Below are 212,310 nucleotides of genomic sequence, written 5' to 3' on the forward strand. Positions count from 1 at the left end.
CAACACAGACATAGCTCTCCATTCGAGGACTGGGTTGTGAGATTGCAGCCAAGGCAATCCTAACACCAAATCATCATGTAGATTATACAGCACCAGAAAGCGAATAATCTCCTGGTGATCCGGATTAATACGCATAGTTACTTGTGTCCAGTATTGTGGTTTATTATTAGCCAATGGGGTGGAGTCAATCCCCTTCAGAGGAATAGGAGTCTCCAAAGGCTCTAAATCATACCCACAGCGTTTGGCAAAGGCCCAATCCATAAGACTCAAAGCGGCGCCAGAGTCGACATAGGCGTCCGTGGTAATAGATGACAAAGAGCAAATCAGGGTCACAGATAGAATAAACTTAGACGGTAAGGTGCAAATGGAAACAGATTTACCAAGCTTTTTAGTGCGCTTAGAGCATGCTGATATAACATGAGTAGAATCACCACAATAGAAACACAACCCATTTTTCCGTCTAAAATTCTGCCGCTCGCTTCGGGACAGAATTCTATCACACTGCATACTCTCTGGCGACTTCTCAGTGGACACCGCCAGATGGTGCACTGGTTTGCGCTCCCGCAAACGCCTATCGATCTGAATAGCCATTGTCATGGACTCATTCAGACCCGCAGGCACAGGGAACCCCACCATAACATCCTTAATGGCATCAGAGAGACCCTCTCTGAAAGTCGCCGCCAGGGCGCACTCATTCCACTGAGTAAGCACAGACCATTTACGGAATCTTTGGCAGTAAATTTCCGCTTCATCTTGCCCCTGAGATAGGGACATCAAAGTTTTTTCTGCCTGAAGCTCCAAATGAGGTTCGTCATAAAGCAACCCCAAGGCCAGAAAAAACGCATCCACATTGAGCAACGCAGGATCCCCTGGTGTCAATGAAAAAGCCCAGTCTTGAGGGTCGCCCCGGAGCAAGGAAATCACAATCCTGACCTGCTGTGCAGGGTCTCCGGCAGAGCGAGATTTCAGGGACAAAAATAATTTGCAATTATTTCGAAAATTCTGAAACCCGGATCTATTCCCCGAGAAAAATTCCGGCAAAGGAATTCTCGGCTCAGATACAGGTGCATGACAAACAAAATCTTGCAATTTTTGTACCTTCGTGGCGAGATTATTCAAACCTGCAGTTACACTCTGAAGATCCATTACAAACAGGTGGACACAGAGCCATTCAAAGATTAGAAGGAGAGAAAAAAAAAAAATTTCAGCAGACTACTTATTTCTCTCCTTTCTCAGCCAAGGATTTTAACCCTTTAGTGGGCCGGTCAAACTGTCATGATCTCAATGGCAAGAGAACATAGCATCAGCATATATAGAAACTAGCTCTTGGAAGATGGGAACTGAGCTGACCATGAACTAAACCTAACGCACAACTAGCAGTGGCCGGGTAGCATGCCTACGTTGATTCTAGATGCCCAGCACCAGCCGGAGGACTAAATAAAGCTAGCAGAGGAAAATATTAGTCCTAGCTCACCTCTAGAGAAATACCCCGAAAGGAGACAGAGGCCCCCCACATGTATTGGCGGTGAGTGAAGATGAAATAACAAACGTAGTATGAAAATAGGTTTAGCAAATTTGAGGTCCACTTACTACATAGCAGAAGACAGAAAGGACACTTTCATGGTCAGCTGAAAACCCTATCAAAACACCATCCAGAAATTACTTTAAAACTCTGGCATTAACTCATAACACCAGAGTGGCAATTCCTGTTCACAAGAGCTTTCCAGACACAGTAACGAAACTACAGCTGTGAACTGGAACAAAAATGCAAAAACAAACATGGACAAGAGTCCAACTTATCTAGTAGTTGTCTAGGAGCAGGAACAAGCACAGAGAGGCTTCTGATAACATTGTTGACCGGCAAGCAACTAACAGAGCAGCAAGGTTATATAGCGACTCCCACATCTTGATGGGAACAGGTGAACAGAGAAGATGAAGACACCAGTTCAATTCCACCAGTAGCCACCGGGGGAGCCCAGAATCCAAATTCACAACAGAGCCCTATGAAAGGCACGGACCAGATCGGAGGCATGAACATCAGAGGCAGTCACCCAAGAATTATCCTCCTGGCCGTATCCCTTCCATTTGACCAGATACTGGAGTTTCCGTCTGGAAACACGGGAGTCCAAGATTTTTTCCACAACGTACTCCAACTCGCCCTCAACCAACACCGGAGCAGGAGGCTCAACGGAAGGCACAACCGGTACCTCATACCTGCGCAACAATGACCGATGAAAAACATTATGAATAGAAAAAGATGCAGGGAGGTCCAAACGGAAGGACACAGGGTTAAGAATCTCCAATATCTTGTACGGGCCGATGAACCGAGGCTTAAACGTAGGAGAAGAAACCCTCATAGGGACAAAACGAGAAGACAACCACACCAAGTCCCCAACACAAAGCCGAGGACCAACCCGACGCCGGCGGTTGACAAAAAGCTGAGTCTTCTCCTGGGACAACTTCAAATTGTCCACTACCTGCCCCCAAATCTGATGCAACCTCTCCACCACAGCATCCACTCCAGGACAATCCGAAGATTCCACCTGACCAGAAGAAAATCGAGGATGAAACCCCGAATTACAGAAAAAAGGAGACACCAAGGTGGCAGAGCTGGCCCGATTATTGAGGGCAAACTCCGCTAAAGGCAAAAAAGCAACCCAATCATCCTGATCTGCAGACACAAAACACCTCAAATATGTCTCCAAGGTCTGATTCGTCCGCTCGGTCTGGCCATTAGTCTGAGGATGGAAAGCAGACGAGAAAGACAAATCTATGCCCATCCTAGCACAGAATGCTCGCCAAAATCTAGACACGAACTGGGTTCCTCTGTCAGAAACGATATTCTCCGGAATACCATACAAACGGACCACATTTTGAAAAAACAGAGGAACCAACTCGGAAGAAGAAGGCAACTTAGGCAGGGGAACCAAATGGACCATCTTAGAGAAACGGTCACACACAACCCAGATGACAGACATCTTCTGAGAAACAGGAAGATCCGAAATAAAATCCATCGAGATGTGCGTCCAGGGCCTCTTCGGGATAGGCAAGGGCAACAACAATCCACTAGCCCGAGAACAACAAGGCTTGGCCCGAGCACAAACGTCACAAGACTGCACAAAGCCTCGCACATCTCGAGACAGGGAAGGCCACCAGAAGGACCTTGCCACCAAATCCCTGGTACCAAAGATTCCAGGATGACCTGTCAACGCAGAAGAATGAACCTCAGAAATGACTTTACTGGTCCAATCATCAGGAACAAACAGTCTACCAGGTGGGCAACGATCAGGTCTATCCGCCTGAAACTCCTGCAAGGCCCGCCGCAGGTCTGGAGAAACGGCAGACAATATCACTCCATCCTTAAGGATACCTGTAGGTTCAGAGTTACCAGGTGAGTCAGGCTCAAAACTCCTAGAAAGGGCATCCGCCTTAACATTCTTAGAACCCGGCAGGTAGGACACCACAAAATTAAACCGAGAGAAAAACAATGACCAGCGCGCCTGTCTAGGATTCAGGCGTCTGGCGGACTCAAGATAAATTAGATTTTTGTGGTCAGTCAATACCACCACCTGATGTCTAGCCCCCTCAAGCCAATGACGCCACTCCTCAAAAGCCCACTTCATGGCCAAAAGCTCCCGATTCCCAACATCATAATTCCGCTCGGCGGGCGAAAATTTACGCGAGAAAAAGGCACAAGGTCTCATCACGGAACAATCGGAACTTCTCTGCGACAAAACTGCCCCAGCTCCGATTTCAGAAGCGTCGACCTCAACCTGAAAAGGAAGAGCAACATCAGGCTGACGCAACACAGGGGCGGAAGAAAAGCGGCGCTTAAGCTCCCGAAAGGCCTCCACAGCAGCAGGGGACCAATCAGCAACATCAGCACCCTTCTTAGTCAAATCAGTCAATGGTTTAACAACATCAGAAAAACCAGCAATAAATCGACGATAAAAGTTAGCAAAGCCCAAAAATTTCTGAAGACTCTTAAGAGAAGAGGGTTGCGTCCAATCACAAATAGCCTGAACCTTGACAGGATCCATCTCGATGGAAGAGGGGGAAAAAATATATCCCAAAAAGGAAATCTTTTGAACCCCAAAAACGCACTTAGAACCCTTCACACACAAGGAATTAGACAGCAAAACCTGAAAAACCCTCCTGACCTGCTGGACATGAGAGTCCCAGTCATCCGAAAAAATCAAAATATCATCCAGATACACAATCATAAATTTATCCAAATAATCACGGAAAATGTCATGCATAAAGGACTGAAAGACTGAAGGGGCATTTGAAAGACCAAAAGGCATCACCAAATACTCAAAGTGGCCCTCGGGCGTATTAAATGCGGTCTTCCACTCATCCCCCTGCTTAATTCGCACCAAATTATACGCCCCACGGAGATCTATCTTAGAGAACCACTTGGCCCCCTTTATGCGAGCAAACAAATCAGTCAGCAGTGGTAACGGATATTGATATTTAACCGTGATTTTATTCAAAAGCCGATAATCAATACACGGTCTCAAAGAGCCATCTTTCTTAGCCACAAAGAAAAAACCGGCTCCTAAGGGAGATGACGAAGGACGAATATGTCCCTTTTCCAAGGACTCCTTTATATATTCTCGCATAGCAGCATGCTCAGGCACAGACAGATTAAATAAACGACCCTTAGGGTATTTACTACCCGGAATCAAATCTATGGCACAATCGCACTCCCGGTGCGGAGGTAATGAACCAAGCTTAGGTTCTTCAAAAACGTCACGAAATTCAGTCAAGAATTCAGGAATCTCAGAGGGAATAGATGATGAAATGGAAACCACAGGTACGTCCCCATGCGTCCCCTTACATCCCCAGCTTAACACAGACATAGCTTTCCAGTCAAGGACTGGGTTATGAGATTGCAGCCATGGCAATCCAAGCACCAACACATCATGTAGGTTATACAGCACAAGAAAGCGAATAATCTCCTGATGATCCGGATTAATCCGCATAGTTACTTGTGTCCAGTATTGTGGTTTATTACTAGCCAATGGGGTGGAGTCAATCCCCTTCAGGGGTATAGGAGTTTCAAGAGGCTCCAAATCATACCCACAGCGTTTGGCAAAGGACCAATCCATAAGACTCAAAGCGGCGCCAGAGTCGACATAGGCATCCGCGATAATAGATGATAAAGAACAAATCAGGGTCACAGATAGAATAAACTTAGACTGTAAAGTGCCAATTGAAACAGACTTATCAAGCTTCTTAGTACGCTTAGAGCATGCTGATATAACATGAGTTGAATCACCGCAATAGAAGCACAACCCATTTTTTCGTCTTAAATTCTGCCGTTCACTTCTGGACAGAATTCTATCACATTGCATATTCTCTGGCGTCTTCTCAGTAGACACTGCCAAATGGTGCACAGGTTTGCGCTCCCGCAGACGCCTATCGATCTGGATAGCCATTGTCATGGACTCATTCAGACCCGCAGGCACAGGGAACCCCACCATAACATCCTTAATGGCATCAGAGAGACCCTCTCTGAAATTCGCCGCCAGGGCGCACTCATTCCACTGAGTAAGCACAGCCCATTTACGGAATTTCTGGCAGTATATTTCAGCTTCGTCTTGCCCCTGAGATAGGGACATCAAGGCCTTTTCCGCCTGAAGCTCTAACTGAGGTTCCTCATAAAGCAACCCCAAGGCCAGAAAAAACGCATCCACATTGAGCAACGCAGGATCCCCTGGAGCCAATGCAAAAGCCCAATCCTGAGGGTCGCCCCGGAGCAAGGAAATCACAATCCTGACCTGCTGAGCAGGATCTCCAGCAGAGCGAGATTTCAGGGACAAAAACAACTTGCAATTATTTTTAAAATTTTGAAAGCAAGATCTATTCCCCGAGAAAAATTCAGGCAAAGGAATTCTAGGTTCAGATATAGGAACATGAACAACAAAATCTTGTAAATTTTGAACTTTCGTGGTGAGATTATTCAAACCTGCAGCTAAACTCTGAATATCCATTTTAAACAGGTGAACACAGAGCCATTCCAGGATTAGAAGGAGAGAGAGAGAGAGAAAGGCTGCAATATAAGCAGACTTGCAAGAGATTCAATTACAAGCACACTCAGAACTGAAGGGAAAGGAAAAAAAAAAAAAAATCTTCAGCAGACTTCTCTTTTCTCTCCTTTCTCTGTCAGTTAATTTAACCCTTTTTGGCCGGTCAAACTGTTATGGTTCTCAATGGCAAGAGAACATAGCCCAGCAAACATAAGTCCTAGCTCTTGGAAGGATGGAAACTAAACTGACCATGAACTAAACCTGCCGCACAACTAACAGTAGCCGGGTAGCGTTGCCTACGTTTTTTATCCCTAGACGCCCAGCGCCGGCCGGAGGACTAACTAATCCTGGCAGGGGAAAATATAGTCCTGGCTCACCTCTAGAGAAATTTCCCCGATAGGCAGACAGAGGCCCCCACATATATTGGCGGTGATTTAAGATGAAATGACAAAACGTAGTATGAAAATAGGTTTAGCAAAATTGAGGTACGCTTACTAGATAGCAGGAAGACAGAAAGGGCACTTTCATGGTCAGCTGAAAACCCTATCAAAATACCATCCTGAAATTACTTTAAGACTCTAGTATTAACTCATAACATCAGAGTGGCAATTTCAGATCACAAGAGCTTTCCAGACACAGAAACGAAACTACAGCTGTGAACTGGAACAAAATGCAAAAACAAACGAGGACTAAAGTCCAACTTAGCTGGGAGTTGTCTAGAAGCAGGAACATGCACAGAAAGGCTTCTGATTACAATGTTGACCGGCATGGAAGTGACAGAGGAGCAAGGTTAAATAGCGACTCCCACATCCTGATGGAAACAGGTGAACAGAGGGGATGATGCACACCAGTTCAATTCCACCAGTGGCCACCGGGGGAGCCCAAAATCCAATTTCACAACAACTTCCCATCTCTCACTTAGTTTTCCCTTGGGGCGTCTCTCTCTGACCAATACCCGGTCTCCAGGTTGGAGCGATAACTCTTGAGTCGGTTTGCGGGCCGTATGTTCTTTTGCTTGCAGTTGCTGACCCGCCAACCGCCGTATCGTTTGCAAAAGTTGCCGATGCTCTTTCACCCATGAGGTGACATTTCGCTCCATCAGCTCCTCTGGCTGTTCCAGATTCAGCTCAATGATCTCTCGTCCAGCTCTTCCAAACAACAGTAGATAGGGGGTATAACCCGTGGTGGAGTGGACCCGATTGTTGTAGGTCCAGACCAATTCTGGCAGATAGTCTGGCCAACACACCTTCTTATCTTCCTCCAAGGTTCTCATCATCTGAAGCAAGGTTCTGTTGAAGCGTTCGCAAGCTCCATTGCCTTGAGGATGATAAGGAGTAGTCCGGGACCGCTCGATGCCATACATGCGATACAATTCTTCCATCACCTTGCCTTGGAAACATGCGCCTTGATCGGAGTGGATGCGCTTTGGGCACCCATACACCCAGATGAAGTCTTGACAGATGGCTCGCGCCACCGATTCCGCAGTCTGGTCTCTAGTCGGAGTGACTACTGCGAACTTAGAGAAATGATCGGTCATCACCAAGCAATATTGCAGCCCCCGGGCCGAGTGTCCCACGAGGAGGTAGTCGATCATCAAAACTTCCAGCGGCTCCTTAGTCTGTATGGTCTGGATGGGTGCCCTCTGTTCAGTACTCTTAATGAGGTCACATACTCGACACTGCCAGCAAACCTCTTCCACCACAAGCTCCAACCGGGGGCAATACACATACCGCTGCAACCATTGGTAGGTCTTTGTGGGGCCGAAGTGCGCTCCGAATTCATGGGCTTCTTTAGCTACTTCTTGAGCCATTCTTCCTGGGATGACCACTTGCCACCTTGCTTCTATATCCTTTGGCTGTTGCCTCTTACGATATAGTACTGACTCTCGCACTTCCAGTCTTTCCCACTGGTGCAACACACTCCTCATTTCAGAGTCCAGATTATCTCTCTCTTGTTTGCCAGGCTTCCGCTTTTGCGTTACCCACCATTTCATCTGTCTTAGCCCTTCGTCTTCATCCTGAACGTGCCCCCATTCTTCATTGGTTCTCCCCAGGGACCGAGGTAGTGCGCAGGCCTCCCTTCTTGACTGGGCCACAACCATTGGGGTCTTGAACTTATTGAAGTCTGGGGTTTCCTCCTCTTCGAGTTGCTCATCAAGATCCCCCACTGGGATCTCCACCGGCACTCTTGACAGCCTATCCGCATTTGCGTTTTCGGTAGCAGAGCGATAGCGGATGGTGAAGTCGAACTTGGCCAGGCGAGCCATCCACCGTTGTTCTAAGGCCCCTAGTTTAGCATTCTCAAGGTGAGCCAGGGGATTATTGTCTGTTCGAACTTGGATTTTTGTACCTGTCAGGAAGCCTGCAAACTTTTCCGTCATGGCCCACACCAGGGCCAGGAGCTCTAACCGGAAGGAGCTGTAATTGTGAGGGTTCCTTTCGCTGTCTCGCAGGGACCTGCTAGCATACCCGATAACTCTCTCGTGTCCATCCTGTATCTGAGAAAGTACTGCACCGAGTCCATGAAGACTACCATCGGTGTATAACAGGAACGGTTGGTCGAAGTCTGCGTAGGCCAAAATCGGGGCCGAAGTAAGGGCATTCTTTATAGCCTGGAAGGCCTCGTGTGGTCCCTGCGCCCAGGGGATGCGCTAGGTCTTCGGCACTCCAGCGGTCCCCCTCAGCAACTCATTGAGAGGGCCGGCCAACTTCGCGAAGTCTTTAACAAACCGGCGGTAGTACCCCGCGAGTCCCAGGAAGGCCTGGAGTTCTCTCACTGTTTGAGGGACTGGCCACTTCTGGATAGCAGCCACTTTTTCTGGCAAGGGTAGAACTCCATCTTGTGACACTATGTGACCTAGGTACTCGATCTCCCTCTTGAAGAGGTGGCATTTTTTGGGCTTCAACTTCAGGTTATGAGCACGCAATCTCCCGAGTACCTGTCCAAGCCGGGCAAGGTGGTCTTCGAAAGAGGATGAAAACACAATGATGTCATCCAGATAGATCAGGGTAGCCTTGAAATTTAGATCTCCCAAACACTTCTCCATCAGCCGTTGAAAGGTGCCTGGGGCATTGGAGAGCCCGAAGGGCATCCGGTTAAACTCGAACAGTCCCATAGGGAGGATGAAGGCGGTTTTCTCTCTGTCTTTCTCTGCCACGGCTACTTGCCAATATCCGCTTGCTAGGTCCAGGGTGGAGAAGTACTTGGCTTTCCCCAACGCTGTCAAGGATTCCTCGATGCGGGGCAACGGATACGAGTCTCGAACAGTGCAGGCATTGAGTTTCCTGTAATCTACACAGAACCGGATGGTCCCATCCTTTTTCTTGACGAGCACCACCGGGGCTGCCCAAGGGCTCTGGCTACTCTGCACCACTCCTGAATCCAGCATCTGCCGCAGTAATGTTTTCACCTCTTGGTACATCTTGGGCGGGATCTGCCGGTATCGTTCTCGAATTGGACGAGCTTCCCCAGTCGGGATCTCATGCGTGATGGCTTCAGTACAGCCGAAATCTTCGGCGTGACGGGCGAATGCGGCCTGATTTTCCCACAGCATAGTTTCTATTGCTTGCACTTGCTCAGGGCCCATAGCCTTCACATCCACTTCCATTTGCTCAAGGATGACCCGTCCACTCCACTCCGGGGATGGTGTCTCTTCTCCCGCAGCAACTGCTAGGGTCCACCCCACGCCTTCTTTCGGTGATAAAGACATCTCCTTCTGACTCACCACTTCACCCTTATGTAGGTACACCAGGGCCAGATCTGTCCCTCGTGGCAAGGTGACCTCCCTGGGGCTCACATTCAAAGCTCTTATGGGGACATGTCCTCGCTGGACCACAGCTATCGTACGAGCTATCATGACTTCTTGATCCACTCCGCCGCCTACCACAGGCTGAACAACCACTTCCAACCCATCAAGGTTGCGGTGAGTCCCCACTGGAAGGTACACTATAGTTTCTCGCTCGGGAGGTAGGATTACAGGTTCTTTCCCAGGAGCCCGGATGACCCCTACCGTCTGATAAGATGGCACACTCTTCTGCGTCCCACAGACGCGGATCAGTCGTTGAAGGGCCTCCTGAGTAGGCTTATGTGAAGTAGCCTGCTTCCAATATCCAGGTCCCCGTTTGGTAAACATAATCTGATCGAGTTCACGTAGGATATTCATTCCCAGTACTACAGGCACATCTTTCTTGACAGGCTCAGGGACTAGTAGGATCCCTTTTCTTCCAACTACTTGTCCACAGATTCGAATATTCATCCACACGACCCCTGTGACCGGAATCGGTTGTTGATTGGCAGCAAACAAGCGAATCAATGTCTCTTTTTCTGGCTTAGCCAGGTTCTGGAAATGCTGCCTGAAGTACGCTTCTGACATCATTGTCACTTGTGACCCAGTATCTACCAGGAAATCCACCAGAACTCCTTCAAATTCAGCACGTAGGATGGGGCTCCCAGCGATCAAGTGTTCGTTATGATATGGAGCGGCCTCTCTTCTCGCCTCCCCCGCAGAGTGCCGCACTACTGCGGGGGTTGGTAGTTTAACGACGGCTTCCACTGGCCTTGAGTATAGTTCCGACAGTCCCTGGCAAGGTGCCCCCGTCCTCCACACTCCCAGCATTGAACGCCTCCTCCTCGCCGAGGGGTACTTCGAGCCTGTCCTCGTGCCGCCGATGCCTGACGGGAGGGGGCTTGTTCCCGCTGATCCCTTGTCGATCGGGCCGAAGAATGGTTGTATGAGTATGGTGGGTCAGTTTCTTGTAGTTCCCCCACTCTCCGCTCCATCTGGGTCAGTTTCTCTTGCATGTTAACAAGGGACCGCTGCAAATCTTGCACTACCTGGACCAGCACTTCTTGATGGTTTGGGTCCCCTCTGGAATTGGCGCCCTGGACACGCATCACTCCAGACGCATAGCTTTCTTCTTTACTTCGGGCCACTGTTTCCGCCAGGACTTGACGAAACGTAAGGGCTGGATCTGCCCGGACCCGTTCTGACAGTGCTCGCCTCAAGGATGTGCTGTGTAGTCCCAGAATGAATTGCTCCCGGAGTATACGGTCTTTAGAGCCCATGCCGCCAAGTCCATCTGCCTCCCTTCTCTGCACCTCTTCGAACACTTCTTGCAGTGCTGTTGCATACTGAGAAATTCCTTCTTCTTCCCGCTGCAGCCTAGAGAAAAATTTGGCGCGAAGATGTCCCGCGCTAGCAGTCTCACCGTAGATCTCTTCCAGGAACTTCACTAGCTCCTTCAGGGTACTGCGGGTGAGTTCTGGTTGTAGGCAGACGTTTCTGCGGGCTTCCCCCTCTAGGGCAGTTAAAGCAATGTCCACTTCAAGGTCTGGGCTTATGTTATAAATCCTCAGGGTGCATTGCAGCCGGGACACCCAGTCGGACAGTGGTATATTCTTGCCGTCAAATTTTGGGAGCACACTAAATATGGTGCCCATAGGGAGTGTCCTTGCAGGGGTTCCACCAATGCCCACAGCACCCCCATTAATGTTAGCATTCCCGCCATTGCTATCTGCCGCCTCCATCTTGATGACAGTACCCTGCTCGCAGCGCCACTTGAAGCGATGGCCGGGGGACCACCACGGTGCAGGAGACTACTGTACACAAGACGAGGTGCAAACAACAAAGAATGGATTTATTGGGAGACGGAATGGAAGGGACATGGAAGGTGCAAACAGGGATTTACAATAGCAAAAGATAATGCACATGAGTCAACTTGTCTATATAATAGCACAGTGCTTCAACAATTACAAACTCAGAATCTATCTCACAAGCAACTTTACACAATAAAACATATATAGATGCTACTCTGCCTTTAACCTTCCTGGCCTTTACTACACAGGCCACACGGCTGCCGTGCTCTAACTACTGAAGCCTGCACTAGGCCCTAACTGATGCACCAGGCAGGAACAGACTCACGGTGATGTTGGGGACACAGGTCCAGTCCCAGGGGGCCCCAGAAGTCCACAACGGTGGTGCGCACGGATTTCTATCGGCTCTGCCAAGCGTGGTCTTTTCCTTGCTCCTGGAAACAGTAAGTCCCCTTCCAAGTATCTTCGTGGCTTCACAAACCAGCGCAGAACAGCCACCCTTTGCTGTAACCGGGAGAGTCTATTTGACAAACGCAGTACGTCTCAAACTATGTAATCTTTCTTGCAGCCTACGACTCTTCCTTGCAGACAGAACAGCAGCACACAGTTCTCTCTCCCTTCTTTCTAGTAGCTTCCTCTTCTCACGCTGCTTCAGCTCCACCCCTTACACAGCCCCCGGCCAGTTCATAGCAAAACCCAAGAGCAGGGGAGAACAGCAGAACATACCATCACATCAGACAAGGGGATGCAGCCTCTTAAAGTGACAGCGTGTTTCTTTTTATCCCCAACAGCACCACCCTCTTACAAGTGTACCCACGCTTGCTCAGGACCCCATCATTTGTGATACTCACCTCTCCCTGTTCCACCACTGTGACGTCTTCCGCATCTTCTGACTGTGACGTCTCAGGTCAGAGGGCGCTATGACTAGAGTTGAGCGACTTTTACTTTTTTAGGATCGAGTCGGGTTTCGCGAAACCCGACTTTCTCAAAAGTCGGGTCGGGTGAAATCGGCCAATTACTGAGTAAAGTCGGGGGCCGACTGAAACACGAAACCCAATGCAAGTCAATGGGGAATCAAAGTCGGCAGAGAGTGGAGGACAGGAAAACACCTACAGTGCCCATTTTAATGCCAGTGGAGGACAACTGTAATGAGAGGCTGACACAGTTAGTAGACACAAAAAAGTAAGTGGGCTAAATGCAGTTCAAAATTGGTAACAGTAGTAAACTGGCGGCATAGCTTTGTTCAGCGGAGGACAACTGTAAGGAGTGGCGCAGACACACAGGTGTTAGGCCTAAAATAAAAAAGTAGGCTAAATGCAGTTCAAAATTGGTTACAGGTGTACACAGGCGGCATAGCTTTGTTCAGCGGAGGACAATTGTAAGGAGTGGCAGACACAGTTAGTAGGCCCAAAAAAGTAAGTAGGCTAAATGCAGTTCAAAACTGGTTACAGGAGTACACAGGCGGCATAGCTTTGTTCAGTGGAGGACAACTGTAAGGAGTGGCGCAGAGAGACTTAGTAGGCCTAAAATAAAAAAGTTGGCAAAATGCAGTTCAAAATTGGTTACAGGAGTACACAGGCGGCATAGCTTTGTTCAGTGGAGGACAACTGTAAGGAGTGGCGCAGACAGACTTAGTAGGCCTAAAATAAAAAAGTATATGAAAGGTAGCCGTAGGCACTACTATTAGGAGTGGTGCGCAAGTAGGTGCCCAAACCATATATCGTTATAGATCAACTTGGCACACACGTGATGAGATGCAAGTGAAGTTTAATTAAGGAGAGTACATACAATATAGACGTTTCGGTCATAGACCTTCATCAATGTACCTCTCTCAGGGAGGTAACTTGTAAGTGGATCTAGGGAGATTGACCCCCTTTGGTCATCTGGTACAATTTAGTACGGAATGAACGCCAAATGTGGCACTATAGGTATGGTGTCTGGACGCGGTATCCACCGCTCGTCCGAGCGGTGGATACCGCGTCCAGACACCATACCTATAGTGCCACATTTGGCGTTCATTCCGTACTTAATTGTACCAGATGACCAAAGGGGGTCAATCTCCCTAGATCCACTTACAAGTTACCTCCCTGAGAGAGGTACATTGATGAAAGTCTATGACCGAAACGTCTATATTGTATGTACTCTCCTTAATTAAACTTCACTTGCATCTCATCACGTGTGTGCCAAGTTGATCTATAATAAAATAAAAAAGTAGGCTAAATGCAGTTCAAAATTAGTTACAGGAGTACACAGGCAGCATAGCTTTGTTCAGTGGAGGACAACTGTAAGTTGTGGCTGACACAGTTAGTAGGCCAAAATAATGAAGTGAGGTAAATGTCTGCCAAAAAAATGTTCATAAATAAACAGGTGGCATAGCTAGGTACAGGGGTGGGCTCCTCTGCTGAGTAGCAGACAGTGGTAGTTGGCACAAAGTATTAACTGGTCTATATGGAGGCCAGGGCCCCTGTATATTTTTACTATCATCTATCATTTCAACAAATTTGTATTGGCAGTGCCATTGAAGGATTTAACAGCACAGACTACACAGTGGTGGAGCAGGGAGAGGTAAGTTTTGCAAATGGTAGAGCACTGTTCGACTTGGGGGGGAACACTCTCGTGGGCGGTGGTACTGGCACAGGGCCCCTCATATTACGACGGTGTGTCTGACGTTGGTTGTGCACCACCACCGTCAGAGACACTTCATTGTACTATGAGGTACCCTGTGCCAGTGCCGTCGCCCAAGAGTGGGCGCACCCACCTGTCCAGGCAAACGGCACTCGCACGGGTGCTTGAGCTAGGTGGTGACCATGGCCCTGCGGGGGGAGTCAGCCCATTTAGGGAGGTAAAAAAATGGCCTATGGTGGACATTCAGCAACTGCAAATGGAGGAATTGGAGCAGTCAGTAAGAGGAGGCCAATAGCAAGACATGTTTCAGGCAAGCTACGTGTCAGCAGGGGAAGGTGGGGCAAAATAATTTGAAATCCATCATTGGTTCATTTTAATGAAGGTTAGATCATCAACATTTTGGGTAGCCAGACGAGTCCTTTTTTTCGGTCAGTATTGAACCAGCAGCACTGAAGACTCTTTCTGATAGCACACTAGCAGCAGGGCAAGCAAGCTCCTGTAATGCATATTCTGCCAAATCAGGCCAGGTGTCTATTTTAGATGCCCAGTAATGAAAGGGGAATGACCTGTGAGGGAGAACATCGATAAGGGAGGAAAAATAGTTCGTAACCATACTGGACAAATGCAGTCTCCTGTCACTTTGAATCGATGCAGCAGTACCTGTCTGCGGTCATTGCGAAATCACTCCACAACCTGGTCATAAAACCCCTCTGTCCAACGCCACTTCTGATTTGTGCACCTCTAACACCTCTGCCATGTGGCCCCCCTACAGCTCGTGTGAGAACCATCACTGCCGCTGTGTGCTGGGAATGCCTGAACCAAACGGTCTACAAGAGTTGCTTGTTTGGTAGCCTATATTTGCTCAAGGTTCTCATGTGGCATGATATTTTGTAATTTTCCTTTATATCGTGGATCCAGGAGGCAGGCCAACCAGTAATCGTCATCGGTCATCATTTTGATAATGCGGGGGTCCCTTTTTAGGATACGCAAGGCATACTCAGCCATGTGGGCCAATGTTCCAGGTGTCAATTCACTGCTTGTGCTGGGTTAAGGAGCACTTTCTTGCAAATCAACATCACTTGTCTCCCGCAAAAACCCTGTACCTGACCTTGCAACGCCACCAGTTTCTATTGCCCCCTGAGAAGCATCCTCCTCCCATAAATATTCATCCCCATCATCCTCCTCCTCCTCTTCGTCCACCACTTCGTCCAGGAGAGTTCCCTGAGCAGACAATGGCTGACTGTCATCAAGGCTTCCCTCATCCTCGGCTGCAGACGCCTGCTCCTTAATGTGCGTCAAACTTTGCATCAGCAGAAGCATTAGTGGGATGCTCATGCTTATGATGGCATCGTCTGCACTTACCAGCCGTGTGCATTCCTCAAAACACTGAAGGACTTGACAGAGGTCTTGTAGCTTCGACCACTGCAAACCTGACAACTCCATGTCTGCCATCCAACTGCCTGCCTGTGTATGTGTATCCTCCCACAAATACATTACAGCACGCCTCTGTTCACACAGCCTCTGAGGCATGTGCAGTGTGGAGTTCCACCTTGTTGCAACATCGATTATTAGGCAGTGCTGGGGAAGCTTCAGCGATCGCTGATGGTTCAGCATACGGCTGGAGTGTACGGGCGACCGGCGGATGTGCGAGCAAAGTCTTCGCACCTTCAGGAGCAGGGCTGGTAACCCCGGATAATTTTTCAGGAAGCACTGCACCACCAGGTTCAAGGTGTGAACCAGGCAAGGAATGTGTTTAAGTTCTGAAAGGGCTATGGCAGCCATAAAATTCCTTCCGTTATCACTGACTACCTTGCCTGCCTCAAGATGTACACAGCCCAGCCATGACTGAGTTTCTTGCTGCAAGTACTCGGCCAGTACTTCCGCGGTGTGTCTGTTGTCGCCCAAACACTTCATTTCCAACACAGCCTGCTGACGCTTACCACTAGCTGTTCCATAATGGGACACCTTGTGTGCAACACTGGCAGCTGCGGATGGAGTGGTCGTGCGACTGCGCTCTGTGGACGAGCTTTCGTTTCTGGAGGAGGAGGAGGAGGGGTGGCAAACGCCTACAGCCAACTGTTTCCTAGACCGTGGGCTAGGCAGAACTGTCCCACTATGGCTGTCCCGTGTGGACTCTGAATCGACCACATTAACCCAGTGTGCCGTGATGAACACATAACGTCCCTGGCCATGCCTACTGGTCCATGCATCTGTTGTGAGGTGCACCTTTCTACTGACTGATTGCCTCAGTGCATGGACAATGCGGTCTTTGACATGCTGGTGGAGGGCTGGGATGGCTTTTCTCGCAAAGAAGTGTCGACTGGGTAGGTCATAGCATGGTACTGCGTAGGCCATCAGGTCTTTGAAAGCTTTGCTTTCAACCAACTGGTAGGGCATCATCTCTAACGAGATTAGTCTAGCAATATGGGCGTTCAAACCCTGTGTACGCGGATGAGAGGATGAGTAGTTTCTTTTCCTAACAAGAGTCTCTTGTAGGGTGAGCTGGATTGGAGAGGTGCATATGGTGGAACTAGCGGTGGTGGTGGTGGTGGTGGACATGTCGGATTGAGAGAGGGTTGGTGATGGTATTCTCGATGTTGGCCTACATACAGTGTTTCCTACCAAAAACCTTATGATTCCCTGACTGCTTTAGCCTTGCGACGATACCTCCACATTTGCTGCTGGTGGTGTCCTAACCGGTGGGTTTACAGTGAGGGAAGCAATGTAGCGTTGCTGACTACCTTCATTCTGAGCAGGTGCACCAACGGTACGGGACGTTTGGTAGTTAGTCCAGGCTTGCAAGTGCATGCTGGTTAAATGTCTACGCATGCACATTGTATTTAAATTTTGGAGATTCTTCCCTCTGCTAAAGGTCTTTGAGCATTTCTTACAGATAACTTTTGACTGATCATTCGGATCTTGGTTAAAAAATTGCCACACTGCACTCTTCCTACTATGGATAACATTTTCAGGCATTGCACGCTGTGCTACTTTCACCGGATGGCCACGCTGTTCTAAAACTGTTTTTGTTTTTGACAAACGTTTTTGGCCAGATACGGGCCTGCCAGATGAAAGCTGTTGCAATGTAGATGGCTGCTGCGGATCATCCTCCTCCGCTTCTGAGCTACTGGCAGCGGCACCCTCTTCCCCCAATGGCTGCCAATCTGGGTCAACAACTGGGTCATCTATCACCTCCTCTTCAATGTCATGTGCACCTTTCTCTGTGTCACCGTGTAAGGTGCTATAGCGTTCGGGACGGGGCACCATAGTCTCATCAGGGTCAGATTCTGGCTCAGTACACTGCGAGGGCAATATAGTGATCTGAGTCAATGGAACAGCATAATAATCTAGCTGTGGCTGTGCATCAGTGCACTCCATGTCCGATTCATCTTGTAATGGGCTGTTAACAATTTCCCTTTCTAACCCAGGCACGGTATGTGTAAAGAGCTCCATGGAGTAACCTGTAGTGTCGCCTGACGCATCCTTCACTTTTGGTTTGGGTGAAGGACACAAGGAAGCGACTTGTTCCTGACCGGGAGCATCCACTGACGACTCGCTGCTTTTATATTTGGAACTTTCTGAAGAGGAGGCGAAAGAGCTGGAGTCAGCAAGGAAAGCCAAAACTTTTTCCTGCTGCTCCGGCTTTAAAAGCGGTTTTCCTACTCCCAGATAAGGGAGCCTTCGAGGCCTTGTGTAGCCAGACGATGACGCTGGCTCAACAACTCGAGCCTTAGGTGCTATTTTGCTTTTCCCACTACCATCAGATGCTCCACCATCATCATTACCAGCTGGCAACGACCGCCCACGGCCTCTTCCACTAGACTTCCTCATTTTTGGGAAAATGTAACCAAAATAACAACCGTTATATGGTACTGTAAAACAAGGTAGAAGGTGTATCTAAACTTGTTGAGAATTTAAATCTCCCTTTTTTGGGGGGGAGACTGTTGCAGCGCCCCAGAGTCCTGGTCGTTGCAGTACTGTGGCTCCGCCGCTAAGGGGGGCTATGGTACGTCTGATGGCACTGAAGGAGTTCATCTGACCAGGTATCACAGACACCAATACATTTCACAGTCTGGCCTCCAGGGGGAGCTAAGGGTTCTATTTATTAGGCCACTCCTCACAGTCTGGTAAAACTGGGGGTTAGGCAGGAAGTTAGAACAGAACCCCAAGAAAGGACAAGAAGCGAGATTTATTGTGCTGAGTGAGAAACGAGATCAACGCAACTAGGAGAATACCAGTAGGAGTCGTGCTGTAAGATCGAGGCAACATCCTATTGAGGCGCATAACCGGTGGCCGGAACGCCGAGGAAGTATAGAGCTCCAAGCCAAACTTCAAACCTACGGCAGGACATTCAGTCACAGGCGGGCCGTCTCACACAGACCCAGGAAGACATAGGGGGGTAACAACAGGAGAGGGGTGACGATAGAGCCCAGGAAGAACCTCCCAGCCTCCCCGTCATACGGGTGCGTCCTAACCGTAAGATCAGGGGGACGTAGAAGAACATCAGAATCGAGTTGTGAGGGAACACGAGAAACAGACACAACAGTTGTGGGGTACTATCCCGTAAGCACAGCAGGGAAGGACCACAACACACAAGCGCTAGCAGGTAGGCACAGATTTCCACCTGCGAAGGGAACTCTGGAGGTGCCATCGGACCGGCCGGACTTGCGCAGCCCTGTTAACCGTATTCCGGACTGAGGACCCAGAAGCCTTCAGTAAAGAGGTAAAGAGACTGCAACCTGGTGTCCTCGTTATTTACTGCGACTGGCACTACACCGTACCATAACGTTATCATCCCATACCACCACCTTTCATTATGTGCCCCTCAGCAAGGTCACGGACCGGGTCTAGCCACCGTGACAACCCCAGAGCAGAGACTCAGAGGCCCGGTACCGGGTACCCCTCGGCCCTGCGGCAGTGGGGGCGCTACACTGTACCCAAACTCAGGCCCAGTGTATTACACTACGCAATGTAAGTGGCAGAACGTGGCTAGAAGATATACGACAAACAGAATTGACGTAGATCCACTTAGTGCCAATTTAAATCTCCCTTTTTTGGGGGGGAGACTGCACCCAAACTCAGGCCCAGTGTATTACACTACGCAATGTAAGTGGCAGAACGTGGCTGGAAGATATACGACAAACAGAACTGACGTAGATCCACTTAGTGCCAATTTAAATCTCCCTTTTTTTGGGGGGAGACTGCACCCAAACTCAGGCCCACTGTATTACACTACACAATGTAAGTGGCAGAACGTGGCTGGAAGATATATCAAAAAATACAAGGACTGTAGTACAATTTCAATCTCCCTACAATGATCTCAGGACAAGTATGGCAGCAATAAAAAGGACTGCTGCACACAAAGGTGTGGACAAATAAACAATAGAACTGTGCAGAAAGGAGCAACAGGATTTTTGCTTTTAAAAAAGCAGTTGGTTTGCACAGCTGCGTACAAACAGCAATGCAGCTATCAGGGAGCCTTATAAGCTACAGAGCTGATGCACAGAAATCTAGCCTCCACTGTCCCTGCAAAGAAAAGGTGGTGTTGGACAGTGGAAATCGCTACAGCACAAGCGGTTTGAGGGTTAATCTTCCCTTCCTAACTATATCCCTTCTTCTGATGAAGCTGCAGCAACCTCTCCTTATGCTCTGATCGGCAGAAGTAAGATGGTGGTCGGCGTGCACGCCCCTTTATAGCCCCTGTGACGCCGCAGAAAGCAAGCCAATCACTGCCATGCCTTTCTCTAAGATGGTGGGGACCGAGACGTATGTCATCATGCTGCCCACACTCTGCGTCCTCCTTCATTGGCTGAAAAATGGCGCTGAACGCGTCATATGAAACGCGACTTTGGCGCGAAGATTGCCGACCGCATCCACACTGGGATCGGGTCGGGTTTCATGAAACCCGACTTTGCCGAAAGTCGGCGATTTTTGAATTTGTCTGATCCGTTTCGCTCAACCCTAGCTATGACATCACATCTGTGCGTCCTCTGCCTGAGCAGTCACAGTGCAGAGAGCCAGAAGACACAGACGGAGAGGAGTTCGGAGCAGCGAGGAGAGGTGAGTGTCACTTTTATTTATTTTTTTGATGTTTGGAGCATCATACTTTGGCGCATCATATATAGGACCCATTATACACAAGCATCATATGGCTCCCATTATATATGGAGCATTTCATGGCTCCCTTTATATATGGAGCATTATAGGGGCCCATTATACAGTATAGGGGCCCATTGCACTGCTCTCCTTCCCTCATCATCCCTCTGTCAGCGTCTGACGTCACTCGCGCCACTGGAACAAGGAGGAAGAGAAGTGAGTATTGTGGGGTTTTTTTTAATGGGGGCTGTCTAATACACTATAGGATCTGACTATGGGGGGGCTGCTGCCTAATACACTACAGGATCTGACTATGGGGGGCTGCCTAATATACTATAGGATCTGACTATGGGGGGGCTGCTGCCTAATACACTACAGGATCTGACTATGGGGGGGCTGGTGCCTAATACACTACAGGATCTGCCTATGGGGGGCTGGTGCCTAATACACTACAGGATCTGACTATGGAGGGGCTGCTGCCTAATACACTACAGGATCTGACTATGGGGGGGCTGGTGCCTAATACACTACAGGATCTGCCTATGGGGGGCTGGTGCCTAATACACTGCAGGATCTGACTATGGAGGGGCTGCTGCCTAATACACTATAGGATCTGCCTATGGGGGGGCTGGTGCCTAATACACTACAGGATCTGCCTATGGGGGGCTGGTGCCTAATACACTGCAGGATCTGACTATGGAGGGGCTGCTGCCTAATACACTATAGGATCTGCCTATGGGGGGGCTGGTGCCTAATACACTACAGGATCTGCCTATGGGGGGCTGGTGCCTAATACACTGCAGGATCTGACTATGGAGGGGCTGCTGCCTAATACACTATAGGATCTGCCTATGGGGGGGCTGGTGCCTAATACACTACAGGATCTGCCTATGGGGGGCTGGTGCCTAATACACTGCAGGATCTGACTATGGAGGGGCTGCTGCCTAATACACTATAGGATCTGCCTATGGGGGGGCTGGTGCCTAATACACTACAGGATCTGCCTATGGGGGGCTGGTGCCTAATACACTGCAGGATCTGACTATGGGGGGGGGGCTGCTGCCTAATACACTATAGGATCTGCCTATGCGGGGGCTGGTGCCTAATACACTGCAGGATCTGACTATGGGGGGGGCTGCTGCCTAATACACTATAGGATCTGACTATGAGGGGGGGCTGCTGCCTAATACACTATAGGATCTGACTATGGGGGGGGGCTGCTGCCTAATACACTACAGGATCTGACTATGGGGGGCTGCCTAATACACTATAGGATCTGACTATGGGGGGCTGCTGCCTAATTCACTACAGGATCTGACTATGGGGGGCTGCTGCCTAATACACTACAGGATCTGACTATGGGGGGCTGCCTAATACACTATAGGATCTGACTATGTGGGGGGCTGCTGCCTAATACACTACAGGATCTGACTATGGAGGGGCTGCTGCCTAATACACTATAGGATCTGCCTATGGGGGGGCTGGTGCCTAATACACTACAGGATCTGCCTATGGGGGGCTGGTGCCTAATACACTGCAGGATCTGACTATGGGGGGGGGCTGCTGCCTAATACACTATAGGATCTGCCTATGGGGGGCTGGTGCCTAATACACTGCAGGATCTGACTATGGGGGGGGGGCTGCTGCCTAATACACTATAGGATCTGACTATGGGGGGGCTGCTGCCTAATACACTATAGGATCTGACTATGGGGGGGGGCTGCTGCCTAATACACTATAGGATCTGACTATGGGGGGGGGCTGCTGCCTAATACACTACAGGATCTGACTATGGGGGGGCTGCTGCCTAATACACTACAGGTTCTGACTATGGGGGGCTGCCTAATACACTATAGGATCTGACTATGGGGGGCTGCTGCCTAATTCACTACAGGATCTGACTATGGGGGGCTGCTGCCTAATACACTACAGGATCTGACTATGGGGGGCTGCCTAATACACTATAGGATCTGACTATGTGGGGGGCTGCTGCCTAATACACTACAGGATCTGACTATGGGGGGGGGGGCTGCTGCCTGATACACTAATGGATCTGACTCTGGGGGGCTGCTGCCTTATACACTACAGCAGGGGTGTCAAACTGCATTCCTCGAGGGCCTCAAACCATGCGTGTTTTCAAGATTTCCTTAGCATTGCACAAGGTGCAGGAATCATTATCTGTGCAGGTGGTTAAATTATCACCTGTGCAATACAAGGAAATCCTGAAAACATGACCTGTTTGCGGCCCTTGAGGAATGCAGTTTGACACCCCTGCACTACAGGATCTGCCTATGCGGGGGTGCTGCCTAATACTACAGGTTCTGCCTATGGGGGGGGCGCTGCCTTATACACTACAGGATCTGCCTATGGGGGGGTGCTGCCTTATACCACAGGGTCTGCCTATGGGGGGGTGCTGCCTTATACTACTGGGTCTGCCTATATGGGTACTGTCTTGTACTATATTGAGGACTATCTGGCACATTTTACTATATGGAGGTTATCTATTGGGCCATCATACAGTGTGGGGATTACAGTGAAGGGGCCATCATGCAGTGTTGGAGCCATCAAACAGTTTGGAGTCTACTAAGGGGTCACTGTGTGGATGGTACTATACAGTAAGGGGCATCATGCTGTGTATAGGGGAGCTGTACAGGGGGAGACTCGGGACATTACTAAATGTAAAGTGCGCACTTATTGTTATAGGGGAATTCGGGTTACTGTGACTATCAAAGGGGCACACAGGGAATTATTACTTTCTAGGGGGCAAAATATGGGCAGTGTTTTCAAGGGCACTTGCACCTGGCATTACTATATTATAGAGGGGGTGCTTTAGAATTTACACAGCAGGTGCAGTAATAGGGACACATACAGCAGCAGCGGCTCAGTATTGGGGTATCAGGTGCAGTAATAAGGACACATACGGCAGCAGCGGCTCAGTATTGGGGTATCAGGGGCAGTAATAGGGACACATACGGCAGCAGCGGCTCAGTATTGGGGTATCAGGGGCAGTAATAGGGACACATACGGCAGCAGCGGCTCAGTATTGGGGTATCAGGGGCAGTAATAGGGACACATACGGCAGCAGCGGCTCAGTATTGGGGTATCAGGGGCAGTAATAGGGACACATACGGCAGCAGCGGCTCAGTATTGGGGTATCAGGGGCAGTAATAGGGACACATTCATCAGCAGCGGCTCAGTATTGGGGTATCAGCAAGATGAGGAGTTTGTGCAGGTTGGGAATAGATGATGACGGGGCTGGAATGTGAGAAGTGAAACGTGTCTTTGCTGTATTCTCTGCAGATGAGTTGTAGCTGGAAGAAGTTGTCATGTCGGTCTGTGCCAGATGGAAAAGACGTGAAAAGTGAACAACTCCATCAGAAAACATCAGCGGTAAGACATTATCTGTAACTGTGCTGTGATCTCTTATATGATCTGTAGGACTGTATTTACCACTGACCGTACGGTGGTAATATCTATGTTGGTTCTCCTCCACTATTAGGGCGCGTCACCGAATTGTAATCAAGGTCACCTGGTTAGGGGCCCACTGAGAAGCTTCGCCCCCCCCTGAACCAAAACCTTAGCTACGCCTCTGGGCTATATATATATATATATATATATATATATATATATATATATATATATATATATATATATATATATACTAGCTGTACTACCCGGCTTCGCCCGGGTTAATGACTGCTGTTAGCAAAATAGAATGTGTTAACAAAAATTTATTCTGCACACAAAAACCACAAAACAAATAGAAATGTAATTATTAAAAGGCAAAAACTAAGCTAATAGAAGCATTTCTTAACATATATTAGCTTTGTTATACTGAGAATGTCTTTGTTGCCTATATTAACCAATCAGAGCTCAGATTAATTAACTGTAGCAAAATAGAAGCTGAGCTGTGATTGGTTGCTATTGGCAGCCTGATAAATCCCCAGCCAACAGGAAGCCCTCCCCCCTGGCAGTATATATTAGCTCACACATACACATAATAGACAGGTCATGTGACTGACAGCTGCCGTATTTCCTATATGGTACATTTGTTGCTCTTGTAGTTTGTCTGCTTATTAATCAGATTTTTATTTTTGAAGGACAATACCAGACTTCTGTGTGTTTTAGGGCGAGTTTCATGTGTCAAGTTGTGTGTGTTGAGTTGCGTGTGGCGACATGCGTGTAGCGACTTTTGTGAGATGAGTTTTGTGTGGCGACATGCGTGTAGCAACTTTTTGTGTGTCGAGTTGCATGTGACAGGTTAGTGTAGCAAGTTGTGTGCAGCAAGATTTGTGCATGGCGAGTTTTGCGCGTGGCGAGTTTTATGTGTGGTGCGTTTTGAGTATGTGCAAGTTTTGTGTGAGGCAACTTTTGCATGTGGTGCAACCTTTTGTACATGTGGCAATTTTTCTGTGTGTGCAAGTTTTGCATGAGGTGAGTTTTCCATGAGGTGAGTTTTGCACGTGTGGCGAGTTTTGCGTGAGCCTAGTTTTGCATATGGCGAGTTTTGCATGTAGCGAGTTTTGCGCGTGGCGAGTTTTGAGTGGTGACTTTTGTGTTTCGACTTTTATGTGGCGAGGTTGGTGTGTGTGGTGAAATGTGTGCTGAGGGTGGTATATGTGTTCAAGCACGTGGTAGTGTGTGGCGCATTTTGTGTGTGTGTTCATATCCCCGTGTGTGGTGATTATCCCATGTCGGGGCCCCACCTTAGCAACTGTACGGTATATACTCTTTGGCGCCATCACTCTCATTCTTTAAGTCCCCATTGTTCACATCTGGCAGCTGTCAATTTTCCTCCAACACTTTTCCCTTCACTTTTTCCCCATTATGTAGATAGGGGCAAAATTGTTTGGTGAATTGGAACGTGCGGGGTTAAAATTTCACCTCACAACATAGCCTATGACGCTCTCGGGGTCCAGACATGTGACTGTGCAAAATTTTGTGGCTGTAGCTGCGACGGTGCAGATGCCAATCCCGGACATACACACATACATACATACACACATTTAGCTTTATATATTAGATATACCTGTATGTAATCTCCTGTATATAGTATATACCTGTGTGTCATCTCACCTATATATAGTATAAATCTGTATGTCATCTCTTCCTGTATATAGTATATACCTGTATGTCATCTCCTCCTATACATAGCATATACCTGTATGTCATCTCCTCCTGTATATACTATATACCTGTAGGTAATCTGTTCCTGTATATAGTATATACCTGTGTGTCATCTCCTCCTGTATATAGTATATACCTGTATGTCATCTCCTCCTGTATGTAGTATGTACCTGTATGTCATCTCCTCCTCTATATAGTATATACCTGTGTGTCATCTCTCCTGTATATAGTATATATCTGTGTGTCATCTCCTCCTGTATATAGTATATACCTGTGTGTCATCTCCCCTGTAAATAGTATATACCTGTGTGTCATCTCCTCCTGTATATAGTATATACCTGTATGTCATCTCCTCCTGTATATACTTTATACCTGTGTGTCATCTCTCCTGTATATAGTATATGCCTGTGTGTCATCTCCCCTGTATATAGTATTTACCTGTGTGTCATCTCTCCTGTATATAGTATATATCTGTGTGTCATCTCCTTCTGTATATAGTATATACCTGTGTGTCATCTCCTCCTGTATATAGTATATACCTGTATGTCATCTCCTCCTGTATATAGTATACATCTGTATGTCATCTCCTCCTGTATTAGACCTCGTTCACACGTTATTTGGTTAGTATTTTTACCTCAGTATTTGTAAGCTAAATTGGCAGCCTGATAAATCCCCAGCCTACAGGAAGCCCACCCCCTGGCAGTATATATTAGCTCACACATACACATAATAGACTGGTCATGTGACTGACAGCTGCCGGATTCCTATATGGTACATTTGTTGCTCTTGTAGTTTGTCTGCTTATTAATCAGATTTTTATTTTTGAAAGATAATACCAGACTTGTGTGTGTTTTAGGGCGAGTTTCGTGTGTCAAGTTGTGTGTGTTGAGTTGCGTGTGGCGACATGCATGTAGAGACTTTTGTGAGATGAGTTTTGTGTGGCGACATGCGTGTAGCAACTTTTTGTGTGTCGAGTTGCATGTGACAGGTTAGTGTAGCAAGTTGTGTGCAGCAAGTTTTGCGCATGGCGAGTTTTGCGCGTGGCGAGTTTTATGTGTGGTGCCTTTTGAGTATGTGCAAGTTTTGTGTGAGGCAACTTTTGCATGTGTTGCAACTTTTGTGCATGTGGCAATTTTTCCGCGTGTGCAAGTTTTGCATGTGGCGAGTTTTCCATGTGGCGAGTTTTGCACGTGTGGCGAGTTTTGCATGTGGAGAGTTTTGCGCGTGGCGAGTTTTGAGCGGCGACTTTTGTGTTTCGACTTTGATGTGGCGAGGTTGGTGTATGTGTGGGGAAATGTGCGCTGACGGTGGTATATGTGTTCGAGCACGTGGTAGTGTGTGGCGCATTTTGTGTGTGTGTTCATATCCCCGTGGTGGTGTGGTGATTATCCCATGTCGGGGCCCCACCTTAGCAACTGTACAGTATATACTCTTTGGCGCCATCGCTGTCATTCTTTAAGTCCCCCTTGTTCACATCTGGCAGCTGTTAATTTGCCTCCAACACTTTTCCTTTCATTTTTTCCCCATTATGTAGATAGGGGCAAAATTGTTTGGTGAATTGGAAAGCGCGGGGTTAAAATTTCACCTCACAACATAGCCTATGACGCTCTCGGGGTCCAGACGTGTGACTGTGCAAAATTTTGTGGCTGTAGCTGCGACGGTTCAGATGCCAATCCCGGACATACACACATACACACATTCAGCTTTATATATTAGATATATATATCCAGAACGAGTGGGATAATAATTCATAAAACCACCATCAGGTTACAGTAGGGCTGAGTAACAATACATACTGTTCTCTCTGTGCGCATTCTCCTATATCTGACAAGTCAGTGCCCTATCTAATAATTCCTTTGAAGTCAGGGGAGGTTTTTATGCCTAATTGTTGGAATCACTGTCACATTTTGAGAGTCTGATGTCACATAAAGTGACTGCAGAAATTTTGTCTAGAACCCAGAATACCCATATAAAACGTATTTAACATACTTATTTAATACTTTATTAGTTCAAAATTAAAAATCTGCAATACAGGTTTTACACTCCCAATTCTAAAGTAGGTGTCGTGTCGCACTCTGCTAGGTGTCGTAGTGGAGAATCCAAGACAATGAAAACTAAATATATGGATTTACAGAAACTGTCTCTATATTCTCCCTTCACTTATTTAACATTGGCAGTCTCTTAACTACAGCATTTAAGGAGGGAAACATCCAGGATCAGAGTTTGCTCCCATCCCGGCTGTGGCAGTAGGACATCAGCTGTAGGTTCCAGTTCACACTGCGGAATACAAGGAAAGCTCGGGAGCACATGCAAATCCTTTACTTGACTCTTGAGCAAGTGTGTACTTTTCTCTGGACAAAATGTTAAATTGCAAAAAAACACAAAATAAAAAAACCCTTAAAACAGTAATACTTTATTAGCTCAAAATTAAAGTTCTGCAATACAGGTTTTACACTCCCAATTCTAAAGTAGGTGTCGTGTCGCACTCTGCTAGGTGTCATAGTGGGGAATCCAAGACAATGCAAACTAAATATATGGAGTTAAGGAAACTTAACTATTAATATATTCTCCCTTCAAAAAATTCCCTACCTTGCCATGGAGGTTGGCGCCCTAATATATCCGAAGAGGCGCCCCCGCTCACTGTCGGCTGGACCTCGTGTCGCCTATTATACACCCTACCACCAAGAAATTACAAGTTAAACACATGCAAAAAAAAACAAGAGTATAAAATCAATGATAGAATGATGATACCACAAGTATATTGAACTTTCCAGAGGCCGATGGACCAAGTCCAATAGATACAGCATCAGCCCCTTGCTCAAAAGATAATACAACCGTATAGCATATAAGGGGAACAGCTCCCAATCACATATTTCCAAGATTATATGTAACATACATGCTCAATAATTATATATATTATTAATGATGGTACTTATCCCATCACGGAACACTGTCCAGACTCGTTTCTCCCCACTGGTTGTTGAGGTTCATCAGGGAACTTCAGGTGATCCAGAATCCAAAGTTCTTAGGGCAGGTACCATCAAGGTGGAATTCCCTATTGCTGCTGATCCAATGTAGCCGAAATCAATATGGCCACTCCTGCTTTTTTCTCGTTTTGGGAGGCTAAGTATACTATGGGATAGAGGCGCTTAGCAAAATTACAGTTTCCATTAAGGTGTAAATGGGCTTCTTGCAGAAAAACAGCGTCTGCTTGTTGGGTACATAACTCGTTTATAACCAGACGTCTTTTAGTGTTGGAATTTACACCCTAAGGGCTTGTTCACACTTTGCAGATTTTGCTGCGGATTTTTCCGCAGCGGATTTGGAAAAACCGCAGTGCAAAATCCGCTGCGGTTTTGACTGCGGATTTTCCTGCGTTTTCATCTGCGGATTCCTCTGCGGGTTTTCAACAGCACTTTCCTATTGGTGCATGTTGAAAACCGCTGCGGAATCCGCAGAAAGAAGTGACATGCTCCTTCTTTTTTTCCGCAGCAATTCCGCGCAGTTTTTAAAGGGATTTTCCGCAATGTGGGCACAGCGGTTTTTGTTTTCCATAGGGTAACATTTTACTGTACCCTGCATGGAAAACTGCTGCGGATCCGCAGCGGCAAACCCGCTGCGGATCCGCAGCAAAAACCGCAAAGTGTGAACATAGCCTTAACATTTAGTGATGAGAGATTAACCATTATCTAAATCTTGATGATGAAGGGCGAATTAAGTTTTACCTAAAATGGAGTGATACTGTTCTCCAGTCTGAGGGTTGATTGCATTCTGGTGAGGGATCGCTCTTGTAGAAGTTCTCATCTTACCTACTAAGATACAGAAGAGATTGGGGAAGACTAAGACATAATGGAGCGCCCCCACTGCCGCAGGGCCGAGGGGTACCCGGCACCGGGCCTCTAAGTCTCTGTTCTGGGGTTGTCACGGTGGCTAGGCCCGGTCCGTGACCCTGCCGGTCAGTGGGAGACGTCCGGTGAGTGGGTGGTGAATGGTGGTGTAGTGGTGAAGTGCCGGTCGCAGTAAATAACGAGGACACCAGGTTGCAGTCTCTTTACCTCTTTACTGAAGATCTCTGGGTCCTCAGTCCGGATCCCGGATAACCAGGCTGCGCAAGTCCGGCCGGTCCAATGGCACCTCCAGAGTTCTCTTTGCAGGTGGAAATCTGTGCCTTCCTGCTAGCGCTATGTGTTGCGGTCCTTCCCTGCTGTGCTTACGGAAAGTCCCCACAACTGTTGTGTCTGTTTCTTAAGTTCCCTCACAACACGATTAGATGATGTTATGCTAATCCTCCGTCCCTCCCTGATGTTACGGTTAGGACGGCACCCGTTTGACGGGTAGGCTCGGAGCTCTTCCGGGACCCTAGAGTCGCCCCTCTCCACAAGTTGCCCCCCAAGACTGCATAGGTGATTTAGGTGAGACAGCCCGCCTGAGACTGACTGTCCTGCCGTAGGTTCGAAGTATTGCCTGAAGCTGTATATAGAAATACTTCCTTCGGCGTTCCGGCCACCGGTTGTTTGCGCCTCAGTAGGATGTTGCCTCGGTCTTACAGCACGACTCCTACTGGTATTCTCCTTGTTGCTTTGATCTCGTTTCTCACTCAGCACAATCTATCTCGCTTCCAATCCCTCCTTGGGCACCGCCGCTATGCTGAGCAGGCACGGCCCCGTTACGTTCGCTCAAGTTGCCAAGTCTCTGTCAGGATCCCACCCCTGACAGGGACCCTACCGAATCTTCCCCTGCAACACCCTCTGCCACAAGGTGTTGCCTGGTTCCCATCCAGTCGGCTTTCTCTCTAACTTCCTGCCTGACCCCCAGTTTTACCAGTATGTGAGGAGTGGCCTAATGAATAGAACCCTTAGCTCCCCCTGGAGGCCCGGCTGTGAAATGTATTGGTGTCTGTGATACCTGGTCAGATGAACTCCTTCAGTGCCATCAGACGTACCATAGCTCCCCTTAGCGGCGGAGCCACAGTACTGCAATGACCAGGACTCTGGGGCACTGCACTCCCCCCCGGTTAAATCCAGTACTCCTGGACTGGGAAGAAAACAACAATACAGGTTAGCAAAAAGACATACAATTTTTGTTGAGTGCAATAACAATAAGTATACTTGAACAGAGCTTCCCTTTATGGGAGGTGAGGACACTTGAACGTTACAAACATGGTTAAATATTATAAATTACAGGCTATAAACAACTCCTGTTACCCAACCGGGTATTCTACTTAGTGCAAAATTGTTGAACAATAATTTAACATTGCCTTTAAGGATGTACACTCTAAATCCACTAAAGACCTTCTTATAACACATTATAAGGCTTGAGCAACTGTGCTACATTCTCCTACTTTACGTCTGCAGGACCGCCTGTCCTAACTGCTCCAGGCCTGCTGCCTCTCCTTTCTTTACAGGACCGCCCCTTTCAGCCCGGGCCTACTGCCTTTTCAACTACTATACACAGTATAGAACATAACATTACTTTCAGTTTGAAATCACTGAGCCATCTCTATATGGCTCTAAGGAGGACTCGCCACTAACCCCTACGGGTTCACTTTCTGTCCTCATTTTTCTATCAACATTATCAAACATTAAACTTCCATCATTACTTTTCTTACTAACATATATGCAGGACGCTACGTCTACCCCTACGGGTCTGCTGCATCTTTCTTCTAACTTTCACTTATGCAGGACTTCATGTCTACCCCTACGGGTCTACTGCACCTTTCCAATAATTACTTTATCTCAGAACACATTATTAAACACTTCTTTCTTTCAACGAGTTAGTTGCATATAACTTGTACATATCAGCAGCATCATTAACTTTCTCTTTTAAGACATCATTAGCACTTTACTGTTTTAAGGCAGTATTACTCGTAAGTACACAGGTGAACATCCCCTTTAAGAGGGGACCAAGTCTTTATGAGGTAGCGCATCTTCTCAAGCTACCAGTCCATACTCAGCAAAGGCTCCAGTGCGGTATCTTCGCAAAGAGTCCTTCTTTAAGTAAAACCAGTAAGGAGCACCTTTAAGAAGGTGCAAACTATTTACAAGCAGTTTGTATCATGCACTGTTCATGATTGCGGCAGTTCTTGATAACATAGAAAAGATAGAAAATAACCAAAGAGCAATAGGGATCCCGGGTCAACAAAGGGATCCCTTTAAGAGTTAACCCTGGACGGGTTTAGCAGCAAAACAGTAGAACAATAACTATTTACATGGTAAAGCGTTGTTGCTTACTCAGTCTTGTAGGGTAGGGGGTGGTCTTCTTCCAGGCCTCACCCGGCCAACGGATCGCCTTGGTGCGGCAAGGGCCGGTCCTGGCTCCAGCAGCGACAGGATCCCTCGCCGGGATGCCCCCCTAGCTTGTGGGCGAGCGCGACCCAGAGGCACGCGGTGGACCCGGACCTCCTGAGGTTCCGCGGGGACGGGCTCCGGCACCTTCTCTACAGAAGGCTCATCATCCGGCGTTCCAGCAGCAGCCTGCAGGGCGACGCACCGCTGGACACCCCGAGCTATCCAGCCAGTTCCACCCGCTTCCCTCCTCCACCGGGTGTAGGTCACGGCATCGCCAGGCTCCAGGTCGGCGTCATACCATCCTCCACAGGGCTCGACTTCTTCACGGTCAACGCGGACCTGCAGTGGCTCCCCGATCTCTTGGATAACTCCCTTTCCGTGTCGGGAGTTAAAGGAGACCACCACACCCCAGTGGGACGGTGGGGTTTCTTCCACACTGGTTAGATCAACCTGGGCTGCAGGCTGAGGTCTGTTCCGCCAGGCTGCCATGAGGCGCCGCAGATGTTCGGCCTCCGGCAGGATCCTCAAGCCCGATGCGCGCAGCTCACACTCTGCCGCGGCCTGGATGGAGGAAGCAGGGGACACTGGAGACAGGCGGACCTCCATAGGCCGGCCCAGCCGAGCGATCACACGGGCATCGGCTTCCAAGCGGTAGGCTATCCGCCGGGCCTCGGCTTCGGCCACGCACTCCTCGGACGGTGGCCGGGGAGGTCGGCCCATCATTGGCTCCGCAAGGGTCAGCTCCCGCAGTGATGGCGTATCCTGGGTTGCATCGGGCTGTACAGCCTCTCGCCGAGTCTGGTCATTCTCATGCGGTGCTCCCGGCGTCGCCATTTTCGCTTCTTCTCCAGTGTCCTCTTCCCGCGGTCTCTTTCGTGGGCGGCCCCGTCTCCATGGTCTCCACCCTCCAAACAAGATCAGGAGGCGGACCTCCGCTGTTGACGGACACGTCCTCAGGACACAGAAATATTTAGACTGGGCGGCCATTGTCTTTCGCGCTCTTCAGCTTGTCTACGCCCACTCCACGCCCCTCTTCTTCTCCTGCGCTCTCCTCAGCGCTGTAATGGCGGCGGATTTTGGTGGTAAATGGCGCAGCACAGTCCTTGCAATAAAGTACAGTCCAAGCACAATAAATCACAGTTCCAAGGCACACATGACCTGATTCTTCAGGCTTAAGTACATCCTGTTCGTGACGCCAAGTTGGAGCGCCCCCACTGCCGCAGGGCCGAGGGGTACCCGGCACCGGGCCTCTAAGTCTCTGTTCTGGGGTTGTCACGGTGGCTAGGCCCGGTCCGTGACCCTGCCGGTCAGTGGGAGACGTCCGGTGAGTGGGTGGTGAATGGTGGTGTAGTGGTGAAGTGCCGGTCGCAGTAAATAACGAGGACACCAGGTTGCAGTCTCTTTACTGAAGATCTCTGGGTCCTCAGTCCGGATCCCGGATAACCAGGCTGCGCAAGTCCGGCCGGTCCAATGGCACCTCCAGAGTTCTCTTTGCAGGTGGAAATCTGTGCCTTCCTGCTAGCGCTATGTGTTGCGGTCCTTCCCTGCTGTGCTTACGGAAAGTCCCCACAACTGTTGTGTCTGTTTCTTAAGTTCCCTCACAACACGATTAGATGATGTTATGCTAATCCTCCGTCCCTCCCTGATGTTACGGTTAGGACGGCACCCGTTTGACGGGTAGGCTCGGAGCTCTTCCGGGACCCTAGAGTCGCCCCTCTCCACAAGTTGCCCCCCAAGACTGCATAGGTGATTTAGGTGAGACAGCCCGCCTGAGACTGACTGTCCTGCCGTAGGTTTGAAGTATTGCCTGAAGCTGTATATAGAAATACTTCCTTCGGCGTTCCGGCCACCGGTTGTTTGCGCCTCAGTAGGATGTTGCCTCGGTCTTACAGCACGACTCCTACTGGTATTCTCCTTGTTGCTTTGATCTCGTTTCTCACTCAGCACAATCTATCTCGCTTCCAATCCCTCCTTGGGCACCGCCGCTATGCTGAGCAGGCACGGCCCCGTTACGTTCGCTCAAGTTGCCAAGTCTCTGTCAGGATCCCACCCCTGACAGGGACCCTACCGAATCTTCCCCTGCAACACCCTCTGCCACAAGGTGTTGCCTGGTTCCCATCCAGTCGGCTTTCTCTCTAACTTCCTGCCTGACCCCCAGTTTTACCAGTATGTGAGGAGCGGCCTAATGAATAGAACCCTTAGCTCCCCCTGGAGGCCCGGCTGTGAAATGTCTTGGTGTCTGTGATACCTGGTCAGATGAACTCCTTCAGTGCCATCAGACGTACCATAGCTCCCCTTAGCGGCGGAGCCACAGTACTGCAACGACCAGGACTCTGGGGCGCTGCAATAACATATACTATAAGATAACAAACAAAAATAATGTCACCATTAGGGAAGGGAAAAAAAGGGAGGGGAAAAATTAAGTGCCGTATTAAGGATACGTGGGGTGTCATGAAGCAGAGCAGAAATCGGAGATGAGGGGAATCACATTGTCCATCGCCCACCGCCCAACAATAATGAGATTAAAATAGTGTATGAGAAAAGATAAATGTACGTTAACTTAAAGCATTTCTATGCAAAAGATCACAGTCAGAAATCCAACAACGGTAAACAAGATAAACGAATACAGTATATAGATGAAGGGTAGTGTCACCAATATACTGAGATTAAGTAAAAGCACAATTCATCAGCTCGGGTCAAGATGTGTTGCTTCTCGTGGTGAGGAACCGTTTTTCCTGGATGCTACTCGTTGCCAGATCGGTGAAGGTGCGGTGAAAGGAAATTCCAACTCCCAATCTGGTAGACAAGGAGCTGGAATGTCCAATTCGGTACGAAAAGTTACCAGATCTCGGGGAGAGCGTAGAGTAACTGGACGCCAATTTTTCATATCTGTAAAGGGCAAATGGCAAGTTCCACTTATATTGGAAGTTTTTGTTCCTCACAGCAAGAAGGAGGGTTCTTAGGAGTCTTCTTCTTTGAAGGAGAGATCAGGGTATAGCTGAATAAGAGTTCCTTCAAATTAGATCTTGTGGAGTTTATGAGCTTTGGACAATTTGGACTATTTTAATTGAAAGTCATGGACACAACAGATCATATCTGGCTGAGACTGACAGTTTTTGGTGAGGAGGGCTCTGTGTGCTCTGTCCAACTTTAATTTGTGAGAGGAAGGTTGGTCCAGGATGGAACTGAATAACGATGCAAGTAGAGCATAAAGATCCTCAGAGCTTGTTGCTTCAGGAATATCTCTCTCTCTGATATTGTTGTCTAGGTCTTCAAGGTGCTTATTTGTCTCATTTAAGGCCTTAGTGTAAGAGGTGACATTACTCTGTAGCTTGGAGATGTATTGTCTGGTAATGTCATGCTCTGTTTCCGTGAAGTCCACTCTGTCCATGAGAAGTTTGACATCCTGACGCATGGAGTTATTTTCTGCTCTGCAGGCATCCTTTACCTCAGACAAGGGATTTACAGTCGTGTTTAGTAGTGAGGTGACTGAGGTATTTTTCCAGTGACTTGTTTCCTGAGGGTAAAGCCATTTCTCCTAATTCAGTGTATGAGGGGGAATCCTGAGAGCCTCCTTCCGAGTCTTGAAGATAAAGTAGAGCATTGAATGATGGGGCTGCCCCCAACTCCGTATCGGGGAGGGGGAGCAACCAGGCTCCTCGATTTTTTTTCCTAGTCCTCCCTTATGAGCTGATTGTTGTTGAGATATTGGTGACATAGTATTTCTGGTACGGATTTTTTGCAGTATAAGTGGAAGGGTAGAAGAGGTTTGAGTTTTGGTTGATCTGAAAGGAGGTATCCTCAATGGCGTATACAAAGGCCCAGGGAAGAAGCTTGCAGGTAATGGAGAGAGTGGGTGCTTGGTATCTCTCTCACTACTGCACCTTGTGAAGAGCTAGCTGAGGGTTGTTGTCCTTTTAGTTGCAAGTCTAGTGACTGTATACGGGGAATGTCTTCATCTCGTTGTGGATCGAGGCTTAGAAGAGATTCCTCCTTGTTGCATCCCAGCAGAAGACAGGACGCCTTTGGCACAACTCGCGGTTTTGTTACTATAAAGTGGTGACATTTTTTTGTTGAGAAGTTTAGGGACACGTTTTCCCTTTACAAAGAACCGGTCTAGGGATGTTAGATGGGTTGTTGAATTTCATAATCTTGGGAGTAATTCAGTTCTCTCCTGCTTTTTCCCGGCCAGTTTGTTTTAAATGCTTATGTGATTTCTTCTCTCTATGGACAGTGACGTGGGGAATGGTGTTTCTACATATCCATCATGCTCTGTTACAAGGCATATCTCTCTGGTCTGTGAGATTTGATTTTCATGCAAATATATCAGTAGCCAACTTGTGGACCGGTATGGTTAAAGTATAGTCAATTTGATGCAGTAACCTGAAAATGATAATGCAGTTACATGTAGTGCCACTAGGTGGTAGTAGAGTGCTACAGATGATTAATTATATTGCAGACTATGATACAAATGGATCTAAGTCCGATACACCCCTTCAGTGCCAGTAAACGGCGGATCTCAGAGTAGTCTTCAGGGGAGGAAGGTTTCACCTGCTTTAATCCTTTACCACTTCAGGAGGTCCCTCGCAAGAAGGGCTTCCACAGGATGACAGACAGGGTCAGAAGTTTGGGGGGAAGCCACCTCAACTACCACAGTGGAGAGTGCAGGCGGCGTGGGGCCACAGAGGTAATTCAGGGAGAGTTTCCCAGGTTATTATTACCGTAGGTGGAGCGGTACTCTGGGATGGTGCTGCACCGCTTAGTGATGAATATCACAAGATGGCGGCGGCCAATTGATAATGGCGGGCAGGGCTGCCACTAGGAATTTCAGGGCCCCATACTGGCAAAATGTTAACATTATCCTCAAAAAAATAAAATAAATCACTCCAGTAATAATATCCCTTAATTAGCCCCTATGGTAATAATCTCCCCCATCCTGGCCCCGTGTGTCTCATTCCTGGCTCCAGCCATATGTTCTCCCATCCTGCCCTCATGAATATCCATTCTCCCCATGTGATGTCCCATCCTGCCCCATGTTCCTGCTGCATCTGTCCCATGATCCTGCCCCATGTCTCCACCGTATCCATCCTGCCTCGTGTCTCCATTCTGTCCCATGTCTCCATTCTGCCTTGTGTCACCATCCTGCCTCATGTCTCCATTCTGCCCCATGTCCCTATTCTGCCCCGTGTCTCCATTCTGCCCCATGTCTCCATTCTGCCTCGTGTCACCATCCTGCCTCATGTCTCCATTCTGCCCCATGTCCCTATTCTGCCCCGTGTCTCCATTCTGCCCCGCGTCTCCATTCTGCCCCGTGTCTCTATCCTGCCCGTCTCCATCCTGCTTCATGTCTCCATCCTGCTTCATGTCTCCATCCTGCCTCATGTCTCCATTCTGCCCCATGTCCCTATTCTGCCCCGTGTCTCCATTCTGCCCCGCGTCTCCATTCTGCCCCACGTCTCCATCCTGCTTCATGTCTCTATTCTGCCCCGTGTCTCCATTCTGCCCCGCGTCTCCATTCTGCCCCGTGTCTCTATCCTGCCCGTCTCCATCCTGCTTCATGTCTCCATCCTGCTTCATGTCTCCATCCTGCCCCGTGTCTCCATCCTGCTTCATGTCTCCATCCTGCCCCGTGTCTCCATCCTGCCCCCGTGTCTCCATTCTGCCTCGTGTCTCTATCCTGCCCTCTTGTCTCCATCCTGCCCCCGTACCTCCATGGTGACACAGAACCCACTTTAGCTAACCAATACAAACACCAAGACACAGTAATATTCTTTGGACTAAAAATTGGCTGTGAAGCTTTATCAAGAGTTACATACAGTAAATTATTTTAATAAATAACCGTAATATTATAAATAAATAAATAACACTAAATATTTCATCCACTAAAAATTGACACAATCCTACCAGCAGGGCCGGGCGATTTTCCCACTACCAAAACTTCAGGACTAAACATACAATGAACATAAGAAGAGGAGGGCGGCGGGTGCTTCACTCCTTTACGGCTCCTGTAGAATGAGCAGCTGCTGAGGTAGAGCCAGCTATTTATAGAAACAATTCTTCCCGCTCTTTTTACTTAAACCAATGAAAATAGAGATAAAAGAACCAATGAAAAACTGGTTCAAACTGGAACAACTGCTCCTGTCATACACAGCTTACTGACATTAACCCTTTGTAACAGAGCCCTAAAAAAACTCATAATACACCTCAGCTGCTGCAGAACCTCATAATAATACATCTCAGCTGCTGCAGAACCTCATAATACATCTCAGCTGCTGCAGGACATCATAATACACCTCAGCTGCTGCAGAACATCATTGGTAAATGTGGTGGCTGCAGCCATTGACTTTGTATCCAGGCATTGAGCATTTTTTATCACTCTTCCTTATTACAGATGGATAAATCTTGCAGGACCCCCTCTTATCAGGAATGAAGCCCCCCAGTAATACACTCCACCTTGCCTCCTGTTATGGTCAGGTATATGTTGCTCACAGACTGCTGCTATTACAGTATTATGGATCTTGTGTTTCCTCCATTCACCTCCAGCCTCTGACAATTCCCTGACGACCCCTATAATTGAGCAGCAGGGAGTGCTGCGCATGCGCCTGAGCCGAGTTTTCTTTGCACTGGCGCCTAGTGGCCAGCAGATGGAGCCGGAGAGGTGGATTGCTGCAGCCTCCGCATTACATCATCGCTCCTCCGAGGGGGTGAGCCTGGCATGAGTCAGCTGGTGAGGAGGGCGTCTGCGGGAGGAGACGGGAAACTTTCATTGTATGTGATGCAATAACACCTGGGGTCGGCATCCATAGGGGGCGCCGCAGGAATGTGCCCCCAGGACGGGCATCTTGGGCTGCCCACTGTTAATTCTCTCCTTCCCGTTTTCTCCCCGGCTTCTTAGGGTCAATATTTGGTCCCTGAGCGAATCTTCCCAAATTTGGTCAATAAGCAAATCCTCCCTAATTTGGGCCCTGAGTGAATCCTCCCAAATTTAGTCCCTAAGCGAATCCCACCTAATTTGGGCACCCGAGCGAATCTTCCGAAATTTGGTCCCTGAGCGAATCCTCCCAAATTTGGGCCAAGTTTCCAACTTACCCAGATCCATCTGTAGCAGAATACTATCTTCTCTTGTATTAACTGCTTTACATAGTTTTGTATCATCTGCAAATATCGATAGTTTACTGTGTAAACCCATACCTCCCAACTTTTGAGGAAGGGAAAGAGGGACAAAGTCAGCGCGCCGCTGAAAATTTTAGGCCACACCTCTGACCACACCCATTTCACAACTAGTGACGCCCCAACCACACCCATTTAGCACTTCTGATCACAATGTTTCGTAAACAATAATTATAAACAAAAAAAATATGGCCACACAGTGCTCCATACAGTATAATGGGCCCACATGATGCTGCATACTGTATAATAGCCCCACATGATGCTCCATACTGTATAATGGCCCCAAATGATGCTGCGTACAGTGTACTGGCCCCCCGTGATGCTCCATACAGTATCATAGGCCCACTTGATGCTGCATACTGTATAATGGCCACACATGATGCTCCATACTGTATAATGGCCTCAAATGATTCTGCGTACAGTGTACTGGCCCCACATGATGCTCCATACTGTATAATGGCCACATATGATGCTCCATACTGTATAATGGCCCCAAATGATGCTGCGTACAGTGTACTGGCCCCACGTGATGCTCCATACACTATAATGGGCCCACATGATGCTGCATACTGTATAATGGCCCACATGATGCTCCATACTGTATAATGGCCCCAAATGATGCTGCGTACAGTGTACTGGCTCCACATGATGCTCCATACAGTATCATAGGCCCACATGATGCTGCATACTGTATAATGGCCACACATGATGCTCCATACTGTATAATGGCCTCAAATGATGCTGCGTACAGTGTACTGGCCCCACTTGATGCTCCAAACTGTATAATGGCCACACATGATGCTCCATACTGTATAATGGCCCCAAATGATGCTGCGTACAGTGTACTGGCCCCACGTGATGCTCCATACAGTATAATGGGCCCACATGATGCTGCATACTGTATAATGACCACACATGATGCTCCTTACTGTATAATGGCTCCACATGATGCTCCATACTGTATAATGGCCACACAGTGCCCCATACTGTATAATGGCCACACATAATGCTCCATACTGTATAATGGCCCAACATGATGCTGCGTACAGTATACTTGCCCCACGTGATGGTCCATACAGTATAATGGCCCCACATGATGCTTTGTACAGTATAATGGCCCCACACGATGCTGGGTACAGTATAATGGCCACACATAATGCTGGGTACAGTATAATGGCCCCACACGATGCTCCATACAGTATAATGGCCCCACACAATGCTGGGTACAGTATAATGGCCACACATAGTTACCCCACCCCCATCATTGCCTTCTCCATCACTACACACACACACCATTCACCGCGCACCCTCGCAGCAGTCGGCAGCTTCCACTCCGACGGCGCTGAATTGTGTCATCCAGCTGCGCCGCAGACTGCTCACGTCGCTGCAGCTGTGATACGCCACTGATAAAGACCTCTCCGTGTCGCCTGTGCCAGTCAGTGTCAGAGCGAGGAGCAATATCTGCTCCGATCCGACACAACCCGCGTCCGCTCTGTACACCTCGTACACATTCGACTCCGCTCCATACACCTTGCACATGCGGCTCCGCTCCATACACCTCATACACACACGGCTCTGCTCCGTACACCTTATACACACACGGCTCCTCCCCATACACCTCGCACACACACGGCTCCACTCCGTACACCTCGTACACACACGCCTCCACTCCATACACACACGGCTCCGCTCCATACACCTCGTACACACACGGCTCTGCTCCGTACACCTCGTACACACACGGCTCCACTCTGTACACCTCGTACACACACGGCTCCACTCCATACACCTCATACACGGCTCCGCTCCATACACATTGCACACGCTGCTCCACTCCGTATACCTTGCACACACACGGCTCCGCTCCGTACACCTCATACACATATGGCTCCTCTCCATACATCTCGTACACACACGGCACCACTCCGTACACCTCGTACACACGTGGCTCCGCTCCATACACATTGCACACGCTGCTCCGCTCCGTATACCTTGTTCACACACGGCTCCGCTCCGTACAGCTCATACACACATGGCTCCTCTCCATACATCTCGTACACACACGACACCACTCCGTACACCTCGTACACACGTGGCTCCGCTCCATACACATTGCACACGCTGCTCCGCTCCATATACCTTGTACACACACGGCTCTGCTCCGCACACCTTGTACACATGTGGCTCTGCTCTGTACACCTCGTACACATGTGGCTCCGCTCCGTACACCTTGTACACACACGACTCTGCTCCATGCACCTTTCACACTCTGCCCCCGATCTGCACACCTCTTACACATATGGCTCCGCTCCGTACACATCTTACACACACGACTCTGCTCCATACACCTTTCACACGCTGCTCCGCTCCGTACACCTCGTACACACGCGGCTGTGCGCCGTACACCTCGTACACACGGCTCCGTACACCTCTTACACACACGACTCCGCTCCATACACCTTTCACACGCTGCTCTGCTCCGTACACCTCGTACACACGCTGCTCCGATCCATACACCTCGTACACACACGGCTCCGCTCTGAACACATCTTACACACACGACTCCGCTCCATACACCTTTCTCACGCTGCTCCGATCCATACACCTCGTACACACATGGCTCTGCTACATCCATACTGTAAACACCTCCTGACCTCACACATACGCTTACCCTCCTCCAGCGCCATGACAACCAGCAAAGTCCTGTACACGGAGGTCCTCCCGATCATGTGACCCCCTGACTCCTCCCATCCTGTGACTTCATCACAGGTCCTGTGTGCACAGAGCAACCAATATGTGGTGTGCTGCTCTGCGGGTGCAGGGATTCAGGGAGCTGACCAGGTGATTACACACCTCTCAACCAGTGCGGGACAACCAATGTCCCGCTCGGGATCGTGGGGCTGACTGTCAAAATCGGGACAGTCCCACTAGATACGGGACAGTTGAGAGGTATGTGTAAACCTTCTACAAGATCGTTAATAAATAAGCCAGTTCCTTACCCATTTACACACATTTTCCCTCAGACCCAGCATTCTCATTTTGTGTACCAACCTCTTGTGTGCCACTGTATCAAACACTTTGGAAAAATCAAGATATACCACATCCAATGACTCACCTTGGTCCAGTCTATAGCTTACCTCTTCATAAAACCTGATTAGATTGGTTTGAGAGGAGCGATTCCTCATACACCCATGCTGATATGGAGATAAACAGTTATTCTCATTGAGATAATCCAGAATAACATCCCTCAGAAACCCTTCAAATATTTTGCCAACAATAGAGGTTAAGCTTACTGGCCTATAATTTCCAGGTTCACTTTTAGAGCCCTTTTTGAATACCACATTTCCTAAGTGCCAGTCCTGTGGAACAGACCCCATCACTATAGAGTCCCTAAATATAAGAAATAATGGCTTGTCTATTACATTACTTAGTTCTCTTAGTACTCATGGGTGTATGCCATCCGGACCCGGAGATTCATCAATTTTAATCTTATGTAGCCGGTTTCGCACCTCTTCTTGGGTTAGATTGGTGACCCTTAATATAGGGTTTTCTTTGTCTCTCGGCATTTCACTTGGCATTTCATTTTCCGCCGTGAATACAGTGGAGAAGAACCATCATCTACAACCATTCTTTCCTCACAATTTTGTAAGAGGCCTACACTTTCACTTATGATTCCTTTACTATTGATATAGTTGAAGAACAGTTTGGGATTAGTTTTACTCTCCTTAGCAATGTGCTTCTCTGCTTCCTTTTTAGCAGCTTTATTTAGCTTTCTAGATAAAGTATTTTTCTCCCTATAGTTTACATGTTATTTTTCATTGAAGCCAGTGGGAGCCAAACGTCATGAATAGAGCATGTGGAGATTTATAGAGACAAAGGTTGCCTATAAAGAGTTGTCCACTACTTTTATAATGATCACACATCCTTAGGACAGGTCCCCATTATAATATCGGGGGAGGGTGGAGCACCTGCCATAATATCATTACAATATCATTGTACTATGGCCTCCATAGTGGGCAATGGCCAATAAGAGATGATCCGAATAGAGAGAACTGTGAAGTCAGGAGACGCGACCTGTTCCCGGCCTCCTGAATAATGAAAACCTTTAGGAATCGCCAGTTTCCGGGAAGTTTCAGGCAAGATCGGGGGCGGTTGGGATTTGCTGACTCTTCCATGAGTCCGGATCGTCTCTTCTTATTCTTCTGGCCCTGGTGTGATGGCTGCCCGTGAGCCCCCTACAACTACGCATCCAGCCCCCACTATATCACAAGGAGACATGTGACAGCAGTAATATTACAGGAGGAGAGGACAGTTTATTATACCGAGCAGTTACATTAGATATAATACAGTGCGAGGATTACAAGGAAAGGAAAAACACAATCTCCAAAATGATAGAAAACCAGAAATATCACAGAAGTGACCAACACGGGACATAACGACAACCCTTGTCCTGCGAGATAGAAAGGTGGAATAAGGTTGTCACACAGATTATTGTATGAGGAGCAGTTATACATTCTCCTGTTACACTTTATCTATCAGTTCCTCACTATGTGTAATATGTATAGGCCGCGTCTCTGCCCCCTCCGTCCTATTGTAAGGCCCAGATTGTGACTGAGCTTCATAGGAACCTGCCAGTGACTGTATACAGCGACCCTGAGATTATACAGTATATAGTACAAGCGAGCAAACGACTGCAACACTGAAAAAGAAGGATAAACTAAACAAAAGTTTTAGAAAATATGAACAACAAAGCAATTAAAATATTGTACCTTCCCAGTTACCAACAATGACAATTTAAAACATAAAATATTTCGTATTCCCACGTCCACAAAAGTCCAACCTGTTGAAAATATAAAATTATTTCACCCGTACGATGAACATCATGAAGCAAAAAAGGAAAGAAATCTAAACTCCAGAACTGGGGGGTTTTCTGTCACAATTCCCTGAAAAAAATCAATCAAAAGCGATCAAAATATTGTATAGACCCGAAAATAGCAGCTATAAAACTACAGCTCATCATGTAGAAAACAAGCCCTGAAAAATAAAGCAGATCTCTAAAAAAGGAGACACAAACCAATTTATTTTCAGGCCACGTTCACACGTTCAGTTTTTTTTACCTCAGAATTTGTGACCAAAACCAGGAGAGGAAAAGTATAATAGAAACCCGTCATCACTCCTGGTTTTGGCTACAAATACTGAACATGGCCTAATGGGAGGTTCACACAAGAGTATAAAAAATCATCAGTTTCATCCAGAAAAGTAGAACGATTATTTTCTCACTTATCATCCATGTACAATTAGTTTTTTACAGCAGCAGCTATTAACCATTTAGTTTCCTGTTACAGAATTGTAATGTATCTGTAAAGATCGGACGCTATACTGTGACTTGTGAGTTTCTTGTGTAAATCGGATGAGTCTATGGGTTCGTAAAAAAATTATAAAAATAAAATGTGCTGCCATACAGCGCCACGGTATAGGATCTGATTTGTACGGATACATTGTAATTCTGTAACACAGGAAACTGTAAATGGTTAATAGCTGCTGTAAAAAAACGAATTGTACACGGACACGGAGGACAAGTGAGAATACGGTTGTCCCACTTTTCTGGAAGAAACTCTGAATGATTTTTATATGTTTTTGTGAACCTTCCCTAAAACTAATAACAGTAATGATCCTGGGGGGGTCGTCCATAATGGGGTCCACAGATCACATGATCTGTTATATTAAATGTTCTGCCAATCTGATTCCCCTCCCTGTGATGTCACCGGTCTCCGGGCAAATTTCTTACAACAATTGTTATTGTTCAGGTGCAAATTCTAATCCAGGTATCACCAAAATATGAATGGTGACCTAAATATAATGCAGCATGAAGGGGCTCGGAGAAGGCGGCAGTGAAGGTGTGTAAGTGTCTGATGGGGTCACACAGCTCATAAAAGGACAACTGCCCGGCCTCATAATCCAGACATATCCTGACTCTATCACTGGAGATCTTATAAGGTAACTGGATCTCTTCACTGTCATGTCTCACTAAATACTGATTATAATTATATCTCCACAAACTCCAGGACTTGTTATCATTTCCAATCATTGACTGATGATCCCTCCTGTCTATACTGGGATAACACATCCCCACACCCCACCACTCTGATATCCTGATCTCCACATCAAAGTAATGTCGTCCTGAGGTAAATCCTCTCCTGCTCATCACCTGATTATATTTCTGGAATCTCTCTGCTGTTTCTGGACGTTTCTGCTTCTCTTCTGTCTCGGTCGCAGTTTTCAGGTCGTCTGATATAAGGACATTATTAGAAGCTGTGTTTACATCCAGTAATATGTCTGCAGGACCCTCCACATAGATCCCGCTCCTTATACCTGATATTACCTCACATAATGTGTGTAATGTGTGTGAGATCACAGCCACATCCAGGTCATCTCCATCATGGGGCTGTTCATCATGTCCCCCTGTGTCCTCATCACCTCCCTTCTCCTCAGGATCACACAAGTCACCAGTGTCTGGATCCTGTAAGACAGTCAGTGGATCCGTCATGTTACACAGCTCCTCAATGTGTCTCATCTTCCTGGACAGCTCGTCCTTCTTTATTTCCAGCTGATGGATCAGAGCAGACAGTGACAGTGACTCTTCCTTTTCCTGCCTGGAGATCTCACTCAGGAGCTTCTTCTCCAGGTCGTCCACCCGTCTCCTGATGTCTGTACACAGGGCAGTGACTCTCTTGGATTCTCCAGCTGCTTTTGCTTGAGCTTTTCTCCTGCGCTCCTCCAGACTCCGGACTCTTTCCTCAGTCTTCTTTCTCTTTGTGATCAGTTTCTTGTGAACATTTCTCAGTTTCTTCTTCTTCTTCTTTGAGGCCTCATCCAGCATCTCCACCCGATGTCTCCGATGTTCTCCGGCCAGACTGCAGGACACACAGATACAGATGGCATCCTGAGTACAATAATACTTTAAAAGTTCCTTATGGACAGAACATTTCCTTTTCTCCAGAGAAGTGCTGGGATCAGATAAGACGTGTTCTGGTGATTTGCTGTGAACCCTCAGGTGTTTATCACACAGAGAAGCCTCACAGTGTAGACAGGATCTAACAGCAGGTACAGGAAAGTCCACACAGTAAGTGCAGCAGATCCCGGTGATCTCCTCTTGTTCTTGTTGAGTAATCAGGAAACGTTCTGCGACATTATGGAGATTTATGTTCCTCGTCAGTGCCGGCCGCACCTGAAACTCTTCTCTGCATTCAGGACAGGAATAAACTCCAGACCCGTCCTGTGTATCCAGCACACGATCAATACAGACCCGGCAGAAGTTGTGTCCACATCTCAGCATTACAGGGTCCTTAAATGTAGATAAACAGATGGAGCAGAGCAGCTCGTCTCTCAGAATAGCAGACGCCATGGCTGACGGAAGGAGGAAACGAAACTGAAAGTGTCTAATGCTGAACAGAGGACAAAGTTGTAGTTACACCCAGTCACTTAACCCTTCATTTCTTCTTTCCTAAAGCGATATCTTTTTAATTTTCCAATCAATTTAGCCATATGAAGGTTTGGTTTAGTAAGAAGAATGTATGCGATAAATACACAATTTTGCTGCACGTATACTGTATTGACTGATTACTCTTTGTTGGGGGTAGTGCATCATTAAATGAAAGAGCAGCAATTCTATCATTTTTTTTTCTTTTTCCAAGAATTCTTTTAGAATATTCATCTCCAGGGCTGGCGTCAGCACCCGGCGCACCCAGGCAAGTGTCGGGACCCTGAGCAGGAGAGGGGGTTCACTTGCCTTTGGAGACACCGGTGCACTATGGGGGCTCGGAGCCTGTGCCAGTGTCGGCACCCATGAGTGTCCCCCCGCTTGCTCAGGGCCCCATCACTTGTGATACTCACTTCTCCCTGTTCCACCGCTGTGACGTCTTCCGCATCTTCTGACTGTGCGTCTCAGGTCAGAGGGCGCTATGACATCACTTCTGTGTGCCCTCTGCCTGAGCAGTCACAGTGCAGAGAGCCATAAGACACAGACGGAGAGGAGTTCGGAGCAGCGAGGAGAGGTGAGTGTCACTTCTATTTATTTTTTTGATGTTTGGAGCAATATATGGGGATCATCATACATTGGAGCATCATATATGGGACCCATTATACACAAGCATCATATGGCTCCCATTATATATGGAGCATTTCATGGCTTCCATTACATATGGAGCATTATAGGGAGCCCATTATACACGGGAGCATCATATATGGGGCCTATTTTATACGGAGCATTATATGGGGCCCATTATACACTGGAGCATCATATATGGGGCCTATTATATATGGAGCACTGTATGGGGCCCATTATACACCAGATCATCACATATGGGGCCCATAATACACTGGAGCATCATAGATAAGTGTATTTGTATTAGTTCTGATCAGAATTGAGGCTATATATAAATATCTCCAGAACGAGTGGGATAATAATTCATAAAACGCCCATCAGGTTACAGTAGGGCTGAGTAACAATACATACTGCTCTCTCTGTGCGCATTTTCCTATATCTGACAAGTCAGTGCCCTATCTAATAATTCTTTTGAAGTCAGGGGAGGTTTTTATGCCTAATTGTTGGAATCACTGTCACATTTTGAGAGTCTGATATCACATAAAATGACTGCAGAAATTTGTCTAGAACCCAGAATACCCATATAAAACTTATTTAACATACTTATTTAATACTTTATTAGTTCAAAATTAAAAATCTGCAATACAGGTTTTACACTCCCAATTCTAAAGTAGGTGTTGTGTCGCACTCTGCAAGGTGTCGTAGTGGAGAATCCAAGACAAAGCAAACTAAATATATGGAGTTAAGGAAACTGTTCCTATATTTTCCCTTCTAAAAATTCCCTACCTTGCCATGGAGGTTGGCGCCCTAATATATCCGAAGTGGTGCCCCCGCTCACTGTCGGCTGGCCCTCGTGTGCCCTATTATACACCCTACCACCAAGAAATTACAAGTTAAACACATGCAAAAAAAACAAGAGTATAAAATCAATCATAGAATGATGATACCACAAGTATATTGAACTTTCCTGAGGCCAATGGACCAAGTCCAATAGATTCAGCATCAGCTCAAATGATAATACAACCGTATAGCATATAAGGGGAGCAGATACCAATCACATATTTCCAGGTTTATATGTAACATATATGCTCAATAATTATATATATTATTAATGATGGTACTTATCCCATCACGAAACACTGTCCAGACTTGTTTCTCCCCACTGGTTGTTGAGGTTCATCAGGGAACTTCAGGTGATCCAGAATCCAAAGTTCTTAGGGCAGGTACCATCAAGGTGGAATTCCCTATTGCTGCTGATCCAATGTAGCCAAAATCAATATGGCCGCTCCTGCTTTCTTCTCGTTTTGGGAGGCTAAGTATACTATGGGACAGAGGCGCTTAGCAAAATTACAGTTTCCATTAAGGTGTAAATTGGTTTCTTGCAGAAAAACTGCGTCTGCTTGTTGGGTTTATAACCAGATGTCTTTTATTGTTGGAATTTACACCCTTAACATTTAGTGATGAGAGATTAACCATTATCTAAATCTTGATGATGACGGGCGAATGAAGTTTTACCTAAAATGCAGTGATACTGTTCTCCAATCTGAGGGTTGATCGCATTCTGGTGAGGGATCGCTCTTGTAGAAGTTCTCATCTTACCTATTAAGATACAGAAGAGATTGGGGAAGACTAAGACATAACATATACTATAACATAACAAACAACAATAATGTCACCATTAGGGAAGGAAAAAAAAGGGAGGGAAAAAATTAAGTGCCATATTAAGGGGGAGATGGGGTGTCATGAAGCAGAGAAGAAATCGGAGATGAGGGGAAACACATTGTCCATCGCCCACCGCCCAACAATAATGAGATTAAAATAGTGTATGAGAGAAGATAAATGTACGCTAACTTAAAGCATTTCTATACAAAAGATCACAGTCAGAAATCCAACACCGGTAAACAAGATAAACGAATACAGTAAATAGGTGAAGGATAGTGTCACCAATATACTGAGATTAAGTAAAAGCACAATTCCTCAGCTTGGGTCAGGCTGTGTTGCTTCTCGTGGTGAGGAACCGTTTTCCTGGATGCTACTCGTTGCCAGATCGGTGAAGGTGCGGTGAAACGAAATTCCAACTCCCAATCTGGTAGACAAGGAGCTGGAATGTCCAATTCAGTACGAAAAGTTACGAGGGTGAGCATAGAGTCACTGGTCGCCCATTTTTCATATCTGTAAAGGACAAATGGGAAGTTCCACCCATATTGGAAGTTTTTGTTCCTCACAGCAAGAAAGAGGGTTCTTAGGAGTCTTCTTCTTTGAAGTAAAATCCAGCAGAGATCGAGATATAGCTGAATAAGAGTTCAAATTAGATCTTGTGGAGTGTACGAGCTTTGGACAATATGGACTATTTTAATTGAAAGTTGTGGACACAACACATCATATCTGGCTGAGACTGACAGCTTTGGTGAGGAAGGCTGTGTTCTCTGTCCAACTTTAATTTATGAGAGGAAGGTTTGTCCAGGATGGAATTGAATAACGATTCAAGTAGAGCATAAAAGATCCTCTGAATCTGTTTCTTCAGGAATATCTCTCACTCTGACATTGATGTCTAGGTCTTCAAGGTGCTTATTTGTCTCGTTTAAGGCCTTAGTATAAGAAGTGATGTTGCTACTTTAGTATGGAGATGTATTGTCTGGTAACGTCATGCTCTGTTTCCATGAAGTCCACTCTGTCCATGAGAAGTTTGACATCCTGACACATGGATTTATTTTCTGCTCTCTGCGCATCCTTTACCTATTGTAGCATAGCGCCTACTACGTGTCTTGGGGGACACTCGCTTGGCACGGGATTAAAGCACTCGGGCACGGTTTTCTATCAAAACACAGTCTTTTAGGTTTATTTTACACAACATAAACCACATCCACAGGAACTTAGTAACAGCTTGAACAGTATCCGGACATATTCAACTTTACCGCAGTTCGTCTCTGACCCCGGTCAGCATTATACACGGTTTTCAGACAGTTACCCGTTGGCAACCTTCACGGGTTCCTGGACACCTCTTGGCCTCTGAGGTGCCCATACACAATGTCTCTCACTCTGACCCCGGTCAGTACAATACACGAATCTCCATTCATTACCTGTTGGTGCCACACAGGTTCTCGGACACCTCTCTCCACTAGAGGCATCCTTCAGACGTTCACACTCAGTCTTTCCTTTTCTCTGACCCCGGTCAGCATTATACACGAATCTCCATTCGTTACCTGCCATTGCTGCACAGGTTCTCGGACACCTCTCTCCACTAGAGGCATCCTTCCGACATTCTCACGCTGACCCCGGTCAGTACACCATGGATCTCCATCCGTTCCACAGCCTGATCTGTGCGCGGTCCAGAGCCCCCGCCATGTGCTCTTCAGGGAGCCGCCACTCCCAACACATGGGGCTCTCTCCAGGACCTTCCAGCACAGACTATTCAGATCCACACTCAGAGCCCATGTGACCAAACCTCAGTCACATTATATGCTACTAACCACTCCCCTAGATGGGAGTGTGTTTGGCTAGTCTGACCCTCCCATCTCTCAGAACTATCCCTGCCAATCTCCCTAGCTAAACAACACACACAATTCACTTGTCATCATCATCATCCTTGCCTCAGATTGACAGTGCAGAGTGTCTCCCTCTGCGACACACACACCGGCCATTCACCATAATGCCGGACTTTGACTCACCACCATACTTATATCTGTGATTATCATGCATTCCTATGGCCTCCATACGCCTCTATGCACACTCTGGAAGCTCATACAGCGCCCCCTACCTACAACCTAGGTCACTATACTACACTATGAGACAAGGGATTTCAAGTCATGCTTAGTAGTGAGGTGACTGAGGTATTTTTCCAGTGACTTTCCTGAGGGTAAAGCCATTTCTCCTAATTCAGTGTATGAGGGGGAATCCTGAGAGCCTCTTTCCGCGTCTTGAAGATAAAGTAGAGCAATTAATGATGGGGCTGCCCCCAACTCCGTATCGGGGGGTCCAACCAGGCTTATCGATTTTGTTTTCCTAGTCTTCCTTCATGAGCTGATTGTTGTTGAGATATTGGTGACATAGTATTTCCGGTACAGATTTTTTTGCAGTATAAGTGGAAGGGTAGAAGAGGTTTGAGTTTTGGTTGATCCGAAAGGAGGTATCCTCAATGGCGTATACAAAGGCCCAGGGAAGAAGCTTGTAGGTAATGAAGATAGTGGGTGCTTGGTATCCCTCTCTTTCACTACTGCACTTTGTGAAGAGTTAGCCGAGGGTTGTTGTCCTTTTAGTTGCAAGTCTAGTGACTTTATATAGGGAATGTCTGCATCTCGTTGTGGCTCAAAAGAGATTCCTCCTTGTTGCATCCCAGCAGAAGACAGGACGCCTTTGGCACAACTCGCGGTTCTGTTACTATAAAGTGGTGACATTTTTTTGTTGAGAAGTTTAGTAATAAAAAAACACAATGCTAATATCACCATAAGTGCCATTATAAACAGGACATCTGTACTTAGTATGCAGCATCTGTGTACAGGTAATACAGTGATCACCAGTGACATTATACACACGAGCGCTGTATATATTGTGCAGGTTATACCTCTATCTGTCTCCATCCTGCCCCATGATCCTGCACCATGTGTCTCCATCCTGCCCCATGTGTCTCCGTCCTGCCCCATGATCTTGCCCCATCTGTCTCCATCCTGCCCCATATGTCTCCATCCTGCCCCAGCTGTCTCCATCCTGCCTCATCTGACTCCATCCTGCTCCATGCTCCTGCTCCATCTTACATAGTTACATAGTTATTAAGGTTGAAGGAAGACTTTAAGTCCATCTAGTTCAACCCATAGCCTAACCTAACATGCCCTAACATGTTGATCCAGAGGAAGGCAAAAAAAAAACATGTGGCAAAGAGTAAGCTCCACCTTGGGGAAAAAAATTCCTTCCCGACTCCACATACGGCTATCAGACTAGTTCCCTGGATCAACGCCCTATCAAGGAATCTAGTGTATATACCCTGTCACATTATACTTTTCCAGAAAGGCATCCAGTCCCCTCTTAAATTTAAGTAATGAATCACTCATTACAACATCATACGGCAGAGAGTTCCATAGTCTCACTGCTCTTACAGTAAAGAATCCGCGTCTGTTATTATGCTTAAACCTTCTTTCCTCCAGACGTAGAGGATGCCCCCTTGTCCCTGTCACCAGTCTCCATCCTGCTCCATGTTCCTGCCCCATCTGTCTCCATCCTTTCCCATCTGTCTCCATCTTGCCCCATGATCTGACACCATCTGTCTCCATCCTGCACATGATCTGGCACCATCTGTCTCCATCCTGCTCCATGTCACACGGCAACAGAGTTTAACTGAACCTGCGTCTCAGACGCAGGTTCAGTTAGTGCACTGGTAGAATCCTATTGCTGGAGCTCAGTGAGCAGAAGAGAGGGGGCCCGACAGGGCCGGACTGGGACTAAAATTCAGCCCTGGCATTTGAAGTTACACAGGCCCACTTGTCACACGGTGACTGTATAATACCTTTGTACACTTGTAGGCAGGGCCGGTTTTAGGCAAAGTGGGGCCCTAGGCAAAGTTTAAAATGGGGCCCCAAATGCTAACATATTGCACATCACACAAAAGCATTTCGGTTGTATTTACTTACATGCGCTGATCTCAGGCCGCTAAATGAGTTTGATCGACCATACTGAAGTTGTTCAACGCTTGTTTCCCGGCCTCTTTCCACCGTCTGAGACAGAATGATGGGACAGAACGATCACTAACAGATCACCATACAGTATCATGTTATCAGCAGCACATCTACAGTTTACGATGGCGATGTGCTGCTGAGAACAATGATTTTTGTTCCGGCAAAAACAATCTGAATATGCAGCATTTTACTTGTTTAGTAAAATATACCCCATAGTCCTCCATATATTATAATGTGCACCATAGTCCTCCATATATTAAAATACACTGCTCAGTCCTCCACAGAGCATAATACACTCCTCATTGTGCTCCATATAGTATAATGCACCGCCATAGTCATCCATGTAGTACAATTCACTTCCCATAGTATAATGCACCCCATAGTTCTTCATATAGTATAACGTATTCCCCATAGTCCTCGATACAGTATAATGCAGCCCACATACAGTATAATGCAGCCACCACCCTACAGAGTATAATGTAACCCCCCATAGAATATAATGCAGCCCCCCCAATAGAGTATGATGAAATCACCCCTCATAGAATATATATATAATACAGCCCCCCCATAGAATTTAATGTAGCCCCAAATAGAATAGAATACAGCCCACCTCCCCATAGAATATAATGCAGCCCCATCAGAGTATGATGCAATCATCCCTCATAAAATCTAATACAGCCCCCCATAGAATATAATACAGCCCACCTCCCCATAATATATAATGCAGCCCCCCATAGTATAAGACAGCCTCCCCCATAGAATATAATATACCCCCATAGTATAACACAGCCTCCCCTACAGAATATAATATACCCCCGCAATAGTATATAACACAGCCACATAGTATATAACATGGCCTCCCCCATAGAATATAATATACCCCCTATAGTATATAGCAAAGCCCGCATAGTATATAGCACAATTTGCATAGTATATAGCACAGCCTGCATAATATAGCACAGCCCGCGTAGTATACAGCACAGCCCACACAAGGGTATATAGAGCACAGCCCGCACAGGGGTATATAGAGCACAGCCCGCACAGGGGTATATAGAGCACAGCCCATACAGGGGTATATAGAGCACAGCCCGCACAGGGGTATATAGAGCACAGCCCGCACAGGGGTATATAGAGCACAGCCCGCACAGGGGTATATAGAGCCAAGCCCACACAGGGGTATATAGAGCCAAGCCCACACAGGGGTATATACAGCACAACACAGGGGTATATACAGCCCAGCCCACACAGGGGTATATACAGCAGAGCCCACACAGGGGTATATACAGCAGAGCCCACACAGGGGTCACTCCCTGAGGAAGCTACGTGCTGCGAAACGTGCGTTGGAGTGTAGTAACGAGGCACTGGCACAGTAACATGAGCACCGGTAAGGATAACTATTTGCACTATGCACTTTATTAATGGTTTTTGATGGGGAACCAATATACTAACTTTGCATGGGCACTGCCTTTCATTCACCGTATAGTGGCAGTAACTGTCTAAAGGACTATGCACTTTATATTTGGATATGAAATCCTCCTAAATTTGCACTATAGCAGTGGCTCCCCCTTTCTTATGTGACCTCTTGCCGTAGTTCATGTTTATTTATGTTCATTATGAAAATATGCAGGGGCATTAATAACAATATATTTTGAATATTGAATATTATTATAACTTGTCCCTTGCATAGCCTCATTTGGTTAATAATGTCTTGTGCCTCTTTGAGATTTTCTGTGTATTGTCTTGGTTGGTGTCTTATGTGTTATAATAAAATATTCTGATTTTACTAAGTTGTCAATCAGTATTTTTTCAGGTAGTGTTTTTTTTTGTTTTTTTTTTGGGTATATACAGCCCAGCCCACACAGGGGTATATACAGTGCAGCCCACACAGGGGTATATACAGCCAAGCCCACACAGGGGTATATACAGCAGAGCCCACACAGGGGTATATACAGCAGAGCCCACACAGGGGTATATACAGCAGAGCCCACACAGTATACAGCAGAGCCCACACAGGGGTATATACAGCAGAGCCCACACAGTATACAGCAGAGCCCACACAGGGGTATATACAGCAGAGCCCACACAGTATAGAGCAGAGCCCACACAGGGGTATATACAGCAGAGCCCACACAGTATACAGCAGAGCCCACACAGGGGTATATACAGCAGAGCCCACACAGTATACAGCAGAGCCCACACAGGGGTATATACAGCAGAGCCCACACAGTATACAGCAGAGCCCACACAGGGGTATATACAGCAGAGCCCACACAGTATACAGCAGAGCCCACACAGGGGTATATACAGCAGAGCCCACACAGTATACAGCAGAGCCCACACAGGGGTATATACAGCAGAGCCCACACAGTATACAGCAGAGCCCACACAGGGGTATATACAGCAGAGCCCACACAGTATACAGCAGAGCCCACACAGGGGTATATACAGCAGAGCCCACACAGTATACAGCAGAGCCCACACAGGGGTATATACAGCAGAGCCCACACAGTATACAGCAGAGCCCACACAGGGGTATATACAGCAGAGCCCACACAGTATACAGCAGAGCCCACACAGTATACAGCAGAGCCCACACAGGGGTGTATACAGCAGAGCCCACACAGGGGTGTATATAGCAGAGCCCACACAGGGGTATGTACAGCAGAGTCCACATCTCGTCACCCCCCCCCCCCCCCCCGATAATAGCCCCACAGTCCAGTTAAAAAAAAACAAAACACTCTCCTCACCTTTCCTTTTGCCCGCGCTGCTCCTGTCTCGGCGGCTGCAGTCTGCCCGGGACACAGCAGGTGCGCGATGATATGACGTCATCGCGCACCCGCAGTGTCAGAGGCAGAGCGGGGAATGATGGGAGAGGGGGCGTCAGGTGACGCTCTCTCCTCCATCATTGCATTGAACTATACCGGCGTCATAGAAGCCGGTATAGTTAAATGCGGCGGCGGCACTGGCGGGGGGGGAGGGGGAGAAACAGTGCAGCGGCCCACTACTGGCACCGGCCCTTCTGGCATTTGCCAGAAGTGCCCGATGGCCAGTCCGGCCCTGGGGCCCGATGTGGGCCCCATACGCCAGTCAGAGAGTAATGCCCCGATGGCGGCCCCGGTGATAATTCTCTCAAGCGAGAGAATCGGCTCAATTACGCTACTGACACTCGGCTCAAACTCTCTCCTGAGTGTCATCTTAGTGTGATCTGATTCTATTGGATGAAAGAATCGGAGCACATTGAGAAGACCGAGAACTTAACTTCTACATCCTCTAAGGCCATAATAATAATCATAATAATAATTTTTATTTATAAAGCGCCAACATATTCTGCAGCACTTTACAATTAAGTGGGGACATGTACAGTCAATAAATTCAATACAAGTTAAGGCAATTTAAACCGTGACATTAGGGGTGAGGTCCCTGCTCGCAAGCCTACAATCTACAAGGAAATGGGGGGACACAATAGGTGAAAAGTGCTTGTTATTTCAGGTCTGGCAATTACTGTGTTTTTCTGACTATTAGACGCACTTTTTCCCCCAAAAAATTGTGTGGAAAGTGGGGGGTGCGTCTTATAGTGCGAACGCAGGCTTACCAGTTGGTTGCGGCAGTGGTGTGGTGTGGCGGCAGCAGAGGTGCAGCGATACTGAGGCACGGTGGGTGGTACGGCGTGCACCTGAGCAGGGTGCCTTCCTCAGGTGGGGTGACACCGTGGCCCGGCAGAGGTGTATCTAGCGTTTCTGGCACCCGGGGCAAGAATTCATTTTGGCGCCCCCCCCAAGGACATATGCCCCCCGTCAGCCCCATCATTGTCCTCTCCTCCTCCACCATCCCCATCATTGCTCTCTCCCCTTCAGCCCCATCATTGCCCTCTCCTCCCCCCACACACACCATTCACTTCTCTGCACATTCCCCTGCAGCGCGATACACACACACACACCCAATACTGAACCACACACACACATACACACATTCACACACACACACTCACATACACACACACACACACATATTCACACACATTCACACACACACTCACATACACACATTCGCACACACACACATTCACACACACACTCACACACATACACACACACACACACACACATTCACACACACACACACACACACACTCACACACACATTCACACACACTGACACACACACTCACATACACACACACATATTCACACATTCACACACACACTCACACACATACACACACACACATTCACACACACACACACACACACACACACATTCACACACACACACTCACACACACTCACACACACACTCACATACACACACACACCTCTCACCTCTCCTCGCGCTCTGCCACAGCAGCTCCATCGCCTTCCTCTGGCACAGCCGGCCGCTGAATGATGACGTCATCCAGCGGCGCGTCTGTGTGAGAGGAAGCAAGAGGAAGCAGGAAGACAGATCGCTGGGCAGCGGAGCTGCAGGGATTTCTCCCTGCCCGCCGCAGCCACTCTGCAGGGGCTCCCCTCCCCCTTTGCACACATTGGGAGCCGGCACTCTGCAGCTTCTCTGTGCCGACTGTCAGCTTGACAGTCGGCACAGAGAACAGCTGACTCCCAGACCGGGGGCGGCAGAATGCTGCCGCCGGGGGAGACACTGCGGACCGCCAAATTAGGCGGCCCGACTGCGCCCCCCCTGCCGGCTGCGCCCGGGGCACATGCCCCAGCTGCCCCCCCCCTAGATGCGCCACTGTGGCCCGGTGTCCATGGAGAGCAGAGCCGGGTGAATCACGGATTTCTCAGTGGTGGCTGCCATCTTCCTGAGGCCGCACATGCGCAGATTAAGTTCTCTGCTTCCCGGTGCTTCAGGAAAATGGCCACGGGAGGCCACACGTGTGCAGATTGAGATTGCGGTGGCCATTTTCCTGAAGCCGAGTTCGCAGATTGAGATCTCAGCTTCAGGAAAATGGCCGCCGCGATCTCAATCTGCACACGAGCGGCCTCCCGTGGCCATTTTACTGAAGCCCCGGGAAACGCGTGATTAACCTGGCTCTGCTGCTCGCCTTGGACACCGGCCGCGGCGTCACCTCACTTGAGGAAGGGACCCTGCTCAGGTGCACACTGTACCGCGCATCACCACACCTCTGCCGCCGCCACACCACTGCCGCAACCCCCTGTGGGCACCAGGCCGCGACGTCGCCCACCTTAGCAGGAAGGGACCCTGCTAAGGTGCACTCCCCACAGCCCACACCGAACATCAACACCACTGACACCGGATTGGATTTATCCTAAGGGACCATGCCTCCTGTGACCCTGCTGTACCACCGCCAGCCCTCAGGTTAAGATACCTTAAATTCAGACAATAAGACAGACCCCCATCTTATAAAAATCTTTTTTTCTGCTATTTTCACCCCAAAATTTGGGGTGTGTCTTTTGGTCCGGTGCGTCTTATAGTCCAAAAAATACGATATAGTAAATAGGGATTTTCATATAAAGCTGCATGATCCGGGTCATCAGCCCGTGTGTTTTAGTGCAATAGTCAAGTATCAAGTGCAGTTATCGTGTGCATGGAGGGTGTGGAGACAGATGAATATTAGGGTGCAGATTCAGAATAATTGGAAGGAGGGAACAGGGCAAAGTTAGTTTACTGAGTAGTTGATGTGGTAGGCTTGTTTGAAGAGATGGGTTTTCAAAGCGCGGTTGAATAGGTCGGGGCTAGGTATCAGTCTGATCGTCTGGGGAAGTGCATTCCAGAGAGCTGGCGCAGCACGAGAGAAGTCTTGGAGACGGAGGTGCGAGGTTTGGATTACAGGGGATGTTAGTCTTAGGTCATTTGTAGAACGGAGAGCAGGGCGAAAGACAAAGATGAGAGAGGAGATATAAGGCGGTGCAGAACTGTGGAGAGCTTTGTGGGTGAGAGGAAAGAGTTTATACTGCACCCTGTAGCGAATGGGTAGAGCGTGTAATGACTGGCACAAGATGGAGGCATCGGTGAAGCGTCCGAGTGCAATCTGATAAACTGGCACATAGCACTCGGTCGTGTTACACGCTCATATGAGCGAGGTAAGACCCTTTATTTTCCCTGAATATCTTCTCCAATTAGCCTTTCAAGCTGGAGTCCGGCCTCAGTTACTTTTTTTTGCAATACTGTCACATTTTCGCATACTTCTACATATACTGTGCTTGTGATATGTGTACACTATACATACAGTGGGTAGAGAAAGTATTCAGACCCCTTTAAATTTTTAACTTTTTGTTTCATTCCAGCCTTTTGGTAAATTCAAAAAAGTTCATTTTTTTCTCACTAATGTACACTCTGCACCCCATCTTGACTGAAAAAAAAAACAGGACTGTAGAAATTTTTGCAAATTTATTAAAAAAGAAAGACTGAAATATCACATGGTCATAAGTATTCAGACCCTTTGCTCAGTGTTGAGTAGAAGCACCTTTTGAGCTAGTACAGCCATGAGTCTTCTTGGGAATGATGCAACAAGTTTTTCACCCCTGGATTTGGGGATCCTCTGCCATTCTTCCTTGCAGATCTCCTCCAGTTCCGTCAGGTTGGATGGTGAACGTTGGTGGACAGCCATTTTCAGGTCTCTCTAGAGATGCTCAATTGGGTTTAGGTCAGGGCTCTGGCTGGGCCAGTCAAGAATGGTCACAGAGTTGTTCTGAAGCCTCTCCTTTGTTATTTTAGCTGTGTGCTTAGGGTCATTGTCTTGTTGGAAGGTGAACCTTCGGCCAAGTCTGAGGTCCAGATCACTCTGGAAGACGTTTTCATCCAGGATAACTCTGAACTTGGCCGCATTCATGTTTCCTTCAATGGCAACCAGTCATCCTGTCCCTGCAGCTGAAAAACATCCCCATAGCATGATGCTGTCACCACGTTTCACTGTTGGGATTGTATTGGGCAGGTGATGAGCAGTGCCTGGTTTTCGCCACACATACCGCTTAGAATTATCACCAAAAAGGTCTATCTCCGTCTCCTCAGACCAGAGAATCTTATTTCTCATAGTCTGAGAGTCCTTCATGTGTTTTTTAGCAAACTCTATGCCGGCGTTCATATGTCTTGCACAGAGGAGAGGCTTTCGTCGGGCCACTCTGCCATAAAGGCCTGACTGGTGGAGGGCTGCAGTGATAGTTGTGTGTTTGTGTTACATGACATTTCTGGAAGGTGAGCCTATTCGTCAGCTATATATCCTGATGAGCAGCGTCCTGGTTACCCCCTCACTCCCTGCAGAGAAGGATGAGGCTGCTGTGCCCCATCTTCCCCCTGACAGGACACAGCAGCTCAATTCTAAAGACTGAAGTTTATCAGAGCAGTTGGGAGAGTAAATGACACCTGTGGAAATCCTGAGAGGGGGCTGCTGTGTCCTATCAGGGGGCAGAATGGGCTCAACAGCCTTATCCTTCTCTGCAGGAGGTGAAGAGTCAATTCCACACACCACACTGTGCTCTTCTCAGGATCTATAGCTGATACAGACTGATAGCGGTCAGGACATAGCAGTGTCCACGGTGAGTCGGCTGCTGTGCTGACAGTATGACTGACGCTGTCACTGAGTACACCAGCCAACTCACTGACGATGCGTCTGCTGTACATGTGGACTGGAGCCTGTCAGGACTCCATCCACCAGCACAGGCTCAGACACTCACCTGACAAGGGTGGTGCTGCTCCTGCTGCTCAGTGACACACTGACTGTGACTGGGGAGAATACTGCACTGAGCCCGTGCTCAGCGAGGATTGGATGGTGCAGTCCTGCCCTCCTGTGGCTCTGCACTGGTGGCCTCTCCCAGCTGTCTGTCATAATGATGCTCCTCCTCCTGCTCCCTCCACACGCCCCTCCTACTCCCTCCACACGCCGCTCCTGTTTATGAAATCTCTGACGTCCCCTCCCCCCCCGAGCTCACGGTCCCCATACACCACTAAGGGTAGTAGTATCCTGATGGTGGCCCTGTGTGTGTCAGTGTAGAGATGAACGTGAATTTACCTCTGGTGACTTCTATGGGAGCCCGGCAAGTGTAATCATCTGTATCCAGAGGTCCCATAGCAGGCACCAGAGAGAATTACATGTGTGACCCCCCTCAGCCCTGACGGTGACAACGCCATAATGTGTAAGATGAGAATACCTCTATAATGGCCACTGAACAGTTTTCTGATAAATAATCCGTTGTGGTTCTGTACATGTTGTTTTCCATTGATTTCAGTGGGAGAAAAACGCCATGAAGAGAGCACGTAGGGATTTATTGAAAGACACGTTGGGTATAAAGAATTGTCCACTACTTTTATAATGATCACACATCCTTAGGACATGTCACCATTATAATATCGGGGGAGGGTGGAGCACCTGCCATAATATCATTACAATATCATTGTACTATGGCCTCCATAGTGGGCAATGGCCAATAAGAGATGATCCGAATAGAGAGAACTGTAAAGTCAGGAGACGCGACCTGTTCCTGGCCTCCTGCATAATGAAAACCTTTAGGAATCGCCAGTTTCCGGAAAGTTTCAGGCAAGATCGGGGCGGTTGGGATTTGCTGACTCTTCCATGAGTCCGGATCGTCTCTTCTTCTGGCCCTGGTGCGATGGCTGCCCGTGAGCCCCCTACAGCTTCACCTCCAGCCCCCACTATATCACAAGGAGACACGTGACAGTAGTAATATTACAGGAGGAGAGGACAGTTTATTATACCGAGCGGTTACATTAGATATAATACAGTGCGAGGATTACAAGGAAAGGAAAAACACAATCTCCAAAATGATAGAAAACCAGAAATATCACAGAAGTGACCAACACGGGACATAACGACAACCCTTGTCCTGCGAGATAGAAAGGTGGAATAAGGTTGTCACACAGATTATTGTATGAGGAGCAGTTATACATTCTCCTGTTACACTTTATCTATCAATTCCTCACTATGTGTAATATGCATAGGCCGCGTCTCTGCCCCCTCCGTCCTATTGTAAGGCCCAGATTGTGACTGAGCTTCATAGGAAACTGCCAGTGACTGTATACAGCGATCCTGAGATTATACAGTATATAGTACAAGAGAGCAAACGACTGCAACACTGAAAAAGAAGGATAAACTCAAGTTTTTAAAAAGAGGAACAAAAAACAATTAAAATATTGTACCTTCCCAGTCACAAACAATGACAATTTAAAACATAAAATATTTCGTATTGCCGCGTCCACAAAAGTCCAACCTGTTGAAAATACAAAATTATTTCACCCATACGGTGAACATCATGAAGCAAAAAAGGAAAGAAATCAAAACTCCAGAATTTGTTTTTTTTTCAGTCACAACAATTCTGTGAAAAAAAAAAATCAATCAAAAGCGATCAAAATATTGTATAGACCCGAAAATGGCAGCTATAAAACTACAGCTCATCATGTAGAAAACAAGGCCTGAAAAGTAAAGCAGATCTCTAAAAAAGGGGACACAGACCAATTTGTTTTCAGGCCACGTTCACATGTTGAGTTTTTTTTTTACCTCAGTATTTTGTGACCAAAACCAGAAGAGGAAAAGTATAATAGTCACCACTTCTGTATCATCACCCACTCCTGGTTTTGGCTACAAATACTGAACGTGGCCTAAGGGGAGGTTCACATGAGTATAAAAAATTGTCAGTTTCATCCAGAAAAGTAGAACGATTATTTTCTCACTTATCATCCGTGTATAATTCGATTTTTACAGCAGCAGCTATTAACCATTTAGTTTCCTGCTACAGAATTGTAATGTATCGTAAAGATCAGACGCTATACTGTGACATATGAGTTTCTTGTGTAAATCGGATGAGTCTATGGGTTCGTAAAAAAAAATAAATAAATAAAATGTGATGCCATACAGCGCCACGGTATAGGATCTGATTTGTACGGATACATTGTAATTATGTAACACAGGAAACTGTAAATGGTTAATAGCTGCTGTAATTTTTTTTTTTTTTAATTGTACATGCAGGACAAGTGACAATATGGTCATCCCACTTTTCTGGAAGAAACGCTGAATTATTATTATTGTTCAGCTGCAGATTCTAATCCAGCCATCACAAAGATATGATGGGAGACCTAAATATAATGCAGCATGAAGGGGCTCAGAGAAGGCGGCAGTGAAGGTGTGTACATGTCTGATGGGGTCACACAGCTCATAAAAGGACAACTGCCCGGCCTCATAATCCAGACATATCCTGAATCTATCACTGGAGATCTCGTCAGGTAACTGGATCACTTTACTGCCATGTCTCACTGAATACTGATTATTATCAGATCTCCCCAAACCCCAGGACTTGTTATTGTCTCCAATGAGTGACTGCCACCCCCTCCTGTCTATACTGGGATAACACATCCCCACCCTCCACCACTCTGATCTCCTGATCTCCACATCCCAGTAATGTCGTCCTGAGGTAAATCCTCTCCTGCTCATCACCTGATTATAACCCTGGAATCTCTCTGCTGTTTCTGGACGTTTCTGCTTCTCTCCTGTCCAGGTTGCAGTTTTCAGGTCGTCTGATATAAGGAGATTATTACCAGCTGTGGTTACATCCAGTAATATGTCTGCAGGATTCACCACATAGATCCCGCTCCTTATACCTGATATTACGTCACATAATGTGTGTAATGTGTGTGAGATCACAGCCACATCCAGGTCATCTCCATCATGGGGCTGTTTATCATGTCCTCCTGTGTCCTCATCACCTCCCTCCTCCTCAGGATCACACAAGTCACCGGTGTCTGGTTCCTGTAAGACAGTCAGTGGATCCGTCATGTTACACAGCTCCTCAATGTGTCTCATCTTCCTGGACAGCTCGTCCTTCTTTATTTCCAGCTGATGGATCAGAGCAGACAATGACAGTGACATTTCCTTTTCCTGCCTGGAGATCTCACTCAGGACCTTCTTCTCCAGGTCGTCCACCCGTCTCCTGATGTCTGTACACAGGGCAGTGACTCTCTCGGCTTCTCCAGCTGCTTTTTCTTGAGCTTTTCTCCTGCGCTCCTCCAGACTCCGGACTCTTTCCTGAGTCTTCTTTCTCTTTGTGATCAGTTTCTGGAGAATATTTCTCAGTTTGTTCTTCTTCTTCTTTGAGGCCTCATCCATCATCTCCACCTGATGTCCTCGATGTTCTCCGGCCAGACTGCAGGACACACAGATACAGATGGCATCCCGAGTACAATAATACTTAAAAAGTTCCTTATGGACAGAACATTTCCTTTTCTCCAGAGAAGTGCTGGGATCACATAACACGTGTTCTGGTGATTTGCTGTGAGATCTCAGGTGTTTATCACACAGAGAAGCCTCACAGAGTAGACAGGATCTAACAGCAGGTACAGGAGAGTCCACACAGTAAGTGCAGCAGATCCCGGTGATCTCCTCTTGTTTTTGCTGAGTAATCAGGAAACGTTCTGCGACATTATGGAGATTTATGTTCCTCATCAGTGTCGGCCGCACCCGAAACTCTTCTCTGCATTCAGGACAGGAATAAACTCCAGACCCGTCCTGTGTATCCAGCACACGACCAATACAGACCCGGCAGAAGTTGTGTCCACATCTCAGCGTGGCAGGGTCATTAAATGTAGATAAACAGATGGAGCAGAGCAGCTCGTCTCTCAGATCAGCAGACGCCATGGCTGACGGAAGAAGGAGGAAACAAAACTGAAAGTGTCTGAGGGTATGTGTCCATGTGCCGGATTACATCCGGATTAGCTGCGGATTGAACGCTGCGTAAACCGCAGCGTTTAATCCACAGCGTTCAGATGTTAGAGCATAGTGGAGAGGATTTTATGAAATCCCGTCTCCACTATGCGTGCGAACACGCATCCGGTGGCCCTGCGTTTACGGACATGCGACACGTCTTTTTAGAATGCAGCATGTCTGTTAAACAACAGGGCCCTATGTATGGGGTGCGGAGATTCCGGATGTGTGCAATGAATACATCCAGAATCACTGCACGTACAGAAGGGAGCGGCGCTTTGGGTGGAGAGTGTTTTCCGCTCAGTCCAAAGCACCGTCAATCCGGATCGTGGACACGCACCCTAATGCTGAACAGAGGACAAAGTTGTAGTTACACCCAGTCACTTCACCCTTCATTTCTTCTTTCCTAAAGCGGAAATATACCGTATTTTCCGGCGTATAAGACGACTGGGCGTATAAGACGACCCCCCAACTTTTCCAGTTAAAATACAAAATCTTCTTAAAAGTCGGGGGTCTTCTTATACGCCGTATGTCGTCTTATAGGGCCGGTGACTAATGTGCCTGGGAGTGGTCCCGATGACGACGAGGGGGGGGGGGCGTCTCACAGGAAACTGTGAGTGGACTATCCCCCATTACCTTATTGTAGCGCTGAAGCGTGGGGTCTCTGCTGGGAGCGGCAGCGGCTCCTCTTTGTGCCGCATGGGTGCTGTGCTGTGGGGCGGCGGCTCCTCTGCAGTGTGGGGCCTCTGTGCTGTGGGGCGGCGGCGGCGGATCTTCAAGTAGTCAGTCAGGGCTCCTCCGGCATCTTCTTAAAGCCCTGATGCCCCGCCGGCACCTCCATTGTTGCAATGCGGTGGCCTCCGGGAAAATGGCCGCTTGGGGCGGCACATGCTCAGATTCAGATCTCGTCCCGAGATCTCGGGAGACGAGATCTGAATCTGAGCAGCGGCCATTTTCCCGGAGGCAGCTCCATTGCTGTAATGCGGTGGCCTCCGGGAAAATGGCCGCTGGGGCGGCGCATGCTCAGATTCAGATCTCGTCCCGAGATCTCGGTAGACGCGATCTGAATCTGAGCAGCGGCCATTTTCCCAGAGGCCACCGCATCGCATCAATGGAGAGCTGCCGGCGGGGCCTCCGGGCTTTAAGGAGATGCCGGAGGAGCCCCGACTGACTGCATGAGGATACGCCGCTGCCGCCCCACAGCACAGAGGCCCCACACTGCAGAAGAGGAGCCGCCGCCCCACAGCACAGCACCCACGCAGCACAAAAAGAAGCAGCCGCCGCTCCCAGCACAGAGACCCCACGCTGCAGCGCTATGATGAGGTAATGGGGGATAGTCCACGCACTTTCCTGTGAGACGCCCCCTCGTCGTCATCAGGACCACTCCCCCCACCCCCCCACCCACCATATACACCCGGCGTACAAGACGATTCCCGGCGTATAAGACGACCCCCGACTATTAGGAAGATTTTCAGGGGTTAAAAAGTCGTCTTATACGCCGGAAAATACGGTATATATCTTTGTACCGTTTTAGTCACACCCCTTTAAATTATTCACTCTTTGTTTAATTTCAGCCATTTGGTAAATTCAAAAAAGTTAATTTTTTTTCTCATTAATGTACACTCTGCACCCCATCTTGACTAAGAAAAACAGAAATGTAAACAGTTTAGCAAAATTATTAAAAAAGAAAAACTGAAATATCACATGGTCATAAGAATTCAGACCCTTTGCTCAGACACTCATATTTAAGTCCCATGCTGTCTATTTCCTTGTGATCCTCCTTGAGATGGTTCTTGTTGTGAATTCTGTTTGTGGGCTCCCCCGGTGGTGTTTGATGGTAGTGCCACTTGTGTGCTTTCTGCAATCCCTGCTCACCTGTTGCCACCCATTAGGGGAGTTTCCTATTTAAGGCTGCTTGGCTGTTAGTCCTATGTCGGCCAACAATGTATCAGTAGCATTCTGTTGCATTCTCCTGCCTCAAGTTCCTGTTCAGCTAAGTTGAATTTGTTTTGAGTTTATGCTAACTTCTTGTCCAGCTTGCAGTAATGTGACTATCTGCAGCTGGAAGCTCTTGTGGACTGAAATTGCCACTCCAGTGGCATGAGTTGTCACTGGAGTTTTAAAGTAATTTCAGGATGGTGTTTTTGTGTAGAGTTTTAAGTTGACCGTGAAGTAACACTTTCCTATCCTTCTGCTATCTAGAAAGTGGACCTCTCTGTGCTAAACCTGCTGTTCATCCTACGTATGTCATTTCCTCTTAACTCACCGCCAATATCTGTGGGGGGCTGCTATCTCCTTTTGGGGGTACTTCTCTGGATGTAAGACAGGCCTGTATATTCCTCTGATAGGGGTAGTTAGATATCCGGCTGGCGCGTGGTGTCTAGGGCATCGTAGGAACACTCCCTGGCTACTTCAAGTGTTGTGTCAGGTTCAGGTCACGGTCAACTTTAGTTTCCATCACCCGAGAGCTAGTCCGTTTTGTTATTTTTTATTTCCCTGCCATTGGGAAATCATGACAGTTTGGCCGGCCACGTGTTAAAACAATGCACTAAAGCAGGAAAGGATTAGAAAGGTTTTTTTTTTTTCTTTATTGTGTTTGAAACTGCTCCTTAGTTTGCTCAGTTGTACTCCTTGCTTAAACTGCAGTCTTCAGCCTTTTTTTTTTTTTTTTTTTCTCTCCTCTCCTCTTAATCTCTGAATGGCTTTGGTTACACCTGTTTGAATCATGGATCCACAGAGTCTGGTTGCAGGTTTGAATAACCTTGCTACAAAGGTTCAGAACTTACAAGATTTTGTTATACGTGCTCCAATGTCTGAACCTAAGGGCCCCTTCACACTGTGCAATCAAAGTCTGAACGAGCGTTCGATTTGTGACGTTTATCCGTCCTCGTTCCGAGGTTGCAAAGTGTGACATGGCGTTACGATTTGCGACGCAGCCCAGCATCGTACGATGTGAAAGAAAGAGCAGAACTTTCTTTCGTCGTAAATGTCTCGCTGTGGCGGTCGAAATCGTAGTATGTGACGGCGGTCATACGAGCTCGTAATGCGACTACGTGGGTTGGGCTTCCGCATACCTGTCTCCTGATTGGGCGTGACGTTTTAGCACGCCCATGCTGGTAATACGTCACGCTCGGAGTCGTAGGACTATGGCGGTGTGAAGGGTAGCGTACGATTGCGACGCGTGACGTTCACATCGCAACTACGTCAGAAAAAGCGTTAACATCGTAGAGTGTGACCGCTGGCTACGAGCTCGTACTGCGATGTCGAATATGACGCAAATGCGTCGTAATCGTAGCAGAATCGACCAGTGTGAAGGGGCCCTTAGATCCCTATGCCTGAATATTTTACCGGAGACAGATCCCGTTTTTTGAATTTCAAAGAGAATTGTAAATTGTTTTTGTCTCTGAGATCTCACTCCGCTGGTGATCCTGCACAACAGGTTAAAATTGTTATTTCTCTACTACGGGGTGACCCACAAAATTGGGCATTTGCATTGTCGCCAGGGGATCCTGCGTTACTAAATGTGGATGCGTTTTTTCTGGCTTTGGGGTTGCTTTATGAAGAACCTAATTTAGAGATTTTGGCTGAGAAAGCCTTAATAGCCCTTTCCCAAGGGCAAGACGAAGCTGAGATATACTGCCAAAAATTTCGTAAATGGTCGGTGCTTACTAAATGGAATGAGTGCGCTCTAGCAGCGAATTTCAGAGAGGGTCTCTCTGATGCCGTGAAGGATGTCATGGTGGGGTTCCCTGTGCCTACAGGTCTGAATGATGCCATGAAATTGGCTATCCAGATTGATCGGCGTTTACGGGAGCGCAAACCTGTGCACCATTTGGCGGTATCTTCTGAGCAAAAACCTGTGCACCATTTGGCGGTGACCTCTGAAAAGGTACCAGAGCATATGCAATGTGATAGTGTTCTGTCTAGAGGCGAACGACAGAATTACAGGCGTAAAAATGGGTTATGCTTCTACTGTGGGGATCCAGCTCATGTTATATCAGCATGCTCTAAACGCATAAAAAAGGTTGATAAAAAGGTTGATAAATCTTTTTCTATGGGTACCTTGCAGTCTAAATTTATTTTGTCCGTGACATTGATTTGTACATTATCATCTGTTACCGTGGATGCTTATGTGGATTCTGGCGCCGCTCTGAGTCTCATGGATTGGTCCTTTGCCAAGCGTTGTGGGTTTGATTTAGAGCCTCTGGAAGTTCCTATACCCCTAAAGGGTATTGATTCTACGCCTTTGGCTAGCAATAAACCACAATACTGGACACAAGTGACTATGCATCTTACCCCAGACCATCAGGAGATTATTCGTTTCCTTGTGTTATACAATTTACATGATGTTTTAGTGCTTGGATTACCATGGTTACAAATTCATAATCCAGTCTTGGACTGGAGATCAATGTCTGTGTTGAGCTGGGGATGTCGGGGGATTCATGGGGATGCTCCTTTGGTTCCCATTTCTTCATCTACTCCCTCTGAGATCCCAGCATTTCTGTCAGATTTTCATGATGTCTTTCAGGAGCCTAAAATTGATTCTCTCCCTCCTCACAGAGAGTGTGACTGCGCTATTGAGTTGATTCCCGGTAGTAAATTTCCTAAAGGTCGTTTGTTTAATTTGTCTGTACCTGAACATGCTGCTATGCGGGAGTATATCAGAGAATCTTTGGAAAAGGGTCATATTCGCCCTTCTTTGTCTCCACTAGGGGCAGGTTTTTTCTTTGTGGGTAAAAAGGATGGTTCATTGAGACCTTGTATCGACTATCGACTTCTGAATAAGATTACAGTTAAATACCAGTACCCTTTACCTTTACTGACTGATCTGTTTGCTCGCATAAAGGGGGCTAAGTGGTTCACTAAGATCGATCTTCGTGGTGCGTATAATTTGGTGCGGATTAAGCAGGGGGATGAGTGGAAGACCGCATTTAATACGCCTGAAGGCCATTTTGAGTATTTGGTAATGCCTTTCGGTCTCGCGAATGCCCCTTCCGTTTTTCAGTCCTTTATGCACGATATTTTCCGTGAATATCTGGATAAATTTATGATTGTGTATTTGGATGATATTCTGATTTTTTCGGAGGACTGGGAATCTCATGTTCAACAGGTCAGGAGAGTTTTTCAGGTTTTGCGGGCTAATTCTCTTTTTGTGAAGGGCTCAAAGTGTATTTTTGGGGTTCAGAGAATTTCCTTTTTGGGATATATTTTTTCCCCTTCATCTATGGAAATGGACCCTGTTAAGGTTCAGGCTATTTGTGACTGGATACAACCTACTTCTCTGAAGAGTCTTCAGAAATTCTTGGGATTTGCTAATTTCTATCGCCGATTCATAGCTGGTTTTTCTGCCATTGCTAAACCTTTGACTGATTTGACTAAAAAGGGTGCTGATGTTGCTAATTGGTCCTCTGCTGCTGTGGAGGCCTTTCGGGAGCTTAAGCGCCGCTTTTCTTCTGCTCCTGTGTTGCGCCAGCCTGATGTGTCGCTCCCTTTCCAGGTTGAAGTAGATGCTTCCGAGATCGGAGCAGGGGCAGTTTTGTCGCAGAAAGGTCCTGACTGCTCAGTAATGAGACCATGTGCGTTTTTTTCTCGAAAGTTTTCACCCGCTGAGCGAAATTATGATGTTGGAAATCGGGAGCTCTTGGCCATGAAGTGGGCATTTGAGGAGTGGCGTCATTGGCTTGAGGGTGCTAGACATCAGGTGGTGGTCTTGACTGATCACAAGAATCTGATTTATCTTGAGTCAGCCAGGCGTCTGAATCCTAGACAGGCGCGCTGGTCGTTATTTTTCTCCCGATTTAACTTTGTGGTTTCATATCTGCCTGGTTCTAAAAATGTGAGGGCGGATGCCCTCTCTAGGAGTTTTGAGCCTGACTCGCCTGGTAATTCCGAACCTACTGGCATCCTGAAGGATGGGGTGATATTGTCAGCTGTCTCCCCAGACCTGCGACGCTCATTGCAGGAGTTTCAGGTGGATAGGCCTGATCGCTGTCCGCCTGGTAGACTGTTTGTCCCTGATGACTGGACCAGTAGAGTTATCTCGGAGGTTCATTCTTCCGCGTTGGCAGGTCATCCTGGAATTTTTGGCACCAGGGATTTGGTGTCTAGGTCCTTTTGGTGGCCTTCCTTGTCTCGAGATGTGCGTATGTTTGTGCAGTCTTGTGATGTTTGTGCTCGGGCCAAGCCTTGCTGTTCTCGGGCTAGTGGGTTGTTGTTGCCCTTGCCTATTCCTAAGAGGCCTTGGACGCACATCTCTATGGACTTTATTTCTGACCTTCCTGTTTCTCGTAGGATGTCTGTCATCTGGGTGGTGTGTGACCGTTTTTCCAAGATGGTTCATTTGGTACCTTTGCCCAAGTTGCCCTCCTCCTCTGAGCTGGTTCCTCTATTTTTTCAGAATGTGGTGCGTTTGCATGGTATTCCTGAGAATATAGTGTCTGATAGGGGTACTCAGTTTGTGTCTAGATTTTGGCGGGCGTTCTGTGCCAGGATGGGCATCGATTTGTCTTTTTCGTCTGCATTCCATCCTCAGACTAATGGCCAGACTGAGCGTACTAATCAGACTTTGGAGACTTACTTGAGGTGTTTTGTGTCCGCTGATCAGGATGATTGGATTGATTTTTTGCCATTGGCAGAGTTTGCCCTTAACAATCGGGCCAGTTCTGCCACTTTGGTTTCTCCATTTTTTTGTAATTCAGGGTTTCACCCTCGTTTTTCGTCCGGTCAATTGGAGTCTTCGGATTGTCCTGGAGTGGATGCCGTGGTGAATAGGATGCATCAGATTTGGGGACAGGTTGTGGACAATCTGAAGTTGTCCCAGGAGAAGACTCAACAGTTCACTAATCGTCATCGGCGTGCTGGTTCTCGTCTTTGTGTTGGGGACCTGGTGTGGCTGTCTTCTCGATTTGTTCCTATGAAGGTCTCGTCTCCTAAGTTTAAGCCTCGGTTTATCGGCCCTTATAAGATTCTGGAAGTTCTTAATCCTGTGTCCTTTCGTTTGGACCTCCCAGCATCTTTTACTATTCATAATGTTTTTCATCGGTCATTATTGCGGAGGTATGAGGTACCGGTTGTTCCTTCTGCTGATCCTCCTGCTCCTGTGCTGGTTGAGGGTGAATTGGAGTATGTGGTGGAAAAGATCTTGGACTCCCGTGTTTCCAGACGGAAACTTCAGTATCTGGTTAAGTGGAAGGGCTATGGTCAGGAGGATAATTCTTGGGTGACAGCATCCGATGTTCATGCTCCTGATTTGGTTCGTGCAATTCATAGTGCTCATCCAGATCGCCCTGGTGGTTCTGGTGAGGGTTCGGTGCCCCCTCCTTAAGGGGGGGGTACTGTTGTGAATTCTGTTTGTGGGCTCCCCCGGTGGTGTTTGATGGTAGTGCCACTTGTGTGCTTTCTGCAATCCCTGCTCACCTGTTGCCACCCATTAGGGGAGTTTCCTATTTAAGGCTGCTTGGCTGTTAGTCCTATGCCGGCCAACAATGTATCAGTAGCATTCTGTTGCATTCTCCTGCCTCAAGTTCCTGTTCAGCTAAGTTGAATTTGTTTTGAGTTTATGCTAACTTCTTGTCCAGCTTGCAGTAATGTGACTATCTGCAGCTGGAAGCTCTTGTGGACTGAAATTGCCACTCCAGTGGCATGAGTTGTCACTGGAGTTTTAAAGTAATTTCAGGATGGTGTTTTTGTGTAGAGTTTTAAGTTGACCGTGAAGTAACACTTTCCTATCCTTCTGCTATCTAGAAAGTGGACCTCTCTGTGCTAAACCTGCTGTTCATCCTACGTATGTCATTTCCTCTTAACTCACCGCCAATATCTGTGGGGGGCTGCTATCTCCTTTTGGGGGTACTTCTCTGGAGGTAAGACAGGCCTGTATATTCCTCTGATAGGGGTAGTTAGATCTCCGGCTGGCGCGTGGTGTCTAGGGCATCGTAGGAACACTCCCTGGCTACTTCAAGTGTTGTGTCAGGTTCAGGTCACGGTCAACTTTAGTTTCCATCACCCGAGAGCTAGTCCGTTTTGTTATTTTTTATTTCCCTGCCATTGGGAAATCATGACAGGTTCTACTCCTTCATTGGAGTCCAGCTGTGTGTAATTAAACTGATAGGACTTGATTTGGAAAGGCGCACACCTGTCTATATAAGACCTCACAGCTCACAGTGCATGTTAGACCAAATGAGGATCATGAGGCCAAAGGAACTGGCCAAGGAGCTCAGAGACAGAATTGTGGCAAGGCACAGATCTGGCCAAGGTTACAACAGAATTTCTGCAGTACTCAAGGTTCTGAAATCATCGGAACAAATGACAAAAAGCGAAATGCATATTCCTAAACTAAGGATACTATCAAACAAGCTACAAGGAAAATATAAGGACCAAATAATAGCTACCTATGAAATGCCACAAACACATTGTAAACAGTAACACCGCAGTCTATTATTATTATTATTTATTTATATAGCACCATTAATTCCATGGTGCTGTACATGAGAAAGGGGTTACATACAGGGTTGTAGATATCATTTACAGCAAACAGGTTTACAGTGACACACTGGTACAGAGGGGAGAGGACCCTGTCCTTGCGAAATTACATTCTATGGGATAGTGGGGAAGAGACAGAAGGTAGGGGTGAGGCGCCAGTGGTGAGGCAGCGGCTCGGTTATTGTAGGCTGTAGGCTTTCCTGAAGAGATGGGTTTTCAGGTTCCGTCTGAAGGATCCGAGGGTGGTGGATAATCGGACGTGTTGAGGCATGGAATTCCAGAGGATGGGGGATATTCGGGAGAAATCTTGGAGGCGATTGTGTGAGGAACGAATAAGTGTGGAGGAGAGTAGGAGGTCTTGGGATGAACGAAGATTACGTGAGGGAAGATATTGGGAGATTAGTTCAGAGATATAGGGAGGGGACAGGTTGTGGATGGCTTTGTAGATCAGTGTTAGTAGTTTGAACTGGATTCGTTGGGGGATTGGGAGCCAGTGGAGGGATTTGCAGAGGGGAGAAGCAGGGGAGTAGCGAGGAGAGAGGTGGATTAGGCGGGCAGCAGAGTTGAGGACAGACTGAAGTGGTGCAAGAGAGTTAGCGGGGAGGCCACAGAGGAGGGTGTTGCAGTAATCGAGGCGGGAGATGATGAGAGCATGTACAAGAGTTTTGGTAGATTGTGGGCTGAGGAAGGAACGGATTCTGGCAATATTTTTGAGTTGGAGGCGACAGGAGGTGGCAAGAGCTTGTATGTGAGGTTTGAGGGACAGGGCAGAGTCAAGAGTTACCCCGAGGCAGCGGATTTCAGGAGCGGGAGAGAGCGTGATGCCGTTTACCATAATAGATAGATTGGGTAAGGGGGATACGTGAGGTGGGGGAAAGATTATGAATTCGGTTTTGTCTACATTGAGTTTTAGGAAGCGAGAGGTGAAGGAGGATGTGGCTGACAGACACTTCGGGATTCTGGACAGCAGGGAGGTGCCATCTGGGCCAGAGAGGTAGATCTGAGTGTCGTCTGCATACAGGTGGTACTGGAAGCCATGGGACTTTATGAGTTGTCCTAGGCCAAGGGTATAGATGGAAAAAAGTAGGGGTCCTAGGACAGAGCCTTGAGGGACTCCAACAGAGAGAGGGCGGGATGAGGAGGTAGTGTGGGAGTGAGAAACGCTAAATGTGCGGTTGGATAGGTATGAGGCAATCCAGGACAGGGCGAGGTCTTTGATGCCAAGGGAAGAAAGAATCTGAAGCAGTAGGCAGTGATCGACTGTGTCGAAAGCAGAGGACAGGTCAAGAAGGAGGAGGACGGAGAACTGTCTGTTAGCATTAGCTGTGACTAAAGGTACCTTCACACGAAGCGACGCTGCAGCGATAGCGACAACGATGCCGATCGCTGCAGCGTCGCTGTTTGGTCGCTGGAGAGCTGTCACACAGACCGCTCTACAGCGACCAACGATGCCGAGGTCCCCGGGTAACCAGGGTAAACATCGGGTTGCTAAGCGCAGGGCCGCGCTTAGTAACCCGATGTTTACCCTGGTTACCAGCGTAAAAGTAAAAAAAACAAACAGTACATACTCACCTGCGCGTCCCCCAGCATCTGCTTCCTGACACTGACTGAGCTCCGGCCCTAGCAGCACAGCGGTGACGTCACCGCTGTGCTTTCACTTTCACTTTAGGGCCGGCGCTCAGTATGTGTCAGGAAGCAGACGCCGGGGGACGCACAGGTGAGTATGTACTGTTTGTTTTTTTTACTTTTACGCTGGTAACCAGGGTAAACATCGGGTTACTAAGCGCGGCCCTGCGCTTGGTAACCCGATGTTTACCCTGGTTACAAGTGTAAAACATCGCTGGTATCGTTGCTTTTGCTGTCAAACACAATGATACACGGCGATCGGACAACCAAATAAAGTTCTGAACTTTATTCAGCGACCAGCGACATCACAGCAGGATCCTGATCGCTGCTGCGTGTCAAACGAAACGATATCGCTAGCCAGGACGCTGCAACGTCACGGATCGCTAGCGATATCGTTACAAAGTCGTTTCGTGTGAAGGTACCTTTAGTCATTAGTAATTTTTGTCAGGGCAGTTTCGGTGGAGTGGTGGGGGCAGAAGCCAGATTGGAGGTTGTCAAGGAGAGAGTTAGATGAGAGGTTGGAGGAAAGTTGAGCATGGACATGCTGCTCGAGGAGTTTTGAAGCAAACGGGAGCAGTGATATGGGGCGATAGCTGGCCGTAGCAGTTGGGTCAAGGTTAGTTTTTTTGAGGATGGGTGTGATGGTGGCATGTTTGAAGGCAGAGGGGAAGGTGCCTGAAGAGAGCGATAGATTGAAGAGATGGGTTAGGGCTGGAATAAGCATGTTAGTGAGGTTGGGGAGCAGGTGGGAAGGCATGGGGTCAAGTGCACAGGTGATGAGGTGCGATTTGGAAAAGAGGCGAGTCTATTACCAGTATTAATGCCCAAACAAAGTGCTGATGCCGCTATAAATTAATTGTTCTTTATGTGTTCATATTATATGCCTTCCCTTGTCTCCATGGTTACATTGCTGCCCGCCTATTTTTAGTATATGGATTCAATTTTCTATCTGCACTATTTTTGTTTGTAAATTGATATTTTGGATTAATAAAGACAAATTGTAATTTTACAGAACTGGTCTTTGTTAATTAGTACTTTGGTATACCTTTGGTGTCTAATTATACTATGATTGGGATCAGGGCCGGTTTTAGACAAATTGGGCCCTAGGCAAAATTCAAAGTGGGGCCCCCATGTCAATATAAAACACGTACATGTTACATCGATATCGGTGTCACCAGTGCTTTCAATCAGTGTGCCATCCATGTGCCATCCGTGTTATTCCTGTATGGATAATGGAAATGAAATGACAAAGCTTCTCACATATTTCCCATGTTAAACACAGACGGCATATTTACACGGATCCATAGACTTGTATTGGCCCTTGTCATCTGTGCTGCTGGGAAAACCTGGACATGAGTGCAGCACCGTAGGTCAAATACGGCACACGTGGCATCCGTGAAAAACATGATAGGTCGTGTATAGTCACATAATAGAAAACAGCAGAATTGCCATCTTTTTCTACATCCTACCTCACAAATAGCAGAATAAAAAGAGATTAAAAAAATGTCCTACATGTCCCCCAACCTACTCTGCTAAATCCCCTCTGGCTCCGTGGCCGATGGTTCGGGGGCCCTGATGGTTATTATTCACTTTGCAACTGTAGCGCCCCCACACCGCCACAGGGCCGAGGGGTACCCGGAGCCGGGCCTCTGGGATCTCAGTCCTGGGGTTGTCACGGTGGCTAGACCCGGTCCGTGGCCCTGTCTGTCAGTGGGGGACGTCCAGTGAAATAAGTGGTGTTGTAACGGTGCAGTTGTGGGGTGCAGGTCGCGGTAAATAACGAGGACACCAGGTTGCAGTCTCTTTACCTCTTTACTGGAGATCTCTGAGTCCTCAGTCCAGAATACGGTTCACCAGGCTGCGCAAGTCCGGCCGGTCCAATGGCACCTCCAGAGTTCTCTTCACAGGTGGAAATCGGTGCCTTCCTTCTTAGCGCTATGTGTTGTAGTCCTCCCCTGCTGTGCTTACGGAAAGTACCCCACAACTGTTGTGTCTGTTTCTTAAGTTCCCTCACAACTCGATTAAATGATGTTCTTCTAATCGTCCGTCCCTTCCTGATGTTACGGTTAGAACGGCACCCGTTTGTCGGGTAGGCCTGGAGTTCTTCCGGGACCCTAGAGACGCCCCTCTCCCGCAATTGCCTCCCAAGACTTCATAGGTGATATGTGTTAGACAGCCCGCCTTAAACTGACTGTCCTGCCGCTGTTTAGAGTATTGCTTGAAGCTGAATGTTATAATACTCCCTCGGCGTTCCGGCCACCGGTAGTGCGCCTCAGTAGGGTGTTGCTCCGGTCTTACAGCACGACTCCTACTGGAATTCTCCTATCGCTTGATCTCGTTTCTCACTCAGCACAATCTATCTCGCTTCTAGTCCTTTCTTGGGCCCCGCCGCTTCCCGGAGCTGGCGCGGACCCGTTACGTTCTTTCCAATGCCAAGCCTCTGTCAGGATCCCACCCCTGACAGAGACCCTACTGTCTCTTCCTCCACAACACCCTCTGCCACAAGGTGTTGCTTCGTCCAATCCAGTCAGCTTTCTGATCTAACTTCCTGCCTGACCCCCAGTTTACCCACTATGGTGGGGAGTGGCCTAATGAATAGCACCCTTAGCTCCCCCCGGAGGCCCGGCTGTGAAATGTATTGGTGTCTGTGATACCTGATCAGATGAACTCCTTCAGTGCCATCGGACGCACCGCAGCTCCCCATAGTGGCGGAGCCACAGTACTGCAACGACCAGAACTCTGGGGCGCTGCACAACTATAATATAAGGTGAAGCCACAGGACCCCTGCAGCCCAGTGCTGAGACTGGCGGAGAACCCCGGAGCCACAAGACCCCTGCAGCCCAATGCTGAGACTGGCGGAGACCCCCGGAGCCACAAGACCCCTGCAGCCCAGTGCTGAGACTGGCAGAGGCCCCCCCGGAGCCACAAGACCCCTGCAGCCCAATGCTGAGACTAGCGGAGACCCCTGGAGCCACAAGACCCCTGCAGCCCAGTGCTGAGACTATTGGAGACCCCCGGAGTGACAAGACCTCTGCAACCCATTGCTGAGACTAGTGGAGACCCCTGGACCCACAAGACCCCTGCAGCCCAGTGAAAAGACTGGCGGAGACCCCTGGACCCACAAGACCCCTGGAGCCCAATATTGAGACTAGTGGAGACCCCTGGAGCCAAAAGACCCCTGGAGCCCAGTGCTGAGACTAGCGGAGACCCCCTGAGCCACAAGACCCCTGCAGCCCAGTGCTGAGACTGGCGAAAACCCCTGGAGCCACAAGACCCCTGCAGCCCAGTGCTCAGACTAGCGGAGACCCCCAGAGCATCAGTGCTGGAGCCGCAGGGGATTTATCATTTCTTGCTAATTATTTTTACATTCTCAGACAACCTCTGTAGTGTCTATTCACCATTTTTGCTGCGGATTGATCTACAGTGGTGGCAGGAAATATTCAGCGTTTTGCAGCCTTTTCACTTGCATTTTTGTGTCCGTGTCTGGCAGAACGCATCAGGACGGGAGCAGTAAAGAAAGTGTGAACAGGCCCTAATATAAGACAAAGCCATCAGACATACCGTATTTTTCGGATTATGAGACGCACTTTTTTTCCCCAAAATTTTTGGGGAAAATGTGGGTGCGTCTTATAGTGCAGATATACCTTACCAGCCGCGGTGGAGCAGGGTCCAGGGTCTCTGCAGGCCGCAGGCTGGGATAAAGGGGTGATCGCATGTGCAGTGCGCCGCTGCGGGTGTTCGGTGCTGCAGTTGTACGATGCTGCGGGGGCTCTGCCGACATTTTGTGAAAGGCCAGAGCCCCCGCAGTTGCATGGTCTATGGGGTGGACTCCGGGAAAATGGCTGCCAGGGGCGGCACATGAGCAGATGGAGATCTCGGCACCAAGATCTCGGGAGATTAGATTTCAGTGCTGAGATCTCATCTCCCGAGATCTTGGTGCCGAGATCTCCATCTGCGCATGCGCCGCCCCCAGCAGCTATTTTCCCAGGAGTCCACCCCATAGGAAACCATGTCATGTGACTGGGGCAGCATGGTGGCTCAGTGGTTAGCCTTGCAGCGCTGGGGTCCTGGGCTCAAATTCCACCAAGGACAACATCTGCAAGGAGTTTGTATGTTCTCCCCGTATTTCCATGGGTTTTCTCCGGGTACTCCGGTTTCCTCCTACATTCCGAAGACAGGGAATTTAGATTGTGAGCCCCATTGGGGACAGTGCCACTAATGTCTGTGGAAGTAATAGCGCTATATAAATAAGCAAAAATAAATAAACTGCAGGGGTTATGGCTTTTCACACAATGTCGGTAGAGCCCCCCGCAGCACCGAACACCCGTAGCGGCGCACTGCACATCTGAACACCCCCTCATCCCAGCCTGCAGCAACCCATCACTCTTGCCTCCTCCAACAGCGACCCTGGGACCCCGCTTCACTGCAGCCACTACCCCCATAAAGCAATAGGACGCATGGATTATAAGAAGCACCACCATTTTATTTAAAAAGCTTTTTTTCCCCTCAAAATTTGGGGTGCGTCTTATAATCTGGAGCGTTTTAAAATGCGAAAAATACAGTAAACTACTGATTCCTTTTATAGCGACACTACAATTACAGAACTATATATGCAGCACATATACACACTATACATGTATACACGTTATATATACTTTATTCATATAGAAACACACACTATATGAAGTATATACACAGAAACATTCAGTTTATATACAGTATATACAGTATGCTCACATACTTACACAGGTAATATAGTTACACAATATACTGCACACATGCAGTATACAAATATAGTATACATACACATACTATATACTGTATGTACATGTGTGTATATTATTATTATTATTTATTTGTATAGCACCATTAATTCCATGGTGCTGTACATGAGAAAGGGGTTACATACAGGGTTATAGATATAGTATACATACACATACTATATACTGTATGTACATGTGTGTGTTTATGTACTGTGTATATATATATATATATATATATACACTCACTGGCCACTTTATTAGGTACACCTGTCCAACTTCTTGTTAACACTTAATTTCTAATCAGCCAATCACATGGCGGCAACTCAGTGCATTTAGGCATGTAGACATGGTCAAGACAATCTCCTGCAGTTCAAACCGAGCATCAGTATGGGGAAGAAAGGTGATTTGAGTGCCTTTGAACGTGGCATGGTTGTTGGTGCCAGAAGGGCTGGTCTGAGTATTTCAGAAACTGCTGATCTACTGGGATTTTCACGCACAACCATCTCTAGGGTTTACAGAGAATGATCCGAAAAAGAAAAAAAATCCAGTGAGCGGCAGTTCTGTGGGCGGAAATGTCTTGTTGATGCCAGAGGTCAGAGGAGAATGGGCAGACTGGTTCGAGCTGATAGAAAGGCAACAGTGACTCAAATCGCCACCCGATACAACCAAGGTAGGCCTAAGAGCATCTCTGAACGCACAGTGCGTCGAACTTTGAGGCAGATGGGCTACAGCAGCAGAAGACCACACCGGGTACCACTCCTTTCAGCTAAGAACAGGAAACTGAGGCTACAATTTGTACAAGCTCATCGAAATTGGACAGTAGAAGATTGGAAAAACGTTGCTTGGTCTGATGAGTCTCGATTTCTGCTGCGACATTCGGATGGTAGGGTCAGAATTTGGCGTAAACAACATGAAAGCATGGATCCATCCTGCCTTGTATGGAGCATCTTTGGGATGTGCAGCCAACAAATCTGCGGCAACTGTGTGATGCCATCATGTCAATATGGACCAAAATCTCTGAGGAATGCTTCCAGCACCTTGTTGAATCTATGCCACGAAGAATTGAGGCAGTTCTGAAGGCAAAAAGGGGTCCAACCCGTTACTAGCATGGTGTACCTAATAAAGTGGCCGGTGAGTGTGTATATATATATATATATATATATATATATATATATACTCACATGCACCACAGATATACACAATTATACCATATACTGCACATGTACACACAGATACACATATACATGTATACTTACCAGGTTCTGCGGCTTCACTTGTACAGATCCATTCCCAGGACAGTGCTAGGAGCAGCCATGATAAGGGGAGAGGACACAGACACACAGGGCTGCAGGCATCTTCCTCCTGGCCCGGCTCTGACCTCTGTCTGCTGTGCTGTAATCAGGCCCCTCCCCCTCACTTGCAACTTATAACCTGACTGCAGGCAGGGAGAAAGACAGAGAGGGGCTGGAGGGGGTTTTGGGAGAGACACTCTGGGACTCACTGCTTATTCACTGCTGTACACCCTCTGGGCACTTCATAAAGGGGCTGCAGACGCAGGGGGCCCCTTTTGTGAGTGGGGGCCCCAGGCGTCTGCCTGGTGTGCCTGCCCCAAACGCCTGCCCTGATTGGGATATCAAAACTCTCTATGGTCCTTATATTTTCCTAGCTGGGGTATAATGTGTGGTGCTGTTATATATAGGAGGTATAATGTGTGGTGCTGTTATATATAGGGGTATAATGTGTGGTGCTGTTATATATAGGGGTATAATGTGTGGTGCTGTTATATATAGGAGGTATAATGTGTGGTGCTGTTATATATAGGGGGTATAATGTGTGGTGCTGTTATATATAGGAGGTATAATGTGTGCTGCTATTATATACAGGAGGTATAATGTGTGGTGCTGTTATATTTAGGGGTATAATGTGTGGTGCTGTTATATACAGGAGGTATAATGTGTGGTGCTGTTATATATAGGGGTATAATGTGTGGTGCTGTTATATATAGGGGTATAATGTGTGGTGCTGTTATATATAGGGGTATAATGTGTGGTGCTGTTATATTTAGGTGGTATAATGTGTGGTGCTGTTATATATAGGGGTATAATGTGTGGTGCTGTTATATACAGGTGGTATAATGTGTGGTGCTGTTATATACAGGAGGTATAATGTGTGGTGCTGTTATATATAGGGGTATAATGTGGTGCTGTTATATATAGGTGATGTGTGGTGCTGTTATATATAGGGGGTATAATGTGTGGTGCTGTTATATATATAGGTGATGTGTGGTGCTGTTATATATAGGGGGTATAATGTGTGGTGCTGTTATATATATAGGTGATGTGTGATGCTGTTATATATATAGGTGATGTGTGGTGCTGTTATATATAGGGGGTATAATGTGTGGTGCTGTTATATATAGGGGTATAATATGTGGTGCTGTTATATGCAGGGGCTATAATGTGTGGTGCTGTTATATATAGGGGTATAATGTGTGGTGCTGTTATATATAGGGGTATAATGTGTGGTGCTGTTATATACAGGGGGTATAATGTGTGGTGCTGTTATATATAGGGGCATAATATGTGGTGCTGTTATATACAGGGGGTATAATGTGTGGTGCTGTTATATATAGGGGTATAATGTGTGGTGCTGTTATATGCAGGGGGTATAATGTGTGGTGCTGTTATATATAGGGGATATAATGTGTGGTGCTGTTATATATAGGGGGTATAATGTGGTGCTGTTATATATAGGTGATGTGTGGTGCTGTTATATATAGGGGATATAATGTGTGGTGCTGTTATATATAGGGGGTATAATGTGTGGTGCTGTTATATATAGGGGGTATAATGTGTGGTGCTGTTATATATAGGGGGTATAATGTGGTACTGTTATATATAGGTGATGTGTGGTGCTGTTATATACAGGGGATATAATGTGTGGTGCTGTTATATACAGGGGTATAATGTGTGGTGCTGTTATATTCAGGGGGTATAATGTGTGGTGCTGTTATTTAGGGGTACAGTATGTAACAGACCCTGGCACTATTGTATTCCATGGTCAGCGTGCGGCACTGTTGTATTTCGGGGCACATTATGCAGAGCACGTTTGGCTCAGTATAGATGGAAGGATGTGCCACAGAAGTGAGGAGACAAGGACGGTTGTGGCGGTCCGCGCCTGACACAGTAGAAAAGGAGAACAGCTCCAATAAGGGCAGCATCACATGTGAGTCACTGAGTATCATTATTTCCTCTCCCCCTGACCGTGTTCTATCAATTCTAGACTCACAACGGGTGCTTCTAAGTCTATAAGTAAATTAGTGTTTGTAAGTTTATATGTACATGTGAGGCCAATCAGAATTCTAGGCTGGAGGGAGGGGGGACGTACATATGTTTGTAATTTGTACGGGCTGTTGCTCTTCATTATTATTTATTAGGACTTTAGGTTATTATGGAGTTGGATGTGCTGGAGACTCACATTACATATTGGGCATTAAAAACCTTTAAAATAGATAACATTTTTTTGACTTGTCATTCTCATAATCTTCCACTAGATGGAGACTTTTGCTCATTTATTCTTATATACTCGTAGTGCTACATCTTTTCCCATGGACTTGATGCAGTCCGGTCGCTTTTCTTGGATGCAAATATTCCACCGTTATGGCCCAATAATAAAAGTTTAAATTAAAAAAAAAATTATTTTTAACTATAAAGTTAAGCACCTATGACTTCTTATTCCACAGTTCGGACGAGTGATACTCAACTTTACCATATGATCTACTACAACTTTAAGTTCCCGTTAAATGGTTAATGAACTTTGCACAGATCACCAGTACAACTCACTTCTTTCTCCACTTATGAGCCATTTCTGAACTTTGCATAAATCAACTAGTACAAGGGAATACAATAAATTTTGGAATATATCTTTTCATAGAAATATACATCTTTCTCCACTTATGAGTCACTTGTCCCCTCTGCTTTCTGAATTTATCATCCACTATGAAAAAAAATGCATGTTTTGTGAAAACAAAGGACTTACCCATTACTGAGAGATCAGATTACAGTTTTCTATAGAAAACTATAGAGAAGGTAGCAGAAAAAAGGCAGAGGGTACACACAGACAAATTGTCCTTCTGCTTTCTAGTAAGTTTTTTATTTCAGCCTAACGCTGGATTCACATCTACACTGCTCAGTAATGCTGTATAATATCCTCCATGCTGCTGCTGCTTCTGAACGGGTGTTATATAGAGATAGAAGAGCAGGAATATCTATGTGTGATGAGTATAGCAGCTAGTCTGTACCCACCAACTCAGAGACCATGACAATTAGAAATAGAGTCCGCAAAGGGAAAAAATGCAGGATGCAAGTGATGTAATGATAGGAATACTGTTATTGCTTATGTACATACACAATTTATTCTGAAAAGTCACCTAAAATTATGGGAACGATTTCTTAAAAAGTTTTGTTTTAATAAAATCATATTTCCAACAGCTGCCAGCAGGTGGCGCAATGGTTTATCTACATAGGAAATAGCCTAAAAGTTTACAGCAGAGAGACCCCGACGCACGTCCGTGTTATATGCATCTATAATACACCAATCATTAGCAACGAATTACTGACGGAGCTTTCCAATTACTGGTATGAATAAATAGAAATGAATTGCTGACCCAGTATGGGGCAGATTAATACCACCACCACCACAGCAGAGCGCCCCCCGGGACATATTCCTTATATCTTATGTCTTGCTGAGCACCAATATATATTAGATATACAGAGATTGGATCCTATAACTATCTTCTTCCAAAGATTGAGAAGTTTAATTTATCCGAGCACCAGGACATCGCGCCGTCTCCTCGCCGGCCTGTGCCGTGATTGAGGATCAGTGGGAATGTGCAGTAATTGTGCCGCTATGACTACATGTGAGCTACGTGTATGTAATAAAAAAAAGACTGTACCTCGAGGGTATTGATCCTAATTTTGCAAAAACTACAACTCACAGCATCCCCTCCATCATTAAATGATTACAATAAATTGGCTCAATCAGACATAACTGTTACCGTAAGGCCAAGCAACCAATGAGGTCTACCACTGCACCCCCGAAAGGGTAGCCATAGCCAGCATTCCCGTGTATCAATAGATATGACTTTTACACTTGCGCCCCATGGACATCTGCCCCTGCATACCACATAATAACCCACGGTTCCTTGGAACAACTATAAGAGTCTAGAGATGGAGTTGGGCATATACGGCCACCCATTTTACCATCTCTCCAGGGGGCACGACTGACCCCTCAAGGTTTGTGCTGGTTGGTACAGACAGAATAAGCCATCAATGTCTGGTTGACAAAGGTGCGATTGCTGGTATCTCCATTACTACCAAAAAAAGGGGTCTTCCCTCTGACTCAATGCCGATCTTGTCAAGGTGTTTAGCTACGCAGACCCCAAAGCCAAGGGAGTCTCCTGTTCCACTGTTTTTAGAGGCACATTATCCCCTACGATTCGTGTACCACTGTTATTAGCACCGTCATTTGAGGCACTTTATCCCAAACTTTTGTCTTGGATCCATCCTCGGGTTGCAGATAAAGCTGAAATCTATGGGAGTTGGGGGGTGTACCTCAGTGACCTGCTATTTTCTGTCTCTTAGGGTATAAGTCGTTTTAGGCACAAGGCATCAGTTTGTACATGGCGTGGTGACATCACAGTCTACCTATTACACATCGGTCCTGGGTATTCCGGGCTCCACTTCCTTCCCCTGGATCTGCCTAGACCTACTTAAGACCTGTGTCTTGGGATTGTGACTGTAGACCTCTGTGTTTGGCATGCACCACCTTATTTGCTTTTGTGGCCCCCAGGGGCCTGGTCATCACAGTAGCATTGCTTCCTGTTGTGAATTCCGCTCTTGGGCTCCCTCCGGTGGTTGTAAGTGGCACTTTTGTGAGTTCTGCTCTTGGGCTCCCTCCGGTGGTTTTAAGTGGTACGGCTGCTCCTTGGATCTAGTAGTCAGCAGCTGCTTCCACTGATTGTCTTTCTGGCTCGGCTATATAACCTGGTTTTATCCTTCAGCCTGTGCCAGTTGTCAATGGTTCCTGCTTAGATTCACATCTCTGCTTGGATTTCCCTGATATTCTGACCCGTTCAGCAAAGATAAGTCCTTGCTTTGTTCTTTTGCAGTCCACTTGTTGTGGACTTAATCGTTCTGCACTTTCTATGTTTTTTCTAGTCCAGCTTGTCAGTATGGATTTATTCAGTTAAGCTGGAAGCTCTGGGATGCAGATTTACCCTCCACACCTTTAGTCAGGCGTGGAGATTTTTGTAAACTCTGTGGTGGATTTTTCTAGTTTTTATTACTGACCGCACAGTGTTCTGTTCTATCTATCTAGCTAGACTGGCCTCCTTTGCTACATCTTGGTTTCATTCTGCGTATGTCATTTCCCTCTCCACTCACAGTCAATATTTGTGGTGGGCTGTTCTATCCTTTGGGGATTTTCTCTGAGGCAAGATAGCTTTCCTGTTTCTATCTTTAGGGGTAGTTAGTCCTCCGGCTGTGACGAGGTGTCTAGGGAGTGACAGGAACATCCCACGGCTACTTCTAGTGTTGTGTTAGGCTCAGGAACTGCGGTCAGTACAGATACCACCTCCTCCAGAGCGCGTCCCATGTCGCTCCTAAACCACCAGCTCATAACAGCTTCCCTCACGGGGGAGGTGATGTTACATTTGGAGGCAAGAAGGGATAACTGTCACCAGGTAAACACAAGCATGCAACATGTTCACACTCCAGGCCACCAAGGGGAGCTTTTGATCCTATTTAATAGGTGACTCCCCATATATATGGTAGTTTGTAGGGAAAGTTAGTCAGTTCTTGCCAGGAAACAGGCTGGAGCAGTCTGAGGCAGAAGGTGTGCGGAGCTGTGTAGCCACAGTGCTGCAGTTCCTGGAAAGAGACATTCAGAAAGCTGAATATATTGCAGTGAGTGTGCAGAAGAGCGAAGCGCAGGAGAGGAATACCAGTGGGAGACCAGCCACGAGCAGGCTGCCTCCTTCTGAGGTGCAGACATCGGTAGCCGGAACACCGAGGTTGTAAGGGCCTCCAGGACTTACATCAGAGACCGGCAGGACAGCTGAACTCTAAGTTACCTGTCCGCCTTAATACCCAGGAGACACGGTGACACCTTTAGAGCCCGGGGCGTGCTAGAGTCCCTATAAACAGGCTCAAGTCACCAGTCATATGGGTTGTGTCCTATCCTATACGGGGGACAGAGAGAGAATATCTGTGAGAACCTTATCTGAAGCCATAGGCAGTAAGGGACTACAACACCAAGGCGCTAGAGGAAGGATTTGATTTCCACCTAGATAATGGGACTCCTAACTTGCCTCCAAGCCGGCTGGACCCTGCCTGCCCTGTGATCTTGTGCTCTGGACTGTGGCTGCTGAAGTCTTCAGTAAATAAGGTAACGAGACTGCAAACCTGTGTCCTCGTTCTTCACTGCACTTCTCATCATCTTCCATCCACACACTGGGAGCCCTGGTGATATACTTCACCTTTGGGAAGTGTTACCATCTAGCTGCCATAACATCACCCCAGAGGACCCCTTAAAGCAGCGTCGGTCCCCACTGACTGAATACCACAGGTGGCGTCCCCATAAACTTTGTCCCCTTTAAAGACCTTTCCCTTTTACATGGGTGCCCAGGGCCACGGACCGGGTCGCCACTGTGACATCCCCCTGTGAACGCAGGACCCGGTACCGAGTACCCCACGGCCCTGGCGGGCGACTCACTTTCACTTGCTTCCTTCCCTGCTAGGTTCCATTTCATCCATCCTGCTGCTCCTGTGCTTGTCTAGTCTTGGTTGCCCACTAGGCTTCCTGCCTGCTGCATCAATGCTCCGAGTCTGCGTGCCCACCAAGCCCTGAGGCTTAGAGGATCCACCTCACCTGGTGAGCCTAACACCACCTCCTGCACCAAGGTCACTACGCCATCCCTTTAACTGCAGACATATTTTCCAGCCATACTTTAGTAATGACTAATCCTCGCCGGATAGTTTGTGTTCTATTCCACTTTTCAGTCTGAATAGTTAATGGAACATCTTGTTACCTTTCCATCACATCAATCCCCACGCCGCCTGTAGACGTACGTGTGCTCCCACGCCTCCTCCTGCCGCAGACACCCCGATATCGTGACTCCCCGCGCTGTCATTTATCAGAAACACTCAGCGCTGATGCAAGATGCTTTCAGGTAACTTGGGATTTAGTAAGACTACATAACAACTGCTCAAACGGACATCTATGGAGAGCGGAGCTGAGCTACTTCGTCTGCACCGAGATGATAACGGCTTGCGCCACAGCAAAGATAAAATTGGGGATAAATTGCTGATATCAGCCATCAGACCCCCGGTGATCCTGAGAATGGGACTCCGTAAAGATGCACATGGTCTACCTCAGCTCTGCTTATTGCCAGTGGCACTGCCAGAAAGAGTGGGGTGCGGAATAGAGCAGAGATCACCATGCTCACCTCTACTCCAATCAAGAAAGACCTCTACAGAGCCCCATTTTTGGGGACTGCTGGGGGTCCAAGAGGTCAGACTGCCAGCGATCCAATGTGTAGGGGACAACTTGTGATTTTGGAAAATAAAACTCTTTATGCACACCAGGACCAGAAACAACTACAATAACTGGCAAGAGACAGGGGTCCCATGAGGATTTTAGGATGGAAGACACCTATGTGGGAAAATGGAATCTTGGTATCTATGTAAGGAGCTGAAAACTAGGTTCACCTGTAGGAAGGAAAGCACTAGGTACATCTGTAGAAAGAAGGAAACTAGGTACATCTGCAGGAAGGAGAACACTAATACCTCCATGAAGGAGAACGCTAGGTATATCTGTAGGAAGGAGAACACTAGTACTTCTGTATGAAGGACAACACTAGGTCCATCTGTAGGAAGGAACACACTAGTATTTCTGTAGGAAAGAGCATACTAGCATCTCTGTAGGAAGGAGCATACTAGTATCTCTTTAGGAAGGAGAACAGTAGGTACCGCTCTCTGTAGGAAGGAGCACACTAGTACTTCTGTAGGAAGGAGGACACTTGATCCATGTGTAGGAAGGAGAACACTAGTACCGCCATGAAGGAGGACACTAGGTACATCTGTAGGAAGGAGAAGACTAGTACTTCTGTATGAAAGAGGACACTAGTATCTCTGTAGGAAGGAGCACACAAGTATCTGGAGCGCCCCCAGACGCAGGGCCGCGGGGTACTCGGTACCGGGCCTCTCTGTCTCGGTTCTGGGGTTGTCACGGTGGCTAGACCCGGTCCGTGACCCTGCAAAGGGGCGTCCAATGAAAGGTGTGATGGTGGTGCGTGGTGCAATTCGCGATGAATAACGAGGACACAGGGTTGCAGTCTCTTTACCTCTTTACTGAAGGCTTCAGGGTCCGCATTCCAGAGCACTGCTAACAGGGCTGGCTGAGACCGGCTGGTCCGAAGGCACATCCAGAGTTCCCTTTGCAGGTGGAAATCAGTGCCTACCTTCTAGTGCCTGTGTGTTGTAGTACCTCCCTGCTGAGCACCATGGGATAGTCCTCACAACTGTTGTGTCTGTTTCTGATGTTCTTTCTCACAACTCTCATTTCTGTTCTGATGTTCTTTCTCCGTCCCCCAGATGATATGGCTAGGACGCACCCGTATGACGGGTAGGCCTGGAGTTCTTCCGGGACCCTAGAGTCGCCAACCTAAAGTCAACTGCCCTGCCGCTGTTTGAAGTAATGCTTGGAGCCCAATACTTCCTCGGCGTTCCGGCCACCGGCTACGCGCCTCAGTAGGATGTTGCCACGATCTTAAGGCACGACTCCTACTGGTTCTATTCGCCTTTATGCTGTGATCTCGTTTCTCACTTCTCCACAATAAACCTCGCTTCTTATCCTTTCTTAAGATACCGCCGCAATCAGGTGCAGGCGCGGTTCCATCATGTTCTGTCCTTTTCACTAGGCCTCTGTCAGGATCCCACCCCTGACAGGGACCCCCCTGAATCTTCCCCTGCAACACCCTCTGCCACAGGATGTTGCCTGGATCGAACCCAGTCAGCTTCTCTCTAACTTCCTATCCAACCCCCAGTTTTACCAGATTGTGAGGAGTGGCCTAATAGATAGAACCCTTTGCTCCCCCTGGTGGCCAGACTGTGAAGTGTAATGTGTGACTGTGATACCTGGTCAGGTGAACTCCTTAAGTGCCATCAGACGTACCATCACTCCCCTTAGTGGCAGAGCGTCAGTGCTGCAACGACCAGGACTCTGGGGCGCTGCATATCTCTTTAGGAAGGAAAACACTAGGTACCTCTCTCTGTAAGGAGGAGAACACTAGTACTTCTGTAGGAAGGAGGACACTAGGTACATCTGTATAAAGGAGAAAACGAGTACCTCTGTAGGAAGACAGACACTAGGTCCATCTGTAATAAGGAGGACACTAGGTACTTCTGTAAGAAGGAGAACACTAGTACCTCTGTAGGAAGGAGGACATTAGTATCTCTGTAGGAAGGAGGACACTAGGTTTATCTGTAGGAAGGAGGACACAAGGTTTATCTGTAGAAAAGAGCACACTTGTATCTCTGTAGGAAGAAGAACACTAGTACCTCTGTAGGAAGGAGGATACTAGGTATATCTATAGGAAGGAGAACGATAGTACCTCTGTATGCAGGAGGACACTAGGTCCATCTGTAGGAAGGAGAAAACTTGTACCTCTGTAGGAAGACAGACACTAGGTCTATCTGTAAAAAGGAGGACACTAGGTTTATCTGTAAGAAACAGCACACTTGTATCTCTGTAGGAAGAAGAACACTAGTACCTCTGTAGGAAGGAGAGCACTAGTACCTCTGTAGGAAGGAGAGCACTAGGTAACTCTAGTCTATAGGAAGGACACTAGGTACCTCTGTAGGAAGGAGGACTCTAAGTAGATATGTAGGAAAGAAGGGAACTGGGTACTATTGTAGGAAGGCGAACAGTAAGTACTTCTATAGGAAGTATGGCACTAGGTACTTGTGTAAGAAGAAGGGCACTAGGTACTTCTGTAGGAAGGAGGGAACTGGGTATCTCAGTAAGAAGGAGGACACAAGTAACATTGCCAAACTTTCTAGCTCTGGATTGTCTCTAGGGAGTAACATGATGTCTCATCACATGGCGCTATATAGCACAGTAATACAGATCGGTTCCAGCATTGCCATGTGCTAATAAGATGGGCATACATATAAAATAGCTGTCGGCTGAACGTTCTTTCTATAGACAGCTATCGCTCTCCCAACCTCAATGCGTTATCAGAATACTTTTTCCTGCTTCTTAGTTGCCTAATAGTACGGTCTGTATGAATAAAGGGTTATATTGTAACACATAGACCCTACTGGTCCCATTATACAGTCCCCGAGGGTCCGTCAGCTGTGCCATGTAAAACATTGATCAAGTCCTAATCCATTATACATGAATAATTAATAGACTTTAATTCTCCCCCTCATACAGACCCCCGACTCTGCGTCATGTGGGTAATGCGATAGTCACACGTCCATACAAATAATCATAACTGTCTGCTCCGTGCTCGAGCCAAATGATTAACTGGGTGGACGAAAGAAATTGAATTAGAGAGACCCCCAGCTGCTTATCATCCAGGCAATTACCCAAATCAGGGAAAATCTCCGATAGATGATTATTTATCGCTCTGACAATTAAAATATTCCATGTTTATCATAGTCTTTCATTTAGGCTAATGATGGATGAAACATAAGAGCCAGTTAGCAAATTCTAGTGGCTGCCTGAGTGTATTACCATCATTTTATAGTATAAATGATCACCGTCGTTTCAAGAAACTTAGACAAATCTGGTGGCCAATGCAATAAAAAAAAACCTGTAAATCACTTTATTTAAACTGATGTTCTTACCCCTGAAAAATCACTGCAAAGTGCTGGCCACTAGGTGTCTCCGTTCTGCTGTTTGCTGCCTGTTGTCAGGTGCAATCTGCCTCTAGTGCAGAGAAGCAGAGATGGAAGTAGGGTGGGTTTATGTCTTCTCCTTTCTGTCAAACTACATACCAGCATGACAGAAGAGGTAAGCTTTCAGTCAGGGCAGCCAAACCATTGGACAATAGTAGGAGCAATGCCTGTTGCGAAGCGAATAAAGTTCCAGCACCTATAGTACTGACAGAATGCTGATAGGGGGGACTGCACATGAAAGCAGAATGGGTGGCAAGATAGAGAGCATGAGAATCAGGGCAGTTCCTGGACTTATTAGACTAGTATGTGCACTGGCATTTTTAGTTTTTAGTGGGTGAGGGCAGCAAGACGCTGCTTGTACTCTGGTTTTCAATGAAAAACTCTGGTTTTCAATGCGCTTTAAAAGTCCGTTAGTTGGGATATATCTTTGTGCAGTGCTTTTTATGCACACTAAATTTGTAGCATGTCTGTTTACGTCCCAGACTTTTTGACTGGGGATTTAACCCTTTCCAATGCATTGTGTGAAATCAGCAGCCAATATGCAAAATGCGAACTCTGCCACAAATCCGACCTTTATGAACATACCCTTTAAGATCGCTATGATGTGGCACCACTCCGACCTCTGGAGCCCCCACTGATCCCCATGACAGCAAGCAGCATGACTCCATTAAAAAGTGCAGACTTACCAAACCAGTGCCGGGATGCCTTCATTCTTGGGATTGATGGCGGTCCAAGCAATATGCCATCCTTGCCAAACCAGGTGTGTGGCTAACGGATGATGCACACGTTCAATAACTTAATTGTCGGTGGTGTCCAACATGTGATGGATCCCCCGTCACTTCACTCTGCTGGTTGGACGTGACACTGATCAGCCATCTCTTTCGGTCTGGAAACATTGGAAAACCTCTTGGAAAAGTTGTCAAATTTCCAAAAGTTTAACAAATCCTCTTGGAAAGCGGCGTCTCTGAAAAGCTTCTTGTGCATGGCATCGGGATGCGTCCTTCCTCCTCAGATGGATCTCAGGCGTCCAAATTCTCCTTTTTGGGTTCCAATTAAGGGGCTTGGAAGGGTTCGGAGTAACCTCCGCAAGTTTACCGACCACTTGCAAAAATTTGGCATCTATGGACCAATTTTCTTCACCATCTATCAGTTGCCAGATTTGATCCTTTCCTACTTTTGCCGCTATCAGAATGCAATATTGGGGTCGTCTGAGCTTATAACCGTTCAGTCTCTTCCTCGCATCCAATATTTAACTCCTTCTCTAGTTTTACATCCCTTTTCTTGCCGCTTCTCCTGAATCTTTAATACGCCGGCATTTTATTTCTGACAACATCTTAAGTCCCTTTCATCCGACCTTGGGGAGGCTCGACTCCTCAGTATTCACCGGACTCCTTCCTTCTCTTCATCGCCGTCGTCCCGAAAGCTTCCTCCATAATTCAGTCGCTCACAAGGGGCTCGGGAAGGATTTGACCTCATATATCCTCAGGAAGAATCAGATCGCATTTATACATCTATCATCTGATCAACGCACCTTCCAGAATCCTTATAGGGGTTGTCCGACAGTACATTTTTATATAGATTTTTTTTAGCCATGGATTGATTCAATATAACAAATGGAGGCATAAACGATGAAATATTGCGCTCTTATTTTCAATTGACTGCTGCAGCCAATTACTGGCTGCAGTGGTACAGAGACATCCGAATGGGGCAGAGACCACTCCGGGGGTCTATGCCTGCGCTGGACCCACTGAGGCGTTGAAAGGTGAGCATTCCTTAATCCAAGGCCGGGACAAGGCATTTTGGCACCCAAGGTAGGTGAAGCCAGTTGCGCCCACCCCACTGGTGATCCCTAAACCCCCAAGCAAAAGAATTGGTTACAGACTAAGGTAACACTTCACCTGCGATGGGTCACGTAACAAGCTCTGGTGACAACTTCCACTAGAATTGATACTTTTTCACCATAAAATACCAACAAAAGTAAAAAAGTAATGTACTTTAGGGTCGAGGCTCAACAGGGAGCGTAATTTCAAAATTAGATATGGAGTCAGTCTTTGTTTGTGGACAATTTACATAATACGAGGGACAAATAGCAATATTCATCCCCTGACATCCTATATTTTAAATGTCAGACACAAGCACAATCATGGAAACTAATATAACTATAATGGGGGCTGTTTGGTTTCAATTAAGGTGTCCAGCATTTGGATACCCTAGTGGAAACTAAACAGACCCTATTATAAATAAAAGGATACTTATGATGTTTTTTTCCGTCATGCGACAAATACCGCTGGTGGTTCTGGTGCCATATTCATGTATGGATAGTGGTTCTGGAGGCGTATTCATGTATTGATGGTTGTCCTGGTGCTGTATTCGTGTACTACTGATGGCTCTGGTGATGTATTTGTCAAACACGTAGGTGGCGCATGTGGTTTGTGGACCAACTGTGCCACAGGGCCGGGCTTACCAAGGAGGGACGTAGCTAAGCAGCTACCTGGTTTTCACTGGAGCTCCTCATGGTGGAGTCAGGCTTGAGCTATAGGTAGCCGCCAGGTACCAGTCTAAAGGTACCTTCACACTGAGCGACTTAACAACGATAACGACAGCGATCTGTGACGTTGCAGCGTCCTGGATAGCGATATCGTTGTGTTTGACACGCAGCAGTGATCCGGATCCCGCTGTGATATCGTTGGTCGTAGCTGAAAGTTCAGAACTTTATTTGGTCGTCAGATCGGCGTGTATCGTTGTGTTTGACAGCAAAAGCAACGAAGCCAGCAATGTTTTACAATGGTAACCAAGGTAAATATCGGGTTACTAAGCGCAGGGCCGCGCTTAGTAACCCGATATTTACCCTGGTTACCATTGTAAAAGTAAAAAAAAAAAACAGTACATACTCACCTTCTGATGTCTGTCACGTCCCCCGGCGTCCGCGCTGCTGCTCAGAGCTTCCTGCACTGTGTCAGCGCCGGCCGGCCGTAAAGCAGAGCACAGCGGTGACGTCACCGCTCTGCTTTAGGGCCGGCGCTTATACAGTGCAGGGAAGCGGACGCTGGGGGACGCGACAGGCACCGGAATGTAAGTATGTAGTGTTTTTTTTTTTTTTACATTTACACTGGTAACCAGGGTAAACATCGGGTTACTAAGCGCGGCCCTGCGCTTAGTAACCCAATGTTTACCCTGGTTACCCGGGGACCTCGGCATCGTTGGTCGCTGGAGAGCTGTCTGTGTGACAGCTCTCCAGCGACCACACAACGACGAAACAGCGACGCTGCAGCGATCGGCATCGTTGTCTATATCGCTGCAGCGTCGCTTAATGTGACGGTACCTTAAGGCAGTCCCAGGCACAGCAGCTGCTGACCCCAGGGGTCAGCCTCGCAGACACAGACTGGTCTTGGAGTGACTGTCAGGAGAGGGTTCGGACTCTGTTCAGACTACATTGGTTCTGGATCCTGGAGCAGAAAGGACAATGACATGGAGTCACAGACAGGGCTGGATTCAGATACTGGAGCAGGTTCTGACCATACGGACTCTGGAACACTAACCAGGACTGCCACAGGTGTAGGTTCTAAAACTGATGGAATGGTTACAGGGTTCAGTTACCACCAGAGCGGCTTCAGGGTTCAGGTACCACCAGTGCAACTTCACGGTTCAGGTTACAGGAGCCAGCAGGTGCGGTTTCAGGGTTCAGGTACCGCTGGTGTGGCTTCAAGGTTCAGGAACCACTGATGCGATTTCAGGTTCAGGGCCTGGCCACACAAGGACCAGGGGAACAGGTACACATACAACTACACTGGATATTAGGACCTAGCAACATACAGTTAAACATACTACACAAGGAACTACAAGGGTTGCTCAGGCACCTCCCAGCTATTTGCTATGGTCATTTTCAAACTGCGCTCGCTGCCCCTTTAAGAACAGGGGAGCATGTGTGCATGTGCACTAGGCACAGCCCCGGAAGCCTGTGCAGCATGTACAAGAAGCAGGGTGCAGGAGAAGTAGAGGTCACCGTGCAGTCAGAGCGGTGTGTTGGCACCCCTGCATGGTGGGAGAAGGGGAATCATACATGGGTGCTGGCATTTGGATTACAGTATTCATGTAGTGATGACGGTTATGGTATTCATCACCAGAACAATCATCAATCAGTACACGAAACCGAAACCACAATCATCATCAGAACATAAATTGAAGAACAGAGCCATCCATAGTACATAAATACGGCACCAGAACTATCACCAGTAAATAGGTCACTAAAACCACTATCAGTACATGAAAACATCATAAGAATAGTGATACTCGTTGCTCGGGTTTTCCCGAGCACGCTCGGGTGGTCTTCGAGTATTTATGACTGCTCGGAGATTTAGTTTTCATCACCTCAGCTGAATGATTTACGGCTACTAGCCAGCTTGAATACATGTGGGGATTCCCTAGCAACCAGGCAACCCCCACATGTACTCAGGCTGGCTAATAGCTGTAAATCATTCAGCTGAAGTGATGAAAACTAAATCTCTGAACACTAACAAATACTTGGAGATCACCTGAGAGTGCTCTGGAAAACCCGAGCAACAAGTATACTTGCTCATCACTACATAAGAACCATAATCAGTACATGAATGCATCACCAGAACCATAATCAGTACATGAATACATCATGAGAACTACAGTCAGTAAATACTCCAATATATGAATCCATCACCAAGTTTAGTACAGCATGAACAACAGTTTAGCATCGCTTGAACCTACAACTCTCACTTTGTCCTTCGCAATGGTAAGGAGATGTTGGGAGTTGAGGTTATCAGTCATTATCAGACTGTGAACCATACAGGAACTTTAGTACCAATGAGACGAAATCAGTATCAACAAGTAAACATTTACGTCCAGGTACCTCATAGGTGACATCTTCTCTGATTGGAGTTGTTCTTTCTTTTCATCCCCATCTTGCCCAGACTCCATAATGACTTTTTACATCCACATCTCTTCTCTACAGACTCTCGTTCTTCTCCAGTCTTCTGCAGCATATCCCTACATGGGTCACTTAAAAATAAGAGTATTATTAATATGCCCTCTACACAAAAATATCTGTCCATACTATGACCTAAATAAGCATCCTACGGTATATGGCATCCACACTGTCCGCTTTAATGAGCTATAACCTTCACACTGTCCGCCGTTATCAGCTATAACCGTTTCACTGTTAACGTTTATTAACACAGCCCCCCATTTATAGTATGAAGATTCCAACAGCAACCTATACAGTACTATGGGCCTACAGTCACCGATACGGTGTAATAGCCCCCTAAGCCTCTTATATACAGTATAATGTCCCCCCCCCCCCACAGTATGATATCCCCTACAGCAGGGGTCCCCAACTCCAGTCCTCAAGGCCCACCAACAGGTCATGTTTTCAGGATCTCCTTAGTCTTGCCCAGGTGATAATTGCATCACCTGTGCAATACAAAGGAAATCCTGAAAACATGATCTGTTGGTGGGCCTTGAGGACTGGAGTTGGGGAGCACTGCCCTACAGCCCCTATACAATATGATGCCCCTTATATAGTATATCTTCACAACCAGCGTCCTCCTGATGTCCCCTTACAAAAGTGAATACAATTGATTGTGAGAAGGTAATTCTGGCTGCCATGCCCGGGCACAGGCAGAGGAAGGGTTGAGTGGTATCAATGTCTGACACTGCTCCCCAGAGTGCCTGTGGCCTGGCGGTCATCACCATGCTGAATGCCTTAGGCTCAATGAAGGCGTCAAGCAGCCGCTCGCGTTCAGCAATGTGTTGTTTTTTTTGTTTTTTTTTAAAGTGTTCCGCACCTAGTTAGGCAGGAGGTAGCTCCCTTGGCGGGAGTCTACCCTGCCTACCCCTCGTCCGGGCCCTGCCTCCATTTAATACTCATACAAAAGCTCCTTTCCAATTATCGATCAGTCGTCAAAATAGCAAGATGATCGTTTGTCGGGGGATTGGGCTGTCTATAGAGGCCCCGAAACGGCCACTGTCAGCACCACATGATACCATCTAAATAGGAGATATGCTGATGACAACAAGGATGCTGTACGGGGGACAAGATCATTCTGCATCCATCAATTCGGGTGTGAGAAGAAACCGAGTGCCGAGCAACCTGTATATAGTGTTAGGTTCACCTTGTGAAGTGGACCCACTATTCCCAGGTCCAGGTGTTGGTGCACATGGGCATCGAGGACGGGGCACCCTCAGGAATCTTGGGAGCAGTAGGACAGGTGAAGTGAAGTCAGCAGGGCAGCGAGGGTAGAAGCAGGTTATCATGGTTTCCACAAGACGGGGAGAACACAAAACAAGAGTCTTGAATTGCGATCCAAAGACAAAGGTGTGTGTCCTAATGGGCCTTAAAAGGCTAAAGGAGATAATGTCAGTGAGACACGCCAGGCCACCGGAAAAAACCCAACGTGAAGCACAACAGAGGGCTCTAGAACGGAGTGAAGGGAGCAAAGCCAGGGGGATACCCCGTACAGGTGTGTATCTGTAAGATATCGTCAATGGAGGCTCATTAACCCCTTCATACACCCTGAGATAATAGGCTGTGTGTGAATAGAGAAGGCTCAGGCGCTAAGGCTGCTCCATACGGGGCAGGTGCCGGCTGTGTTATACTGCCGGTATCAGGCTCTAGCAGCAGCGACCTGAACTAGCACCACCGTCCCCTGCCCTGAGGTTTGGCTGCATAGATCATCATCAATTTCAATATAAACTACTGTAGTATTCAAGTATATCGTACAAGCGATCAAATCGGGTTCAAGTCTACAAAGAGAACTAAGAAAAAACATATGAATTGATAAATAAAAAAAAAATACACATATATACACACTATATATATATACATGTATAAGTAAAAATATATACAGTAAATATATATACATACATGTAAAGCGCTATGGAATAAGTGACGCTATAATAATAAATAATAATGATATATATATACACATATATTTACACATATTTAATGAAATATATATATATTACCGTTTTCTAGTCGTAGCACCTCACCCCAAAAAAATGTAAAAAAAAAGCAATATGATATCAATACTTCCGCTAAATGTGCACTGTAAACAAACACACATCCATCAATGTGAAAAATAATAACACATTTCACGCCTTGGATTTTTTTCTACTTTCCAGTACATTATACGGTAAAATTAATGGCTTCAGTCAAAACCACCACTCGTCCCGCAAAAAAACGAGCTGTCATAATGGGTATGGGGACGGAAACATGTAATATAGCGCGGTATAACATAGGTAACGTAACACAACATGCATAGATATATATAGAATCTATAGCATAACACTGTATACTATAGCGGGGCGCAAAGACGTAGCGCAGCACATGATATCACACGACTTTACTACTTTGCTACTGTTTTGTTTTGATCTCCTCGCTGCACTCTCACTTATATTTACTACCAAAGTCCCGCCCTCTCTCCATGGAAACACTTCCACCAATAGAAATTCTGCCGCTTTCTCACACGTGACATTTTTGACCAATCGGTACGCCGGCACCTTTCTTCGTCCCCCCACAACCCCCTCCCTTCTCTCTTCTCGCTTCATTGAAATTTTTCCACCAATCGAAATGTTGCAGATTCTCTCCCACGTGACATTTTTGACCAACCACTATGCCGTCGGCCGTTTCCAGAGTAACAGCGTCTTGGAAACAGATACTGATGCCGGGTGCGGAGTACATGGAAGTGGCGGGTCCGGTGTGAGCTCCGCATCAAGCTGAGGTATGTGACCCACCCGCACGCAGGGGCTGCGCACTCCTTCCTGTAAAACATGACGGCTTTCTGTACCGTGCAACCACACTTAACTAGGTGTCCGGATAGGTTGTACTACACACTGAGCTAGTTGCCCATGGCAACCAATCAAATTGCAGCTTTTATTTTCCCAGGACAGGTTAAACGATAGAAGCAGTGATGTGATTGGTTGCATGGAATCAACATGGCGGAGGTCAGCAATCACTTTAAGTGCTATCTCTCCCCAATTTATGAGCTCCATTTGCTTTATGACAGCGTTCGCATTCGCCATTTTCTATTTTTGCGCGTTCCTATCTTCCTCCCCTTCTTCAAAGAAACGTTTGAAAAATAAACATATTTTATTTTTAGCGCCTTTTTCATCAACTTATATAACTTTTATTTTTCCAATAATGGAGCCGTGTCAGAGCGCGGGGGTTTTTTGTTTTTTTTTCGCATGCCTGGATTCAATTTTTATTTATACCATTTTTTAGACACCTTTCATCTCTTTTAGTGCATTTTTTGAGTAGGTGCAACGACCCAAACAAAAAGGAACCCTCCTAAAACAGCAAGTCTGGCATTTTGATTTTCTTTTTCCTTATGGTGTTTGCTGTACAGGTCAAAATGACTTATAAATAATTTAGAATTAATAAATCAGTTACATAACTTTATATTTTGATAGACGCTGTCATTGTTTTTTATTATTATTATCATTATTATTGTCGTTCTCTTTTTTTATATGGGGAAAAGGGGAGTGAGTCATTTTTCTGTTTTTTTTTATATTTTTATTTTTCTTAATAACTGTTTAAAAAATAATTTTCCAAATTTTTTTTAGCGACTTACGGCTATAACATGAGTCGGCGGTGTTTGCTGTATAATGTAAGACTACAGTACAGTGTATAGTGAAATGCTGATCTCCGTGATGGCCAGTGTGATGAGGGAACAGCCGCCATCTTGGACGGGCATACTAACAGAGATTGGCGTGACTCCATTTTGCCTCCTGGTCACAGGTCTGCAGAGAGGAGTGCTCCTGGCCCCCACCTTTTCTAATGAACATAGTGCCTATTAGTATGGTAATCGGCTGAGCTCAGAGGAGATTGCAGAAGGTACTTCAAAGCTCAGTTAAGGTACCGTCACATTAAGCGACGCTGCAGCGATAGCGACAGCGATGCCGATCGCTGCAGCGTCGCTGTTTGGTCGCTGGAGAGCTGTCACACAGACCGCTCTCCAGCGACCAACGATGCCGAGGTCCCCGGGTAACCAGGGTAAGCATCGGGTTGCTAAGCGCAGGGCCGCGCTTAGTTACCCGATGTTTACCCTGGTTACCAGCATAAAAGTTAAAAAAACAAACAGCACATACTCACCAGCGCGTCCCCCAGCCTCTGCTTCCTGACACTGACTGAGCTCCGGCCCTAACAGCACAGCGGTGACGTCACCGCTGTGCTTTCACTTTCAGTTTAGGGCCGGCGCTCAGTCAGTGTCAGGAAGCAGAGGCTGGGGGACGCGCTGGTGAGTATGTGCTGTTTGTTTTTTTAACTTTTATGCTGGTAACCAGGGTAAACATCGGGTAACTAAGCGCGGCCCTGCGCTTAGTAACCCGATGTTTACCCTGGTTACCAGTGTAAAATATCGCTGGTATCCTTGCTTTTGCTGTCAAACACGGCGATACACGGCGACCTAGCGACCAAATAAAGTGCAGACCTTCTAGCAGCGACCAGCAATTTCACAGCGGGATCCAGATCGCTGCTGCGTGTCAAATACAGCGATATCGCTATCCAGGTCGCTGCAACGTCACGGATCGCTGGCGATATCGCCTAGTGTGACGGTACCTTAAGGAAGCCACACCAGCAGGGGGCTTGGAAATGCTCAAGGGCTTAATTAAAGCACGCATGTCAAGGGGCCACTGGATACACATCTAGTATGGTCGTCCAGCCGAACCGTCTCTGACCTGGAATCGTGAATTATGGACGCATCGTCCGAGGTAGCGGCTCATAAAAAATATTCCCCTCGTCCTAAAGAAATGGTGCATCTAATGGTGCGACTCCTGTATCCGTGGGAGGTCTGAAACCCGAGATATAGAGATCAGCCTCCCACAGGGACCGAATGGGTCCAGGTTTGATCCCAGTACGACCGGCAGAACAAACCACAGGCGCTGGTACTGCCCGTGTGCTGATCCGATCATCCTGAGAGCAGTTATCCCATTTATTAGATATTGGAACAAATATCGCAGGGAGGCAGAGGGGTGGAGATTGCTAAGCCCACCCAGCTACAGGGGGAGGGACACGGCAGGGTTAAGAGCTGGACCATGTGGAGAGTGGGACACACAGAAGATGACCAGCTAAGAAACAGGGCATATGCCAGCCAGAGGGGGGCAAGCACACGCTTTCTGGGGGCTGCCCGGCAACTAAAGTTTTGGACCTGCGGAACGCTGCGCCCCCCGGCTTCCACAAGCGATCTCTAACCTGGTAAAGTGACCTCCAGCTTTATACCTTAAGCCTTGTATCATTGTTGTTATATTGTACTCTGACTGTAACTCTTGGTATATTGTGATTGTATACTTCTTGTAATTACCTAGTGCGCCCTTAAGGCAATTAAATCATAAATTAATTTTGGGCTGATCCTTTTACTCTGATTGCGAATCTTAGAATACCCAGTGTGGGTAACAGGGCAGTCTCCCCGGCGGCCATTTGCTCTAGGTGCAGTTCCCTTACTGACCTGAGAGACAAAGGGGGCGCCGGAGAGCTGGGCCTGTGTAGTGACGTCACGGATTGGTGACGTGGGAGGGACGGGGCTTCCTTCACAGCCAGTCTCTAGCGAGGCTTCATAGGAGTGCAAACATGGAGGCGACTGTGGGGAGGAGGCAGGGGGCTTCCAAATTGATGCGCCACTTAAATACCAGTGTCACAGACTGACAGGGTCGTCCTTTCTACTTACTCCACGCAGAGGTCACACATGATCGTTATCAGCTATGGGAATTTCAGGGCTTGTTCGGCTGTTTTTTGGATTGGTAGTGTTCATTTGGGTTAGATGCAAGTACCAGAGGTGAAATCCCCATCTATCAGATATGCCATAAATTCTATCTATCTATCTATCTATCTATCTATTTTCTATCTATCTATTATCTATCTATCTATCTATATATCTATCTATCTATCTATTATCTATCCATCTATTATCTATCCATCTATTATCTATCTATCTATCTATCTATCATCTCTATCTATCTATCTATCATCTATCTATCTATCTATCTATCATCTCTCTATCATTTATCTATTATCTATCTCTCTATATATTATCTATCTATTATTTATCTATTATCTGTCGATCTTGTATTATCTATCTGTCCATCTATCTATTATCCATCTATCTATTATTTATCTATTATCTATATATTATCAATCTATCTATCATCTGTCTATTATCTATCTATTATCTATCCATCTATTATCTATCTATTATCTATCTATCTATCTATCTATCTATCTATCTATCTATCTATCTATCTATTATCTATCCATCTATTATCTATTTATCTATCTCTATCTATCTATCTATCATCTATCCATCTATTATATATCTATCTATCTATCTATCTATCCATCTATTATCTATCTATCTATCTATCTATCTATCTATCTATCTATCTATCTATCTATCTATCTATCTATTATCTATCTATCATCTATCTATCTATCATCTCTCTATCATTTATCTATTATCTATCTATCTCTATATATTATCTATCTATTATTTATCTATTATCTGTCGATCTTGTATTATCTATCTGTCCATCTATCTATTATCCATCTATCTATTATTTATATATTATCAATCTATCTATCTATCATCTGTCTATTATCTATCTATTATCTATCTATCTATCTATCTATCTATCTATCTATCTATCTATCTATCTATCTATCTATCTATCTATCTATCTAGGAAAAGAAAGCACAGCAGCATCTATAGGAGCCAGAATATATGCAAACACTGAAAACAATGAATCTAAACCGTGTTATTATTCCATAAGATGAACTTACAAAAATGAAGGTTCTTAGCGCCTGTTTACACCTAGTAGGTGCTGGTCAGGTTTTGTTCTTTAGTAAGGCTTAAAGGTACCGTCACACTAAACGATATCGCTAGCGATCCGTGACGTTGCAGCGTCCTGGCTAGCGATATCGTTTAGTTTGACACGCAGCAGCGATCAGGATCCTGCTGTGATGTCGCTGGTCGCTGAATAAAGTCCAGAACTTTATTTGGTCGTCCGATCGCCGTGTATCGTTGTGTTTGACACCAAAAGCAACGATACCAGCGATGTTTTACACTGGTAACCAGGGTAAACATCGGGTTACTAAGCGCAGGGCCGCACTTAGTAACCCGATGTTTACCCTGGTTACCAGCGTAAAAGTAAAAAAAACAAACAGTACATGCTCACCTGCGCGTCCCCCAGCGTCTGCTTCCTGACACTGACTGAGCGCCGGCCCTAAAGTGAAAGTGAAAGCACAGCGGTGACGTCACCGCTCTGCTGTTAGGGCCGGCGCTCAGTCAGTGTCAGGAAGCGGACGCTGGGGGACGCGCAGGTGAGTATGTACTGTTTGTTTTTTTTACTTTTACGCTGGTAACCAGGGTAAACATTGGGTTACTAAGCGCGGCTCTGCGCTTAGCAACCCGATGTTTACCCTGGTTACCCGGGGACCTCGGCATCGTTGGTCGCTGGAGAGCGGTCTGTGTGACAGCTCCCCAGCGATCAAACAGCGACGCTGCAGCGATCGGCATCGTTGTCGCTATCGCTGCAGCGTCGCTTCGTGTGAAGGTACCTTTAGTAATGAAAAGGTGTCTGCAAACCACCCTCATTACTAAGCTGATAAGTAAACACAAACAAACGCAATAAACAAACATTGTCACCAGCCTATGTAGGAGCATTAACAGAATGACCCTACATAGGCTGTAACCAAACAGCAACTCTTAATTTAAAAAATGGAAAAAAAAAACGCACAAAGAATTGCCATGCTGCAGAAAAAAACACACTGCAAATACTCAATGGAAATTTACTGATTGTGTGCCCAGACCTTCAGGATTGTCATTGAATTAGCTTCTACAAGGTTTCCATAGTGGTTTTGGTCCATTCCCGCCCGGAAAAAACGCACCGTGTGCACACAGCCTTCGGGCCTTAAATTGTCCTAGCTTTTTTTCTAGTTGCATGATCCTGGGAAAGCTGGGTGCTAATCTGAATGGGGTTCCTTAGGATCTGCTTGCTCTCCTTTTGAGTGGTTGATTTCTACATTGCGTTGTTTCTCTGTTATTCCGCCTGAAAGCACGTGAATAAATTGCAGATCATTAGCACCAGACACACAGACGTTTCCAGGAGGAATAACAGAGGAGCTGCACATTGCAGAGTGATAAGGAAGCTTGGTACGACATTGTCCAGTGAGACTTGGCGTGTCAGACTGTATAGGTGCTCATCCTTATCGATAGGGGGAATGGTGGCACCCAGTAGACAATTTCTACTTACATTTCCAGGAGGACGAACAGAGGGACGTAAAGAAGAAAAAATCAAACATAAACATATATATCAAAACAGACCTGCCAAGAGAGCAGAGGGTCGTCTTAGGCTGTATGAGGACCTCTGAGGGCGTTATAATGGCAGCCATATTGGATGTCAGCCAGAAGAAATGACAGCAGAGGAAAAAGGCGACTCAATGACTATGATTTCTTAGAATTTTTTTTATCAGTTTCCCTGGCAGGTGTGTGATTTTCCCCTCTTTTTTCGGTCTCATCTTAATTTCTTAATTGACATGAACCCTCGGGGTCAATCACAGACTCACGTGAAGGTTTCAGCAGTCACATTGTAACTTCTCCATAAATGTGGTCGAGCGCGACGTCTCCCCGACGACTTTCTTTAGTTCTTGGCAATTCTGCATTATTTCTGGTCGACATTTTATTTCTTCTTCTGTCGCTTTCCTTCCAACAGAAAAACATAGAATCCAAAATGATGAATTCCGGACATTTATCTGAACTGCGTCCCCTCACCCGGAGCATCACCTTCACCGGTCGGCCATATTCTTCCCCGTGCCTGACCACGTCTCGAGGCAGCAGTGCGACATCCGTGAGATCTTCTCTTCGTAAGTTTCTTACATTCATCATTTATCTATTCTAAAATGCTGAGAGATTGGAAATACAAGGGGAAATGTTTTGCCTCTCAGCCCAATGTTGGGGATTTATAAGTTAGTCATGATCTTTGCTCGAGGGATCGGAGAGCGGGTGGATTGCACTGGCAGTTGGGGGACCACTCGAGACTGGCTGCTATCTTTGTGAAATTATTAAAGGGGTATTCCCATCTCCAAGGTCCTATCTCAGTATGTAGTAGGTGTAATAATAATAATATTGGCAAATACCACCAATTAGAAATGTAGTATAGTTCTTCTGATTAGCTATGTCACTTACCCCATGTGCAGGGCATTGTAGTAACTTAGGTATCCATGGTGATGCCTACTAACAACTAACTGTCACTATATGAGTAGGGTAACCAGGAGCTGCAGAAATGTGAGAAAATCTCGCATTGCACTCGTTCCAATGATAGTCAATGAGGCAGTGCTCATTTTTCCTCATCTTGAATTGGGGAGAGGAAAAATTTGCTGCATGCTGCATATGGCCGCGTGAAACGGCAGAGACTCAGCAATGAAAGTCAGTGGGTGCGAGAGAAAAATCGCACGACACAGGGACCATGCGCGTGCCATGAGATTTTTACTCTCAGATCTCATAGGAAACCCGACATTTCGTCAGCTGAGTACAGTAAATTCACAGCATGAACCGTCGGAATATAATAGAAGAGATATGTAGATATAATAAAAGAAAAAAATTGCTCGGGGTCCCCCATATTATTCTTAACCAGCTGGGGGCTCATGTTTAGCGGGTAATAAACATGGGGCTTCCCAGGCTATTAATATCAGCTCACAGCTGTCTGCCTAGCCTTTACTGGTTATTAACAAAAGGTGACACCCCCCCCTAAAAATCATGTATTTTTTTTTTTTTTTAAATCCGATATTTTTATTAAACAGTAGGTATGATACATGAGAATTACGTCACTGTAAACAGTGCACCGAGGTATTTTACTTTTTAAGAAATTTTTAAAGTCCCAAACCCAACTCCCGCATCCCCTCCCCCCCAACCCCAAGAGACCTGAGAAAAACCGCCCCAAATTGCTACTTTGTACATAACCATACAGAAAAAGAAAGATGATTCGTCAACATTTCCTCCGAGTAGGCAGAAAGTCCAAGAACAGAGACAGTCACTTAAATCACGCCAACTCGAGCCACGGATTCCACAGCTTGTTGAAAAGGTCCATCTTGTTTCTCTTAAGATAAATACTTCTCTCCAGAGCAATAATGTGATCCACTTGTGTCATAAAGTCCCTTCTCGGTGGTGGCTCCTGCCTAATCCAAAATTTGGCAATCAACTTTCGCGCAATAAACAGCAGTCTAGCAATAGCCAGTTTATATGAATTGTCAGTTACAACCTCTTCTACATAGCCCAAAACACATACCAGAGGATCCCGTGGTAGAGAACAGTTATATGTCAACCCCACCCTATTCAGTACCACAATCCAAAAGGAGGACAACCTGGGGCACTGCCACATCATATGGAGGATATCCGCCTCGGTCTGCGAGCACCTAGGGCATTCTGAATTAGGTCTCAGACCAGCTTTGAATAGCATGTTCGGAGTTCTGTAGGCCCTATGAATAACAAATAATTGTGACAACCTCCCAGGCTCACTCAACGAGATCCTGGGCACATATTCCAAAATTGAATCCCAGCATTCGTTATCAATCACCCCCAGGTCGGCCTCCCATTTCGCCCTCGCTCTAATAGGATGTCCCTCTAAGAAGGAGAATAAAAGAAATTCGTATATGCCCGAAATCACCCCCCTCGTGCCTCCCCCCATAAGAATAAAATCCAGCATGAGATCAACCTGAATCTCCACAGGTCCTCTCTTACACTGTGCCTGGTACGCATGTGAGATGCAGCTATACTGGTACAGCTCAGAATCTGGCAGTAGAAACTCTCCCTGCAATGCCTCAAAAGTTCTAATCCTACCCTGATATATTATTTGGCTAATCCGAGATATGCCTGCCTCCCTCCAGACATGAAATCCCGTCATCTGTCTAAATTCTGGTAGGAAGTAGTTGTTCCAAATAGGTGAGAATCTGGTGAGTGACCTCACCCCCCTAATGACCTTTACTGTGTCCCAGACTTTATGAATAAGCCTAATAGTGCAAAATTTGGGACCCAACTCACGAAAATGCCCACCCTCCAGGCCATCACTCAGTACCCTTGACCCAACCAGCGTCCTCAGACTACAGGGTATCCGTTCCCCACCCGACTCCACACCCCACCCCCTAAGGTGCTGACACTGTGATGCCAGAAAATATAGCCATGGATTAGGCAGTGCCACCCCACCCTCCGTCTTAGGTCTTTGCAGAATTTCCTGTTTAAATCTAGGACTTTTCCCACCCCATATCAACTCGCCGAACAAAGATCTAATCCTCCGAAATCTGCTCCTTGGTATCCATACAGGAGAGTTGTGCAACACGTAGAGAAGCTGCGACATCACAATCATCTTTATAAGATTTACCTTACCAATCACCGATAAGCGTAACTTTTTCCACGCCTGGACTTTGGTGCGTATCTTTCGCAAAAGTGGTGCCAAGTTCAGGTCCTCAAAACCAGTCAAAGGGAGAGCAATCTGGATCCCTAGATATTTAAATTTATCCACTGACCTAGTAGAGGAGTCACACATCTCACTATCACCATATTCCCCATCGATCAACATCATATTGGATTTATCCCAATTGATTCTTAGGCCCGAATAACTCCCAAATTCCTCAATAATGGCTTCCGCCCCAGCCAGGGCCCCCTCAGAGTCCTCCAGGAAAAGCAAAATGTCATCAGCGTATAATGCCACTTTTTCTTCTAAATTCCCGTATAAGAAACCTCTCACCTCCCGGGATCCTCTAATTTTAGCAGCAAGGGGCTCCACCGCCAAGGCGAAGAGCAGCGGGGACAAAGGGCAACCCTGTCTAGTACCCCTAGACAAGACAAAAGTTTCAGAAAAGGCGTTATTCACTCTTATTTTGGCCACTGGGGAAGAATATAACAATCGCACCCATGAGATGAATTTAGGTCCAAACCCCAATCGTTCCAATACTGACCACAAATACCTCCACTCCACACAGTCAAAGGCCTTATGAGCGTCCAAGGAAACCACAACTCGTTTGCCGACATTATCGGAAGGGATTTGCAAATTTAAAAACAGCCTTCTCAAATTGAGTGCCGTTGACTTGTTGGGCATAAAGCCTGATTGATCAGGGTGGACCAATTTATCAATCACCCTAGTCAACCTATTCGCCAAGGCCTTTGCCAAAATCTTAATGTCGGCCGTCAGCAGTGAGATTGGTCTATAAGATTCTGGTAATTGTAGATCCTTGTCGGCTTTAGGGATAACCACCACCACAGCCTCTCTCATCGACAATGGTAACTCCCCTCTTTCCAGTGAGCTATTACAGACCCCTACCAGCTTGGCCAACAGAGTATCCTTCAAAATCTTATAAATCTCAGCTGGGATGCCGTCCGCCCCCGGAGCCTTACCCCCAGCCACCCCCGCCAGAGCAACCCCCAATTCTTCCTCCCCTATCGGCTCCTCCAGCGACTCACATTCCTCCTTACTCAACCTAGGCAGGTCAATCCCCTCCAAGTACCTGGTCATATCCTCAGACCCTTTCCCCACGCTAGAGGTATATAATTTACCGTAGAATTTTCTAAATGCTTCCAGAATTTGTTCCCCCCGAGTAACCAACGTCCCGTCCTCAGTTTTAATGGAGTAGACATGTGAGGAGCTCCTCTGTGCAGATGCTACTACAGAGAGTAAGTGTCCCACCTTTTCCCCCTCTGAATAGAAAGTTTCTTTTTGAAAAGCCCTCGACCTCTCTGCCTTTTTCAGATGTAACTGATTAACCTCCTGCTGAGCCACCTTCATACGGTTCCGGGACTCCTTGGTGCTATGGACCCCCAACGCCGCCTCAGCTTCCTTCAGTTCTTTCAAAACCGCTTGATCCTGTGCTCTAGTCCTCGTTTTATGTCTGGAAATGTCCCGGAACAGAATACCCCTTAAATACGCCTTTATGGTGTCCCATACTACATGACTTTCTGCGCTCCCTTCATTAATCTTAAAAAAACTCCTCTATCTCTACTCCCACCCTCTCCATATCCAAAAGTTGCATCCAAGAAGGGTGAAACTTCCAACCAGTCCTCCCCGATCCAGCCTGACCTGATAACTGCAAAGAGACCTGGACTGGGCTATGATCCGATAAAATCCTAGGACTATATTCCACCCCACTTAACAATTCGTTCATCCCATCATTGCCCAAGGCTACATCGATTCGTGACATAGAGCCATACGTAGTTGAGTAGCAGGAGTAAGAATATGTATTAACATTACGAACCCTCCATAAGTCAATCCAACCTATTTCTCTAAGATAATTTCCAAAAGGGGTGCTGTTGCCATCCCTGCGCGCGGTCCTCCTATTTTTAATAACCAGCAAAGGCTAGGCAGACAGCTGCGGGCTGATTTTGATAGCCTTGGAAGGGGCTATGGATATTGGCCCCCTCCCAGACTAAGAATATCAGCCCTCAGCCGCCCTAGAAATGGTGCATCCATTAGATGCGCCAATTCTGGCGCTTAGCCTCAACTCTTCCCACTTTTCCTGGTATGGTGGCAAGTGGGGTAATAGTATTGGGGTTGATGTCAGCTTTGTAATGTCAGCTGATATCAAGCCTAGAGGTTAGGAATGGAGAGGCGTCTATAAGGCAACCCCATTACTATCCCCGTCAGTTTAAGTTAAAAAACATACACCCAGAGAAAAGTCCTTAATTTGAACAAAAAACTCCCCAACCCTCTTTTAACTCATTTATTAATATCCAAAGAAAAATAATAAAAAAAAAGAAATCCTCACCTGCCGCTGATAATCCATATGTCCCTCGACAAGCCCGACTTAGCTACATCTGGATACATTGCTGAAAGGTGACATAAAGTGTGACTGCTCTGCCCGGCATCATGGAGACACTGAGCTGAACGTGAGAACGCAGCTTCAGTGCCAAGCGCTGACGTCAGTAAGGTGTCTGGAGTTCATAGCCGCTGTCACATATTTTGAGCTGCAACCTGTCCTAGATGGGTTGCAGCCTGAAGAAATTCTGCTCGAGACTAGAAAAGGAGCGGCATTCTGAACAAGTATACCTGATCTGCTCACTCAGCAGAGGAAAAAAAACCTTTTTATCCTCATCCTGCTCCATGCTCATCAGTTTGACAGCTTTACACTGGGTATGGATACTGGCAGGACTGGAACAGGAGAAAAAAAATTTGAGAAGTTTTTTTTTTCTTCTGCACCAGCCCTGCTCCTCAGCTGACTGAGCAGATCAAGTATATTATTTCACCATGCCGCTCCTCTGACAGTTGAGACATGTCTCAAGCAGTGTTTCTTCACACTACGACCCGTCCTGACACGTGACTAAGGCAGGTTGTAGCTTGAAATATGTGACAATGATCATTTTTAGCTGTGTTTCTTCACACTGTGACCCTTCCTGACATGTGACTGGGGCAAATTGCAGCTTGAAATATGTGATGGTGACCGTTTTGAGCATTTTGTCTTCACACTGCGACCCGTCCTGACACGTGACTAGGACAGTTTGCATCTCTCGGACAGTTTGCAGCTTGAAATATGTGACAGTGACCATTTTGAGCTGTGTTTCTTTACACTGCGACTCGTCCTGACACGTAACTAAGACAGGTTGCAGCTTGAGATATGTGACTGACCATCTTGAGTGGTGTTTCTTCACACTGCGACTTTTTCTTACATGTGACTAGGACAGGTTGCAGCTTGAAATATGTGACGGTGACCATTTGGCAAGCTCAGGCCACTATTCCATTTTGGAAGACCAAAATACAAAGGGGTCCACCCCCCTGATGATATTGATATTGAGCTCCAGATACTCCTGCACCATCCTTTCCAGTCATTTATGGTTAGTTCTAAGTTTACTCTGTCCTCACCTCTTGTTGCAAAGCAGTGCCTTCTCTGGTATAATTCAAGGCAGCCATATATGATGAGTGATGGAATATCACTATAGTATGCAATTTTTTTGTGATGAGCGGGAACCTGACCTCTGATCTAGAGCAGCATTGGTTTAGCACCGCACCTCGTTCACATCTCCTCTGCGCAGCGCTGCTCCCGGTCACCCAGCTGTAGCACCAATCGCAAATATTCTGCGGTACCATGCAGATAGGTGATTACTTGTTGTCACTGGACGACCCTTTCAAAGTTGACTTTCCAGTATTTTTCCTTTTTATGCTTTTACTATTGAAGGTTCTTCAGTCATCTCCGTCCCGGATCCCAAACTCTCAGGACAAGACATTGAAAAGATCTTATACCAAAGGGTCAACGAGCTTCAGGAAGATCTGAAAAATGCATTTCTAGTCTTGGATGTCGATCAGTCGTTCACTGTGACCAAAGGCCAGCTGTACCAAGTTCTGAAAAACTTTATCATATCTCTCACGCAGCCCCAGTACGAGGAACTACTGACAAAGGTGAGCGGTCATGGCGGTATACTACTTGTTTTCTGCGCCGTCATCATACTATGGATCCATTAGGGGATGTCCACAAGGGAGGAAAAATCAGAACAAAATCTGTTGCAAAATCCACGGGCGGATTTGTTGCAGATTTTTTGGTTGCAGATTTGTCACTGATTTCTGAAATTGAAGTTTCACAGATTTAAAAATTATTGCTCCGTCTGATTGGAAATAAAATGTGGCTTAAATCTGCCCACGTAAATATAAAAAAGGGGAGTTTGTCGGTAAGGCCTGAACATTCCTGGTCATTATAGATGTTGTCCCAAAAGTAATCTTTATCCTCTATTTACAGAATAGATGGTAAATGTATGATCGCTGATGATTTGTCTACTGAGAGGACTGCCAAACCTGAAAGCGGAGGTCCCAAAGTCCCCTGTGTAAATGGAGAGGTACTGAGCATGTGCGACCACCACTCATATAGACAGCGGTTGAAGCAATGGTCGCACATTCTCAGTACAGGTTTATTCACACTGCATTTTGGCAGTCCCTTTCTCGTGGGTGGTGAGAGTCCAAGTGGTGGACCTGTAGTGATCATACCCTGAATTGGGGTCCCCATCTTCAATTGAAAAACCAGTTGGAGTGCAGGACCCAATGCAGGTAGAGCGGACCAACCACTTATGGTTGCACTTCACCTTGGCATCTAAAGGGTTGCCATAATTGCTAACTCCATACTGGTGGGTGGCAGCTTTGTAAAACAGCCGGCAGCTGCTGAGTATGGAGCAGGTTCAGTGTGTGAGCCTGCTCCATACAAATCCTCAATTGTCAGGAGAAATGGGCGGATGGCAGGTGGAACCGGGACTCCCTTCTTATTGGTTCCATAGCGGTCACGTGGTGTGCTGTCATAGGTGGTACGCCAGTGAATCATACATGTGGATAGGTGACTAGGTCCCTCAGGGAAAACTAATACAAGGGCAATCTCATTTACAAGATTTGATGCCTATGGGGTCCGGCAACCATCAATTAACCTCACATCATCACCCAATGTTTGAGCCATTAAACGGAATTAACGTTATTTGTTTTAATATCTTTTGATCTTCTGTCCTCAGATTATGGTCCTTGACAATGGCACGATCCCATATGTGGAATTTCTGGCACAATTCCTCCGAGCCGACACTTGCGGATCTCAAATGAAGAGAAGGTGGGTAGTAGCACATTGAACACAACCAAAGACCGTACAATGCCGGAACATAACCAAAGGCCATACACTGCCTGACCACCACCAAAGACCGTACAATGCCTGACCACCACCAAAGACCGTACACTGCCTGACCACCACCAAAGACCGTACAATGCCTGACCACAACCAAAGACCGTACACTGCCTGTACACAACCAAAGACCGTACACTGCCTGAACATATCCAAAGACCGTACACTGCCTGAACATATCCAAAGACCGTACACTGCCTGAACATATCCAAAGACCATTCACTGCCTGACCACAACCAAAGACCGTGCAATGCCTGACCACAACCAAAGACCGTACACTGCCTGACCACAACCAAAGACCGTACACTGCCTGACCACAACCAAAGACCGTACACTGCCTGACCACAACCAAAGACCGTACAATGCCTGACCACAACCAAAGACCGTACACTGCCTGACCACAGCCAAAGACCGTACAATGCCTGAACATAAGCATAGACCATTCACTGCCTGACCACAACCGAAGACCGTACAGTGCTTGAACACAACCGAAGGCCATACAATGCTGGAACAAAAACAAGGATTGGATACAAGACTAATATTCACATTGTCCTCCGTCACTATTGAATCTATGGAGATGTTCCTCGCTTCCTGTCCACCTCCTGCCGCCTCGTGTGTGAAGTCATCCGCAGGTGGTGACCCATGAGGGAACAGGAAACATAGCAATTTGGCTGGGTTTGTGTATACGGCAAACAGCGGTAGATCAGGAGCTGTCCATGGTACGGCCTAGAACTACAGACACATCAACGGATACCTTTTTTTTTTTTTTTTTTGAAACATGAACATTTTTTGTGCAATTTACCTTTTACTAAAAACCCTCTGTGTTCTCAAGAATGGAGGGATTTCTAGTTTTATAGTTTGCTGCTTTTTTTTTTTCCAAGGTTACCGGCCACCTCTGCAGTCTATAAGAGGAGGACGGTTTCTTAGGCAAAGAGCGCAGCTCTTACAAGCTTCTTACTATAGAGTTGGCGGGATCGCTGGATGTGGCCGGGTTTGGTGCTGCAGAAACAAAGCTGCTTGTGCACAAAGTTGTGATCTTCGGTGCAAAAATGCTGCTGGTTCGAACTGTCACTTATTGGGAGCGCACTGTCACTCATCGGGAGCGCACCGCCACCCACCAAACAGGGAGTCTGGAAGCAGAGTAGCAGTGCGCTCGTGAACAAAGAAGATGCGACTACCCCAATAACATAGCTTGCGTATTTACAGTGCCTACAAGTAGTATTCAACCCCCTGCAGATTTAGCAGGTTTACACATTTGGAATTAACTTGGCATTGTGACATTTGGACTGTAGATCAGCCTGGAAGTGTGAAATGCACTGCAGCAAAAAAGAATGTTATTTCTTTGTTTATTTTTTTTTTAAATTGTGAAAAGTTTTTTCAGAGGGTCATTTATTATTCAACCCCTCAACCCCCCAGAATTCTGTTTGGTTCCCCTAAAGTATTAAGAATTAGTTCACGTACAAAGAACAATGAGCTTCACATGTTAATTATCTCTTTTTCCAGCCTTTTCTGACTATTTAAGACCCTCCCCAAACTTGTGAACAGCACTCATACATGGTCAACATGGGAAAGACAAAGGAGCATTCCAAGGCCATCAGAGACAAGATTGTGGAGGGTCACAAGGCTGGCAAGAGGTACAAAACCCTTTCCAAGGGGTTGGGCCTACCTGTCTCCACTGTTGGGAGCATTATCTGGAAGTGGACGGCTTATGGAACTACTGTTAGCCTTCCACGGCCTGGACAGCCTTTGAAAGTTTCCTCCCGTGCCAAGGCCAGGCTTGTCCGAAGAGTCAAGGCTAACCCAAGGACAACAAGGAAGGAGCTCCGGGAAGATCTCATGGCAGTGGGGACATTGGTTTCAGTCAATACCATAAGTAACGTACTCCACCGCAATGGTCTCCGTTCCAGAGGAGCCCGTAAGGTACCTTTACTTTCAAAGCGTCATGTCAAGTCTCGTCTACAGTTTGCTCATGATCACTTGGAGGACTCTGAGACTGACTTGTTCAAGCTTCTCTGGTCTGATGAGACCAAGATCGAGATCTTTGGTGCCAACCACACACGTGACGTTTGGAGACTGGATGGCACTGCATACGACCCCAAGAATACCATCCCTACAGTCAAGCATGGTGGTGGCAGCATCATGCTGTGGGGCTGTTTCTCAGCCAAGGGGCCTGGCCATCTGGTCCGCATCCATGGGAAGATGGATAGCACGGCCTACCTGGAGATTTTGGCCAAGAACCTCCGCTCCTCCATCAGGGATCTTAAGATGGGTTGTCATTTCATCTTCATCAAAGCACACAGCCAAGAAAACCAAGGCCTGGTTCAAGAGGCAAAAAATCAAGGTGTTGCAGTGGCCTAGTCAGTCTCCTGACCTTAACCCAATTGAAAACTTGTGGAAGGAGCTCAAGATTAAAGTCCACATGAGACACCCAAAGAACCTAGATAACTTGGAGAAGATCTGCATGGAGGAGTGGGCCAAGATAACTCCAGAGACCTGTGCCGGCCTGATCAGGTCTTATAAAAGACGATTATTAGCTGTAATTGCAAACAAAGGTTATTCCACAAAATATTAAACCTAGGGGTTGAATAATAATTGACCCACACTTTCATGTTTAAAATTTATAAAAATTTAACTGAGCAACAAAACTTTTTGGTTTGTAAGATTTATGCATCTGTTAATAAATCCTGCTCTTGTTTGAAGTTTGAAGGCTCTAACTTATTTGCATCTTATTAAACCTGCTAAATCTGCAGGGGGTTGAATACTACTTTTAGGCACTGTAGATGGAAAGTTGGATTATAGGAAAATGAATGTTAATGGATCACTTCAGCACACATCCGCACGCCGACCACTACATGTGACCCTATGCCTAAATTACTTCCTGACCTCTCGGTCCGGTTTATAGTTGTTCCATTATTTTTTTTTTCAGATGGAGCTGTTCTCAAGCAAACCAAGTAATGACTCTGAATGAGCTGGAAACCCGACTGAAGCAAATGGTAACACATTACTGTTCCCATCTTAAAAAAAATCAGTGGTGGGGTGTGACCTCCTGGGGGGGATAGCCAATCAGCTCTGCCCTGTCTCCATTGGGTTTCGCCCCCAAGGAACTGCAGCACATTTTCATTCAAGGAAATGCAGTTTTCTTCACAGCCACAGGTCCATGGGAGGCGCCGTGCATGGAAGACTTTAGAAGGAGAAGCAGTGCAGGGAAGACTTTAGAAGAAGCGGTGCTACACAAGATGACTGTTTATTCTAAGAAATTGGTGGTGGTCCAAAGAGTCCTAGATACATGTAATCAGGGAATACCCCTTTAATGAATGACTGCTGTCTTTCCCTGTACATTGGACCTTATTTGCTGCTGGCGGCTCTATATGAACGGAGCTGTGTTTCAATTTCCCACCCACTGTGCAGGGTAAGAGTCAGCTCTGCAACCCCCCCTTAGTTTCTAGGATCAGATCAAATTCATGATAATTTACACCAATATGTGACTTTATCAGTTGATATTTAGCTTTGAGGACAAGTATATTATACTTTTTGTATTTTACCCTTATACTTTTTTTTTAATTGCACTACCTATTTTGACCACTAGGCGGTGCGTGTCTCCTGAAAGAAAAGTCTTTGAGTTGGTTTCTTCTGAACAGCACACCAAGTGGTGAGGATTGGTATTGCAAGTAAAGCGCATCACGACTACCTTGGTGTAAAAACCTTTGACTAAATAGACCTGTCGTCATTGGATTTCTCCCATCCCTATGATACAAACTGGATTACGGTGACATAAAACTGGCTTTTATAGAGTTAATTATATTTTATCTAGAATAATTTTAGTTTTTTTTTCCATGAAAATGGGTAGCAGGTGTGAATTTGCACCTTGCAGGGGTGGAAGGGAGAGAAGACATCTGGCTCAGCCTCCTGCGGCTCATGTAGTGTTATCTCACATTACGTGTCGCTATTAATTCCTGTGCCGCAAGAAGCCCAGATATTAACTGTTGATGCCCCTTTGGCACAAGACGGGACCCTCTTCTCAGGATAAAGCGGGGCCCAGACCTTACATTGGTAAGTTCCTATGCACAGGAGAAATGATAACTTGTTGATCACTGGGGGTCCGACCTCTGAGACCACCATCGATCCCGAGAATGAACTCTGAAGTGTTCTTTTAGAGGGGCTGAGCGCTATACTTGGCTCTCTATTCTAGTGGGGCCCTTCAGTTGGGGGTCCCAGCATTCACACCCAGGAACGGGGCCCCTCTCCGCTTCTGATTTTTTTTCATTTCTCCTTATTTTTTGTATCATTTTTTGGTAAATAGAGTTGTGCCTTGTTTTTTTTTTTTTTGCAGGTATTTTATATTATCACCATTTTGGGATTTTTGTGACCTCATTATTTGGGAGGCGAAGTGACAACTACCCCAAACCCCCCCCCCCCCCATAGATTTAGCCATCTTTCTTTCTTTCTTTCTTTCTTACACCATATGTGACAATTATTATACTACATTATTAGTTCGTACAGTTACGACACCAAGTATGGTATATACATTTTTTTATTTTATATTATTTTTTATATTTTTACAATATTATTTTTAAATAAATAAATATATATATATATATATATATATATATATATATATAATATTTTATTTTCTAGATCATATTATTTTATATTTAATTCTGTTTTTTTTTTTTTTTTAGAAAAAGAAGGGAATGATATGCATTTTTTTTTAAATACACACATATATATTTTTTTTTTCTAGATGTTATTTTATGTGGCTTTATTTTTATTATTTTGTTCCGAACAAAAGGGAATGATATGCATTTCTAGATTTTTATTTTTTATATATATTACATTTTATTTTCTGCATTTTATATTTTATTTTGTTTTATTTTTATGATTTTCTTCCTGTAAAAAAAGAGGGAATCTCATGCATTTCTAGATTTTAATTTTTTCTATATTTTATTTTATAGATTTTATTGTTCTATATTTTATTTTGTTTTATTTTTGTTCCGGGATAAAATGGGAATGATATGTATTTTTAGATATTTTTTTTTTACATATATTTAAATTCCTTTTTTATTGTCTGTATGTGTGACCCCCCCTTTATGATATCCATATATTCCATTGATACAGGTTATATTTGAGTCCTGGTACACCAGATTCACACATCCTCTTATCTTACCACGCTGTACGTATGCCCTCAGGTTTTCAGGTTAGCGGTGGTGATAATTAAAATCTAGGTTAATTGGAATGAGCTAATTACTTAGTAATTAGAAGCACCTCGGTACAATTTGCCTGATCTCGTCGTTCCCTTCAGATCTTGTGATTTTTAATTTTTTATTTAACTAGTTAATATATCTTGCGTAGCCGGCTGTCGATACTGATACACAGACATGAAATAACGCCAATTAGCAGGGGATTAATGAATCAGTACCTGGGTCGGAGCGCAATACTTCATGCTGCCTCATAGATGGCGCTGTTGGTTGTGGTTTTTGAAAAAAAACGTGATGGAGATGATCGCTATTTATTACTAATTAGTGCATGTCTGTGGGTATATATACAGTTAGGTGCAGAAATATTTGGACAGTGACACAAATTTTGTCATTTTAGCTGTTTACCAAAACATTCAAGATACAATTATATAATCAATATGGGCTTAAAGTGCAGATTCACAGCTTTAATTTGAGGTTAGTCACGTCCTAAGTGGAGTATGGATTTAGGAATTACAGCTCTTTCATATGGAGCTACCTCTTTTTAAAAGGACAAAAGGTAATTGGACAGTTACCTCAAAAGCTCTTTAATGAGCTGTATGGCCTTTTCCCTGATTAATCCATCATCAATTAAGCAATTAAAAGGTCTGGAGCTGATTCCAGGTGTGGCATTTGCATCTGGAAGCTGTGTGTCACGGGTTTACTGTGACAGAGAGGAGCCAGAAAACCTCAGCATCTGATTTCTCCTACTCCTGCACTGATTAGAAGCACTTCACCTTCACATTAAACGGTGTCAATTTATTTTAGCAGTGCAGGGGTTAATCTGCTCAGTTGAGAGCTCCTGGAAGCTTTCCTGCATTAAGGCTCTCAGCTGTTCACTGTTAGCCACTCCCATCTCCTATATAAACTGGGTCATGGCTAGCACTTATTGTCAGAGTTAGCTTATGCTGCATGGCTGGAGGTTGTTAGTGGTTATTATTGTAGAAAGCGTTTGGTGGATTTATCTTTGACTGTTGCTAGGTTTTGAGTGTGTGATAATTCTCTTTTTTTTCTCATACTTTGATTTAACCACATCCTCCACTCTCCAATGTTTACCTCTGTTTTTTATGTGTGTATATTTGTATGATCGGTATTTTCCTTTATCCCTGTTCATATTACCTTGTTAGTCTGGTTGGTGTACTACAGTATACTACTACTCCCCTCTTCCCTGGGTGGGGGAAGGGTACAGACTGAGGGCGGATTCAGGAGCTAAGGCAAGGTACGTGGCCCTGGCGTCTTCACCATTAGAAGTAATCCGGGGGACCGAGCGAGCTAGGGCACCCCTAGCGTTAGGGACAGTGAAGGAGTTTCTGGCCCTGGGATACCCAACAGCGGAGTCGTGACACTGTGGCTGTGAACTCACAACATGCAGTCAAAGGAGCTCTCAATGGAAGAGAAACAGACCATCATTAGGCTGAAAAAACAAGAATAAATCCATCAGCGAGATAGCAGAAATGTTATTACAGTTTGCAAAGAAAAAAAAAAAGAGCTGGGGAACGCAAGAAGCCCTGGACATCCATGGAAGACAACAGTGGTGTATAATGGCAGAATCCTTTCCATGGGGAAGAAAAACTCCTTCACAACATCCACCCAAGTGAAGAACACTTTCCAGGAAGTTGGGGTTTCAGTGTCTAAGTGTACCATAAAGAAAATACTTCATGAGAGAAATACAGAGGGTTTACCACAAGGTGCAAACCATTAATCAGCCTTAAAATAGAACGTCCAGATTAGACTTTGCAAAAAAATCTAAAGAAGCCAGCACGGTTCTGGAAAATCAAAACTAAGCTCAACCTGTACCAGAATGATGGGAAGGCTTGGGGAGCCTGGGGACGTGATAGTAAAGTAGGGGCCTGATAGTAAAATAGTGGCATGGTCTAGGCCTGATGGTAAAATAGTGACCTGTTCTGGGGCCTGATGGTAAAATAGTGGCATGGTCTGAGGACTGATGGTAAAATATGGGCCTGGTTTGGGGCCTGATGATAAAATTCGGGCCTGATGGTAAAATAGGTGCCTGGTCTGGGGTCTGATGGTACAATAGGGGACTTTTCTGGGATATGATGGTAAAATAGGGGCCTAGTCTGAGGCTTGATGATAAAATATCGACTTGGTCTTGGGTTCTATGATAAAATATTGGCCCGGTCTGGGGCCTGATGGTAAAGTAGGGGCCTGATGGTAAAATAGTGGTGTGGTCTGAGGACTGATGGTAAAATAAGGGCCTGGTCTGGGGCCTGATGGTAAAATACGGGCCCGGTCTGTGTTCTGATTTTAATATAGGGGTCTGGTCTGGGATCTGATATTAATATATGAGAACTGAATATCTTAGAGGGGGTCTCATCTTGATATTGCAATGGGGTTCTAGTCTGGGGTCTGATATTACTATAGGGTACTGTTATAGGATCATGTTGGGGGTCTCATATTTATATTAGGGGCTCTTTTGTAGAAGAAGTGCCCATTAAAAAGGCCACTGCCATTTTTGTACCTACCAGTTACGCCAGTATCACCCTCCGAAGGATTCTCCGACATTGATATCTCACTGCCTCGGAGGTGTACCATGAAGTTCCGAGGTCCTGAACTTGTAACTGAGCCTTCATCGTGGTCTTACGTAGGGTGTCCTCTGCCCTTAAGCTCTTCCATTGGTTTCTGTTGAGGATGAGACCTCCACTAACCAGCTCCATGGTATCATCAGTGTCAGTCCATGCTACGTACCCTCTTCGGGGGCAAATACTGAGATGATAGACGTATTACAGATCATATAATGTCTCCGCTCTGTTTCTTCTCGGCAGGATCGTTTCTTACCGGCATCTTCCGTTATCTCTAGTCCAGACTCCCTGCTCTTTCAGCTTGAGGCGTGAAACTATTAGAAAATTACATGGGGTTGATAATTGCCAGCTCTCCTCTGATTTATGAGTGTTTTGCCCCTCGATGGCGCTGTTGAGTATTACGACGTCCCGGCCCGATCTCTTTCGCTCTTTCGCACATTTTTTTTTTGCCTCTCGTGTTTGTCAGAGGGATGATAAAAAGACAACTGCTTATTGTACATCAGGTAATCCCTTCACTGCCGGTGGGGTCTGGAGGAGCGATGAACAACTCGGCTCGTGCGTAATAAAAGTCTTTTGTAAATTATTGACTTTAATCACGTCTCCGCGAAAATTATACAGACATTATAAATAAAGCGCTATCGAGGAGAGGGAGAAGAACGCCGAGCGTGATAAACAGGGTCACCCGAGTGCTGCCAGCGTATGAGGAACGTCTGCGGGAGAAGCTGGAGGGCTCGGTCTGGAATGTATGCCAATGGCTTCTATACTATACGGGAATCATAATTATTAACCATGTACATGCCTGTCTGCTGAATCACCCATCCATCTAGTCATCCTACCATGCAAGGGCATACATACGGCAAAATGAGGCCACCACTCATCACCACGCTCTATAATCCTTGCCGCACTTCTTCTCTCGAGTCTATGGGTGAGAAGTTCCTTTTGGATGGTGGGCATTGAGGAATTGTCCCTAGCTGAGACGTTCTTCTCCAACTGCAGGAGATGTCTCTCTTTCATACTCTCCAATTCCTGCCATAAACCCAGGACCCTCCCACCTAAAAAAGAGAAAAAAAAAACTTGCGAAACCTTCCGGAAAGCAGTGCCTCCAGGTTTCATGGGCAGGATGTTTCGTCTTCGAAAGAAGCCCTGAGATCCAGGGTAAGAAATGGGCATGAAAGTTGAGTGGTCTGGAGAATTTCTCTTATGATCAGTTCCAAATTTTTTATCTGTATCAAATATGTAAATCTGTTAAGGTTCCTTTGCTTTTTTTTTGTAAGGAGGAAAGAGAAAATCACACAACAGTAGATATTTAAAGACGACCTGTCACTTGCCATAAGTATGTGATTTTATTTTTTGCTGCCTGGTGTAAATGCTGCCTTTCTCCCAAATCCAACGTTGTTTTTCTTTTCTTCCTGCTCCTCTCCATTCTTGAGATATGGCCCCTTCTTCCCTTTACATAAATTCAGTCTCTTTAGCCAAGAGGGCGTGGTCCATAACGTTTTACGGGACATATTTTCAGGGAACACGCCTTTTTGGATAAAAAGCCTAGGCAAGAAGGGACCATATCTCAGGAACGGAGAGGCGCAGGAAAAAAAGAAAAACATCGCCCTAATCAGGAGAATAGAGGCATTTACAGCAGGTAAAAAAATTACATATTTATGACAAGTTGTCAAGCATACTTGCCAGCTCTCCTGAAACATCCAGAAGAATAGGAGAAACCTCCCTGAATCCAGACTTAGTAGACAAACTTCCTAGGTGCTGACTACAACCCCCAGAAATCTGAAAACCAGTATTTGGCATCGTGCACACAGTGGTGACAATCTACATGAGTTATGTTTTGCTTGTCTCCGTTCATAGTCATCTTATGTCGTTGTAGAAATGTTGGTGGACCTAGTAGTTGTTATTTTTCGCTTCCCTGGTAATTACGTATATACGGGCGTAAACACCTCACTAGTACGGCAGTTCACATGGACAAGGTCTACCAAAAATTGGGAGTCCACTGTTGATAAAAAGTATTTATTAGACAGACTGAGAGATTAGATTTAATATCCGAGTCTCTGAAAAAGTTGACAACCCTTGTGGGAAGTACAATAGTGGACTTCTTGGTTGTCATCCAGCTCCCTGTTAGGCTGCTTTCACACATCAGGTTTTTTGTTTCAGGCACAATCCGGAAAAAAACGGATCCGTTTTTTTTACACGCCGGATCCGTTTTTTTTCCCATAGAGTTGTATTAGCGCCGGATTGTGCCTGAAGGACATGCGTTTCATCCGTTTTGTGCTGGATCCGTCCCTTCAGGCTTTTTTGCCGGACACAAAAAACGTCCCCTGCAATGTTTTTTCTGTCCGGCGAAAAAGCCTGAAGGAACGTTTCCGTCAATAAACGCATCAAACGGATGTGTGAATGAATGATTCCGGCTTCTCTCTCTCTCTCTCTCTCTCTCTCTCTCTCTCTCTCTCTCTCTCTCTCTCTCTCTCTCTCTCTCTCTCTCTCTCTCCCTCTCTCCCTCTCCCTCTCCCTCTCCCTCTCCCTCTCCCTCTCCCTCTCCCTCTCCCTCTCCCTCTCCCTCTCTCTCCCTCCCTCCCTCTCTCTCTCTAGTAAAGAATGCCGGATCCGCCTAAAATCTCTCCAGTAAAGAATGCCGGATCCGCCTAAAATCTCTCCAGTAAAGAATGCCGGATCCGCCTAAAAAACGGATCGGGTGCATCAGTTTTTCACACCGGATCTGTTTTTTTAGCAAATTTGCCGGATTTAGCCTGAAACAAAAAGCCTGATGTGTGAAAGCAGCCTTAGGGAAATTTTTACCTGGTGTAAATGTCGCTATTCTCCTGAATTTGGCATTGTTTGTTTTGTTTTGTTTTTTTGCTAAAAGTGTGTCTGTCTTATAGCCCGGGTTAGCTTCTTATGATTAAGGACAACTTTCATCCTAGTCGCTGAGAGAACTATGCTGCTGCACATCCCTCTTTCCTCCAGCCCAACACTGATCAGTCTGACCGGTACAGGGCAGGGAAGAAGCTACTAGGACCTGCCCATCATTATCACTTTAGCTGCACGGACACTGCAGGTCCGGTCTAGCTGAAGGATCTTTCAGATCATGTAATCAGTCACATTTCAAGAAGGAGAAATGTGGTAATGTATACAGTGTGTTCTGTAGCTGAGCTGTGTGTATTTAATTTAGCTGAGCTGTGTGTATAATAGCTGAACTGTGTGTTTGTGTATCGTAGTTAAGGTGTGTGTGTATTTTAGCTGAGCTGTGTGAGTGTGTATTGTAGCTGAACTATGTGTGTATCGTAGCTGAGCTAAGTGTGTATTGTAGCTATGCTGTGTGTGTTTGTGTATTGTAGCTGAACTTCGTGTATTGTAGCTGATCTGTGTGTGACTGTGTATTGTGGCTGAACTGTCTGTGTATTGTAGCTGAGCTGTGTGTGTTTGTGTATTGTAGCTCAGCTGTTTGTGAGTGTGTATTGTAGCTGAACTGTGTGTGTATTGTAGCTAGGTTGTGTGTGTGCATGTCGAAGCAGAGCTTTGTGTGTGGATGTCATCTCTGAGTGTCATCTCCGATCTGTGTGTATCTGTTGTAGCTCAATTGGGTATTGTATCTGAACTGTGTGTGTATTTTAGCTGAGCTATGTGTGAGTGTGTATTGTAGCTGAACTGTATGTCTATTGTAGCTGGGCTGTGTGTGTATTGTATCTATGCTGTGTGTGTTTGTGTATTGTAGCTGAGCTTTGTTTGTGTATTGTGGCTGAACTGTGTGTGTTTTGTAGCTGAGCTGTGTGTGTTTGTGTATTGTAGCTCAGCTGTTTGTGAGTGTGTATTGTAGCTGAACTATGTGTGTATTGTAGCTGAACTGTGTGTGTATTGTAGCTAGGTTGTGTGTGTGCATGTTGTAGCAGAGCTTTGTGTGTGGATGTCATCTCCGAGTGTCATCTCTGATCTGTGTGTCTGTTGTAGCTCAATTGGGTATTGTAGCTGAGCTGTGTGTGTGTGTATTTTAGCTGAGCTGTATGTGTGTATTGTAGCTGGGCTGTGTGTGTATTGTGGCTACGCTGTGTGTGTTTGTGTATTGTAGCTAAACTGTGTGTGTTTTGTAGCTAGGTTGTGTGTGTGCATTTCGTAGCAGAGCTTTATGTGTGGATGTCATCTCCGAGTGTCATCTCTGATCTGTGTGTGTCTGTTGTAGCTCAATTGGGTATTGTAGCTGAGCTGTGTGTTTGTGTATTTTAGCGGAGCAGCGTGTGTATGGGTGTGTATTGCAGCTGCACTGTGTGTGTCATAGCAGAGCTTTGTGTGAGTGAATGTTGTCCCTGAGCTGTGTTTGTTATCACTGATCTGTGTGTCTCGTTGCTGAGCTGCATGTGAGTATAGTGACTGAGCTGTATGTGTATATAGCTGAGCTGTGTGTGTGTGTTGTAGCTGGGCTGCTTGTGTCGTGGTTGAGCTGTGTGTGTATGTATATATAGCAGAGCCGAATGAGCATGTGCTTGCAACAGTGTAGTGTACATGTGTGCGCTGCAGAAACTATACATAATGTGTGTGCTATAAATCTATATACAGAGACAAGCAAAATGGTAACAATGTTTTGAATGTCTGACTTTCAGTCTCCATATCTCACCATCCTCTGCAGCTTCTAACATGACATCACCATCATTTTATAGACAATCATCGTGGCTATCTCATACATAAATATGACTTGCAGCTATTTAGCATATGATTAGTTATGCAGATTCTCGTCAGGTCACTGCATTGTTAATGTTTTGCTCCTGGTGGTGGAAAAATAATTTTCTTCCTGAATACTACAAAATGCAACCTGTTCTCACATTCCCTAATAGCTCCGTGTGTTATTACTTTGATTCCCAAGTGAAAGGTCACTGATTCTAATCAAGGAGCAGCCATGAAGAAGATTTCCCAAGAAAAGAGAAACGGCATCATCCAGCTCATCAATAGGGGTCTCTCAACCAAGAACATTGCCAAACCGCATCATGTGAGCACCATGACAGCTGGGAGAACATGAAATGAAATCCGTCCATCCATTCAGGAGCCAAGAGGTGGACGTTCAGGCAAAATATCGGAGTCACCAAGTCAGCTCATCACAAGGTCTATCAGTTCTGATGCAACAAACACGGCAGTGGAGGAGGCTCGTATGCTTCGTAATAGTAAGATCACAGACGTCCACGCAAGGATCTGGCACAAGTCTGGAATGGAGGCCTGAACAAAAGGTGAAGAAGCCTCATCTTCAATATCATCATAAGAAACGTTGTCTTGAGTTTGCAAAAAAATATAAAAAGTGGACAGAAGAAGATTGGAAACTGGTAATTTGGAGCAATGGAGATGAAAGTCAATAGACTAGACTCTGATGGGTGCAAATGGGTCTGGAAGAAACTAGGGAAAAAGGGGCTAAAGGATCAAGAGATTGAACTGTCAAGTTCGGTGGAGGAAGCCTGATGATATGAGGTTGTTTCACAGCCAAAGGCATTGGACACTTGACCAGGATCGGTGGTGGTCTCAATGCTGAGCTATATGTGAGTGTCCTACAAGATGAGTTACTTTGTACACTCAAGTACTATGGGGAAGAAAAGGTCGACATTGTATCCCAGCAGCACAACGACCAGAAGCATACATCAAGATTGGAGAAGATATATCTCAATAACAATGAAGTAGAAGGGCTGGATTGTCCTCACAGTCTCCAGACCTCAACCCAATCCAACACTTGTGGTAGAGTTGAAGAAAATGCTGTATACAGACCCAAGTGAGGCGACCAGTATGCACCAACATTGGGAACGTGTAGAAGAGACCTGGGATCTGATATCGGTCGAGACATGTTTGATTCTGATCAAAAGCAGCCCAGAAGCATTCAGGCAGTGGTGAAAGCCAAAAGGTGGATTTACAAAATACTAACACAATAATAATTAAAATTTAGATTCTTAGGAACAAAACATTAACAATGCAGTGACATGACAAGAATGTGCATAACTAATCATATGCTAAATATCTGCAAGTCAAGTTTATGTATGAGATAGCCAAGATGATTGTCTATAAAACGATGGTGGTGTCACCTTCAATGCAGTAGTGGAGGGTGAGATATGGAGCCTTAAAGTCAGAAGTTCAAAACATTGTTACGTGTATTATAATACACATAAAGTCCGGAAAATATAGTAATCGACTCGAATGGATTGTATTTTACACGATGTATGTCCTCCGCATTGTGGAAGTGTCGGCAGCTTCCCTCCTCGTCAAGAACAAGTGATGATCCCTGCGTGCAAATCCGGACCCAACCAAGGGGGGACATGTCGCCTCATCCTAAAACACATTCATTTTTATGTAAATGCAAGTCAACTAGCCATACTGGACACTCCAGTTAATTAAAAACAGAAGACGAACAAAGTAATAAACTCCATTTGTTTTTCTAGGCGGGCTGCCAGGGCCTGGAAGGCTTCCAAAGCGACCAGCTGGTAAATAGGATATGTGCACAGCAGGGCGCCAATACTCTGTAGAGTGTAAACAGATGGAATCAATAGAGAAAGACAAGTTAGAGCGCGCGCCTGCCGGAATACCGCCGGAACGCACAACCTCACTGTCTAGATACTTATCCTGTTCCAGTTCATTTAGTAGCGAATGTCTCTTGATATCTGCTCATCTGTGTCTTTTTTTTTTTTCATCTTCTTCGTCTTTCTTCTACAATGACAATTTTCAAGACAATAACACACAAAAAAAACAAACAAAAGCTAACAATAACCAATATTCTTGTCCCCCCCGGACGACTTGTTTGACCCATTCGCACACTTAGGTGTTGAACTGTCACTGATCTAACTGCTCGCGAAGGGTTCGTGTGACCAGTTGACCCGTGCCGGCTCCTGGAGAAGATGTCGATAAAACGGCTCCTCCAGGGAGCGATATTTTTTTTTCCCCGCTTTGATTGCCCGCTTCATATTGTTATGTAAATGTCGGGAGCGCAAAGGAGTGCCGGGAGCCCGTAACGGGGCCGTAAACTCCGAGAGATGGTGGTCGACTTTCAAAGTCAGTCAAAGGACAAGGAATTTGTTTAGTGGTTAATAGAGCAGAGGGTTATAGTTTTACCAAGAGTTTTGGTTTTATTTTTAGAAGGATTTAAGTCCCTGCCAGGATGACTTTATAGCAATGCTGTTTGATGTTGTAAGGGTGGCCATGTTGGTGAGGTGACCCACAGTTTTTGATGAGGTGCAGCATGGCTCCCAAATTCACAAAATTCAGTAGAGTAATCATGTTGTCGCAGGACATAATGCCCTCTGGGGCATATTGGTCATGATTGGGGATGTTGGCTAGCACCGGGGCACAGTGGCTGTTATTGGGGACTATGGCTGGCACCGGAGCACAGTGGCTGTTATTGGGCTCAATGGTTAGCAGTGGGGCACGGTGGCTGTTATTGGAGTCAATGGCTAGCACCGGAGCACAGGGGCTGTTATTGAGGACTATGACTAGGAGCGGGCACAGTGGCTGTTATTGGGGACTATGACTAGCAGCGGGCACAGTGGCTGTTATTGGAGTCAATGGCTAGCACCGGAGCACAGTGGCTGTTATTGGGGTGAATGGCTAGCACCGGAGCACAGTGGCTGTTATTGGGGTGAATGGCTAGCACCGGAGCACAGGGGCTGTTATTGAGGACTATGACTAGCAGCGGGCACAGTGGCTGTTATTGGGGTCAATGGCTAGCACCGGAGCACAGTGGCTGTTATTGGGGACTATGACTAGCAGCGGGCACAGTGGCTGTTATTGGGGACTATGACTAGCAGCGGGCACAGTGGCTGTTATTGGGGTCAATGGCTAGCACCGGAGCACAGTGGCTGTTATTGGGGACTATGACTAGCAGCAGGCACAGTGGCTGTTATTGGGGACTATGACTAGCAGCGGGCACAGTGGCTGTTATTGGGGACTATGACTAGCAGCGGAGCACAGTGGCTGTTATTGGGGTCGGGACTATGGCTAGCACCAGAGCACAGTGGCTGTTATTGGGGACTATGAGTAGCAGCGGAGCACAGTGGCTGTTATTGGGGACTATGACTAGCAGCGGAGCACAGTGGCTGTTATTGGGGTCAATGGCTAGCACCAGAGCACAGTGGCTGTTATTGGGGTCAATGGCTAGCACCGGAGCATAGTGGCTGTTATTGGGGACTATGACTAGCATCGGAGCACAGTGGCTGTTATTGGGGTCAATGGCTAGCACCAGAGCATAGTGGCTGTTATTGGGAACTATGACTAGCAGTGGAGCATAGTGGCTGTTATTGGGGACTATGACTAGCAGCAGGCACAGTGGCTGTTACCAGGGGGTTGTGGCTATTATTAGGCAGCTTAAGACTAGTACTGGGACACAGTGTAGTGGATTTATAGTTGTTATTGGGAGACCATGGCTTTTCGGCTGGGGTAGTATGGCTGTTTCTGTGGGCCACAGTGGTTACCATTGTTATATGGGACTATGCCTGTCATCAGGGCACAGTTGCTGTTTCTTGAAGCATTGTATTATAAGGGGATCTTTGGCTAGACTCTGGGCACATTAGTGTTGACATTGTGGGACTATTTTTTTCTATTGGTTGACTGTGGATGTTATTATGGGACCAAGGGCTAGCACTGGGGGACAATGTCTATTATTGGGAGCATCATGGCTGTTATTGGGGGACTATTGATAGCACTGGGGCACATTTACATATCTGTCTATTATGGACGTCGTCCGTTGAAGTAATTAGAGCAGTCGGGCTCTTGAGGTTCGTGATAGTCAGGTTGCTCGGTTGGTTCTCCTCCCCAGGTATTTGGCAGTGTGGTGGTATAAGTAGGTGAGGTGTAGTGACAACCCTGGTGTATACCATGTGATGGAGTCCTTGGAAATCCAGGTTCTACTTGTGAAGACCCAGCTGGTACAGGGAGTCTTGCATACAATTCTCCTTGGGGAAAAAAATCCAAATTAGTTTCCTTCATCCTGGAGGAGACTTGTCTCCGTAGGCTAAGTTCATACTGTGTTAAAGCAGCCCGTTCAACGCATAGTGCCATCTATAGTTTACCATGAGAAGCTGTTGATGTCTTTTGGTAGGTCCCGGTCTTCCTTGCGGAGATCAAGATGACCTCAGTTCTGATGTTTACCTTTCCTCTGCCAACAGATATCCAATAATCTGAAAAACATCGTCAGGTCCTGTCGGCTCTTCGATTACAATCAGAACGGGCAGATCCAGAAACACGAGCTCCGACGTGTCCTAGAAAATTATTGCTTCAAGATGAAAAACGTTGAGTATGAGAAGTAAGCGCGACGAGCCTCTAGACATTAGCATCCGGATGTCATTTTTGACCACTCTCTGCTTCTAGTGGTGTTAAAGGGATATTGTGGTAGCCAGGCTAGGATAGGTGATGGCTTCTGGATCAGTGGGACTACCACCGATTTCCAGGACGGAGCTCTTTTGTTCCCCATATGAATGGAGCGGCAGTGCGTATGCTTGACTGCCACACCATACATTCTGCACTGGCCAATGGCTGTCCCATAGTGAAGGGATAGTTTGGAAGTTGAGCATACGCATTGCCGCTCCATTCATATGGGGGGCCACAAGTTATTCATTCATTATAAACTTCCGTTTTGCTGTGAACCTTGTGCTACTCTGCTACATAGCCGGCTAATCTGCTGCTTATGTCGGCTCACTCTGCTCTACCTGTCTCACTCAGGGAGAAGAGATATGGTTATATGCTGCTGTTTACCACGTGGAAATGGGGGAAAGCATTCAAGTTGTCAAGGAAGGTAGATCACACAGAATGTACTATGTCAGAGTAAGAGGAAAGAGGGAGGAGAGAATACAAGGCAGAGCTGTAGGGAAGGGGAAGTCTGAATTGCTCTACCCATTTCTCATCTCATGGAGAAGAGAGATGGATATACACAGCATTTACTGTCTGGAGAGGAAGGAAAGCGTCCAAGTTGTCAGAGAAGGTAGATCATACAGGATGTATTATGCAGAAGTAAGGGGAAAGAGGGAGGAGAGAATACAAGTCTGAAATTAAAAGTAGGTATCAACAAACTGCAAATGAAGGCATCTGAAAATGAATTGCACCTTGAAACTTAACGCAACTTCTTTTTTTTTTTTTTTTTTAACTCAAGGTAACTTACTTAAGGATGTGTGCACATAGATTTTTATTTGAAGTGGTGAAAAACGACACTCCAAAAAATTCCCCAGTATGAAACCTAAGAGTATGTTCAGACTATGTTTTTTTTCAGTGTTTTTTGAATGGTACCGTACCGAAAAAATGCTGAAAAAAGTACCGACAAAACACTTTTTAGAACACTTTCAGAGGAGAGTCATGACCAAGCGAGCACTCCCTCAAAAGTACGAATAGCCTCCAAATTTCCCTTGTTCTGGTTTGCAAAAAAAAAAAATGCCCAAACCCCTTTTGTATAATAAAACGGTCTTCTCTTACAGACGCCATTAATAAACCCGCATACTAAGTGGAAATAAAAACACATCTGCCGCTCTTAAGTTCAGGCGAAACGCTGAGATATTTCACAGATCATCACTTTGGCGGAGGCACGGGGCTTATATCCGGCGCGCCGCCAAGAGCAGAAAGTTACCCCTTGGACGAAGCGAGCGCCGATACTAAAGGCATATGTTATCGTGACCGGACGTTGTCCATGACACGGCACTGAAGTCTCTACATAAACACCCTGCGTCTGACGCCGAGCTCCCCTGTTCCCCGGCCAAAATCCCGCCGGCGTTATGAAATTAGGAAGGCAATAACCCAGCGCTGTGTTTTATTTTTGCACTAAACCCAATATGTTTTTTTTTTCACCGAGATCTTAACAAACAGCTTAGATCCTAAAATTGAATTTGTATCCATTACAGAATCACATAAGCAGTAAATTCTAAAACGCCCGCACGGTTTTCAATTAAACGGCAAAAGGTTTAAAAAGAGCGAGGGTGGATGGTGGTGGTGGTAGTAGTGTCGGAGGGGGACGACGGCGCTACCGCGATACAAGCCAGTGCACGCAGGAATAAAGAGAGGAGCGAAGGCGTTGTAACTTTTCATGTTGGTAATAAAGAAACGTTTGCATGTGGGGCAATAAAATACAAAAAAATGAAAAATCCAATATATGGAAATATACGAAGGAAAGAAAAATGGGACATTAAAGAAAGTCTATGGTGAACAATAGTAATAATGTGGGATGAAATGAAGAAACAGAATCACAACATAAGAGGAGATAGATATTGTTTAGGGCTGGACTGTAGGCGATGAATGAGACACACACCCTCCTTGTCAGATCGGGGGCATCACTGTGCTTATAGGGGACATATACATTCCTCGACTCTGGAAACCTTTTGTGCAAAAGAGGGTTACTCAATGGAGATCCTATACAGCTGAGACAAGGTGGAGAGATGGGCCGGTGTGTGTGTCCATGTCGCTTTATAAGTCTCCATAACTCCCATAGATTCTAGTGGTGAGGAACATGTACGTGTGTTGCCACTTAATCTGTTGGCAGAAAGCAGTACATGTGATAGATGGAAAAAGCAGAAAACGTATCACAGGTAAATAGAAGCGGAACAGTACATGTAAGACAAGTGAAGAGCGGAACAGTACATGTAGGACAGGTGGAGAGCAATGCAGTACATTTAGGACAGTTGGAGAGCGGTACAGTACATGTCGGACTGGTGGAGAGCGGTACAGTACATGTAGGACAGGTGGAGAGCAATGCAGTACATGTAGGACAGGTGGAGAGTGGTAGAGTACATGTCGGACAGGTGGAGAGCGGTACAGTACATATAAGACAAGTGAAGTGCAATGCAGTACATTTAGGACAGGTGGAGAGCGGTAGAGTACATGTCGGACAGGTGGAGAGCGGTACAGTACATGTAGGACTGGTAGAGAGCGGTACAGTACATGTAGGACAGGTGGAGCGCAATCCAGTACATGTTGGACAGGTGGAGAGCGGTACAGTATATGTAGGACAGGTGGAGAGCGGTACAGTACATGTAGGACAGGTGGAGAGCGGTACAGTACATGTAGGACAGGTGGAGAGCGGTACAGTACATGTAGGACAGGTGGTGAGCGGTACAGTACATGTAGGACAGGTGGAGAGCGGTACAGTACATGTAGGACAGGTGGAGAGCGGTACAGTACATGTAGGACAGGTGGAGAGTGGTACAGTACATGTAGGACAGGTGGAGAGCGGTACAGTACACGTAGGACAGGTGGTGAGCGGTACAGTACATGTAGGACAGGTGGAGAGCGGTACAGTACATGTAGGACAGGTGGAGAGCAATGCAGTACATGTAGGACAGGTGGAGAGCGGTACAGTACATGCAGGACAGGTGGAGAGCGGTACAGTACATGTAGGACAGGTTGAGAGCGGTACAGTATATGTAGAACAGATGGAGAGCGGTACAGTACATGTAGAACAGGTGGAGAGCGGTACAGTACATGTAGAACAGGTGGAGAGCGGTACAGTATATGTAGTACAGAAGGAGTGTGGTATAGTACAGATGGAGCACGGTACAGTACATATAGTACAGGTGGAGCAGATGCATACTGTAGATAGGGCAGTATATTGCCGCAGCCCCTGTGATGATGCTTTGCAGTTGTCTCCTCACTGATGGTGACATATTTCCTCGCTCGCTGTGCAGCTCTGGACGCTCCATATCGACCCCTTGGAGGGTGAATCTTAGATGAAGCCTTTTGCACAAAGTTCATTATTTATTACGCTCGCTTATATAGCGCCATCTTATTCTGCAGCGCTTTACAAACATCATCATAACTGTCCCCATCGGGGCTCACAATCTACAGTCCCTAGCGGTAAGTCCTTGGCGTGTGGGAGTTGCCATTTAGCCCCGGCCTCTGGCCCTCGTGTACGGCCGGTGACCCCCTGGACCTTCTTACGTCCCTGTGCACATACGACCTGACCATTATAAGCTGCCGTTATAACGTCTGCTCGCCTTTCTCAGATTCTGGAGCCATTACTGTATCGGTAAGAAGCACACGCTGGACTACAAGGAGCTGCTGAGAAATCTCGGCGTCAGTGTAGAACGGCAGAGCAGACCCGGGCAGGAGAACGTCGCACAAGGTGACTCAATTCATTGTGTGATTAGTTGGTTTCCTTAAAGGGGTTGTCCAATGTTTGAACAATGTGTGCCACATGTCTTCTACTGCAGCACTGTATAGCAGGGGGCTGGCTGATTGCCCATTTCGATGTAAAGCCGGAGCCCTTTTTTTTACTGCAGTCTATGTATAGAAGGGGGCTGGCTGATTTCTCATTTCACTAGTGAAACCAACCCCGTTCCCTGTTATAGCCCATGTATAGAAGGGGGCTGGCTGACTGCTCATTTCTATAGAAAAGCCAGTGCCCTTTACTGTTGTATCCTATGTATAGAAAGGGGCTGATGGTTGCTCATTTGAATAGAAAAACCAGTGCCCTTTTCTGCTGTTCACAATGTAAAGAAGGGGCTGACTGGCTGCTCGTTTCAATACTAAAGCCAGTGCCCTTTACCGTTGTTTCTCATGCATAGAAGGGGGCTGGCTGAAAGAAGGGGGGTGGTTGAATGCTCCTTTTGTTGCGGCCCATGTATAGAAGGGGGCTGGCTGACAGCTTATTTCAGTAGTAAAGCCAGGTTCCTTTACTGTTCTGTCCAATGTATAGAAGGCCATTTCAATAATAAATCCAGACCCCTTTTCTTTTGCAGGCCATGTACAGAAGGGGGCTGGCTGGTTGCTCATTTCAGTAGCAAAACCAGCCCCCTTCTCTGTCACAGAAACCCACAAAAATTTTTGTTCCAAAAAAATTAGGCAAAATCAATCCCAATAAGTAAAATATATTCAATTTTATCAACACATAGTAAACCATAACACCATAAAAATAGAGAAAGGAAGAAAATATTAAAAATGTAATAAATAATTACAATATAGAAAATAAGAGGGGGGACCGGGACTGGAGCTTTCAGCCGACGATTGTTAATTTAAGCCGATTTACCGACATTTGTACAAACCCCTATAGTCGAGATCCTTATATACGTCTTATAGTCCTATAAGGACCGCAGCCATTATGGGGGGGGGGGGCTGATAACCCTACGTTGCTGAATCTGAAACATAACACTTTCTGCTTCTTACTCCTGTTTTTTCCCCTTTCCATTATTTTCATGGAATCCGCTTCTCCTCCGATAAAGTGAGTGCTCGCGTGTTTCTAGTACTTGTTCTACTTCTTCCTTTATTATTGTATTTGTTGTTATTTGTGTTACATTTGCTTCGTTTTGGTCAATTGTTAAAGTGAACCCGTCCCCTTTTATAGGAGGAAGCAAATGGCTTCTCTAAGGAAAGTGTTTAGTCCTTTATGGCTCCTGATAATATATCTGTTGTGTTCTCGTTACCAATCTATGCTTCTTTTATGTTAGTTTTTAACTAACTCTATACCTCCATGCTTGTGCGTAAGCAGTCCCTATATAAAAATAGAATGAAAACTCATCAGCACAGAAATTCGGATCCATTTCGCTATGCATTGACAAGCAGAAATCAGTAAAAGCTTTGTGAGAACCCCTTTTAGAAGCATAATGGGGACATTCAGAGTTGTCATCCAGCTAAAAAATTCCTTAAAGGGTTATATTACCTTCTTCATAAATTGATATTTCCGGATAGTTCTTGTAAAGACAATCAATTTTGCAATTTACTGCATGTTAAAATTTTCATCCGTTCTCGAGATATTAACACTTGTCTTTCGTTTCACAGTTCGTTGCCTGGGAGACCGACCACCGCTGCTAGACAGTAGAACATGTAAATTGTTTACAAGTTCTTTTCACTTTTGTAAGTGCCGTAGGCTGAGATCTCTGGAGTACGCAATAACCTCCTGATCTCTCACAATAACCTCCTGATCTAGGCCACCTTCAGTTTTCAGCACAGTGCTTACATTCTAGACAGCAGAGGTGGTCGGTCTCCAAGGTAACAAGCTGTAACCAAAAGGAAAATGTTAATATCTCAAGAACGGATGCAAATTTTAAAAAGCAGTAAATTGCAAAAGTGCTTGTTTTTACAAGCTCTATCCAATACAATATCCATCTGTGAAGATAGGAGTAACCCTTTAATATGAGTAGTTGGTCCCTGTAATAAAGTCATTACCTTTAGTGATGGGTACACTTTAACATGTAGACTGTAGCTGGCATGCCTGTGTCCATAAACAGGTGATACCCTTAAACTAAATTTTTTTCTAATTTACAATGTTTTCAAACAGCATTAAACTGGGAGGCGACCAAGATACAACGGGAGAAACAGAAAAGGTGGAGATCACCTTCTGTATCCAATGCGTTTAACACTGAGGAGTGCACATTGGAGGACCTCGAAGGGATTTTCAGGAAAAAGGTAATTAAAAAAAAAAGATATATTTATTAAACCATTAGACACTAGGACACCAGGGGTAATGTTTTTGTCTCCACCAGATATCAAACATATCATTTATCACGGACTAAACACCAATTATGAAAAATAATAAATCGCCACAATTGGGTTCCAGAACTTATTTCCCCAATTTAATTTCTACAAAACACTAAGGATATTATTAAAAAAAACACTAAACACCAGGGATGTGTTGCTAGGCTTGGAGGACTTAAAGGATATTATCAGTATCCCAAAAGGTACCATGAATAATATTAAACTCCTAGACAGGAAGAATAATACAGTTAGGCTACGTTCACACTTTGCGGGTTTTGCCGCGGATCCGCAGCGGATTTGACACTGCGGATCCGCAGCAGTTTTCCATGCAGGGTACAGTACAATATTACCCTATGGAAAACAAAACCCGCTGTGCCCACGCTGCGGATTTCCGCGGAAAAAGCCGCGCGGCTTTTCTGCGGAAAAAAAAGAAGGAGCATGTCACTTCTTGGTGCAGAATCGCAGCGATTCTGCACTCATAGAAATGCATTGATCCACTCACTTTCCGCATGGGGCTGTGCCCACGTTGCGGGAAGTTAAGCGGATAATGTGCCGATGGTACCCGGGGTGGAGGAGAGGAGACTCTCCTCCAGGCCCTGGGAACCATATTTTGGTGTAAAAAAAAGAATTAAAATAAAAAATGATGCTATACTCACCTCTCAGCGCTGCCCGCGGCGTCCGGTCAGAGTTGCTGTGCTTGCAGGACCTGTTGTGACGTCGCGGTCACATGACCGTGATGACGCCGCGGTCACATGACCGTGACGTCACGAAGGTCCTTGTCGGCACAGCCGCCTGCAGCACCGAGGAGATCCGGACATCGGAGGGTGAGTATAACCAATTTTTATTATTTTTTACATTACTATTGATGCTGCATATTGCTGCATATGCAGCATCAATAGTATAGGCGGAAACCCGCAGCAGAAACCGCAGAACAAACCGCGATAAATCTGCAGGGATAACTGCAGCGGTTTTGCCCTGCAGATTTATCAATTCCGCTGCGGGATTAACCCGCAGGGCAGGCCGCAAAGTGTGAACGTGGCCTTACTGGTACATTAGACTTGAAGGATATTATCAGTAATGTAGACACTAGAGATATTATTGAACCCCTAAAAACCAGGGATAATATTATTGATACATGAGACTCAAAGGTTATTATCAGTATCTCAAAAGATACCAAGAATAATGTGGAACCCCTAGACACCAGGGATAATATTGAGCCCCTAGACACCAGGGATAATATTGAGCCCCTAGACACCAGGGATAATATTGTTATTGATATATGAGACACAAAGGTTATTATCAGTATCCCAAAAGAAACCAGGAATAATAGTAAACCTATAGACACCAGGGATAATAGTAAACCTATAGACACCAGGGATAATATTAAACCTATAGACACCAGGGATAATATTAAACCTATGGACACCAGGGATAATATTGAACCCCTAACAGCAGGGATAATATTGAACTCCTAGACACCATAGATAATATTGAACCCCTTAGACACCAGGGATAATATCGAACCCTTAGACACCAGGGATAATATCGAACCCCTAGACACCAGGGATAATATCGAACCCTTAGACACCAGGGATAATATCGAACCCCTAGACACCAGGGATAATATCGAACCCCTAGACACCAGGGATAATATCGAACCCCTAGACACCAGGGATAATATCGAACCCCTAGACACCAGGGATAATATCGAACCCCTAGACACCAGGGATAATATCGAACCCCTAGACACCAGGGATAATATCGAACCCCTAGACGCCAGGGATAATATCGAGCCCCTAGACGCCAGGGATAATATCGAACCCTTAGACACCAGAGATAATATCGAACCCCTAGACACCAGAGATAATATCGAACCCCTAGACACCAGGGATAATATCGAGCCCCTAGACACCAGGGATAATATCGAACCCCTAGACACCAGGGATAATATCGAACCCCTAGACGCCAGGGATAATATTGAACCCTTAGACACCAGAGATAATATTGAACCCCTTAGACACCAGAGATAATATTGAACCCCTTAGACACCAGGGATAATATCGAACCCCTAGACACCAGGGATAATATCGAGCCCCTAGACACCAGGGATAATATCGAACCCCTAGACACCAGGGATAATATCGAACCCCTAGACACCAGGGATAATATCGAGCCCCTAGACACCAGGGATAATATCGAGCCCCTAGACACCAGGGATAATATCGAGCCCCTAGACACCAGAGATAATATCGAACCCCTAGACACCAGGGATAATATCGAACCCCTAGACACCAGGGATAATATCGAGCCCCTAGACACCAGGGATAATATCGAACCCCTAGACACCAGGGATAATATCGAACCCCTAGACACCAGGGATAATATCGAACCCCTAGACACCAGGGATAATATTGAACCCTTAGACACCAGAGATAATATTGAACCCCTTAGACACCAGGGATAATATTGAACCCTTAGACACCAGGGATAATATTGAACCCTTAGACACCAGGGATAATATTGAACCCTTAGACACCAGGGATAATATTGAACCCTTAGACACCAGGGATAATATTGAACCCTTAGACATCAGGGATAATATTGAATCCCTTAGACATCAGGGATAATATTGAACTCCGAGACACCAGGGATAATATAGAACTCCTAGACACCAGGGATAATATTGAATCCCTTAGACACCAGGGATAATATTGAACCTCTAGACACCAGGGATGATATTGTTATTAATTCACTCAACATGATATTATTAGTAAAGCACTAGAGATATTTTTACCATGGATAATGGTATTGATACATGAAACACAAAGGATATTATCAGTATTCCAAAAAGGTACCAGGTGTAATATTGAACCCCTAGGCACCAGGGATATAATTGTTATTGATGAAATAAATATGAAGGACTTTATCAGTAACCCACAAAACGCAAGGGATTATATAGATAGTAATAGAATATTATTAAAGAATATATAATATCAGATACAAATATAAAGAAAACATTATTTTGTCACACTAAACACCAGGGTTAATATTGTTATTGAGACACTAAGTATTTATGATATTATCAGTAACCCACAAGAAACTAGAAAAATATTATGATCTATTAGGCAGGTTAGTATGGATAAGAGCCGATTGATTGAAGACAAACTAGTTTCGCCTCATGGTCTTCAGTGGTTTCGCCTCATAACCTTCAGTGGTTTTGCCTCATGGTCTTCAGTGGTTTTGCCTCATGGTGCTCATTGGTTTTGCCTCATGGTCTTCAGTGGTTTCGCCGCATAGTCTTCAGTGGTTTCGCCTCATGGTCTTCAGTGGTTTCGCCTCATGGTCTTCAGTGGTTTCGCCTTATGGTCTTCAGTGGTTTCGCCTCATGGTCTTCAGTGGTTTCGCCTCATGGTCTTCAGTGGTTTTGCCTCATGGTCCTCAGTGGTTTCGCCTCATGGTCTTCAGTGGTTTTGTCGCATGGTCTTCAGTGGTTTCGCCTCATGGTCTTCAGTGGTTTTGCCTCATGGTCCTCAGTGGTTTCGCATCATGGTCTTCAGTGGTTTTGTCGCATAGTCTTCAGTGGTTTCGCCTCATGGTCCTCAGTGGGTAACTTTTCAAAACGTGCGGCAGTTACTCATAGCATCAATTTGGAATGCAAAAGAATTCAAAACTACATTCCAAACCGGTTGCTATAGGCAACAGCTCACAGTTTTCATTCATCTTCCCCAGTTTACTGCTTTTAAGCCTAATCCTATATAAAGTAAGTAGTAGAAGTATCTATAGGGTACATGAGCCAAAGCATGAGAAATATTCTACAATTATAACTACAGGACAACCCGAAAAATTTGCCTGATCCCATTTTTTGACCACCCCCTCAAAAAAAGAAAATCACATGTATTCACACACAAATATATACATATATATATAGCATTTAGATACATTGCTTGGCTGTGGTGCGGACCTATTATAGGAAGCAAATGTGTGTTCAATTAAAGGCAAGTTAATTTCCAATCCTAAAACCATCTGTCGTTGCTTAAGTAAACAGCCGACAGAGAATAAAAAAACTCTGCGTGTATGTGTGGCTGTAAGGCAAGTTTTACAATTACATGACGGGCAGATGCTGCTGCACTGGGATTTCATTTTTCATTGTGTCACTTTCTTACCCGTTACATTTCTTTTTTTTTTTTTTTTTTTTTCATTGAACCAATATGACGAAAATGAGGGATAAAATCCTTATTGTGAATTTGGCACAGATTCTGCAGGCCCTCAGGGGCTCCCGCACACACTATAGGCCCATATTGTACCGCCATGTGCTTCTGGTTTTATACCGGGGCACATGGAGGTTTCATCCATTAAAGATCCATGTTACAGCATTGCTTGTCATGCGCAGTGGCAGCACACGGCGGGCCTATACCATGGGCGACCACAAAAAAGTGACAACTGCAGCATCTAAGTGGGCAAAACTGAGGGAGGACTCCTGTCACCCCATCTAAGAAGGCGATCGGGTGCAAAAAAAAAAGTAAAAAAAAAAGTAAAAGCCTGTGCCATCACCTTCTTTTTTCTAATTCTGTAACTGAAAAAAAAAAAACATTTATTTTCATCACAACTATAAAAGTCAGTGCTTTTACATTATCACCTTATTTATCCACTAAAATACAAATGCCAGAAATTCTTATTTTTTTCTCAGTTCCTAAAAAAAAATTAAAAGCAAGAAAAAAGGTGCAAATTCCTCAAATTAGTACTAATAAAAAAGTCACATCATAATAATTAATAAAAATAAAATGAAAAGCAAGAAAAAATTGGCAAATTCCTCAAATTAGTACTAATAAAAAGTCACATAATAATAATAAAAATAATAATAATAAAAAAATGAAAAGAAATAAAAAAGGTGCAATTTCATCAAACTAATACAAACTAAAAAGTCACATAATAATAATAATTAAAAAAAGGAAGAAAAAAGTGCAAATTCCACAAATTAGTACTAATAAAAAGCCACATAATAATAATAAAAATAATAATAAAATAAAATGAAAAGCAAAAAAAAGGTGCAAATTCCTCAAATAAGTACTAATATAAAGTAATAATAATAATAATAATAATAATAATAAAAAAAGAAAAGCAAGAACAAAGGTGCAAATTCCTCAAATTAGTACTAATAAAAAGTCACATAATAATAATAAAAATAATAATAAAATAAAATGAAAAGCAAAAAAAGGTGCAAATTCCTCAAATAAGTACTAATATAAAGTAATAATAATAATAATAAAAAAAGAAAAGCAAGAACAAAGGTGCAAATTCCTCAAATTAGTACTAATAAAAAGTCACATAATAATAATAAAAATAATAATAATAATAATAATAATATAAATCATAATAAAAAAGTGTATTTTTCCCAATATAACGCCTCGAAGATTTTTTTTCAGTTCATTATATGGTAAATTAAAATGTGCAATTCAAAACTACAGCTCGACCTGTAAAAAATTGAGAACTTAGTGCACATTCAGATGGCCATATAAATCGAACGGAAATCGTAGCGCAATGCTCGGACTGGCCGGCAGCTCTTCCTACCCTATAATTACAGCTACATGTATTTCTATGCAGCTGTCACACTCGGGTCGGTAGAGCCGCCGGCCAGTCCGAGCTCTGGGTTCCAGTCTGTTTCCAATTTTTAGGGCTGTCTGACTGCTCCTTTATACAACTCTATTAGTGAAAAATTTAAAAAAAAACAAAACACGCCCATTGAAGATAAGAAAGGAAAAAAAAATGACGAAACAAAAAGATGACCGAGGCAGGATCTTAAGTTACGTTTCTTGGAAGTCAAAGAGGAAAGCTAAGAGTGCACCACTAGCACTTTGTCGCACCACTAGCACTTTGTCGCACAAGGACCGGAATAAACCTTGAGCCGACCCTGGCCTATAGGACTGTAATAATCCCTAATTATATTGCGGGACTCTCTGTTGGATCATTTCTTAATTTTTAAGGGGCAACGTTTCTCCTTATGGAGAGGGACATGTCAAGCCTGGCATGTCAGAGCGAGGAGACTTAAAAGCCATGCATGCTCCTCTGGGAAGTTAAATATGAAATTGTCTCTTCAGAGAGGATCTAGATCCAACTACAGGTGACTCTAGAGTTCGAGTCCTCTTCCTGTCTAAAGAGACAATTTGCATTTTTAATTAATTTTTACAAGTTTCCTTAGACTTATATCTCAGCCTTTTCTTTTTAACTGTAAATAGATTAATATACTAGACCTGTCCCCCCCCTCTGTGTGTTGAATATAAGATTACCGCCATAAATATTTTAATTAGCATAAACTGACAGATGAAAAACGAGTGTAAATGCGGCTCGAGGCTGCTTTAAATACAGTCCATATATAGATGGCGGGCGTAACCATCTGTGCCTTTGCTTCGATATCACCATATTAGCTGAGCTTTTTATTTATTTATTTATTTTTTTTTTTTATAGCGAAAAGTGCCTAAAAAAAATAATACAAAAATAGACTAAAAAGAAAAAAATCAAAGCAATAAAACACACAGTTTAAAAAAAGAAAAAATGTAACTCGATTTTCTACCTTTGAAATATGACAAACTTCTCAGCGTGTGTTTCCAGATACATTACCAGATAGGAAATTTACTTTTACGTGTTTTGTTTTATTTATTTTTTAATAAAAATATTCCTAATATCTATATATATGAGAGACTCGAGTCTCTTTTCGAACTCAGCAGGTAGTATTTAATGTCTGCCGTAATGCAAAGAACGGTCCCAATATTTTTTGCATCTCGCTTTTTCAGAAGTCGTAATTATACCAAAGGAATAAAACTTGTCACTTGAGCCTAATTAGTATAGTACAGTCGGCTTTTAGGCAACGGTAAAAACTTATCAATTAAACATCTGAGGACGCTCATCTGACATTAAATACAAATACGCTAATGTAAAAGAAAAAAAAAAAAAGAAATATATATATTAAAAAAAAAAAGTTTCCATCTTATCAAAAATTAATGAAGCCCGTTTTATGAACAAAGGCTGTACAATGTCTTCCCATACAGATGTCCTCCTCCCACCCGGATCTTGTGAAAGCCTTCAGATCGTTTGACGTAGATCACACCGGATGCGTTCCTCTCGATGCCTTCAAGTCAATCATTAATAACTTTATTTTCCCGCTACCCGACCGAACATTTCACGAGTTAATGAGCAGGTAAGACCCCTGATGTTTCCTCCAGAGTTTCTTGAAGTGTCATGGAAGACGGATTAACCTCTGGCTCCATTTGCTGAAAATTATTCCAATTTATTCAGAGTATAAAAAATACAAACTTTTTACTTTTCATGCTCTTTTTTTTTGTTTGTTACAGTTTTTATTGTCCTTCGCGCTCGTAGTTTTTGTCTTTTAGGTTTGTCTTTTGTGCTACTTTTGTACATAGCACTGGCCAGCTAAGGCAACCAGTTCCTTCCTTAGTTATGTTGTTCTTTATAGTTTTTTTAATTTAAAAATGAAGAAGGAAAAGCAGCAAGAATACTACCAATTCATCAAGACTGTCTTTCCGGAGTAGGAGAAGATGCTGAATTCATTAAAAACACACACCACTTAATAGACTTGGCGTCTCTTCTGAGTGGGCTGCGTCTCCGTGAGATACAGTCAACGACAAAAAAAGAAGATTCTCCTCAGAAAGGAAGATTGTCAGGTGGTCAGGACAAGTGGCAGACAAGAATCAAAATCAGGGATGCAATCTAAAAGAAGATTCCCCTCAGGAAGGAATAATGTTGGGTGGTCAGGGCAGGTGGCAGACAAGAATCAAAATCGGGGATGCAAGCTAAAAAGATTCCCCTCAGAAAGGAAGATTGTCGGGTGGTCAGGGCAGGCGGCAGACAAGAATCAAAGCTGGGGGTGCAAGCTAAAAGAAGATTCCACTCAGAAAGGAAGATTGTCGGGGAGTCAGGGCAGGCAGAAGACGAGAATCAAAGTCAGGGGTGCAAGCTAGAAAGAAGATTCCACTCAGAAAGGAAGATTGTCGGTTGGTTAGGGCAGGCGACAGACAAGAATCAAAATCAGGGATGCAATCGAAAAGAAGATTCAACTCAGAAAGGAAGAATGTTGGGTGGTCAGGGCAGGCGGCAGACAAGAATCGAAATCGGGGATGCAAGCTAAAAGAAGATTCTACTCAGAAAGGAAGATTGTCGGGTGGTCAGGGCAGGCGGCAGACAAGAACCAAAGCCAGGGGTGTAAGCTAAAAAGAAGATTCCCCTCAGAAAGGAAGATTGTCGGGTGGTCAGGGCAGGCGGCAGACAAGAATCAAAATCGGGGATGCAAGCTAAAAGAAAATTCGACTCAGAAAGGAAGATTGTTGGGTGGTCAGGGCAGGCGGCAGACAAGAATCAAAGCCGGGGTGCAAGCTAAAAGAGGATTACCCTCGGAAAGGAAGATTGTCGGGCGGTCAGGACAGGCGGCAGACAAGAATCAAAGTTGATCGCAAGCTGAGATGCTAATTGGAAGACAGCACTGCACTAAAGAGTACCTTACTGACCAGAGCTAAAGAACCTTGTGGCTAAGGCAAGGAACATTGGAGGTGAGATCCTGGGCCATGTGGACATTGATGAAGATTTATTAGGTTGGATACTGTCCATTTAATGGAAGCAGCGTAACTGCAACCGAGAGGGAGCACCAGAGGTTACAGCCAAAGAAGAATGTCAGCAGCCTGGAGACCACAACAGATGCACTGTATGGGAGGAGGAGACGGCTGGTGGACTGGGGACCAGCAGTATGGCCATTATAGTATAGAGTCTTTAGGGGCGATGCATAAAAGGACTCATGTCACCAAAATGAGAAAATCCCTGTTTCTTGCTCCTCCTGTCTGACCCTCTACTAGACAGAGATATTGTATCAGGATAATCCCTTTTTTAAAGGGTTTATAACAGAAGATAAGTGCTGCCCAACTAATGGCTTTGGTTTAGGCTACTAGGACCTTTATTTGTCCTTTTTTTTTTTTTTTTTTTTAAATCCGCAGCATTCCATGGGTTTTTCACCCATTCAAATGAATGGGAAAGAAAATGCTGCAAAAAGCATATTGTGAAAAAAATAAAGCAACATGTGAACCTACCCTAACGGCGCTTAGCCAACATTCTAGGCATTGATGGGGGTCCCAGCGGTCAGACCCCATACGGATATACGGAAAGTTATGACCTATCCTATGAATCGGTGATAACTTACTAACTTGGTACAAAACCCTTTAAGTAATTACCTTTGCGAATAGCGGCACAGAAAAATAATAAGCCATTACTTTAGCTGAAAACAGACCTTCGCTTCCGCAGACTCGTTTTAGACGCTTTTCCATACACTAATAGATTGCAGTGTTCAAAAGGAAGGCAAATGAAGGTGTTCCAATTTCCCTTACCTGCGATGATTTACTCCTAGAAGCACAATGCCTCTAAAAATAGGAACAGCGATTCTGAGATGAGCAGTACATCTATAATGAGAGGCGTTATGCAGAATTTTCAGTCGCTCCAGTTTCCCGAAAATAAAGCCTTTACTTTATGAGTGTAGTGTATTTAGCGCATTTATAGAGTCTATTAACCCTACCTGCCGATGTGCAGGCATGTTGCTGCTAGTGATCTCTACAGTCGCCTCTGCATACAAATGCAAATAAAGGTGCCTCAATAATTGGGACTAAATTAAAGCATCCTTTTGCTACACTAATAGGCTACGGCCTTAAAGAGACCCTACCAGAATGAGTTCACTACCAAAACAAGGGTTACGGCTGTATAAGTCTTAGTACAACAATAAAAATGATACCTGTCTTGTAGTAATCGGATGTGCCAGCGCTGAGAAATCGAGCTTTGAATCCACATGCAGATTAGCGTGTAAGTACCTTGGGGGCGTGTCAGTACACTCAGTCACTTCCAGGCTGATTTGCATATAACTTTGAAGCTCATTTTCTCAGGGCTGGCACATCCGATTACTACAGGACAGGTATCATTTTTATTATTCTACTAGGATCTATACAGTCATTCCACTAGTTTTGGTAGTAAAAAAATCTTGATAGGTTCCCTTTAAGAGGTTAACATATCTATCCCACTCTCCAGCTTACAGCATTCAGTTTCTAATAAACAGAACGTTGGCTCAAATTAGTTAATTTGCAGGTTATTAAGAAAAGTAATTAAAAGAACTCGCCGCCTGCTGCAGTAATACCTGGATTTAGGTGAGCATTTATTTCTTTTATTATAATTAACATGATGATTATCAGACTTTTTGGAATTATTTGGTTTCTTCTTTTGTTGTGTGGAGCTGTACAGTATAACGTTAGAGAGCATGGAGCAGATTCATCGGAAATGGTATCAGTACATTTTAAAGATGTCTTATAGTGTGCTGCTGCATGCCTAAAGTCACCCCACCATTTTGGTTGTGTGATCCTTCACTAATGCTTTTGGCATTTGGTTCTTCCCCTTCTACATGTGCTTGAGAAAGTCCAGACTTTATAATTTAGTAATGATGTTTTACAATATTATTGCACCCCACAAACATCTGAGACCACCTTTGAAAGACTAAAGGGCAAACCAGGTCATCCAACCATCTAATGTGTATGGGAGGAGGTCACCAAATTGGCGTTTGTCCGACAGCTACGATGGCTTAAATTTAGAAGTATCAAATTGTCATGAGTAGTTTATGAACTATTCGAATCAATGATCTCGGAAGTCAATAGGAGAAAAGCTTTGGACAAATCAACAATGAAGTCACTGGACAAGGTCTTCAAATCATTGATGGCGAAGACATGACTCATACATAGTCTGGTCTTTCCTGTGGTAACATATGGATGCGAAACATGGACAATAAAGAAACAAGAAGAAGAATCAACGCCTTTGAAATGTGGTGCTGGAGAAGGATGTTATCAATACCATGGATGGCAAGAAGAACAAACACATCAATTTTGGAACAAATCAAGTCAAACATGTCATTCAAAGCAAAGATCACCAAACTATGACTTGCTTTCTTTGGACACATCATGCGAAGAGAGCAATCACTGGAGAAGGACATTATGGTCGGAAGAATAGAGGCGAAGATGAAGACCAGCAACCTGATGGCTTCATGCAATCAAGATAACGGTTGAGAAGACCCTGGTGGACCTATCTAGAATTACATAAGATTGATCTTCCTACAGATCGTTCATCCATCAAGTTGCCATGGCTCGGGATCGAGCTGAAGGCCGTTAAAAATAAATAAATAAAGTCTATCAACTATCAATGATCACCAATATCAAGCAACTGCATATAAAGCTAAGGAATGGAGATGCAGCCAAGACAAATTGTTCCCAGTTAGAACAACTTTTTAATCATGAGAATCCATTTTCTCAAAGGAGGTCTCCAGAATAGCAGCTGCCAACAGTCTTAAATTTGCTGGCTCAGTCCTGATTTTTTTTTTCTACTCAAGAATAGCAAATTGGGGGCTGTCCCGGTTCAAAAAAAAGCTTATTGATCCCTATACTTCCATCACTGATATTACTAAATGTGGCATTGTAGAGAAGAACTTGTTGCAAAGTCAAGAACATAGCCAGGGGTCATCAACGAAACATCAGTCTGGACTGATTCTGGTGAATTGATGCGCTGGTTAAGGAGAGACTGCAGTGGACATGTGTGTGTTTTTTCACGGTCAACTATTGTCAGATGTGGCCATCAGAAGTCCTGAAAAAGGAGCGAGGGCATTCCATCCACTACTGGTAAATATCGCCACCAAACCGCAAATTAATCACCCTGTCGACACCCGGCGGAGCAAATGTTCTGGGAACCGATGATCATCACCAGTCTGCCTGTTGAAACTTGACTCACTACTCACTAGATTTTATATTATTGTACCCCACAAAAAACATCACAAAACAGTCCCATTTTTAAACAAATTTACAGAATATTATTATCCTACCCAAGTGCAATTCTCTCACATTTTGGCTTGGTTGGTGCACAATGGTTGCGAATATAAAACATCATCTGTCTTGTGTTGTCTGCAAATTATTGGAAAAGAATGACAATAGATCATAATGCAACGGGTGAAACATGGAGGGAAATGAAATGACTCAACGAACAATTGTATCAAAAAAATGTGTTTCTGTTTGTGCCATATTTAGTGATTTTGGAATATTTTGTGGTTCAATTTTTGTAAATGTTGAAAATAAAAAAAATGTCAGAAAAAAAATTTGACATGTGCCAGAGAATCGTGGCTCGCACATAAACATTGCCTTCTTGGTTTTTTGATTCCAGGTTCAAATTCGGAACCACGGATCGGATTTGTTGGGAAGATTTTCTGCAAATGTTCCGAAGACCCGTTTGTATGGAAAACGGACAAACTCTACCAATGAAATCCAATCACAGGTGGTGAATCCTCTCACCCTCTATTAAATCTGGTCGTTCCTAGACAGTCGTAGTGTGAAACGTGGGGCAAGCGACAAATAGAACGGGGGTTATACATTTCTGTGAAGCATGGGTGACTCTGTGACCAAATAATTGTCCCATGACTGCCTTTCATGGCTGCTGTAACTTGCCAGTCATGTAACTGACATTGGAAGAAAAACACAATTTTCTATCTAGAGATGAACAAGAAGGTTCACTCTGCCACTGTCCGGTATCCAGTCTGGTCCTCCGTGGCAGCCGGACTAGTGTAGTCTATACTTTTGCAGTTCCTCGGCCCAGCATCATGGACACCTCTGAATTTATTAGATCAATCAGTGAGTTCTAAGATGGATTTTAAGATGCCCAGTCCTTTGTCCCTACAGAAGATAAGCCACTGCCAGGGAAGGATGGTATCACCTTATTCTTCTCTACCCATTGAAACCACATGTATGGTTGGCAGAGGTGTGCATATTTATGGGAGATTTGCACAGACATCTATTCAAGACCACAAACACATTAGGTTAACTGTTCCTGATGGGCCTTTTTTTCTCCCCTATAAAAAAAATTCAAATAAATAAAGTATGAAAAGATCAGATGACTATGTAGCCATGATCAAGGAGATGTATTCACACCGACGCGTGTTTCGCTGATGCTTCATCTGGGTTAGCTGGTAAATGGTCTTAAGAGACTATTTAACATAGGACAGACCAGTGAAAAAAAGCACTGACGTGTTTCGCTGATGCTTCATCTGGGTTGTTTAGTTAATGGTCAGTGGGACTATTTAACATAGGACAGACCAATGGAAAGCAGGGTTAGTTAGTTATTAAATGGATTACAGTTGTGGAATGGGGTCGCTAGTGCATTCCAAAATAAATAGATTGAATACCTATGTCGCTAGAAGGTAGCACTAGAAGGACACAGAAGCCATTTTGCTTATTGATGCTTCTTTCCTCATGCTTCTGTGTTATACACAGTTGTGTCATCTGTGACTTTGTAAACTCCTGTTCACCCACCCACGTGCATTTTCTCCAGTCTGATATAGCCATAGTTTTTTATTGTATGTCTGATTTTATCTTTAGTGTGAATATAACTTGGTTTTATATTAGATTTATATCCGTACCTGGAGTCTTTTGATTCTTCAGTGTTTTTTTCGAAAGTTGATAGACCTAAGCCCAGCATTAACTTCATATAAGAAGATCTCAGATCCAAGATTCAGGATCTTCATAGACTTTTTGTAGAATCAGATTGAATGATATTATCTAGTCTGTAATTGCCGATCTGCTTCAAATGAGCTGGATTCTACCATTGGTTACACCCTCAATTTTACATTTTAGGGTCAATTCTGTAAAAGCCAATGACCTGCATTTTTCAAATGACCACATCCTTCAGAAGCTTCACCAGCACTTCCAAGAGGCGTATCCCTCTTTAAAACAGGCCTTCCTGATCCTTGATGAGGTAAGTAGGTGTAAGCAATAGCGGCTCCCTATGGTATTGCCGATGCTGCTTTAGGGTAAAGGTGGCAACTCTGAAGTGATAGGACCAGGGTGGCAATTCTTCCATGATGGTCACTCTCTGATTTAGGGATCTGTTCACTCTTATGGTCCATTTCATCACCCATCACAATGGACCTATGCTTCCATAACAGTTACTCTCGCCTGACCAAGGAACTCTTTGCATTACCACGCTTCCTTGTCCTTGGCTTTGCTTTGCCAAGCTTCACTGGCTTTGCTTTGCCAAGCTTTCTGGTCCTTGGCTTTGCTTTACCAAGTTTCCTTGTCCTTGGCCTTGATTTACCAAGCTTCCTTGTCCTTGGCTTTGCTTTATCAAGCTTCCTTGGCTTTGCTTTACCAAGCTTCCCTGTCATTGGCATTGCTTAATCAAGCTTCCTTGTCCTTGGCTTTGCTTTATCAAGCTTCCTTGGCTTTGCTTTAGCAAGCTTTCTTGTCCTTGTTTACCGAGCGTCCTTGGCCTTGCTTTACCACGCGTCCTTGGCCTTGCTTTACCACGCTTCCTTGTCCTTGGCTTTGGTTTACCAAGATTCCTTGTAATTGGCTTTGCTTTACCAAGCTTCCTTGGCTTTACCAAGCTTCCTTGTCCTTGGCCTTGCTTTAAGTACCCAGATGGAGGGTTTTATTTATAAGGGACCCAAGGAAGTGGCTATAGGTTGGCACCTTCTACAGCATCAACTCCAACTTAAAGAGGTTGACCACTACTTTTCTTTATTGTTTTTTTTTATTGATGGTTTATCCATAGGACAGGCCACCAATATCTGATCAGTGGGTGTGCAACATCCAGTACCACCACCGATCAGCTGTTGCCGGCTATTATGTTCTCAAATGATGCTGGAATATAGCAGCTCCATCAAAACTATAGTGGCCGTGGCGGGTACTATTCATTTAAATAGGGGTGGATCTGCAGTACCCAACCATGGCCTCAATAGAAATGGCGGAGCTGCTGTGTTCCAGCAGCATCCGGGAGCAGTCATCGTCAGTAACAGCTGATCAGTGGCGGTGCCGGCTGTCACCCCCTCCATCTGTTAGATATGGGTAGACCATCAATAAAAAGTAGTAGCCAGCCCCTTTAAACCTTTTAACATAGGGGAACCTCTGAAAATGTCGTAAAGAGTCACTGTCATTTTTAGTTAATATTTCACAAAGCAATTATTTCCTGGAGAAGTCCATGTTCGGTGTCCGTGCCCGAACACTAGGTGTACGATGCGAACCCCGAACTTTACTATTCAGGTTCGCATATCTCTAATCACCGTATTTTGGAGTTGAAAAAGGTGAGAAGTGCAGCTCTAAGGGTATGTGCACACGTATTGTGGAGGACTGCGGATTTGGGAAAACCGCAGTTAAAAGGCACTGTGGTTTTTGTGCGGATTTACTGCGGAACCGCTGCGGATTTACCGCGGTTTTTGTGCGGATTCCACTGCGGTTTTACGCCTGCGGTTTTCTATTATGGAGCAGGTTAAAACCGCTGCGGAATCCACACAAAGAATTGACATGCTGCGGAATGTCAACCGCTGCGTTTACGCGCGTTTTTTTCCGCAGCATGTGCACTGCGGATTTCGTTTCCCATAGGTTTACATTGTACTGTAAACGCATGGGAAACTGCTGCGGATCCGCAGCTGCGGATCCGCAGCAAAATCCGCAGCGTGTGCACATACCCTTAGGCCGCATCATGACCATCTTGTCACTCCTGTGGCACGAGTGCAATTGAATTCTTCCACAAAAGTAATATCTTGTTCTCCTGGAGCTTACTGTTTAAAGGGATTGCACAAAATTAGAACATCGTGGGTGCTTTCTTTAAGAGACGGCGCCACACCTATCTACAAGTTGTGTGTGGAATTGCAGCCTAATTCACTACTGTAGTTGATCTAAAATATTAGAACAAACCCCATGGACAGCATTTCCGGCAAAAAGGAGCCATGTTTTTCTATTTATGTACAGTCCCTTTAAAGGGGTATTCCCATCTCCAAGATTCTATCCTAATATGTAGTAGGTGAAATAACAATAATATTAGCAAATGCCTCCAATTAGAAATGTAGTATAGTTCTTCTGATTAGTTATGTTGCTTACCTCATGTGCAGGGCATTGCAGTAGGTTAGATATCCATGGCTACGACCAATCATATAGTGACAGTTAGTTGCTAGTGGTCGTAACCATGGATAACTGAGCTTCTGCTATGCCCTGCACATGGATTAAGCAACATAGCGAATCAGGAGAACTAGACTACATTTCTAAATGGAGGTATTTGCTAATATTATTATCATTACACCTACTACATATTGGGATAGGATCTTGGAGATGAGAATACCCCTTTAAGTCTTCCCAAATTGAGCACCACGGACATACACAATGTTCCATTTCCATAGCACTCTTCCAATTTTAGGCCGTAATTGGACTGACAGCGGTACTGGCCAAGATTTATTGTTATTTTTGTGTTTCCGTGTCTTCTAAGGGGCGCAATGGGAAAATCAGCAGGAAGGAGCTGCGCCGCATCGTCGACAGCATGATGTTTCGAATCACAGACGAGCAGTTCAAGGAGTTAATGATCATCCTTGACCCGGAGCACACCGGCTTCATCAGCTACCACCACTTCTTGGACTTGTTTGAGGAGAAGGAATCCGTTGTACGTGCCCATTAGCAGCTAAAAGCTGTTTTTTTTCTTCTTTTTTTTTTCTTTCTACGTTTCTGGCTCATTCTCCCGCTCCTGAGATTTTGCCGAGCTCTCATAACGATGCGAGGGGATGAATGCCGGTGCGCTCGCTTGTACGGCACCAGCCTAATGAGCATGATACATTAACGCTACAGAAAGTTCTGTACCGGGATGATTGCCGTCTACGGCTGGAGGTGGGAGCGGTGCAAATGATTATCAATTATTACATATTTGGAATTCATGGGAGCCATCATGATAGTTTAGCAAATGCACTAGGTAGTCTCTGAAGCCAAAATAATTATAAAAAATAGAAAGCGTGTGGGGGAATATCAGGTATGGAGACGTGATACGTTACTAATGAGGAGGTTAACAGTAGACCGCCTGACAATAGACAAAGCTATGAAAATAAAGGAATATGTTTCTATATGCTGGAGCCAAAAGCACTAAATCTCAAAATCATTGTGCAACCAAGATACGTGAGAATATGGCACCCATCGACCTTCATGGGCATGAAGAGTTTTCTGTAGAAGTACATATGGGTCTGAAAGATAAAAATTTGTGGGCGCTATTGCAGTATGTATATGTATAAATCATATACAGTCATGGCCGAAAGCCTTGAAATTGTTCCATAAAATTAAGTATTTTACCCAGAAAATTATTGCAATTACACCTTTGGTTATACACATGTTTATTTTCTTTGTGTGTATTGGAACAACACAAAAAAAAATGAGAAAAAAAGGCAAATTGAACAACATTTCACCCACAAATGGGTCAAACAAAATTTTCCAAAATTACTGGTAAACAACTTTGTTTCAAGTGTGTGATGTTCAATCAAACTCACCTGTGGCAAGTAACAGGTGTGGGTAATATGAAAATCACAACTGAAAGCAGATAAAAAAGGGGAGAAGTTGACTCAATCTTTGCATTGTGTGTCTTTGTGTGCCACACTAAGCATGGAGAACAGAAAGAGGAGAAGAGAACTGTCTGAGGACTTGAGAATCAAAATTATTGAACAATATTAAGGTTATAAGTCCATCTCCTGAGATCTTGATGTTCCTTTGTCCACGGTGCGTAACATAATCAAGAAGTTTACAACCCAGGATAGTCCAGATGGTGGATAAGCAGCCCCAGTCAAGTTCCAAACAAATTCAAGCTGTCCTGCAGGCTCAGGGTGCATCAGTGTCAGCACGAACTGTCCATCCACATTTGAATGAAATGAAACACCATGGAACGAGACCCAGGAGGACCCCACTGCTGACACAGAGACATAAAGCTGGACTGCAGTTTTCAAAAATGTTTGTGAGTTAGCCAAAATCTTTCTGAGAAAGCATCTTGTGGACAGATAAGACCAAGATAAAGCTTTTTGGTAAAGCACATCATTCTACTGTTTACTGAAGATGGAATGCAGCCCACAAAGAAAAGAACACAGTACCTACAGTCAAATATGGTGGAGGTTCAAAGATGTTTTGGGGCTTTGCTGCCTCTGGCACTGGGTGCCTTGAATGTGTGGAAGGCATCATAAAATATTAAGATTAGCAAAGGATTTTGGGATTTTGGGTTCACAATGTAGTGCACGGGGTCAGAAAGCTGGGTTTGCGTCCTAGTTCTACCAGCAGGACAATGACCCCAAAAATACTTCAAGAAGCCCCCAGAAATGGATGGAAACAATTCTCTGGAGAGTTCTGAAGCAATGAGTCTAGATGTAAATCCTACTGATCACCTGTGGAGAGATCTTAAAATTGCTTTTGGGAGAAGACTTCTTCACATATGAGAGACCTGGGGCAGTTCGCAAAAGAAGAGTGGTCCAAAATTCCAGTTGAGAGGTGTAAGAAACTTGCTGATGGTTATAGGAAGCGACTGATTGCTGTTATTTATTCCAAAGGGCGTGCAACCAAATATTAAGTTGAGGGAGCCGACAATTTAGTTTGGCCCATTTTTGTAATTTTGTGTGAAACTATGTCCAATTTCCCTTTTCTTCTTTGTTTTTCTTTGTGTTGTTCCGAAAGACACAAAGGAAATAAACGTGTGTAGAACAAAATGTGTAATTGCAATAATTTTCTGGGAGAAATACTTCATTTTCTGGAACAATTTCAACACTCTCGACCATAAGTGTATAGAGAATGGAAGGCAGTACTATCTGTGCCTAAATCGTGCATAGAGGGAGGATAGGGTATCTGTGTCTGAATCATATAATATTAAAGTCCAGGAGGTAGTAATTTGTATACCTAAATCATATAAAGAAAGAAATTGGCACCACTACTATCTGTGCCTACCTCAAAGATGGAAAGAGACAGGTCCAGTAGGCAGGCAGTACTGTCTGTGCTTAAATTACATATAGGAAGAGACAGGGAATAATAAATTTGGTCCGACTGAAGTCCACTTCATAATTTCCACATTCACAGTCCGGCAATGTTCAAACCGATCCTCTGGTCACCTGAACTTAATGTCATGTATGCCTATAATGGAGGCAGCACCATCTGTGCCTACATAATATGTAGGAAAAGAAAGGGAGGAAGTACTGCCTGTACCCAAATCATTTTAAAAAGAGGCAGTAAGGCAGCACTATCTGTGACTAAATCAAAAAAGACAGGGGAGCAGTACTATATACGGTATGCCTAAACCTTATATAGAAAGAGACTGGATGGCAGTACCATGTGGCTACGTCATATATAGACATATACACAAAGGCAGTATCATCTGTGCTTCAATTAAATAGAGGAAGAGACAGGGCAGCAGTACTATCTGGGCCTAAATTATATATAGAAAACACTGGAAGGCGATACCATCTGTGCCTATATTATGTATAGAAAGTAACAAAAAAAGCAGTACTTTTTGTGCCTAAATATATGTGTAGAAAAGGCAGGAAGACAGTACTAGCTGAATATAAATGTTATATTAGAAGAGAATGGATGGCAGTACCCTCTGTGGGTACATTAAATATAGAAAGAAACAGGAAGCAGTATTATCTGTGCCTAAATTATATATAGGAATAGACATACGTGAATCTTAGAAGAGAATGCTAGGCAGTACTATCTGTGCCTAAATTATATAGGAATAGACATACGTGAATCTTAGAAGAGAATGGTAGGCAGTACTATCTGTGCCTAAATTATATATAGGAATACACATACGTGAATCTTAGAAGAGAATGCTAGGAAGTACTATCTGTGCCTAAATTATATAGGAATAGACATACGTGAATCTTAGAAGAGAATGGTAGGCAGTACTATCTGTGCCTAAATTATATAGGAATAGACATACGTGAATCTTAGAAGAGAATGCTAGGCAGTACTATCTGTGCCTAAAATATATATAGGAATAGACATACGTGAATCTTAGAAGAGAATGCTAGGCAGTACTATCTGTGCCTAAATTATATAGGAATAGACATACGTGAATCTTAGAAGAGAATGCTAGGCAGTACTATCTGTGCCTAAATTATATAGGAATAGACATACGTGAATCTTAGAAGAGAATGCTAGACAGTACTGTCTGTGCCTAAATTATATTGGAATAGACATACAGTGGGGCAAAAAAGTATTTAGTCAGTCAGCAATAGTGCAAGTTCCACCACTTAAAAAGATGAGAGGCGTCTGTAATTTACATCATAGGTAGACCTCAACTATGGGAGACAAACTGAGAAAAAAAAATCCAGAAAATCACATTGTCTGTTTTTTTATCATTTTATTTGCATATTATGGTGGAAAATAAGTATTTGGTCAGAAACAAACAATCAAGATTTCTGGCTCTCACAGACCTGTAACTTCTTCTTTAAGAGTCTCCTCTTTCCTCCACTCATTACCTGTAGTAATGGCACCTGTTTAAACTTGTTATCAGTATAAAAAGACACCTGTGCACACCCTCAAACAGTCTGACTCCAAACTCCACTATGGTGAAGACCAAAGAGCTGTCAAAGGACACCAGAAACAAAATTGTAGCCCTGCACCAGGCTGGGAAGACTGAATCTGCAATAGCCAACCAGCTTGGAGTGAAGAAATCAACAGTGGGAGCAATAATTAGAAAATGGAAGACATTCAAGACCACTGATAATCTCCCTCGATCTGGGGCTCCACGCAAAATCCCACCCTGTGGGGTCAGAATGATCACAAGAACGGTGAGCAAAAATCCCAGAACCACGCGGGGGGACCTAGTGAATGAACTGCAGAGAGCTGGGACCAATGTAACAAGGCCTACCATAAGTAACACACTACGCCACCATGGACTCAGATCCTGCAGTGCCAGACGTGTCCCACTGCTTAAGCCAGTACATGTCCGGGCCCGTCTGAAGTTTGCTAGAGAGCATTTGGATGATCCAGAGGAGTTTTGGGAGAATGTCCTATGGTCTGATGAAACCAAACTGGAACTGTTTGGTAGAAACACAACTTGTAGTGTTTGGAGGAAAAAGAATACTGAGTTGCATCCATCAAACACCATACCTACTGTAAAGCATGGTGGTGGAAACATCATGCTTTGGGGCTGTTTCTCTGCAAAGGGGCCAGGACGACTGATCCGGGTACATGAAAGAATGAATGGGGCCATGTATCGTGAGATTTTGAGTGCAAACCTCCTTCCATCAGCAAGGGCATTGAAGATAAAACGTGGCTGGGTCTTTCAACATGACAATGATCCAAAGCACACCGCCAGGGCAACGAAGGAGTGGCTTCGTAAGAAGCATTTCAAGGTCCTGGAGTGGCCTAGCCAGTCTCCAGATCTCAACCCTATAGAAAACCTTTGGAGGGAGTTGAAAGTCCGTGTTGCCAAGCGAAAAGCCAAAAACATCACTGCTCTAGAGGAGATCTGCATGGAGGATTGGGCCAACATACCAACAACAGTGTGTGGCAACCTTGTGAAGACTTACAGAAAACGTTTGACCTCTGTCATTGCCAACAAAGGATATATTACAAAGTATTGAGATGAAATTTTGTTTCTGACCAAATACTTATTTTCCACCATAATATGCAAATAAAATGATAAAAAAACATAAAATGTGATTTTCTGGATTTTTTTTTCTCAGTTTGTCTCCCATAGTTGAGGTCTACCTATTATGTAAATTACAGACACCTCTCATCTTTTTAAGTGGTGGAACTTGCACTATTGCTGACTGACTAAATACTTTTTTGCCCCACTGTACGTGAATCTTAGAAGAGAATACTAGGCAGTACTATATGTGCCTAAATTATATAGGAATAGACATACGTGAATCTTAGAAGAGAATGCTAGGCAGTACTATCTGTGCCTAAATTATATAGGAATAGACATACGTGAATCTTAGAAGAGAATGGTAGGCAGTACTATCTGTGCCTAAATTATATAGGAATAGACATACGTGAATCTTAGAAGAGAATGGTAGGCAGTACTATCTGTGCCTAAATTATATTGGAATAGACATACGTGAATCTTAGAAGAGAATGCTAGGCAGTACTATCTGTGCCTAAATTATATATAGGAATAGACATATGTGAATCTTACAAGAGAATGCTAGGCAGTACTATCTGTGCCTAAATTATATATAGGAATAGACATATGTGAATCTTACAAGAGAATGCTAGGCAGTACTATCTGTGCCCAAATATATAGGAATAGACATTCGTCAATCTTACAAGAGATTGCTAGGCAGTACTATCTGTGCCTAAATTATATATAGGAATAGACATACGTGAATCTTAGAAGAGAATGCTAGACAGTACTATCTGTGCCTAAATTATATATAGGAATAGACATATGTGAATCTTACAAGAGAATGGTAGGCAGTACTATTTGTGCCTAAATTATATATAGGAATAGACATATGTGAATCTTACAAGAGAATGGTAGGCAGTACTATTTGTGCCTAAATTATATATAGGAATAGACATACGTGAATCTTAGAAGAGAATGCTAGACTGTACTATCTGTGCCTAAATTATATATAGGAGTAGACATACGTGAATCTTAGAAGAGAATGGTAAGCAGTACTATCTGTGCCTAAATTATATATAGGAATACACATACGTGAATCTTAGAAGAGAATGCTAGGCAGTACTATCTGTGCCTAAATTATATATAGGAGTAGACATACGTGAATCTTAGAAGAGAATGGTAAGCAGTACTATCTGTGCCTAAATTATATATAGGAATAGACATATGTGAATCTTAGAAGAGAATGCTAGGCAGTACTATCTGTGCCTATATCATGTTAAGGACGAGACTGATTCAGTATTATCTGTGCCTATAAGCCCAAGGGGAGACTAGGTGGCAGCAGTATCTGTGCCTACAGGATTGTGTATTTAATGGCTTACTGCTTCTTCACCCTTCCGATGTGATTTCCCCATTGCGTCCATTCCTGGTGCATGTGCTACCATAATAATGTTACTATATAATACAAAAATATACAAGTGGAATATCACACACACAGAAAACATTTTGCCTGCATTTAATATTTTGTATGTTTGTTTTTTTTTAATCAGACTGGTCACAAATGGTTAAATAACACTCGACAGCCTGCAAAGGAGACTCCGGTGGTTCTATCTGTGGATACAGTGAGTGTATAGAAATAATTAAGTGAATGCTACATTCTGTACATTTTTTTCAGATTTTTTATTTTTAGAATATATTTTTTCTTTTTTTTTTAGAATATTATTAAGGCTGTATAGTAATATTATAATATCGTATATGGAGAATATAATAGAAAAAAATACTATAATACACAATAAAAATAATGCAGCATAATCCTCTATGAGACGCTACTTTCCCTGGTCCCCGCGGACGCTCCGCTATTATGTCAGACATTGAATGTCGCAGATTTTAGTGAATTTTTGCGCATTTCCAAAAGTCGGGAGCGGCTGGCCGATTAAATTAATTCTTATTTAATAGCTTGACTTTCGTCTGGCTGCCTCGTCGTTGGTAGTAAACAGCGCCGCGCTGTTGTAAAAAAAATAAAAAATACAGCTAGATTGTAGAACCATTTACATATAAACCCGTTTCTAATTTGCATGTCAACAATTAACGCTTTTTTTTTCCAGGAACGGAGTCTGTGAAGTTTGAGCCCAGTGTGATATATACAATAGAATTTTACATTTTTTTTTTAAGGAATTTTTTTTAAATATCAGGTGTCTATAGTGTTGCTTTTATTATTTTCAGCGTGAAAACTGCTTATCTTGGCTCAGGCAGCAAGTTCTTCCATTAATTAACATTTAAAAAAAAAATTTGAAGCTTCTTAGCCAATGTAAAATATTTTTTTAATGTAATGTAATATTTTCTTATGAAAAATAACACACATGTAAATGTCTGCTGTGCAAAAGCGTTGTGGTTCCTGCTTATAATGGAATCCTCGAATGAATGGATGTGCGAAAAATGTACCCCCCCCCTAAAAAAAAAATGCAGGCTATATAGATTGCTGATCACGGGGGAACCGACCACTGGGGACCCCCCACCCCACACCAAGTGGTTCCAAAATCATGGCTCTGGAACCTCGAGAATGAGCTTGAATGGAGAAGAGGCGTGCCTGCTCGTTATCTGCTACATTCAATCTCAATGGGACTTTCGGGAAATCGACAGTCCCATAGACAATGAATGGAGCAGAGGTTCACCACAGTCACTTTCCCTCCTTTTAAGAAGGATCCACAGAAAAAATTTCTATGAATTACGGGGGTGTTCAGGTGCTTGGACCCTAAATATAAGATATAACAACATTTTTTGATTGCAGGTAGTAGACATTCTCCGAGACAAGATCACTGCACACTGGAAGGACTTCTACAAGGCGATCCAGTCATGCGACACCAAAGGATCTGGAATGATCAGCAGGGACCAGATGAAGAGAGTCCTTCAGTCATATTGTCCTTCAGCGTCAGATGATCACTGTCAGATGTACGGTGCAGACTAATACATTTGGTATGACGAAGGCCGGCTTCTCAGATCTGACAATGTTCAGACCAGCCGTGGTTCTCCTGACCCAAGCAGCCTGATGACCATAGGTCAGGAGACCCGTGGTTCTCCTGACCCAAGCAGCCTGATGACCATAGGTCAGGAGACCCGTGGTTCTCCTGACCCAAGCAGCCTGTTGACCATAGGTCAGGAGACCCGTGGTTCTCCTGACCCAAGCAGCCTGATGACCATAGGCCAGGAGACCCGTGGTTCTCCTGACCCAAGCAGCCTGATGACCATAGGTCAGGAGACCCGTGGTTCTCCTGACCCAAGCAGCCTGATGACCATAGGTCTGGAGACCCACGGCCAAGCTGGACATTGCGGCCTGAGGCTACGTGGTAACTTTGGTTGCACAATGTTCCCTTATCTTGCCTTAACGTTTACTCCATAGATGGTTTTCCTGGAACCTCCCACTCCCCAGTCTGCTGACTTCCCGGTTGATGGGTGGGCGGGCGCTCCTGCTTGATTGACAGTTCAGACCCACTGCTCGATTTTTTTGGAGATCTCTTTTTCTTGCCATTTAATGAGAACCTCCACAAAAACGACAACCCAGTCTCTAGTTTTCTGATATTACATTCAGTTTTCCGATTTTGATACCTTTTGTACTTTTCAGGATTTTTGATCAATACAATTACGGCTCTTCTGACGGCGTGCCGATCACGCAGTTCCTGGGCGATTTGGGAGTGTGCGTCTCTTGCGCTGGTGACACCAATGGCGTCAGCACGGAGATTTTTGAAAGAAACCAGTTCCAAGAAGAATTAAGGCAGGTTGATCACTCAGACAGGTAAGATAAGTCATGACGTTATCCCTAAAATAAGTGCAACCATGAGTCCCATTCAATCAACCTATAATCTATTTTTGTACAGAAGAGAGCAAGATGGATAGATAGATAATAGATAGATAGATAGACAATAGATAGATAATACTGTAGATAGATGATAGATAGATAATAGATAGAGGATAGATAGATAATAGATAGATACATAGATAGATAGATAATAAATAGATAATAGATGATAGAATAGATAGATTATAGATGATAGATAGATATAGATAGATAATAGATAGATAATAGATAGCTAAAATAACTAGAATATCTTGTCGAAAAAGAGAATTTCAAGCTGTCTATAAAAGTACCTTAATAACGTGCTGTGATTGCAGCAGCCTCAGCATGTGGTTATAATAATAATCTTTATTTTTATATAGCGCTAACATATTCCGCAGCGCTTTACAGTTTTGCACACATTTTCATCGCTGTCCCCAATGGGGCTCACAATCTAAATTCCCTATCAGTATGTCTTTGGAATGTGGGAGGAAACCGGAGTACCCGGAGGAAACCCACGCAAACACGGAGAGAACATACAAACTCTTTGCAGATGTTGTCCAAGGTGGGATTAGAACCCAGGACTCCAGCGCTGCAAGGCTGCTGTGCTAACCACTGCGCCACCGTGCTACCCACGTATAAGTTTACTAACTCTATAAAGAGAAGGAGGCTGGAGATAACTGACATTATCCAAGACTGATCTCAGTAGCTCCAACTATGATTTTTTGGCCAGATTTCCCCCTCGTAGTTTATTCATCCTATCCATGTCACAGTCTGAACTTCCTGACTTGTATTTCATTTATTACAAGAATGAAAGAGATTGACAATCAGGCCAACAACCTGATCAGGAAGATTACTGTGGATGAGGCGATTGACAAGTTAAAGGACTGCGTCACCAAACATGAGTTTTCCATAAAGGAAAGTTTTCTCGCCTGTAACAAACAACCAAATGGAAAAGTCAGCAAAAATGATTTTAGAAAGGTAAGCTTAGCCTTGTGCCCGTGTATTGGTAACAATGTAGTTGGAGAATCACACTCTGTGAGTTTCCGGAAGTTGATCAACCAAGAATGGCAGCAGAGTTAGCCGAGTGATTGATCCATTGAGTCACTATGGTGGACGCTCTGTTGACTCTAGCTATGAAGTTTTCACTGAGTGTTTATGGGGTTTCTCTGGAAGAGCATGCCCGGTATCGGGAGGGAATGAGTACACGAGTTTGCCGGTAGCACCCTGTAGATGGGCTTTTATCTTGTGTCTTTGTCGCACTTTGTGACCTTAGAATGATCGTGCTGGCAACGGAACACGGGACGGTCTGCCCGGTCTATCACCGTGTACGGCCATTTAATCTCTAACCGGTTGGAAGCAAACTTTTCAAAGATCATCAAAAATGTATATGGAATAAAAAAATAATCAGAAGCTAATTAGAGCGATTCATCCCATCTTCCACACCCCGTACAATCGTCATTGGCCTATCACACGTCAAACCCATTTAATCGTGAGATGTTACATAATAGTGATCACAGGTCGACTCGGGGCTCGCGCTGATGCAAAGGCTCGTTCTGTTGTACCGCGAGACTTCTTAGCACAGTGTCAAGTCGTTAATGAGAGATTTCTCATTCTGGTTAACACATCGCGTAGCCCCACGAGCCACAAATCATCCTCGTTATACACTTAGCAATTAACACTTACTGCAAAAAAAAAAAAAAAAACACAACGCGGTAGATGGAGAAAAGCGATCTGCCATATAAGCTCCAATTTTATCCCAATTAGTGATGAAATCATAGTTAAAAAAAATATTTAAAATGTCTCTTTTTATTGCAAATCAATAAAGAAAACTGCTTAAACAATAACATTTGTATTGTTGGTGTCTATTTTGTGATATTTAGATAGTACGGGGGGATACTGGCGCTTGTTTTAGAGGCAATGCCCCATGGCAAAAAAAAATGTGCAAAGTACCTTATACTGGCTAGACCAGAGATCTGTCTGTAGACCGCACTGTTTCAGGGTTTTTGCCCCTCATCAGTGCAGTGGTTATGTAGGAAAGCTGTAGGACAACCATTAAAATATCTCTAAGATACATGTAATTATAGGAAATGACTGAATGTCATAATGTCTAATCACGCTATCAACTTCAAAAGATCAGCTCCGTGGATCTTTGTTTTTAGCTAAAGGCCTCGTCTAAGAGTTTGAGAAGTTAGACTAGCTTATTCAATTATGATACTTATTAAACCCCCCGTTAATCCAGCATCAGTGCTCGGGTGGTCCTCACTGGTCTTTTCTTTTTTATTCTTGGAGTGATAATGGTCGTGCTAGCACTTGACCACGTCTGTTTTGCCGTACTTGCAAACACTTGAATCACCCTTTTTCCTCGGAAACTCCACCTTATGGAAATTAGCATAAGCACCTCCGTTTTGGAGAACTTGATTGGTGGATAAGTCCCGTTAAAATCAGGATTTTTGGCAAGTATGCTTTACATATAACCCATTATTTATAGGCCTTGATTGAGAGTTCATCGACTCCGACTAGTTTACTGTTATTAGGGTCTTCATTTACACCCGGGGTCTTAACCTAAAATAGGACCACGGCCACTTGGCAAAATCACATTAGTGCACAGACCACATTGTGGCTGGGGTTACACAGCGCGACAGAGGTTGCATGGTCCAAGTTGGTACATTATTGTGTCATACAAGTAAATGGTTTCGCATTGCGATACCTAGTGTGTGGTGACCCCACAGCCCCCTATACACAGTATGGTGACCCCAAAGGTCCTCTGTAAAGCAGTATGATGGCCTCACAGCTCCCTGTATAAAAGATGATGTCTACATACACTAGTTCCCGTATGTACAGTATGATTTCCCCCACAACTCCCTATATACAGTATGATGGCCGACACCTTCCTATACACAGTATGATGGCTCCCACAGCTCCATGTATACAGTATGATGGCCCACATGTCCTCTCTAATGCAGTATGATGACCTCACAGCTTCCTGTATAAAAGATGATGTCTACATAGTTCCCGTATGTACAGTATGATGGCCTCACAGCTCCCTATATAGAGTATGATTGGCAACAGCTCCCTATACACAGTATGATGGCTCCCACAGCTCCGTATATACAGTATGGTGACCCCACAGCTCACTGTATGAAAGACGATGTCTACATAGTCCCCCTTTGTGCAGTATGATGGCCCCACAGCTCCCTATATAGAATATGATGGCCAAAAGCTCCCTATACTTAGTATGGTGGCCCCACAGGTCCTCTGTAATACAATGTGATGACCCCACAGCTCCCTGTATAAAGGATGATGTCTACATAGTCCCCCTTTGTACAGTATGATGGCCCCCACAGCTCCCTATATGGAGTATGATAGCCTGATATCTCCCTATACGCAGTATGGTGGCCCCACGGATCCTCTGTAATACAGTTTGACAACCCCCAAACCCCCTATATAAAGTATTATGTGCATATAGTCTCCCTATGTACAGTATAATGTCATCACAGCTCTCTATATACAGTATGCTGGCCCCACATCCCCCTATATACAGTATAATAACCCCACCACTCCTTATATACTGTATAATTGCTCTAACGCCTTCCTACATATAGTATAATGCCTCCTCAGCTCTTATCTCCTGTTATGAGAATTGCCTGTTGTCCATCTTTGTTGCTTGGAGATCCTCTACACTGAGAATAGGCAGCGCAAGGCACGCAGCGTGACGTCATTCAGTAGACGCAGCCACCCAGAGCATGTTGTGCGACCCTCTCTGCTAGTCTGTCATGTGGCCGGGTCAGTCTTTGATGCTACCTTGATAAGCTGTGTCCTCCATCCTCATACTCACGGTCCTATTTGGAGCTGTAAGACAGCTGATTGCAGCAGGAGCCTCCCCCCACTTCCCTCTCCATTTTAGGACAAAAGATGACTAAGCCCCACCCCTTTAGTTAAAGAGACAGCGCTTCAGCCCACCACCTTCTTAAAGACCCCTTTTGTCTCTGTAGGATTTCTACAAGGATCATGCAGAAAGTGCTGCAGACTAAAACAGAGAACCAATATAATTTTCCTAGGATTATCAGGACAGCCCCATGTCATGCGACCATTTAATTTTAGTAGTTGTTTGGGGGGGGGGGTCCAGCTAAAAGACCAGGACAAACTTTGTTAAATCTGGCAGATCCCTTTAAATTTTAGGGGCAGGTATAAAACCTTTTATTTTAATTTTATTTTAGTGTAACATATAAAAAAAAAAAAAAGGTATTTCTTGAAATGTATTTATTTTTAGATCCCCCCGCTAGGTATTAGATTTGCATATTTACCTCTGCGGAGCATAAGCCCATACATATGTGCGCCCTAATTTAAATTATTTATGACTGCATTAACAACTTATAAAGATTTGTTGTCTTAAAGAAAATAAAGAATAAAAAAAAATACACATTCCCCTGCTGTCAAGCACCGAAGAAATGAAAATGTTCATTTTGGATGGCTGCTGTCATTCAACCAGTTAAGTCTCCCGAAATAATTCATTACATCTCATCTGTCAAGTCCTCGTTATGTAAGATGCTTCTTCTTCTCGGGAGAAGGGAGATATTTTACCCACGAGACCCGAATGAAACTTTTGAAAGAAAAAAAATAATAATAATAAAGTTACGGAATTTTTTTGTGGTTCCCTGTGGCGGTATTTTTTTTTTTTCCCCCCAACTCCTCGGAGAACGCGTTCCATTCATTAACACACTTGGAAATACTTTATATCATATATCTCCTCTCTGTAAATTCCTCAGCTCTTCTGTCTGTTATCTGGCAATTTGCACCTTCGGAAATTGGCGCAGCCGCTACATGTATCTGAATTTGTACGACTCCTTTTCCGCAGGTTCTGCAAGATCACGAGCTGCATCTAGATGAGGAGCAATTTAATTCCTTAACTAAAAAATTGGGATTTACAAAAGAAGGCCTTAGTTATCTGGATTTTGTGTCATTATTCGAAGGTATGATTCCTTTAAATAGCAGATGATGCATATAGTAAAAAAAATGTAAATCACTTAATATTACAATAAGGTTGACAAATGGTAAAATGTAATCACATAAATATCTTATATTATTTTAGTTATATGTGAAGACACATCATTTTCTATCAAACTCATGTATTAGAAGGCAGAGACGGTCATAAAGCATTTATACAGTATAGGAAGCACTGACAGTGCTTCCTTCTCTGGACCCAGTGAAATCTGATAACTGCAGGGAGGGAGTAAGAATTTCTGGGTCCTAGGTCAAACAGGCTAAATTTCTCCTGTAAGTGGGGCTAATATACCTTCCCCAGTTACAGGGAAAATCATGTAAAAAAATGAAATGTTGAAAATGCCCCCCAAAGATCTTTAATGACTTTATACAGGACACAAAGTGAGAAATGAATGAATAAATAAATAATGAAAACAGGAAGAAAAAAGCTGTTACTAGCCTTTCCCCCATTGAAAAAAAAAAATGGGAAAAATTAACCCATGCATCATGAAAATCAGATGCAAAAATTATTTGACTATCCGAAAGAGAAAAATATCTACAGCTCTTAAAACCGAATGTACGAAAAAAATCGAAAATGTGCTTAGTCCGGAACGGGGGAGAAATGGCCCGCTCCTGATCTGGTTAATGTGCCTTACTCCGCCTCCTATGTCATTTCTCTGCACAGCTAAATTAATAAACTAGATATTTTTTGTGATTGCATGTTAAGATTTCCAACCCTTATCAGCTTGTTTTTCTCTGACGGCGCAGCTGTAAATGATGTGGGAAAATATCTGTCTTGGAGAGAACACCGCATAAATCTTATCATATTAAAACTGTCTTTACAGTGGTTGCACCACCAATAAATCACATATTCACTGTTAGATTTTAATGTTTGCCATTTACGTGCTGTTAGAAAATGATTGAATGAAGAGTAATTATTTGCATAGTGTGGCGCCACCTGGTGTTCAGTGTAAACAACAATGAGCACGTCCATCAAATAAAACTAGCGGACACACATGCCCAGTCACTCTCCCTACTTAGCTTCTCGCCTGCTTGGCTGAAAAGGAGCAGAGACTGTGTGCTGATGCCCAGGCTCTGCTCCTTTCCTGACAAGCAGGCAAGAATATCAGTATATCTGAGAAGACTGTAAGTAAAGCTTATAATGTCAGCTGCCAGATGGGGAAGGAGACTGATTCTGCTCAGAGGCCACACCTCCAAAATGAAAAACAAGAATTTATTTAAAAAAAAAAATGATATAAATACTACGGTATGTATTACTGTAATAGTTTATTGTCCTTAATATATTTTATTAGTCCCATCGGGGGATGGACCTGGGGAGAAGTTACATAATAGGCCCAACCATCGAGTGAATCAGGCCAAGTGTCATTACATGACCGCGGAAGAGTGTCTCGGCCAGATGCTGGATAAACTGAGAGAAGGGTATGGGGTAAGTACGGATGTACGGTATATTATGGTAGTCCATATAAATGGAGACGGTCTGCCCTATGTACTCCGGTACCTCGTCACCAATCTGATTTTCGAATCTTTAGGACACATACAGCGCCTTTTACAAGATGGACAGCAACCGGGACGGCCTCATTACAATGCATGACTTCCGTCACCTGCTGGACAGCTTCATGTTCCTCATCAGTCAGAAGGAATATGAGCGTCTCCTCTACCTCCTTGGACTGAATCTGATGTCTACCCTAAACTATTCCGAGTTCCTTAACTTACTACAAAGTCAGGAGAAAGAGGACTACCCGCCATGGCTCAACTCACTCTATAGGTACTTACAGTATATCTATACGCCCATGTATAACACCTGAACAAATGATAACTGACCCCACTGTGGTAGTGACGCTTTTCTGGGCTACTTTTAGGTCGCACACATTCTATGTCTAGAGAAAATTGGAAGATACCAGGAGAAATGTTTAAAAGACCCTTAAATTCACATTACTGAGATTCTGATCATGCCCCCTACTAATGTATAATGCAGAATTTTAGAGTATTATGACCCCTTCAGCGCAACCAAAATGAGTACAGACCACAGACAAGAACGCCTAAACACATACAGACACCCACCAGATCGGACCCATAAAGAAATGCAGACCCCCTAAATAAATATAGGGCTCAGACCAAAAATAAAGGTCTCTGTCTCTCTACAGGAAGTTGGGGGCGAGTCTCTGTCTCTGTACAGGAAGTCGGGGCGAGTGTCTCTGTCTCTCTACAGGAAGTTGGGGCGAGTCTCTACAGGAAGTTGGAGGCGAGTCTCTGTCTCTCTACAGGAAGTTGGGGCGAGTCTCTATAGGTAGTTGGGGCGAGTCTCTGTCTCTTTACAGGTAGTTGGGGCAGGTCTCTCTCTACAGGTAGTTGGGGTGAGTCTCTCTACAGGTAGTTGAGGTGAGTCTCTCTCTCCACAGGTAGTTGGGGTGAGTCTCTCTACAGGTAGTTGGAGTGAGTCTCTCTCTCTAAAGGTAGTTGGGGTAAGTCTCCGTCTCTACAGGTAGTTGGGGCGAGTCTCTCTCTCTCTATAGATAGTTGGGGCGAGTCTCCGTCTCTACAGGTAGTTGGGGCGAGTCTCTCTATACGTAGTTGGGGTGAGTCTCTGTCTCTCTACAGGTAGTTGGGGCGAGTCTCTCTATAGGTAGTTGGGGCGAGTCTCTCTCTCTATAGGTAGTTGGGGCGAGTCTCCGTCTCTATAGGTAGTTGGGGCGAGTCTCCGTCTCTACAGGTAGTTGGGGCGAGTCTCCGTCTCTACAGGTAGTTGGGGCGAGTCTCCGTCTCTATAGGTAGTTGGGGCGAGTCTCCGTCTCTACAGGTAGTTGGGGCGAGTCTCCGTCTCTATAGGTAGTTGGGGCGAGTCTCCGTCTCTACAGGTAGTTGGGGCGAGTCTCCGTCTCTATAGGTAGTTGGGGCGAGTCTCCGTCTCTACAGGTAGTTGGGGCGAGTCTCCGTCTCTACAGGTAGTTGGGGCGAGTCTCCGTCTCTATAGGTAGTTGGGGCGAGTCTCCGTCTCTACAGGTAGTTGGGGCGAGTCTCCGTCTCTATAGGTAGTTGGGGGCGAGTCTCTCTATAGGTAGTTGGGGCGAGTCTCTCTCTCTATAGGTAGTTGGGGTGAGTCTCCGTCTCTATAGGTAGTTGGGGCGAGTCTCCGTCTCTATAGGTAGTTGGGGGCGAGTCTCTCTATAGGTAGTTGGGGCGAGTCTCTCTCTCTATAGGTAGTTGGGGCGAGTTTCCGTCTCTATAGGTAGTTGGGGCGAGTCTCCGTCTCTACAGGTAGTTGGGGCGAGTCTCCGTCTCTACAGGTAGTTGGGGCGAGTCTCCGTATCTATAGGTAGTTGGGGCGAGTCTCCGTCTCTACAGGTAGTTGGGGCGAGTCTCCGTCTCTATAGGTAGTTGGGGCGAGTCTCCGTCTCTACAGGTAGTTGGGGCGAGTCTCTGTCTCTCTACAGGAAGTTGGGGGTGAGTCTCTGTCTCTACAGGAAGTTGGAGCAGGTTTCTCTACAGGAACTTGGATCTGATCTCTGTCTCTACAGGAAGTTGGGTGTTATGACCCCAATGGCGAGGGTCTCAGAGGAACGTGGAAGTCTGCAGAATACAAAAATCCAGCTCATAGGGCAGTGGTAACTGGGTTGACCATATATCTACTCCTAACGCCAACACTAGAAGTAGCCGGGAATCATTCCTACGTTGATTCTAGATGACACGCGCCAGCCGGAGAATCTAGCTACCCCTAGTAGAGGAAAACAAAGACCTTTCTTGCCTCCAGAGAAGGGGACCCCAAAGCTGGATAGAAGCCCCCCACAAATAATGACGGTGAGGTAAGAGGAAATGACAAACACAGAAATGAACCAGGTTTAGCACAGAGAGGCCCGCTTACTGATAGCAGAATAAAGAAAGGTAACTTATATGGTCAACAAAAACCCTATCAAAATCCACACTGGAAATTCAAGAACCCCCGAACCGTCTAACGGTCCGGGGGGAGAACACCAGCCCCCCTAGAGCTTCCAGCAAAGGTCAGGATATAGATTTGGAACAAGCTGGACAAAAATACAAAACCAAAACAAATAGCAAAAAGCAAAAGGCAGACTTAGCTGATATAACTGGAACCAGGATCAGTAGACAAGAGCACAGCAGACTAGCTCTGATAACTACGTTGCCAGGCATTGAACTGAAGGTCCAGGGAGCTTATATAGCAACACCCCTAACTAACGACCCAGGTGCGGATAAAAGGAATGACAGAAAAACCAGAGTCAAAAAACTAGTAACCACTAGAGGGAGCAAAAAGCAAATTCACAACAGTACCCCCCCCTTAGTGAGGGGTCACCGAACCCTCACCACGACCACCAGGGCGATCAGGATGAGCGGCATGAAAGGCACGAACTAAATCGGCCGCATGAACATCAGAGGCGACCACCCAGGAATTATCCTCCTGACCATAGCCCTTCCACTTGACCAGGTACTGAAGCCTCCGCCTGGAGAGGCGAGAATCCAAGATCTTCTCCACCACGTACTCCAACTCGCCCTCAACCAACACCGGAGCAGGAGGCTCAGCAGAAGGAACTACAGGCACAATGTACCGCCGCAACAAGGACCTATGAAATACATTGTGAATAGCAAACGACACAGGAAGATCCAGACGAAAAGATACAGGATTAAGGATTTCCAATATCTTGTAAGGCCCAATAAAACGAGGTTTAAATTTGGGAGAGGAGACCTTCATAGGAACAAAGCGGGAAGAAAGCCATACCAAATCCCCAACGCGTAGTCGGGGACCCACACCGCGGCGGCGGTTGGCAAAGCGCTGAGCCTTCTCCTGTGACAACTTCAAGTTGTCCACCACATGATTCCAGATCTGCTGCAACCTATCCACCAAAGAATCCACCCCAGGACAGTCAGAAGGCTCCACATGACCCAAAGAAAAGCGAGGATGGAAACCAGAGTTGCAGAAAAAAGGCGAAACCAAGGTGGCGGAACTAGCCCGATTATTAAGGGCAAACTCAGCCAACGGCAAGAATGTCACCCAATCGTCCTGATCAGCAGAGACAAAACACCTCAAATAAGCCTCCAAAGTCTGATTGGTTCGCTCCGTCTGTCCATTAGTCTGAGGATGGAAAGCAGACGAAAACGACAAATCAATGCCCATCCTACTACAAAAGGATCGCCAGAACCTGGAAACGAACTGGGATCCTCTGTCTGACACAATATTCTCAGGGATGCCGTGCAAACGAACCACGTTCTGGAAAAACACAGGAACCAGATCGGAAGAGGAAGGCAGCTTAGGCAAAGGAACCAAATGGACCATCTTGGAGAAGCGATCACATATCACCCAGATAACGGACATGCCCTGAGATAGCGGAAGATCAGAAATGAAATCCATGGAGATATGTGTCCAAGGTCTCTTCGGGACAGGCAAGGGCAAGAGCAAACCGCTGGCACGAGAACAGCAAGGCTTAGCTCGAGCACAAGTCCCACAGGACTGCACAAATGACCGCACATCCCTTGACAAGGAAGGCCACCAAAAGGACCTGGCCACCAGATCTCTGGTGCCAAAAATTCCCGGGTGACCTGCCAACACCGAGGAATGAACCTCGGAAATGACTCTGCTGGTCCACTTATCCGGGACAAACAGTCTGTCAGGTGGACAAGACTCAGGCCTATCAGCCTGAAATCTCTGCAACACACGTCGCAGATCCGGAGAAATAGCTGACAAGATAACTCCATCTTTAAGAATACCAACAGGATCCGTGACTCCAGGAGCATCAGGCACAAAGCTCCTAGAAAGAGCATCGGCCTTCACATTCTTTGAACCTGGTAAATACGAGACAACAAAATCAAAGCGGGAGAAAAACAATGACCAGCGGGCCTGTCTCGGATTAAGGCGTTTAGCAGACTCGAGATACATCAGATTTTTGTGATCAGTCAAGACCACCACACGATGCTTAGCACCCTCGAGCCAATGACGCCACTCCTCAAATGCCCATTTCATGGCCAACAACTCCCGATTGCCCACATCATAATTTCGCTCGGCAGGCGAAAACTTCCTAGAGAAAAAGGCACAAGGTTTCATAACAGAGCAACCAGGGCCTCTCTGCGACAAAACGGCCCCTGCCCCAATCTCCGAAGCATCCACCTCAACCTGAAAGGGAAGTGAGACGTCAGGCTGGCACAAAACAGGCGCCGAAGTAAACCGGCGTTTCAACTCCTGGAAAGCCTCCACGGCAGCAGGAGCCCAGTTAGCTACATCGGAGCCCTTCTTGGTCATATCCGTCAAAGGTTTCACAATGCTAGAAAAATTAGCGATAAAACGACGGTAGAAGTTAGCGAAGCCCAAGAACTTCTGAAGACTCTTAACTGACGAGGGCTGAGTCCAATCAAGAATAGCTCGGACCTTGACTGGGTCCATCTCCACAGCAGAAGGGGAAAAAATGAACCCCAAAAAGGGAACCTTCTGTACACCAAAGAGACACTTTGAGCCCTTGACAAACAAAGAATTTTCACGCAAAATTTTAAAGACCAACCTGACCTGCTCCACATGCGAATCCCAATTATCAGAAAAAACCAAAATATCATCCAGATAAACAATCAAAAATTTATCCAGATACTTCCGGAAAATGTCATGCATAAAGGACTGAAAAACTGAAGGCGCATTGGAGAGCCCAAAAGGCATCACCAAGTACTCAAAATGACCTTCGGGCGTATTGAATGCGGTTTTCCATTCATCACCTTGCTTAATGCGCACAAGGTTGTACGCACCACGAAGGTCTATCTTGGTGAACCACTTGGCACCCTTAATCCGGGCAAACAAGTCAGACAACAGCGGTAAAGGATACTGAAATTTGACAGTGATCTTATTTAAAAGCCGATAATCAATACAAGGTCTCAAAGATCCGTCCTTTTTTGCCACAAAAAAGAATCCCGCACCAAGAGGGGAAGAAGACGGACGAATATGTCCTTTCTCCAGAGACTCCTTGATATATGAACGCATAGCGGTATGTTCAGGTACCGACAGATTAAATAACAGTCTTCCCTTAGGAAATTTACTGCCTGGGATCAAATCTATAGCACAGTCACAGTCCCTATGAGGAGGCAGTGCACTGGACTCAGACTCACTGAAGACATCCTGATAATCAGACAAATACTCCGGAACTTCCGAAGGCGTAGAAGAAGCAATAGACACAGGCAGGGAATCCTCATGAATACCACGACAGCCCCAACTTGAGACTGACATAGCCTTCCAGTCCAGGACTGGATTATGGGTCTGTAACCATGGCAGCCCTAAAACAACCAAATCATGCATTTTATGTAAAACCAGGAAACGTATCACCTCGCGGTGTTCAGGATTCATGCACATGGTAACCTGTGTCCAATACTGCGGTTTATTTGCTGCCAATGGTGTAGCATCAATACCCCTAAGAGGAATAGGATTTTCTAATGGTTCAAGAGTAAAACCACAGCGCTTAGCAAATGAGAGATCCATGAGACTCAGGGCAGCACCTGAATCTACAAACGCCATGACAGGATAAGATGACAGTGAGCAAATCAAAGTTACAGACAGAATAAATTTAGGTTGCAAATTACCAACGGTGACAGGACTAACAACCTTAGCTATACGTTTAGAGCATGCTGAGATAACATGTGTAGAATCACCACAGTAGTAGCACAAGCCATTCCGGCGTCTATGAATTTTCCGCTCATTTCTAGTCAGGATTCTATCACATTGCATTAAATCAGGTGTCTGTTCAGACAACACCATGAGGGAATTTGCGGGTTTTCTATCACATTGCACCGAATTAGGTGTCTGTTCAGACAACACCATGAGGGAATTTGCGGTTTTGCGCTCCCGCAACCGCCGGTCAATTTGAATAGCCAGGGACATGGTATCATTGAGACCTGTGGGAATGGGAAAACCCACCATAACATTCTTAATGGCTTCAGAAAGGCCATTTCTAAAATTAGCGGCCAGTGCACACTCGTTCCAATGTGTCAGCACGGACCATTTCCGAAATTTTTGGCAATACACTTCAGCCTCGTCCTGCCCCTGAGACATAGCCAGCAAGGCCTTTTCTGCCTGAATCTCAAGATTGGGTTCCTCATAAAGTAAACCGAGCGCCAGAAAAAACGTATCAAGATCAGCCAATGCCGGATCTCCTGGCGCTAACGAAAAAGCCCAATCCTGAGGGTCGCCCCGTAAGAACGAAATAACAATTTTTACTTGCTGAGCAGAATCTCCAGATGAACAGGGTCTCAGGGACAAAAACAATTTACAATTATTCACGAAATTCCTAAACTTAAACCTGTCTCCGGAAAACAGTTCAGGAATCGGTATTTTAGGTTCTGACCTAGGATTTCTGATAACATAGTCTTGTATGCCCTGCACACGAGTAGCCAGCTGGTCCACACTTGTAATCAAGGTCTGGACATTCATGTCTGCAGCAAGCATAGCCACTCTGAGGTAAAGGGGAAAAAGGAAAAAAAAAAAAAAACTCAGAATATTCTTTCTTATAATCCCTCTTCTGCAATGCATTAAACATTTAATACTGGCCTGGCAAACTGTTATGACCCCAATGGCGAGGGTCTCAGAGGAACGTGGAAGTCTGCAGAATACAAAAATCCAGCTCATAGGGCAGTGGTAACTGGGTTGACCATATATCTACTCCTAACGCCAACACTAGAAGTAGCCGGGAATCATTCCTACGTTGATTCTAGATGACACGCGCCAGCCGGAGAATCTAGCTACCCCTAGTAGAGGAAAACAAAGACCTTTCTTGCCTCCAGAGAAGGGGACCCCAAAGCTGGATAGAAGCCCCCCACAAATAATGACGGTGAGGTAAGAGGAAATGACAAACACAGAAATGAACCAGGTTTAGCACAGAGAGGCCCGCTTACTGATAGCAGAATAAAGAAAGGTAACTTATATGGTCAACAAAAACCCTATCAAAATCCACACTGGAAATTCAAGAACCCCCGAACCGTCTAACGGTCCGGGGGGAGAACACCAGCCCCCCTAGAGCTTCCAGCAAAGGTCAGGATATAGATTTGGAACAAGCTGGACAAAAATACAAAACCAAAACAAATAGCAAAAAGCAAAAGGCAGACTTAGCTGATATAACTGGAACCAGGATCAGTAGACAAGAGCACAGCAGACTAGCTCTGATAACTACGTTGCCAGGCATTGAACTGAAGGTCCAGGGAGCTTATATAGCAACACCCCTAACTAACGACCCAGGTGCGGATAAAAGGAATGACAGAAAAACCAGAGTCAAAAAACTAGTAACCACTAGAGGGAGCAAAAAGCAAATTCACAACAGTTGGGGTGTTTTTTTTTTCTACAGGAAATTGGATGTGGGTCTCTGTCTCTCTACAGTCAGGGGGGACTGGTATCTACCTCTCGGCAGAAAATGTAGGTTGGTCTTTGTCTCTTTACAGGAAGTGTGAGTGAGGCTCTCCATCTCTGGGTTTTCATCACTGTAGGAAGTTGGGGTGGGTTTTTGTCTCTGCAGGACGTGTGGGTGAGTTTTCATGTCTGCAGTCAGTAGGGAGTGGGTTTTCATCACTGCAGGAAGTGTGGGTGGACCTTTTTCTTTACATGAAGTTCGGGCAGTTCTTTGTTTCTCTACAGGAAGTTTTGGAAGGTCTTTCTCTCTTCAGGAAGCTGAGGTGGGTATTTATCTGTACATGTAGGGGGTTAGTCTTTGTCTCTCTAGAAGAAGTGTGTGCGGGACTTAGTCTCCCTGCAGGAAATGTGAGTGAGTCTTTTCCTCTAAGCAGGAGGTGGGAACTGTTTTTTGTCTCTACAGGAAGAGTGGGCAGGTCTTTGTCTCTACAGGAAGTGGGTGTGAGGTTTGTTTCTCTACAGAATGTGGGGGCGGGTCTTTATCTTTAAATTAAGTTCAGGCGGATATTTGTCTCTCTACAGAAAGTTTGGGAGGGTTTTTGCCTCTATATGAAGTTTGGAAGGTGTCTTTCTCTCTACAGGAAGTGGGGGCGGGTCTTCGCATCTCTACAGGAAGTGGGGACTATTTTTCATCACTCATCTCCTGTCCTCACACTTGTCAATCTTCATACTGGCATAACAGAGAGACTTTCAGCTTACATCAGGCATGTTCATTGAATACTGACAAGCACAATCCATGCTGCTATGGTGGATAAAGCTCATACCAGCACCTATAGTACTGGCAGAATGCTGCTAAAAAGCATTAAAATTGTTGAGGTTTCTGGGCACATTAACCTAACTAATGTTTGGGTTATGAGTGCACCGAGACTATGCATTTCATCTGCATTTCTGTTCCTTCATCAGTATCTCTCAGTAGTGCAGACTATGGCTTTAGGCCTGTAACTTCAAGGCGTCATATCTCAGCTTAAAAGTAAGATATAAAAAAATGGTTTTCATATTTTCTGATAACACTAATAGGCCTTTTCTTACATTTCTTCTGGATGCTCTTCTACACAGGGTCACCATTTTTAGTGGGAGTCCTTCTCCAGAGTGGACAGATCTGGAGGGTGGGAGATGATGCGTCGCTAGATACCTCTTCCTGTCTGATAACATTATTTGCAGACTATAGCGTTACTTTGCAGGATAATTGCCGTTCGCGCAACATATTGTAGCAGCAGCCCTGCCTCCAGCTCATACATGAATACATCTCCGTTAATTAATACCAGCTCTTTTCATTTCTCGGAGGCCCAAACAAAGCCAGGACTGCGCAGATCTGGCCTGTGAGCAGGCTCATTACTATCTCGTTACAAAGGCACAAGGCAGATGGCACGACTTAGCCAAGGTAAAAAATGTGTGACTTAATTCATTAATCCAGTGCTTGTTCGCAGCGTCAGCAGCCCTGCGCAACACCTCGTCCTCCAGGATGCGTCTATCAGCTGGCAAAATAAAGGAATGACACAGATTTATTCAAATGACACCCTAAAAGGACCCAAAACGCAGCCCATAAAGAGTTAAAGAGGTTCACTCATTTATTTTTTCAAGGATCATCATTACCCAAATAGATTAGCTGATCGCTGAGATCTCACTGATCGCTAGACCCAGAATCCTTTGCCCACTTCCTGTAGGAGGAGCCTAATGCTCGCGGCCACTCCAATCCTTTTTGTGCTACTGATGAAAGCAGTTGAGCCCCATACAAGGCTGTTTTCAGCCTCATAGACATTAAACTCTTTCATTTTCATTTTTGCACTTTGGGGTTTTTGGTTTTTGTTTTTCTGGCGGCACAGCCATACGAGGGCTTGTTTTTTTGCTCCAAGAGTTGTAGTTTTAGGCACCACCATTCATTTTTTTCATATAATGGAGTGAAAAAAAGGAACAAAAAAATTCCAAATGTGTTGAAATAGTTAAAAAAAAATTAATTTTGGCATTGATTTTTTTTTTAATTGGGGGAGGGGTTTTTACCGTTTGCTCATTATGCGGTGAAAATGATCTCACGACGTGATTCGACAGGTCAGTGCAATGACTATGATGCATAGCTTTTTCTAATTTAAGTGGTGAAAAAAACGTGAAAATTTGACAATTTTGTAGAAAAAAATTGGTTTGTGTCACCATTTCTGGAGACTTGTAATTTTTTGTTCTATTTTGTGTTACGAACCAAAAAAACATAAATCAAATATGTCATCAATATCAGATTGGTGGGGTGCAACACCCGGCACCGTCACTGATCAACTGTTCCAGGTGCAGGTGGCGGCAGGATGTGATCAGTTGCGGAGCTGCAGAGCGCAGCTCCGTCAACTATAGCGGCTGCGGCGTGGGTACTCTGCCGCAGCCACTAATACAGGTGACGGAGCTGTACTACGCAGCTCCTTAACTGATCACACCAAGAACAACTGATCGACGGGAGTGCTAGTTGTGTCACACCCCACACCAAACTGAATTTGATTATGTTTCCTAAAAATAGACCATCAAGATAAGAGTATTGGACAATCCCTTTAAACAAGAGCTCCTGGACCCGCTCCATACGTGCGGATCCGACATAAGATTAAGTACTACGTACATTTTTGGGAAGGTGTTAATTGGAGATTAATTGTTCCCTCCATGCTCCTCACTAAAAAAAAATTTAAAAGATGAGAGCTTTGGAGCCCCATTCTAGCCATCATGGGGGTCCCGTCAGTGGGGGTCTCGGTGATGAGATATCACCTCTTACATCCTATGGAAAAGTGATAAGTGTGGGCTGTGAGGATACCCCTTTACAGTTCCCTTTCTGTAAGATGTGCCACAATCCTCCAAGGCTTCATAAGTTATAATTAGTGGATCAAAATTGCCTTTTGGCGTTCAAGTCTAAAGATTCCACAGATGGGCAAGTAACAGTACCAGGAAGGCCAAAGGATTGGTGTTCTGTATTCAAGAAGCAAAGCACTGGTCCCTTGCCTGGGCACAGCTATGGTGCCCATTACGGTGCCCAGACTGTTTACTATTTCATCAAGTTAGAAATAAAGGTGAAATATACTAAAAATGCAGTTCATAAGACTTTAAATAATAATTTAAAATGGGCATTTATTAATGTATTTCTTGGCCGTACATCCCAAATTTAAGAAAAGGAGAAGTGCTTTTTTTATACTAAGCCACGCCCCATTTTTTGTTGTTGCGCCTACACTTAAATAGTGCCCATAGTAAAACCAGCGAGGGTTCTCACACAGTAAGCTGCCCCTACACAGTATGCTGCTGCTCTCCACAGTATAATTCCATATTGTCCTACACACTGTATGATGTCACCTCAGTGCCTTTCTCACAGTACAGTGTTGTTACAGTGCCCACGCATTGCTACCCACATATTATAGTGCCTACCCAGACACACTGATGCCAGTTACACGGTATGATGCCCCTAAAGCGTTGCCCACATAGTATAGTGCTCTCATAGTGCCAAAACACTCAATGATGCCGCCTACACAGTATAATGTCCTCACAGATTAGTGTCTACACACATTGATGCCCCCACAGTGCCATCTACACAGTAGAGTGCCCACACCCTTGATGCCCCTTACACAGTATTGCACTCCCAGAGTGCTGCCTACACAGAATGATGCCCACACACAGTATAATTAACTCACAGTGACAGTCCCAAAGACATATTAATACCTCCCACACACAATGATGTCCCTCACGGTATGATGCCCCCACAGTGCTTTCTGCTCAGGTTTATGCCCATACAGACACTGATGTCCCCCACACAGTATGAGGCCCCCACAGTGCCCCCCACACAATGCAATACCCACACCCTTGATGCTCCACCCCACACATTATTAGTATGCTCCCACAGTGCCACTCACACAGAATGATGCCCCCCACAGTGCCACCTGCACAGTACAGAGTCCTCACAGTGCCCAAACACACACACAGTAACCCCCACACAGTATGATGCCCCCACATACACAAGATACGGCTTTCGCACCTCCCACGGTGCTGACACTCACATGACAGTAAGGCCATGTGCAGAATATTTAGGTAAATTACAGAGATTCAATTCCACCTACAACCTGTGGACATGTGTGGCGCTGTTTTCTGGAAGAAAACAGCCATGTACTATCCTAACCCTCCCAAGCTTCGCCGATGCACGCTAGCACTGGAGTCTTTCAGGACAGTCGCACTGTATGACTCCATTTTTTTTGTCTTCTGTCTTGTAGACGTTCTGTGAAATCGACAGTGACGGAAACTGCATCATTCAGAAGAAAGATTTGAGGAATGTTTTGTACAGGTTTTCTCTTCCTATTACAAAGGGTGAATTTGAAAAACTCTGGCAAAGGTGAGTAATATGGAATTATGAGATATATGTAGCGGAAAAGTCCCGGATTAACAAAATAGATGCCGGATTATCGGATGTCCAACCAAAGTCGAATCAAGGGGCCGATCCCCACCTCCGATCACATTGCAGACCCTACAGTCCTCCTTACCTGCTGGATAATGCTCATTACTAGCACAGTTCAGACAGATATATGGAATATTATAGCATAGCCTCGTGGCGGTGTCACGTAAGGTGAAGGCTTATCTGTGCCAATTACACATTTAATTCTGAAATAGAAAATCTTCTACATGAAAATTGACTTTTTTTAATAATGTATTTGCACATTTCTGACGTAGCTAAGTGCTCACGCTGGAGGATTTTATTGCACTTATCATACTTTACAATTGAAAATATTTCATTACGTCCGGTATATTAAAATTCTTTCTCTAATGTGAAACATTAAAAAAAAAACACATTCTGTTTCTGAATGCATTAAAAGTGCATTTTTCTCAAGAAGTCACTAAAAAGTGAAGAAATCAGTAAAACTATCAAGTACAAAATATTATTATTAGTCTAAAAAATGTACAATGTTCAAAAGTGGTTTTTTGTTTAACCAGTTCATGACCAGCTACATTTTATTTTTTCGGAATTAATAATTAAAATAATATACTAATTACAATAATAAAAAATATAAAAGTATTGTTTTATTTTATTTTCCTCACTCGTTTATTAAAATTATTTTTGGTACCTTTTTTGACTTTAACCCCTTCATGACCCAGCCTATTTTGGCCTTAATGACCTGGCCGTTTTTTGCAATTCTGACCAGTGTCCCTTTATGAGGTAATAACTCAGGAACGCTTCAACGGATCCTAGTGATTCTGAGATTGTTTTTTCGTGACATATTGGGCTTCATGTTATTGGTAAATTTAGGTTGATAATTTCTGAGTTTATTTGTGAAAAAAACGGAAATTTGGTGAAAATTTTGAAAATTTCGCAATTTTCACATTTTGAATTTTTATTCTGTTAAAACAGAGAGTTATGTGACACAAAATAGTTAATAAATAACATTTCTCACATGTCTACTTTACATCAGCACAATTTTGGAAACAAATTTTATTTTGCTAGGAAGTTATAAGGGTAAAAATTTGACCAGTGATTTCTCATTTTTACAACAAAAATTACAAAACCATTTTTTTTAGGGATCACCTCACATTTGAAGTCAGTTTGAGGGTTCTATATGGCTGAAAATACCCAAAAGTGACACCATTCTAAAAACTGCACCCCTCAAGGTGCTCAAAGCCACATTCAAGAAGTTTATTAACCCTTCAGGTGTTTCACAGCAGCAGAAGCAACATGGAAGTAAAAAATGAACATTTAACTTTTTAGTCACAAAAATGATCTTTTAGCAACAATTTTTTTATTTTCCCAAGGGTAAAAGGAGAAACTGGACTACGAACGTTGTTGTCCAATTTGTCCTGAGTATGCTGATACCTCATATGTGGGGGTAAACCACTGTTTGGGCGCACGGCAGGGCTCGGAAGGAAAGGAGCGCCATTTGACTTTTTGAATGAAAAATTGGCTCCAATCTTTAGCGGACCCCATGTCGCGTTTGGAGAGCCCCTGTGTGCCTAAACATTGGAGCTCCCCCACAAGTGACCCCATTTTGGAAACTAGACCCCCCAAGGAACTTATCTAGAAGCATAGTGAGCACTTTAAACCCCCAGGTGCTTCACAAATTGATCTGTAAAAATGAAAAAGTACTTTTTTTCACACAAATATTCTTTTAGCCTCAATTTTTTCATTTTCACATGGGCAACAGGATAAAATGGATCCTAAAATTTGTTGGACAATTTTTCCTGAGTACACTGATACCTGACATGTGGGGGTAAACCACTGTTTGGTCACATGGTAAGGCTCGGAAGGGAAGGAGCGCCATTTGTCTTTTTGAATGAAAAATTATCTCCATCGCTAGCGGACACCATGTCACGTTTGGAGAGCCCCTGTGTGCCTAAACATTGGAGCTCCCCCACAAGTGACCCCATTTTGGAAACTAGACCCCCCAAGGAACTTATCTAGAAGCATAGTGAGCACTTTAAACCCCCAGGTGCTTCACAAATTGATCCGTAAAAATGAAAAAGTACTTTTTTTTCACACAAATTTCTTTTAGCCTCAATTTTTTCATTTTCACATGGGCAACAGGATAAAATGGATCCTAAAATTTGTTGGGCAATTTCTCCTGAGTACGCCGATACCTCATATGTGGGGGTAAACCACTGTTTGGGTGCACAGCAAGGCTCGGAAGGGAAGGCGCGCCATTTGACTTTTTGAATGGAAAATTAGCTCCAATCGTTAGCGGACACCATGTCGCGTTTGGAGAGCCCCTGTGTGCCTAAACATTGGAGCTCCTCTACAAGTGACCCCATTTTGGAAACTAGACCCCCCAAGGAACTTATGTAGATGCATAGTGAGCACTTAAAACCCCCAGGTGCTTTACAGAAGTTTATAACGCAGAGCCGTGAAAATAAAAAATAATTTTTCTTTCCTCAAAAATGATTTTTAGCCTGGAATGTTTTATTTTCCCAAGAGTAATAGGAGAAATTGGACCCCACATGTTGTTGCCCAGTTTGTCCTGAGTATGATGATACCCCATATGTGGAGGTAAACCACTGTTTGGGCGCACGGCAGGGCTCGGAAGGGAAGGCACGCCATTTGGCTTTTTGAATGGAAAATTTGCTCCAATCATTAGCGGACACCATGTCGCATTTCGAGAGCCCCTGTGTGCCTAAACATTGGAGCTCCCCCACAATTGACCCCATTTTGGAAACTAGACCTCCCAAGGAACTAATCTAGATGTGTGGTGAGCACTTTGAACCCCCAAGTGCTTCACATAAGTTTATAACGCAGAGCCATGAAAATAAAAAATAATTTTTCTTTTCTCAAAAATGATTTTTTAGCCCACAATTTTTTATTTTTCCAAGGGTAACAGGAGAAATTTGACCCCAAAAGTTGTTTTCCAGTTTCTCCTGAGTACGCTGATACCCCATATGTGGGGGTAAACCACTGTTTGGGCACATGCCGGGGCTCGGAAGGGAAGTAGTGACGTTTTGAAATGCAGACTTTGATGGAATGCTCTGCGGGCGTCACGTTGCGTTTGCAGAGCCCCTGATGTGCCTAAACAGTAGGAACTCCCCACAAGTGACCCCATTTTGGAAACTAGACCCCAAAGGGAACTTATCTAGATGTGTGGTGAGCACTTTGAACCCCCAAGTTCTTCACAGAAGTTTATAACGCAGAGCCGTGAAAATAATAAATGTGTTTTCTTTCCTCAAAAATATTTTTTTAGCCCAGAATTTTTTAATTTTCCCAAGGGTTACAGGAGAAATTTGACCCCAAAAGTTGTTGTCCAGTTTATCCTGAGTATGATGGTACCCCATATGTGGGGGTAAACCACTGTTTGGGCACATGCCGGGGCTCGGAAGGGAAGTAGTGACGTTTTGGAATGCAGACTTTGATGGAATGGTCTGCGGGCATCATGTTACGTTTGCAGAGCCCCTGATGTGCCTAAACAGTAGAAACCCCCCACAAGTGACCCCATTTTGGAAAATAGACCCCCCAAGAAACTTATCTAGATGTGTGGTGAGCACGTTCAACCCCCAAGTGCTTCACAGAAGTTTACAACGCAGAGCCGTGAAAATAAAAAATCATTTTTCTTTCCTCAAAAAAGATGATTTAGCAAGCAATTTTTTATTTTCACGAGGGTAACAGGAGAAATTGGACCCCAATATTTGTTGCCCAGTTTGTTGTGAGTACGCTGATACCCCATATGTGGGGGTAAACCACTGTTTGGGTGCACGTCAGGGCTCGGAAGGGAAGTAGTGACATTTGAAATGCAGACTTTGATGGAATGGTGCGGGTGTCACTTTGCATTTGCAGAGCCCCTGATGTGCCTAATCAGTAGAAACACCCCACAAATGACCCCATTTTGGAAACTAGACCCCCCAAGGAACTTATCTAGATGTGTGGTGAGCACTTTCAACCCCCAAGTGCTTCACAGAAGTTTATAACGCAGAACTGTGAAAATAAAAAATAATTGTTCTTTCCTCAAAAATTATGTTTTAGCAAGTAATTTTTTATTTTCGCAAGGGTAACAGGAGAAACTGGACCCCAATAGTTGTTGCCCAGTTTGTCCTGAGTACGCTGGTACCCCATATGTGGGAGTAAACCACTGTTTGTGCGCACGTCGGGGCTTGGAAGGGAGGGAGCACCATTTGACTTTTTGAACACAAGATTGGCTGGAATCAAAGGTGGCGCCATGTTGCGTTTGGAGACCCCTGATGTGCCTAAACAGTGGAAACCCCTCAATTCTAACTTCAACACTAACCCCAACACACCCCTAACCCTAATCCCAACTGTAGCCATAACCCTAATCACAACCCTAACCACAACACACCCCTAACCACAACCCTAACTCCAAAACACCCGTAACCCTAGACCCAACCCTAACCCTAATCCCAACCCTAACCCTAATCCTAACCCTAATCCCAACCCTAACCCTAATCCCAACCCTAACCACAACTGTAACCCCAACACACCCCTAACCCTATCCGTAACCCTAACCACAAGCCTAATCTTAACCCCATTTCCAGCCCTAGCCCTAATTCCAACCCTAACTCTAATTCCAACCCTAACCCTAAGGCTATGTGCCCACGTTGCGGATTTGTGTCAGATTTTTCCGCACAATTTTTGAAAAATCCGCAGGTAAAAGGCACTGCGTTTTACCTGCGGATTTATAGCGGATTTCCAGTTTTTTTTTTGTGCAGATTTCACCTGCGGATTCCTATTGAGGAACAGGTGTAAAACGCTGCGGAATCCGCACAAAATTGACATGCTGCGGAAAATACAACGCAGCGTTTCCGCACGGTATGTTCCGCACCATGGGCACAGCGGATTTGGTTTTCCATAGGTGTACATGGTACTGTAAACCTGATGGAAACCTGCTACGAATACGCAGCTGCCAATCCGCTGCGAATCCGCTGCGGATCCGCAGCCAAATCCGCACTGTGTGCACATGCCCTAACCCTACCCCTAACCCTACCCCTAACCCTACACCTAACCCTACCCCTAACCCTACCCCTAACCCTAGTTCTAACCCTAGTTCTAACCCTAACCCTACCTATGGGGGTGATAAGGGGGGGGTCATTTACTATTTTTTTTATTTTGATCACTGTGATAGGTTATATCTCAGTGATCAAAATATACCTGGAACGAATCTGCCGGCCGGCAGATTCGGCGGGCGCACTGTGCATGCGCCCGCCATTTTGGAAGATGGCGGCGCCCATGGAGAAGACGGACGGACACCGGGAGGCCCGGTAAGTATGAGGGGGGGGGGGATCTGAGCATGGGGTGTGGATCGGAGGACGGGGGGTGGCATCGGAGCACGGGGGAGCGGGCAGGTGGACGGGGGAGCGGACAAAACGATGGAGGGGAGCGGAGCACCGGACGGAGGACCGGGGAGGAGATCGGTGGTGGTGGGGGGGTACATAAGTGTTTCCAGCCATGGCCGATGATATTGCAGCATCGGCCATGGCTGGATTGTAATATTTCACCAGTTTTTTAGGTGAAATATTACAAATCGCTCTGATTGGCAGTTTCACTTTCAACAGCCAATCAGAGCAATCGTAGCCACGGGGGGGTGAAGCCACCCCCCCTGGGCTGAAGTACCACTCCCCCTGTCCCTGCAGATCAGGTGAAATTGGAGTTAACCCTTTCACCCGATCTGCAGGGACGCGATCATTCCATGACGCCACATAGGCGTCACAGGTCAGATTGGCACCGACTTTCATGACACCTACGTGGCGTCAAAGGTCGGGAAGGGGTTAAATAAATAAATAAATATATATATAATTTTTGCTATATTTTGTTAAACGTCCATAGTCTGTCAGCGTTATCCGCATCTTCGGGATGTGGATAACGGTGAATACATTAGTGGAGATCAGGGCCGCCGCTCCATCCTCCACCGATCAGCGTGTGAGACAGCTGATGTGATGACGTCATTGCATTGTGCTGCTGAGAGTCAGCGCACAGGAGCAGAGGTTTGAGCGAACAGGAGCGAGGTTCACATGTATGTAGGAACCTGTGTCTTGGCCCATACTGTATTACTGGGGCTATATGGGGCTCATACTGTATATAGGAGACTATATGGGGGTTCACACTGTATAAAGGAGGTTATGTGGGCTCATACTGTGTGTAGGGGGCTATGTGGGGGCTCAAACTGTGTATAGGGGGCTATGTTGAGGTTCATACTGTTTAGGGGGCTATGTGGGGGCTCATGCTGTGTGTAGGTGGCTATGTGGAGGCTCATACTGTATATAAGGGGCTAAGTGTGGGCTTGTACTGTAGCTTATGCTTTATACAGGAGACTATGTGAAGGCTCATACTGTATATAGGAGGCTACGGGGGGCTTATGCTGTATATAAGGGCTATGTGGGGGCACACACTGTATTTAGGGGACTGTGTTGGGGCTCAATCTGTATGTAGAGGGCTATGTGGGTGCTTACACTGTATTTGGAGGGCTTTGTGGGGGCTCATGCTGTATATTGGAGGTTATGTGAGGGCTCATACTGTATATAGAGGTCTATGTGGAGGCTCATTCTGTATATAGAGGGCTATGAGGGGGCTCAAGCTGTATTTAGAAGGTAATGTTGGGGGCTTACACTGTATTTAGGAGGTTATTAGACCCAGTGAAGGGAAATCTTAACGGTTCAGAACCAGACATTGTGGACAGTTGTAGCTTCCAGCTTTGTGGGAACAGTTTGGGGAAGACCCTTCTCTGTTCTCCATGACTGTGCCCAGTGCACAAGGTCCATGCAGACATGGAGGGAAGAGCATGAGCGGCCGCACAGAGCCGGGATATCAGCCCCATCCATCACAAGATTGTGATCCCGGCCTCTCCCTAATATTGGGGTCTGACCTCACAAATTAGCTTCTGGATGAAGGGGCAAATAAATTCCACAGACGCCTCCATAATCTTGTAGAAACCCTTCCCTGAAGAGCGGGAGCCGTAATATCTGCAGAGGGGCCGACTCCATATTAATGTCTATGGATGTAGGATGGAGGACAGAAAAGCTCCTGGAGGTGGGATGTGGAGGGGGCACATACTTTTGTGCATTTAGTCTAGAATAGATCTAGCATAGCCTTGTGGCGGTGTCACGTGAGATGAAGTCCTATCAGCGCCAATTAAACAGTTCATACCGAAAAAGGAAAATCTTCTACATGAAAATAGTTTTTTTTTAATAATGTATTTGCACATTTCTGACATTGCTAAGTGCTCACACCGGAGGACTTTATTGTACTTATCATACTTTGCGCTAGAAAATATTTCTTTATTTCCAGTGTATTAAAATTCTTATTCTGATGTGAAATATTTGAAAAGAAAAATTGCATTTTTTTTTATTTTTTCCTACTTGAATGCATTAAAAAAAAATGTTTTCCTGTAAACCCCTGAGCTTTATTGTAACTTGTAATTAGTTATCGTAGGTTTTAGATCTTTTTTTTTTTCTCTTTTTATGTTCTTGAATGATGGAGAAAAATAAAATAGGGGCCACTTAAAGCGCCATTTCTGGTCTAGTTATACATGGGAGATTTGCCAACTTTTTTGGGGAATCCAGGTGGTCTCCCCTTTTTACATCTACTGCTCATTTGGGATAGGTCATGAATATCGGATCGGTCTGGGTCCGACAGCACCCAGCACCACCTCTGATCACATGATTGACGCTCCCGCTGTGGCTGGAGGCGGTGCAAGGAGGCGGTACAGCACAGCTCCATACGCTGTGTAGTGGTCATTCCCGGTACTGCAGCTCAGCTACCTGTTTTTCCACTATAGTGCTCCACACACGGTGCTCCTAACAAACCTGGTGCAAAGTAGTATTAATGATCCAAACAATTACGGTACTTACCAAGCAGATAATACCCCTGGACACTACACCACAACCGCTCAACTAAAAATATTGGAAATTGGAGCAATCACCTCTAACAGTAAATACCCACCTGGAAAATTTTTGCCAACCAGAGTTTCTCCACTGAGAGTGGCACCAAAGCCCGGTCTAGCTGGGACTCGTTGGTGACCGATCTACCTCTCCGGGCTGTAGAAAATTAACCAAAGTCATTCCATTGCCAAAATATCAAAAGGTCTTATGACCATTGTCTTCCTTAGATATGATCCCGAAGGTAAAGGCCATCTCACCCATCAAGAATTCCTCCAGAAACTAGGCGTGAACTTCGCCTCTGGAGACAACGGCCCGAGCAAACGCATCATAGAAGACAACCACCAAGCTCTAGAGAAACACTACAGCTCCCAGCAGAAGATCCTTCAAGATATGGACGAGTTTCATAAGCATCAAACCCGAGCCCTCAACATGAACGACGTAGAACAGCAGATCAAGTAAGACCTTGAACTTCTTTTTAATTGACCCATTGAGCATTGTGTCCCTTTACCAAAACATGGTCAAGATACCGATATATAATCAGTATGGACGTGAAGTGCCGACTAAGCTCTAATATAGAGGTATTCACATCCTCGTAATGTTAATTTGTCCAGTTACTTTTGAGCCCCTGAAATGAGGAGGCTTTTTCGAAAAATGGCTGCAGTGCCTAAACTTTTTTGTCCCTCCAGGATGTTTTTGATCAATTTCTTTAATTAAACCTGAAAGTCTCCACTTCAGGTGTCATTTTAATCCAAACTATCGACCTGCAGAGCTGAAATCACAAAGATTCGGACACTGGCCAAAGATTTCTGGACCTAATGCCGGGTCGTTATGTCTCCTCTACACCGCTATGTGCCCATATTCATTAATAGAGCGAATGGAAAGACCTTGTCCAGAGCCAATGACCACTTTAAATAGGTTATTTTCTGATGACAAATTCTATTTTATAAAGTAGATTTTTTATGTCAAGTGTAGCTTTCACAAATTGATGTTTTTTCTTTAATTTTTAATATCCCTGTATTAAAAAAAGCCCAAATCTTGCAATGTTCATATTGCCCACTAGGATTAATATTAGAATCCTGTTCTTTACATGGGTATCAGAAGGAATAGACTGACTCAAACCCTATTTATTGGCATCATCTGAGCATGCTCTAATCTAGGCAAAGGTCAGAGTGAAGGAAAGGGGAGAAGGTGAGCTGTGACATCACCTATTGTGAATGGTGGATCCTGTGTTATCTACTGTATATAGAGGCGTTATCAGTCATTGTACAGGAGGAGGAGGTGAGCTGTAACATCACCTATTGTGAATGGTGGATCCTGTGTTATCTACTGTATATAGAGGTGTTATCAGTCACTGTACAGGAGGAGGAGGTGAGCTGTGACATCACCTATTGTGAATGGTGGATCCTGTGTTATCTACTGTATATAGAGGTGTCATCAGTCATTGTACAGGAGGAGGAGGAGGTGAGCTGTGATATCACCTATTGTGAATGGTGGATCCTGTGTTATCTACTGTATATAGAGGTGTTATCAGTCATTGTACAGGAGGAGGAGGTGAGCTGTGACATCACCTATTTTGAGTGGTGGATCATGTGTTATCTACTGTATATAGAGGTGATTTCACTCATTGTACAGGAGGAGGAGGTGAGCTGTGACATCACCTACTGTGAATGGTGTATCCTGTGTTATGTACTGTATATAGAGGTGTTATCAGTCATTGTATAGGAGGAGGAGGTGAGCTGTGACATCACCTATTGTGAATGGTGGATCCTGTGTTATGTACTGTATATAGATGTGTTATCAGTCATTGTATAGGAGGAGGAGGTGAGCTGTGATATCACCTATTGTGAATGGTGGATCCTGTGTTATCTACTGTATATAGAGGTGTTATCAGTCATTGTACAGGAGGAGGAGGTGAGCTGTGACATCACCTATTGTGAATGGTGGATCCTCTGTTATCTACTGTACATATAAGTGTTACCTTTTAATTGTGATCCTGTCTGTGATGATAATGAGAATACTGAAAGTTTTCTATACAGCACAAGAAAAATGAGTCTAATATGAGTATTTGTAAAAATTGCAAGATTTCTGATTTTTTATATAAGAGTAAATGGCAGAAGTGAAAAGAAAATTGGTAACAATTTTAAGAAACTTTTAAGATGTAAACCCTTTTCTGATGAAACGCTCCCGTTCTGATATAATCCTGATCCTCAGTAATACACTGGCCCTGACCTCAGCTAGTTTCTGTCTTTCTGATTTGCATCTTTGTATCCGCAGAGACAAGTTCAGAGAGTATTACCCCGATTTTGCTGCGGCGTTCACTAAAATAGACAAAAACAAGGACGGATTGATCTCCGCGGACGACTTCCGGCTGATGCTCGAAGACATGAACTTTCATTTAGATGACGATCAGTTCCTCAACCTCTTGTACAGGTAATGTGAGAGAGGACCGGAGGAAGTAATGGAGTTCTGGTCTCAGAATAGGTTGTCCCACCTCATAGCGATCACCTATCCATCATCATTGGTGATAATTTGCAGATTTCTGGGGGTCTGACTTCTGAGAAACCCACCGATCTCTAGACCAGGGCTCTAAGATTATCTGTTAGGATGGAGATGAGCACGACAGCGCACCATTCATTGTATATGGGACTTCTAGAGATAGCGGAGTACAGTGCCCGCTAATCTCCAGCATGTCATATGCTGCCCACACAGGTCACACACTGCCCCCACAGGTGACACGCTGCCCCCACAGGCCATACACTACCTCCACTGGTTAGACGCTGCCCCGACAGGCCATATGCTGCCACCACAGGCCATATACTGCCCCCATAGGTCATATGCTTCTCCCACAGACTATACGCTGCCCCCACAGGCCATATACTGCCCCCACAGGCCATATACTGCCCCCACAGGTCATGTGCTGTCCCCACAGGCCATATACTGCCCCCATAGGTCATATGCTTCTCCCACAGACTATACGCTGCCCCCACAGGTCATGTGCTGCCCCCACAGGTCATGTGCTGCTCCCACAGGTCATGTGCTGCTCCCACAGGTCATGTGCTGCCCCCACAGGTCATGTGCTGCCCCCACAGGTCATGTGCTGCCCCCACAGGTCATGTGCTGCCCCCACAGGTCATTTACTGCCCCCACAGGTCATATACTGCCCCAACAGGTCATGTGCTGCCCCCACAGACTATACGCTGGTCCCACAGGCTATACTCTGCCCCCACAGGCCATGTGCTGCCCCCACAGGCTATACGCTGCCCCCCACTACACATTACAAATCAGGAGGGGTTAGGTGTTACACCCCATCATTACAGGTCAGTAGGAAGGACTTCACCATATTTCTCTGTTTCAGTCTTGTAAGTATGTAGGGCTGATCATGGCGCCAGCGCCTGGTATAATACCGGGTAACTGAGAGCATTCAGTATGTTCCTTTCTTTAATTGTATTCTTCTCACCATGGCCGCCCCGCTCTCCAGTTTTTGTACTATTGGCGAAACATAGAGGGGAGACCTGGCAGCTGACAGCAGCCCTCACCGGCAGCTGCCCGGGTACGGTGCCAACTCCTCCCTCATAGGCGGCAGATGTTTGGAGCTTGACTCGCGAGCACGTGTCCCCAGACCTCCGCACATCACAGCCTCACACAATGTACAAGTATTAATCTACGTTACAACGGCCTTTCAGAATGATTTCGACAATACCCCGCACGCCCCTCTGACGGGGCGACGACTGTTTGTGTAACGTTACTCACTAATTAGATGTGCGGCCCCAGAGGAGGCCGGTGACTGGGAGACAGATAGGAGGTGAAGGCTGAAAAGGCAGCGAAAAATATACTAGAATAAATAAAATGTGCCGTAATATTCAGCATAAATATTAATAGCTCGGGGCCACATACCGTCACACAGCACAGTCGCACATTTGACTTTAGCGCAAGTTACGTAAATATTTTACTCCAATTTTTTTTGTGATGATAAAGTATTGGTTAGTTACGCCACACTGGGACTCTCTTTAATGTATATGTCACCCACAGCCTTTTTAATGCTTATTTTTTTCATAGCAACATCTGACTTAATAGTGTTAGTTGACTGCAATCATACTTGACAATGCTCCAAGATTATCTGGCTCCCAAGTCATGGGGAGCAGAGAAGGGTCTTCCCCAAACTGTTCCCACAAAGCCGGAAGCTTCAGTTGTCCACAATGTCTTGTGCTGAAGCATTAAGATTTCCTATTACTGGAACTAAGGGCCCAATGCCGACCCCTGATGACAGCCCATAGCATTATCCTCCTCCACCAAACTGTACAGGGGGCACAATGCAGTCAGGTGGGTAACGTTCTCCTGGAATCACCAAGCCCAGACTCATCCATCTAACGCAGATAGAGAAGTGTTATCCATCATTGCACTTAACATATCTCCTCCAGAATCCATTGGTGGCGGCTTTACACCACTCCATCCAACGCTCGACATTGTGCTTGGTGATGTAAGGCTGCATGCAGCTGCTCAGCCATGAAGCCCCCGGTTGGGGAACAGTGTTCGTACTGTTGTACTCTGCAGTTATGGAGTCAGCAGAGCGTTGGTGACTTTTTCTGTCTTCTGCTCCTCTAAGCACTCGGCCCCCGCTTTGTAATGTTACATGGTCTCCACTTGGAGGCTGAGTTGCTGCAGTTCCTTCCACTTCTCAATAATATCACTCACAGGTGATGGAGGAACATTTAGGAGGGAAGAAATGCGATGGACGGACTTATTACCTTGGTGGCTCCTTTTACAGGACTGTGCTGGTATCATTGAGGTCTTTCTATTAGCCATTCTGTCACATGTTAGTAATGGTGGACGGCACTACTCCAGGCAGAGAGGGGTGAATGTTATACATCAGGGAGTGAGGGGCAGATGGTATACACCGGGGGGATCGAGGGGCTGGATGTTATTCACTGGGGATCGAGGGGCTGGATGTTATTCACTGGGGATCGAGGGGCTGGATGTTATACACCGGGGATCGAGGGGCCGGATGTTATACACTGGGGAGCGAGGGGCCGGATGTTATACACCGGGGAGCGAGGGGCCGGATGTTATACACCGGGGATTGAGTTGCCGGATGTTATACACTGGGGAGCGAGGGGCCGAATGTTATACACCGGGAAGTGAGGGGCTGGATGTTATACACCGGGGATTGAGTTGCCGGATGTTATACACTGGGGAGCAAGGGGCTGGATGTTATACACCGGGGATCGAGGGGCTGGATGTTATTCACTGGGGATCGAGGGGCTGGATGTTATTCACTGGGGATCGAGGGGCTGGATGTTATACACCGGGGATCGAGGGGCCGGATGTTATACACTGGGGAGCGAGGGGCCGGATGTTATACACCGGGGAGCGAGGGGCCGGATGTTATACACCGGGGAGTGAGAGGCCGGATGTTATACACAGGGGAGCGAGCGGTGGATGTTATATACCTGGGGGCGAGGGGCCGGATGTTATACACCGGGGAGTGAGAGGCCGGATGTTATACACAGGGGAGCGAGCGGTGGATGTTATATACCTGGGGGCGAGGGGGCCGGATGTTATACATCGGGGAGTGAGGGGCCGGATGTTATATTCCTGGGGGCGAGGAGCCGGATGTTATATTCCTGGGGGCGAGGAGCCGGATGTTATATTCCTGGGGGCAAGGGGGCCAGATGTTATACACCGGGGAGTGAAAGGCCGGATGTTATACACTGGGGAGCGAGGGGCTGGATGTTATACACCAGGGAGCGAGGGGCCGGATGTTACATATCGGGGAGCGAGGGGTGGATGTTATACACTGGGGAGTGAGAGGCCGGATGTTATACACCGGGGATCGAGGGGCCGGATGTTATACACCGGGGATCGAGGGGCCGGATGTTATACACCGGGGAGTGAGAGGCTGTATGTTATACACTGGGGAGCGAGGGGTGGATGTTATATACCTGGGGGCGAGGGGGCCGGATGTTATACACCGGGGAGCGAGGGGCAGGATGTTATACACCAGGGAGCGAGGGGGCCAGATGTTATACACCGGGGAGTGAGGGGCCGGATGTTATACACCAGGGAGCGAGGGGTGGATTTTATATACCTGGGGGCAAGGGGGCTAGATGTTATACACCGGGGACAATGGAGATGAATGAAAACCTGGGATTAAATGATTAAGGGTAGGTGCACACGATCACTAAACGCTGCAGGTTGGACGCTGTGTACTTGTGTAGCGTCCAGATTTTACAGCATAGTAGATGGGATTTCAAGAAATTCCATGCCCTCTATGCGTGCACAGACACCCGTGGAGACGGACATGTGGCGCATCTCTCCAGACCGCAGCATGTCTATTTATCTTGTGTTACATCGGGCATCATCCATGGTGATGCCGCACAGATTGCAGTACTGAGCCTTCATCAATAGTAGACGACTTATTGGAGGCAGATTGGGAAATGAATAAGATATGACTTCCTGGTGTAAGTGCTGTTCGTTTATCTTAAAGGTTAAGGCTAAGAGTTTTTGACAACAAACTCTCCTATTTTGACTTCCTGAAAATGATTGACGACGGGAGAGCTTCAAAGTACGGACAGAGGCGCGAGATGATTGCACCCACGGAGACCGTCCAGCACGTCAGTCCACAGAAGGTGCTTGTAAAGCTGAAGGAATCGGTGAAGAACTGTCAGGAGGAGCTGCATAAAGTAAGAACGGGATACTGTATCTGCTCTCCAGAGTCTTTCCACCTGTTAAATCCGTTTCACTAAGACATATAGGAAGCCCGGATTACAGCAGTCCGTATAATTACATGTATCATTCTCCCGTGTTCTCTCTGAGATCTGTTCCTGGTGCAAAACGGACGTAGGTGACGGTGTCTTAATATTTCTTCATATCATCAGAGCTCCAAATCTCCTTTATAATAGTTCTTGCAATTTCAGGTGAATTTTCAGAACAAGCTGTTATGTGTGTACATGAGGAGTAACACTATTTCTACCTATTACATTACATGACTTGTATCCTGCATTTGTCACCATTTTTTCCCCTGCAGGCTCTATTTTTCATTTTCGGTCGTCTCTGAGCTAGTGTGTGATGACGAGCTGCTATAATGTCCTACATACACAGCACACACAGACATGAGGGATTCCTGCTTTCTCTCCTCTTTATGTAGCACATTCTCTGAAGCCACAGCAGCAGCATGGAGGATAATATACAGCAGTACTGAGCAGTGTAGATGTGTATCCAGATCTGGAGTGAGATAAAACACTTACTAGAAAGATGCAGCAAAGTCTTTGTAACTCCTCTTCTCCTCTTCCCCTCTTTATAGATTTCCATAGGCAGCTGTAATCTGATCCCTCAGTGAGATGACAGTTCAACTTCTTTTGCCTAAGGATGATTTTAGCTGCTCCCCAGATGCTGAAAAATGAAAACGTCTTGGAAAAAGGCGACAAAAGCAAAAAAAAAAAAAATTCTTACAATTTTCTGGATTTTTTTGCCACTTAATTTAAAAAAAAATAAAATGTGGTATCTGCGTACTCATATTGATCTGCGAAATCATATCGCCAGGTCAGTTTTACCATGTAGTGAACATTGGTAAATAGAAAAATTTAAAAAATTATGGAATTGCACTTTTTTTTAATATTTCAGGACACTCTGAATTTTTTTCCCACTTCCCAGTGCATTACACGATAAATTGAACTGGGTCAATCAAAAGTACAAGTTGCCCCGCAAAAAATAAGCCCTCATGCTGCTATGTGGGCAGGAAAATAAAAAAGTTATGGGTTTTGGAGGAAGGGGAGGAAAAAGTAAAAAATCGCCCCGGGGTGAAGGGATCTCTCTTAGATTTCATAAATTTTGCCTAATTGCAGGTCATGTGATACCAGCAGTCCGGGAGGTGAGTATCATTTTGTGGTTTTTTTTTTGTTCTCCGCTAAGTTTATTATGAAGGGGTCCTGCAGTGGACAACCCTTTTAATTGTTCCCTTTAATATATAGACAGTATACAGCATGTTCCTAAGCTCCCTCAAATGGTGACCACGGACAGCAGCTACTAGATCGATCAGTTTCGCCCCAGGTCCTGCACCACCAGCCAACAACTAGACGTTTTCTCCGCAGTGACCTCTGCTCGGGAAATGTAGTATTACATGGCTAACATTCAGATCAAATATAAAGGGCCGCTCAAGGGAGCCGTTCCTACAGAGCGGCCTAGACGTCAGAGAGGGGACATTTTTTGCTTGAGACTCCCCTTTTATGATATCCTTAGGTTCTAACACGGCACCCCTCTAAAACTTCTATCATCTTCTTCCTTCCTGAGCTCGATATCACAGTTTTCTCTCCTCCCCATTTATATGACAGTCACATTTTTGCCCGTCATTACCTCCTACATAAGTCGTACCAAGAAGTAAGTTGTTCGAGAACTCTATTGTTTTTACATAAGAACACGGCAGGCGGAGAAGACGTCGGCCATAAAGTCACCGCGGATTATACCCGGTACTGATTGAAAACTAATTCAGCCCCTTCTCCTGTCACCTTCAGGCGTTTTCTTCATTTGATAAGGACGACACCGGCACAATAAAGCCTTCACAATTACACCGGATCCTTGACAGTTTCTGCTTTAAGCTTACGGACAAGCAATTCAAGTACGTCCTGAGTAAACTGGCGCCGAGCGGGAGCGACACAATAGACTGGAGAAGCTTCCTACATAATTTCCCTACCTTCACCGACGAGGTAGGAACGACCGCCTCACGTGCAGAAGCACTATGACATTTTTTTTTCTTCTTTTGTTGTTCTCGCATCAAGAATTTCCGAATAAAACCTATAATTTAACGTAAAACTGACTATTAAGCTCCTGACCGAAAAACACTTAGAAAAAAAAACACCATTGACATGCAAACAATAAGACGCGAGACCGTCTGTTTTCTCGGTAGTTTGATTACCAGGAACGGACCGACGTTTTACTAACGAGTGACGATTTCGACTACTCGTTGCAGGAAAAAAAAATAAAAAGAAAGAAAGCGTCTTGTCAAGATAAACACAATCATTAATGTATAATGGATGGTCACATTAGATGCTTGGTGGAAGTGTGGGAACAGTCACCAAAAGGCCGGGTGTAGATGTAGCGTCAGCGCCTGCCAAGCTGATGATTCAGGGATTGTGAAAAGTGAGGAACCAACTCAGGAGGATCCACCAACGTCCTGACACCCTAGGATTTATTTTCCAGACCTATGATTTGATATTGATGACCTCTCAACAGGACGGGTCATCAGTTTCAGATTGGTGTGGATACACCCCTAATAGAGAGGAACAAAAAGTTTAGCAGGTCGGTAGTTCGTGGTCACTAGACCAAAGCCATGTGAACCTCCTACCAGGGCTTTGGAGTCGGAGTTGTGGAGTCAGAGCCCATTTTGGTGGAGTCGGTGTCATGGAAATTGAGGAATCGGAGGTTTCGCTTACCGACTCCACAGCCCTACTTTCTACTGGTCTGCATCAATGGCACATCTCGACACGCCAACCCTACTAATCGAAAGTGGCACCGAGGCTGTCGGCAGATAAGATGTTCACAGGGCTCTAGGCCTGCAGTCACGGTCTACGGAGCAGGTTCCTGCAAATCTTTTTGTTCAGCTGTAGGCCCTACTAGTTGGCTATTTTCAGCTCCCAAAGAGGCCGGTTGTAAGCAAAGACGTATGTTATGGCAGTCCACCATATGTTGTACATAGGCGCATCATCCAGCGTAAGTCCATCCATAGTTACGATAAAACCTATTTTACGTGGCATATGGACATGTCAGAAGAGGACATTATGGGTAGACCATGAGTTAGACCCCAATGATTCTCCCAACTAGTGGCTGGTACCTGGGCTCAGAGGCATATTCCTCAAGTCTTTCCACCATTGGCATTCTTACCATTTGCCAATGACTCATGGTGACGCCCTAAACCCATTCTCCCAACTATTGTCTAGGGCCAGATGCACGTGCCAGCATCTTCCCAGCACCCGCTACATTACAATAATATTCTCCACCAGTGACCCATGATTCCACAAGTTCAGAGTTTATCTACACCCCCAAGGACCCCAGTTCTCCATAGACCATCAAAACTACAACTTTCTTCAACACTTTAAAATACACTAAAACACAAATTTTTCCTCCTGTCACAGCTGGTTTCCACTTGGGTGGAGCGAGTGGAGAGGGCCACCAGACCAAGATCTGGTCAAGATCTGACAATGAAGGACATCGTGACACATATTCGAGAAGTAACGGCCGCTCGTTTTTACTCCATCACTAAGGACCTCTTCAACATAGATTATGCCGGCATCAATGTCATCTCAAAGGAAGACTTTCGAGAGTTTTTTTATAAAAATTTCATGTTGCTAACAGATGACCAGGTAAGGGGAATTTTAAGTCACCACTATCTGCCATTATAACTGTTAGAATGGACTCTTGGTCAAAAAGTTGATCACAAGGTGTTTTCCTGCTGAGTCCTCCAGTGATCAGCCGTGATCGGTGGTGGAAACTGGTAGTAAGTGTTCAGGTTTCCTGCAGTGCCACCGGAGGGGAACTTCGGCATTACACCGCGTCCATTCACATCAATACGTGTCTTCTTAATAGAGAAAGGGGAGAACACGCTATAAGTAACCGCTCTCCAATCTGTCTTACAGATGAGAATTCTGAAAGGAGGACCCTTTAATTTAACATTTAGGAAATGGGTTTTTCAAAATAGATGAAATGTTTTGTAGCCGATGAACTGATGATCAACTTAATGGTTTAGCTTGGGGAAAATGGAGTATTACTTCCCAGCCAAATATTCAGCTTTCACCAATTTGGCTTTTAGAAGAGAGTCCGAAGTGAGTGATTCCTCCTTCGTGACTTATTAATGACCTTAAGGAGGTACGAAATGTTTGTGATTGGCATACCCTTTTTAAGGGTTATTTCTAAAATGGTAAATTACCCCCTATGGATAGGATTAGGAGTGACTTATTGATTAAGGGGACCTCCTATGATCCTGAGAATGGATCTCTGGATCTGCGGGGCAGGCTCTGCTGAGCTTGTCTTGACCGGCAAGCCCTTATTGATAGGATTAGGAGTGACTTACTGCGGGGGCATTCTGCGATCCTGAAAATGGGTTTCTGGTTCCGCAGGGGCAGGCTCTGCTGAGCTTGTCTTGACCAGCAAGCCCTTATTGATAGGATTAGGAGTGACTTGCTACGGGGACACCCTGCAATCTTGCAATTGGGTTAATGGATCCACAGGATCAGGCTCTACTGAGCTTGTCTTGACCATCAAGCCCCTATTGATAGGATTAGGGGTGACTTACTACGGGGACAACCTGAGATCCTGAGAATGAGTTTCTGGATCCACGGAGGCAGGCTCTGCTGAGCTTGTCTTGACCGGAGCAGAGGTGCGCATGCTCAACCTGTGCTCCATTCATTATATATGGGACTGTCGGTACACTCCACTATTTCCAGCAGTCTCATAGCCAATGAATGGAGCAAAGATTGAGCATGCTCTCCTCTACCCAATTCTGCAGAGCTCTGTTCGCATCAGTTTGTCCCCTCCCCCTCCCTCAGCAATCAGTAAATTATCCTATGGATAGGGGATAGCTTATAATTTTGGAAAATAACTCATTAATTCAACCCCTAAAAAATTTTCACACAGTTTTTCATTGAAAGCTGTTGACAATGCTTTATACAATCGAAACAATCAACTGATTGTTTCCAATGCTCAGTTGAAAATTATAATATATGTATGGTATATATTTTATATTAATTTCTTACTACTTTTTTTTTACACCCTAAATCCTTTCATACTGTAGGACCAACTACCGTTATCTCCCATTTATGGCTATTTATTCGATTGTCCCTCTTTCTCTACAGTTTGACCACCTTTGGAGCATTTTGCCTCTGAATACGTATGGGAATCTCAAATACCATGATTTCTTGAAGATGTTTAGCAGTGAAATGCCAACTACTCCGTTACCATTGCCACGTAATGCAGAACCGAACTATAGGCCCGAGCGAACAGTCACAGAAGGTCGGCCATCGGTGACCAGACGACCTAAAACAGCACCATCCACCATAAATAAGCCTCCTGTAAGTTCTGCTCCTTCACATATGACCATTACATGGAAATAATATGGAAATAATGGAGGAAGGCAGAGTTTCTGGTCAGAGCAACAATGGAGTTATTATTGTCTGTGACCTCAAAGGCTGAGATTTTAATAGCCTATTAAAGGGGTTGTCCGGCCTTAGGGTACAAGTCTGCAGTCACTCTATGTGACCGCAGACTTGTGAATCCTGACATCGAGCGCTGTGAGGATTCTCCACTGCCAGCGGCGGGTACGTGACCGCAAGTATGGGATTTGAATACATACGATCACATACCAACTAGACGCGTGCATGCCGGCACGTCTAGTCGGAATGTGTCTGGAAACATGCACGTCACATATCAGCCCACTCTCGGCGCTGACACCAGAGAATCCTCACAGCGTAGTGCTTGCTGGAAAGGTTCACAAGGCTATAGTCACACAGGGGCTGCAATTTTTTACCTCAAGGCCAGACAACCCCTTTAAGGCTCTGTTTGTATCAAGTGAATTACGTTTATTAGAATTACTAGTGTGAAACCTGCGCATAGGGCCCCACTCACCTAGTGTATGCCAATTTACCCGTTGTAGTGACTGAAGCTGAGCTGAAAACCCATGCACAGTCTATAGTCCAAAAGAAAGCAGCCATCTTTTTCTTGACCACCCCTTTAACCCTTTCTTCCCACAGACTCCTGCTCCGAGGCCAAATACAGCAGCACCACACCCTGCGCCAATCATCAACTGCGAGCAAATCGAAAACAGGCTGAAAAGTAAAATCTCGAAACGATGGGTGGATGTTCATAGAGCATTTCGAGAAAAGGACCAGGAAAAGGAGGGTCAGGTCACAGCCCAGGACTTTTCAGGTAGAGTAGATAACACACAGTGCAACTATTTTTTGAAGGCCTCTTATGGAGGATGTGGAGCGCCCCCACGTGTAGGGCAATGGGGTACTCTGTACCAGGTCCTTCTCTGCTACTGGGGATGTCACGGTGGCCCGACCCGGTCCGTGGCCCTTCTGAGGGGCGTCCAATTAAAGGTGAAGTTTGTTAGTTTGTACGGTGTTCGTGACGCCACCTGTGGTATTCGGTCAGGATGACCGACGCTGCTGAGGGGTCCGCTGGGGTGGTGTTATAGCAGCTAGATGGTATACCTTCCCACAGGTGAAGTATGTCCCCAGGGCTCCCGGTAGAGTAGGTGGTGATGGTAGGTCGCAGTAAATAACGAGGACACAGGGTTGCAGTCTCTTTACCTTTTACTGTAGACTTCAGCGTCCGCAGTCCAGAGCACTGTTCACAGGGTAGGCAGAGTCCGGCTGGTCCGAAGGCACATCCAGAGTTCCCTTTGCAGGTAGAAATCAGTAGCCTTCCTACTAGTGCCTGTGTGTTGTAGTACCTCCCTGTTGAACACCACGGGATAGTCCTCACAACTGTCTTTGATGTTTCTGATGTTCTCTCTCCGTCCCCCAGATGGTATAATGGGGTAGGCCTGGAGCTATTTTATAGAGACCCTAGAGACGCCTCTCTCCCACAATTTGCCTCTGTTGTCTTCATTAGGTTAAAGGTTGGGCAGCCAACTTGGAATTAACTGTCCTGCCGGTCTCTGAAGTAATGCGTAGAGCCTATTAATCCCTCGGTGTTCCAGCCACCGGCTACGCGACCCAGAAGGATGTTGCCGATCTTAAGGCAGAACTCCTCCCAGTGTTATCTCCTTGTGCTGTGATCTCGTTTCTCACTCTCCACAATATACTTCGCTTCGTGTCCTTTCTTAGGATGCTGCCGCAATGAGGTGCAGGCGCGGCTCCGTAAAGTTCTATTTTGTGCTCTGTCTCTGCCAGGATCCCACCCCTGACAGGGACCCTCTGTCTGCAGCTCAGATGTTCCTCCTTCTCCCCCTGTCTGCCTGACAGGTCCTCTCTGGGTTGAACCCAGGTAGCTTTCTGACTGACTTCCTATCCAACCCACCAGTGTTACCCGTGTGTGAGGAGTGGCCTATTACATAGAACCCTTTGCTCCCCCTGGTGGCCGGAGTGTGAAGTGTAGTGTGTGACTGTGATACCTGGTCAGGTGAACTCCTTTAGTACCATCAGACGTAACATCACTCCCCCTGGTGGAAGAGCGACATTACTGCAACGACCAGGACTCTGGGGCGCTGCATATCTCCTAGACCTTGGCAAAGGAAGTGGTGACATCAGCAGGGGGTATTTTGGATCTTTAGATTTATCGGGGTTGTTTAGTTTAGAAAAACCATCTTCATGAATACGTTTACTAGAGAGGCATCCTTATCTCTTGGAGAGAGACTACAAAGATCATCTCTGGAGAACCTGTCCTGTCTTGTATTGTACAGACAACTGCGTGATTTAAGTGAATATTGTGTAATACTTAATTTCCCCTGCGGGGGGTGCTACAGAGAAATTGGATACTTATTGACAAGTTTCGCAACAGATGATAGCAAATCGCTTGAGAGGTCTCTGCAGGAGACATGTTCTGGGACTTGGCAGGTCATGATACTCTACATTTCCCTCCTTCCAGACTATGGCCACCATGTCACATCCTGATACCAGTACTGGAAAAAACAGTAACTATGTTATTAGTGTTATGTGTCCCTGTGCCATCCTTGTGCTTGTGTGCCAACCGTGTGCTGTCCGTGGGACACCTAAAAAAAAAAAAATGCCTAGATAGATATCTAATTTCACAACCCCAAGACACATTATAAAAAATGGCACCCTTTAGTGCTTTGTATGTTGACCTAATCTTGCAGCTACCAGCAAAGGTAAAGCAGACAGCCGAGAGATATTATCAGGCTAGAAAAGTCCATGGTTATTGGACCCTTCTCAGCCTAAAACTACCAGCCCGTAGCCTCCCCTGAAGTGACGCATCACATGAGATGCTGTAATTCTGGCGCTTCGCCTTGGCTCTTCCCGATTGCCCTGATGCGGTGGCAATCATAGTAATAATAGGTGGAGTTTATGTCAGCTGTGAATTGGCCAAAAACACAGCTGACATCAAGCTCTGCTATTAGTAATGGAAATGTGTCTATCCGACTCCCCCATTACTAACCCAGTGTTAAAAAGAAAAAAACACAAGCTGGCAGTATCCCCCGCTTTGAGGTGGGTTCTGGCGGTGAGCCCACCTCAAAGCCGCGACAGCTGACATGTGCCCACAATGGACTCCAGCGGAATCGCGATCTGCCCGCCCCCATTAAATAGTTAAATGCCGCTGTCAAACTCTGACAACGGCATTTAACAATCGCTGCTGGCCACGCGGGCGTTAGTACGTGCATCGCTAACCCCCGTCACATGATCGGGGGTCATCGGTGCGTTGCCATCACAACCAGAGGTCTCCTGAAGACCTCTATGGTTGTTGATGGCAGATTGTTATGAGCGCCACCCTGTGGTCGGCGCTCATAGCAAGCCTGTAATTCAGCTACATAGAGGTGATCTGTGCATCACCTCTATGTAGCAGAGGCGATCGAGTAGTGGATGCTTCTACGCTCCCATGGAGGCTATTGAAGCATGCCAAAATTAAAAAAAGAAATGTTTAAAAATATTAAATAAATATATATATATATATATATATATATATATATATATATATATATATATATATATATAAACAGTTTAAATCACCCCCCTTTCTCCCCAATCAAAATAAAGCAATAAAAAAAAAATCAAACTTACACATATTTCAAATCGCCGCGTTCAGAATCGCCCAATCTATCAATAAAAGAAAAGGATAAACCTGATCGCTAAATGACGTAGAGAGGACAAAAATCAAAATGGCAAAATTCTGTTCGGGTATCGGAAAATTGCGCTATTTTTTTTTTTTTTTTTTAGCAAACTTTGGAATTTTTTTTTCACCGCTTAGATAAAAGAGAACCTAGACATTTTTGGTGTCTATGAACTCGTAATGACCTGGAGAATCAGATTGGCAGGTCAATTTTAGCATTTTGTGAACCTAGCAAAAAAGCCAAACAAAAAACAAGTGTGGGATTGCACTTTTTTTGCAATTTCATCACACTTGGAATTTTTTTCCCGTTTTCTGTTACACGACATGGTAAAACCAATGGTATCGTTGAAAGGTACAACTCGTCCCTCAAAAAATAAGCCCTCACATGGCCATGTTGACGGAAAAACAATAAAAAAGTTATGGCTCTGGAAAGAAGGGGAGCGAAAAACAAAAACGAAAAAAGCTCCGCGGGTTAAGGGGTTAAAAAAAATCCCACACAGGTCTCATTTAGTCCAGGGAATCCAACGTAGTCTACAAATGGAAACCTGAAAAACTTAAAAAGGGGGAAATAAAACAAGAGACTGTCCCTCGTTTACCAATTTATTACAAAAAGGGTTCCCATGCAGGTCCTACATAGTTCAGGGATTCCCACGACGTTCCCCAAATCCTTTGTCCAAAACCTTTCAAGCCTCGTTCTGAGGCTCCACAGGCTTTAGCAGCAGCCACTCCTGGCTCACGCTGCACTCCGCGAGACCCAGTGACTATGAAGAGCAGTAACATTACTGACATCACAGTTCCTCACAGTCATCGGGTCTCACTGTTTCCTTTTGTGGACTTTGTCGGATTCCCTGTACTACGTCGGACCTGCGAGGGATTTTTTTTTTTTTTATAAATTGTTTAACCAGGGAAATAGTTGTGGAGTGTTTTTTTAAATAAAATATTTGTGTATGTGTGTTTTTCTTCTTAGTACTACGGTAAGTTAATAGTGGGGAGTCTGGTAGACAGCTCTCTATTAACACCAGGGCTTGATGTCAGCTGTGTTTTGGGACAATTCACAGCTGACATCAACCCCAACCACCATTACCCTGCTACCACCAGCGCAGTCTGGAAGCTTGAAGGCCAAGCGCCAAAATGGGAGCATCTCACGTGATGTGCCACTTCTAGGGTGGCTGCGGGCTGGTATTTTTAAGACTGGGAAGAACACAATAACCATGGACCTTCCGAGCCTGACAACACCAGTCCCCAGCTGTCTGCTTTATGTTTGCTGGTTATCAACAATGCAGGAGACCCCACGTCGTTTTTTTTTTTCATTTATCTATTATGTCACACAGATGTCATCTGTGTGTTCGTGCGTGGTATGTATTGTCATCATTGCTGGCAGAAAAAAATGGACATGTCTACGTGTGTGTCACGGTGAAAACACAGACATGTGCTCATGAAAACGGACGCCACATGTACCGGAGACATGTGCATGTGAAATGGGCCTAAGTAAGGAATTATTCTCTCTTTGGCCCAGGGGATCTCCTCTGACCCTGATCTAGTACTAGTCGTAACAGGCCAGAGCTACAATGATAGAAGGCAGGTGACAGTGGCGGCCATTTCTTCTTTGTCCGATACCATCCCGGCATCATGGGTGATACATTGATCATTGTGAAATGATTCTATAGAGTTTTAACAGTGTTCATCTCTCTATAATTAAAGTTAGATGCCCACGAGGTTCCTTCTTCTTAGCAAAACTTGGTTTCCTACGCTGAGATGAACAAACCGCTAATGACGTTTAATGAAGAGTTTCAAATTTTATAGAGATAATTAAGTGTACAGTTTGTTTTGATCATTAGTACAAAAAAACCATTCCACGACCAGCATCATTAAACCTTGTTTAATTTAGGAATACATTATATATATATATATATATATATATATATATATATATATATATATATATACACTCACTGGCCACTTTATTAGGTACACCTGTCCAACTTCTTGTTAACACTTAATTTCTAATCAGCCAATCACATGGCGGCAACTCAGTGCATTTAGGCATGTAGACATGGTCAAGACAATCTCCTGCAGTTCAAACCGAGCATCAGTATGGGGAAGAAAGGTGATTTGAGTGCCTTTGAACGTGGCATGGTTGTTGGTGCCAGAAGGGCTGGTCTGAGTATTTCAGAAACTGCTGATCTACTGGGATTTTCACGCACAACCATCTCTAGGGTTTACAGAGAATGGTCCGAAAAAGAAAAAAAATCCAGTGAGCGGCAGTTCTGTGGGCGGAAATGCCTTGTTGATGCCAGAGGTCAGAGGAGAATGGGCAGACTGGTTCGAGCTGATAGAAAGGCAGCAGTGACTCAAATCGCCACCCATTACAACCAAGGTAGGCCTAAGAGCATCTCTGAACGCACAGTGCGTCGAACTTTGAGGCAGATGGGCTACAGCAGCAGAAGACCACACCGGGTACCACTCCTTTCAGCTAAGAACAGGAAACTGAGGCTACAATTTGCACAAGCTCATCGAAATTGGACAGTAGAAGATTGGAAAAACGTTGCTTGGTCTGATGAGTCTCGATTTCTGCTGCGACATTCGGATGGTAGGGTCAGAATTTGGCGTAAACAACATGAAATCTTTGGGATGTGGTGGAACGGGAGATTCGCATCAGGGATGTGCAGCCGACAAATCTGCGGCAACTGTGTGATGCCATCATGTCAATATGGACCAAAATCTCTGAGGAATGCTTCCAGCACCTTGTTGAATCTATGCCACGAAGAATTGAGGCAGTCCTGAAGGCAAAAGGGGGTCCAACCCGTTACTAGCATGGTGTACCTAATAAAGTGGCCAGTGAGTGTATATATATATATATATATATATATATATATATATATATATATATATATAATTTTTTTTTAAGTAGCATGATTGTAAGAGATGGGAAAAATATTGTCGGATTTTTTTTTATAGAAACAGTGCCCCCATCTGTCCACAGGTTGGATGTGGCATTGCAGTTCACAACAGTTCCTTGAACAATATAGCTAGGTAAAAATCAATCCCCTGATAATCCTTAATTAGGACTTTCTATCGCGTCCTTTAGATAGGCACGACTCTTTGCACATATCAATGTGGAACCCCATCACTGGTGGCTTCTGCATCACAGACGGGAACACCACTGGGATCCAGAATGGAAAAGAACCAAAAATTAGGCTCCTGTATCCTCAGGCACTGCTACTTGGCTGGAGATAAGGACTGTATGTCCACAGGGGTCTTCACAAAAGACAGTTTTTATATAAAGGGTCTGTCCTATAAACATCATCCTCGTCACAGGTCCTAAATGTATGTTGAATGATGGCAGGCGACCACTGATCATGAGGACGGAGATCTCAATGTCCCCCGTATGAATGTAAAATTAGTGAGCATGTGCGACCACTGCCTGTCTGTTGGAGCAGTGGTCGCACATGCTCACTACTGTTCCTTTCACACAGGTGACTTTAGACCTCTCGATCATTGGAATCTCGGTGATGATCGTACATTTATCTTTTATTTTTTACATAACCCCCTAATACCAAAATGTATCAGTTTTTTTATTTTGTTTTGGCCCCCACATATTTTTTTACTTGATGTGCAAGTCCAATATCAACTAAGCTACTTTCTACCACTTGTTGTAGCTGTTCTGCGTCAGTTTAATATGGATATTTCTGATGAAGAACTGAAGAGTTTGACACTGAAATATGATTTGGGAAATAGCGGAAAGGTCTCCTATTCAGATTTCGTGCGGACCTTCACCCCCGGGGCAGCACCCCAAAATAATACCCTCCTACAGAGGCTGAAGCTGCAGAAGCCGCGCATACCGGTAAGTAGGAAATATTCGACATCGTGCTCCTGACATAACACAATTACGGTAGATTCCTTTTGCTTTTCATTTACTAGAGAACCAATAAATCAGTCCCCTTATTTTAATTTCTTCCATCAGGCTGATCTCTAAATCATCATGTCTTAAAGTGTTTCTGGACCTTCACAAAACTTGGTCTCATTTGATAGATAATGTGATAACTAGACAATCCGCAAATCACTTTGTTTAAAAATTCTGTTGTTTTATTCCTGGAAAATCACCTTAAAGTGTCAACCACTAGGTGTTTTCTTTCTATCTGTCTTGCCTGTTGCCAAGTGTTAAGTAGGGGGCGGGACTTAGTCCTATACAGGAAGTGAGGGTGGAGCTTTGTCTCTCCACAGGAAATGGGGCAGATCTTTGTCTCTGCTCATGCTCTCCTGTCTGTCAAACTTGTATAAAGGAATAATAGAGAGACAGTCATTCAGTTCATGACAGGGAAGCCAATGCAAACTGGGTAGTGAAGAGAAGGAAGTTCCAGCTCCTGTAGTGCTGGCAAAATGCTGATGAAGAGGAACAACACACTGATAAAAAGTGGATGGGAAGTTGCAAAGTGTGATAATCAGATAGGTCCTGGGTATATTTGACTTTTATGTGCGTGCAAAGCAGTTTTACCTTTCAAGTAGGCAATGGGGGACAACAAAACGACTCCTTTCAACAGGATTTGTGTACACTGTAACAGTTTTTTTGAGGGTGTATATGTCATGTCTCTGACTTATTGTCAGATTGAAGAATAGATCTCCTTCATCACACCTTCCACTTTTTATAAAAAATGGGCAGGGATGACAAGAGTTCTGAGAATACATTAAAAATGTCAGTGGAGGTCTCAGTCCTCCAAAGCCACCTTCTACCTAAAAGTGCCACTCATATTGTGTGTATTTTTTATGGTTAAAGAGATTATCCACCTTTTAGGGCTACTTTTTTTTCTTATATGTCTGCATGTGGAGCTTAATAAAAATTTTGCAATCGGGTTTCATAAAAAAAAATTGCAGTTTGGCTTTTACAGATGTTGTTTCCTTGCACATTCTAACTAGCCCCAGTTATATGCCCAACCCCTTTAAGATGTTTCTGTTGTCAACTCGTATATTTTATTGGACTGTAGATGGGTACTGGATTATACGGACCCAATTTCCTAGATGCCATGGTTAGGATCCAGCCACAGATCCTGAGCAACTGGAGACCAATCAGAAGAACTTTTCAGTCTTACGATGAGACAAGGTCTGGATATATCAACATTCAGGAATTTAAACAGGTAACATAGGAATGCTCACTGAAAAGTGTATAAAGGTTGTACTGAACACAAAGATGTAGAACCTTGTGTTTTTTGAGATCTAGACCTGCATCTGTCTTGAGACCAGGAATGGAGAGGTGATCACACAAGAACTTCTCTCTCCATTTATTTCAGTGCGAGTTCTAGAAATTGCCGAGCACGCATCACGATTCTTGGTGGTGCATGATAGGGCCCCAGTTCCAAAATAGATTTTGGTGCCATACTTGAGACCCGGAATGAAGAGGTGGTCTCACAAGGACTTCTCTGTCCATTCATTTGTATGGGAGTTCCAAAAATTGCCGAGCAAGCATCACGATTCTTGGTGGTACACGATAGGGCCCCAATTCCAAAATAGATGTCGATCCCATACTTGAGACCCGGAATGAAGTGGTGGTCACACAAGGACTTCTCTATCGATTTGTTTAATGCGAGTTCTAGACATTCCAGAGCACGCATCACTATTCTTGGTGGTGCATGATAGGGCCCCAATTCCAAAATAGATGTTGGTGCCATACTTGAGACCCAGAATGAAGAGGTGGTCACACAAGGACTTATCTGTCCATTCATTTGTATGGGAGTTCCGGAAATTGCCAAACACGCATCACTATTCTTGGTCGTACACGATAGGGCCCCAATTCCAAAATAGATGTTGGTGTCATACTTGAAACCCGGAATGAAGAGGTGGTCCCACAAGGACTTCTCTATCCATTCATTTGTAAGGGAGTTCCGGAAATTGCCGAGCACTCATCTCTATTCTTTGTGGTACACAATTCGGCCCCAACTCTAAAATAGATGTTGGTTCCATAGGTAGATATATATAAATGCCCCAGGTTCTGTGGATATAACATATATGTCTAAGATGTCTATATCCAACTGTAATCCCACCACCAAATGCATGTAGTACCGTATGTTTGATTATTGGGATTCACATCCATTTCTCATTGCAGGTTCTACGAAAATTTAGCGTCAACCTTTCCGAGGATGAATTCTTCTACGTTTTTGGTTACTTTGACAAAGATTTAAAATCTAAAATATCTTACAGCGATTTTTTGAGGAAGTTCCTAAAATGATTCCATATGATGCAATGTGAATATTTCCGCGAAATGCGTGAGTTGTTTCTCTGCTTCGACTCCAACAAGATAAATCAATTGATGTTATGGAATAAACCAAAGATATATTAACAATGGCGGCAGCTTCTAAGCCACATCTTAATGCACAAAAAGCAGAATTTTCAAATTTAAAGGTTGGCTTTAATTACTCTAATTACTAGACTGAGACAAAAATATCAATGGCACTTTATAACTTGAATTAAAAAAATTACATTGTTTTTTTTTAGATGTTTTTTTTTATAATCATCTACCATACAGAAGTGATAAATAAACTTAATTATTATCTTTGCGTTCATTAAAACTATTAATTAAATCTGCTTCTGAAAAAAAAAATTGCAATGGTGCTTTTATAGGCATAAAAAAGGCATTTATAATTTTAATACTTTGTCTTTATATTTTTGGAATAAATAAGTTTGGTATTGTAAAAAATGGCTTGTTTTGTTCTTTTCCTATTTTGAAATTTTATTTTCTTAACTTTTTGTAATTCATTTTTTCTTCTCCAGTGGGTGATTTTTATATATTTTATGATATGTACCGTAAGTATTTTTAAATAAGACGATTTTAAAATTATTTAAAAAATAACATTAATTTGGCCTCTATAAAATGCTTCTATTATCCTGACACTATTTTCCAGATGCACATGGAATAATAAGGGGAAAACAAAATCCTGGAAATATTATTTGCTTTTGTGAAATTAATCTACCTTTTGTCCTCACCATTTTGCCCTATAATAATGGAGCACATTTTCACGAACAATGTTTCATTACAATATAATAGGATCCAAATAAGCCGGGCGTCACACTGTAAGGCGGCTTCATATTTGTCTGGAATCAGAAAAATTTATTTACATGCATGAGAGGAAATAATAGACTTGAAATTGAAGTCGTCGAAGCAAGAAATTATCATATGGCTTGTAGCATTATCTTTAACTTGACTTAATACAGGTATCGGCATTTCGGCAATCCAAGGAATTTCTCAAGCTCATCATTTAAACCGGGGGCTGAAATTATTTTTATTCTTTAACCCTAACCCTGTTTAACAAAAAAAAAAGCATTTCTTTTTAGTCAAATTCTAAGATTACATGTCGTTATCTACCATTTTCGAAATGGTAGAAAATTAAATATTAAAAAATAAAAATAAATATTAAATTAATATTAAAAATAAATATTAAAACATATTTAACTATAAACAATATGTAAATTCAATATATATTTAGTAAAGGGTATATCAGAGTATGACCTAAACACAAAAATCTCTTGTCTATTTCCTTTATTTTTATTTTTTTTTACTTTGAAGAGGTTGTCCAATTGAAAAATAATAATTTTAAAGGGATTGTCCACTAGTTAAATGACCCATTCTCAATGCAGTGATTTTTTTTTGTGGTACAGCCTGCAGTGCCGTGTATCTAATGCAATCATGTGTGATGCAGTGCACTTTGCCTCTTCTCTGACGCCCATCATGTGTGGTACAGGCAGCAGTACCTCGTATCTAATCCTCGTTATGTGTGATACAGCCTACAGAGTCACGTATCTAATCCCCATCATGTGTGATACAGCCTGCACAGTCAGTTGTGTATCTAATCCCCACTATGTGTGATACACCCTGCAGAGACGTGTATCTAATGCCCATCATGTGTGATACAGCCCACAGAAACTCGTATCTAATCCCAGCGCGTGATGCAGAGACTCGTATCTAATCCTAGCGCGTGATGCATAGATGTGTATCTAATCCCAGGGCATGATGCAGACACATTAAATTTAAGTATGTGATACAACTCTATCTAATCCCAGTGCATTATACAGTTTGTGAATCCAAGCCCAGTCCGTAATCTACTCTGCACAGCCAAGCCCAGTTCGTGATGTACTCTGTGTATCCACCCAGTTTGTAATGCACTCTGCGTATCCAAGCTCAGCGCGTGATACATCTGCTTATCCAATCCCAGCTTGTGATACACACTCCGCGTATCTAATCCCACCACATAATACAGTCCTCATATCTAATCCCATCCTGTGTGATATACTCCGCTGAGCCCTTAATATAATTCTGTTATATGTGATACACTACACTGACCCCTGTATCTAATCCCAGTGTGTGATAAACCCTGCGTATCTAATCCCATCCTGTGTGATACACTCCGCTGAGCCCTGTATCTAATCCCAGTGTGTGATACAATCTTTGTATCTAATTCCAGCACGTGAAAGACTCCATGTATCTAACTTCAGCAAGTGATACTACGAGCTGCACCAACTAACAGAATCAGTGCTGCCGGCTGTCCTCGGTGACACTGTCCACATCTCCGTATCACTGGCAGTCACCAACAAAATATCTCCGCACTGTGACCCTAAAC

At 45.1% G+C, this 212,310-nt stretch overlaps 3 protein-coding genes and 1 long non-coding RNA gene across 6 annotated transcripts; 1 reads left to right on the forward strand and 3 right to left on the reverse strand.

The window, feature by feature from the left end:
* Positions 1-43,222: 43,222 nt before the first annotated feature.
* Positions 43,223-46,418, reverse strand: LOC143776808 (E3 ubiquitin/ISG15 ligase TRIM25-like). The gene has a single exon (XM_077266564.1). The coding sequence runs from the start codon at positions 46,332-46,334 to the stop codon at positions 44,733-44,735; it is 1,602 nt and encodes a 533-aa protein (XP_077122679.1). The 5' UTR covers positions 46,335-46,418; the 3' UTR covers positions 43,223-44,732.
* Positions 43,223-96,218, reverse strand: LOC143776816 (uncharacterized). Its single transcript, XR_013215922.1, has 3 exons — positions 96,064-96,218; positions 48,549-48,632; positions 43,223-43,628 (listed from the first exon to the last, which is right to left on the reverse strand). It is a non-coding gene; the product is annotated as an uncharacterized LOC143776816 (long non-coding RNA).
* EFCAB6 (EF-hand calcium binding domain 6) lies at positions 46,961-210,450 on the forward strand. Of its 3 annotated transcripts, none has more exons than XM_077266561.1 (31): positions 46,961-46,983; positions 104,923-105,073; positions 111,365-111,585; positions 112,674-112,765; positions 115,761-115,827; positions 129,725-129,861; positions 133,538-133,656; positions 135,808-135,935; positions 143,048-143,196; positions 148,239-148,349; positions 149,702-149,822; positions 152,328-152,498; positions 158,972-159,043; positions 160,210-160,370; positions 161,041-161,211; positions 162,060-162,231; positions 166,109-166,223; positions 167,547-167,680; positions 167,784-168,019; positions 176,915-177,011; positions 179,851-179,969; positions 188,161-188,388; positions 190,208-190,363; positions 194,418-194,613; positions 196,441-196,632; positions 198,058-198,285; positions 199,774-199,989; positions 200,668-200,842; positions 207,364-207,548; positions 208,687-208,836; positions 209,802-210,450. In XM_077266561.1, the coding sequence occupies exons 2-31, from the start codon at positions 104,941-104,943 to the stop codon at positions 209,922-209,924; spliced, it is 4,575 nt and encodes a 1,524-aa protein (XP_077122676.1). In that variant the 5' UTR covers positions 46,961-46,983; positions 104,923-104,940; the 3' UTR covers positions 209,925-210,450. The 3 variants fall into 3 exon arrangements, with proteins under 3 accessions (XP_077122676.1, XP_077122675.1, XP_077122677.1); XM_077266560.1 differs by lacking the exon at positions 46,961-46,983 and adding an exon at positions 98,796-98,942; XM_077266562.1 differs by lacking the exons at positions 46,961-46,983; positions 104,923-105,073; positions 111,365-111,585; positions 112,674-112,765 and adding an exon at positions 127,010-127,051 and having other exon boundaries at positions 115,765-115,827; positions 209,802-210,449.
* Positions 61,336-64,334, reverse strand: LOC143776809 (tripartite motif-containing protein 75-like). Its single transcript, XM_077266565.1, has one exon. The coding sequence runs from the start codon at positions 64,296-64,298 to the stop codon at positions 62,697-62,699; it is 1,602 nt and encodes a 533-aa protein (XP_077122680.1). The 5' UTR covers positions 64,299-64,334; the 3' UTR covers positions 61,336-62,696.
* Positions 210,451-212,310: the final 1,860 nt, after the last annotated feature.

Source organism: Ranitomeya variabilis, chromosome 5, assembly GCF_051348905.1.
Source record: "Ranitomeya variabilis isolate aRanVar5 chromosome 5, aRanVar5.hap1, whole genome shotgun sequence".
Classification (NCBI taxonomy): Eukaryota; Metazoa; Chordata; class Amphibia; order Anura; family Dendrobatidae; genus Ranitomeya; species Ranitomeya variabilis.

Excerpts from the sequence above, each read along its gene's own strand:
- LOC143776808 (XM_077266564.1), bottom strand. The coding sequence starts at position 46,334 with ATGGCGTCTGCTATTCTGAGAGACGAGCTGCTCTGCTCCATCTGTTTA.
- LOC143776809 (XM_077266565.1), bottom strand. The coding sequence starts at position 64,298 with ATGGCGTCTGCTGATCTGAGAGACGAGCTGCTCTGCTCCATCTGTTTA.
- EFCAB6 (XM_077266561.1), top strand. The coding sequence starts at position 104,941 with ATGATGAATTCCGGACATTTATCTGAACTGCGTCCCCTCACCCGGAGC. Across the intron at positions 112,766-115,760 it reads GGATCTCAAATGAAGAGAAG|ATGGAGCTGTTCTCAAGCAA; the intron begins GTGGGTAGTAGC and ends TTTTTTTTTCAG. Across the intron at positions 198,286-199,773 it reads TGTTGCTAACAGATGACCAG|TTTGACCACCTTTGGAGCAT; the intron begins GTAAGGGGAATT and ends CTTTCTCTACAG.